Raw genomic sequence first — 288358 nt, 5'->3', positions numbered from 1 at the left:
GGAGGTGTGAGGGATGCTAGAAAAATAGGATTCTTCCGAAATAAACAAACAAAACAAATCCCCTTAGGAAACTGATAACAGCAAAATTGGGGAAAATGGTTAAAAAATTGTGTGGTAGAAACATTCCACGTTTGCTAGAAGTGCCAGTGGAAAAGAATTTGCAGATCATATGGATTTTAAAAGGATGACTTGGAGGTTAGCTGCTTTAAACTTTGACTCTCAGAGGAAAAATATAGCAGTCTCCCAAACATACACAGCACTTTTTACAGAACATCTGGTATAATATACTGCTTAGAGCTGATGAAGCACCCTCCAGCTGGATCCAAAACTTGTCCCTGGCACAGGAGAAGAGGTTCTGGGTGGCACAAACCAGGAGACTTCAAGAGAAACTTAAAAGAAAGCATCATTTCTTCCTCACTTACGTGCAGACTTGTGGATAAGCAGTGTAAAAATAAGTACTTATTTCCACCCCATTCCCTTCATTCCCTTGTAACATTCTGAAGGAGTCACATTCTAAGGACCCTTTGTGTGCCCCTTCGAGGGAACCAGTTCAAAACACAAGCAAAGCCAATTGATTGCCACCTTTAAAGCCTTCCTTTGCTATTTTTCTACTTCAACAGCAACAACTAAGAAATTTAACAGCAATTATGTTGCAGGTCTGCTGGGAATTGCTGGCTGTCACACCATCTAACATTTTCTTACTGTTTCATTTTAGCATCTCATTTGACTGCATCTGCCTGTTGTCTTCTGTCTGCCTTTATGTTTTTGTTCTTTGGGAGAGGAATCACTATTTTTTTCTGTCTTTCTGCTTACCAAGAGTCCTGCAACTCTGACTGAGCTGCCACCATGCCATACAGCAAAATAACAACAGTAAAATACTTTCAGGGGCCAAAAATAGGCAAAAATGGAAGATGGGGAAAGCTTCCATCCACCCTTTGCCTTTGAGATGGGAGATTCAGCAGAAACATAAGTCCCCCCTGTGCTTTATTTGCTGATGGGGCAACAATATGAGTGTGTGGTTTGAGTTCCAACTTGCATTTCATTAAAAAGAATGTTCTCGTTCAAGATTTTCCCAAAAAATACATACATACCCCTCTTTTATCGCTCCCAATCACTTTCCATAAATCAGTGACATTTGTCAGACCTAACAAAACAAGGAACCCTCTATTCCTGGGAATGTTTTTATACTGAGTGGTAAAGAGAGGTGGCAAAGACCAGAAAAGCCAACAAAAACATGTTTAGTGCATTCTGTCTTGCAGGGTGCTGCTGCAAAGTCCACTTCTATAACAAAACACCCTCTCTTGTTGCAAGTTATGAGTAGTGTAAACACTGTTACAATGAGCAGTTCCCTGCCTCTTATTTTTCAAACATAGGAAATACTGTATGTTCTGTGGCATTTGTCAAAGATTATATTACTGTGACCAAAGCTTAAGACAGAAGTGCGGTCCTGCAGTACCCAGCCCCAGCTAGCTGCAATGAATTTCTTAAATTCAAATTTTCTTAACAATTAGAGATATTCTAGTAGATCATCACTCTAAGCATTTAAATTAAAAAAAAAGACAAAAACAAACAAATCATGCAAACAGTCAGTCCATACAGCTCTGACCTACCTTTACAATACCTTCTCACTGCTCTATATATAACCACAACATGAGGTTTAGTGAAAAACTTACCAATGCAAAATTTTTGGAATACAATCCTTTCTCTGAATACATATGTCAAGAGTAACATATTTCATTCATTCATACACTCATCAAGATGATTCCCATCCTTACAAACTTCACTTACACACACTTAAACTCTGGTGAAAGAGAAAGCTCAACTCATATTGCTTTCCAAGTGAAAAGCAAATCCTTAGTCTCGTTCATTTTTTGTCACAACAGCTCAAAATAGAGATCCTCCAGAGTCATATGTTATTTCCTAGAAGCATGGCAATTTGAGTAAATCTGATTTTTGCTCTTACGTGAATACATGGACCTATGGATGACATTTGATTTCTAAGTGGAGGGGCAGGACATAAACATTGCTGAACAATGGTGCAATGAGCAATGGTTTTGGTGCAGATATCTTTTTCTTAAGTGCAGGGTACAAATAAGGCTTTCACACATATTCACTTTTACATAAAAATGTTTTTTAATCCTTAGCTGGACAGTGAAGGTATTCAAAGGAACTTTTCTACCTGCAGTGAATGTCATGGTTTTCAAGAACCTGCTTCATTGACTACAGAGTTAAGACTGGACTATTAATTTGCACTTCTCCAGTCATTGCTGACACTTGCATAATATTATGATTGCAGTAGGTCTGCTTTAATCGCAGTGGCTTAAGAAAAAATGCTTGTTAACGACTGAAGCATTTGGATAGGTCTCCAGGGTACACACAGTGCAATTATGAACTCTCATAATCCCATTTCTGCAGAATACTGAGTGTCAGATCCTCTGGTAAAAAGAGTCTGCAGCTACACCAGATGCATCCATATGGAAATTGCTGTACAATATTCAGTCTATGTGTCCATTCAGTCCTCAGTCTCTCCAAGGACTGCCAAAGGCATGATTACTGGGCTGTTTTGTTATCTGGGTGCTTCTTCACCAGGACTGCAAATAACATCATTGCTGTGCTCAACAGAGCCCAAAAATTGGCAATAACTCACTATAAAGGCAGGATTTGGTGCAGTTATTTGAATAGCAATGTTCCATATTGCTTTACCAGTTCTTTCACTCAGCCACTGCTGTGAAATCCCAGGATGTTTCATCATTCACTGAAGAATATTGGCTTTATAAATAAGATCTGAAACACAAAGTTTTCTAAAACAAGGGTAGGGTAATGATCAGAGCTTTCTAGCCCCCCAAAATTATCTTGTGTCATTGAGAACACCTCTCTTGAGGGAATATAATTTGAAAAAGTATTCTTTTTTTGGTGTGTCAGCCACTGCTAAACACATAAATGGAGTGTTCTCTAGTCCTAAAACAGTCAACAGGGCTCGGTTTACAAGCAGTCAGCTTATGCATTTATATCTGTAGGTCTGAACCAGTGTACTGCTTCCTGATCCTTGACTCATGGCTCACAAGACCTTAGAAGAGGTTCAAAGTTCTTGTTCTTCCATCACAGACTCAGGGAAAATGGAGCTGAAATGGCAAATCACTGTATCTGTCCTCTGAGTTCAAGGCCAAATTAGCTGTGCTTGAGACATTCCTGACAGATTGGCATTTAAAAATACCCATGATGGACAACCTACACTAAGACAACTCCAGTTCTACTGAGTGTACTATTAGAAAGGTTTCTCTCAAGAGTCAACATTCTCCTCACATGCTCATCTGTTACATCCATAGTGTGCCCACAGAAAAGTCTCTCTATTCCAGCTATTGTCTAAGTGTTTGACAGCCATTTCCATGCATCTCAAATTCCATTTACTGGTCCAAGACATATTCTGATTGCAGTGCCATTATGGGGAAGAAAAAGAGCTTTCTCTACCCTCTCTCTCTTTAGCACATCAGTCATAAATTGATCCTGTCCTTATCTTGGTATATGCAATTAATTTAGTCCCTTTTGTTCATTAATTTCTTCCCTCACTCTCCTGAGCTTTGTGTTCACTAAGCTGAGTCACTGTATGGAAAATGGGATCTCCAGCCATGGAAATAATAATAATAATTTTACTGGACAAGACCCAAGCAACTTGTCCTAATGACAAAGCCTTCTTTGAGCAGGCAGTTTGACCAGATGACCTTCAGATGTCCCTTTCAGACTAAGCAATGATTAATATTTGTAGGTTAGAATATCTAGGATGAATGTCTAAATTAGCGTTTCCAAAAGTATTATCTACTCCATATTAATTGTCAAGCAACAGATTATGTTTAAGATCCTTCTCTTCTACCCATGATGGATGAATCATTATCTCATTGCGAGGGAAAGGTGTTAGTCTTTAAAAAACCTAATGCAGTGCCAGTTGTTTGCTGAGCAAGTATGTCCTGAGGTTTAATTGGGTGAGGGAATTACACCTTCTTTTTCCTCATTTGAACCTGGTCACAAAGCCTCTGCTTTTGATTGTCTGTTCTGATTGATTGCCACTGGGTTCTTCCATTTCACAGTAAATGTTCCCCTTCCTCCTCACAGGGGCTGCTCTGCTCACAAATATTCATATATTTAAGCATTCTCATCTACTGGCATCAGCATTAGCCAGCATGAGTTTTCTCCCCTCAGCTTTGTGCTTTCCAGAGGCTAAGAACACAGCAGGAATTATGGCTCTTGCTCTCCTGGGTGACTGAGTCACTGGTTCAACTAAATGAAACTCCATTAATTATAAAGGACTTAGCAATAAATAAGTAAACTCTCATCTGTGAAGATTTGCTTGATTCAGGTTTAACCATAACTAATTGCTTCTTTAGTAAGTGTTGGAATAAGTGAACAAATTTTTATGTTGCAGCAACTGTACTGGAGCGTCATTTAAAGTAACAGCTTTTTATTGCTGATTACATTTTAGTGGGTGAACATATAAATAAGAAACTTATTATTCATCTAGGAGCTCTTTTATCTTGCTCCTTAAACATAATTATTTTAGTTCAAAGTCTTCCCTTTACTTCCAGTAAACAATATAACTCAGGATTTTAATGGACAATCCACTCTTTTCCTACCCACTATGAGCCCTGCAATGCAACAGAGGTGAGTGCTCTGCCAAAAAATCTGCACTCCTTGCCCGTATTCTTCCAGTTGGGACCAATCAACTATCACTTGGAAAATTAGATCAGGAGTCCAGTCATGCCTCTAGAAAAGTCATGTTCCGGAAATGCAAGGCTCAGTCTCGCTGCAGATTGCTAGGAAAAAATACAGGTCCAAGGTGTTCATTGTAAGAATGGATTGGTCACAAAGTATTTAGTGCACCTGGGGTAAACAATGAAATGTAGTGATTGCAATATTTTGAAGTGCTCTACAAACCCTCCCCTGCACTCTGAAGGCACTTACCTCATCACGACAGCATTGTCCTGGTGAATAAAAAAATTGAGTCACAGAACAACCTTGGAGAATCTGTCTCTGCTCTGCTAGATGTATGCTTGGCAAAGCACCCTCTTTGATCACTAGCTTTCTGAGTTTTCTGTGTGCTGTTCACTAATTTTTTGTTCTGAGATGATTAATCATGGAGAACCACGTCTCTCACTGCCGAGTTAGCATTAAGAAACCATTAGATATCTCAAAGTACAATTAATATCCTCTCTGTCCTTCTTTCCATATATGTACCAACAGATAAAAATATTTGTAATTTTTTATTTGCAATTTCTCTTATGCAAGAAATACTTTAAAAGGTGTTAGTTGCCCATTGTAGTGAAGTTCCAGGAGTAAGAAGGTAATCCTAGATTGCTCAGTAGAGGATAGAGGTGTTTTGAAAATATCTACACTGGAAGTCTGTTTATTCCAACTTTTTCACTGTTTTCCCTTTTGGGGCATTTCATATAATCCAAATACCTACAAATTTTCCAAGAAAAAAATGTTCCTTACTTTTTTCTTTTTTTTATTATTTTACATAATACAACTTTGGAAATATTTTTACAATTATCCACCTCTCAGAGCAAAGAATGCCAAAGTTATCAACAGTTTATGATCCATATATCATCCACAGAGCTTTCTTTTTCCCCTCAGTGGGCAGACTCTGTCAAGAATAAGTAATTGGTCAGAGAGTAGGGAAGGAAAAGTGTTGAATGATGCTGCAGGCAGTGACATTTCATGCTAGTCAAAACCCTGGCATCACATCATTATTTTTGGAGAGGGAGATGAAGACAACATAATTTCTGGGTGCAGGAAGGATGGTCGTCTTCACACGTCTTGCACACTGGCCACTTGGCTGTGGGATGTGCATTTACTGCTAGAATCACACTTGGATTCCAGAGAGAACTTCCACAGAGATGGAGAATGGCAAATGTTCCTTGTCATGAAGGATGTCCTTGTGAGCAGGAGGTGGTCCTGGAGCAGAGCATGGGGCTCAAGGTGCTCTCTCAGATTCAGTGGCAGCAGCTCATCACCAGCCCTGGTATTCACGTGAAGATGAAGTCCTCTCAAGCTTCAAATAGAAAAGCTCACATTTGTTAATCAAATGGGTCTTCTCAGAGCTGCTAGGTACCTCCTACAGCAGGACCCTTGGAGAAGGTCATCTATTACTGATGTATTTTTAATAGAGCAACTGTCTCTGAGGAAATCATTGATCATTGCAGCTGATGACCAGAATATCATGCACTGTAATTGATAATTGTATCAGCACTAGCTAGTCATTTGAAAAAGAGAATTTCTGACCTGCACAGGGTTTCTAATCCTGTAATAATATCTACGATAGAGGCTGGGCAAGGAAAAGACAAGTTTTAGGGCTCGGAAGACATTTAATTAGAATCCACTTGGATACTAAGTAAAAAATGGTCACAGAACCATTATACGTAATCTGTCATTATTTCTGAGTGCAGCCACAGTTAGTGAAACTGAAAGATCCTCCCCCCTGCGTAAAATGAATGTGTATTTGCAAAGAAGCAGAATTACAACTATGGCCTTTATTTGCAATATGTTCTTGTTCTGTTGCCTGTCTTATTTTGATCCTTTAAATAATCTTTAAATATGCCCCCTGAGCAGACAAAAAAAAAGTGCATTGCAGGCTGACATTGAGTCAAGCAAGAAAACAAAACCAGGAGAACAGGAGGATGCCAAACAACACGCAAAAACCTGAGACCTCTTGGTCTCAGCTTGAAAAGACCTGAGTGGAACAAACATGGCTCCAAGACAATGTCACGCATTTATTGATCAGGTAGTTAGCTGGTTGGAAGGGCTAATTGGCTGGTACTTCCTTTGAGCTTTAAAGTGAAGATTTGGAGAATGTAAAATTGAAAATTTCAGATATACTGAGAGAAAGGAGCAGGTCAAGGACAGTGTGACAGAGCAGCAGAAACTGGAGATATAAGCTCTGAGGAATACAGAAGTTTAAAGCCCAGTAAACAAAAACACAACACAACAATACAATAGAGAGCAATTAAATGTTACTTTGTACAAGCAACAGAAATAGTGCAAATCTGAGATAACTGCCAGCATGTTAAATAATTAAGAAAGAACAAACAAACCCCGCATAACATGGACAACTTACAATGGTAAATATCTCTGCATATGGAACAACTTTAGAACACAATGGATTTATTTATAGGTGTCTATTCTAAATTATGATAGCCTTTATGTGGCTGTTTTCTAGTGAAGCTCACAGAAACAGATGAAGAAGACTTTTTGCCTTTGAATAACTTATCCTTAAAAATCCCATCCCTAGACTCATGGCCCATAGACACTTGAGAGTGATGTGAAAATGGGAGGAGTGGGCTCTAATAACAGCAGCTCTGGGCAGCTAACATTAGAGCAATGGAAAACTATAACAAAAATAGTTTTTCTTGTGAGAAACTCCATAAATTAACAGGAAGAAACTTCTGTTTCTCTATAAAGACTGGTGAAAAGACTGTAGCAAGAATTGGGACTGTTTTAACCATCAAAGTTCCAAAGTTTTTGTCTCTTTTGTCATGTGAACAAGGGAATAGTGGGTAGACAGGGGATGAAAAGGTTTTTCTGGAAGTTTATTCTGGTGTTCTTATTGTAGTTTGTCAATAAACTTTCTTTTTTTTCCTTTTAAGTTTTATGCCTGTTTTGCTCTTGTTCTAATCCATATCTCACAGCAAGAAATAAGTAATTTTCTTAGTTATTGGTTTAAAACCACGACACCTTGCAAGGCAAACAATTTATCCAGCTGCCATAACCTGCTGCCCCCATCTGTCTCTGAGGCTGCTCCCACCAGAACTAAAACGTGGCTGGATTCTACTGTGAAAGGAGACCCAAAGCTAGGACAGGGCCAGGTGGAAAACATGGGAAAACCAGCTACTGGTTCCAGTTATTTATGGCATAATGACAACTGTCCCTTACAGCTCCCATGGAGACACCAAACCTGGCAGGAGGGTCATCCTTGGCACGTTTTCCCTCAGGATGCAGGCACATCCCTTGCAGGCTGCCATGCAAAGCAGCTGCCTAGGGAAAGAGCCAACCTTCCTACAAAGTAGACTTTAGGGCACTTGATTGTAGCTTCCTTCCACATCACTGCACTTCACGTACTTAAAAGTAGCAACAAAAAGAAGTGGTGAGATGGTGTACGTTCTGTGAGAATTTTCTACTTTCCTGAAAGTTGTCACTGTCCTGCTTCATCACTCCAAAATGACCATTTGAACATATGAAGACCAAAGGATGCTTGTTCCTGCGAGCCTAAGTCCTGAAAGGTTTAGAAGGAAAAGTGAGAAAGAGATATGGATCAACAAGAAAAATCTCAAAGAAACCACAATTGTTTATGGATAAAATGGTAAGTCACAAATAGAAAAGCAGTAATCAAACTAAAGACTCCAACAAACACAGCCTCCTCCAACAGTGCAGAAAATCTGGCCAGGGAAAGATTTCAACTATGAAGTGCTTTATAAAGAGAGAGAAAGAAAAAGGAAATTGAATTAATCCCCTGTCCTGACAGGTCTTGGCTTTTAATCACAGATTTGAAATGTATTTTCTGCTCCCCTGCTGTCTAGTTTTCTAGACTTTAAATCTCCCTTTGTGTTGACCACTGTCCCATCCAAGTGTCAGCCATCACTGTTTGCCACTTTGCCTGATCTTTGAGTCCCCAGCTGCAACATCATACCTGTCCTTGGGGCTTGGTTTGTTCAGCACAAAAGCAAAATGTGAAGGGCTCAGCTGCAGTAAGCTTAAGTCTCTTGGAGGAGCGGGATTTTGATCTTTTTCCCTATCTGTTCTTAGAGACTTGCATCAAGGTGAGATTTCTACTGCCCACTGTAGAAACAGCTGCAGTCCAGGTTTTGGCACTGAACACAATTCTGTAGCTGTACAACTTGGACACTTCTGAGGAGGGGCCAAAAATAAAGCAAAATTGAAGCCACAGAGAGACAGTCCAACCACTGTTCTCTGAAAATATCATCTCTTTTTCTGGAAGGAGCAAGGAGCTGTTCAGAGAAGCCCCAGAGCAGGGAACCTTGGGGAAACATTTACAAGATGACTGTCTCTGACAACCCAGGGAAATTCTGACTGGAGCAGATGGTGCTGTGCTTGCCTTTGGTGCCTTTAAGCCAATCCTCTGAGAGCAATCACCCTTTCAAATGATTTGCACAATATGATCTGGACAAAAACTTTTTCCCATTTTCCAGATAAGATATCTTGATAGACCAGTGAAGAAGGGAAACTAACTTCTTACACGCTTAGTCTGATACTGAGGGAAAGATAAGCCAGGCCTGTGAAAACAAGGAATTTAAGTGAGCACAACAGTGACATCCAGAGGGCAGAGACCAGCAAGCAAGATTTTACCAAATACAAATGAGAAAATAAACACCAACACCACCACTGGAGGTGAGTTTCAAGCCCACTTGATGGTTGGCTTCTCACCTCCCACAGATGTTGCTTTATCTGTGTACCCAAGGAAAGCAAGGGATAGGGAATGCTTCTTAGACATAAACCTCTAACATATCCCTCCTTTTGTAGGGCAAATGAAGATGGATCTTCCTACAAGTGGAACAGGAGTGCACATGAAGTGCAGCAGTACACAAACTGGGTCCATTCTGGAGTAATCCCAGCCTTCTGAGGTGACTCAAGCAGTGTCACTCATCCAGGCAGGCTTGTCACCACTGCTCCAGGTGAACATCCCCTGCTCTTTTCTCTGCCCCATTGGGCATGCTGTGAGCTGTCTTTGCAGCTCTAGCTGACCAAAGTGGATTTTTAGATTCTCCCCATTGCATGAGTGCTCTCTCTGTCTCTCAGTCTCTTATGCCAGCCCACGTCACGCCTACTCCACTTTCTGTCTCTCTTCCAAATCTGTGATTCAACACACTTTAAAAAAAATACACCAGTATATTCCGAAGCAGGTTGTTGCTTTCTGCAGTTTTCACCAGGAAGATTTAGTGTCTATTAAATGAGACAGTAGGGGAGCAGAAGATATGCTTCAAACTAAAATTGTTTGCTCTAAGGGAAGCCCAAGACCACAGGATCCCTATGATCATTTACGTGACACATGGTGTTCTGGCTGCTTCAGGAGCAGGGATTTCAGACTCCTCATACATTAAGACAAAGAGTGCTGTAGGTGAGGTGGTTGTGCAGCCTATGCTTGACCCATCCAGATCAAACTGGGATGGTGTTAAATCAGGATAGATTTATTGTACATGGCAGCAGGTGAAAAGGTGTATGCTCTTCCCTCCTGCAAGGCAGGCTTGAGCAGGCTGGGTTTCACTTGTCTGCAGGCTTAGCAAGGCTTCTGTTTCCTCAGGCAGGAATCGAAATCCCAGAGGGGGAGACCATTATCCTATTTACTGAGTCACAATGATTCACTTAGCATTCAGCTTCCATCAGATACAGCAGCTCCTGGAGTTTAAACTAAATCTGTTTCCATCCCGCTGTTATTTCAGTTTCTCACTGGCTTATCCGGCTCCCCAGAAACTTCCACTTCCTGAGAGAAGAAAGCAGAAAGCAAGTCTGGGTGTTTATTTATTTATTTATTGAAGATACATTTGGAGAAGCTTATATTAAGTGTAAAGTACAAGGAGACAAGGCAGAAGACAAAGCACACATTATTGTTAAAATCTTCAAAAACTCCTTGTCTTGTTTGGAAAACAGCTTTTATGTCCTTGAATGAAATGTTCTAACCTACTGTGAAAATAACTCCAGTGAAAGACATCTTGAAAAATGCTCTTGCTTGAAAATTCAGCCAAACTGTGGCATAGCCAGTTACAAACAGGGTCTTTCTGCCAGGGGACCAAGCAGACAGCTGTATCTGAGAGTTAGCAAAGGGAAATGGCTCAGCTTCAATGTGAGTGCCAGGGCGGCAGAGATCCACAGCAGCTGCAGCCCCAACCAGCTCTGAGGCAGTAACTTAATGGTGGGAGAAGAAGGTGAGAAGATTGACACCAAAGTGACACAGACAAGTTCTCCTTAAGACTGACCTGGAACAAGAAATGGTGCAAAAGAGAGGCTTCTTTTCTCCTCAGAGCCCAGTGCTACAGAAAAACCCATGTTGTGTCCAGGATCAGAGGGAGCCTGCAGCAGAACCATGGCTCTTTCCCTGCACCCTGGAGGCGGCCTACATAAATTCTCAGTGGGCATCTGGATGCTTCTGTGCATCTCAGATGGACACAGGCGTACTCAGAGCACATTACTTGCAAATGTTTAGGAGGACCTTTGCTTTCAGCTACACACCAAACCTCACCCCTTTTGATGTCAACAAAAATTTCCACAGATTTCAATGGGACTTTGATTTCAGTCCCTAAATCCATCTCTCCCCCACTCAAATTAGAAAACATGGTTTGACCTTGAAGGCACATGATAAATTATAATTTCTACTGAGCAAGAAAGATATACCAGTTTAAAAGAAATAACATTATCTACAGCTGAGCTGTGTTCCAGTCATACTTAGTGAAACAGCGCTACTGTCCCAATTTGATATACTCTTTCAGGTTCTCCTTGCATCTCCAAGGAAAGAGGTTTCCCAGGAGCCATTTAAAAAGTATCAAACATTACAAGCCACAGGAACATGCCTCTGAAAAATCCTCCACAGTGAGTAGCATTAATTCCAGAAGGAGCAAGTTACCACTGATAACATATTTCCAAAATGCATTTTTGACATCTCCAGCAGCTTGACCTATTTTTCATGGCAAAACAACAGCTTTAAAAAGTGACTTTAACCTTTGCTCGTACAGCTTGTACTTCATTGTTCCCCAAAGACTACAGGTCCTTCAGGCTCCCAGGCTTCAGGACTAGGATTTAAGGTACTTGAATCCTCACAAGGGAATGTCTGACTTGTGAACAATTCAGGAGCAAAAAGCTAAGCTTAAGGCAGAGGCGGGACCAAGAAAGCCACAAGATCAGCAACACCTTCAGCTCCCAGGCCTGTGGCAATATTTTCAGGCACTGTGTCCAGCCCCAACCCAGTGAAGCACAGGCTGCTGTGAAATCTGTTGGGAGGACTTTCCAGAATTCCTGTGTGATTGATGAGAAACAGAAGAAACACACCTTACATCTAAATGAACCCAGTAGTTTCTTGGGATGCTCTATTTGTCCATTCCAAAGGGCCATTTTCCACAAATGTTCAAGGAAGAAGCACCTGGCGCTAATTAATTTTTTTATTTTTTTTAAACTTGGGATGTATCAGAACAGGTCTTTTTCTTCAGCCAGCTTTAGTCCTGAATGTTCATTTTTTTTCCAGTTATATTTTGTTTATACTAATTCAGAAAAGAAAATTTAGGGAGTGTACAATCACTGCTTTTTGCTAGAGTAGGAAAGATTTTGCCATCTCTTTGTATGATGAATTTTTCTGTAAAGGGCTACTGCCATGGCTAGTGAGTGGAAGAAGGAAGAAGTGGAATTATGTCCAGGAAAGGCTGAATTTATTATATGCTCTTTGCTTCATTCTTTACAAGGAAAGGGAATACTAGCTAGACACCTACACACTGTTTAACATCTGTTTTATCCATCTGGCCTGTATTCCCTCCTCTAATTACCTGAGGTGCTGGATGGCATTCATCCAGGAGTGAAGACAGCTAACACACTGAACAGTCTTGGAGAACTTTGGAGGATGGGAAAGGTCCTACAGCAATGGCTTTGATGCTTGCTCTTCCCACCAAGATATAATAAATAAATGGAAAAATAGAAGCTCCTGTAAAATTACACGTTAGACACCTTAATTGTAATGGGAGAAAAACCAAGTTTGGCTCTATTGAAACTACTGTATGCTACTGACTCAAGTGATGGACTGGGAAATCACCTTCCAAAGAGTCCAACCCAACTCGGATGGCAGGGGAGGGCTCCTCAGGTCTGCAGTGTTAGATTTGCTTTAGGTACATGAGCAGAAGAAGTAATTTACAAAATGAGGGAGGTAATTATTCCTCTGCTCAGCACTGGAGGTTCACAGTCAATAACATGTCTACTCTTGGAGAAATTGCATTTTAAAAAAATGTGGGAAAAAGTCACTGCCCAAATTGGAGCAACATTAATGATCAAGGGTTCAGAAATATGATTTGTAAGGAAAAGATGAAAGAGCTGAACTTGTTTAATGTCCAGAGGAAGAGAGGAACAGAACAACAGTGTCCAAACATAAAAAGGGATTTCATCAAAAGAAGCAGCAAACAACAGATTATGCTCTATGTCCACATGGTAAAGAAAGGAATTTAGCTGAATTTCTCCTTAAAAAACACCACTATTTCTGTTAGAAAAAGGAAGAACATCGGTCAGGGATTATACAGGTAAAGTTAATGGCATGTCAAAGCAGGGCAGCAGGCCCCTTGACATCTCCTTTGGAGACTGATTTCTTTTGATTATATTATTTTATCTGTCCTCAGTCATTTCTTTTAAGTGCCCACATTATAACTGCTAATAACAAAAGCAGAGCTCCCTTCCCTTTGAAACCACTTTTCTCCACTGTACTATTGTGCATAATGACCATATCATTAAGTGTCAGCGGGTCTAAAGGTTTTCTGTATTTTAGTTTCCAAGCTTTGAAGCAACAGACTTAGAGAGGGCAAATGCAGCATAACTGTTGCTTCTGCTAATGAGGGAGAAGAAAAAGGTCAGCATCAATACAGAAGGAAAATGCTCCACATGAAGTGTGAGGATAAAAGCAAATGTTAAAGGCAGAAATGTAGAGAACCAAAGTTCCTTAGCAACCTAGAGTGACAGCCACCACAGAGAAATACAGTACCTCACCAAGAGATACTTGTTTCTCTGAAATTCATGATACTGTCTATCCATGCTTAACAGTTAATTATTTTAGGTTCTTTACATTAAATACACATCCACATTTTCTTGATTTCTCCATGAATTGAGGTATTTATGGACCTATGTCAAAACTATTTAACCTAATGAATTTAAAGTGAATTTAACACAGAACAATCCTTCACCAATTCCTGCAGGTCAGAGAACCTTGCAGAATTTTTGCACTTCCTCCACCCTTGCTCAGCAGTGGATACCCTCTAAATGAAATTGTTTACTCCCCTCCAAAAGTTTTTGAGTTTTTGCCCTTGAATAGAGGAAAACTCATGTGCTTGGGAACAAAGTAGGGAAACACCAAACCCAGAGCTGTGTTCTGAGCTGTGAAAAAACAGAGTTACTGATGCTCTGCTGTTGAAGGAAAAGGATGTTGTTGAGAGTGGTTTCGACAAGGTTTGGAAAGGTTTCGAAAGGATTCTGTTAAGGAGTTCTAAGGAGAGGAAGACAGGCTGGAAGGAGGAAGGGAACTACTGGGAAGATGGTGAGCCAGATGAGAGCAAGGTAGGTCTCACTCTGCCATGTATTGTGGTACCAAGCAGCGAGGGATTACTGATGGGTAGCAGACTGTCTCCGTTTACCCCCCTATGAACATCCTATTTTTCTTGATAGACAGAGTGAGGAGGTCAGGGTGGGAAAGAGAGCTGTCTTTGCCCCTCACCCACCTCACCAGGCACCTCACAATAAGAATAAATTACAGTGGATTTACTATGAAGCCTGCATAGACAGGACTCCAATTTTGTGCTGTCAGTGATGCTGTGAGAGAAATCGGCATCGGCCTCCAGTCCCATCATACTGCCATCCCACATCTGACCCAGATGATATAAACCAAGAGACACAATAATTTTTGACCTGAAGGTCAGGATACGGGGGCATCTGTCAGTGGTCAGAAATCAAGTGTCTTGTGATGCTTCTCTTGGAAGTGCTCCCAGTACAGCTCTGCATTGGCTGCTGACACTGATCCACTATCAGGAGCACTTCAGAGCCCTTGACTTTGGAGCCAGGTGTGGCTTCTCCGAGCACTGGCAAGAGCAGTATAATTTCTCAGCTGAGGGCTCTCCTAAACTATTACAATGCAGAGCAGTGGCTTGAATTGTAGAGTGTGAATGTGGCAGGTTACCAAATACCAGGACTGTGGAACTAGAAGTTGTTTTTTTTCCAGCTTGATGCTGAAATAGACATTGTGACAGGGCCAAAATGCTGCATTTCATGTTTGTGTCATGTGCCTCTTCTGCTAGGCAGGGTATATGGGTATATGGAATCTGGGAAACCTAAAAAGAGCTGCACTGAAACCTTAGATGTCAAATGTCCCATCTTACACTTGCCTAAGTCAGCTATGGACTGTTCCAAGTGTTTGCTCCTACATTTACAACTTTTTTTTGTCTTGATCTCTTGCAATATTTTGTCACAGGAGAGTCAGAAACATCTTGTATGGGATGTGTATGTGTGTGTACTGTATAAAAAGGGTGACTGTAAAAGAGGATGATTTTTCATTTTCTGACATTAAAGAAGAAAAGTCCTACCATAAAATTTTATTAAAACAGGTGTTTGAGTACATCTGGTATTCCATCACCCTGACTCAAAACACTACTTGATAGAGCAGAATTAATTTTCACCAAAGCCAGCCAGAAGGTAGAAGATCACAACAAAATACTTCCCCACCACACCATGCTTTCTCATGCAGGAAAACAGGAGCTGGAGTTCCTGACTCCTGCCCCTTGCAAGTGATGTGAGATGGAATAATATTCGGGTCTGGCCACACCCTCTTCCCAGCTACTGTAAAAGATTAACCCTGTCTTGGCTGAAACTAGGACGCAAGCAAACAAGCTGACCTTCAGGAGAAGCTGGTGCAGTTGCCTTTGTTAAAGAATTGCAGAGCATCATATTATCCAGTAACCTGTCTTCAATCCCAGAGCAGATAAAGATGATGCAAAGACACGATTTTTGAGTGTTCCAGGCACTTAGGATAGCAAAAATAAACAAGAAAACAAAAAACCCCTTTGTCTTGTCATGAAAGTTAAATTATTTTGTTTGACAATCATTTAACTTATTACTGTTTGGTATTTCAGCCTATGTGCTAGGTGAGTCATCACCATGTCCTGCCTGTAATAAGCAAAAAGAGGTGGTTTCCAAGAGCATCAAAGTGTCTCCTTGTATGAGCCAGGAGCAGGGAGTTTTCCTTTTAAAAAGCAGTAACATAATTCCTAAAGTTTTTGAACTTCAGGAAATGAAAAGTAATAATATATACCTCGGTATACCTCATCTGTGTTCCTAAAACCTTGTAGTGCCAGGGCAAAAGGGGTTTTCAAAATCACCATGAAGGTGATGTATCAGTATGGCTCAGGTGGAATGGACTGACTACAGACCCAGAAAGGAAAAAGCACAAGTCTGGCCCTTCTGTCACATTATTTAATAACTTCAGGGTCATTAGCACAAGCCGAGGATCTCCTCCTGATGTAGATCTTCCTGCTTAGCCTGCCTGCTTGCTGTGAAGATAACTAGTTTGGGTTTCACACATCACTGGTAGAATCAAGGAAATAATTTCCAAAGGAGCTAGCAAACATAAAATTAATAAAGATCCTACACTAATACATGGACCTGCAAGTGTCAGTGACAGACCTTGCACTACCTGGTGTGTCTGGGGGGTTCTGCTGCTCATCTTTCCTCCCCTGCACCAGCTATAACAAATACCATGGGAAAAAAAGTTAGATACACAAGAGATTGCTGTTCTCTATCAGAGAAGGGAATTAACCAATCTGATTTAAACACCTTTTGGAGACTTTAAGTCTTTCTGTTGTATTTCTAAGTCAAATAGTCACAAATCTATACTGCCTGGTAAACAAAATTATTGCAGCCATCTAAAATCAAAACTGATTTTTTTTTCCAGTGCCATGGCACAAGCAGAAATTTAACTCCTCTTTTTTTTAAGTTTATAATCAAAGCTCAGTTTTTTCACAAATGCAGGATCCTCTCTCACAGAATGCCAGAAGAAAATCTAATTTATTGACATCCCAGCAGCACGTAACAGCATTTACATGGTAGTTTCATAGGTATGCAGAAAGACTTTTGTTTATAAAGATATGAAGAGAAATTTTTTTTTTTTTTTGCCTTTAATACAAAAAGGTGATGTGTCCACATTTCTGGCATTCACCTATGCATGCAGTCCATATGATCCAGTGGTGACAAGGTGGTTTAAAAGTGCAAGCCCAGCAACTTGCCTCTGCTGTGGAAGTGCATTTGGCCGTAGCCATTCAAATACAGTAACTGGCAAAATTTGCAATTACAAGCACTGCAGACATAAAAGTAATCTCTATCATCTGCTTCGCCTTAAGTCAATTATAAAAACTGGTGGCTTCAGTTACTGAGTCATAACCTTTAAAACCCAACAGCAACTCTAACCCCAGAACCAAAGTAAAGTTCTGGTCAGATAGGCCATATCAACTTCAGCTTTGAGAAAAATCAGCAGCCCTGGGATCTGAAAGCACAAGGGCCTTTTCTGATGAAGGCTCACGTGACATTTGCTATAAGAACCCAATGCCTGCGGGTCTTTGGAGGTCTGTAATCAAAACCAGCCCTCAGTGGATGCCCCATGAGGTGCAGCAGAATTGCCTGTGTGGTGTAAGGTGTTCAGAAGTACTCTTGTCTGGCTTCAAGGGGTGGGAATCTGACTCACTACAGTGAGATCACTTTTTTTTTTTACACATCTTCCACCCGTCACTTAATATTGCTTGACTAAATCTCCTGCCCCACCCTGTCTCTAGCAGCTCCTAGGAAATATAATTGGATGGGCAGACAGGAATTCATTCCTCACTGACAGAATTATCCCCAAATCTTTGAATTCAGTTACGTCAAAGGCTGCGAGTTTTCAGCTACCACTTTCCAAGACCAAAATGACATTACAGAACTGTATGGTATAGCTTAAGGAAGTGGTGTCTGTCTGACTTTGATAGCACTGGATCCTTATCAAAGCTATCTTTTCAAGCCAGCTTGATGTAGTGGTGTTGACCATGTTTAATTGTATGAGCTGTCTGCTCTGCACTGCAGCACAAACCTTCAGTGAGATGGGGTATTTTGGATGCCACGGCTCCTTCTTCATTTCACAGTGTGAGCAAGGATCAGCACAGGATCAGCGCAGGTGCTGGAGGGTAGGTCAGGAGCCCAAAGACTGTCCTCTGCAAGCATCTCCTGCTCACAAACACAGGAGGAAAGAAAACACAGGCTGTCCTCAGGGAAGATCTCTATAACCCCTAGAAAATCTAGGAAGAAAAATGTCATGTGAAATATCACCATCCCTGTCTGACATTTCAGGTGAGTCTCACAGGCAAACAGGAAATAATACTGCTACCCAAAACATAATTTTTAAATTGAAGGTGCCAGTTACTGCAGCACTATCTAGGACCCACCTGTAACTCTCAAAAGAGTGTTTGCATCAGCTCCTTGACATTATCAATTTGTGTTATTTGCTGCCTCCCAAAATGTCAGCTGCCTAACCTTTCCAGGCTGCTCTTACACAGTCTGATTTTCCAAAGCTCATTAAATATACCAAAGACCGACAGTCCTGTGTAAACCTTGCAATCAGGCCAAGCTGCTTGGGTTGCAAAGTGTTCAAACCTCTTGGTGTTCCATCTCAAACTTTGGGTACGTCCTGTTTCTGGATGCAGAGGTCTGCCCTGCTTGCCAAACTGTGAGCAGAGGGGTTTCTTTCTTTTTAGCAATACAGACAGTGCTACTTACAGCTAGCTGATTTTCTTTACAAACACACTCCAATCATAAATATTCCCTGGCTACACAGGGAAGCAATTGTCAGCAAAAGTCAGTTCAAGGCCCATGATTTGGTTTTCTGAATTTTCTCTGATCTGTGCCTATTGTTTAGATTAATCCCCAGTACAGAATATCTGGCACAATGGGAATTTTATGATTGTCTAGGAAATCGTGAGACTATTGCTACGTGGTCAGACAGGTTGGTATTAACAGCAGATGGTATTATATTATATTCCAGATACTATGCATTATTAACTTTCTGAAGGAAAAAGACCACCATTAAAATTAATTCTTCCAGTCCAATATCCTGTTTGGTTTGGTTTTTTCCAAAGGAAAAGTAGGTAAACCAGGGCTTGGTGTTGTATCTCTTGAACTGACTAAAAATAAACAAAATCCCAGCCGAAACCTCCCTTCCAATCAGTGAGTTTAATTACAAAAGAGTTCTGTGTATTGTAATTGAGGATTATTCCAGTGCTAGGTTGTCACACATAGGATGATGGAAGGTTGGGAGGAAAATGTGCTCTTCCTTCCAGCACTGGGAAATGTTTCTTTAAAGAGGCAAGATATAAATTACTAGGTTTCCTGTAACATAACTAATGAAATGCAGATCAAAAACTACCTCACTTGTCAGCTGTGCATCAAATAATAGTCAAATTGCCAGAGAGGCTTCAAAAATTCTGTCTCTCTTTTGTTCCTCTCCACAACCTTTTATTTCTTATCAAAACATTTAAGAAAAGATGATGAGGGTTCAAAGAACTCCTCTCACGGCCTTCATCAATGGAACCGGATCACTAATAAATATTGTTTTTCAATGGATGTGAGCTGCACACTATGCTTTCAAGCAAATAAGGCAGCAACATTATTTTGATCTTTTCCTTCATTAGGGAAGTCAGTGTACAGCAAAGAGCCTAAACCTAGCTTTGATTCCTCTAATGAGCAGAGAAAGGTGTTTGAGTGCTGGTCAGAAGTTGTTTTGTGCTGTCAGAGAAAAGGCAGTTCACTGGTAGACATGGGATTAGCGAACCCATTTGCATGGGGGGGGATGGAGAACCTCATCCTAGTCATCATGGTGATTTGGATATAACCCTTCATGTAAACCTCCCAAGAGAAGCTAGGGGTTTGGCTGACCACCTTTTGTTTTCATTTCCTCCGGAGACATCGGTGAGATAATCCAGTGGGTGGAGTGGGATGGTTTTGAAACTGATCTGAGGTCTTCAGAGATTGTACTCTGGCTAAGACTGCTGATAACCACAGCATTGGTGGCTTTATGGGAGCTCAGCAGCAGCAGATTTGGGTGGAGGCCAGGAACTGATGGATAGCAAATGCCAAATGAGACAGTTGTGCATCCAAGGCATCCAAGCACCTCAGGGGAGCTGAGATTGATCCAGGTGATTTTGCCAGACAGAATTTCACATTATCAGCCAGTGCAGGAAAGCAAAGCAGTCAGTAACCTCTAGCAGCAGAGGATAGGCAGAGACATGCAGCGTGGTCAGCATCTGGAGCAAGGCACACACACAGGTAGCTCCAGAGGATGCCTCTCCAGAGCCCCAGAGCTGCTCACTCTTCAGCCATCTGAAACTGAAGTAGCTGGAGAAGGACCATTGTCTCCAGCAGAGCTGGGTGTGGTGAATGGGACTGCTGCCATCAGCTGAGAAGACAAGTTCATTTTACAGACATGTTTGGCCAAACCTAAACTGCTCTTCTAGCCCACAGCTCTGTGGAAGAGATGAGAGTCAGTGCCCACACTGGGCTGAGAGTCCCCACAATCAGCAGAGGAGAACTGTGGTTTTCTCCCCCATTCCCTGCCCTCTCAGAGGAAACAGGCTCTCTCTTAATGAGAGCTCAGCTGTGAATAAGGTCTATTAGAAAGTTATTTTTCCATTATGGCTGTCCTCATGTAACTTATCTCAGCTTTACCAAGTTGATCCTGAAGGAGTTTGTTCTGTAATGAAGGGTTATTCCCCATGAAAAGCAGACTTAAATCTGTTCCCCCTAACTCATATTTGCCTAATCACTTTGATTCTTAGAAACATCATTAAAATAACTCAGCATTAGAATTTCATAGATGCCATGGGGACAGTTCAGCACCTCCCAGTAAATCTGGATAATTGAAAACACACACACATCATTTCAAGCACTAAAAAAGAATTTCAAACCCACAAACACCAACACCACCCCAACCAATGGCAACACCCTACTTCCTTTCTCTGCCCCCTTCAGGATTCAATTCTATTGAAGTAAATTGTAGGGGATTAGAAAAAAAGAAAAAGAAAAAGAAAAACACCAAAACCTCGAGCTTGGCTCTTGACACCAAGAGTAAGGCTTGCTTTAGGAACTGTGCAGCTCTGTCTAGCTTTTTCAGCTTCACAGCTTATACCTGCCATTTCTTTAGCATTTACCCTGCAGTAAAACCATGAGGTCAGAAAGATCCAGGTCACCTCACAGTGCTTAGATCCACAGAGGTTTTTAACCTAAACAATTTCTGCCAAGATGAAGCAATAAAAGAAGATATTAAATGACTTTTAACTGTTCATACTCTGTGATTTCATCCAGATTCATCCTAGGTCTCAGCCAAAATTTTATGCCCTCTGCAGAACATAGCCTTCCTGCAGGTAATTCAATGCCTTCCAGTTGCTGGTATGGTTGCCCAGGGGAGAAATTTAGCATTCTTACAAGCTAGAACTGTTCAAAGATTTTAAGGAATGGATATTCTTAACTTAAGAGCTAATCAGGTGCAAAAGTGCTTGCAGGAGGATGAGGCTGAAGATGCCACGGGTGCATTCAGAGAGCCTGGACCAAGCTGTTAGATTTTTAAATACAGCAGCAAGCTCAAAGCCCTGCAGCAAAACAAGTGTGGTGGCATCTGCAGAGCTGGAGTGGGGAGGGTGTGTTGAGGCACAGAGTGGTCTCTGGCCTGTCCCTGCTCTTGCACAAGAGATGAGAGCCAGATTTGCCACCTCCTCCCTTGCCAACAGCCTTACTCCTGTGCATGGGATCCCTCTCTTTCCAGGACTAAGACCCTTGCTAAAGGCAAGGAAATGCTGCAAGGATTCCAGCCTGATCACAGAGCCATAACCAATAAGTAACTTATTTTGTCCTTTAGTTTCTTTTGATCTGTAGAATTGCTGATTTATTTTTATTTTATTTTATGGTAAATGGTAATGTGGCCAAGGGCTCTGACAAGATGGAAAAAGCAAACCTGTTTTATATTTCTTGGGCCTGACCAGCACAGAGAAGATGGTGGGGTAAGAATTATTATACCAACTAAAAGGGACTGGGCAGTGAAAACACACTCACTTTGTTCTGTGGAGAAGGAGAAACCAGCAAATTTAGTTTATGAGAAACATCTGCAGGTATGTGATAATAAAATTTTTTAATTAGGTCAATACAAGTGGGGTTTTGTTGGGTTTCTCCTCATTCCTCCAAGTCTTGGAGTTGTTGCCATTTTATTACCAGATGTCTAAATAAAAAAATAACCCTACACACACCCTAACAATTTGGATTGACAGCAAGAGGAATCCATTCAGACTAAAATTCAGCAAAAACAGCTGAGGTAACAGCTACATCATGAACCACAAGAAAAACAAAAAGACTCTTACCTGCTAATAAAATCTTCCATGGTATCATTAGAGGTAACCAAGATACAGAATATGACAGAAAATATTAGCATTTTAATATATTTACTATAGTGCTTTTGAAATAGAACTTCCAGGAATGCAGATACACCTTAACCATTACTCTTTCTGAAGAAAAATATCTTTGGAGAAAAGAAAGCCCCTCTTAGAACAAAGTGTGAAGCTCCTATTCCACACAGACACAGTTCCACAACAAAAGCCACATGGCAAATCTCAAGGCTTAAAAGCATTACTTCTTTAGGATACTCTGGAAGTATTACAGTCTAAATATTCTTCCCTATCCCCTTACGGTTTTTACAAGCGAGAACAAAAAGTTTTTTATTATTAGATCATGAATGGTCTTAAATAAGGCTCATCAGGGAAATATTGTTCTGCCAGAAGAGCAATATGGACTACTCTGTGCAACAACAGCTTGAAATTAGAGGATGTGTGTTCCTGACTTGAACACAAGTTTGTTGCATGACCTGAAGTAACATGTCCCTTGCCTGATTTTTACAGAATCACAGAAAAAAATATGTGTTAGTCCTTTGGCTACCTTGCAGTTCAACCTCCTGTTCAGAGGAAGACTAATTTCAATTGCTCAAGGTGCAGAAAAGAACAACAAGCAATTGTCACAAATTGCAGAAGGGGAAAACTCAGGGTAACCACTTCTGTTGTGATGAATGCCTTGAGCACAGGAACAAGTGCTCAGAGGACTCTCAGGAATTCCTGCTGAGAAGCCTCAAAACTCAAATACACCAATGCCTGCACAATGAGGTATAACTTTGAAACTAGCCTAAACTAGCCTTGCTTTATTCAAGGGGCCCTTTGCCAACAGACAGCAAGCACTGTGTTCGGAAAGTTTCCCCTTAGTTTCATTAAAAATAAGCCCAGCTAAAGAACAGACTTGTTTAAGGATAATGAAGTAGCAGTGCTTCATACAGGGCTGAAACAGGTTTCCATCACTTGTGTAATTTGCCATACCCTGGAGTTTGTGCAAAACATAGATATTTAAGCACAGTTTCTATGACTACCCTCATTCTGCTCATTATCTCTGAAGGATTAGCCTGGGGATTCTCTTGAAAAGGTGTTAAGAAGGGGAAATCATAAGGCATACTCTTATTTGGGATATGATGGGTGTTAGGAGTGCAGCAAATCATTTTTTTTCAGAACATTACTTTCAAGACCTTCTCCGTCTATCTGTTTGTGCTTTTGGCTCATGACTAGTCATTTACAAACCTGTAAAGAGCTTTCCAGACAGAAACAAGGGAGTAGAGTTTGGAACAGCAGCCTAAAGATGGTTCAACATGTCTTCTCCTCTAGCACAGAATGAAAAGGTCAGCAAACTAAAGACTCTACTTATAAAGAGCTTTAATTTCAGTAAACTTGGGGAAGTGGATGGAAGGGACAGAGATTTCATTTAGGAGTTAGAGGAGCCCAAAGCAATGAATTTATCTCTACAAATTTTGTCTTTATGTCTGCATCTGTGACAAGAAAGAGCTGTATCCAAGGCTCCAAGAGGATCATTCTCCGTAGGAAAGGAGCTTCCTTCTCCCTGAGGAAACCCATGGACTTCAAAGTGTGTTTTCATTCCAAAAAGAGACTAAAAAGAAAATATCTTGGAAATTTACACAAGAAGAAGTAATTTTGCTCCATTGTCATTAAAAAGGCTTTTTGAGCACTTACATAATTCAGGTACTGATGCAAAATTCTAGAAGTCAGAATGTTGTCCAAACATCTGGGGAAATTTGATGAATTTACATAAGAAGCTACTTAGTGGTTTTTTTTTCCTTGATTCCTCATTTTGCAACCATAGCAAAACCTGACAGACCTTGAGAGAACAGGTGAGCTCTGAGCTGAACCTCTATTCTGGGTCAAATCCTGGGCAAGTCTTTATTCTCTTCATAGGTGAATTTGAAAGGCTCAGGAGAAGCTCTGCTGTCTTGCATCAAGGAAAAAATCATGGCAAATGGATGATAAGCAGCAAGAGCAAAATAATTCAGGACACATTTTCAGGCTTGCCAACAGAAATAGAGAGAATAACACTCTTCTAGATCGCTGCTGTCTTTGTGCTCAAGTTTTGGGTGACTTCTGCTACCAGCTTTGTACAACCGATGCTAGAATGCCTGCAGGCTTTAAATGGCTCCCTGAAGTGTGAAAGGGAAACTAATGGCATTTCAAAGTACTAATGAGAAACTTGGGATTCCTTCTCTCCTCTTACAGGAGTAGAAATTCACTGGAGGCTAACTCCCATTTAACTAGCTGCAGCCATTCTATAGCTCATTTTAAAAAGCCACAACAAAACCCACCAGCCAAAAAAACAACACACTGCAAATTCCAGAACACTAGTTCTCGAAAACTTTAAGAGCAGTTGTATGGTTTTGGGAGTCTGGAAGTGCTGTAGGAACTTCATAGGGGTTAGAAATGGTCTGTTATACCTTACATGATTTGGTATTAAATACATGTCTGTAGCAGCTGCATTAGTATAATCATAGTGGTACAGTACCACAATAGCCTTCAAGGCTTTTCGGAACACAGCCTCGTTGTGCTCAAGACTAAACACACTTAGTTCCTGGGGAAAAAATGTTCCCACTTGCTCTGTGTATATCAAGGCAGAAATGAATTTTTAGGAAATGTCTCTTTCTTCTAGGTTGTTACCATACAAAGAACAACAGAGTTTTCTTAAGGGAGCTCCCGCCCTTCCAACATTGATAGAAGGATGCTGGCTGTAATGCAAGGTGCCCAGTCTCCCAGTCTAACAAAGCAATATGCAAAACAAAGACCTCATCTCAAAGTTCTAATAACTTAGAGGAGTAGGTTTAATTAAAGTTCAGCCATCTCTCAAATTGTCCTGTGCCCAGACATAAAATTGATGCTTACAGGAATTGGTTCTGGAGGCCCAGAGATGACCCTCTCCACTGCAAGCCCCAGCAGCCTTTTCAGCAGCCACGGGCAGGAGAACAGTCATGCAGCAGCTGTAGCTGAGAGAACCTATGATCCATGGGAGATTACTGACATCACACACTCCTAGATGAATATTCAGTCCTATACCTTTCTGCTTTTATGCAGAAATAGCTGTCTTCCTGCTTTCCTCCTGACAGCATTTAGTGCCGTGGTCTGGTTGACATGGTGGTGTTAGGTCATAGGATGGACTCGATTTCAGAGCTTTTTTCCAGCCTGGTTCTGTGATTCCTGGTCTTATTCCCCCCCCCCTTTTTTATAAAATGTACCTTTAAGAGGCTAAATCACTAGAGTTCCCCAGAGCACGGGTAATGAAACATTATGAATCTGTCAAGCAATTTAAGACAAATGATGGATAGCAGAATAACCCAATATTTGTGTCACTGTTAAACAGATTTGGAGTGGCACAGTGTACCTCTGGTGGCAGGCTGCATCTCTAAGAGGATAAACTTCAGCTTGCTAATTGTCACAAAGTACAAATTGGCAGCTGGTGTGCGCCTGGAGGTCCTGGGTGATAGACTGAATGAAGGAAATTTTTGTGTAATTACAGACAGAGATTTAGACTGAAATCTTTAACCACCATTCTAATGACAAAACAAGAATTCTGCTTTCTGTCATTATTGGGTCACCAGTTCTGTGCTGGCTTTTGCCTACAAGGATTGGAGACAGCTCTTGGTTTGAGTTCTGTGGTGCCATACCTAGGCTATGCTTAAAACAGACCTAAACAGACCCTAAACAGACCCTGCCCTAGGAAAGGTGAAGGAGTCATAAACACAACAAAAACACAGAGAAAAGAAGGAAACTCTGTGTTACTTTTGTGATGTTCCAGAAAATCCTGCTGTCCAGTGGAAGTGGGAGAGAAATGTCAGGCAGGAAAAACCCTTCAGTCCCCTGCTTCTGGGGAGCAAGAGACAGACACAGGCTCTGTCAAACTCAGAAGCAAAAGTGTCCTTTTGGTGACTGAGTGGATGGATGATTGCAGCTAAGCCAACATTGTACTTGCAGTTAAATCCCCGCAGTACTTTGCCATAACTCACAATGTCTGTACACACAACAGAAGGGTGGGCACTCCAGCTGTCTGTTATAGGGTTTGCTCTGGATGTTGTGGAAAGGAACATTTTGGGAACAGAAACTTCTTGGCAAAGAGGAAAGTCTCCATTTGCCTTTCCAAATTCTTTCCTTTGTATAAAGCTGTGCCTTGAAGGAACAGTAAGCTGTATATAATCTGATCAAGGTCACAAAGCTTTATGTCTTATGTTCAGTTCACACTGGATAACCAAAACTTGTGGATTTATATGCATACCAGAAAATAGCCATCTAATTCCCTACCTTCCTTTCTTCCCACTCACCAACATATTTTTTGTGAAAAGATTTAGAGCCCAGGGGGTTTGTATTCTGCTGCAATGAAGTGTGGGTGTCTTAAGGAGTTTATAATCCACGATGCTAATAGCACTCATGATATTCTCTTGGATCTCTGAGGCCTTAACCACAGCACTAGCTGAAAATGCACATCTCTCCTCACACTCCTGCTTTATTCCTTTACTCTGACAGCAGGCTATGCAACACCCATGTATTTGTTTTCCAGTACCAGGTACTGTGAAATATTTCTTTTTAAGAAACATTTTGCTTTACAACAGGCTGGTCTTGGATAAAAAGGTAGCTTGTTCCCCAACACGTAAACCCAGTAATAACTCTTACAAACTCAACCTCCTCACATGGACCATCCAAAATGACCATTTTTCCCTCATAAACAGAGAGCCCTTCCCAAGGCATTACTAGTGGCATATGAATCTTTATTTTGTATCACAATACTCCAGGAAATGATAGTATGATGACAAAAAAGACCCTTTTAACCACCATTCTGGACCATATTTTCTACATATGTTACGAAAAAAAAGTCTTGTACATTTTTCTGTCTTTCAGGAAGACAGATTGTGGCAAATTGAAGTCCCTTTGTATAATACATTACTGAAAGTTGATTGATTAGTTCAAATACTGATTAGATGAATATTAATAACTGCAATTATTATGTTTATATTGTGTATGGAGATCTCTTGAAATCTCTGGGACAAGAAAAAAAATAGACTTCATTCTCTCTAGTATAAGCTTATTAGGTAAGACCGAGTATAATTCAGATTTAAACAACATTCACCAGTAGCAGGAAACTAATCAGACAGAAGGAGACAAAGATTCAGGTTTTTATATCCATTTCTTCTTAATATGAAGGACAAATCAGAGTTGAGCAGACTTCCCTTTTCAGACATCTACTGATTTCCCTTTTATCTGGGTTTCCCTGCTGCTCCTTACAGGCCCAGCAGGGAAAGGTGGCACTGAGCAGAGAGCCCCAGGTGTTGTCAGGGATTTGTCCCTCTCCGAGCACCAGCAGTACAGAGGGAGAAAATACCAGAGGGACTAAACTCAAGGCTGCAAGTGCACTTATTGAGGCTGACAAGGTGAAGTGTTTGGGTGGCTAGCTGGAGATCCTGAGAGGAGAAGTAACCTCAAGCACTCAGTGAGGTGACAGAAGAAAGATTAAATGTCCTCCTATAGTTAGCGTTAGTCTAATTCTGTTTCAATAGCTTTACTTCCAGACACATGCACACTTCGGTACACCATTCCCCCACAAATATTATCAGTATTTCCAGAGAAGAGAAAAATTATAAAGGAAACAGAGGTTTAAAAAATTATTTTTTTAAGAGTTCTCCTATCCCAGAGAAAGAGATTGACGGTCATCACTTGTTTTTTCTGCTTTTTAAAAATTTGCATTTCAAAGAATAAGCCAAAGAGAAAGAAGAGATTCCACAGTAACATCAGCTTAATTAAAACAATTGTTGAATATTCATTTTCCCTCTCATCTCCACAGAAAGACTGGTACTGCTGCAACAATTGCATGACGTGCATACTGCAGACAGGAGTTCTACTGAGCTCTAATTTCAAATGAAAGGATATCTATGCATTTTTATGCTTGTTAGTGTAATTATAATTCAGTATTTTCATCACAATAATGCTTAAGCAATCCCACCAGGATTCATTCTCCTATGCAAGGTACAAACATGTTGACATGACCCCCAAAAGGGCTGGATGGTTGCCAGTGCCACCTTGCAGGCATGTACATGATTTAAAGGCTAAGTCTACAACATTTTTGACAAGACTTGTACATTTACTGCAAGCCCCTGAGCTAGGAAAGGTGAAATGAACAGGAACAAGCATTTCATCAAGTTTTTTTCTATTGTGCTCACACACAATGCACAATGCACACAGCAGCTGAAGTGAATATGGTCCAATATGGAGCACACATTGATCCAGGCACATTCCCAAAGCCCACTCAAGAGGATACAAGCACCATCATTTTGGCTAAACACTCCATCTTCCCCCGAGCTTGTAAGTGAGTTAGGTAGCTCAGAGGGAAAACAGGATTTTTCATTCATTGCAGTGCTGTGCCAGAAGTACTTTCAGAATTTCAAGTGATCAAAAATCTGTGGACACCCTGTGTATTTACACAGCTTGGTGTTCATGCATAAATACATGCCTGTGTGAGCACACAGACATCCCCTTGATACCCTTCTATACCCAGAGAATCCAATTTAAGCTTTGACAGCTTAAAACAAAGAGCAGAAAACAGTCACAAAAATCCTCAGACAGGGAACAATGGGGGAGTTTCTCAAATACCCTCATACCCTGTTCTGGGATGCATGGGATGGTCCTGGATGGACCAAAACTGCTACATCTCAGTAAATCCCACCAGCTTCAGTAAGGCACAGGAAATCCAGAGACCTCTCAATATTCAGTCCCAAGGACTTACAGGGTAGCAGAGACAAGCACAAGCCATTAAGCCCCATCTTGTTTTTGTTGGACTAATTAACTTGTACTTTGCAGCACTTTCCTCTTAGCTGAACCATACTGTTGGCAAATGAATTCACACTTACTAGAAAGAAATTTTGTGCTTTGAAGAAACCTGATAGAAAGCATTTTTATTTACACAGAATAGCAATAGTAAAACAAAGGAAAAAGCACCTTTCTGGCAGCTGAAGAGCTGCACAGTATTATATACAGTGCTCTTGTACCATTTGGCTCAGTTGGAATCACAGGAGAAAAAACACCAGCCTGTTTCAGGGACCACAGTCCTCCTCTGCATTTAATGCTTTTATTCATTCCTGCCATATTCAGCAAGACCTTTTAAGATTCAGCTAGTGATGAAATCTGAGCCTTAGAAAACTCACTTTATTAGCTGAGATTGTCTGTGAGCAGTGACAACAGCAGTCCTACAAGCCATGGGCTGTCTCTGGTGTAAAGAGGGTGAAATCGCTCTCCATCAGCACAGACCTGAGCCTGCCCTGGCTCTGCTGCAGGCTTGGTGATGGAGGAGTTTGGGTGGGTTTGCAGAGAGTGAAATGGGAGCAGGCATCCAGACATCTGAGCCCCGAAATCTATTCTCCCTTCTCTGCAAACTGCCATAGGCAAGTCAGGGGTAGCTGGGAGCAGCTCAGCTCCCTACTTGGTACCTGGAATGACAACCCCGTTGTCAGCCCCATTTCCAATTTCCCCATCCGTATCTATCAATGGCAAGCTCAGCACAGTGGTCAGTCTTGGCAGTGAGACCAGCAGAGGCTACCACAGGCTTGATGTGGCATAAACCCATGAGTCCAGAAGTTTGTTTTATCCAGACAATTAAAGAAAGAATTAAGTCAGTCTCTCCTCCTCCAGCTTGACTGCAGCACACCTAACACCTCTCACCCCTGCCTGAGTCTTGAAAATCACTTCCTTAAAATAAAGGGGTGCCTTTAACACTCTCCTGATTCTTCATGTTGAAATAATACTAGCAAGTGGTTTAGAAAAGAAAACAGTTTAGAAAATAAAATGCACCCAGATTTAGTTAGGTTTTTTTCAATAGAAAAACACCCACAACTTTCATCATGCACCACGGAAGTCAATGAAATGTCTGCTGCTTCTTAGAATCCTTTTTAAGGTTAGAGTTTTACTTTGAGCAGGGAAAATCCTAATTTTGCTTCTTGGCCTCATTTAAATTAGCTTTGGGTGGCAGAAAGCACACTTTATATCATTAGACACGAGATATCCATTTTAACAAAATAAAACCATCAATACATTAGTCACCATATTTGCATTAGCTGGTCAGCCTAATCCATTTAGTAATCTTCAGGTTCTCCCTGTGGAGCTCCAGCTGGCCTCTGGCAGAGGAGGCTTGGCAAGAACTGTTCTTGGTTCGTTTAGTGCCAGGTCTTGTATCAAGGGAACAGAAGAGACATCTGTTGGGAATCTTCACCTTTAAACCTGTTAGTAAGAAATGGTGATTCTTTAAAGCTGTTGGGTAGTCAGTAAAAGATCACCATGTCTGAAACCATTCTATAAAAAAAGGACATCTTAGAAGGTAGCAATAAACATACTGTAGACTCGCTGCAAAAAATAATCCACATCTCATGTTCATTTAAATAACATGTTCCCCATCATGTTGACAGCCACAGAGATGAAGGGAGGCAGAAGAAGGTGCTACAGAACTCTTTAATGTTCCTGTCAGCCATGGAGTTTTATTTGATCTGTTTATTTATTTGAACCTGAAGAAAATTCAATTCCATAATTTTCTCTCTCACTCTGAGAAGAATAAACTGTATTTTTCCCAGAGATGATAACCAAATGTTGATCACAGTGACAGGTGCCAGCCCTAGTAGTCCGTAAACAAATTAATTCCATTAAGATCTAATGATTTGCCACTGTGAAAATGCACCAGTAATAAATATTTAGATTCCATGCACCTCCAGACACGGGCTTTTGAAGCAGTCATGAATATTATTGTAAAGCAGCCAGTAGGAATACCAGTTTCATCTGAACAAAGGTTCTTGTCGAAAACAATCTTAATGAAACCCCTACAGTATTTATTTTGTTCATTTGACAAGCAAGCAGCATTTCTCAGGTAATGAGTGTTCCTCCCTCGTGTCAGTTTTTTCTTCCTGTCATACCTGTGGTGACAGCCCATCTTTCACATCTCCCTTGTTAGCTGCCTGCTGCCCTCCAAAGGTCCACATTAGGAAGACTCCAGCCCTGCAGTGCCTATTGAATGGCCATAGCTGGAGTTTCACGATACTTCCAAGTCTCTGTCCCTCTGCACCAGATGTAGATGCAGGACAAGACAGCTGTGCAGCTGCTGCATGGCACCTACAGCCCAGGGCTGGGAGGCAGAGATGGCTACTTCATCTTTCTGGCTGGTTTTATGGCCACGTAGCTTAACAAATACAAAAAAAGCTGTGCTGTTGCTCTTATCCAGCTGCATTTGACTCTGCGCCATCTTTTAGCCTCTGCAGCATTGCAGCTCTTTATTTTGAAAATGCATGGTGGAGGTGGACAGTAGAGTGGCCTCAACTTCCTGATGGTCATGGAAAGCAAGGAAGGAGTGCTTTGTTGTAATCAAAGTACCAAATTATGGAAAACCTATTAATGGTATGAAGTACTGAGGCCTGAACAACAGGCCCTGTGGAAAAATTGACTTCTAGCTGAACCTTCCAGACACATATGTATATATATATATATATATATATATGTGTGTGTGTGTGTGTGTGTGTGTGTGTGTGTGTGTGTATACACATGTATGTATATTCACTCATTAACAAAGTATTGTTATATGTGTTCATTTATTGGCAAAACATGTATTTACCACTCCATATCTAGAAAACCAGATCAGGCCAGTTATTAGGAGAGTATAGAATCAAAGACAGCTCTCTTGGCTCCTCCTTGAGCCCTGGCCAGGGTTTGCAAGGATGCCAACAGAAGAATGAAATTAGAAATTATGTCAGCTTGTTTGTTTTACAGTGTAAAAGCTGGGCTACCATCACAGCAAATTTTGGGGAGCCTTGTGTCCTGCCAGGTGGACCCACCATAGGATTTCCCTGTTACTGGGTGTGGTTCTCCAGTCCTTCCCTGTGACATCTTCTCCCCCACAGCTGATCTGTGGATCTGGATGATGCTAAAGTATTGGGGCAACTGGTGATGTGTCTTAATCATTACAGGCATTCTTTTGTAGCAATGATTACCTAAGCATCGTTTTATCCTTTTATGCTTCCTTGCAATTTTGCATTATAGTAAATGATGCTATTCCTTAGGCTGGCGTCTGGATCTCTGTCTCTGACCCTACCCACTGACAAAACATGGTGTCAGACTTCAAGCCTTAAATTGTTAGACAGAGATACATGTTTATATAACTTAAGATTCCCAGAATATTGTGGAGACCAAAAGAACAGCTGGGCTCAGAAAAGAGACTGGGAAGTTTCTGATAAAAAAAAATAAAAATCCACTAACCTTTTCCCTCAGTTTGCTCTCCTTGAGAAATGTTTTGTCTTTTATCAGGGACAGGGAGAATCAGACTACTCTGCAAATCCTCAGCAAGTGCTCCATCAAACCTTCACCTTTGCTGCAGCTAATTATCTCACTCCAGCAGAGAGTTCTTATCAGAGACTGTACATTTCTGTGCAAACAGGGAAAATAACATGCTGCTGCTCCTCTGTGCGTCTCCAACAGCTCCAGCTCAGTGTATCTCACTGTATTCACAGAGAATATCAGTAGTGACGGAAGTAGAAAGAAGAATGTGTTCAGAGAAAAAAAAAAAAATCCGAAGAGTTTCACCAGCATAACCATGTAAGATTTACACAACAAATGTTTTTCACTTTTTGATTGTGTGTTTTAATTTTTCAGATTAAGACTGTGCTGTGATGCCATGTAAAGCTATTACACCATACTCAGGAAAACCACATTACAGGGCTTCAACATTTCAGCAGAGCAGCCCCTGAGGAATGCCTGAAATTAATCACTTCCTTAAAATTATTTTCTTCTTCCAGTACATCTTCAATAATCTTAGCACTCAAACATTTCCAAGCCCTTCCAAAAAAATATTGTTACATATTAATTTTTAATCAGCTTTCTAAAGGATTTCCCCATCACAACACATAAAGTGCTGTAACTTACAAAGAAGCCTCGTAGACAAGGCGTATTTCTTTTTATGGGCTTCAACTTGTGCAGTTAATTAAATGCTGCTGAACTCATTTTCCTCATTGTACAGCTCTGTAATGTATTAAAACATTTTCCTCTGGTGCTCACACACTGCACTCACATAACTATTCTGCACACCACTGACTTTTAACTAAACAATCCCAAGAATTATTTTTACACTCATCAGTGAGCCACTTAAAAAATCCAGTGATTCTCAGGACTGGGGGGGTGAACAGCAAGGTGAACATGGAGAGACTCAGCCCTGCAGCAGGCACATCTCTGCTGGCTCAGCGAGTCACTGCCAGGGCTCCTGCAGGACCAAGGCTGGGAAATGCTCACTTCCAAAACAAAAGGAATCACTGCAAGTCCCGTAACGGAAAAGCTCTTTTAGTGTTTCGTTGCTACGTGTTTGTGTCTAGGATAAGCCAGATGTGACAGATCCCTTAGCTGGGTGTGAGATCCATGGTGAGACCAGATGGCTAAAAGGATAGGCTTTCTCAAGGGAAAGGTTGTCAGGCTGCTGGCTCCATCAGCAGAGAATGAAAACACTCAATGGGAAGCACCTGTGATAAAGGAAGCTGAAAAACAGAGTTACCACACAGCAAAGAACTTCAGAAGATACCTCACAAAGCCAGTTGCTTGGAACTGGGGAATAAAAATTCATGCAAGACATGGGAGAGAGACTATCTCCAGCATTTGGAAAATAATGGAAGGAAATGAATAACTTTTCACATTTTGGAACCACATGCAGTGAGGACCATGCAGCAAATGCTGTAATTCTGTACAGCAGGAGGCAGCAAAGGTGGCAGGGCAGACTTCTATGACTGTCTGCAAGAGCTGAAAAATCCGAAATAACTCTTTCACAAGAAGCAAATGACATCCAAATATGTGACTGTTCTAAGATAAAAAAAATAATTTAGAGGCAAAATCAGAAAAAATGAGAGTAGATATGAAGGATCCCATTTGCTTTTATGAGAATGATTTGATTTTGAATTGAGAAAACAAAACACAACTAAAAGAAGAGTCTGTAAAATCTGGGAAAAAAGAGCTAAGATCATAGCTATTTATTTTTTAAGGGTGCTTGGTTCTGGATTTCGTTTAGAGAATGCATACAATAAAGGAATAAAAAACTCCATACATAAAATTAATTCTCAGATATCTTTAATGGGACAGGCAGAATTTTAGTGTTCCACTGCCCAACGACCAGAAACACCCTTTGTTAATTACTGTACATATGTTTTTATAAAGTTTACTGACTGAGTTAGAAAACAAACTGAGTTTACCAGCTCTAGCAGGGAGTTGATGTAAATGTTTAGGACATTAAATATTTGGTAAATACAATTGCATCTCATTAGCAGAACATTCTTATCATAATTGTTGAAGCTGAATATTTTAAAATAATTTTTATTGGTTCTGGCCCATTTCCCTAGGTAAGGAGAGTTCAGGATGCATTTCCAATATGCCCCATGGGAGCAAACAGAGTACTCTGTTGAGTCAAAATCTCTTCCTGGTACATTTTTTTCCCCCTGGAATGTGGTACCACAGCTTCATAAAACAGCTTCCTGAAGGAAAAGTATCTATTGGCAGCATCCTGGGAGGACAAGAGCAGATCAGAATGAAAGGCTACAGAAAGGATTTCACAAAAGGGCTCAACAGAGCTGAAATTAAAGGGAGGACATGAAGGTCAGCTAAATGAAATCGCTAGGAGAAAGACTGAAAACAGTATAACTAACACAGAGGCATCCAGGCACAGTGAACTCTGGAGGAACATCCACATCAACCTTGTCATCCTCTGCTCATCTCCATGTCCTTGTACAAGGAGAAGGAGCTGGAATGTCCTCCTAAGAAGGACTTTTCCTACTTTAAAAGCCTTAAAATGAGGCTATCATCCTTGCATGATGCTTTTACACCAAAAGACAGAGCAAGTTTTCTGCTAACACCTCAGAAGGCAACATAAGGCACAGTATGTGAGCAGGAAAATGATGAACTTTGGGTGTGAGTGACATATGCCCCCAGAATTCTTGCTGAAATAGAGCGTTACTGCACACAGGCACATTCAGTGGAGACCAGTTCTGGCAAAAACTGGCAGTGATGATTCTGTTGCATAGAGAAGGATTACTCCTGGAGAAAACTGGCTTTTTTCAGCTGCAGCTGTGTGGTTTGTCTGCTCTGTACAAACTGCAACATGAGTTGCTGATGGCAGACATGCTCCTAAGAGCACCTGATCAATCAGTTCTAAAGAACCATGGGAAAAATAACATAAGGCATACAATGTCCATGTATGAGAATTAACTTGTGAGAAATGACACAGAATGTATTTACAGAAGCAATAATAAAAGATGAGATAGTTGCAAAAAGAAATTAAAACTTATTTTCTTGCGTGGCTGTGGAATTTTGTCTGTATTACCAATTCAAATCACCATGGCTTTCTGTAATTGCTGGCTTGCTATTTATGGGTGAGAGAAAAGTGCTGCCAGAGGCACAGGCCGACCTGCTTCTAAAAACACATGAAGGTCACAGTGGTAGGCAAAATACAAAGGAAAAATCATGTGGTCTATTGCACTGGGCAGTACTCTGTTTTCTCTGTCAACCCAAGGGAAACTTCAGCATTGGGAAAAAAAACAAAGCTAGGATCATGGTCTACCTGAAGTACCTCTGCTGTCTTTCTTCAAGAAATGAGGATATAGAAGAAGAATCTTTTTTTTTTTTTAAATCTCTACAAAATGAAGCAAATATGAAAGTCTTAGAAAAGGACTGAAAATCAACAACGATCAAAAGAGAGGAAAAACCACCCTTTTGAGACTACAGGGTACCTGCAAAGTGTAACAAGTACTGATAAGTAGCCCACATAGCTGAATGGGTTTTGCAACACAGTAGTAACATTAGATAATTTTCTGTTGGTAGAGTGGAAAAGAAGTAAAGAGCAGCAACTATTTCTTCAAGAGAAGCTAAATATTAGAAGACAAACCAGTGATCCAAACCAGTTAGGCCAGGAGACAGAGGCATTGAAAGAAAGGATAAAGGTGGTCTGAGCACTTTCCTCCAACAGCCCTCTGTTCAATTTCTTCTCTCCTGTATACTCTGCTTAAGTCTCCTCCTTGAACCTTGCTCACAAAGTCACATAGAAGTTGAAATAAACCCATATGTCTTATGTTCCAGGTAGGGGCTTCAGATGACATCTTTCTCCTTGACTAAAAAGAAAAACTTCCACCAGAAGAAATTAAGGAAAACAATGAAATTTTTGAAAGAAGATAATTCTGTCATTTTCATCTCTCTTTTTTTGTACTTCAAACAAAAATACTTTAGATTTAATGTTCCTGTCCATATTTAAAGTCCCTTTACTACCCTTAAGCCTAAGACTGCTTCTCTTTTAATCAAAGGGAAGCTAATTGAAAAACTGAGATAATTACATCTCGTGGCATCTCCTCAAGTGATTGTTAATACCTGGACCTAAGGCTAAAGGAACTTGTTTAGGAGATCCCCCCGGTACCACAGTCCTCTCTGTTGAGTTTTGACTCTTGCTCCCTGCCATTGCTGTATTACCATCATTACCCACGCACACAGCAGCAGTAAAAACCGGCAGCAGTGAAGTGCATGAATGCTTTTTGAAGCTGTGCAGTTCAGGACTGTGAAAAACAAAGTTCACGCTTCAGAATTTTTAAGAAGTTTAATAAGGGATGAAAGAAGGGACAAAAATATCCAGCACTGGGGTGTCTCTGGCCGGTTAAACAGGAGAGCACACTGTAGATTTGTAACAGTTTATACTGTATCATCTCTGAGGCTCATGCATATTCATGTGGTTTTGGTGGTTTGTTTTTTTTCAAACTTCCTTGGCAGCTCTTGATATTCCAGATTCTCTTTTTGTTTGGTTTCTAACCTCTGACCTGACTGCAGGATATTCTATAGATTAGGTCTTCCCGTGTTCCCATCCTGTTGTTTCACACTTTGGATGCTTATTGCTCTGGTTTCCAGCATTCTTGTCACTTGGAGACATCAGTCCACAGATGTAAGGAAAATTATTGGTTTTGCACCATCCTTTAAGTTGGTTACATAGAGGTATTTTTAGTCCCTACTTTTAACAGTTTGCTAATGCCTACAACACAATGTATTTATTACATCACCATTTATAAAAACCATACAGTGTATACATAAACTGACAGATTATAACATACAAAACCAGTTAAAAGTGAGTCTAAATTGTACTGTATCAAGATACTTGGGATACAAACAGCTAATCTATAAATGCAAAAGCCACTATTATATTGTCATCTATGACAAGGATGATCAGAGCAGGAAACCACGTTTTTAATCGGTGAATGTCCTAGGGAAGAATTAGGGAAGACTAATTGACAAAGCACGTGGCAGAGTCTGCCCAGACAGCAACGCTCAAAACAAGAATGTGTTGCTTTCACCCCCTGCAATGTCACAGTTTTTATCTGCTACCTGCCCACCTGTGGATGAACACCAAGCCCCCCTAAGCCAGCACATTTTGCCGTGTTTTGCAGTCACACCAAGTGCCTCGGTGCTGCGCTGGCCTCTGAGACACTCCCAGGCTCCTGAGAGCAGCATCCGACTTCCGAGCTGAGCAAACAACCTGCCATCATTGTCTTGTGTGGACCTGATTTTTCTGAGCCTGAGGGAATTACAGCCTGTCAGTGGCTGATCTGTTCCTAAGGGAAAGTCTCTTGAGAGCAGCTCTCGCTCAAGGACTATCTCTGTACACAATTTCATTTTCTTGAAACAGTTCTGTACAGCTGTGGCGAGTGCGTTTTTCTCTTATCCCACCAATGGGACAAGAGGTGGTGTTCCCTTTACCAATCATGTTAAACCTGTAGCATAATACCCTATAAAAGGCTGAAAAGTTCAGGGAATAAAGGCCTTTTCCTAGCAAGTCGTTCTGGTGTGCTGCAAAGAATCCACACTTCTACTTCATGTCCAACAGCGAAACTCTTGAGCTTAACTTCTACATTGGCACGAGACCAAACATCACAAATGTGAACCCAAACCTAACGCCTTGCAGCGTTAAGCTCCTCCAGACAGCAAGCGACACTCCAGCAATAGACCTCAATTCCTTGCTTTCTCTCCTTTTCCACACCAGGACTTGCTGCTGACAATCTTTCAAAAGTACAAGCAATCTACTATATCACAAGTATTCTTAAAATAGAGAAAAATAGTCTCTCAATGTTGTGAAAAGCATTTTTTTTCTATGAAATTATGCTACTTGCATGTACTTAGACCTTTTTCCTATAGCAACAGATTTAAGTGAGCCAAGCTTCTTTTGATGAGAAATAATAAGTGTAAGCTATTAAACTCCTCATTTGAATGGGTTCCAGGGGATGTTTTTTGGTTTGGTTTGGCTTTTATTTTTTACTTTTAAATTTTTATTTTGGCAATTATTTTGACTGAACATCTGAGGAAGGAATCTACACAGTTTACTTGCTCTGCTAATCCTTTGTCTTCCAGTCTCTCCCCACTTGCTTTCTTTCAGAGAAGAGAGGATTTCCCAACCAAACTGGCAGACTGAAACAAAACAGCCAGATGCTGCAAGGGAAAAATGTCTCATTTAACTTTGGCAAGAGACATGGAAGGTTGGTAGAGTAAATGGTTTATATCACTTCTCAGGATTCAACTCCCAACTTTTTTTACATCTACACGGCTCTACCAAAATTGCCAAGCTTTTAATCTTAATTATTTGTCTCATATTCCCAGAGCTCAAGCACAGGACTGGAGCTTCAAGGAAACTACAGATTTTTATGCAGCTACAAAAGCCACTTAAAGGCACTTAAAAAAGTTTTTTAGAGCTGCAAGGCTACATTTGTAGCAATTCTGTGCTTCTTTTATTAATTTTTTTATTTTAGGAAAAAATCTTTAATTCCTTGAGATGGCGTTTGAAAGTATACTGAATAAGAGAACTTCCACACCAATGTGAATTTGAAGCATTTATGCAACATGCAATCAGGGTCTGGTACCTTACACTTTGGTGAACTTCTCAACAGAATTATTTGTAGAGAGGCACTTTGACAAAGCTTAAAATGGAATTCAAGGAGCACATCAGGAAAATTTGGCCTCTTCTCCTTCCTGGAGCCTTAGACATACTTCTCAAAAACAAAGTTAGTAGTGATATGCATCCACCATGCTGGCATAACACAGTTCCCTTTAGTCATGATCTAGGAAAATAAGCTGGACCCTTCACCCAGGATCATGTGTTATCCCTTTTTTCCCTCTGCTCCAGACACAGACTCCCAGGTCCCTTGAGGCAGCACTACCCCATGAGCCATCCCTTTCTGTACAGTCAGCATGTGACCTTCCAGCTTCTGGTCTGGATTGTTAGGGCTTCACCCCCTCCATTGGATCTCCATCCAGCCAACCTTTGTTTTTTGCCCAGCCAATTTGTTTGCAGTACCTCCCCACCCTGTATAACTCCAGGGAAGAGACCTTGAATTAAAGCTGCAGAATTTCTCTTCAGTCATCCTTCTGTTAGAGTCAGAAGCACAGATAATATTCCCTAATCTGTGCTGACGGGCTCAGACACTCGAGAGAGCACTGAGTTTAAACTAAAACCACAGAGAAAGCTCCTAAAACTAAGTAAAGAAACTGAGAATGTGAGTGTGTAAGTAATATAGAATTATATTAAGTCACTAGGTGAGAAAGTTAAAGTTTAGTGTTTAAGCTAGTGATTAGTGATTAAGAAACAACATGGAGGATTTAGGGCATTGTCCTTTCCTCCTTCATCTTCTTCTAGGGTTTTTGGGTAATATTAGGTGACTGGATAAAAGAATCTGCATTGTGGGACACAGGTGTCTAGTTATTGGGTTATAAGTGAAAAAAAGTTACTTGGCATTTCATTATTGGGTAAGTTTACACTTAAAAGGCGTTGGAGAGATAATTCTCCATTTTGTAGCTTGTTAGCCTACTGTACATAGCTCCTCACTGTCTGTAAATATGTAATGTAGATAAGGAAGAATAAACAAATGAAGCCAAACACAAAAACAATCTCTCTCTCATTAATCTTGGTCCTGAGGAAAATAATTGAACTATCAGTGTTGCACCCCGACATTCTTCAACCTCCCCTCAAACCACAAGCTCACTAGTTTAGTCAGCTGTGATTGCAATGAAGCAAGCTCAAATATAGAGCCCCCCAGGTAATCCTATGATACTGAAGAAGCATGAAGACACCTCTGTGTGCTTTAAATGACAAATGAAAGAAACAATTTTTCAGTCAATGAGTTCTCCTATGTTTGTAATGGAATTCTAGCCTCCTTAATTATGCCACTTACTAATGTGAATTAATTAATTATTCTGCTGGATTGCTGCATACACATCATGCTTACTAATCATGCTGGGTGAAGGGACACTGATTTTCTTTATCTGCTTTTGGTTTTCCTACATCATTGCATGCAATTCTTAATAGATTACTTTCTTGTCAGGATTTCTACCTGAGAGTTCAATGTGCCAGTAATTAACTGGAGCATAAGGTTCAGTGTTCCACAATCCTTACTTTTCTAAATGCAAATACAACTTTTCTCCACAGCTGATGCTGCCGTTCCCAACTTCATCACTGTGAGCAGCAGAGGAATTTGGCATTGTGTACATTCCATGATTACTGGAGAAATAACTAGCTTTGAAAATTGAATGGGTTAAAATTCAATTTTTCCCTCTAATCAGCAGGGGCAAAGAGGTCTTGAATATTTATATTTTAATAGAAAGCAAATTCTGTTGCTATACTCACTATTAATATGGGGCAGGGGGGGAGGAGGCAGAAATTGCTTCTGTTTGTTGCCTAGGGTACAAAAAGATGACTGTTGTTTTTCTACCCCACAGCAAAACCCCAGCATTTCAATATCCCAGCAACTGCAGTTATCATAATTTGGACAGTCTCCAAGGTTCACCAAGTAGAGTAGATTCATCTTGATTTCCTCTTTCATCTCTCAGCAAATTAATCTATTGCATGAAGTACCAGTAGGCAAACTTCATCTCTGTTAGTAGCTGGTTTTAAGTTCATGGCTCTGTAAGATACCACTGTTCACTTACTACTTCTCAACCACTCATCACAAGATTCAAATTACCTCTGGAAGTTGATTACAGTAGGTCTTAAGAAAATCAGCATCCTGGTCCATCAAAATGAGCATACCTAGCACACCAAGGAGTAAGTAACTGAAACATCATTAAATCTTAGAAACAGAAAATCTTAGGCTTACATGACTCCTTCCAAAGGCATTTATAACATTGTTTAAAATCCTACAACAAATACAAGGCTGAGGGCACAGAGGAACAACAGTTACTGCTGAAATGCAATTGATTGCACTCTGCAATACAATGGTTCAGCTATCAGCTCTCTAAAGTAATTCCGAGAAAAAAGAAGTATCTTTTTCTGTAACCACTACAGAACTAAAAGTATGTTGAAGTTTGACCATAATTTGAGTGCTTGTTGAGCCTTAAGAAAAGGGTGAGGTTAAGAAACTGTTTTTCAGCATTCTACCCTAAGTATGTTCTCTTGAAGTAGATTCCTCTTTGGAATTACACTGTGCCGGGTGAAAAGACTCTGAGCTTTTGCCATCTATCCATTTCAAGCTTTTGTATGATGAACTCAACTTCAAAATACTCCAAAAATAGGAAAATCACTTCTAATGTAAAAAATCCAAGAAGATACACAAAACTCAGGTAAATACAAGGTCCCCTTCCTTTATAAAAGAAGCTTATAATTTTTCGGTGATGGGAAATTGTTGGGATATCAGAGATGAACCAAGGATATCGAACACATACTTGGACAAAAATTTTGCCTTTGACAGTTTTGCTTTTCTTTTGTCAAAAAAGTATCTTTGAAAAGTCCCAACCCATTCTGCTTCTAAATACAAACAATGTCTCATTGACACAAAAGGGACTGGCTATGACTGCCCCACCATTTGTGTACAGACACAGCAGCAGGTTACAGCCACAGTAACACAGAAGGCTGCATGATCAAAAAGTAAAGGTAAACAAAAGGGTGACTATTAATCAGTAGAGACTTTGTAGAAAACAATTCCTCAGCTCCTGTAGGCACTTAGTTTTTAGGGCAGAGAACTGCATTTCGGTTTTTTTAAAGCACTGAAACTTGGCATGGCACGGTGCTACCACACCGCTCCTCTATCAACCACTTACTTCTGGAATTTGAAGCTGGAGGCTTTAAACCATACATTCTTTCAAGCTTATTGACTTCTCTCATATTCATACCCTTAAAGCACAGAGATACTGTGGTAGTGGTGAATGCTGGCAGTAGCAGACTGTCTCTCCCTCTGCAGTGTACTACTTCAGGATCTTTACTTTAGGGAGATGAGATTTACGGTACAGCTTCAGGCGTTCGACTTCCGCAGCTCAGTTACGAGCTGAGGCTTTCTGTACCATTGACTGAGCCCCCAGAGACTCATTCAGAGCTTGCTCTTCCAGTTCACAGCAAGTACTAATTTCTGTAAAGTCTAAATCGAGATGATGGAGTAACACTTCTCCTCCCTCATCCTTATGCTTCACATTAATTTATTAAATCCTTTCTCCTAGGTAAAGATGGAGCTGTTCCAAGAGATAATGCTTCAGTGAAAAAGACGAACTTATCCTGACATTTGAGGCAATAAGCTGTAACATCATTCTTCTTTAGGGTGTAATTCCACATTTTCTGCCTGCTCATAAATGGGGAGCAACCAATTAATACAGCTTTGTAAGAGTAGTATTAATCAGCAGTGATTAGAATAGGATCCTTTCAGACAAAGGAAAATACCTAGTAGCCTAATGAATTTAGAGTGGGAGAGAACAAGGAGAAAAAATTTGTTGTATGAACCAGGAAATCAATCCTAAGCTGTAATAGCTTCGACCAATCATGAGAATCTTGAACAAAAAACCCAACCAACCCAACCAAAAACAAACACTCAATTTTGTGCAATTATTTCCCTGATGTGGCAGTTACTGGCTAAATCATTGCAACCAGTTGTGACTGGAATTGTCCCTTACCAAAGTTAAACTTTAACTTGCGAGAAGCCTGTGCTGTGAAAGAAAAGTATGTACAGCTGTGGTGTATTCAGTTCCCAGGCTGAGTTAGAGCTCCCCTTTGTGTGTGAAGTCAAGGCATTTACTGCTGCAGCTGTTGTTTACCGCTGAAACGTGGTGCTTTTGATCACAGCTCTGAAAGTGCTTTACAAGAAAGGATGAAATCCTTGTGCTCATCTTACAGACCAGCACTACAGTGTAAGCAAAAAGAAATTCAATGACTTGTCCAAGATCAAAAGCCAAACTTGCCCTGGAACCAGAGTGTGATCTCCAGTTTGTATTGCCTGCAGCTAAAACTTTCCTCCTGAACTCCTTGCACTGAAAACTGCAGAAAAGTAAAGCCATTTTAGAAGATGCTGTTCAATGTTGCATTTTCAAGACAAAATACTAAAACATATCACAAAGTAAAAAGGCAGTATTTATTTCACCCAAAGGTAAGCAAAAGTTTTCAGAAGCTTACATCTAACTGGCCTTTTAAACAATTTACAGAACTTCTAAAGTACTTGACATTTACAACCTCAAACGTGAACTAAACTGGCTGTGTCGACTCAATGCAATTACATGGGCACCCTTTTTAAAATCTTCCTTGAAACAGCACTGTTAATTATTGTTGAAAGTGGCATGGGAGAGGTCAGTGAACTGATAACACTTAGATACAGTGTTTTTAACTCTTTGATATTGGACACCACTGAGGAAAAGCCTACCTAGACAAGTTATTAGACAATGATTCAATGGAGCAAATCGATTTCTTACCCTAGTGAGGATGATTTTATATAAGGAGTGAATGGGGCATTTGAGAAAGGCACACAGGAAAATAATAAGGCAACCTGGACATTGGCCTAAAATGAGGGCAGATGTATTTACTTATAAATATGATAACAAGAAAGCAATGAGAGAGAAGAGTAAATTAGACTAGTCTTACTTGGTTGTATAAAACCACAGTAAAGATGAGGAAGAACCAAAAGTCTTAATACATGGAACAAGATTATAAGTAAATTAATATAATTTATGAGAAGTATCATGACCAGAATACAAATCATAAAAGCCAAGGCTTATTAAATATGGGGAACTGATGGAACTGTTGCTTTACTTATCAGAGATTCACGTGTTTGCTCAGTAGTCCAAAACACAAGAAGTACAGGTTTTGAAGAAAATCTGATCTGAAAAGGGGACACTCCTCACTTCCCAAATTGACAAAACTAGATTTCAGTACCTGAAGGACTTGAATATAGGCTGAGAAATAAACGGGAAAAATAAGTTAGAGACTTTGGATCAAAGGTACGGCTTCAAACTAATTCCCTGTGAGAGAAATGTGATTCAAGGGCAGGACCCAGCTCATGGTGGAACTTCATACCATTGGCCTTGGCCCATTTGTCCAGCCTGTCCTGATCCCTCCACAGAGTTTTCCTACCCTCCAGTGGTCAACAGTCACACCCAACTTGGTGTCATCCAAGCTGTTGTCATCTCTTATACCATACTGAACCAACACTCTTCAGTTTTTATCCTTTCTTTCCAGAGAGAAAAAGCTAACTGGCTTGCATTACAAGAATTAGATGCTTGGAGTACCTGTATCTCACTGCTTCATGTGGTAAGGTCTGAACTGCAATTTTTAAGTACTTTATTTCACATGAAGTCTTTTGTGGACTACAGGATCTCTGGGATTTTTCAATATTAACAGCAAGATGAACTTAAATTGTACTATATAGAGAAGGACGAAATAAAAGTCAAAGTTCTTTATTTAGGCTTCTTTTCAGCTGTAACCCAGTCTCATTCTTTTCTGACTTCCACAGGTATTCAAAAAAATTCATCAGGTACCACAAAAATTAATAATTTTCAAAACAAGTACTACAATCATTGTTCGCAAAAGCTGGGGTAGTTTTCTCTTTTCAAAAAGTACTCACTGTATGTATATTCATACTATAGTTTTATCCTAGAATTACCTCCAGCAATATCTGTTGGAGCCAAACTCCCTCTACTTACCTGACACACAGCTAGAAGGAGGGAGCACTGCCATTCTTCTTGCAAAGCCTCAAAGTGCTGAAAGGTTTTAGAACGAAGGGAGAAAAACTGTTCTAGGAATATATTCACAGCTCTAAGAGTATCTCTTTGCTTTTAGTATCTACAAGCACATAATATGCAAACATTATGAGTACCCGTGACTTTCTTTAAGGGATTCAGAACCCTGTTTAAAAAATAGAAATTGGTGATAGGCACACTTTTATTTTAAATATACTGTACAGCTGTGGAAATAGTATCTCTGGAGGCCTAAAAATATACATATTCATTCTGTAGAGTTTCCCTAACTTGATAAAATGATCAAGCTTGATGACTCCACACTATGACAACTCTTAATATGCTTTAGATAGTATCTGTTCTTTGCATCTTCTAGGTATAGATGATGACAGTACAGGTTTTCCTCTTAATAGCCTGTTTGTATAAACCAATAGAATTTACTTAGCTGGAGAACCATCACAGTAAAAACCACCCAAACCTGAAAAGGCACCCAAAATATGCTTTTGGTGGGTTAAAGTTGAGGTATAATGAATAAATAAGACAAGGCTATTCCCCTGCCCATAAGTTTCTGTGCAACAAGTTATTTATTGTGAGTAAACTAGGATGTTGGTATCTTAGCCCCAAAGTCAGCCATCAGGCAGCTGCATCACAAATAAGAAGGAATCAGGGAGTTGGTGATAAGAATTTTGATTATCAAGAGTGAAGCCACCAACATCAATAACTTCCAGGGTTCTACAGTGAGAAAAATAAATATTTTGATGAAAGTGGGACAAAAGAGTGATAGAATTGCTGTTACTTCTGCCTTAACCATTTCAGCTGGCACATGCACTGAAGGAGACACACACACCCCTAATCAGAGTCAAAAAGGCACACAACCATATGAAGGCCACTTCTGGAACAGGAGTGGATTTTCTTTGGGTGAATACTCTGCCCCTGGAAAATAGCCTGCAGGAGACTCTCCAGCACTCCCAGGAGCCACGTGCTCAATACAACTTAAGTAACTGGACAATATATGTCTTGTATGTATCTCTCCCTCACCTAGACTGCTGGCAGATACACCCGATGCTTGTTTCATTTGCTTCTTAGCACAATGACCTCTATCAGGCTTGGAAATAAAATTTTGCACTCTCCCAACCACTGACAGCATTCACCAGGCAGAGTAAGTGGTATCTAGCACAAGGCACAAGTGTCGCTTTGGTCTAGAAGGCAGCAGAAAGGCTTAGTAAAATATTATTGCCTAATTCCCTCTGCCATAAAAGGGAGTTTAGAATTATGTGAGTGATTTGCAAAACAGTGAGAAGAATGAACAGTCCTATTGTTTATTTTCTCCTTTACCCCAAATTTGTAGACTTCCACCTGCTTTCATAAGGACTGGCAAGCCCTCAGATGACTAGACTATTCATGGTGACTACTGCTACACCAAAGATCTTACCTAGGTGTATCTGGAGTTGGCAGGAAGACAACACCACATGTGCAAATTCTCTGGCATGGGAAGAACTCAGCATCTACAGTAGGAATGGCTGCCCTGGGCACCTTTCTTTGGAGAAGCACTGTCAGTGTTCTGCTGAGGAGTTCACAGCTGTGGCCTCTCCCCCTCCCCTTCAGAGATCAGAGTACTCATAAATGCCTTCAGCTGTAAGAGATTCGAGTTGCCAGACCCTGTAACAACATGCTTTATGTGGTGGAAGACTAATGTTCTCTGATGTAACATGAATGTTTTTCAAAAGTCCATTTAGCAGTGTTGCAGGGTATGAGACTTCATATTAATGACTGCTCAAAGAAGTAACACCAAATGTGACACCTGACTGAAGTTTGACTAGTTTGGTCACCCGAGGTGAATTGATGACTTTGCTTCTAAAGCAAATTGCAAATATTTTGAATAGACTTAAGCTGTTACATCAAGATGCACTGAACTCAGGCCATCCTGATGCCAAATCTCAACTACTGAAGCAATTCACTAAGGCCTAGATCTGAGAATGGTCATTATATCTTTATCTTTGAAATGGAAAAAAAAAAAAAACCCAAAAAACAATTGATGAATTGCAACGGCCAAAATCACTTAGGAGAAATACTTTAGATTGTATGAATAAAATATGAGATGGTTTTAACTATAACTTGCTAAAATGTCACTGGTGGAGTACCCCAGGGGTAGAGCTGATACGGTTTAACACCTCCATTACCAACCTGGATGTTGGGACAGGGTATACTCAGCAAGTTTACAGACAATCTAAAATAGCAGGAGTGCCTGATGCACCAGATGGTAGTGCTGCCATTCAGAGAGACCTGGACAGGCTGGAAAACTGGGCTTAAGAGGAATCTCATGAAGTAGAAGTGCATTTGGGGAGGAACAAGCCCACGTACACACAGGGGACCAGCCACCTGGAAGGAGCAGGAAATGAACTGGGAATCCTGATGGACAACAAGCTGAACAGAAACTAGCCATGTGCCCTTACAGCAAAGACAGTCAACAGTTCTCTGCACTAGTTATGGTGCCAGTAGATTGATGGAGGTCATCCTACTCAACATTGGTGAGGCCACACCTGTAGTGGTGGCTCCAGTTCTGGGCTCCCCAGAACAAGAAAGATATAGACTTTTCAGTACAGCACCACAAAGACTGGGAAAGGTCTTTCATCCATGAAAAGACAGAGAGAGCTGGGTCTGGAGAAGAGTCCAGGAGGATCTTATTATCACTGTTCATAAATAGCTGATAACAGGGGGTAAAGAGAGAGGTAACCTCTTCTCAACCGTGTCCAGTGACAGGATGAGAGGCAATGGGCACAAACAAAAAAACAAAACAAAAAGCAAACAAGCAAAACCAAAACCAATCAATCAACAAGAAAATAACCACTAAACAACCCCAAAACCCCCAATTAACAGGAAATTTGATCAGAATAGGAGTAAATGTTTCTACTGTGAGGATGGTCAAACACTGGAACAGATTGCCCAGAGAAGCTGTGGAGTCTCCACCTGTGCCCTTCAATGGACATGGTCTTGGGCAGCCTGCTCTGTCTGAGGGGCTTACACTGTTTCATCTCCAGAGGTCTTTTCCAACGTAAATGACCCCGTGATTCTGTGAAATAAAAAGTAAAAACCTCCTATCTTCATAGCTCTGTATTCCATTCTTCAACTTATTAGATGAAAAAGCACTTATTTTGGTTAAAGAAACTATTTTATCAGACTATCTATATCAAGCATATTGGATTTCTGTTAGCATTGGGATAACTGCCTCATATTTGTTAATGAAAAATTCCACTACATCCTTGCAAGGACTCTGGACATAATTTAGAATACCTAATACTGCAGTCTTAAGCACCACCAACTGCATCAAAAATGTATTAGGTAAGAGTCTCAGCTCCTCATAGTGCATACACAATAGTGATCTGAATAGTTACATTAAAAGGAAGGTGTTGGGTGACACTGTGATCTTTTCTATTACCTCACACTTGTACACAGATCTTTGTATTACCATTATAACCCTGTGTATAAAATAAGCTGCCTCTGCAGCTTGGCTTACAATCTGGGCTCCATACTGACACTAACAGGTGACTTAAGTATTTGTTGTGCAGCCAGTCTTACTACAAGCTGAGTGCAGGCATGAGACTGGGCTTGCAATCTTATAAATTCAATATTTTTCTATTTTAATTTCACTGTATCTTGCCTGATGTCACTGTGGAAATGGATACTTCCTCTTCCTGACTGAAAAATGGGCTAATGCACCCATGATATGATCAAGGAAGAGGGAAGATCACAAAAGCTGTTAAAAATAGTATAAGGAAAATCCTGGCTTCATTTGCCTAAAAATACCCCCACAAACCTAACAAAAAACCTCAAAGTACCAAACCCCCCAAAGAACAAATGGACTCTCCCAACAAAAACCCCACAACAGAAGGATGTTATTACTTAGCTGTATTCTTGATCCTGAATCACATGCTGAGTTTATTTTATTTACATCCACTACTCTATCTCCTTTAAGACACCCAGTGAACATTGTAAAAAGCATCAAAAGAATATTATGGTCACATCAAAGAAAAAAACCAAGCTTATGCCAAATGTTTCTGCCCATATCAAGTGCAAGATATTACAGTAATGTTCATGTTACTGTACTGTATTCTTAATCTTAGAGTAACAATTATATTATAATCTTCCAAGAACAGGCTGGCCATAGTATACAGCTCCTGGTTATTCACCAGAGAACTCCTTTGTACATGTTAAAAAAACATTAAAATATATTTTTCAAGAAAATTCAGGTCACTTTGCAATACAGTAACTACAAAACATTTATTTTTTAAATAAAAAGATTTAAATCATCAGGTTTTGTAAAACAGTATATCAAGTGTTTATCTTAATCTTTGTAGTGTAAGCACCTTCAGTTTTATGCTAAAACAATCAACATAAATTATTATTTGGTCAGGCTATCAACCTACATTGAAATAAATATCCTTTTAACCAAGACACGTCACATAATGCATACCAGATTTCCATATCTTTACAGAAAACTTCTCTGGTGATATGTGAATTACAGACTGAAACCATGATTGAAAGAATTGTTTTTTCTTTTTAATTATAGTGAAGACTGGCCTATAATTTTAAACTATAAAAACAATTATAAAGCACTATAGACTATAGTTTAAAAATCTGCATCATATCAGAGAAATATTTGAGATGGTTTACCTAAGCTATCTCAGAATAAGAGATGGACTACAAACTCCTAAATTTCTTAGAATTCACTGGGCTGGCCATATCGTATGTCCCAACCTTACGGGAAATTATGCATTGAACAGGAATAGAAATCTGTGTTTAATTACAAGAGCTATACGCCACTAGTAAGTGAAAACAATGTAGCTCAAAGAGCTTTTTAGGCTGATACTATCGATTACAAAACACAGGGTGCAAAATTCAACACTTGGAATTATACAAACCTTAAAAATACAGAACTTAACAGTAGTTTACAAGTCAAAATACTTCAGCACCTGAGATTTTCCTGCAGAAAGCCAAACAGAGAAACTTTCTTCAGATACATATAATACAATCAACTCCTTTTCTCTCAGTATTACACAGAAATAATTGATCAATAAAGAGTTGAAATATTATGCTCAAAGATTCTAATTAAGCCTTGAAGGTAAATGTGCTATTAATCTATACTTAAAATTTGATTCATGACTTTATTTTAGGAAAACATTTTGTATTAAAACTGGAATAGACAATCTATTAAAGTGTTCTGATGAAATTAAAGTTGAAACAGAAGACAAACAGTATGTGACTTGAATCATGTTGACAGAAACTAAGGATACAGCGACAGAAACAGGTTTGAAGAAAATATAGTAACAATCTGCTATGCGAGCATTTAGATTTACAGGCAACTAGTGGTTTTGTCTTTTGGTAAACTAATACTTTAAGGAAAATTCTTTTCTATTTTCACACTGAGAGCTGGGAAGTTACCTTTCCTGTGTGAAAATCTCTGTGTGATTAAGACCTCATGATTTCATTTGTGTAATTGTATATCATCTTCCAGGTGGATACTGTAGTGCATACAGTCTTAGAACAGAAACTTTCTTTTTTAATCCCTTGGTTTTGAAGCTTTAAGCAACTGTGTATTCTATTTGCACACCCAGACCCCAGAGTAAAGGAGAAGAAAAGATTTAAACACAGGTCTTAAAAAAACAGTATTCTGATGAGAACACAGTAGTTTTAGTCTAACATTATCTAATTTCATTTATGAAAACTATTTAAATGTCAAATGATCTGCAAAATTAGGACTTCAAATACTCGAAAATGAGGGATGTTCCTTTAATTCTAAAAATGGTTTAATCATGGAAAGTATACTGTACATTTGGTTTTATTTAATCATTCACTTAGGGCAACTTAGTGATACTGTAAAAACTTAAACTACCAGTGTTATCAAAGCTAAATGTTCCTCCCCCCACAATTAACTACTTGGAATTTTCTGGAAACTTTCTATCACTGAAAACCAGTCAAGCACATCTGTTTCTGTCCTTTGATTCCTAAATAAGAGTAAGCAGGCACTCAGTGTACCTTAGGAATAAAAGTAGGAATAAGGTATCTTAGTACCTTAGGAATAAAAGCTACAGAGATTATACTGAAAGATTTCATATTAAATTATAGCAGTTTTAAAATTAAGTGCAATAATATGCACCACTGGCTCACTTAAAACCAATTATCCTTAAAACCCACCAACTTTCTTCAATACAAGGTGCAGCAGAGTTTAAAAAACAAGAAGGGGGACAAACCCCTTCCCCACAAACAAAAAATTCAAACCCAAGAATATTGCTTTCAGTGCAAACACTGTAGTCTTCAAAAGGTTAAGAGTACAAATATTTACGTTCCAGTGTATCCTTACCTACAAGGAATGTTGTTTCACATTACAAAGTATGTCAAATACCTTTACTCCAATCACAATACTGAAGTTTACCCTCTCAAATCGATATGGTGGCTGAAACTGAAATGTTTATACAAGCAGTGTAACTTTCTGGAGAAACTAAGAAAGTTCTCACAATAACCAAGGATAAAAACTGAAAATAAAGCTGCTGGTTCTTAACCAATTTCAGTATCAAATGCCAGCAAGTAACCACTTCCTTAATGAGGAGTGAACAGAGCCTCCTGTACCTGCACCTTAAACCCCTTGTCCCTCTCCCTGAACCTATAAGCCACAGAGGCAAGCTTCAGACCACCACTACTTAGGTGAAACTCTTGACAGAGTGCAACCTTGCTCTGTATGTAATTTGTTTTTTTTTAATGTGTGAAAGTTAAATTTCTAACAAAACCCCTCAAACCTAAAGGAAATTTTGTGACGTGGCAGAGGAAGGTGGGCATTTTATTTTAATCATTCAAAATATATTTACGAAGTTCACCTGGAATACAATTTTGCAGCATTGTGCTTTCAGAGCTACTAGCTGGGATTCCAAGGAGCATTTGAAAAAGGCACCTACCACACTTAATTAGCTGCCCATTTTAATAGTTTTGGTACTATTTGTCACAGTACATCAGAAAACAGCAGCACAAAGTGTTAGACAGACAAGAATTTTATATTTGTTCCCCTTTATGAGGCAAATATTTTTAAAATGAAAGGCACTCACGACAGAAACTCTCTCTCCAGTTCATATATAGATGGCCGACAAGTTTTGCTCTTCATTCTGCATAAAGGCACAGTACAGTCTCTGTTTTGACCTTCCACATCAATATCAAGTAACGAGGGCATGTGGCACTTAGTTCTTTCCTCAGTATCTGACAAGAAGTTAACATTTGGATCTACACTGCCCTCTAAACATTCAGAGTCTTTAGAGTTTGGTTTAATAATACGTGGAATAATCTGCCATGCATCAATTTTACTTCTTAGAGAAGAAGGTCGAGGCCTTGAGATAGTGTTGACAGCGCTTTGCTTTTCATTTGAAACACCACTGTGATTGCTTCCTTGTTGAAAAGCTGGGGAGAGCAGAGTTCCAGGAACTGACAGGACTGGGAGTCTGGAGACGTCACTGGTTGAAGAAACTCCATTAACTAGGGAAAAGAAAGCCCAGACAAAAAAATGCAAATTTAAACTATGTGACTTCTTGAATTCTTTGCCATTTGTAAAACTGGGTTGCCATAAACACTAGTGGCTTTTATTCTACCAGGAAAATGAAGAGGTTTATACATTGTGGGGAATCTCCCAAGGCAAGACCAGTGGTGCTCCAGTAACATGTTTGCATCTAGACTCACTGCGACTGGCAATCACAATTTACTTTTTATTGCTACAAAAGAGATGCAGAGACAAAGCACTAACCCCTCAATAACTGGATGAATATTAATACTGGAATAATGAACTTCTCCAGTTATTATGAAAAATTGCACATGCATAGAGTATCATGAAGTGTATTACATTTAAGCCACCCCAGAATATCAGTATTGAAATTTAGAACTTATTTTCAAAAAATCATTGATGATGAGCTTATCCATTTAAAAGCAAACTAGATTTAAAGACATTATTTTGTGCTTAAATTTTTATCAGCAGCTTAACTTAAAGATTCATGGAAGTTCTTCATTACCTACCTGTGGTCTGAAAATGGTTCCCATCCGATAAGGTTCGCCTGTGACCCAACATACTTAACTTTGTGGAGGAATCTTTTGGCAAATTGTGAGATTCTTGTTTCAGACTAAGACTAAAAGGCTGATTTTTCAATTGTGTCGGAACTGTGTTCGGAGCCAGCTGTATACTTCGTTCTCTCTTACTTTCAGAAGTTTGAGATGAAAAGTTGTCTGTGGAACTACACCGACCACAATCACCAAGCACAGTGCTTACAAAAGCATCTTCGCTATCAGGTTGAAGTAGGCATTTTGTGGAAATGGAGGGCATAGAGAGAAGATTCACAGTATCTGTGGCTGGATTAAGGGATGGAATACTTGTTTCCTCTTTCTTGGACTGCAGTCGCGTAGGACTGGCACTTCTGCGGAATTTTGAAGCACGCTGAAATATTCCATCACGCTTCTTCTTCTCATCTTTAGGCAAGAGTTCATCTGGACCCTGTGATTTGTTCAACTCTCTGATATCTAAGCCCAGGGCAACGGATGCAAGGAGGACAGCACACCCATACAGCACTGAGTCAGTCTTCTTTTTGTGCAGCGTCCTGCTCAGACTGTTTGTAGGTGTCATTTGAGGAGTACTGTTTGTAGAACTAGCAGAGGTTCCTTCTTCAAAGCTCTCATGTTCTACTGTGTTCTCTCCCTGATCATCTTTCCAAAGAGGTAGATTAATATAGGCCTGATTGGGCAACTTAATTGGCTTTGGTCTTTTACTGTCCAAACCTTCAGGGATAAGCTTCTTATCAGTACAGGCACCTGTAAAACATCACAGTATTCTTTAAGATTGCAATTAAACTGTTTAGCATATGTCTGCATATGTACATCACTATTTCCTTTAAAATGAAGGATTCTGTAAAACCCATTTATAGATGCTGTCAGAAGCTCAGACTCACATTTTGGCTTTCAGACACACATCCTACACCTAAACCTCTTGGGGTTTGCAACACTTTGATAATGCTTTTTAAGTAACACAGAAAGTATTTTGCTGTATGGATTACGGAGAAGGAATTTACTATACACAAACTGGCAGATAAGATCTGGAATATATTCTTTACAATACTTTCAATTCAGCTGAGTTCCAAAATCCCGTCAGTTACTAGAAATTTTTCCAATTAATTCATTTGGTCATAGTGGTCTGGAGTAAAAAGTAAATTTGATATCTGACATCTAATGACAAATAAAAAGGATGTATTATTTGACTTGGACTTGCATTGTTATTCTACTCTAAACTACTAAATGCAACAGAATAAACACAGAAGTACTTGAAATTCAAGTATGTTAACTTTGTGGGCAGGGTTATAGTAGTAAGCTAATAAATCTATAAAATTACTATTTGTGAAGCCTTGATTTTTATGCCTACCACTATACACAAAGATTAAAATGGCTTTTTTCCAGCAGTGTCCAAGCAGTTTACTATTTCCTCTTCCAGATGGAATAAATCTAGCTGCTGGTACAGACATCAGGTTATATCATAGGCTTTTTTCTTGACAGTGGTAACTTAATTTTCTCAGACAAGAGAATCCACAGTATAGAAAAAGGGTGTGCAAACTTTAGAATTATTATAAATATTTTATCATCATGGCCCCATTTATAGTAATGCTCATAAAAAGCAACATGCACCTAATATGTTCCTGATCCTAAAGAGACCAAGCATGATTTTCCTTGTGGTTTTACCTGTAAATAGCAACATGTTGTCTACAACACTTGAAGATCTGAAATCTGCATTTCTATCTTGAAAACTTAGACAACAGGTCTCATTCAAAAAAAAAAGGGAACTAATATCTATCAGGAATATATCAGGGCTTACAGGTTGCAAAAAAACCATGCATTTTTGAAAGAACTATGCAGATGTCATAACAATGTCATCAGTGGTTATTTAAATGCCAAGTCAATTACTGTTTTATGTACTTTTAAAAAGAAACAAAAAAGTGATATCTGCAGACCTCAGATACAGAGTAGCCTGCAACTCAAAAACATGGAAAAAATCTCTATATGGTTCTGTTCACATAATATGTGTATTTCTTAGTTGGTAATGATGTAAATACACGGGGTTTTTGCAGGGGAAAATGGCTGGCAGCATGATTTTTCCTACAATAATCTGTGTAATCCTTTAAGGAATTAATGTGATACAATTTATAACACTGAAGGTAATTGTAATACTATTATATGTCTACTTTCACTTTTTCAAAAATAGCTCTTACCTTGGTCCACAAATAGTGAAGCTAAGGGAACACCCTTCTGATTTTTCATTAAAACAGTTGACCAAGGGTTGCTGCCATCTGAAAGGGGTCTTACTCTGCAATAACAATAGTTATTCTGAGATAGATAGATACCATGCTCACATAAACTTTATGAGAAAATGACTTTCTCTTCAAACTATAAACCTGAAGTACGTAACTTGAAAACCTTTCCAAAGGTAAAAAGAAGATGGAGTAGCATTGAATCATACAATCATAAATGTAAACATGCCTTAATGTCAGGTATTCTTTTTATGATAAAAAAATTTCATGCCTAAAAAGAAAGCAAATTAAAAATGGGCCTTTGCTACCTATTGAGCAACACAGGTTTGTGAAAACCTGGACAACAGTTTCATTGTCTCAAAGAAATGTTGTGAATATTGGAAGTTTATGAAAAACAGTGACTTCCAAACAAACAAAAATAATATAAAGCCAGTTCCAAATGATCATCTGGAACCAACTCCTGATACAGGTGGTTGGGATAACCGAGTGGTTATCCCTACCAAGAAAAATAAGGAAAGGCCCAATAAATACTTTTATATATTAGAGAAATAAAGAAAAGAATTCTTACTATCTCTAGTTTTGAAAACATAATCTGTAAGTAAAGCTGTCCAGCTGATTTTCATAACCCTTTCACCCTCTGTTTGTCAGTATAAAGGATGTTCCTGGTGTGAACTGTGCCTCGCTTATGCCAAATCAGTCAGTCTTACTTAATCATACTGAAAGTACCCAGTGGGGGCCATGCTTACAATTCCTCAAAATAATGTGAGAAGGGCAAGAAAGACGGGCCATGAATGTCTGGTATGCACTGGTAGCTCAGCATCCCAGTATGTTCTACATCTCAAAAAAACAGAGATAAAGGGCAATAGATAAGAATCAATAAAACTTTAACATAAGTAGGTGTTTTATCTTCAAGACTAAGTGGGGCAGCTACATCAGTAATGTAATTTCTAAATTAATTAAAAGGTAGAATTTCTTGCTGTAGAGACAGCAGAACTTTTTTCCCTCACTACCTATGCCACTGCCAAGAATGCTTTAGTATTATTGAAAAACCAAAATGTAGTAGACATACCTGTCCTTACAATCTGCACGGTCCTTTGTTTGAACTGAACTTGGTCCCCATGTACAACCTCTCCTTTTAAAACTTCTCTTCACATCTTCAAACTCTTCTTGGTGATATGTTGTGCTCCTTCCCCAAGTTCTGTTGCTTTCATCTGAAGTTACTGGAGATTGGATTTAGAAACACAAAACCCACACACATAAATACTATTTTAAACTCAAAATATTTTGACAGAACAGAGTATCTTCTGCACTGCAAAACCATTTTGACACAGTAACACACAGGAGTAGAAAAAAAATTGAGGGTTTTTTTTTCTTTTACAACAACCACCACACACTAACTTCATTGATCCAAAAAGATGAGCAAGAAAGAAAAGCAATTTATAAGCTGACAAGAGACCCAGATTAAAGATAAAGCAGCAAAGCAATCACATTTTCCATGCTTCCTTTAACTGAGAACCTTGTATTTAGGTAATTCAGACAAGTGAATTAGACTGAGCACTTAAATTCAATGAATAAAATATATTCTGTGGACAGTTGGTATCAAAAGAAACAGAATATTCCAGTTGTGACCATGATTAACATTTTCTTTCTCACTGCACCAAAATAAATTATACTTTAAAGTGTCTAGCCTCCATTAAATGCTTAGTCTGTCACTGTCTCAGCTGATAAATTAAATAGAACCAGCACCTAGGAAACATAATGAAATCTTGCCTTTTTTCATAACCCCACAGGGAAGATCATATTCACTTGTGATATCTACATCTTGCTGGTACACATATACACTGTTTCTTCGGCCATTAGCTGAGTGTGTATCTGTTTTTGGAATCACTGAGGAAAAATTAAGAGAATGTAGTAGAAATCTTAGTCAAATTGATTTCAGAAACAGAACTGTTTCCCTCACATTTTTATCTATGGGTCGTAAAGCCTGCATCTATAAAGGCATTACGCATCTTCTAATGATAGGTTTTCATGGTAGGGTTTAAAGGCCCCTCTTTCTAGGACCTGATCCGGGAGAGTAGATTTTCACATGCCACCAAGTAACTGAAGCATTAGCTTGGTATCATGATGGCATGCTTATAGATATGATGGAGATACCTAGGAGAAAAACAACGTAGCCAGTTATAACAGCATGATAAATGAGGGGGTATTTACATGTCCATGGTTCTGCTGTTCCTTCAGTGTACAGGTTCTCCTCCTTCCTCACCATATGCCTCACCAGCAAAGCTCACCCTGTAGTATGGCACTACACTTGCTGACCTTACACTCTCATTTTCAACTACATTCCTATGGAGTACGTACCTTAGTGGTTTTCCTTCTCCCTCCCTTCCAAAATCAGCAGAATTTGTTTTAATAAGAAATTAATGAGATTTTTTATTTAACTTAATGCTTAGATTTGAAAGCTAGACTTGCTCAAGATAATGTGAAGCAGTCAAGTAACCAACTGTTATATATGCCTGTTCAAATCACCTGTATTTGAGCAAGTCATCTTGAAACAAAGACACTTTGAAGTTAAATCAAGATAAAACTTTATTGTGGGAAAGGGAATTTATTTTGCACAGGTGCAGATGGGTGTGGAAGCTAAATTGTTTCAGCTAGATACTCCTGAGATATCTGATAAGCTTTTAGGTAAAAATTTAAGGATCCAAACTCAGAAGCAGACAGGCACCTCTTTCAAATGAGAGCCTTTATGTTGTCATTCATGTTCAAGCTCTATGAATAGAAATGGCTGCTCAAATAAAAAAAGAAAAAAAAATCCTCAGTGGCACTTAGCACACATGCAAGGACTGGCACTACAATAGCTTACACAAGGCTATGCAATTAAAAAAACAAACACAGAAAACTCAAGTTTTCAGAACCATGCCAATACCTGACATTTGCTTCATTTCCAAGCAATTCCTCACAGAGCAAGAAAAATCAAAGAAAAAATGAGACAGTTTATATGTAATTATGACATTTTACTAAGAAAAGCTTTTCTTTACCTTTCTGCAAAAAGCAAAGCAAAGCAACCAACCAACCAGAAAAATCTACCATGTTTTGAGCACAGGAAACTATTGAGAACAGATACTCTGTCAGCTAACATCTGAAAAAGACTCCAGTTGATTTTCCTTCCATTCCAAATTTGTCCGCCTCTCTCCTTTATACACAACGTTGCCAATTGTATCCATTGCAGCTCAAACAAACACTGAAGTGCCAAAGAAGACATCACTGCACCTCTTTACACATTAACAATGAAAAGGACTTCGTAAGGCAGAGGTGTTACAAAGGAGATGAGAGATGTGATTTCTATCCAAACTTTAAACAAAGTGTCAGGCTGGTCTAAAAATTAATCAATCTTTACAGACTAGCTAAAGAACAGTATTGAAAAAGATCCTCATGCATTCTGATTTCCCCTTCTCCTCATTTATAGCTGACAAAGCCAGATTCTGGAGTCATCTCCCACACAGGTGACTGTGCTTGCAAGAGAAGACAGCCAACATCCATAAGCAATCAGCTGGAACAGGTTCCACTGATTTCATAAAGAGAGAGAACCTTAAGGCATTCCTCTCTAAATATGGATAATTAGACAATCTACTTTGCACAATAGATCAGACAGTACAAATGCAAGCACTGAATCCTGTAGGAACTGTTTTATCTATGTCACTCCCAAATATAAATGCATGCTTCTCTGTAATAACATGATTGTATTCCTGGTACTTCCACTATGTGAGCATGAACATACCTTCCTTTCTGTTGCCAGTATACGTAATAATGTAGACCTATAAATGTACCCACAATTTTTATTTTTTTTTTGGTCTCTTTTTCCTATCTTTAAAAAACCTAAAGCAAGACTTCTGGGTTTATACCTGCTTAAAGTTTGATTCTTTTTTGACGTAAGAAAGTTGGGTTATTGGCTCATTCTTTGATCTTTCCATGTTACTAGACTCCCTTACTCTCTGAACCTTTATTTTCCTTCATCAACTCCAATACCTAATAAAAACTTGTTTTCCATAATACTTGGGTTCTAAATGCGATGCTTTACCTTTTGTCATAAATTTTGATTCATCATTGTTTTATCCCAATCAGTTTAAAAATTGGTTCCCAAAGTAATTAAGATACAACTTAAAGCATTCACAATCATTTTGAATTACTGAAAATTAGCAGTATTATCCCTCCCTTCAAAGAAGTTGCAACTGTTAGAACAAATCAAGTGATGTGGAAATCAGACAGAAATCTACCTGGAATGTGATACTACTACTGACATTCAGTATGTATATGGAACACTCCCTATTGATCAAACGAGTGGAGACTTACATTGTATAGCCCGAAGACGAGGAATTATTGTAGGGCTACTTGATGGACTAGAGCTGTTACTGTTTAAACTCCTCCTCTTATCCAGATTGGGGGATGCCTGCACTGTTATTTTGTGCTGGAAATCTGTAAAAGAGCAAAACAAATCAGTTTTAATGTTTGGAATAAAAACTTCTCAGAAGAACATGCTGCTATACTTCTTAAAATGAAGTCAAATAATGAATTAGACTTCATTATTTGTAATCTATTTATACAGATAAGAGATATACATATTGTAAACACTGAAAAATTCTCTAATTGTAACAACTTAGATTTTGAGTCACACAGGCAGGACTTCACACCTTCTTGGGTGAACAGGAACAACAGTGAGTAGGTCCAAGTAGACCTGATGTGAGACACATCCACACCACAAATTCAATCCTTTTGGTTGTCACAGGAGGAGCAAAAATTACCTCTCAGTATTTAATCTCAAATGAATAAATACTCATGGCAATGAGATTTGCCTTATTTTTTTTTAACATGTATTTCATATACATAATAACACACACAAAAAAAAAAGCATTAACAATGAAAACAGTAAAATGAAAACATTCATGTCAGAAAATCATGACAGTAAACCACAGAACTACACAGAAATATTTATAGCAAAGTAGTGAAAAAAAGAACAAATATTTAGGAAGAAAAATTTATTAAATGAACCTTAATATGCCTCTCTAACACCCATCACCAATGCAATTATATTGTACACTATTCTTAGAATAGAATTGTCTCAAGGACAAGTTCATCTGGATGCTCTTGGAAACTAGAAGCTAACTGCTATTCTGAATGAAAATATTTATTTTATCGCTGTTTCAAGTGAAATATAAGCAGAACTGGAAACAAATGGACCAAATATTTAACTGAAGCTTGCAATCCAGCATAAATCTAACTAAAAACCATAAATCTACCATGTTTGTCTGGGGGGGCTCTAAAGTGGCATTTATCTTATTTGCTCTTATTTTTAAAGTAAGGAGAAATATTTCACTAGTGCTGAAATAGTTCTCTAAATATTACTGCCCTCTTCGTGTCTTTCCAGCTAGCAGACAGCTACGATTTGGTCAGACTTGTGCTAACACAGCATCAAACTGACAGACTTGACCTGGAAGCCGTTGAAAGGAAGCCCACCAACGCCAGGATGCTGGTAATGAATTTGAAATAATAATGAAGGCTTTCCAACCATTGATGAAACTATGAATTTGTGCAGTGCTATCTGGTGGCAACATTAAAAAGGCCAGCCCCAGAGAACTGAAAGATCCTCACTGTCTACAAACACACTTTGTTTTCAAAGGGGGCATTTTAATGCATTCACAGGTGGAATGAAATGCTCTAACATTCAAATTATACCATATTTGTATTCTGAAATCATCTGGTGCTGCTATTTGTATGTTTTCTTGCAAGAAATAAGGCACTGAAGATTGTAAGTGCTGTGTTGTACTTGCAACTGCAGTAAGTGTGCAGCTTGAATCTACTGGCACCTGTACACCCCCAACCCTCTCAAAGCAGCGTTTTTCTGCTCAGTATTTGCAATTTTAGGGCAAACAGCACTAATATTTGATCATGTTAGAAAGTTCTGGCATGTACTAAAAAGTAGTTTCTGTCTGTATAGTAACAATGACAACAAAAATCTGAACTTTGAACCAGTACTAAATCATGTGCTAGTGAACTTTCCCTCCAAATGGGATGGACTACTAGCTGAATCATTCTTTCACATGAAATGAGGACTACTTCATGAGAATATGCTATGTGGAAGCTTTTCCTTGTGGGGAGGGAGCTAGACAGTTCTTACCAAACCTTTCTGTGCATTACAGTAGATGAATCTGGCAACAAAATATAATAGGAGCCAACACTGAAAACATTAACTGAAAAAGCTGGTATATTTAATCATTACATATACGGTGAACTTTTAAAAAATTGCAAACCTGAAGGCAAACTAATTCTGTGTCCATCTTTGAGTTTTAACCGGCTTCTTTTAAACTTCCCCTTCCTCTTCTTTACATTGGGTTTCTCTTGGTTTAACTGGAATATCATGATATTCAGCTCACGCTCCAGGACATCGATCTCGCGTTCCGCTAACTGCTGCTCACGGCGCTTCAGTAATTCTTCTTGAGATTTTTGCTGAAGAGCTGCTCTTGTCAACTCCTCTTCTCGTGATCGAAGCTCCTGAAGACAAGATTCACAAAAGTAAAACTAAGTAATAGTGTGAAGGCAGTATTAAAGGCTGCGTGGACAGTAGGCTATATTTCTGGCTTTATTTTTAAGACGCACTATATGCATGCAATATGCCTAATCTTCTGCCAGTCCTCCATTCTCAAGAAACTAAAGTTCTGTATTCAGAATCAAGCATTACACGGATTTCCTTTAGCCATATAACTTGAGTCACTCCACTTAAAGCAGGTAAGCAGTGGAAATAGGGACAACACATGCAATCAAAGATTCTCAGCTAACAGCCCAGCGGAAAATGCGTTTTAAGTATTTCACACGATGAGAAACTCTTGCACAGCATGAGGCTGCTACTGAATATGCTTTCCTATGCTTTCACATAAAGCCAATGACCTGACGAATACACAAATTATTGCCTTTATCTTAAATTCTCTAACCTTTCCTGTTTTTCAGTCACGTATTAAGTAGCACTTTTCTATCTAGAAAATCAGTATTACACTGAATGTGGATTAGTGCAAGAGGATAAATTAAGTCATAAGACAGCTGTTTCTTAATTAAATTTAGCAGGTATCTGTATCATCAAACAGCTACTAACCATTGAATTACAGCACATAGACTCCCCAGTCACCACTCTCAAGAAGAGCTGCTCCTCTTTTAACTCTTTTTTAATTTTGGAAAAGCTTTAGTAAAGAAGCTAGTTAATTTTTCATGGTAAATGAATACCCAAAGCTAAACAGCTGTAAAACCTAGCATCTTATCTTGATCTTCAGTTTCCAAAATCTGTTAAAATACATCTGAAATTTAAGACGCCCTAGTTTCAGACCTTCCTTCATAGTATGGGGCATATTACACAGGAAACAGACTTAGAACACTTACACTTTATATTGCTAATAACACTGTACTGAAAGTATAAGAAAAGGAGAACTAGATGTGACTCATACTATGTATGTTACTCACAACATATTTTTTTCATATGATTTTGTAAATTCCACTTAATTCAACTCAGAAGACCATCGCTTGAAAGAAAACTATGCTAAAAGTTCAGGATATCTAAGAATTTTATTTCTATTTAAAATTAATTTGTACACTATACAATTTTATAATTGTGATGTTGCTTAGTTTTGTTTGTTTGTCTTTCATTTTTATTTCAGAACTGACTGCCCAATTCAGCTCATTGGTATCCAGCAATTTTTTATGCCAGAAGAATTCCTTATTTTATACTGTTAAAGCAAAAAATTACTTCTTGTACTGTATTACTTCAGTGTTTTCAAATCAGGGGGTGTTCAAATGAGCCCAAAAGACTATGGATCTCAAAAGACAGGCTGGCACTGAAGCAAACTGGTTCAGTGAGAAGTGTCTGTTCTTCAGAAAGATACTTTCTAGGTTTTTTTACAGCTTATAGCACACATACACTTCTTATCATGGGTGTAAAATGTAAGTGATATGACTGACAAATTTCATATGGTATACTAATTTTGAGTGAACTTGTTTCAACACAGTATTGGAAACCAAATTTTTTTTTAATTGACCTACTTAACATACAGTGTCTTGCTAAAGGCAATTCTGCCTCTTGGAAATTCAAAGGAACCTGTTCATGCCAGCAAGTAATGCTTTAGGTAGTGTTCTTCTGTTTGCTCTGTTTTTGGTTTTCTTTAAAGATACTTAATAACTTAATTTAGAGACTCCTGAAAAATCCTCATTTTCCCCCTCCCCTGTGTACTCAAAATAGGACAACCTAAAACAAGGATTGAAAGCAGAAACTACATGCATTCAGACTTAGAAAAAAGATACTTTAAGGTTTAAATAGAGAAGATCTTTATTACTGCATTAGTAGAGTAGTAAAGGTACATTAGGAGACACTGTTATTTTCCACCTTTCACAGCTCTCAAATCCAGGTTCCACAAAGCTCAGCAATCAGGCAAAAACTGAGGGCCATTTACTAAAAGGTAGACAGTCTAGAAGATGTATAAGTGTTTTCTCAATGAGAGATTAAGTATTTACTCTTTTCCAAATAAACTAATTAAAACCAGACTTATTGCAATTAGTTAGGCAATGTTTCCACACCAGTCTACAATTAAAACACCTATTGTAAGGAAGCTTGGAAAGAATTTTGTATTTCAGTTGCTCAAGAACATTTGTCAAAATAAGATTGTGATCTTCTCTTCGAGTAGGCGTCACCATCATTTGCAGTAAGCCCTTGAGGAAATTCCTCCAGCTACAGAAGTTCCTCTTTTACAGAAGGAATGAGACTCCACGCAGAGGACTTTTATTGTTTTATTATTATATAAGTATTTTATAGACATTACTTTCTCTCTAGTAGCTCATAGCAAAATTGATAATGTGCCAAATTAAAAAACCTTGCATATATGAAAACTTTGTCTGAGTCAAAGTTACGTGTTTTCAGTCTTAAAGAAGTATACCTCATTAGGGTAGATGCCTCTGGAGATGCACTTACTTTAGCATACCAAAAGTAAATTTCATTTTATCTTTTCCCCCTCCCTAACTGAGCTTAACTCACTTTTGTAACAAAAAATATGACTCTTCTCATAAACCTTTTCACCTGCTTATTTAATCCTAGACTTGATTTAGTCAGATTTTTCTGGGATAGGAAATCTCCTACTAGTGTAATGCCTCCAGAAAAACAAAAAATAAACATAGAATCTGAACAGGAAGGCCTGTTACAATTGCTCCCAGAGTAAAAAAAGGAAAATGGTTGGTTGAGCAGTTGCTGGAGGGGTCAAAAACAGAGTTATGTTCTATGACAGGTTGAGACAAGTGAACACAGTAGCTGGTGACACCAAGGCAAGTAAAAAAAGGAAGCCTCTACTACCTGTAGAGGAACTATAATTCAATTGCAAAGGAAGAGACCTGACAGCTTCTGAGGCACACAGTTCAGCTCTAGCACTCTGTATGCCTACTGCAGGCAGAGCACACCACACCACATACTTACCCACTTCTGTGAATCAAAATGAAGAGGGAAATGCAGAGGGTAGAAGAAACAGCACAGAGGAAGTATTTAATGATACTGCAATCTTAGGGGTGATGAGTAAATTCTAATACCACTGTGCTAATATTACAGTACATATGTAATGTCACACCCAACACTAGTCAGAAGTCCACACACATGGCAATTTGTGACATTTGATGAGAAGTGAAGGATAAAGGCTACAAACTGACTTGAAAGACAAGAGTTTAGATCTTGCTTTTGTCAAACTTGGCGACTACATCTGTAAAGTTTCTTCACAATCCACTGCATTTCAATTTATTGTCCTCCTTGTCTACAATCATTTCATGAAAAATAAGAGCAAATATATACTGGGCAATAATTATATTGCAGGAAACACCTGCAAAGAAGGAATCTGTCTTTTCCAGAAGCATTTCTAACAGGGACTCGAGCACATCTGGCCTATTCTAACTTATCTTTTATCAAGTTGTCTAAAGGAAAATATAAAACTCAGGGTGGTTAAAACCAAGTTGAAGTGAGTATAAGAGAAAACAAAGAGAATTGACAGTGAGTACTCACTTAGTACAAATATACTGCGATGATAGAGTATGGAAAGAAGATCAGTGACAGAAATCTGAATAATAAAAGAAACTAGATTTGCTGATTCATGTATATATGAGTTTGACCTTATTAGTATCTGGCAAAAATAGGTCTCAAAATGCAACACTGAAAGGCATCCATATGATCAGTCTGTTCAGCAAGAAGAGAGATAAAAGCATAATTACATTTTTGGAAAAGAAGCCATGGGATACAGTCACATTACAGGATGAAAGACTTTTCATTCTCACAGCTGAGGAGAATGTTCAACAGCAGCTGAAAATTTACAGTCAGATTAGCTGAAGGGATAAATTAAATTTAAGTGATACAAGCAAACATACAAGAAAAAAAATAACACATTTTAAAAAAGAGCCTAGAATGCCACATTTACAGATCTACAACCCATTTTCTTTGGGGAGACAGGTGTGGATATCTTTCTTTTTCAACTGCCTGTATATCTGCATGAGTACATTGGTAAGCAACAATTCAAAAGTTCAAAACTGCTGTACCACATAAACATACATACACACATACCCTCCCTTCGCTGCCATGCAATTGGAAAAATCAACTTACTTTTTCCTTGGTCCTCAATTCATTAAATATCTGCTGAATTTCCAATTTCCAGTCATCTTGCATGGAGTGGAAAGACTCTTGAGGCATTTCAGTCATAACTGCCCCTTCAATGGCAGTAAGCTGTTCAAGAATTAAGGCAAACGATGGTCGGATATGAGGGTCCTGCTCCCAGCATTCTAGAATTTATCAAAATCCCGTCAGTTTGTAATAGCACATAGAACTTTTTAAAGAACTACGTGAATTTCAAGTTACTTGCTACTGCATTTCAAGCTCTGATGTGTTCCCTTTACCTGCAAGACATCCCCAGTTCTGTCTCAATTTATAGAGGTGGCATCTACCTGTGGGGGTGACACTGGTGGTTCAGTTCTTTCCCCCAGGACTGAGATTGATGAGAGACCTGTTTTCATGTTCGGGCTGACAATGTTTATTCTTCCTTATCTACATTACATATTTACAGACTACAAGGACCTATATACACTAGGGTAACAAGGAGCAAAATGATTGAAGAAGTATCTCTTCAAGGTCTTTTAAGTGTCAACCCATCCAAAAAGGAAATGCCAAGTAACTTATTTTCATTATTAACCCAGTAACTAGACACCTGTGTCCCACAATGCGTATTCTTTCATCCAATCCCTTAGTATTACCCAAAAACCTTAGAAGAAGAAGGAGGAAAGGACAATGCCCTAAATCCTCCATGTTATCTCTTATTCACTAATATAGCTAAAACCCTGAACTCTAACTTTCACCCAGTGACTTAATATAATTCTGTCTTACACACATTCTCAGTTTCTCTACTTAATTCTAGAAACCTTTTCCATGGTTTTAAGTTAAACTCAATGTTTTCTTGAGAGTCACAGCCTGCCAGCACAGATAAGGGAATATTATCTGTGCCTCTGACTCCAACATCTACCTGCTTGTATTCAGAGGATTGTTTTTGTATTAATAGTAAAATTTTTTTGCCTATTTTTAGCATCTGAAATAGCAAAACTAGCAATATTGTACAGAAGGAATAAATTAAGAGGTAGAAAAATTCATTAAACACAAGAAAATAGTCATTAGCAAGCAATGGCTTTCTCTCTAAAATATTTCCAAAACATTTTTGACACTCAGGATGAAACAATGAAAAGAAAAAGGCATTCGCAATTCTTCCCCCTGGGATTTTAGTCTCATCTTGTATTAATCCACAGTATAATCCTGTCATTTATGGAAATTAATGCAATTTCAGAGTAGAACAAAATCTGTGAAATCAGAGTACAAACTGTACTGTTGCTACTGAAAAACTTATATGCAACACTGTACGGCTCCCTCAGAAACACACCCAGCTCCCTGTAACACCAGATTTCTGTGTAAAGAAAAATAAAATACTTGTTAAGCAGCACACTATCAAATGAGGTACTTATTTGGCAACCCCATGATTATTTCATACCCTCAAAACATAATTCTTTCAATACATAGGAAGAAACAACATGGATACCTTTCATTAGTTTTGCAAATGGTTCAGGGCAGGTGGATGGAATGGGCAAAGTAAGCTTATTGACAGCTACTCCATAAGCCACAGCGAGGCCATCAATGCCACGGTAAGGAACCTCTCCTGTAAGCAGTTCCCACAGCAACACTCCGTAACTACAAAAGGTAATGTTTTAAACAGTTATTTTCTGGGAAAGAAACAAAAAGAATACAAGAAAACACAAGTATCTGTCCAATCATGTACTCAAATTCATAGGGATCTCCCAGTCAAAAGTGGATGCCTTTAAGTCAGCTCTGCTTTTGTCATCGTGCACCTTTCCACTTAGAGTGATTAAGCAAATTGAGTGCGACTTTAAGACTGGCTCAAACTCTTATTCAAAATGTAAGCCTGAAGCCACTTCTATAGAAATGCTAATTTCGCATAAACCTGACTTAAAACAGAAAGTCTGAATGACAGGAAAACAAGCAACCTTGTCCCCACCAAAAAGCAAACAAACAATAAAAAGAAATCCTCAGCAGAGCATTGAGGCCATTCCCGTGTCCAAATATTTTACAGCAATTTGCCTAGAGGGATATATTTTATTTTTTTTTTTTTTTTAAATAACAGCAATAAAAAGTACAGAAAACTCCCATCTTTATCTGGAAGTTTACATTTCTAACCTTGTCTGTATATATAAAGGCCAGTTAACTTGTCACTTCCCACTGAAGATGCAACAAGATTGAGAAATTATTTCATGCACACACAATTAATTTCTCTATTCTAGAAAAGTCCCCCCACAAAATCCAAACACAGTAACACTATGTTAACACTGTTTCCAGCGAAAGGTGGTGACATGAAGAGATCTTTTCTCAGCGTCAGGTACAGACATCAAGAACCACAGGAATTCCTATTACAGTAACAATAACCATAAGAATTTCTGCAATGCTCTCCACTCAAAGAGCTGGGTGTTGCTTTTACCTTCTTTGGGTCTGTATGCCCAATGCTTGGCTTGTTCAAATGACCCAAGCCCCTGCAAAGGGCAGGGACAATATGCTGGCTGCTGTGGCTCTAGAGCTCCTATTCTACCACCCCTGAAATGGACAGCTTTCACAGTCATTTTTGTGAAGTGGGAATTACTCCTTTCAGAATGTTAGCCTAAAGTGGACTTTATGACTGGATTTCCTTTTGTTTTTTGTTCCTCCCTTCATCCCCCACACCCTCTCCACTTCTTCCTGCCAGGGAATCACTACCTGTAGAACAAGGATCCAAAAGACAACCTATTGCTGCTTTTGACCAGTAAAGTGAGCAGGCAAAGGAAAAAACAGAATACAAACAATTGCTCTTGACCCTTTTCTCCAAGTGTGCAAAGAAACCACCTACAAGTTTTGCAGGACTAGACTGAACTCTCCAAGACAAGAAGAAAAGCATTCTGCACTGGGGAAGTGAGGGTTACGCACCCCTTAAGATTAGAAATGACACCACAAGTGGACCAGATGTGACAGGGAGAAGAACACACACCAGTTAAGGTTTTCTATCACTCTCTGCTTAATGAGAAAAAGTCAGTCAGCATTACACAACACCTTATGACATCACCTCAATAAATAATAAAACAGCAAACTACACAATATCACCACAAGTATCAGCAGTACTTTGTTATCTATGGTCTGAGAATTATTACATTTCATAAAATCTTAAAAGTTAGTGAATTTACAGTGCTAACACTTCATCAAAAGCTGAAGGAAAGAGTCTGCATTTGCAGCCAAAAGAAAAAGGAATTTTAGAAGTCTTGCGCTTCTTAATAATTTCCTCCCGATTTTTCTGGTCTAATTTCTGCATTTGCTTGTATGCTAAAAGAAGGTTAAAATAATGAATTCCAATTTGTTTTAAAACAATGGTATTCTGACCATAATGAATTCAACACTTCCTGTGGTACATACACATTTTATGTCTGATGGAGGAATTCTCCTGAACTACAGTTCATCTGTATCCTTGGAGAAAGCATAAAAAAAAAGACCTCTCAGCATGTACAGACTGTTCAAAATACAAGTAATTCCTGCATTCAAACTATTCCATATGTATTTGAGCATAAACTCTGAAGATAAGTAAAACATTAAATTTAACTAAAAAGAAGTCACCTTTTATAAAAAAGCTGTATCATGCTATTAGCCTTGGTTATATTTACAATTCAAGCCTTGAATCTTAAGGAGTTCTCAACAGTGCCAAGAAGGTGGTTGTAAAGTTTTAAACAGACCAACACAGTAACAACCCTTTAATGAAAGCAGTCTTAATGTCAAGTACCAAGAGCCAGGACTATGGGGGAAAAACTGCAAGGGGGAAGCCTAAAGGCATTATGGTCTTGATACGCTGGAGTTTTTGGGAGGTACTAATGTGTCACTATCTAGGAAAACAACTACTTGTCAACCCTCTGAATTACACAAGTAGCTATTCTGTGTATTAAATTTCACCAGCTCACATACAATTGTCTTATGCATATAGTCTGAAATAGCTTTTCTTTAAAGAGCAAAAGCTATGTCCCTTTCCATTGTCAGCAAAAGGTCAAAGCCACAAGCTTGTCATTGAAATACATAATTTTAAACCACAAAAATGAATACACTTCCAAAAATATGTTAAGTATTTTCATTATTAAAATTATTTTCCTTCAATCAAATGTGATTTAAGCCTTACTGCATCTCACTCCAGTGAAAACCTGATTTTACATATTTTAAGAGCTGCAAAACTGAAGGTAAGGTTCTCAAAGTTTATTTTACTCTACAATCCATCTTCTAGAGCAGTAGTTACTAAGCACTGCTACATGAATCACTTCAAATTTATACAAATGTTCCAGACAGAAGCAACTACTAATTCTGCTGTACAGTAGATGCTTCCTGGCTTTGCCAAGGGCTTGTATGAACATTACTCTAAAGACCACTGCTGAAGCACACCATCAGCACCTGGAAATCTGTGGGCATATTTGCACTTTCAGGCTCCACACAAAATTAAGACTGACACACCACTCAGAAACGTGTGATGATTGATGGAAGGGTAGGGTTGGAAGAGCAGAATTCTTGTTAGGGAACTTGGAAGCAGGTAAAATAAATACAGAATAAAATAAATACAGTAGTTAAAGCTCTGGTTTGGAAAGTGAAAGGACACACATGCAGGGCCTGGAAAGCACTAGTTCTGCTATCTAGGATGACACCTGAGAACATACAGCCTGGAAGGCTCTGCATGGAAATACTCCCACAGCATTTCTGAGCACTGGCAGATTCTGGAAGACTAGCTGGAAGTGTGAGCTGCCTCAACTTGAGCAGAATCAATTGCTCTTTTTTTTTCCTAATAAGAGGTCTGCAGATTTCATTCAGAGCCTCAGCACTCAGTATGTGTAACTGAGGTTTAGAAACTTGCTGAAACACACTGTGTTGTTGTCTTAAGAGAGACCCATATACTTAAATTGGTAACCTGAAGGCTTTTTAAAACAAAAACCACTCCTGTAACCAGGATACTCTTTATTTGCTTTTCTTTTAAAGAAAGAGTAAAGATAAGCAACAGAATAGATCAAGGTGCAGTGAGCAGAAAATGTTTAGAAGCTAAGAAGGTCTAAACTATACTGCAAAACACAGCCTTTCTACTTAAAAACCTCTCCTGTTAGACTTCCATCATTGAACTAAATACTTACATTTTTACAAGAGAGGCGTGCAGAAGAGAAGGCGAAGAAGAGAAATACTGTAGGTTCCAAAAATGTAAACTAATGTTGCAGCAGAATATAAAATAATTGCACCAAAGCATACCCCCTCAGATACCTAAAATCACAGCAACAAGACTGGACAGGACCTGTAATTAAGCATGGAATACAGCTGATTAGGGAAACGCCTACACCCAACCTCCATCCCGCAAAAGAAAAAAAAATAGAAAAAAGTAAGAAAGAATGGAAAAAAAATAGAATGAGGCCAAAGATGCTTCCCAACAGGGCATCAACTGAGACTAATGCAAATAAAATTGCTTCCAGAGACAAGACAAATGAGCGTCACAAAACAGCAGTGCAGGTACAGAATCATCACGAGAATACCAGAAATATTACTTCATGCTGCAGAATATCATGCATTTAAGCAAAATAGGACCCTATTTTACAATTATACAATACAGAACATGCATAAAGCGGCAGGAGAAAACACATTAAAGTCCTCCCCTCCTTCCCCAAATAGCTATCTTGGACCCTTCAGAGAAAGCACGTCAAAAAGAAAGGAAATGCAGACTTTTCAAGGTGGGGCACAGCAGCTTTTAGAGCCTATTGTGCAATCACTGCTTTTCTGCACTCACAAAACAGAACTAAATTAAAACTAAAGTTTGAATTACCTTTCTACAGAACATGTATCCCACACTACACCACTCAAAAAAAGCATCAGTAGTGAGAGCCGTATTATTTATATTATCCACAACAACATCTTAAATGAGAAATTCACAAATTTAACACAGGCCATTTCCCACCTTTTAAATTAGAGATCAAGTTAAAACAATTTTGTGCTGAATATACTCTCCTTACTCCAGCTACTGGAAGCAAAATCTCTGTAAATGCAGAATGCTTCAATCTAGTATAAACTTTTACACACAATCACATTCCAGATTCCTAAAAACAGCACAAATTCAAGGTTACACTCAGCAAAGTTCTGGTTTGCACCTCACTGTTATTTATCAGGCATGTAAGGCAATTCTTGGTTGCTCCCATTTTTAAGCAGATTGAGCGCTTTCAGGCATCTAATATAAAATAAACCTACCAAAATGAGATCAATCATACATCAAGAGCATACAGTTATTTAGAATAAGACTCCATAGAAACACTTGGTTATGTTGACCAACAAATATTTTAAAGGCTTCTCCTAATGAGAGCTTGCTTTAAAAAAATATTCTTTATTTTCCCTCTTCCTCCCACTGTTTGCAAGTAATGGATAACAAAAGGTATAGCAACTGAAGTAAATACTAAAAAATGTGTTTATTTCTTAGAAGAGCTAAACTGGCCATATGCTGAGACAATAACCTAGCAAACAACCAAAAAAAATTCTGTCGAAACCCTCAACACAGTTCCACTGAACATGGTCTTCAGCAGTCAAACTTCTTACCTCCAAATATCACTTCCTTTAGAAAACATGGAGGACTTGATAACTTCTGGAGCCATCCATGCATAAGTTCCTGCTGCACTCATTTTGGTTGTTCTGTGCCACTCTCTAGCCAGACCAAAGTCTGTAATCTTCAGAGTTTTATTACAAATGTCATCATGTTCCATCTTCTCTAGCAACAAAACTGCAAAAGATTGAGTTTGTAAATTAATGCAATGGCAATTAAAAACTAAAAAATTCCTGTTATTAATTTCACAATTTGTACTGCACAGATAATTGTGTACTTTTAGTGTCATGAAAATATTATTAAAATTTTTATATCCATGAAATGTTTTTTGATAATTTTAAGCTATTCCAAGCTATAAAACCAAGAAATACCTATAGTGTCATGAGCTCTTTATGCAACTGTATGAGTATATATCAAATTTGCACAACAAATACACTGGAGATGGAAAGTAAATCAAATCATTTGAGAAAGCCCAGAATCCTAATATTCCAGATGATGACAGGCTGCTAGAAGATTGCCCACTTTGCAACAAGATTCTGGAATAATAAAAACAGCAGCAGTAGTAAACCAAAAACAAACGTTAAGAATTCATATAAAAGACTGATAAAACGAAGTAGGATACATTATGTCACTGTATAAAATCCATTCTTAGTAGTGCCAATCCTAGCCCCTACTCATCTCTGAAAACGTGTAACAACTGAAAGAGGCACGGAGAAGGTCACAAGCAGGGTACTCAAAACAACATAACCACATCTACAAGGAATGGTTAGTAGACAAGAAGTCTTCCCTGAGGAAAAGAAACTTTTGCAAACAAAAATCTATATAACAATGCCTTGTTAGTGAAGAAAACTAGAGGTAATAATTGTTCAAAGTTTCTCACTACAAGAAATGGACACCAGTGGGTAAAATTAGCAATGAGAATCAAACACGTCAGTCTTTCACACAACACATAGGTGAACTTTGCAGCAAGATTCTGAACTTTGGAATTCCTGGCATGGTATGTGAATATTAGTACTTAACATAGATTTAAAAAGCACCCCCAAAAATTCACAGAAGTCAACTTGATATAGGGAATTTAGAAAAAAAAATATTTGTTTATATTATATATTTATATTTTATTTATTTATATAAATTTAAAATTTATATAAAAAAAGTTAGTTTCTTTTCATGAAATCCCTGGGCTACATATCAGAGCAAAGTTGGGAAGATATATGCCAGGGGAATGAGTTTGCCTTGAGAGTCCCCAACTGGCAATAGGCCGCTGGACTTGGATCCAGTCCCTTTTATGTTATATACACTGCACCTTCATGAATGTTGAAGAGTAAGTTATCCTTTTTTTGCTGCTGGATCTTACAGTGTCTGACTTGTTCATGAAACAACATTATTGGCAGAGTTGTAGCACCTGTTCAGGAAACGGTGTTACAAGAAGAGAACTGGGTAATTGTGTTAGAGCTCACAAGGAGGGAGACAACAGATGGAATAATTTTAACACACCATAATTTTAATTCCATATTCAGTTCTTCTGTCCCTGTCTGTGAGTTAGTTTTAACTTTCTGTTAAAATGATCTCCTGGGACAAAGACAAAAAATTAAATTACATGTAAGAAGCATAAATGTGTGTTTTCTACCTATATGTAGAGCAAAACACAGTACACGACACCCATTACCAAAAAAGCAGATGAAGACTTACCCTCCCTTACAGAAGAAAAACTGATGACCTTGCACTTGCAATTGAAAGAAATAATTCTTACTGGTAGATATTACCTCTTACAAATATTTCAAAAATGACATCAAATCCAGATAAAAGGAAAAGAACCCACATTCCATTTTCAGTAAGCTTCTTAACAGAGCAAAAGAAAGGCCAAAACAGTACAGACAAACCAAGACCTCACCAATGATCACCACCAGAACAGGTTAAATTCATGCAAGTTTTTATACTTTTATACTTGAATCAAAGACCTATTGTTTGCTGCTCCATTTCAAACATGTTCAGCAGAATTCCTGACATTCCTTGTCAGTCAATGTGACCGAAACCAAAAACAGTCAGTCTTGCAAAAGGTAGTAACTGGCATGTGACCAAGTTTCATCCTACAAAGGGACAACATTTTTTAGCGGTTCAAACTTCCACTTCCGGCTGGTAGCCAGGCAAACAAGACTACACACACATTACTTAGCAGCTGGGCAGTAAAAATGCTCAGCATAGCTGAGCAGCACTTTGTAAGAGCTTACCTTGGAGTAGCCTAGCAACCTTTACTATAGCATCCTTCCGCCTCTTCCATAGCTTCCTGGCCCTTGCTGGCTGCTAACCTGGGAGAAGTCATTTTACCATCACCAGTTTACCCTGTTTACTCAGCATCCCTCTCCTTTCATTTACCAGCCCTTTAAGTTGTCTTTTCTGGCTCCAATATACATGCAAGTACAATATACATGTTAAGCTGGGCAAGAGACAGTTTAGCACTTTTGGGTTTACTTCAATATTTTTCAGACTTTTTATTTTCCACAAAGAATGAAGTTCATACTTGCATTAGAGCTTTGCACCTGGCAAGCACAGCCCAAAATATTTAGATGTACAAAGATTATTTAAAAACAAAACCCACCAAAACCCACAGATTAGCTTAGGTATGCAGAAATGCAGGAAAATCCTATGTGCATACTTGTTTACATATAAGTAGGACATAAGGACATTTATCTAACACCCTATTTATTTTTACATAAGCAAAACCAGATACTATGTTTCTGAATGATTCAAAATGGAAGGAAATTAAGTTTGGTCCAAATGTAAAACTCTTCCTTGGAGTGTTACCCAAACCTTCCAGCCAGAAATAAAAAAATGACCAAGTAGTCTAAGGTTACATATGATTTCTAACAGCAACACCATTTTCAACTAAATTCTGAGTTATTACATCCCTCTTTGTGACTCTACCTTTCTGCAATGAGATCAAGGGGAAAGCAAATTTATTAACATCACAGAGCAAAGCCTTGGGTGCCATATAACAGGTACTCCTTGAATATATGAGACAGCACATGCCCAGAAACATTTTGTTGCAGGGCAACAAAGAGATGTTATTTTCAATAATTCCTGAAATATAAATCAACAAGTTGAAGATAAAAGCCAGGTAAGTCAGAGAGAAAAATTAAATGCTATGCAGTAAACAGATATTAAAAATAGTAGATATCATAGAATCATAAAGGTTGGAAAAAAATCTCCAAGATCATTAAGTCCAACCTTTGACCAAACAGTACCATGTCAACTAAACCACAGCACTAAGTACCACATCCATTAGTTTTTGGAACATTTGTAGAGATGGTGACTCCACCACGTCCCTGGGCACACAGTCAGAAGGTAGTGCCCACTCTAAGAAAAAAGAGACCACCATACTAAAAAAGATGGAAATTTGCATAAGCTCAATCATAAAATCTATAGCTACAAAGAAGAGATGAAGGAAGAAGAAATGCCTGGCTGTTCTGGCTTACAGAAGGAAAACTAGCAAGCTACATGTAGCTTCAGTTCTAAAAGACACTAAAAAAGGCTTAGTCCAGTAGAAACAGGGAAGAATCAAAATAATTTTACAGAGCACAACACCACATATGAAATACTGAATGACAAAACCTGCACATACGTGTCCAACAACAGGAACTGAAACAGATGTAGAAAATAGAATAGTTAGGATCTAGTAATGTCTTTTATATAGATAAAATCAGAAGAGCTTGTCCTTTTTGCTAGGCTAAACAAAGGTTCAGAGAAGTTATGAGAAGTTACCCATACCTAGAAACAGAATGCAGACCTACAGCACTAATGCAAAATATTTTCCTGGGTGCTCTGGCTGGTCCATCTTACAGGTACACTTCTGATTAAACTCAATTCTAAATCTGGAGCTACCAGGGTGGGGAATTTTATTGCCTCTTTTCTCCCATCCCCGTTTCAGACCTCCTCTGCAGTGTAAAGCAGAGTTTACTTTTCAAATAAGCTGCAAGATCTAACACACATTCCTGTTAAACCTAATGGTTCCAGAAACAGAGGTGCCATTAATCTATCTTGCTTTCTGCACTACCATTGTTACAGCTTGAGTATTTTCCTACTGATCTAAGGGCACAACGTGAATATATGTGTAACAGTATGCAGGCAGGTAAGATGTTCTGCACACTTTCAGAAACCAAAATCTAACACTGCCATGGAGCCAGTCAGCATTTCCCAAGTTTACGTTCCTCTAACTAGAACAGACACAGCAACAATTCTTTGCCACTCCACTACTGTTTCCATACAAGGTGTTCTTAGTCAAGAAAGGCACAGGATTTAGGCTTGAAAAGGAGGCACAAGTCCCAGGAAAATGCTCTCAAATGCTCCCAGTTGTCACTCCTTTTCCTGTGCCATTCCCATCCCATCACTCCCATCTCCAAACTCTCCACTCAGGCAGTAAAGCTCTCTGCCTTGAGGTGAGCAAAAGGTTAGATATACAAAAAGTAGCAGACCAAGTCTGTCTAGAGTTGAACAAGAACTGCATTCTCTGTTCTTTTGAGCTTGGGTTGAAACTTTACTGGGGAAAAGGAAAAATTAAGCAAGAGTCTACATAAGGGCCAATAAGCCAGAAACAATAGAACAGAGCACATTTAGACAAACCGGATTCCTGGGGGCACACGTCTGCCCAACTCAGGTACAGAATGACACCCCCAGTGTTGCTTTCAAGACTAAGCTGAAAGCCTAGAGAAGAACCAGAAGTATTAATTTAAACTGCAAGCACTTTGTTTAAAGCTTAACTCTAAATAAAAGGCTCACATTCCTGCCTCAGCTTCTCTCCTTTTTTGTTAAAATTCATGTAACTTAAAAAACAGTATTTACAGCATGCCTGAGGGAGGCCTGGACAGATATTTTAGGCAGGACATCTAGGAAACCTCTATCTAGAACTAAGCTCTTCAATACTACTCTTTTAATGCAGGTTATTTCCTATGGTCTTAGGTTTCTTTTTGTTGCTAAGTCCATACAGATTGTATTTCCCTAACCTCATCTAGCCAAAGTCCCCATTTAAGACAGCCCTTCATTTAAATTTTTTTTTGAAATCCAAAGACTTCATACAGTTAAAATCAGTTTTACTGCATGAACAACACATCCCAGTGTTTTCAGGTGACTTCTTCCAGTTACCATACATATAAAATAATTAAGTAAAAAAGGTATTCTGAGAGAAGCCAAGGCAAAGGATTGAACACTTTCAGTAGTTCAAATGTACTGAATTCAAACTATCTTCTAATGCTTAAACTTGAAAAAAATCATCCTGAAATACTGAAGTCCTTTCTATCCCTCCTGTCATCTTTATACTCTCTATTATACCCTTTTCATATTACTTATTTTGTTAGTACTAAAAAGAAAACATTAATCAACCCCATTTTCCCATGTTAGTCAATTGCTACCAACCATTTCTTGCTACTTATCTGTAGTTTGCTAAACAGGTAATTATCATGGTTTTTGCAAATATAAGCTATTTAATACCACAGCTACTTAAGTTACTATGATTATTGTAAGAATGCCTACATATCCACTACATTTACCACTGACAAAGTCATTCTTAGAGAATACTATAAAGGAAAGAAAGTTGTTATGATTGCAACTCTACTTGCAGATAGAGACTATCCAGACAATGCTTCTCTGTTCCCCCCCACACCCAGTCACTTCCCTCTCCCACTGTTTGCAAGCAAATCTGGTTCCTGTTAATTCGCTAAACCAACATGCAAAAAAACCAGCAGGGTGACCCTGCATCTTTATCTGGGGACTAACAGGCAGGAAAAAAAATCTTATTAAATGTAGTATATTCAATTAATGAAACACAATACCTTGTCCATACTAAGAGACCCACCTCCATCATTTGGAACTGTTATTTGGCTCCAACTGTAATTGGAAATTAAAATTTCAACATTGCTTATGGAAGTCATGTCCATTAAACTGTAGATTAAGTATCATAGTGAAAAAATTAGGTGTGTGAACCACAAATTAAATATCACAGTGAAAACATTAACTGATCAGAACTCTTCTGTATATGGAAAAGATGATATTTTTGCCTATGCAGAACTGCTTCTTAAATACCTTCCTTTTCTCTCCTGGGCTCTCAGGATGGGTTCTGTTATCTCTGTAGCTAGTATCTGTCACATTGTGATTACCTCATTGGATTAAGTTCAGAGGTCACCACCAGCAAGGGAATTTTATCCTTTAAACACTGATTACATATGCAGGAGACTTTTTTATTCTATGGATACTGTGCTCCTCCATTATCTATGTCCCTTTACAGCAGGCATATAACCAATTCTTAATTTTCAAACTTAACTGAAAGGAACAGTTTGTTCTTAAATGCATTTTTCTAAAAATATCCAGCTTAAAAGAAACAACAAACAACCCAAAAAATGCACCTCACAGGAGCCAACATATACTAAAAAAAAAAAATAAAAAAAAATCCTGAACAAAGTGTTCCCAGTTGGAAAGCCAAAACAAGACAAGACTTGACACAAAAAGTCCTTGACATCATGAATTGACAAATACACACCAACCTCATAAGAAAAGCACATCTCATTGTAGGATACGTGGCAAAAACACCAAAGCATGAGAATGACTAGGAGTCACCTGCCTTCTGGAGAAAATGGAGGCAGGAGAAAGAGAGAAAAAGGGACAAGGGATTTCAACAGCTCCAACACACCTTGCGTCACCATTTCTTGCTTCTCCTTCACTTCTTTAATAACTATTATTAAAGCAACTTCGGGCAAATGGAAACTTGAGAGAAAGAAGCAGTTTTAACAAGTTATTGGCACTAACTACAGATGCTGCAAGTTACTTTACTGCATGCCATTTTTGCTTCACTTGCTCTTTAGATAGGTCTGTAATGCAAAACAGAAATTTCTACTGTGCTGCAAGAGGAAGTACTAGAGGTAATAAGCACTTATAATTAGACATTCAAATAATCATAACTTAAACAGTAGATCAGCAGTAAATTCTGAAAAATGTAGTATTTGGATATTACATCAGCGAAAAATAAAAGTAGACTGGACACTAAACATTCTCAAGTTCCCTTTAATAAAACATTAAACTTAACCCTCCTACTTAAAAATAAAATTTAAGAAAAACAACCTCATTAAAGCAATTCCTCCATAATTTCACATTACATGGAAATAAGTCAATACAGAAACTTAGCCTTAAAACTCAGAACAGCCAGTTGTATGCCATCTACCAAGAACTTCCTCACTTATTTGAAACAGCAATTATTTTCTTCACTTGCTATTTTTAAAAGGAAGCTCTGAAGAAAAACAAAAAAACAAAACAAAATAGAAAAAAAACCCAGCAACCAAAATGGAGGCAGATGAGAAGGATAACAGGTGGTAATTTCCTAAGATAATGTTCTAGTTTCAAACGTGGCAGAATAAAGTGGCTGTGAATCCATTCCTTAAAGAACACCATCCTTGTTATGAAAGTGATTTATTGTTTTAATGGACTTCATCCTATTCTTAAAAACCCAAAATATAAGGCAAAGTAAAGTTATTACATTCAAACTGCATATAAAGTCTTAGTCAATATGTAACACATCAGGTACATATTGGAGGAGTTTCTTTCCTCCGAGAAAAACTTTGAGAAAACAATAATTTCCTGCCTAACACAAATTTAAGACCTGGCTATTCCCTGAATCAATATATGCCATACAGTATACAGAATTTAACAGGCAATGCAGATGAGGTTTATAATCACAGAAATGGCATCCTGGGGAAAAATCTGACAGAGGTTACCTTCCTTCAGAACTAACAATTTAAGTCATATAGTATTAGTAAAATCACCTTTTCAATACTTAGTTTTAAAGCCATAAATATTTCATTCAATTTGGCTTGGATTTACAGTTACTTTTTTGAAGTCAATAGAGCATGACTCAATGCAGTTTAGTATTTCAAGCTAATCAGAAGAATGCACAGGTTCTGAGTACATGAAAGTCTTTACATAGCTGGCATACTTTTCCTGATCATAATGTGTTAAATTCCACAATTACAAACTTCCTTGTTGCTGTATTTTTTGTGACCTAGCTCAAGGTGCATTTGATGTGTTGAAATTAGAACATTTAATACAAAAAAACAGGTCACATCAAAATAAAATAGTTTAATATAAAGACATAGATACATACCTAAAAAATTAAAAAGGCATTCTACTTTTAAAGGTAACTTACTAGCAAAGCTGAAGAAAAGAGGTGTAGTCACAAACAAGACAGTAAGAGCCTGCTGCCACTGAAATACTTACCTTAACCTCCTCTTCATTTACAGCCCCTCACTCTCTACAGCTTTTTCCCCCCAGACTAAGTCTAGCAACTGGGTAGTCTTGGTAGACTCAACCAGCCAAATAGCTCAGCAGAAATGCATCCTGCAAATAAACCAGCTTAGAGTAGTTTCCTGCAGGACCTCTCCTTAGATTTACCCTGAACTACTGACCACACAGGCAGAGACTGAGATGTGTAGATTCTGCTGACAGGTGGGAGAGGGGAGAAGCTGCTTGGAGGTTGGTGGGGAAACCTCCTCACGCAGCTATAGCTGCCCAAGGAAGCCATGTGTCACCTGTTGCAACAAGTGGGAAGTCAAACAACATTTCAGAAAAAGGTCAACCCTTATTACATCTTGTGACATTTCAGTCAGAGATTTAAAGATAGGATCCAGTTTTGTTATGTTTTTTTTTCCGTTATAAAATCATCTTTGACAAAATCTACAATTGAAAAGAAGCCATTAAATAAACCAAAAGCAAAAAAAAACTTCCTGGGTCCCTCTGAAGATGCCAACTGCTATGAATCCAAATTCTGGTTGTAGATACTTCATCAGGCTTAGTCATTGAATTCTCTCAGAATCTTATCAGTTAACATGAACCCCCTTTAACATAATTTCTATGACGAATTTTAGTAGGTTATACTTTATGAAGAATTTTTAGGCTATCAGTTTATCTTATAAAGAATATTTGAAAGACTGTTGCTGTTTTAACAAAAAAAAAAAATTGCCTAAAACCTGTTACCAAACAAAGCAGAAAAAACCAGACTACTTTTGAGTCCACTTTTCCTTTTTTTTTAAATAAAAAACTTGGGAAGAAAAAAAATCCCATCAAAATATATTCTGTGGGGTAGGATTCCTGCATTCCATCCTTGCAGTTTCTTCAGTACCCTCTCAGGACTGAGCATTTTCAAGAACTCTAATCTTCAACAGCAAAGTGAAAGCACTTAATTTGGAATGAGAACTCTGCAAACTTGACAGTGCTGTCCTTCTCTTGAGAAGAGAAAATGAAAGGGAAAAATGATTGTCTCAATAATTAGTGTAACATTAAGCAATGAGTTAAAAAGTAAATTTTATTTTTTTTTCCTTTCTACATAATACAGGAGGAAATAAAAGCAATTAGCTTCAGGGAGAACAGTGGCATCTAATCCTAATAGAAAAGAAAATCACAAAACTGCCTAAACACTTAGAAGTGAAATATAACCTGTTCCAAGGGTTAACTTGTCCCATAATGAACCACAGCAATGAAGCATTTACTCCTACATTTTTGAGAGGGAGGGCCGACTTATCAGCTCTGAGTTAATAGTACACCTGCCAAAACACAGATTTTAGTCACTATGAAGAGAACAAAGAATGATTATGTAGCCAACACTGGCATGTCTAGGACTGATTTAGCTGGAACTATGACCCCACACACATACAAAAAAGGTTAAAGTTGGCAGAAGCTCCAAGAAGGAAGAATACTTCTGCGGTGACATTATACAAATGTGTATTTTTCTAACTTATCATATTTAATCCATGAATTTAACATGCAGTAAGTGGGTCAAAGTTTAAACATCCACTTATTTTTAGTGACTGGATTGTGTTAGGCTCTTAGTAACATGGTCAAGCAAGGTGAAAATGATGAAATGTAGCTTAAAGCTGTCAATCCAGGAATGTACATTACATTAATTGTTATTTTTGTACTGCAAATATAGACAGCCAAGTCATTTGGTATTTATCTGTTTGTATCTATATATAATCTTTATTTGTGTTTAACTTCAATGCCCTAATTTTGCTTCTAATAAACAAAACAATCCCAAAGCTTAAAAAAAAAAAAAAAAGAAGGAAAAATATTGCATTTTTAGAAGCATTATTACTGAAAGTCATTGAAGCAAATTTCAATGCCTTAAATTTTAACAAATAATCAGAAATAAAAGTCAAGGTCAGAGATTAACCTATACTGCAACCACTCCTTGCAAATATTTATCATACAAGGTCAGCCTGTTTCAGAACTTGAAACACTGAAGCAAGTTTAGAAGAAAGTTCATACTCAGTGATAAGAAAACTTACAGATTGAAAACAAAACACCATTCTCTTCTAAGGTCATAGAATCCACAAAACAGCATTCAACATCCAAATACAGTTCAGTGATGTGTAACTTCTCTATTCCTCTGAGGTTGCAGAATATTTTCCTGGAACTTTTAATATTTGCTAAGAGGGTCCAAAGATATTCCCTGTCCCTGCAGTCCCAATGGGATGGGGGAATAATCTGTAACTGAAAACTCAGTTATATCTCAATTTCTTCTAATGCTTGGATAACACTACCAATCTCTAAATCCCAACCACACTTTTTAGTCTGTTCATTTAAGTACAATACCTCATTTAACAAGTGTCAAATGGTCAGTAGTTAAACTTATTTTTCTCTGTTTAGGGGAATGAACAAAATTGTATAAGTATTTTAACAGCGAACAGTAGGTGTTTAGCTGCCTGTTTTTCCACTGACCTTTGTGGAAATGGATTGCTTGCTCAGTATTAATTTTCAGAGGCGGAAAGGTATATGAACATATCCTTAGGGTACCAGCTTTAAAAATAAAAAAAAAATTGAGCCATATAATGCTTGCAGTCTTCTTTAATACACCAATATTTAAAACGCTCTTATCCAAACTCCCACACTTCAATTTATAATGCTACGCCAAACCAGAACTCTTTATCATCAAAAACAGTGAGCAAACACAACCTACAGACTAGAATGGGACTCCCCACATTCTCCATGAATTCTCCATGAAGAGGTCACCAGAAACCCTGGTGCAAATGAAAGCCCTGTAGAAACCTGCCAGGAATGAATGTAACACAAAGCAGAAAAAAAAAACCCAACAAACAACCCACAACAACAACAAACCAACCAACCAACCAAACAACAATCTTCCAAAAGTTGTAAACCAGATCACTTGCTGTTTTACAATGACAGAACAGAGAGAAGAAAGACATGAAAAACCAAGTTAGATCCAGTCAAAGATCAAAGTAATATTATTATTGACTTAATAATCCTACCTGTTAAAGATGCAGTCTCAACACCAAATAAGAAACAACTCTCTAGAGTTGTCAGCTGGACACAGTTGGGAAAACATTAACATTAAAATGAAGGCCTATATTAAAAATGAGTTCTAAATAGGGGTATTAAAAGTTCATGGGGTTTTAATTAACCAAATTACATACAGCTAGTGTTTCAGCCTGGAGTCTTGTTTTCAGCATTAAGCACTACATGTAAATATACTTCAGCCTTGTTAAGTTTGAGGGACTTTGTTCTAAATTAATGAGCAATTTTTAACACCTGTTAATGTCCAGACTTGAGACACAGAAAAACATCAAACACAAGCAAATTTAGAAGATGGTAACTGAGGTGAAATAAATGGCTACTGCAGTTAAGTCTTCATCTACAAATAAAATAACTGCTGGATATTATTCCTCCTCTGAAAGCTTAGACTGTACAAATATTGTGCTACAGAGCAGTAGCTCACAAAATTTCATTTGATGGATATTGTATTAAAATCATAATGTTCCTGAATATTATTGTTAAACGCTGGATATTATTTTTAAATGAAGAATGAAACACATCCTTCAACTGGAAATTAGGCCTCTACAACATTTGAACACTAAAGTTATTAACACTTGAGTTAATTCTACGGTGGATTGAGACAGTCACAGCAACCAGTTTATCAAAACTGTTTTCTTTTGAATTCCAGCATCTTTCTGAACACAAATATACAACAATTAAATCTATCAAGTGAATATTAAAACAGGCATAACACATAGCATTGCCTTTGATGAACTGGAAAAATATAATACTCTAGCTCAAGGCTGCTAACCATTTGACGCTCCCACAGAATCCAGCTAACCTTCCAGGCCTCTCAAAAAATAGAATCCCTATCTACATGATCCAAGCACAAATGAAATAATGAAAAAAATTACTGGGAGCAATGTTTTAAGAAACACAGAACTCTTTCAACAATATTCAAAAGAAAAACTTACTGGAATTCAATGGCATGCTAACTTTAAGTAGATCATAACATTCAAAACAGGTGCTGTTTCCCAAATTAATGAAATTTTGCAATCCTACCAATGTTTGCATGAAAGTGGTTTGATTTTGGTTTTCTCTGATTTTTTTAAAGAACACTTAGCTAACAAGGTTATAAAAACCTTCCTGCTTTTACACTTCTAATTGCTTCAGGATGTATGACCAGTTCTTAATGTTGTAATGCAGCAGCATTATTTTTACAGCAAAGCACAAGGCAGGACTACTACCTCTCAGAGATGGGATAGGAACCTGGTACTTGGTATGATTTTATAGCTATATGTGATTTTAAGTAATTAAGAACTGTAAAGCATTTAAGTACCATGACTTCCTATACGAAGACAGCATGGAAAACTACACCATACAGATTTTAAAACGCTAAGTAACTTCTGGCCTACTATTCTACCTGACTGACATTCATCAAAGTGATACCACATTCTCAAAGACATGGTTCCCCCTATGGGTTTTATGAAAGTCAGTTGCCTTACGGCAGAGGGACATCAGTCAGCTCTGCCAGGAAGAGCATCCACTCCCCTCCAGACCTCAGAGACACCAGCCACCAGGAGTTTAGCAGCCAGCCAGGCACTACAAGCAGTGTCAAACCAATTACAGCATATGCAGCATGCTACAGGAGGTGCCCAAGTCACCCAGCACTGGAGACAGGCACCTTGGCAGAGCCAGGTGTAGCCCACCAGGGACACTGGAGACGTGGAAGCCAACATGAGACTGTAAATTCCAGAAATGGGAGTGCCAAGAGGAGGAGACTGAGATGCAAAATACATACACATAAGTTTGCACCAGGGTTTCTGGTGATCTCTCCATGAAGAATGTGGGGAGCCCCATTCTAGTTTGTATGTTGTGTTTGCTCACTGTTTTTGATGATAAAGAGTTCTGGTTTGGGGTAGCATTATAAATTGAAATGTAGTTGGGTAGGAGTGTTTTTAATATTTGTGTATTAAAAACAATCAGTTATTTTAGTTTTGTTACACCACAATAGGTGAGCAGTAAATGTCACAGTACTACTGACAGAAAAAACTCCCAAGTTTCACTGCTATTAGAGTGGGCACTTGGAATTTTATTTTCAAAGGAAGCTGAAATCTACTTAAAAGCTGAAGGTCAAATCTACTTAAAAGCCATCTCTCTTATGTCTCTAAACTACCAAAGACAGTTGTAACAGAATGCAATTTTGAATTCTCTTGGTAACTGTACAAGATTCTGAATTTCAAACATTTAATACCTAAATTTAATAACAAACTGTACTTGTGTTGTGAACAAGTCTTAACCTCTTCAGAACAGTTAAGAGACAAATTACGCACCCTAGTGATTTCACATTACGTAAAATCAGTTTAGAAAATGGCAGATAGGCTTAATTCTAGTTTCTTACTCCTCCTCTCCCTGAACAGCTAGTCTAAAGTTGCTGTATAGAGAAGTTTGAGAAAAAGCAGTTTTTATGAATTCTGGAAAACATCTCCATCTTATTTTAAAGACGTTTAATAGCATAACTTGAACAATTCTGCTGCAAATAACCTGTAAAAGCAAAGAACCAGAGAGAACTTTTTCTTGCTTTTCTCAAACTTCAGGACACCTTGCCTCATCAAAAACAACTGATTCAACAGTTCAGTCAAAACACATCACACTTCCTTTTAAGGTTTTAAAAACAAATTATTTCTATGCTCTAATTGCTTCTCATTGTACCAGTTTGAACATGACATTACATTGGGTTGTCCTCTCGCATGTTTGATTCCTTCATATTCCAAGTAGTTCTCATTAGCACTGTCACTTCCATGGTCTTATTCAACAACCCTTGAAACTCAAGCTGACCTCAACAATTTCAATAAGCAATATAAACTGCATGCCCTTCACAGAGCTGAGGCCTCCAAAAGATCCTGGATTGTTGGAGGAGCTGGTGAAAGCCACAGCAAACCAAACCCTTCTGGCATATCCATCTCTGACAAGTGAGCACAGAGCACTTTATCAGTGCTGTGTTAGTACACCTAATCTACACATAGTCAACTACGTAATCATGGATAGGCCTATGCCATAAGCAAGACATTCTGAACTTGTTGCAATGCTTCCTAGAAGTACACAAAACTGCTGCACTACAGATAAAGGCAGAAGCAGTGCACAGTCTGAAATCAACTCCAGAATCACCAATCTGTTTTCTCTTCACTTGACTTCAGAAAGTGAAAACGTGGCATACTTTAGCTGAACACATTACTAGCTTTCTTCAGGATACAAAAAGCAGGGAGGCTGTGCTGAGCCCTTACATAACCATAGGTCTTGTAACTAATGGGGTGCCCTTGCTCAGAGGCAAGAAATTTGACTCCCTCAGAGCAAAAAAAGTTGCCCTTCCAAAGAATCAGAAAAACAGTTGAGATGTGGTAAAAAGGCACACATAACTATTAGTGTCTAGTCTTGTAGATGAATTCCTGTCTTTTATTTCCAGTAAAACCTAAATGTTTTTCATAATCAGCTGGTATGCTTAATCAATAATAAATTCCCATCCAGAAGACAGTTAGGAATATTCAAGTATTCTCACAATTTTTAAGACATCTCCTTTTCAGTTAAAGCATCAGTTAACTCAGAATTCCTTGACAAACAATGATGGCTTGAAAAAAAATCAAATTTTCTTCCATGATTTTTATTCAGATTTTAGATGAGGTAAAAGTTCACCTCTTAATCTTTAATTTTAGATTATGTCCTTAATCTATAAAGTATATTGAGGAATATAAGAACTGCTTATGAGAAGGTATCCTCAAAACAGGTCATGATCTTTGTCAGTGAAACTTCTCACCACTTCAGACACACAAGGTTTTACAAAGCACCCACAATCCCTAAGTCAACATTACAGTCCACGGTTACTATGTTAAATTTAATTGCACATATCTAAAGCTAAAACTGTTCTTTACACCTTTGTTTTGCCTGCTTCTGAAAAACCTGTAAATTTAAATTTATTTTACATGGAGTCCAGAACTGAAGAAACAATCTCTGCTGTTAATAAAACTCATGAGTTACACTTTACTTCCTTGTTCAGCTCTCAATACCAAGTTTGCTAGTTTTCCTTTCCAATATGGAAAACGTTTGTTTACCTATTAATTTCCCTTACTCTGGCAGAAACACAAACCTTTCCCTACCTCTCAAAAGGACCCAAATTCGAGCATTCGAATCTAGATAGTCACTGCTGTTAATAAAAGCTGGCTGCTCTCATGGCTCTTCTGTTTGTGGCACTTTCTCTCCAGTCCTGTCAATTTGGCATCAGAGAAACCACACTAGATATGCTATAGAGATCCCAACTCCATAAAACTGCAGGGAGAGAAGTAACATGCTTGCCTTTGAGATGCTTGCTATTGCCTGCCAACCACAAGCCCAGACACATACCTTTTCTGGATCAAATACACTGGTAGAAGGGGCTCCTTTTCCCTGACTGGAAAAATTAGTTCCTGCCTACTTGCTAGGGAAATAGTTTGAGAAGCATTCCTTACCACACCGTATCAAGGGCAGTCATTTTTCTAATTTATTGATGGAGGAGGAAAAAAACATCCTTCTTAACAAAAATAAGCTAGCACAAACCCAATACATTTGTATACTACCTGGAGCTGCTTAAGGGAGAGCACTGAACCACCACCACTAGCAAGCGGTGCCTGGAAAGCAGCAACGAGCAGGTGAGGAATGGGTGCTGCCAGTCAGACCCCTGCCTGGAGCTGCAGCCACTGCACAACTGTTACTATCCACGCCAAGCAAGTCGCTCAGTCAACCCTGGCAGCATTCCACTCCCACTGTGCAAGACTGCAAAAGACTCCAGAAGAAGAATGAAGGGAAACCTTCGATGAATGGACAAGCTGCCAGAACAGGGGATACTGCCATGACTTACAGTCATTTTAAATTAATATTTTTGAACAGTATATGGTACCACCACTGCACCATTGTCTTCTAACACTATCATTTAAATGGATGATCAAGAGACGTAATTCTATTTAGCATATTCCATACTTCTTCAAACTAAGAAGTTTGTTTGAAGTATCTTGCTAATATTAAGAAATACAGGTGAGAGATCTAACTAGCTCAAGTTAAGTGCCTCTGCAACAGGAGTTAGTAATGGAAGCAGAGAACAGGCACATAGGCTGAGGTTATAATAATTTCTGAAATCCTCTGCCATTACCCCTATATAAGAAGATGATAATGGTAATCAGCTCTCAGCAGAATCCAACTCAGCTCCCAGTGTTATGCTAAACCACAGGGCTATGAATTTATTTCAGACATGAACTTAGTCACTGTCACTTAACGTGCTGCTAGGATGCAGCAGCCCGCTCTAAGGACAGACACTAAATACTCAATTACAGCAGCTCATTCCAAACACAGCAGCAAACTAAACGGGCACAAGCTGCCTACAGATCACTTGCTAGAAATTAAGGTGTTGGCCGTGATGCTAAAGGTCCAAGAGTTCACTGCCTGTGCTACAAACAGAACCACAAACACAGCTGAGCTAGGTTCTTTCTTTATCAAACAAATAGTGAAAGTATTCTCAGAACAGTCAGTCCCATGACTGAGCCTTGTCTTAACAGCCCATGCATGGTGACCTTCAAGACACACAGCCTTTTAAACAAAGTGCTTCAAACTTGAATGAAGCTTTTTTATTTCTACTGGACTACTTAAGGACTCCTAACTGGAAAAAAAAAAAAAATACTAACACTTTGCTGCACTTTTGGAACGTTCAGGAAAAAAAAAAAAAAAAAAGGAAAAGGTTGAGATAGCTTCAGATATTTATGGAAACACACAGATTTCCACTTTCAGGTCATCATCTCTACACACAAAATACAATGGCATGCCATAAACACTTTGTTCTAGTAAGCCAGCCTTCCAAATGTACAGCGGCGAAAATCTTAGGTGCTTCTGTATTGTCAGATGGGCCAAGGAGCCATTAAGCACTAATTGAGCAACTCCCTCGTTCTTGCAGGTGCATTTGTCCATGCCAAGGGATGAAAGCAAATCTGGCATCTGAACAACAGTTTCTACTGCTTTTAAGGTACTTGCCTTTTCCACCTCAGTGTTGGCTAAGTGGGTAAATTTTAGAAATGTTAAACGCATGCAGTGAAAACCAGAAACATGTGATTGTTTGGCAGTGAAACAGAAGTGATACCCTTATTAAATATTTTCTTTACAAGGCGCTTGGTTCCTTGGGTAAGTTTTAAAAACCAGGACCACACAACGCATCAGAGATAATAAAGCCTTGGAGATTTGCAACTGTGGTTGCGCACAGGATTTTACCCCGGTTTAAGTGAGCTCCCCTCCGAGGGGGCAGGACTTTGTGAGCGCTGAAGGTACCCCCGGCTCCTCCCGACCTTTCCATGAGTTCCTAGCCAGCTCACAGCCCGGCAAACCAACCTGCCGCTTTCCCAAGCTTCTGGCACTGGGTGCCCGAGTTGCGACACCCATCCCCCGGTGGAACAGGGCTCCCGGACAGAGACCGTCCAGGCCCGGCCGCCCGCCCCCGCGCCGCGGCCAGCGCCGGGACCCCCTCCGGGCCCAGCGGCCTAAGGCGGGGACATCCCCCCGCCGTCACGGTCCGAAGGTCCCTCGTCACCTCCCCCACTCCCCTCCCCGCCCGGGACTCACTGTTGCTCGACTTGAGGTCCCGGTGCAGGATGGGGACGATGGCCTCGTCGTGCAGGTAGAGCATGCCGCGGGCGATCTGCACCGCCCAGTTCACCAGGATGTGCGGGGGGATGCGGCGGCCCCCGCGGGCGGCCGTGGCCCCGGGGGCGGCGGCCAGGGCCCTGTTGAGGGATCCGCCGCGGGCGAACTCCATGACGAGGCAGAGGTTGGGCTCCCGCAGGCAGACACCGTGCAGGGCGATGATGTTGGGATGCCGCAGCATGGAGAAGAGCTTGGCCTCCTGCCGCACGCTCTCCGCCGTGGCCGTGATGTCCTCGTCGGGGTCCTGCCGCGCCGCCTTCACGGCCACCTCGCGGCCCCGCCAGGTGGCCCGGTACACCTTCCCGAAGCCCCCCACGCCGATGATCTCCTGCAGCTCCAGGTGCTGGAAGTCGATCTCCGTTAGGCTCCCCGCGGGGTCCCCCCGCCCGCCGCCCCCCGCCGCCGCTCCGCCGCGGGGCTGGCGGGTCACGTAGTTGGCCGGGAAGATGCCGAGGCGGTGGCGGATCTTCCCCGCCCACCAACCGTCGTCGCCGGACACGGCCGCGTCCTGCGACAGCACCTCCACCACGTCCCCTCGCCGCAGGCTCAGCTCGTCCTCGCCGCTCGCCTCGTAGTCGTACAGCGCCGTCCACAGCGGGCACGGACCCCCGCTGCCACCGGCGGGCCCCGCCCCCCCCCCGCCCCGCCGAGCCATAGCACCGCCCCCGCCCCCGGCGCCCCCCGGCAGCGGCGCCGCCGCCGCGGGAGCGCCCGCACAGCCGCAGCCCCATCCTCACCTGCCGCCGCCGCCGGGCGGGAGCCGCGGGAGGGGAGGGCGGGGCGCGGGCAGGGGCAGGGGCGGGGCCGCCCGGGCCGGCCCGGTCGCCGCCGCCGCGGCCGCGGGGCTCCGGCAGGGAGAGCGCAGGCGCGCGCGGGAAAGGCGGGGAGGGCAGCGCCGGTGCCCCGCGCCCGCCCGCCCGGGCGCGCCGATTGGCCGCCCGCCGTCACGTGTCACGGGGCGCGGCGGGCGGAGGGGCCGGGGCGGGCCCGCGGGGCCGGGGGACGAGGCGGAGGCGGCTGTGACCCCCCCCCCCCCTTTTGTCCCTCGGGGGCTGCAGACCGGGCTGAGGATTTGTACCTCCGCCGCAGCTTCCCCTCTCCTTCCTTGCGCGGCTTTGGGGCGCCTTTGGAAAAAGCCCCAAGCGGGCTCTGAAGAAACCGAGCTTCCTCGGTTCGTGTTTGCTCTGCCACCTGCCTCCGCCGCTCGTGGGCTCTCACAGAATAGGTCAGGCTGGAAGGGACCGCAGGGGGTCATCTGGTCCAGCCTCCCTACTCAGGCAGGGTCAGCCTAGAGCACCTGGCACAGGACTGAGGGCGGTGGTTCTTGAACATCTCCAGTGAGGGAAATTCCACAACCTCTCTGGACAATCTGTTCCAGTGCTCAGTAAAGTAGTTCTTCCTCGTATTCGGGTGGAACTTCTATGCATCAGTTTCTGCCTGTTGCCTCTTGTCCTATTGCTCAGCCGCACTGAGAAGAGCCTGGCTCCATCCTCTCGGCACCCTCCCTTTAGATACTGATAGACATTGATGATGTTCCCTCACTGTCATCTCTTCTTGAGGCTCAAGAGGCCCAGCTCCCTCAGCGTTTCCTCGTGAGAGACACTCCAGGCCCTTAATTATTTTTGTTGCCCTCATCTGGACCCACTCCAACTCTCCCGTGCTCACCACCCTGTCCATGCATGGGCTGAGGGAGTCACGGCCCTGTGTGGTGTGATCACACAATCCTTTCAATTAAGAGGTTGCCTGAAAATAGAAAATGCTGCGTATATGCTATTTCTGGGTAAAGATTCTCCTGGTTTTAAGTGGAAAAATCGGATCACTTTCTAAACTACGGTTGTTGTTTCCTTGGAAGTTGGAGGGAAGTGTGTGGGCTGGGGACGCCCTCCCATCTTGTCTCGCCAGCGTGGTGGGAAACAGTGGTTCAAAGTGGAAGGAAATGAGTTTTCATGCCAGAAGCCAATCACTGTGCTGTGGCACCTGTGGTTATGGATGGGGCTGCTGCCAGCAGAGGCCCCGAGGAGGACAGTAAAGGCTCGGGAAAGTTGTAAAACTGCACTGCTGGGTTGAATAATCTGGTGTGATGAACGCTCAATATTTCGCACAAAAACCTACATCCAGAGCTCATCTCTACATAAACACAAAATTTGCAGCTGGATACCACAGAACTAAGGTTTAAACATAAAGAAAGTAATTGAAAAAAAATTAAATTACAGTATTCAGAAATAAAAAATTCTTGTTTATCCCTCTGCATTTATAGTTGTGCACAACGCAAAAATACAATTATGCTAAAGTGACTTACTGAACCACATTAACCAAAAAGAAAGAATGCAGAACCAGCATGTCTATCAAGTCTTCTCCCATTTCCTTTAATATAACATTGCCTTGCAGCTATTCAGAGAGGTAATTACAAGCCTTTCCCTTATCTGCATATTTGCCTTATTATAAAAGCCATAAAGTATGTTGTAATACAAGCGTTCTGCCACACAAATTCCACCTTGTACTTTGTTATCTAAAAGAATCTGCAGGAACTAATTAAGTGTGGAATGTTTTGGGTCAGACAAGGTATTGGTTGCAGTACAGTGAAATGTTTAAATATTTATCTAGGGCTATTATTCCAAAATTTGCTTTCTGAAGGGCCACTATCCACTGGCAATCACTGCACTCAGGTTAGACTTTGTGCAGTGTTTCTTCAGCACCCAGCCCTTCAGGATCTTGGTGTATAGCTTCTATTCCTAAGAGTTCCAGTAATGGAAATACTATAACCCAAAACAGTGTAAAGTGCCCTTAACTTTCCTGACGGCACCACCTAGTGGAGTTACCGGTTAAAAGAGCGGCGAACAGACGGTAGTTTTCGGCTCAGACCCTCATTGGCATCTCTCTGTTGAGAAAAGAGGTCCCCTTTTTCATCTTTGGCACTCCTGCAGCTGTGTAGCTACAATACTGTGCATCTACGTTGTGTCCAAAACACATATCCTGACCTGGAAATTAAAGGAACCCTTCATAACTGCAAGTATCACTATACAAAAAAAACCCCAAAAATACTTGGTGTCAGTATTATCCAAAGATGTGAAAACATTGAAAGATTTGAGTAATGTGTGGACAAGTGTCATGGTTTAACCCCAGTCAGCAGCCAAACCCCACGCAGGCACTCATTCCCCTACCAGCAGGATTAAGGAGAGAATCAGAAGAGTAAAAATGAAAAAACTTGTGTGTTTCATAGGGAAAGCCATGCTCACAAGCAAAGCAAAACAATTAATTCAGCACTTTGCATGGGCAGGTAGGTGTTCAGCCATCTCCAGGAAAGCAGGGCCCCATCCCATGTAATGGTTACTTGGGAAGACAAACACCATCACTCCAAATGTCTCCCTCTTCCTCCTTCTTCCCCCCACCTTATATACTGAGCATGATGTCATATGGTCTGGACCATCCCTTTGGCCAGTTTCAGTCACCTGCCCTGGCTATGCTCCCTACCAGTTTTTCTTTTTTCTACCACCTCACTGGCAGGACATGAGACACAAGAAGTTTCTTGATTTAAGACAAACATGACATAGCAACAACCAAAATATCAGTGTGTTATTAAGCAGTATTCTCATATGGAATCCAAAACACAGCACTGTACCAGCTACTGAGAGGAAAATTTACTCTATCCCAGCCAAAACCAGGACAATAAGTCAACCTAATTAATATCAATTGCAGTCTGCATTATCCAGGCCTTCCACATTATAACCTACATGAGTTAAAGGTCTCAAAAAACAGAAGAGAGAAAATTTTGAAGAAGCTTTCTATTTACACCCTTGTCTACCCACCTTTCTATTTTGGAGCTGTGCACATAAAGGAAATTATTTGCTAGTCTGCCCGTGGAAAATGACTTCAGTAGTTTCTGAAACTTAACATTTTTAGTATTATCATACATCAATAACATTATTCATAGCTGCATATTGCACTTGATTCAATCATTACAATTGCTTTAACAAACGTTGTCGTCTTTGAAAAGAACTTGTAAAGGATAAAAAAAAAAAAAAATCACTGAACAAGGCATAAGTTTGGGCAAGATGTGTTTACAGGAGTAGCACATGAGGCGTGGCCAGGACTGTGCCTTCTTCATACAGCTCAAGAACAGCTCATACCAAGACTTTGCTGCTCACTGAGGTCACACTGAGCCAAGTACTCAAGCCCCAAGACTGTAGATCCTCAGGCATCTTCTGGTGGCAGTGCTGCAGAGGGAGACGATGCCATTCCTCCCCTGCTCCCAACTGCTTGTTCACAGTGCTGAATCATCCCTCCCATCAGGCCAAAACAAGCATCCAGCACGGCCACATCGCCTGCAAAATAAGGAAGAAAACTGAGGTACGTGGTTCACGAGCTCACAAATGCTGTAATAGCATATTTCATCTCTTACCTTTGTAAAAAAAAAATCCACACAAAGCACAGCAGAATGGCATGTTTGGTCTGTGAAGCTGTAGCCACGGCCAGGAACAATTGAAGTAGGGTAAATTTGGTGATGTGCAAGATGATAGATGTATCCATTACGTACATGAATCCTTCACAATAAAGGCTGTAGTAAAGGTCTATACGTGTGAAACAGTCCCTAGAAGGGTCCAGTGAGGGACTTAAAATTGAATTTCACCGCTATTTTCTGATGATGGGGGATGGGAGGTGTTGAGCACCGTGTGTGGTCAGCGTTGGTGTTCACAACCCACCCTTACACCCCTTCCTTCGGGGGTGTCCCGTAAGAATATACCTGGTATCCATATGCCTCATTCTTCACTGACTTTAGTATCCCCTGCTCAAAGCTTCCACTCAGCTCCATCACCTTTCCAGTTCCAGCCTTCCCCACTTCGCCTAGGCTTCCTCCAGCCCGCCCTTACCTCCTCACTCCCTTACTTTGACGTCAGCTGCGTGAAACTCTTCAACGAAGGCACCTTGGGTTTTTCCCTAAATCTATTCTTGAAAGAATACGCATGTTTTTTTGAGGAATTTCCCCACATTCCGCCCAAACCACACCTCGAGTCAACGCAAAACGGGTGACACTGAAGTTGGGCAGAGCTCGCAGATCGGAAACTCGTGATGTATCGGGCAGGATCACAGAGAACCCGGCGCTGGGGGAGTGGCCGGCGAGGCGCGCAGCCCAGCTGGCGGCCGCCGGGGCTGCCCCTGTGTCGCGCTTTTTTTGCACCTGTGAACGCACCTCGCGGTGCCCGGGGCGGGCCGCGGCCGTGACGGACACCCCCGCGCCAGAACCGGCCCCCCCTCCGCCGCGGCTCGGCTCGGCCCCGCCCCGCTCCCCCCCGCGGCCTCCGAGCGCTGCCGCCTCTCCCGGCAGCCGGGCGCGGGCCCCGGTGGGGCGGGGGGCCCGGGCCCCGGCGGGGCCGGGCGGGCGCGGGGCCCCGCGGGGGGCGGCCCGGGACGGCGGCCCCCCCGCGGGGGCGGCGGCGGCCGGGGTGGGGCGGGCGGGATGCTCGGCGCCGCGGGGCACCATGGGAGAATCCGCGGGCGCCCGGCATGGCGGCAGCGGCGGCGGGCGGCTGAGGGGCGGCAGTGGCGGCGGCGGGGGGCGGCCATGGTGTCGCCGGCGGCGCGGCTGGTGGGGCAGGGCGTGTGGGCGGCGCTGACCGGGGGCTGGTACCACGACCCCGTGCAGGGCGCCTTCACCAACAGCTGCCACCTCTATCTGTGGCTGTTCCTGCTGACGCTGCCCATGGCCCTGCACCTGGTGAGAGAGGCTCCGGGGGCTGGGGAGCGGGGACCGGGCTGGGAGCCGGGCTGGGCCCTGGCCCGCAGGCGGCAGCGGCCAGGGCGCTCAGCGGGCTGTGAACTGCCCTCAGCGGGGCTGAAATAATGGGCATTCTGGGCTGTGCCTGAGGATTTTGTGTCTAAAGGTTAACGGGGTGAGTCCGCCGGCTGCGCTAGGCTGCGGCCGGACCCTTAGCCCTGCCGGAGGAGTTGGGTAGAGGTGCAGCGGTGGGCTCTGCAAGTGCTGAATGACCGTGGGGACGTTTGCTCAAAAATCTCTTTCGGAGACAGGTGTTTCGGTTTTGTTTTTTTTTTTGTTGTTGTTGTTGTTTTTTTTTTAAAGTTTGATCCAGGTCTTACCTCATGAGAAGGGTAAATAAATGGAAACATCCAGATACCGTGTAATTAATACGCCTTGCTGAATGTCACTGGTGAATCACATGGCTTTTTGTGACATGCAGCTCCCTTTGTGCTGAAATTTAAACTTTGCAAGTGAATAATAACTAGAGCTTCTTTGCCGGACTTTAAAATTTATTTTCCTGAAAAGCTTGAAACTTTTTCTCGTTTTTGTGTGTTTTCATACTGTGTGAGAAAAGCTTAAAGTATGCTGGGTCATTGAATCTATTTTGGTGTGTCCTTCAGTGATTATAGGTTAATATTGCTTCCGTTATAAGCAGCTTCCATCCATTTGGTTCCTGGAGTGACTCAACTAAATTCTCAACTTCAAAATAGTTTTTTACGCTACATGGTCAGCTATGGGCCTGATTATCAAAAGCAAAGAGCATTTATGACTCCCCCTGCAATCCCAGTGGAAAGCAAATCTTGTATTTTTAAGTGTGATTTGGTATTGGATTTTGTGGCATGGATTGCAGTGAATTCCTCCTGTAAGAATGGCTCATGGAGTTAATGAACCAGAATAACAATATGCTTTCTTCTGACTGATCGCATATTTCCTATGCAAACCAGCAAGAGTCTTGCATTGGAGGATTTGCTGTTCAAGTCATATGTGTGATTAAAAAGTAAAAAAAAAATTGAAGGCTAACTTTTTTGTCCCAGTTGGTATAAGTATATATCTGAAAGGATTCCTTGTGGGAAACTTCTGGACTGACGAAGGTGTGGGCGTTGCATGAAACAACACTGGACTGTAGGTCAGAGCTAAAGTAGAAGTAATTTTTTAAAGGGGAGAAAATGTAACTTATCTACTGAACTCGCTTGGGCATCTTCTTTGCCTAACTAGATGGACTTGCTTTTTCTGCAGACTGACTGACTTTCTGATGAATCATCTGGTTAAATGCAGGTCTTGTGTTCTTGAGCTAACATATTGCTATGGGAATTCTTTGTCCTTGATAAGAATAATGTGTTTATTATGATGGCTGCCTGACAGTAATTATGTCCTTACACATTTTCTTGTTTTCAAGTGGCTTGTTTCTAAGGCTTTGTAAACTTTATGCAAGACATCTATTCTTGCTACTTAGAAACTTCAGCCTGCTCTTTAACCAAAGGTTTTTTTCTGCTTTATAAGAAATTTTGTTTATAATATTCAATAGTGTCTGGGTTGATATTTATGTTACGTACTTGACACCAATATTTTGGATTCAGCTAAAGCAGTCAATGATGTTTCTTAAAATGGCAAAATCAAAACAGACCGGAGTACTACTTTAAATTTTTCATTTGCTTGGGATAATATTTTGTTGAAGTTAGGAAGTCTCTCTGAAACAGTGTGATTTGAATCAAATAGCAAAACTCATCCATCTGTTTTTAGTTTTTTCACAGTGGCTCAGCAGAGGCGTGCTGATGGTAGCATTGAGAAGCTTAAAGTATCAAGTTGTTTCTGTTGTGTGGATGGAGAATTTCTTTCTCTAGCTTATTCAGCATAGCTTACTTTGGTACTAAGGATTTCTTTATTAGCTTCCCCGCCCCTGAAAATGCAGATCTCTGTTTCCATTACTTTATTTACTTAATCATTTAAACATTAAAAATGTACATTGGATGTTTTGAGCATCATTGCTGTTCAAATCAACTTTCAAAATTATAATGAGATCTCTTCTAACTGTGCCATATCAACTTTCATAATATATTAAGAATTAAAGTTACCTTATTCCACCAAACAGTTGAGGATCCCTACGTGTTTTGCACATGAAAATAGTGATAACTCTTTAGTATTCAGCTCCCAGACTGAATTCAGCCCCAGAAAAACATCAGTGACCTAGAGATGCAACTTTGGGAAATACTTCTACTATAGCTTATTTTATAAGCTGCAAGAGAATGTGCATCATGTTTGGGCAATGGCCCAAAACAATGTACTGAATGTTTCTCCTGCCTTTTGCTGGACAGGGAGCCCTTGAACTTACTACTTACACACTAGGTCTTCAAATCATGCTGTGATAGGAGAATTACAACATGGCAGTATAAGGGTGTGGGCACATAAATTACTCAGAGGTAAGCTGTGATAAAACTAGCAGTGTGTCAGCTGCTTCCAGTCCCACTTGGCCACCCTTTACGCCAGTCTGTAACAAAGTTAAGGATACATATATCTCCGCAGCAGAGAGGTAGGCTACCCAGTTACACACTATATTTATTGTCTGATAGGACACACACTTAGAACTCAATGCACCCCCCTGGAATTTTATTTGCTACCTGCTTTCCCATGGACATCTCTTAGTATGGATTCACCTTAATTAACATATAAGCATGGATCTTTGGCCACAGTGTCATATCTCCCACGCATATCTCTGATGGTAGTGGCTAACTGCACATTTGAATGGTAGGTCCCTGACCCAGGTGTAGCACTGCCTTGCTTTAGATGCCTCAGGGGCTCAAACAGTGGGTGGGATACATCTGGGTCTAAGCACCCTTTATCATTAAGCCCAATTTACAAGGCGTGGTATTTTGTTCAAAGGTTACATACCTTTATGTACGTATCTCAGTCACCTCCACCTTTGTGCTACTCAAATAATGTCAGTAGACATGTGAAAGAGAATGTGGCTGTTCTTCTGAGCAGGCAGAAGCCCCAAGCAGAGGTGCTCCTTATGTGGTGATGTCAACTCTCTTGCATTTGCAGCGATAAGTTGGGTTGCATTTGGGGCACACCAGCCTGCATTTCTGGCTGTGACCCCACGCTATTCTGGTGCAGGGTACAACAACAGAAGCTACTGGAGAACAAAATGTACATTATGGTAGAGTTTTCAATGGGACAAGAATGAAGAAAACTAGGGCTACAGCTTCCACAGAAACCTGTGGGAAGTCATGAATCCCACTTTCTAATGAATTTGTATTTATGGATTTTTTTTTTTCCTAGCTTCTAATAAGATGTCAGCTCAGTTGAAGCCGATCCTGCCACTGGGGTGGCATCAAAAGGTCGGAGAGCTGTGTGAGTTCCTCTCATTAATGGAGGAGGTGTGCTGCTGTGACCTTGACCAATGGGGCGCATTCTCTTAAAGTTTGCTGAATAACTTTTTAATTCTTTGGCTACCTTTCAACTGAGGGGATGGAGGGAGATGATGAATAGGCAGACACATGATGTGATTATAAAACCTCATTTTCATAGAAAACCAGGCTAATTATAACTATAGTGCATCAAAAGTGACCCTATCATCTAATTCCTCAGTGGTCTATAACTTAATTCCTCCTTAGTGTGGATTTGATAGCTTTCACCTGTCTGTACCTGGGAGCACCAACTGCAGTCGTATGACACTGGTACCTTATGCAAGAGGCCTGATTCACAGAATGGAGGGCTTTCCATTATCAGCTTCACCTTTCTCCTCATTCCTCATGTGGACAGGGAGCAACCTGCTGGCTTGTAGCACTCAGCCTGCCCCAAGATTCAGAGTGTTAAAGATGCACTGGCCATTGGCAGTCTTGGTGTGTAAGGGCGCTAAAACACAGCATACCTTGGACAGATGGGCACGGAGACCATGGGCTGGCTCAGGGCACACCTCTGGTAGGTCTGGTCACGAGGCAGGGATGAGGACATGCAGCACTCAGCATTTGCTAAAACTGGCCCTGTTTTCCACTCAAAAATCTGGGAGCTTCCTTTGAATCTCTCTTGTAGCATGCTGTCTACACGCATAGGCTGCGCTACTGGAAATCTATTTTTGTTGTGTCCTCTTGACATTATTCATATAATATTCATTAAGCTTTATGAATGTCACCTATAAAGCACTTCTTTTCTAGTGGGCTGTTCTGTGTTGTTATTTAATAATGAGTGGTTGATCTGTGCATTTTAGTGTCTAGTTGAATAGATTCCTTAGAAGGTGAACAAATCTCCCTTAAACAAGTTATTACAGATAATTGGCTGTCGCTCTTTGTGAAACCGAGCAATTTCTTACTCATTTTGTAAAAACATTAGTCATAAACCACAAATTCTTTAACCTCCAGTTCTTCAACCTCATCCACTAAGCCTTATACCCTGAGAACATGACCTTGCAAATGGATCCTCTGGCCCGAGTTCTCTAAATAACTGAAGGGTATGCTGAGAGTAGTATTTACACAGTACTGTGAAGTACTCTTAACAGACTTAAGCCTCAACTTGTAGAAAGTCATGTCTGTCTTATTAGGGATCAGTGGTAGTATGCACATCCTAAATAGTTTCCCCACTATTGTGCAATAGATTCTTTGTATCTGAATCAGAACAGTCATAAAAAAGGATTCGCTTGAAAATATTCACGTATACATCTTGATGGTATGAAGTCCCAGTGAGCCAAAAGCAGCATCAGAATTGCATCCCTCTTGCTTGTCACAACACAGAAATGATTCAACGTATTAATTTCAACATCAAGATAAATGTGGTGACTTGTCCTAAAGATGAAATAGGCATGCCTTGTTTCCTTCCCTTTACCTGTGTGGTCAGTGTGATTTATTTCTGAATTTGAAAAAATGATTGATTTAGTCCTAAAGTAAAAATAATTCTAAAAAATTACTTTCAGTAGGCTTTTAGCAAGTCCTGAGTATCGAAAACCTTCTTTGTTTTTTGTGTTGATTGGGGTTTTTTGTTGTTCTTCTGTGAGAATATGGTAAAGCTCTGTTTAAATAAAACGCCTAAAACTTGAAAAGAGATTAAACTCACTGTGAGACTGTAGCTATGCAATGACAACACGTAAGCATGTTCCATGACTACAATAGTCAATACATGACTTTTGTACTTCAATTATAACTGCAAGTTTCAATTGGTATGATTTGACCTTTACTGTAAGGAAGTGTTTGTATATAAAAAAGTTGTTAGTATGTCATGTCTGTGGAAGAACTTTACAGATTATAGTTGAACTGTAATTAATTTTAATGACTAAGAGCTGTAGTGCTCATCACAGATCAGCAAACAGATCACAGACAGCTGCGAATTAACAATTATGTACTTTAGAAAAATAATTCAAAGAGGTTGTGTCATAGTTTAACCCCAGCTGGCAACACACAGCCAATCACTCACTCCTCCAGCCTCAGCCAGGACAGGATGCCTTTCTAACTGTGTTTTTATTAATTTGTTTTGACTAGTCCTGACTAATTATTTAAAATTCCTCAGTGGTTAAGGTATTTGGGAACATGTGAGGCATTAGAAAGTGGACATCAAACTACAGTGTTTTACTGTATGCAGTATTTAACTGACATACAGGGTTAAGATGACAGAATTTTTCTAAAGGTTTTCTGTTTGTAGATAACTAATGTTTCATTTTGTGTCTGTATTTTTTGAATTCATAGTTTAGGAAAGGCTGCAGCTGCATTAATATGGGAGTGCAGTATTTTAAATGTGTTTGACAATGGTGAGATTTTGCTGATTTTGATAATAAATAATATCCACAGCTAATAAAAAGAGGAATAGATCTTGTAAAATGGTTTGAAACTTGAAGAAACCCTTAAACTTTTTCTGTGAGCAGAACTCAATACAGATATTGTATGTAAAAATTTTAGCAGCATCTTCTCAAAGCGAACTGTTATCATTGTGTCTTCATTATTTCTTTCTGTAGGCTTTTCCAGCAAATGCAGTGACTGTTTTTGTGTACTGCAGCTCGGTGACAGTTTTCTTCACGGTAATAAAGGTGATCAGCTACCGTTTGCACCTTATGTTTGATAAAGGCGAAGTAATTCAACAAAAGCTCTCAAGAAAAAATGGAAGGCAGTGTAAAGATACAGAGGTTCAAAAAGGAGAAGTGGTTCAGTCCTCAAACTGTAGGTAAGGTTTTCATTGTATTGCTGGCACATTATGTAAAATGGGTGAGTTTGCACGATGGTCCTTCATAGCAGAAATGTCTGTTGAATGCAAGAATACTCCTTACAGCTGTGTGAAGAATGACGCTTTCAAAAACTTGCTTAGTGCTTTTCAGCTGGTTAGCTGAAATGTTCTTGTGGTGTAGCAGGCAGAGCTGCACCTGATTCAGAGGTCGGGCAGCAGTTTCCTTGGTGAGGAAAGAAGTGCAGTATTTTTAAAGCCCTTATGCTTTCATCATTGGAGGGGAAAGAAGTGCCGTTACTTCATTTTGCTGTGCTACTTCTTACCATTTTGTTCTTATTCATCAACTACTTCCCAAAACTCGCTGTGATGCCCTGTGGTAAGAAGCATTGCTTTATCTTTCATATGCTTCCCCTTCAGCAATAACTCGGGGGATCATGTCATCGGTGAGACCAGCCAAAATGACTCTACGCAGACAATTCCCGACAGCTCCAGAGTGCAGGCTCCGCACTCGCAGGACTCACCTGGAGCCACGGTTAGTATGTGCACTCCTCCAGCAGTGTCCTCGCCTCGTGCAGTCCACAGCTCATCACACACAGTGGTTTTGTGTTGCCAGGTGCTCATAGCTTCCAAGCAGGAAGGGTCATTCCATGCATCTACTGGGTATGACTGCCAGTCAGCCTTGTCCTGAAGGTTTGGCTTTGCAGATATGAAATTGCCATACGTAATGCTACACTTCTTAGGAGGGCTCTCTCTGCTCTATACTATAAGGCAAGTGGCCTTCGTAAATCTTGCCAAGAGCAATAGCTTTTGGGGCTCCTTTGAGAGGAGGGAGAGGCTAATGCAATCAGAATTATTTTGTTGCCTCTGAAGGGATCTGCTCCTGGAGCATTAATAATTCGGTTTTGTGTAACTAGACTTACGCTTATAAAATAAACCAAAAACATCTCTTCAGTATTTAAACAAAGCATAAAAGCCATTTAAATCTAGATGTCTAGGGGAGGTTAAAATTGTGTATATGTGCACTCAATGCCGTTGGCTATGCTTAATAAATCAAAGGTATATGAAGTGAAGGTAATGTATGTAAGTGTTGTTAAAGAAAGAAAAATAGGAAACACTCAAGATGAAGAAATTTTCAAAAAACTAAGAAACAGAATAACACTGTCTGTGTAGTCTTAAGCTACTCCCCTTGCATACTCTGATAATATCTTTAATTATGTGATGCCATGCTATTTTTTTCTACAGGACTCCTGCCTCAGTCAGTGCAGAGGATGGTTAGTGATTTCTGAATAAGTGGCTATTTGATACTTCATTCTGTCTTCATAGTCCTCCAAACCCACCCTTTATCCCTATTTAATACAAATAATTCAAATCCTGGTCTGAATCAGAGCTATTTCTTCATTTCCTGGAGTGTTTTTACCTTTTTGTAGCATCTGTGTGATTCACAGACATTAATAGTTCTTTTGGTTTGTTTTTTTTGTGAGGTAAGATATTTTTCACCTTGTTTCTGTCCTACTCTCCAGTATTCTGGTATTTGTCCATTCTCCAAACCTATGTCTTCCAGGGATCTCATCCTAGTCTCCCACTTCAAAACATGTAGGTTGGGTCTTGTCAAACCAAGTCTCCTGTTCTAGTTACCAAGATACCACCATGAAATTTTAGAAAATAAAAATAATTTCCTCTTGGTTTTGGTGCCTGTCAGTCAGAAGAGAGCCACAGTCATCTCTTTCAATGTCTTGTTCTTAATTATGCACTTAGGCTGTTGAATTTAAACTCCTGAAGTATTCCTCTGGGGTATTTAGTTTTGAGCTCCCCAGTTAGTTCCCATGCACACTGACCTGCTGATGAGAATCCAGCAGAAACCACCAAGGTGACTGAGGAACATGATGTGTGAAGACAGGCAGATGGGATGTTTTAGCCTTTGTAAGGCTAAATTCTTTTGTAAGTCTAGAAGAAGAGCTTACTGCTGCCTTCAGCTTTCTAATAGTAAGATACCCAGCAGATTGAGTACACTCTTCTCAGAGGTGCCCAGTGACAGGATAAGAAAGAGTTGCAGCCTTGGAAAGCTAGTTAGATCAATTACATTTAATGTCTTTTGTGTGGGGTTGTTTTGTTTCTTGGTGGTTGGTATGTTGTTTGGTTTTTGCCCATACCAAGTGAGTGGTCAAATACTGGAAGAGGTTTTCCGGAGAAGTTGTGAAATCTCCTTCTTCGGAGGTTTTCAAAGCTCTGTTGGAGATGGCCCTGAGCAACCTGCTCAAACTGTATCTGCTTTGAGTGTGTGTGTGTATGGCAGAGGGGATTTGGACTAAATGACCTTCAAGGCTTTCTTGGAATCTAAATGATTCTATATTAATTTAATGTCTCTGTCCTCTAGTTTTCCATTGAGAAATACTTACCAATGCTAGAGGCCAAACTTTTCATTTTAGTGCTTCGGAAACACATAGCTGGAAAAGAGGAACAGATGAACACATTCTATTCCTTGATGATTAAAAAAAGAAAGTATCTGGATTAGGCACTGCAATTTTTTTTTTTTTTAAGAACATCTTTTTCTTTCCCTTCCCCAAACATCACATCCAATTGCAGTGATGCAATTTGGAGCATGATTGCTCTATAACCATCTCCCTCACCCACCCCTTGCATTTTGTGCAAGGTACATGTTCAAATTTCAGTGATTTTAAGCAGCTTACCAGTGCTGCAATTGACCTTAGATAACTGTTGATAGCTACATTGATAGATTTTTTTCCCAACAGAATTTAATAAATGACCATGTTAATATTGTGTGTTTCTTTTCTTTTTTTTAAGGATCTGCCAACAAGGGAAACTATTGAAGATCTTAGAGGTATTTTAAAGGCTTTATGAATCCCCTTAAACTGTTGTTTAATCATTGCTTGGCATAAAGAGTAATGCCACAGAGGACCCCATGGCCGATTCTGTTGTGCCTCCTATTAGGGTGTGAATTGAAGAGCCAGAACAAAATTTCAAGGATGTTCTAACAGACTAAGCTTTCTCAGCTGTCAGCCAAGCTGTTTGGAATGCAACCTTTTGAGGGGTGTGCAAATAGTTCTTCCCATTTTGATACAGGGAGATGAAAGATCCTTGCCTCACATTCTTGGGAATGCTTCTGTAAAGCATCAAAGTAGGAAACTACCACTTGAATTGAATCTTAGAGCCCTTGAACATCTGGCTGTAAACTTCTATTGTGATTGTCAACCTTTAGGTCTGTGTTGTATATTCCAGTACACCTTAATTTGCCTTACACTTCCAGTGCTTGAGATGTCTTAATATTTTAAATACTGCTTTGTTTTTATTATGGCTGATCAGTATATCCTGTGTGACCATTTAGGAAATGTAGAAAGTGATGTAGCAACCTGCAGCATTGGTTTATTCTTTCTTTCACCTCTCCCTAAGTGGGGATAGTTCTGTAAAACATTTTGATTTTGAAACTAGCTGTTTCTTCAGCTATTTTGATTATTTAAATAGACATGCTGCTAAACTTGTCCTGACTTGGAAGGGTTCTATCTTGCTTTTGTAGTACTTCATATGTAGCTACCAAAAAAACTCCTCCTTGTTTTGGAACTGTTTTAATCAGCTATGTCATCTGTGCTTCCTTTGCTCTGCTCTGGATCAGGTTTTCTTGGTTAAAGATCATAGTTTAAAAATGCTTAGTGTTCATGTGAGACCTAATGCCAAAATGTTTTTTCTTAGGTGTTATGGTACTAGAAGACCAGGCTACACCACCAGTTTCATCTACCTCACCCTGTATCAAAGCAGATATATTACCTGTTTCTACAACCTCTGGTTCAGGTGCCACCACATCAGCAATAGCAACAAAACCAGCTGTTATGGAAACATTTCCTGGTGATGGAGTAAATGAAAAAGGAGTGAATGGACAGCCTTGTGGCCACCGTGGATCCCAAGATATTCTTGTGGACAGAGACATAGCTAAAAACTTCTCCAATATTTCTTCATCACAAGGTGATATTTTAAGGACTGGAGTTTCTTCAGAGCCATGGGACAGTGAAAATTCAGTTATTTCAGACTATTTAAGTAATCCTAAAAGCTACAAAAGAGAGAAATTGCCAGATGGATTGCCAGAGACAGGCTTTACCAGTCACTACCCACAGTGCAATGCCATTGCAACCAAAGAGCGTGAGCAGATGGAAAGTTCTTGCAATGCTGATAATAGCCATGAGGACCTTGATTGCTCAGACAGTGAGACTGCTGTCGTAGTTGTGGATAATTCTCTTCCTGGAGACCAGCTGTGTGAGCCCATCAAAATTGTCATCACAATGAGTACTACACCAAACACCACCCTGAGTGACCTACCAGGCTCTGTGCCCTTACAGGCCCTGGAAAGTGAGAGAACAAGCTCAGCCCTTGACTCTGGTGTAGTTAGAGCAGGCTGGTCAAGTCAGCAAACTAATGAACAGCTCAAAATCCCTGTTATCACGTTTGACCTGTCTGAGGACAGTAAAGCTAAGCCTTGCTCAGAAGTTAGTGAAAGTGACAGAACTCCGGAAATGTTGAGGGCAGAGTTGTCATCCAACCAGTGCTCCGGCTATGAATCGGGTGATGCAGTAAAGGAGCTCAGCAACCCAGCAAATACACCTCTAGAAACTAACACTTGTTCAGATCCAAATCAGGAGAATGCTTTGGAAAATGTCCAGACTGTGGATTTAAGTTCTAAGGAAGACCTGCATAACCTAGACCCACAGTCCTGTAGAACTGCTCATGAAAAGAGGCATATGCGGGTGTTGAGTGTAGACAGTGGGACAGATGTGCTTTTAAGTAAGAATTTTGTGGAGGTATCTGACAAAGAAAAGACTTTACCAACCTCTAAATCAGATCTAGAAGCTAAAGAAGGTCAGATGCCCAACGAATCTAACTTTCTAGAATTTGTCTCCCTCTTGGAATCCATTAATACCTCAAAGATGAAGACATCTAATCAATCCACTGTCAAAACAGAGACGACAAAGGAAAATGGGCTTGTTGGAGGTATTATGCATGGGTTACAATTCTTTTGGAATAAAGATATTGTGAAGAATTTGATTACTTAGCTGGATATCTGCAGTAATGCTAATTTCCAGAGGATGACTGGTTTTGCTAATAGGGCCAGGGTAGGGCTGGACTCAGTGGGACAAAGTGGTTTGGTGAGTGTGTGTGATAGTGTCAGCTGCAGTTTTAAAATATTTTTATCTTCTTGAAGAAAATGATTTTCCTTCCTCTAAGAAACCTAGTGATAAGCTTTGTAGGTATCCATTATGTGTGTAGTATTCTGTACTAAAATAGTGTGCCTGGATTTTTGGAATACCAGAAGTATCTTGCAAAAATATGTATAGCTATAGCATTACACCTGCCCTTGCACATCTTACCAGGTGCTCGTTGAGGAGTTGTCTGTGTGCCTCTGACTATGAAAGCTGAAATTGTTACTGGATATGGCTCAGCTTTTAGCTAACACGTGTGCGCACACATGCATATATTTCTAAATTTCCTGGATAGTTGTGGGTTGGCTTATAATTTAAAAAAAAGGAGAAGTCATGTACCTGTTCTCAATAGATAAGAGTTTTTATTTTCAGTCACTTAAAATATTTGCATTTTAAGGATGAAAGTTTGGTGGCTGTTTTCAGTGAAAGCCCCCAGTATTTTAATGAAAAATAATATATTCCCTTGCACTTTTCCATTACCTATATGCAGTACAACTTAGAGCTTTTGTATAGAAATTTCTGGTTTAAATCAGCATTGTTGTTGCTGTCAGTGAACTCTAGGGCCTTTTTCTGTTGGGAAGGACTTGTTTATAGTGTCTCTAGTGGCCTTCCAGCAAAATTAGTAGGGCCATTTAATGAGGATGTGAGATACAGTGCAGTGAAGGCAGATGCAATCTCGTGGTACTTCCCCAAGTGGTCAGCACAGCTGGTTTAAAAGATCTGACTCAAAGTGAAATAAGACAACCTGTATCTTCCCCTTCTCCAAAACATTTGTTTTACCTTAGATCCTATAATAAGCTGTTTTAATAAAGCCTAAGAGGATGCACTCTCAGTACTTAATTTGCATGGAAGATAAGAAACTTGATGGTACTCTAGAAGAACAGCTTGGTAGTCCTATTTTGTCTGCTCCCTGTTCCACCGGCTTGTTGCTGCATGAGCCTTCCATTACATGAAAAACGCCCAACTGACTTAAAAGGTTTTTAAAAACTATTGTGAAATGTGTGCTTTTATCTTGTCAAAAAAATAAGTAGAATTATCTTCTCAATGTGTCATTTTCTTTTAGATTCCATTTACCTTTCACTCTGTCTGATAATCCCTATCTCATTCCATCTTTCACCTGGGTTCATTTTTTCTTCTTTCTAGAACTTTTTCTAGTTCTGTGCCTTTCCTTCCTCCATTTAGGCACTCCCCTTCTGTGCCACCTACTTATTTGTCTTCCTCTTCTTATTTGTACACTCTCTTTCCTTCTGTTCTTCCTAGCAATCCACACTGTTGCTGGTTTAGGCTTTTCTACTCTGTTGAGCCCACCTAAAGCTGTTGCCTCCCCACAGCTTGCATTCACTTCTCCTGTACTTACCTTCCTCTCAGTTCCTTCTGATGAGGGAATTGAGAGGAGGGTGGCACAGAAGTGAATTTTGCTCTTCCTAGACGTGCCACCTCTCTTTTGGTGTATCTTACCCATCTCTCCTGCCTTCTCTGGCTGTTTATTCTTCACTGCAGTTTCTGTCCTTCTCTATCGAGTTTATCAGCCTGCCCTTCTGGCTCCAGTCTGTGGTCTGATTGCCCAAGACAAATGCTGAGCAAGCCCTGCTTCTCACTTGAGCCTGCTGAGCCCTGCTGGATTCCTGGGGTGCAGAGTCACCTACCTGCACAGCAGCACACAGCAACGTGAACGGTGCAGCAAACAGATTGTGATGTTTTTCTGTTTCCTCAGCCATAAAAAGGAGTGTTTACACAATAATTGTACTTGTGAGTGATGTGACTTAGGTGGAAAAGAGAATTTCAGAGGTAAATTTAAATGAAAATTAAAAAAGAGAGAGTGCAGCTAATCTAGAATGGCCTTTCAGACAAGTATCCTCAGATAATATGAACAGGGAAGGTTGCTGCATGAAAGAAAGCAATGGATGATCAAAATAAGTCAGACTCAGATTCCACAGTGAAAACAAAACCCAAACCCCAACGCCAAAACTTATTATTGTGTGTGTAGTTACTGTGCTTTAGATCTGGTGAACAGGACACCTATACAAGATCATGAGGAAACAGAAGAATTCTGCTCTTCCCTCAAACCAAGCTCTCATTTAGTGACTTGAACTGAATTTCATAGAAGCATAGAATGGTTTTGTTTGGAAGAGACCTTAAAGATCATCTAGTTCCATGCTCTTGCCATGGACAGGGACACCTTCCACTAGGTCAGGATACTCAAAGCCCCATTCAACCTGGCCTTGAACACCTCTAGGGATAGAACATCCATAGCTTTTCTGGGCAACCTGTTTTGGTGCCCCACCACTCTCACAGTAAATAATTTCTTCATAATATCTATTCTAAATCTTCCTATTTCTATTAAATCTCTACTTTTGTGAGATAGTGAAGTTGAGCTGCATATATGTGTAATTAAGTGTCTCTGTATGCAGTGTGGGCTCAGCAAGTGTCATCCTGAAGCAGAAGAGGGACTGGAAAGGGGGTGCCCTGCAGGGGCAGGGATGGCAGCTGTGGATTCTGCACCTTGAACTGGTGCTGTGGGAAAAAGGAGATTCAATCTGAAGTCCTTGAGTTTGGGAGAGGTAGTTCAAAGGCAGTTATTTTTAAGAGCAAGTAGGCTTTGTTTTCCAGCCTAGTCAGAACGTGCTGTTTGTTAAAATAAATTACTGTCATTACTGGCAGCTTCCCCTTAGCAAGACTGAATTTTAGGAATGAGAAAGCCTTTAATTTGTTTACAGCTTTGCAATTGCAACTATGCTTTAATAATACAGTATCTTGGAACAGATCTGAATAAACATTATTCCCACATTAGAGTGGTTGTTAAGAAAAGTGTGTGTGTGGGAATACAGAGTCAAGCTATGCACCAGTTGTTTTGAGGGAGGAGGTTAATTCTGTTTGGTTTTTGTTCTTTTAACCTTTCAAACCTTCTAATTGGCAAAAGTTTGCAATAGATGTCTGGTCCAAATGAGCATGAAATGCACCCCAGAAAGATTTTTATTAGGCAATGTGAAAAATTTGGAAAATTCCTGGAAAGCTGACAATTCAGAGCTGTGTGAAAGAAAACTGATATTTTGCATACTTTGTGGAAGGTGGGGAAATGTGCTCATCAGAACAGTCTGGCGAGTGAGTGAATGTCATGGATGAGCCTTCGTTATGGGTGGTCCCTCACAGAACTTGTGTGTTCTGTGGAAGTAGAAGAGTTATCATCCTGACCACATAAGCCTTTGCCAGTAGACAGCTTGGTAAAATGAGGTACGAGAAAATGAAAGCCTTTCTTTACACTTCTGAGGATGCCAGATTTAACCTGTTAAAATACAGGATATAAAAGCTCTAAGTGCCACTCCACCTCTTCTAGATTGTGAGAAAATACCACTGACACTGATGCTAAAACTGACTTTCAGAGCAGTGTCCTTTCAGTTTTGAATCACACTTGTACCACCCACGTCTTGAAGAGTGTGTTGTAGGGCAACTGCAAATTTTTTTCAGTCATTTGAAAGGTGTAAGAAAACCTGGGTTTATTGGCTGCTTTGGATCCCTCTGATGTGTCTTGAACCAAGTAAAGAAGTTATGGATCAGACTCATGCAGGGCAAAACCTCCTATATGTCCCCTTTGGCACAGCTGGGTTGTAATCTAGGACAGGCAGTATTATCACCCGGGGAACAAGGCCTGCCGTGGGAGTGGTGAGGACTGGCGCGGGAGAAACTAAACCAGGGCTGCATGGCCTGAATTCAGATGTTTTGCAGGCTCTTTTTAGAAGAGGTACTCATCATTCTGGGCAGTGCACAAACCACAACCTCGAGTGACTTGTTCTGGATCCCAAGTAATTACCCTTCTCCTATAAAAAACTAAAACATACTCCTGTGGGTATTTTTAGACTTTTTTTTTTCTTTCTCCTTGCATGTGAGAAAGAGGACTATCACATGCCATCTAGTCATGGGGAAGTGGGATCTTGTGCACTGAGTCACTGGTGCAGTTGACAGTCGTGGTGGGAAGTGACAGCAGGTGATTTTGCTGGCAGGTGGGTAGCACCTAGGAAATACAGCCCTGCCTGGTGCTAGCTCATCTCTTGGAGCAGCTGTGTATCATCCCAGACTCTTGTGCCAGAGAAGGGCCACATGGCATGTGGTGCAACTCTTTGGATGTGGAGGAACTGGTGTGCAGAACTCAGTTCTCTGAATCTGATGCTTAATGTGGAAGGCTTGACAGGTTAACATGTTAAAATTTCAGTCTTTAAGTTGAAGAAGTAGTAGTACGTATGATGACAAGTCTGACATCTGCAAAGAAAATATGAGGTTATATCAGAGGTCTGTATTCTGATGTAATTCCTAAGTATAATGATTAGGCTACTTACTCCTAGCTCCGCTGCTGACACAGGAGATTATTTCGAGCAAGTCACTTCCTGTAGCAGGTACAATGTCTATTGCTGGTTTTTCCTGTTGCTTCAGGATTAATGTGGCAATCCTCATTAATGGACAATGACATGTGCTTCTTCGGTCTCCATGCTGAGCCCTTGTATCAATTCTTGGACAGTGTGGTATTCCCTGGGCACGCCTGTTGTTTGGTGGAAGACTAGCTTAAATGTCAGTATTTTCTTTTAATGTATTTGTGGTATAATAAGCAAAATTGGGTTGGGAGTAAAGTGCATAAGCTAGATGTTTCTGCTAAAGCAGTTGGTGAAGAAAGGATGAGGAATGTTCTTAGGATTTATAATCCACATATATGAATGGCGCAGTTCACAGCTTGTAGAATTTTGGTTTCATGCTGGTACTCACAAAATCATAGAGTGATTTGAAATCATTTCTTTGTGGCTGAACAGGCAGCAAATATATTGTAAAGGGAAAGTTTCTATTTGAGCATAATGTTGTTGAAGTGGATTCTGTAGCAAAGCAATTAATGAACAGAAGAGAGACAGACTTAATTAGCTTAATTCTGCTTGCCCAGGTTTCAAACCAGATGGTGTTTGAAGCTATGACAGCAGTGGCATTTTGTTTTACAGGAGCGAGCTGTGAAGCTTAGGATAGGGATATGTAAATAAAAGATGAGGAGGAAAGTTTGGAAGACTCTGGTAAGGGGCCACAAATAGTAAAAATGTTTTGGAGCAAAGTTACAGAGTAATAAAAGTTCATTCTAATTATCTAATAGTGAGGCAGCTTTAAGGTTGAGATACACTGGTAGGTGGCTATTGTGATTATTGTATCACAGAATGAAAGAATGGTTCAGGTTGGAAGGGACCTTAATAAAAGGTTAAAAAACCTGCCCCGACTTCTCCCTTGCCTTGGGCAGGGAGTCTTCCACTTGACCAGGTTGCTCAGAGCCCTATCCAGCCTGGCCCTGAACACTTCCAGGAATGAAGCATCCATAGCTTCTCAGGGCAAGCTGTAGCAGTTCCTCACCACCCTCACAGTGAAGAATTTCTTTCAAATATCCAATCTAAACCTGTCCTCTTTCAGTTTGAAGGCATTTCTCCTTGTTCTATCATGACATACTCAAAAGTACACCTCTTCAGATTTCTTGTGGTCCCTCTTCAGGTACTGAAAGGCTGCAATTGGATCTCCCTGGAGCTTTCTCTAAGTTGAAATCTTAGCCAACTCTCCCACCCTTTTTTCACAGGAGAGAGGTTTCCATCCCTCTGATCATCTTGGTGGCCCTCCTCCAGATTCACTGGATTGATACATGTGCAAAGGCTGTTTCATTTCAGCTGTAAAATTGTTCGCAGCCTTGTCCTAAAGAAGAGCAAGGGTTTGTCTATAAAGATGATCTGGGATGTTTAAAATCTGTTCTAGAAGTGAAAAAGTTACATGGCAAAAGAAATTATGGTACTGTAACTGCTTTTAAAGTAGGAGTTAATTTTTCAGCACTGGGATGGTATACTTGTAATGTTGATATGCAGCTAAAAGACTTTAGTGCAGAAAAAATGTTTACTGAAAGTATCTTATGTATGGGACATATAAGAATTGTTCCTTTTCATAATTATTTTACTACAATAACTTAAGCTTGTGTCTTGTGCTCTATCAAGATATAAAAATGGTGCACAGACCAAAACTTGACTGTTTATGCAGGACTCTTCTGAATCATCCTGCCCCAAGACTGATTTGGCCATGAGTCCTGATAGTTACACTTCACATGTCTGAGTCATGTGGCATATAATTTCCAGATAAATTATGTGGCTATTGCAGAGCCTAGGTCTGATCTTGATACTACTGTGAGCCCAGCCGTGCACGATCTGGAGACGTGTGGAGCAGTGGTAAATGGCACAGGGACACTGCCATGGTGCCCTCTTGCACCTGGGAAAGGTTTTTCCTGGTGTTTGAGCTTTGCCAGCACAACTTCCATGCAAGGAGTGTTTGGTGACGTAGAACAGATTGGATTGCGTACTCTGTCAGGGCACTCCTAGTCTAGACATCTCTATCTTCATTTAAATACTGAAGGTGTAAGTCACCTGGAACAAGATGAGTAATAATCTTGAAAGTCAGTCACAAAGCCATCATGGCCCACTTTTCCAGTGCTGGAAGTACTCATCACTATGGTGTAGTCTGATTGGCATATCAAGACTGTAAGAAGCTGTATGTTTAGGTTTTTGTTATTATGACTCTTTACCACAGCAGGAAAAAGAAGTCTGCAAGGCTTGTGGCTTGGAATGGAAAAGAGAGAAGCATATTCTGAAACCACTAGATAATCAGATTTTAAAAAATCTTTTTAATTGTTCCAGCCCTAAAGCTAGTTTGGGGCACTGTGGGACCAATTAGGTTATTTAAACCACAGTTTCTGATCTCTATCAATTGTTTTTACAGCTTGAACAGCCCAAGCCTTTAGGAAGGTCATTTTGATTAGGTATCTGTGGCTCCATCACCGCCCACAGGTATGGTTACATCATTAAGGGGGTACTTCAGTAATGACACAGTTTCTGCTTAAACTGAAGTTTAAATCTTTAACTAGGAAAGGAAAAAATGGTTCTCGCTTCCCCTAACTGCCTTTCTCCACCCCCACGATAGAATAAAATAGACCTGGAAGACCTATTGAATTTTGCCTCCATGCACAACAAAGTATTTTCCTACACCAAACTTGTGCTCGTTTCATTGTATTTATGGCATGGGCTTTAGGGTGTGAGGGGGCTTTGTCCTGTGAATTGAAATTAGTGTAGAGATGTTTTAGCTCATGAAGGTTGCTTAGTTTATAGAAATAATGTGTTTGTAGATCGGCTGATAACAGTTTGAGGAAAATGAGACAGGTGATCTGAAAGGTCTGCAAATGCAAAAGCTTGTTTACTTTTTTCAGTTTTATCAGCTGACCTTATAAAAGGAACATCTCTTTACAAGCCTTCATTCTGTTTTATCCTTAGACCAACTTAGATTTGGCACCATTGTTTCTTGACTGGTGATTCTTGCAGGTTATGATTGTAATTATATTGGTGAGAAATATGGCTTAAGATATGGAATTTTCAGTGGGGTGAAATTTCTGTGTTTTTTTCCTTGATCTGAGGTGTTTAAACAGCAGGTATTTTAAGAAGTCTGGGTAAGTATGTTTCAATACACTTTGCTTGGTGCAAAAAGCTACAGGACTTACTGAGGCATCTCCAACAAGCACCTCCTTTCATTTAAAGCATTTAATTCTGTGACTGCACAGGGTGCTGATGAAATCACTGTCTTAGTTGCACTTTAAAACCCTAACAGGTAATTTTTTTGGTTTGGTTTTGGTTTATAAACAAAGCACTGTAGAAAAATGTTTCACTCTTCACCATAAATATGTTGTAGACATATATATATGAATAAATGACATGCATGTGTAGAGAGGTAATATAAATATAAGTGGTACTCAAAGTAGTAGAAATTGGACAAATACTTCATGTGTATTTTTAAATCTATAGTTCTGTATTTTCCAAACATTGGATAATATGTTGTGAAATTGTTCTGCCAGTTTGCCCTTTGTCCTGCACCAGGTGTGTGGCCCATGGGGAAGAGGGATTAGGCAGCTATCTGCTTTCCTGTCCAAGAGCTCTATTTTCTTTAAAGGTGCTGCTTTCCCTTTTGTAAAAGGGGAATGGGCCAATGCTTCTGCTTTTCCACTGCCAGCATACACAGTTTGAGAACAAATTACAGCCCTCTGGAAAGCAACCTCTTACCATTCTAGATTAGGAACAGGTTGCTTCCCTCTGAAACAATAGGGGTAGCAAAGCAGAAATCCTCTCTTGTTTGTCCTCCACTTCACACAATGTTTTCTTGAAACAGTCCATTCATGAGGGTTAGAGTACCTTCTCAAACAGATTTGTGGTTGTATTGTTTTAAGTAATGGTAATGCTTTCCATAAAGCTGGCAAATACTGCAGCATTTTAGATTTTCATTTTTAGGTGCTCTTGTTCAGTAGCTAATGAATGAAACTCTTGCAAGTCATCTGTGGAGAGTGGCTCCACTTCACTGCCCTGTTTTCCAGATAGCCAGATGACGGAGAGAAAAGAAGAAATGGTGGGAACAGAAAAGCACTGTGAGCAACTTCCTAAACAGGAAAGATCAGATGTACAAAGCCAAGATCGTGCTAGTACTAGTCCGGTGCTACCAGAGTCTGCCAAATTTGCAGCACTGTAAGGCCAGTTTACTTTACAATTTTGTACTTCAAAGATATGATGTAAGCTGTTTTGTTTCACTGAGTAGAAATGACATAAACTTTTAATTAACCTCTCTTTCTTTTTGTTTTATTGAGAACAAGAAAAATGTTCCTCATAGTAGTTTTGAAACATTTTTGTGTCAAGTTACCAGGGCAGCAGGCAAAGGCAGATAATCTACCGGGTAACTTCTCAGCAAGACAGTTCTGTCTTGCAAGTAATAAGTGGACCTGAGGCGTCTGTGCAAGATGAGCTCTCCGTGGATGCAATGCATGTGTTCATAGATGAAAATGGTGAGTTTATCTAGTTGGGATAATTGCAATGCATGAGGAAATTTCTAAATACTTCAGATGTCCTGGAAGGATATTCCTCTTGTCTGTTACTGGTTGCATGTTTTTCTGTGTGTGTGGAAAAAAAAGGGCTTAGTAATTTAAAGTCAGATGAGCAACAGAGGTCTCCATATCCACCAATGACCATCACAGACTTGAGCCTTACACAGTGCCTGAAGTTTATCTTCCAAACATCATCCTCAAAAGATGCTGGCTAGGCCAGAAGACAACTTCTGTCCCTTCAGAAGAACCCCTGGCATTTTCTGCCTGACTAGAAGTCTTGCACTGACCCGACTAGGCAAAATATGACTCCTTTTTACAGTTTTGTTCTTCAGCTGGTTATTACTGGCCTCTTGATATAGTGGTGCTTGCTGTCATTTGGAGTTGTGATTGCTACTGCTTTAAAAAAAATTAATTAGTGACCTAAGTCTTGTCCCATGCATATACTTGGGATGCTACTGCTCTGAAGCTATTCTCAGAGTCTGCAGCTGTAGGATGGGTTTGAGCCCTGTGTAGTGCCCTGTGAGGTGCTGGCTCATACCTCTGAAAGACAGGTATGAAAGACAGCTGTCCCAAAAGCCCTATTTTCCTTTAAAGTTGCCTTCAAAACCAGCGTGGAGTGAATGCTCATGGTACTGGGTCTGTGACCCTGGAGGTACTTTGGTTTTCTGCCTGTTCCTCCTGGCTCTCCTGGCAGCCTGCAGCGCTGCTGTGCTGGGGACAGAAGGGCAGCAGCTGCCAGTGGGGCAGGTGACGCAGCCTCTGGGTCAGCCAGCATCCACCCTTGGCTTTGTGCTGCCTCTGCAAACAGGGAGGAGCTGTGGCTGTACTTCTAGCAGAACTTTTTGCGGGTTTGTACCTCCTGACCTCACCTTTGTGAATGGAAAGAGGAAAATCTGATTTCACATTTTAAGGTGAATTTAGATTAATTGATGTATTTTGTGCTTAATTTACATGCCTTTTAAATTTTTGCTGTGACTTCTGTGTTTTGATTTGTCTCAGGTTTTCAGTTATTCAAATGTTAATTTGCTTTCTAAAATCTGAAATGAGCACCAACTGAAAATATATATTTATAAATATGCCTGACCTAAAGTGCGTATTTTATAAATTTCTTGTGTACACAAATGGTCGCATCACTGAACTGACATTTTTTCTCTCTGTATTTTTTAAAGGGGAAATTAGATCCTGCTATTTAAAAGCTGGCTGTCAGAAGGAAGGAAATTTTAGACATCAGCTATCAAATTGTGATTGTATGTCAAATGCTCAGTAAGTAAGCCCTTATTTTTAGAAACGTTGGAAGTTTTCATTTGCTGGAAACTATGAAACTGTAGCTGTGAAAGATGCATGTGAAGGGGAGTAGTGGTGAATAAATGTGCTAACCTTTTCTAGAGAAGTCAAAGCATGAAAAATTTTTTGTTTCCTGCTAAAACAGTGACAGCTTTATAAGAACATAGGAAAGAAAAAGTGAAAATGAAAATCAGAACCATCCACTTGGCTTTAATTACTTTCTGTAATTAGCCACAGTCAAGTGTAGCTATTATAAATAAAATTGTAAACAAAGTAAGTGGCACTGTTCTATCAACTTTGTCTGGTTTGCTTCCCATACCTGTTGCATTCTTTGAAAATTTTTAGTGCTGTGTCAGTATCAGTCACTGACTGATGTTAGCAGCAGAGCCTTTCATTCTGCATTAACTCTAATGATAATTTGCTGCTCTGATGAGGTATCCAAACAATTTTCTTTTTTCAAAAAATTCTTCTTGGAGTGGTCCATAAAAATCCTGTCTATATTACTGTGGTTTCCACACTCTTCCATGTGATTTGTTGTTTGCATATCTGTAGAAAGAGTTTTAGCTATTCATAGGTATTTTAATGAAATAATTTTAGCTTTCATACTGTTTTACAGCATTTGGAGGAGTTGAGTGAGGGAGTGAGAATGGTCCTTTTTTAATAGCAAATATTGTTCTTCAAGGGTTTGGCTTTCAGTGGAGACTTTTGAAAAACTTGGGACCACGTTTAAAACAGCGTTAGCATTTTAGATAGAATGCTAGTATGAGTGATATGAGAATAATGCTTTTATTTGTCAGTATCAAAGAGTCAAAAAATAAGAAAAAAAAAAGAGTAGTAGAAATGTTCTGTCTGTCTTCAGCTACACAAACCTCCTCTGTCTTGGTAGAGTTCAGTTTTGACCTAAAAAAATCAAACATTTTGCTTTGGTTCTATTTATTTCTTGCAACTCTCTTTGTTTCACCTTGCACAGAACACTCTTCTGCACCCCCTTCCTATAACTATGAGCTTGTATCTGTCCTAAATTCCAAAATAGTTTTCTGTCCCCTGACTTTTAGCAGTTAATTTGTTTTTAATCAAAGGAAGGACTATCTTCCTTCTCTTGTAAGAAGTCATGCTGAATCTGCCTTTGCTAGATGCATATGTGACACCTCTGTTTTCCTAAAGTGCTATTTTTCAGTTGTGGTTTGCAGACCTTAAGTGATGAGGTTTATTTTTAAGGGGTCTGCTCAACCCTGTTAACAAAAGCAAGTTCAGATATTCTTTACAGGCATTTACATGCATGTAATTTCTTAAGATGAGCACCTTTGCTGGAAGTCTCAGTGATAGACCAGGGAGTGGAACAGATCAGCAAAGAGGATTGAGGTTCCCAGGACTGTTTCTTTGTGGGAGTCCATGGGAAGCCAGAACATGAGCTTTTCCAAGAAGAGAGCAGCATGAAGGAAAGTGCAAAGCAGAACTTAATATGAAAAATAAGGAAAGGGGACAAGGAAGCTTGAAGTATGCTTGAGCTGGTTTTTGCACGGGCTGTTTGAAATGTCTAGGCCAGAGAGATTAGTGAGAGGTGTTTGTTCAGTGGACAGTTTCTACCATCTGTGAGTAGATTGAAGGGTAGCACAGAAAGGAAGGGGTTTTTGTTTTTTCTTCAGGTGTTTACCGTCAAGTAGTTTTGTATTTAGACGATATGGAGCACCTACAGCATACAGAAAATGGAGGAGCAAACCTGCTTTAAGGACAGTACAGGAATGATGCATCTTTCCCTCTCCTCAGTCGCCACCTGCAGCCTTGCTCATCAGTTGTGTCAGGTTACTTTATTGCTATAGATAAACCAAATGATCAGTGATCAGTGAAGGAAAGGTTATTAGTGAAGGAAAAGGCAAATAGGATAAATACAGCACAGGATGTAATCAGTGGGTGCTTCACTTAATCTCTTCTGTGTGTCTGTCTGTAGAGAGTCCTTGACAAAAATTATTCCCTTGAGGGTGAGCCCTGTCTGGTGGAGATGTTCATCATAAGAGTAGTCCATAGCAACAGGAAATGCTGCTGTTATGGAAGGATATTAGAAAAGAGACACGGAAAGCACCTCTGAGATGAACATGACTTAACTACCAGCCAATGAAAAGTTAACTAAGGAGAAGACAATGATTTTGACAGTATGCCTTCATGAGCAATTGAAATGGTGCAGAAACAACCAATAGCTTTAGGCCTGCTGTCTGAATTCATTAATGAGCCATCCAAATTAGATTTCATAAGTCAAGAGATGCAGGAGAAAATTAATGCCTAGCCAAAAGAGGTGTCATCCTCCTTTCATAGGAGGGGGTAGATTTTTGGTCTCGTGGAGCCCAGATTTCAGAATTCAGAATAAGCATAGAGAACAATACAAAGATTTGCAGTAGATGTGTATGAGCTCTTAAAACACTTATCACCAGTTGTGCTTGCTTTATACTTTAAGATTAAGCTGCTCCTAAGGGGAAAATGTCAAACTGAGTTGAGCAAGTGGAATAACTGTGTGGATTTGAATGGGCTGTGCCCTGATGTGCTTCTTTATGAGGATAATTGACCCAGGACAGAGGATGACAAGAGGCCTCTTGCTTTGTGGGTGTTGTTGGGAGAGGCAGCAGACCTGTTGCTGGTGTCTAGGAGCTGTGATGCTTCTGGGTAATGCTGCAGTTGTGAAAGAAGAAGGAATTTTGACTGGGGAGGGTATGAACTGTGGCTAGCTTGTCACGAGTAAGGTAATTGCCTTATGAATTTTCCATAGGTAACTATCTTTTAACACTGTTATGCAGAAATGAAGAAGATGTTTAAGTATTACTCAAAAAAGTTCCTAAAGAAAGCCTTGAGGCAGACTAACTAATGTTTTATGATCATCAATTCAAGTTATAACTTTATATTTCTGTCTGTTGAGTCCTGTATTGTCTTCTCTGTTTGTAGGCTTAGGCATTTCACATCAGATTATTAGGAACTGAAATTAAAGTAGGATTCCTATGGCCCATAAACATTTTATCTTCTCGGTGTAACATTTGAAATTAATTTCTCACAAATAATTCAAAGTCTTAACAATGTCTCTGTCACAGAAGTGAGGATATGTTATGTTTTTGTTTTGCTTCTTTGTTTTTGTGTGCTTCCTGCCTTTCATTGGCTTAGGAAGGGCTGGATGGACAACAATGGATTGTAATGTGCCAGAGAAAGCAGATGTCCATATCTGAAGGAGTCTTTGATTTCTTCCTTCAGAGACTCCTTGACATTGCAGGCAATACTGTTAAAGGGAGTTAGATTTTGTCTTGTCAAATATCAGTGGTCAATCACCTCTTTTTGGCTCTGCAGTGATGTGAGATGATCTTTGGAGTATTCTCCAGTTTATCAATATATATTCCATCAGTTTCTACTTTTTGTCTTTGTTTTTGTTTTTTTAGTTTTATTGTTGGCTTTTTCAACTATAGTACCTGCAGTCCTTGTCCTGGGAAATTTTTAGAGCCTCTTAAATGTAGTATAAACACTGTCTTATTAATAATTTCCAAAATTATCCCTTGATTCTATTAAAGGTTACTGAGAATTAGAATTTTTTTCAGATTGTCTCTGTACTTGGTTCTTGCCAAATTGTCTCTCACTTGTCTAGCAGTCCAGCTTTTAAAATATTTGAAGACCTAGCCAACTTAAATCCTGAGGAGGTTTTTATGTTGTAATTATCACCAAAAGTAGATAATTCCTTTTCCATCATAATCCCCACTTTGGTGGGTGATTCTTGTCACTGAGTTTGGTAAATTATTTAAACATTGGCAGAACTGATCAAGTCCCCAGTTATTGTCAGTGTAATTACCCTGACCCCACTTTTGTCTGTTGGCTTGCCAGCAACACCTCTTGCCAGCAGTCCCAGTGGAATGGGTTCCCTGCTGAGCTAATTGCATCTAAATTTGATGCTCTCATTACTCTGCCAAGTTCACCTCTAGCCATAAATTGCTCTGTGACAGGCTTTGACAAAAGTATAAACTCTATTCCCAGCTCATGGATTATGTTAGAAATTAGTACAAAAAGACCATTTGAATCTGTTCTGAAGTGGGTCACTGAGACATGTGATTGGAGCCTGGCTTTCCTGGAGGTGGCTGAACAGAACACCTGCTTGCCCTGAATCTTGGTGACTTGGGGAGACAAACTCCATCACTCCTTTCCTCTTTATTCACTTAGATTTATATGCTGAGTGCCATATTGTAGGGACTGTCCCTCTGCTCAGTTGGGATCAGCTGTCCTGGTTTTGCCTCCTCTCAGCTGCTTCTGCACCCCTAGCCTCCTCACTGATGGGGTGCTCTGAGGAGCAGAAAAAGCCCTTGGGTCTCTGTGTAAAGGCTGCTCAGAAACAGCTAAAACATACCTGTGTTATCAATACCATTTCCAACACAAATCCAAAACATAACTCCATGCCAGCTACTATTAAGAAAATTAACTCTACCCCAATCAAAACCAGTACAAACAGAAAGGATTACCCAGATCTTAGCAAAAGTACCTTTATCTTAGGTGCAGATCTTGCAATGTGAAGCTTGAACTTTCATTTGAGATCAATTATATGTAAAATCCAACTTGCTCTATACCTTTAAAAAAAGAATTATTCCAGTTTGAGCCTTATCATGCTTTCTTGGTTGTGTATCTTTTAAAGTACTGGTAAAGTTTTTAATATCACTTTTTGTAGGATAAAATTATATTAATGTATGTTTAATTACTACATGTGGTTCAACCATACCAGTACAATCATACATTCATATTGCACTTTGCATGTTCTGTCTGAGCACTTGATACTCTGAACTCCTCACTTTTTTCAGATGAGGCTCTGACTCTGAAACCAGGCTTCTAAAAAGCTGTATTACAGCTAAAATGTTTTGCAGTACAGATAGAGACCTCCATTTAAAACAGTTGCTTAGATTTTTTTGTTGTTGTTGTTTGTTTTGAGAATAATTTTATTTTTGGTATCATCTGGGCCAAAGGTTTTAAAAAGTATTTGCAGCAAACTAGTGGCGAACAAGTACTAAAAAAATAATTTAAGGTACCTGTCAGTACAGCTATAGAGTGCTGATGTTTCTGGCCCTGGGCAAAAGAGAGAATGTCAGATCAATGAACTAACTTATTTGATTTACATTCTCATACCAGAATAAGCTGCTTGAGTGCGTTATACTATATGAAGGTCTATCTAAATGCCTCGTGGTACTATATGTCTCCTTCATGAATCCACTAATATTTAGTATGTTCACTGCTGGAAAATTCCCTGAACCTTTGAGGTTATTTCTCATAGGAGAGAGTAAATTTTTTTTGGTTTTTGGTGTTTCAAAATGTTGTTTTAGAATGTGACAAAAAAGTGTGTCACTAAAATATCTTTGTATTTCTCAGCAAGGTGACCCAAATAACACAATCCCCCACTGCTCTTGTAATGAGCTGCTGAATCTTAAAGATTTCTTAATGCTGCTTGTCAGTTTGTGCAGTTCTGCAGCTGAGCATGTTTTGAAATGGATGTGACAAATATTACAGAGTCCTCTTTGGGATTCAGTGATTTCAGATGAGCTGCTCCCCTGGGCATAGAGCTGCTTGAACACAGAAATGGGAATGTGCACTGAAAATGGTAATGTTTGTGTTGTAAGGAAGCCATGGATCTTTCTGAAAAGTACTCTTTACAAATTCAGTAGGAATTTCCTGATGGATTGCAAGGGGCAGGAGGAAGCCCTTGTGTTAAGCTTGGCCAGTTAAAATCCTTTCCTTTATTTGTGTAGGGGGTTTTAGCCCTTCTTTCACTGAACTCTGGGCAGGGACACAAGTGTTTCCAACAGAATGAGATTCAGAGGTGAGAGGGGACCATGCTGCCACATGATGGCAGCAAAATCCTGCGCAGGACTAGGAGCTTATGGCGTGCTTCATGTGTTGGGACTGGCTTCTCTTCCATCCCCTGCCCTTCCATAAGGAGAGATAAAAGGAATGTATTAAGTATTTTGGAGATAGCACAACTGTGGAAGTTATTAATGCACTAATTCCTATGAAGCTGCATCTTCTCAAAATGCATCCTCTAGTTTATTAGCTAACACATACTGTTTCTTTTTAAAGTTTTTAGTACATTTATCTTTGCTTTGAAATATAATAAGCTTGCAAATTATCAGTTTACATGCTTATTAGCAAAATAAAAGTATCTGAATACTTGTAAGTACGAGTGTACTGAATGGACCCCATTCTTTACATTTGAGTAGGAAGGCATTCATCACTTTCTGCCTTCATATTGACCACAGTGCCTTTGGGGACATATTTTACAAGGCCTTTCTGTCCGTCTGCAGTAGCTAACTTAATATGTGCCACTGCTTGTTTTGCAGTCTATTACAACAGTCATCTGGTATCTTTCCTATTTATCCTATTATGTCAGAATATCACTATATCCAGCTTTCCCATTCTGTAAACTCAGATATTCTGCCTTATTGTTATTAGGGGTGTTATTTTTGCTAGTTAAAACAAATGCCAAAAATTGTTCCCAAATCCTGTAGTAAAATGTGTATAAATACACATTTGTTCAACTAGAAAAATATGAATGAGATTTAAGAGAGATTTCATCTTTTTTACATCTGATAGCATCAGATAGCACTGAAGAAAGTTAAGGTGCACATTCTGACTTAATTTTACACTTTATGACACTGCTAACATCTTACCAAAAAAGTGAAGAGTGCTTTCTCTTTAAGTTTTCTTCATTTCTTGTATTGGATTTGTCACATAATTATCCACTGCTAAGGCAGCTATCACTGGCATATTTCAGTCTTCTTACATGCTCTGAGTTGCTTTTCAGTGTAAGTCTCATTATTTGGGAACTATAAGCTATCATTTTCTTAAAAGAATCAACTTTAGTAGCTTTAATGTCAGTCTTGAACTGTGCAGTACTCTGGCTAGATTAGTGCTGGCAGCTTTCTAGTGGAGACCTAATGAGCAACATCAGTTCAGGCAGCTACATTTGAGCCACAAACGTACTGTTTTGAAAGAGCACAACACTTACTAGTAAAAGATTTTTGATTTCTGGGTATCTTGAGTTCCTGCTGTGTTGTCTGCACTGGCTGGGTCTTGTACAAGCACGTTGCAGAGGTCTCAGTTCAGTGCTTTTGGATGCACCTCAGACCAGTACCCCAGAAGCGACTGCTTGTTGGATGTGCAGGAGGAGACATCTCTAACTCTGAGCTGCCTTCTGGCCCTTCACAGCCATAGTTGCTTACCATCACCTAAGGGCAGTATTTTAGGGAGCATTAGACATAGCTTTCAGCTATATTATTTATTATTTCTATGGATATTTATTACACACAGTAAACTCTGTTGTGACCCAGACAGCTATCTTAGACAATCCAGTGGGATCTTTCTGGTTTTAAGCATGTGAGGACCTGTCCTTTCTCCAGTATGCAGGTTAAAGTGAAATTTAATCAAGACCTGCAAAACAGCTTTATTAACAGGGAATTTTTTGTGGTGTGTCCGTATAATGAACTTACCTTGAGAGGGGTCCATGGCTAGCTAATCCTAACAAAGGGGACAGTTTAGGCTGGGTTATGTTTGAATGGCTCAGGCCAAGTTGTTGGGATATAAGGTAATAGGCTAAACAGAGAGGGAGAAGGAAGATTTTTCCAGCACTGTGTGGTTATACTGGAACATTCTGTATGTTATATGATAGCTCTACTACCTTATGTTTACTGAGTGTTCTTATAAAATGGGATTATGAGCCAGAAAAAAATTCCTGGTTTTATACCAGGAATCAGTAGAGGGTGCTATGTTGCTTTTGAATTTGGTCTGCGTAGGTTATATGTTTATCAAAGATATTTTTAGTTAATAATTCATTATTCAAAATTTAGTTCAATTATACCTTTGCTTACATTAGCAGTGCAGTTTACTGTGATAGATCTTGATAATATTAATTTGATTCTGCAAATGAACAGATTTTGCGTTTAGCAAGATTCTGTGTTATACTGCGATCAGCTCCATTATAATGATTTTATGATTAGAGAGTGTTTGCTCCTATTTATATATGGTAATAAATTTATAGAATCTAGTTTATAGGCTTACAAAAACACAAACACCATCATTGCATTTCTTACTGGTGTTTGCTGTCAGTGTGATAGCAATGCCATCAGATGAGATGTACAGTTTCTAAGTAGCTGTACAAGCAACTCATCTTTGGGGGTGAATGTCAGAAGCAGGTTGTTTGGAAAACAGGGATAAGGAAGACAAAAGCAGCAAACAGGAGCTGAAGGAAATGGAAGATGAGGAGAGAATAGGAAGATGAGGAGAGAATAAGAAGACAGAGAAATGAGGCTGATGACTGCCAGATGACATTCTGATTTTGGAATTGTTGCTTTGCTAGCTCTGCCTTTCCAATTTATCTGCTTTAATTGCTTTTGCAGGCTTATAGAGTTTCTGACTCTTCCCCACAGTTAGTGTCCTGGCTGCTTGTGGTCTCCTCTGCCACTTGCTGATAGGTGGAGCTTTTGTGTTAATGTAAACACAAAACAGACCATGGGCGCTCTTGGCTTTTTGGTTTACTTCAAGTCTGGTGGGAGATGATTTGATCTCCTAAGTTTATTCTTGGAAGAGGTCTTATTAGTATAAGATTTTTGATTTCTGAGAACTGATAGATTCCCCTTGTATTCTGTTCCATCCATCTGTCCTTCTGCCATTTCCATTTTTGGTGAATGTGGGATTAAAGATGTGGTTCGGTCTCAAAATACTTTTGGTTTTTGTAGACAGACAGATAAAGATGCAGAAATTCAGTGAAGATTGACTCTTTGTTTAGGAATGCATGAGCAACCACTGTTTTATTCCCCTGCTCTTTTGTTGAGTCACCTTTTGGGCAGGAATTCTCAGGCTAGTGTTCCTGCAAAGCCTGGGCTTAATTTGCCTTTTTCCTGCTGTGAACAGGGAGACTGAGGGTTGCACCCACACTGACAAGGGACAGGACAGCTCATCCTGAGGAAACAAACAAAAAATCCCTTGCCTTCCTTCTGACTGGACAAGGTTGCTCTGTAGTCCGTATCTGTGGGAATCTCACTCCTGGGAGACATTCCTCAAGGCTTCCTCTGCTTTCTTCCTGCTTAAATCTTCTGTTTGTGATCCAGGATCTTGGAGGAGTGCCCATCCCTTCTGTACTGTTTTGTTAATAACTGCTGACAAAGGAGATGGTTATTACAGAGGGCTGCCTTGTGGCTGGGACATCAAGTGGGTTGTGTTGGACCATGTTCTCATTTGCTAGTACTATCCAAAGGGAGCATGACAGTTTTCCTGACTCTGGAGTGGATCATGCTGCTGTCTGTAGTAGGAGGAATGTGGAGTGCAGAGGAAGCCATTAGGGTCAGGAGCATGGGGTGCTCTCATTTCTGCTCAGCAAAGAGTTCTGCTGGAGTGGCAGATGGTGAATATCAGTTCTGGAATTCAAGCCTGATAACAATCAAGGCTTTGAAAACATAAACTACCTGTCTCAGAAACCAAAGGTCGGATGGCTCCTCTGATGACATCCCAAGCCTGATTGTGTTCCTCTTGGTCCAGGCAGAACTAGTAAATCCTGGAGGGGAGGAGAGAGTGTGTGCATTTCAAACTGTTGGTGTGGGACTTCAGCCCTTCTTTTAAGTAATCCAGACACTGAACTATGTTCCAGAGCAATGCTAACCACTGCAGGTGAGTTAGCAGCCAGTTATTTGCAGGACAGCCATAATTTTAAAGCTTTAACAATAACAAGAGTCACACAGCAGCCTTTGGGAATTGGTCACCAATAGCAAGGAGAGTTAACTAAAATTAATCAGGTGACTTTGGGGCAAATGTTGGGTATGCAAGAGGAGGGTTTTAATCTTTGCACTGCCATCAGCTTCCTGTCTGTCTGCAGGCAGATTGCTCTAGTTTCTTCCTGCTTGTCTTTATGCGAAATAAGAACAACAAATATTGACTACCTTGCATGAACACTTAGGTGCTTTCACCTCATGTAGATATAAGTATTAAGAGCCCAAGGCAGGTATTCAGAGGCAGTGGGGCAATGAGCTTGGAGCAGAGCACCTGATGTATAAATCCCATTTGGAAAAGAATTAGAAAGAAGTATTCAAAACAGATCTCTTCCCCAAGTAACAATTGTTTCATTTCAATAAAGTTGTCTCTAAAACCCAGTCGGTCATGCCATTGTAACACCATTTCTGCAATCCAACAAGCACTGCTGCTTTAAATGCAGATTTTTGCAAGTGTTCAAGTGCTGTACCTACAACAAAAAACAGTAAATGTGAGGAAAAACAATAAATATTATTTTTATCAGGGCCCTCCCAGGATGAGTTTACACTCAGTACGGGGGATATCTGAACTAGCCTTATGTGAATTAGCTCACGTATTATTATCTTGCTAGGGCAGAAGGAAGTTCTTGTAGCCTGAATTCTCAGCAGGGTAAATCAGTACTCACCAAATTCAGTGCAGGTGAAATCAGACTAGCTTGGTACCTAAGTGAGCTCATTGGAAGCTATTCTGGGATCTCTGCAGTATCTATTTTGCAGTTTTGTTCTGTAGATGTGCATCTCTAAACTTAAATTGTCAATGGACAGGAAAAGACACTTCTGAAGTGTGATTCCTTGAGGGTGTTCATCTCAGAATGAGAAAAGCTGTGATACAGAAGTATCTGTTTCTCTGTGGTAGATGTAGTAAATCAAGTATATCTGAATTTGGGTGTTTTGTGGATCTGCGCTAGATTTCAGATATGAGGGTGGAAGGTTCCCAAGTCTTATGAGCCAACCAGTAGTGTAATTACAGGCTTTCTTCTGTAATGTTTCAGAATTGTTAGGAAAATATTAGTGCTTAAAACAATCTCTGTCTTTCCTGTCCTCTGTGCACAGTGAAATACAGTTCAGCTCCTCCAGTACTACCACTTCAGAGAGCCAAGAACCATCTTCTGGGGATCAAGCAGCCAGCGCACTTCAGCAGCAGCTCCTACTGATGGTGGCCAGAAGGACCCTTTCAGAAAACCCACGGGTACAACATGAGTTTCTAGCATCTTGGTGAACTGCTCGATAAACAAATGCTGCAGGCTTGTCCCTGAGACAATTTTGTTGATTTTGCTATACTGCTTTTCCTGGTATTGCTCGTGTGGGAGAAGATAAGTTTTATGTTGATGGATGCAACTCAGCTGTGACACTGAGTAGTGTCCTAGGGAAGTACTTAAAGACACCATCACCAAAAAAAGCTCATCTTCTATCTTCAATCATATTTCATTTGGAGGAGGACACAGCTGTTAGGATTTTAGACACACCACCAGATCTTAATAGTATGAAGTGTTTATTCCAGATTCATTGCTGTCATAAAACCTCATGTCTGGTTTCACTTTTCTGAATTGGGCAACCAGACCTCTGAATGTTTGCTGTGGAATGTTGAAGCCACCTCCTCAATGCAGTTAGTAAAAGAAAAAGGCTCTCAGACTTCAATTTGCATGGTCTTATGTGGACATGAACTTTACAGTGTTTGGGGTATGTGACTTAGGGCTATGATCTTTTTTACAATTCCTTTTATAATAACTTTGACTTTCCCTCTACCATGGCAAATTCTAGTTTGGTATTTATGAATAACAGTAAAATGACAGTTAATTGCCTTCATCTTAGATTTCACACAGGAACGTTAAGCTAGAAGCAGCTTCTATAAAGGAACTATTTTAAACTAAAAATCAGTAAATTGTCCCAGATAGTGTCTCTCATATTTGGATAGTGTCTTCCATCTAAAGGGTCAGATGTTTTCCAGATATTTATAGTCTTGTAAACTGCCTGTGAATTAGAGAACAACAGTAATTTATTCTTTCTCTTTTAGGAAGACTGTTCCTCAAGATCACATAGCAAATTTGTAGCCAGGCCAGGCAGTAATTTCAGAATGTCCTGGTTTCGGAATTTCTTTTTTTTTCTTAAACATGAAATACTTGAGCCTACATAAATCAGGAAAAGCATTGTCATTGATTTCAATGAAGCTAGGGCTTCAGGCTGTCACTGACACCATATAAATTTATAAAGTGAATTTTTATAAGCCCCTTTTGGGTAGGATAAACAGTTAGACTTGAGTGACTTGCTCAGGGCTAGTCAGAGAGTTTCCCAAATCCAGCTCAAAATTCTGATTCCCGCCCAAGCACTATACTCACAAGACTCACACAGAGGATTTCATCCAAAGGTTACAGCTCCTCAGCAGCCAGAATGTTCACTTATGCACTCAGCTAAAGGCGTGTTAGGCTCTTCTGGGGAGTCAGTGATCAGATCCTCGGGTGTTTTTAGTGAACTCTCTGCTACTGTTTTGATTTTTTTATCTAGTTATGGCAAGCAATCTGCATTAGATGTGTGAAGTTAATGACTGCAGCGGACTGAGTTTCACTTTACTTTCTGTTGGGTAATAGGACCCAAGAGAAACAAAACTGTGCCAGTATTAGCAACTGTAATATCTTAATACATGGTTTTTTTCTTTAAAAATGCCCCAACTCCATGTTTAAGTTGCTTTTTAAAGTAGTAATAAAAATATTAAAATTTGGACTGCATAAACTACTTTCAGATTTTAAAGTCAGCACAGTGAAAAGATTGCAGTTGATCTCATGGCTTTTAAATCGCTCAAAATCATTAATAAAGGAAAGAATGCCAAATATCCCAGCATCCCCTTGCACGTCTCAATGCTCAGAAATATGAGGGATTTTCCTGCACTACTAGCAGTTGAGCTCCCTGGCCCTGCATGGCTGTACACTTTTAGTCAATTGGAGGCACAAGATAAAATGCCTAAACTTGAATTTCTTTCTCCAGAGCTTATGCTAGCCTGCTTCACCTCATATTTCCCAGCAGACTGAGGATATCAACAAGTTGTTTTCCAGCTGATGAGCAGTAATACATTGTCATGTGTAACCTCTGTGTAAAATTCTTTTTCCTGGAAAGCAAAGATTAGAATTTATTCCAATATTCTGAGATAAAAAACCAAAACAATTCCTTTGTGGAGGTGGACAGGTTGTTTAAAAAACTGTGCTTTGCTAACAGTTATAATTTGATGATCAATTACTTCATGCAGAAATCTCCTTCCCTGACTAGGAAAATTAATCTAAAATAAATAAGTCTAATGTAGACATTGCCTAGAGTTCCATAATAGGTATATTTGTTGATTAATTATCTTTAAGGAGGGGTGGGGAAAAGGCAGCCTAGGAGAGGGTTGAAAACCACTGGACTTTACAGTGATTTGAAATCTCAAATTCTTCTTCTTGAAAGAAAAATAAGTGATTTCCCCCCATCCATCACATCAGTAATGGTATACCTTGGAAATAAAGCACTGCTTTGCAGAGATTTTTTTCATCTGTTGTCTAGCTTTGCAGGCTTGGCTGATGGTCTGCAGATAGTTGGAGGAGAATTGTAGAGAAGAGTTGAAAAAAGCCTTAGAATCTGGCAAAAGCAATACTTAAAAAGGTGGATTTATGAATATGATGTTAAGATTAGAGACTCTTAAATTAGTGCTGTTTATACTACTTGTGCTTGTTTGCAATTTTTTTTCCTCCTCTTGCTGCTCTTGAGGAGGCACACCTGATGTGGTATTAAAAGCATCTTAGGAAAGATAAACAAAGCTGTGTTCTGGAAGAAAACTTGATAAGTCACACTTCTAGGCCTTAAGGCCTATTTATTTATTTATTTTTTATTTAAAAAGAAGGATTTGTCCTGTCATGTTTTTGTGTTGTGCTCTAATTAACTTGATACATGGGAAAATCTTCAAAGAGAAACTTTAGACAGGTATTGGATCTGGACTAAAAAATTACTTTTTAAATGAATGTTTAGTATTACTTTTTAAAGTGCATTGTCACTATTGAGCTCCATGATTAATATAGCTTCTGCTCATCTGTAACAATTAAGCTGGTGTGATATTTTTGTTTCTAATTTAAAATTAAGAAAATAAATATGCTAATATGCTCCCACTAGCCCTTTTAGTAAAAAAAAAAAACAAAAAAACCAAAACAATATCTGACACTTCATGTAAATTTGGCCTTTTCGACACCTGTTTTGCTGTCAGCTGTGTAAGAGTGTGAGAGAGTTTTGTGCATTTCTGGTTTGTTTTTGTAGCAGCCCAGCCAGGACCCTGAGGATTCTTCATGTTCTTCAGCACAACGGAAGCTGAACAGGCAGTTTTACAGATTTGTTATATTCCCTGGCAAGTGGATTAAAGTCTGGTATGATCGTCTTACCTTGTTGGCATTGTTGGACAGGTAAGCTTTTCTTTTTTAAAGCTGCTCTATGTAGTGTTTTGGTGGGTGGCTTCACATGTCCATAAAGCTATGCTGACCACTAGAGAAAGGGAATTCAGGTTGAATAGATAGATGTGGGTTTGCTTTAAGCTGAAGTTCAGGGTTGGTTTCAGTTGTTCTTGCTACTCTTTGTCTTCAGGTAGAGACTTTGATTCATGTGAGTACCAGGCTTGTAGACTAGTCTGTAATTTGACTCATAGATGTTATAGATCCAATGATTTCTGATGAGAAAATCAGAAGAAGAAGGGTCCCAGGGTATTGTAAACCAAGTACACCAACCTTTAAAAAAAGAAAATGATTTACAGAATTGTATTCAGGTGAAGATTTTTGAGCTGCTGCCTCTGTTCCAGTTCAAGTTTGTCTCTGCTTCTTGGTTGGGGGTGTTGTGCCGTATTGGTTAACATGGGCTCCACAGCAGAAGTTTCAGATGGCAGTTTTACCTGATGCAGAAATCAAGCTACATGCCAGGGAGCTTTAAGTCCAGACCAGATATTTACTTATCTGTCTTATCTCTGTGTTTCAATTGCATGGAAATCTTTTCTGCTAATAAGCTCTTTTGTTACATCCTGAATATTAACGCTGCTTTTTATCTCAGCTTCCACGTTCTAACAGAACAGATAAAACAAATAAAACATCAGATGACAAATTTGGTCTTTCATCCAGTTCTTTGCTGTCAGATGTATATTTTTGATTAATGGAATGCCTTATTTCCTCATTTAAAAGTGTTTGGATGTTTGATTTTATTTGTAGCTGTTCATGTGGGGTTTTTTTTTTATGTTTTTTTGGTGTTTATGCTTTTATAAGTATACACTTTTCTGCATTCAAATCATCTCCATTGTGGAATTCTAATTGGGAATTAGAGGTGGGAAGGGATGTTAGACTGCAGTGCATATGGCTTTTTTTCCTGTACATTTTAGCTATCTTTTTGGATAAGGTTTATGGCATGGGGATGAAATACTGTTGAACATGGAAATGTAGCCATGGGGTCCAATGAATTCTGATAACTGCAGCACTGACGGTTCATACCAGCTACAAATGGATCTTCCTTGCTCTAATGAATCTATAAATATTTGTACTTCTCCAACACTTTTATTCACATAGGACAGAAGATATAAAGGAAAATGTGTTTGCTGTCCTTCTAGTAGTTCTTGTTTCACTTCTTGGATTCCTGACTCTGAACCAAGGCTTCTGTAAAGACATTTGGGTTCTGTTGTTCTGTCTCGTAATGGCCAGCTGCCAGTATTCTCTCCTCAAGGTAGGACTCAAGTTTGTGGCCAATTGCTGAATTCTCTTCTAACTTCTACAAAGGAAAACTCCTGTAAGCAAACCTCTTTTTTTCTGTTTTGTTTTTAGAGTGTTCAGCCTGATCCTGCTTCACCAATACATGTAAGTCTCAGTCAGTAAAACAAGTCTATCTCCTCTATTATCACTTGTGTGCTGTGAAACAGCTGGTTGTTCAAGGAGAGACAGGCTTTAGTCATTTGCTCTTCTATCTGATTTATGAAAAAGACGTGATTTCAAGACTTTGTATTAGATTTAATATTTTAAAGCTATTTGAATTTATCACTGCTATTAGAAAAGTGCTTTTTCTTTAAGTTAATATGTGCAGTAAAAAATTCATCTGGACTATCTTGCTGATGTTTGATCCTGTGACATCATACAAACCTTTCCTTTGCTCTCCTTTAGAAATAGAAAAGAGCAGAAGTTCCAGACTAGCAGCTCAATCATTGTTCAGTTGGGATTTTTTCTTTTTTTTTTTTTTCTTTGAGATTGGGATTGATGTTTTATTTTTTAAAATCTGCTACTGAAGATTTATGTATTAAAAGTATTATTAGCTCATCAAACAGCACAGGTGTTTTCCCCTTGTTACAATATGGTCACAGTTTCTGTGCTTGTATCCTGAAGAAATGGCCAAATCTTTGAGTGAATGCAGGATGTAAGGATCCTTGCTGATTGCTATTTTTTTTTCAGTTGTATATATCTAAGAAATTGAACTCTGATGGTGCCAGCCACCTTTCAGAGAACCAGTTCTTTACACAAGTTTGTCCTTGTTATAGGACTCTTCTAGGGGCATCACCATACAACTTCAACCTTACCACTCCACCTATCATGGTGTCTCAGCATTTGTGACTTGTGAGTCTTGGAAGACATTTCAGTGGCCATAATGCCTTTTCCTTTCTTTTACACTGGGTGCTAGTTGCTTACGTTTCTTATTTAGCTCTTTGAATATTTTTGAGGATACCCGCTCTTCCTTCAGGTTTCAAAAATGACACGTTGATAACTTTAGGTCTGCTGGATCAGTTCTCTTTGGCAGGGAACAATTATTTTTGTCAGTTTAGAGGCTAGAAATACAGGCTGAACTTGAAATTGATGTTATTTATGTATGTATGCTACACACTTCACTAGATAGATTTCAGAAGATTCTCAGTTTCTTTTCCTTGCCAATTATTAAGGGGCAAAGTTATGGTGGTTTTGGTTGTAATGCATTCATAAGAGATACCTGTCTGCATAAAAGGTACAGAAAGGTTATAAACAGCAGCTTACCCATTGTAGGGTACTATTTTCAATACATTAAAGTAATAGTCCAACCTTAGTGAAAAGCTGGGGGTTCTTGTAAGTAAAATAATATAATTTGTAAGCTCAACTGGCATCTGTCTAGATATAATAATGTGAACTCTAATCAAATAGTTTGCACTTAATCAGACATTAGTAATGTGTACATTTCTTTAAAGTGGGTGGCAAACAGTTTAATCAAAACTTCATTATGAACCTATCTGGCCCATATTTTTTTTATAGTATTAAACACAAGTTAGTGTTTAAACAGAACATTTTTTTGTGCAGAGTCCAGGTCTGAATTTCAGGTTCTCACAGTACTGTTACAAGTGTTATTTGCTGTATTGTATTGTGTAAGTCATGCAGCAGTGGAACAAAGTAACAATAGGTGTATTCCCATATTCTGTTTCTTTCCTATAACTTTATTAGGGATACTCTCTTGCAACTATATGCACTATACAGACTCCAATAGAAATAAAATTTAGGAAGTTTTTCCACTAAGGGTTTTAAAGGTGGAGGTGTTGTCATGCTAAAATAGAAGATTAGCAATTTCTACATTATAGCTTTTTAACACAATAGGTATTTGTAAAGGCTTGCTTGAGCTACTAAGCACCTCAGAAATAGGACAATGAGAAGCTAAGAAGAGATCCTCCATGTACTGTTTCATAATTCATGTGCCTGTATTAAAATTAAAGTGAATAACATCTCTTGATGTTAATATAAGAATGCAGAACAGCAGAGTTATTAAAGAATGATCTCTACCACACCCATGAATGAAAATGCAGATAAGATTTTTTTGAGTGTGAAACAAACCATCATGAGCCTCAGATCTGCACAGTGAATTAAGTTCTATTCATGGATCCATGAGTAGCTGCTAATGCCTTGTGTTATCCACGGCTGCCAAAGAGGTTCCAAACTTCTTCCCTATCTCACCTGCAGAATTTATTACTGTTTGGTGAGACTTAGTGACTTTGTCATCTCTAGCCTGCAGCATTTTGAAAGAGTGCTTTCAAATAGCATCCAGTGATCTCAGAAAGCACAGTACCTAGAGATGCTGTAAGCTTTTGTTCCAAACTCCTCCTGAGTGCCAATGTATATATTTGCTGCTGTTGAGGAAGAGCTGGCATTTATTGTTGCTGCAGGTTTAGTACTGGTGCCTGCTGTAAGATGAGAGTCTAATTTTCCTGTCAGCTGGAGTTTTAGCCTTTCCAGTTCTAGTCCATTGGGAGTTGGTGACCTTTAGCTGCTGTTTACACAGGGGTACATGGTTCTGGGATGGTGAAATTTGGTAACAGCCTCCTCACTGGAGTGGTGGAGAGAAGAAAATCAAGTTGATTCCGAAGTGTGTTATATTTTGCTGTTAGTGAACTGATGCAATCAACCTACTGGTGACTGCAGGGTATTAAAATTCACTGGAGTGGTGGAGAGAAGAAAATCAAGTGGATTCCAAAGTGTGTTATATTTTGCTGTTAGTGAACTGATGCAATCAACCTACTGGTGACTGCAGGGTATTAAAATTCAGAGATCCAAGAGATCCTTGTCATGTGCATTCAAAGGTTTTAGAAAAAGCTTAAGTAAGGTTTTACATTTAGCAAATGGCTCTATAGAAGGATCTCATGTCTCTAAGTACCTTATAAGACACCTGTATAGCTCAGGATCTACCTTGGGCTTACAAAGGCATTTGAGCTTGAAAGAGTACAGTTGTGCTCTTAACAAGATTTAGAGGATCTCTTGCATAAATTTATTGTCTCAGTCCTCTTACGTGCCAAAGCACATAGCTAACTCAGTTTTGTAGCTACTGTAGGCAGTTTTCTAAATCCCATAAGGCACTTATGAAGTATTTTTAATTTGTCTCTGTAAGCTTTTCTGTAGAACTGAGCAGAGGTGCATTTCTTTACAAAAAAAGCCTTCTGTCTTTCTCCTCTTACATGTATGCACCCACAAACAAAAAAAAAATTCCCATCAAAATGCTTTGCCGTCAAAACTACTGTTTTAGTAAATGGAAGTGTTTGTGAAATTATTCTTTGTTGAAAGTTTTAATATTTTTATAGAAATGTGAGATGCATCACTGCTGTGTTGGTAAGATGTGAATATCTGAAACGCATTAATGAGAAACATGGACATGAAAAAAAGTGACTTTTTTTAGCAGACTTAGGGAAAGGAAAAGCTTTCACTGAAATTTTTATCAGTGAAGGAAAAAAAGGATTATTTAACAAATGAGATACAAAATGTAAAAGGAATTCTGCTTCACTGTTTAAATTCTTCTAAACAACAATGCAGAGCAGAGTCATTTCAACAAGATTAAATCAGTTTTGCATGTCAAAATTTGGTGAGCTTGCCTAGTAAAACAAAATGAGCTCTTAATATCTAAAATACCTCATTAAACAGGTTGTGCTGCCACATGCCCATTTGGGTGAAGGGCTGCCTAGCTTTGTCTGTCGGAGGCAGGTACAGGAGGGCTTTGCTCCTATTGTTCTATTTGTTTGTTTCTAAAACCTTAAAAAGTTAAATGTAATGTCTATCCCCTGGCTGTGACTTTTGGGAAGTGATCCTGTCTTTCCTGGAAGTTGTCCACTGTTGCCCTCAAACCAGTCCTACCCCATATAATGCCCCTCACGTGAAGCATGTAAATGACAGTGAAATATCACACTAATATTTGTAGCAGTTCCTCTTTCTTGTGTTGTTTTGCATGTTCCCAGATGTGGGGACTGGAGTATTTGCTGTGCTCTTGGAATCTCATTCAGCTTGAACACATCCTTAGTAGTGCAAGAGCTGGGCAAACACCACTCTTCTGAATGCATTTCTGGTGCATTGCTTTGCTTCTGTTGGTAAGATTCTAGAAAGATTTCAAGATTCTGTCTCATTACCCACCACCACTTGAAAAACAGGGAAGGAAGTATTTATTCACATTTTGCAGCTTTCAGAAAACCTCTGGAATCTGCTTCCTCAATCATAAGTGGCATTACTGTAGTTAGCATGGTGAAGTGATTGAATTAGTCTATTTTAACTAAGATTGAAGTGGCCTACAATGATTTTCCAGTGCCACTGCCTGACCACTTCAGGGCTGACCAAAAGTCAAAACAAGTTGTTAAGAGCATTGTCCAAATGCCTCTTCTCAGCACTGACAGGCTTGGGGCATCAACCACCTCTCTAAGAAACCTGTTCCTGTGTTTGACCACCTTGCCTGGTGCAACTTAGAGCCATTCCCACACATCCTGTCACTGGATGGGACAGGAGATCAGCACCACCTTCTCCACTTCCCCTCCTCAGGAACCTGTAGGGAGCAATGAGGCTGCCTCTCAGCCTTGTCCCCTCCAAGCTACACAAGCCTGAAGTCCTTGACTGCTCCTTATGGGACATTCCTTCCAACCATTTCACCGGCTTTGTTGCTCTCCTTTGGATGCCTTCAGGGACCTTCGCATAGTTTTTAAATTGTGACACCCAAAACACACAGCACTCAAGGTGGGGCTGCACCAGTGCTGAGTACAGCAGGATTATCACCTTTTGACCAGCTCCTGTTGCTGTGTTTGATGTGCCCCAGGTGCAGTTTTCCCCTCTTGGCACTCACAGCAGACTCACATTGAATGTGCTGGTAAGCAGCACCCCCAGGTCCCTTTCTGTAGGGCTGCTTATCAGCCACACCTCTCACAATTTACACTTGCTCCCAGCATTACTCCATCCTAGGAACAGGACCTAGTGCATCTTGTTAATCACTGCCCAATGTTCCAGTCTATCTAGCTCTCTCTGCAAAGCCTCCTGACCCTCAACAGAGTCAACAGCACCGCCAGGTTTGATGTCTTCAGCAAACTTGCTAAATGGTCCATTCAGTTCTTACATGCAGATCATTGATAATCTGTTGAGCAGAGCTGGCTCTAGAACTGAGCCCTGAGGAACTTCACTGCTGATGAGTCTCCAGCCAGATGTGGCCCCTTTCACTGCAGCCCTTTGCACTCTGCCCACCCTTCGGCCAGTTCTTCACCCAGTGCACCGTAAACTACTTTAGAAGTAAGAGTTAAATATGCACTGTAATCCTGATTATATCAGTGTTCTGCATGGAACTGCAAGGTGTGTGGAGTTAAACCTCTGGGCTCGTAGTCATCAACTCTGTTTTACCCAGCTGCCTTCAAATAATCACCATGCAAAGATAAAACTGGCTTCCATAGTTCAAGAGGTGAGACAATGTAACATCACATTAAAATAGACTTTGGTCTGGAGTGAATGTTAGGATATAAAACATTAAGCAATTGTTTAGTGCATATTTATTGGTTTCTTTTCCTAAGTCACAGCTCATATTTTATGTAAATGAACTGAAGTTTAAAAAAGGCCAGAAAGTAATAGTTTAAATTATTTTTCTTTTTAAAAGTTTTATCTTTATAATTCTCCACGGATTATTTTGTGAACATGTGTCCTATTAAAAAAAAAAAAAAAAGCAGTAGTAAAATTGAAATTGATTAAACAGCAAGGATTTGTGTCCCTGACTTAATTCATATTCCATAGATGTGAAGCACGATGTAAGCCCACCAGTCCCCTGTAATCTGCCACCTTGTTAACTGATTGATCCCAAAAGAGGGTACAGATCAGTTAATAGCAATCTAACATACGAGCTTGGCTGGCAGCCAAACAAACACAGTCACAATTTCAAGTCAGTAAGTAGACTCAAAGAAAGACATGATCTTTTATTATACTCACTTAAATTACGTTTCTCAAATTAGAGCAGTTGCACAGCAGCTTTATGGAAGGCAGGCTTGGATTCTTGTCACTTTGCTCCTGGTTTTTCACATTCAAGGAGTCTTTCGACTCATCCATGTTTAAAATGGCCTAGTTACCCTTCAGCTTGCTACCAGGAGAACTATTAAGGCTCTTCTTAAGTGTCTGTTAGTTTCCCTGGCCTGCAGCCACACAACAGTGTTCCCACAGGATTAGTGGGAATCAATTGTGTGAGAGATGTGTATGAAAGACATCAGATGAGATTCCTTCCACATCCTAATTCCTTTGGATCACCATTTAAAAGTGCTTCATGAGAAATAGATCAGAAACTGCTGATGAGTGTCACCCCCTTCAGAAGTTATGCTGATTTGTTGTCAAGTGGTTCAAAGAAACAAAAAAAATTAAATTGGTGAAGAAAAATCCGTCCCCATGCCTCACACTGTACTGGGGATGTGCTGTATTATATTTTTTCTTCCCAGGATTCAATTAAAAATTAAATTAATTTTATATTTCATAAAGTAAAAAAAAAGTCAAGCCACCTGAAGCAGATGTTCATTAAAATAAAAGAAATAGAGAAAAATTATTTTTCTACTGAAAAGAACAATTCATACAGATTGAGGTTTATTTCTCCACAGAAGGTGATGACTCCTAGAATTAGTAAGTTTTGAAAGGTCCAGAAGGGTAGGTTTTCAAAAGCATAAATGATTGCTGGAGTCAGTCTTAACTGCTCATTGTGCCTTTTGAAAATCTCCTCTGGAGAAGATAAAGTACCTTGTAACATTTTTATTAGTAATTATTATGTATAAGTCATTAAAATATTTTGTCTGACCCCTGACCCTCTCTCCAGATTAATGCAGTGCATGCAGTAGAAGAATGAAAATTCTTACTTTAAAATTCTAACTTTTTGTTTTTTATTTCCAGGGACACAATAAAATCATAATCTACAGCAGACCTGTATATTTTTGTATATTGTGTGGCCTTATTTTGCTGCTAGATGCTGGATCTAAAGACACAAATCCTCCTGTTTATACAATGTATGGCCTGAAGCTCTTCTCACCCAGATCTCTCCAGTCAGCCAGAGACCATGTAATAGGTGAGTCAATATTTTTCCAAGGACTGCAAAAAGGAATTAAGTGTGAGTCTGTGTTTTCCCATGCTGGTAATCAAACACGAGTTATGGAGGCACAACTCAAAGTCAAATTGATAGAAACATTTGGAATGACTTAAGATGGAGCAAGGGGAAGCTGGCAACCTTCCCTCATGCAAAAGGAATTCTTAATGAAATGAGGCTCATAGAAATGTCTCCATAGAAAACTAAAAGTCACTGATGTTATTAGCAAAAATCATCATCTGTGAAATGCAGTTAATCTTTGTAACGGCTTGTCTGTGTGGAGCAGTTACTGCAGAATAACTTGAGTTTTAAATTTAATGCCTGGAAGCTAATCCATGCCAGTTCCTCAGATGAACATCAATCTTCTGATCATGAAGAAAGTACTTTATCTTGGTTTAGTTTAATCATACTGTCCATGTGACCAGTTAGTGTGGAGCAGCCACTTTGCAGTAGGTCTTTCAACCTTTTTCCTTCTAGAATCATGTTCTGAGGTTGCTGAGGACATTCAGACATTGCCTCAAGACAGATCTGATGATCCCTTGGCACTAATTTGGAGTGGCCACAGTTGACATTACCCTGTGCTGTCAGGACACTTCTTCCTGTTGCACACCACACTTACAGTCTATAGCTGTGATGTTACACTAGCTGAGCCACAGATAGGAGTGCTGGACTGGACTCCCATGAATAATGCAACACTGTTAAGGTACAAAGTAGGAAATGTGAGGTTTACTATAAAAGTTGTGAAAATTTCCCAGAAAGCTGTGTTGTAGTGTACCAAAGATGGCCTGTTGGTTTGTGAATTTAGAAACAGGAGAACAGCAGAAAACTGTTTTTATGGTATAGTGTACAACCTTTGAGGTCTTTGTTCACCTGTGACTGTTGTACTTGCTTTTTGCTATACTCAGGTCAGACTTACTGCCTGAAAGGCATACTATTTTTAGGAAAGTCTTCTGGTCCTTAACGTGGGTACTATGGCTCCCAGTTCTTCTCACCAGAAACAGGGGAATATGAAGAGCTGCATCTCACTTATTTTAATTAGCTTTTTTTCATTGCTTTCCTCTGGTCTCATTTAAGTTTTTCCTTACATTTTATTTTCTCTTTCTGTCAAAGGTGAGCAGTAAAAATGCTGATAAATAATTCAGCAAGAATTGTAGATGACACTTGGGATAGAGATAAATGAAAAACTATAGCAACCAGCATAAGAAAACAAAGTGTGGGTATAAATGTGTTAATTTTGGCTGGTCTCAAAAGAGATGGCAGAGCATGTTCTTGAAGCAGGAGGGGGTGGGGGAGAGAGGAAATACAGGCTCATCTCGCCAGCTGGCACGTGTTAAACGGGAAAGAGAGGAGAAACCCTTTCTCTTTGCTTTTCCCCTGCTCTTGTTTTGCCAAGGTGTATTGGTTCAAGTGATGTTTGGTGCTGTGCTCTGGCTATTCCTTGCTTTGTCTCTATGGGAGTCCTAACTTCTGGCTGCTGTGAGTCCTTGCAGTTGTTCACAGTGCAGTGACCTCTGTAAGCCATGGCAGGCTGGCATCCTGTGGCATCTTGCTGCACTTTTAATGTAGATTCTCTTAGGCAGTGGAGGTGTAGAAGTATTTGGTTTGGGCTATAAATTAATGAGGGAAGTTGGTGCCTCTGAATACCAATTAAGTCTTACTACCGTTTTGCAATTTTGCCTGTTTGCTAGGTATTTTTAATTGGTCTGTCATATAGGGTGACTTTTTAGTTTACATTTTAATCATACTTTATTCAGACTTTATTTTGGTATTTGGAATTGATATGTTTGGAAATCAAGGGATTTTTGACTGTGCATTACAAATACCAAAAAAAGGAAAAGTCTTTTATTTCAGGTGTTTATTACAAAAGAAAGCAAAAGCCATGGAAATCATAGAACATACCAAAGAGCTAGTGTGATGCCGCATATCATACTCTGATAAAACTCTTGAAATAAGGTCATAAAAGAAAATAATTGCAGATTTGTTAGATGTGTAACCTAATTACTTACGAAACATGGTTTTTAACACCATTTATTCATTTATTTTCAATCTACTTGTCGTCTTATTCTGTTTTATTTTAAATTGGTGATGATTCTGCTATTGATTTTTATTTCTATTAGTTGGGGGTTCATGACTTTAGATCTGACTGTGATTTTCATCTTGAATTCCTTATTTCAGTTAATATTTTTGCTGGATTAACATATGAATTGCAAGTAAGGGCACAGACAACCAACCTCATTCACTGGGAACTACAGGTGTGGTTAGTGACAAAAAGAGTTATGCATTTTATATATGATAGTTCTTGTGATGAAACCATTTAAACATTCAACAGGTAAGTGAAATTATTTGGCAGACATCTCAGAAGACTTAAGAATTGGGAAGTGGCAAAATTTTGTGATACTGAGTCCTCTGTCTGCTCCTTTTAACAGTGTCTGAGCTTCTGTCAAGAGAAGAAAACCTATGAATGTTAAGTTCTCACATGTTCAGGAGTGGGAGAACAAAAATACTATTTCTCACTGAAATAATGCTTTTTATTTTCCTTGTGAAAAAAAACCACAAACGTTATACTACTCAGATATAAATTTTTTTAAGTAATCTTTTTCTAAATGTCTAAGATGTTTGCAACGTGTGATGTTGCCATTCTGCATTTCTCAAAAGACACACATTTTCCAAAGTTATAATTTGTGTTTCCCTCTCATATCATATGTTTCCCACATATCACGTTTATGTGATATGTGCTTGTTTAGAGGCAAACTGCAGTGTTAAATGCAGCAGTTCGCATAACAATCTCTTAGTGATCCAGCTTTTAAAGGTGTTGTGGGTCTGTATGAAAACGTGTGAAGCTTAAAGAAGAGTTCATAATGCACTTTCAAAAGATTAATCAGTTACCTTTATTGACTGCTTCCCACAAGGGGAACTGCTGCTTCTAAATTCAATCCTTTTGTAGGTGACAACTGTTTATTTTCCTCTCCGGTGTGCTCTTTGGTGCAGGATAAGATAAACTAAGATACCTTAGCTAAAGAAGTTGCTAGGGTTGTTCAAGGTATTAATAGGGAGTGGGTGAGGTGAGGACAGTTTTATAGTCAACTAACTTTTCCCTCCTTGTTTACATTTGTCTCTGTATGTCTTGGTGTACTGTCAACTCTTTAATCTCATCCTTCCTTCCACTGCTCTTATTCCACTTTTTCTGAGGTTGCTACAGCAAAAGCAATCATTTGGGCTGTAAGTCAGTAGTCTAAGATGAGTTCTGGCAGTTCTGCAAATCCTTTGCCGAAGGAACAATATCTCCTGAGAGTTTCAGCAGTGTATTTTTGGGATAGTTAATCCATGGTGGGTCCACATGGCCTGCTGAGCAGTTTTCTTTCGTGCCATTTTGCCTGTCTTCAAAAGTGGTCCTTGCTTGGCTTGGCATGACTTGGTGGAATATCTAGAAATGTGCAGAGTAATAGAGGAAGAGGAATTTAATGTTGGCATTTGTATGTAAAAAATTGAGAAGAGAACATTTCTGTGTTTTCTTATATAAGGATAATTTTTGCCAGTAGCAGGAAGCAGTGTTGAAGGTTCATTGTGAATCCAAGTATACTTAAGTGAGTGCTGTCTGTGTTTAACACTTGAGCATGTCATTTTCTTTCCTGTGTTGGACTTTCTCAGCAAGATTTACAGTATTAGGTAGTAGTAACGTATAATACGGTGGAGATAAAAGCTGTCAGATCAAACTTGGTGTATTGTTTCCTTTTAGTGCAAGATGCCTTAGTCAGATGAGCTGGCAGATGTGAAATTAGCATTCAGCAAAGAACACAAATCCTTTTGTTTCCTTCTCAAAAATCTGACTGGGGGAATGGGGAATAAGTTGTACTTTTAATTTGCTTTTTATGAGAATGAATAGGAGGAAACTGCAGTCTTCCTAGGATCTAAAGTAACAAAGACATCCTTGTTTACAAGGAACAGTGGCTACACACACCTCTCTCTGCCATGCAGAGCATTGTGGTACTAGTACAATGAAGCAGTAAGAATATGATTAAATATGTGTGTGTATTCTTGAACGTTTTCACAAGGGTCAAGCGTGTATTTAGATGCTTTGCTAGAAGCCTTGCTTAGCATTTTTTGTGGTGGAGCTGAGAGTGAATTAGTGGGGAGGAAGACTGCTGGAGGTGAACTGCTGGAGGACTTAAGACTAGTGGCATGATTACTTGAATTATGACTCCTGCTTTTCCTTGCCTATGAGGCAGCCATTAAAATGAGTATTTAAATTAGCATTTCTATTCAGAAAGAGGGTATGTAAAGCTGTAAGACTGGGTTTTACCCCTGAGTTTCTTTCCTGTTTCTAATGTTCTTTCACTACTGTGAAGTTAAAGTCCATTCTGCTAGTTGCTGGCGGAATATTCTGGGGAAGCTTCACCATAGCTTTTCTACCATGTTTGGAGACTGCTGTGTCTGCTTTTGATTGATGGGAGAGGCAGGATATTATGTTAGCCAAGGTATTTCAGATTTTAGTCATTAATTTTTTTTCTGTTTATTGAATTGTTATAGCTGTTCTTGAACCATCTCAGATTCAAGGAAGAAATTCCAAAGTCTGCAAATTAAATTTTTTTTTACTTTGAAAAGAACAAATATAATCTTGAAAGTATTTGAGAAGCTATGTAAGGAGCTCCTAGTAAGGAGGCTATGTAATGTTATTTTTCTGCCACTTTTTTTATCCAAAATCAATCTTAAGGTTTAACTCTGAGCTTTAGTTTCTTATGTGTAAAATAGCATTATTTGTTTTGAATACATGAGGAAGAAAGTGTAATCATTGCTGCTAAGGTTAAGGTATGTTTACTTGAATAATCTTCAGAATTTATTGCAACAATTTCTTATTCTGCTGTCATGCATATTTCTTTATTTTCTGTACATTGGATGTGTGACCGTGTTCTAAAATACTTTTTTTTTTTCTTCTTAGTGTTTTTATATTGCTTTCCTGCAATTTCTCTTCTTGGACTTTTCCCTCAAATCAATACCTTCTGCATATATCTTTTGGAACAAATAGATATGTTGCTTTTTGGTGGTTCTGGTAAGTAGCCATCTGCAGCTTGAGCTGTCCCCTTCTGGGTTTATAACCTCAAATCAGAATATATTGTTACATGTTACACAGCACAGTGCATGTTAAAGCTCAAACAGCTAATTCTATTCATCTAGCAGTGGGGTGAATTCTTATAAGGCCCACTTGATTAGATTTCTTTTTGCTTTTGAAAAGTTGTACGCAACTTTTCAAAACTAGTTTGCAGATTATGGTTGATATCAAAGAGCTCTTTTCCTGGCATGTGTGATGTGAATTTTTACTATATTTATTGAAAAAGAGAACCTTTAACTTTCTTTTTTTGTTAACATCAAGAAAAAAAAGTTTGCATTCTTCCACAGAAAGGCAGATTGACAAGATATTTGATGTATGATAATTTTCTTTGTGTTATTTCAGTCAGAGATTAAAGAAGGCCCTTGAGAGATGAAGCATCAAGATTTTTTGTTGGTAGTGGGTTGTTTTTTTGTTTTTCATTATAGCTTAAGTAGCAGGGAAGATTGAGATGCATCTACACTATAATCTTAGTTTGGGTCAGAAACAAAGTTCCTCTCTCTTCCCACTTACCACATGTCTCTGTTTCAGCTGCTGCTGGGTTCGTATCTGCACTGTACAGCATTTCCCGAAGCTTTGTTGTTCTGATTGTCCTATATGCCTTCTGCTTCAGTGCAGTGAAGGTAAGCCAGAAAAGCAACACTGGAACAATTCAAAATTTCAAACTGGAAATTGATGTAATCTAGGGAAACTAGCATTGTTAGGTCCTACATTGTTGTTGCTTATCGAGATAAGGTTTGCAAGCCATGCTTCAGTTTCTGCATGTTAGTTACACTGAAATAGACCAAAACTGTAGCAGAAATTCTGAAATAAATGTGTATCTAATACCTGTGATTATTTGCCTCTTATATGTATCAGTCTGAAATGATCCACCGAATTTTCTCTACAAACATAAACAGCAGCCTTGACTTGAAAAGCTGCAGTCTCTTGACCTGCATAGCCAGGCCAGATTTGCTCATAATTCCTAGTGGAGTTTTTGCTGTTCCTTTATAACAATATGTCTAAGAACTTAAATGTTGAGGAGACCAGTGGACCATCTAAGTAAGTAATGTGTCTGTAATTTCCACAGGGAAATGCAATTCAGGAATTTAATGCAAGCCAGATGACTGGGTTTGCCACTTTTTTCTCTAATATTCCACAATTGTTACACTAGGGATATTGGCGAGTGTGCTTTTATCATTTGGTGTCTGTGGACTTGTCTATGAATTTGTCAAGTCCCCTCCTGAATGTGCTGGTCCTCTCTGACTCCACAGCTTTGTGCCAACAAATTCTAGATGTTCACTGGGCTCTGTGCAAAGCAATGCTGTCCTTCATTAAGCTGATCTGCTAATTTCACCATGTTTTCCTGATGCCTAGTATTGCAGGATTTTCAAAAACTTGGTCTGCATTATTTTTGTCTGCTACCTTTACAGTTTTGCAGGCATCAACTATATCTCCCTCAGCCATCTCTTTAAACTGAGGGGTGCCTGCCTTTCTCATGTCTCCCTATAAAGCAGCTGCTTTCTCAGAGGTAATATAGTCACGCTACTCTGTGCCTTCTCTTGATCTGCTGTTAACGTCAGATGTGGAGAGTCAGTTGTGTATGGTGCTCAGGATGCAGATGTACCACAGCTCTCCATGCTGGCATAGGTCTGGTTCCCTTACCAGTGATGCCCAGTTTTGAGCAATATTCAATCTAAAGCTTTTTTTAATTTTTTTAAATTTTTTATTTTAGTGTGTAGTGCCTATGCACTGCCTGGGACATTTAAATAATGGCAATGAAATTTTGTCTGCTTTCAGATTGGCTGTAAAATTCCCAGTGAACACAGCAAGACCAGAATTTCATGTTAGACTTGTAAGAAAATTTATCCTATAAGGGACAGCCTTTTGGCAGTGTTTCATTGAGGGCTGGATGCTGTCGGTGTCCATGCAGGGGTACAGCAGGATGTGCTGTGGTTGACAGGCTGCCCTTGACATCTTGTGGGCACATGTCAGAGGAAGCTTTGTGGTGCTCAGTCCACATGGAGAACCCAATATGAGGTTCTGCAGCTGCCAAGGATGTATCACGTCAGTGTCCAGGCTGGCGATTTACACAGATGAGAGGGGCAGTCAGGTGTTCCTTTAAGGGAATTCTTTCAGGAACATCAGCATTTCTGTAGTGGTTTCCAACAATTTTTTGCTTGACATTTTGAACAGGAGCCTTAGATCAAAGAAGGACAATTATAATGCCTTAATGGTTCCTTGCAGACGATCAGAGCTGGCTGTGTGTTCTTAACCATTCCCAATAGTAAGGTGAAATATGTTAAACACATTTGGTGGCTTGAGTCCTTACAAAACAAATTACAGCATCTCAGCTGCTTTGTTAAGACACTTGAAATTAAATGCCTTTGAACGTGTGGTGTTCTCCCAGGGAATCTCCTTTCGCCTGGCTCACCCAGTTTATCAGTTGTGTTTGTTAGACCTGACCCAGCTGTGTGATTGATGCTACAAAGTTTAACTGCTGTTTGGGCAGTTTCTTGCAGAAGTAGCTAGTACTCCTACTACTGTTCTCTGGCTATATTAATCATTTGGAAACTGGCAGCTGGGGAAGGAGGCTCTCCTTAAGCATGAACAGAGGGAGAAAATGGGCAACTGGGATGAGAAACAGTGATAAAAATGAAAAGAGCGACATGGAAGGCAGGAGCTAAACTACTGTTAAACAGGCAAATACCTGGGGAAGAATTTTTTTTTTTTTTCTTTTCTTTTTTCTCATTAAGATTAGCGGAGGTGATGCAGTAGTTGAGGGTAGAGTAGGGAAATTGTGTTATGGATACTTCAAAAATTTTTTTTGCAAACAGTAGGAAAAAAAAGCCACTTAAAATAGTTTATACACTCTTTTCTCAGCATAATACTTTAAATTACAGCATTCAGGTGGCTTTGTAAATAAGCAATCTCCTTGTGGATTAGGCTTCAAACTGCTTAGAAATATGCTTTTAATGCTACCCTGAAGTTGAGTGCTGTGAAAGATTTACAAGATATCTGTTGTAAATTACTAATATTAAGTTTAGACTTTCTGTTCCCACAGAAGTTAGAGTTAATTTGAATTTTAATGGCACTGTTCTTGTAAAGGCACTTCTGAGAAAGTTAATTTAAAGCATGTAAAGATGATTCCTCTTGCTTCAGCTCATAATCAGTCTACCGGGGTGCTTGAAATTTCATACATTTTTTCTTCTAGAAGTTCTGAAATAAGCACTTGTGTTAAACCTCCTTGTTCTTCAGTCAGGTCCAGAGATTTTTATTTTGAAGTGTTTTCTGTAGCAAGTCAATGATTATTTGGTTGATGGAGGGAGAGTAGGAATAGGCTTAATCTGATCCTGAATAGATGATCTAATACGCCTGTAAGTAACTTGAACTGTTTTGATAAGTAGTGAGCAGCAATTTATGATCTCAATCAAGTGAAGATTTTAACTTTTGGTACTCTAGAAATTGTGGAAATGCTATAGTCTTTTTTTGTACAACAATGGTAACATGGTTTTCTTTAAGCTAGAAGGAACATATTTTCCATATTTGCACTTTATGTCTGTTATTTATTTTTTATCCTTATTTTATTCTGTTAACTTTTGGTGAGCTTGCCAAAAACAACAGCACAAAATTTTCAGTATTTATGGAGGTCAAAAAAAATAAAAAAATCAACATAATCAAATTTTTCAGGGTAGGGAAATACGGTGGATTCCATTTGGTAGAGGACTTCTGGGTTGCAAAGTGTATTTTTTTGGCTGAAATGTAGCATCCTCAAATGTCAATTCTGTTTATTGGCAGAACATCTTATAGCTCAGCAGGTGTAACTACCAGAGTTCTATTTCCTGAAATAAATTGCAGAGGAGAATGGATCTCTAAGTGATTTTGTGCTTTTTACTGGTGAACAATTGCTCACATCAAATGCCCAGCCAGAAGAACATTCCAGTGGTATCAGGCTTGATTCTCTCCTTCCTTAAGTGGTTCTTGTGTTCTAGTTATAGTCTTGAAGGGTAAAATAGTCTGACTCCTTTTTCTCTGTACATTAATTATTCTGAAAGGAAATATATTACTCCTGAAGAAGTTAATTGGAAGAATAATTAATTTACCATATTAACTTTCTTTTTTATAAAAATAAAAAAAATATAATAAATCTGTGTACTTAAGTGAGATTTTCTTGTTCTTTTTAGAGCATAAGCTATATATATACACAATAGTTTGATTTAGTTTTACTCAGATTTTGAAATTCATTTAGAATAGCAAATTCACAGTGATTAATTGTTTGCTCTAGGACTTCAGTTTTAGAAAATTAGGAAGTAGGAATTGTTTTAGGATGTGTCCACAGAACAGTGTAAATACTCAAGATAACTTTCAGGATGTGAATATGAGCTCTGAAAACTGAGACTGACAGGTCTGTGCTGAAGTCCTGTGCCTTGTCCAGATTGATTTTGCTGTTGAATTATGTTGTACAAGACCGTCTAAGAGCCTTTATGTAAAAGCAGCTGTGTTACAGATGTATCATTTAACTTACATCTAAGTAACTTAACTGTTTAACTTAATATATCCATGAGAACATGGATTTTCATTCAGGTAAGTTGCCTGAGGAAAATCATTGTACGGTATTCTAAGCTGAGCATTCATCCTGTGACCTGCAGACAACGTTTGGCATGTCCGACAAGTTCATCTGGCCCTGTCACTCTTTCTGAGTGACCTTGCAGTGCCTTTGCCATTGCATGACCAGGAATATTTCTCTCTCATGGCTAAAATGCATATTGCACCTGAAAACAGATGGACAGATCTGTAGTCCTGTGTGAACAGTGAGGGTGTGGGTTGGGTCAGGCATCAGGCTGCTGTCATGTCCCATCACAGGCCTTGATCAGAGCACATGACTTGTTCTGGGGAGTGGCTGCACACTGCTCACCTGGCAGTCCTGGGGTGTTTGTTATGTGGCCAAATGTGCACTTTCACACAACTAGTAAAAGGGACAGACTGTCACCAGGGCAGGCACAAACTCTCTGCAAGATTGTGATGCCTGTGTGTGCGCTGTGTGACTTGGATCCTTGGAGGAGAGAAAGGAATATGTTGTTCAGAGGTGACTGGGAAGCAAACAGGTCCCAGCTGCTGTCCCAGGAAATGGGGCTCCCATCCTCATAAGGCTCCTAAGCAGCTTTGCCCTTGCTTGATATTGGTGTGGAGGAGCTGTGGGTCTGCAGCTGGTTGGGACCTCCTCTCATGGTGCTACTGCTGGGATGATCAGTTTTCATCTTCTATAAAGCTGTCACATAAAAAAGAAACCTAAAATTGTTCACAGTAGGAAGTACAGAGTATTGCATCTGAAATTACAACAGATAATTTCTCCATAAAAGCTGTGAGCACAAAATAACTGGTCTCTGTGTGTTGGAGGCCTTGAGGACTGATGGGCAGGACACTATTTATTACTGCTGTCAGTGAAAGCAGCATATTGTGAGTAGAACAGGTTTACAAGTCTCTGTCTGCCCTGGCTGGTGCAGATGTTGTTCCCTGTGGTGATGATGTGAAGTCACATGGATAGATTTCTGTTGTGCTTTCCCAGTGATGCAAAGGTGATTTGGTTACAGCTTTGAGGTGCTGTAGAGCATCTTTTTATAAATCTTTCCCCATGATACATTAGTATCATGAGTGATAGACACCAGCTGCTTATCCATCCTTGCACATAACAATGCTGTAAACCTGGTTTCAGGCTAGTACATAGGTAAATGGCTTCGATTCTGAAGTGCAAAAACTGGAGCTTCTCCTGCTTGCTTTGATCTTTCTTTATCTCTCAGACCTCTGTTTAATGATATCAACACTCTTTATTCCAGTTCTTTCCAGGTCCTCTATGAACTTTCATTTACTTTTGCTTAATACAAAGCTCTGAATCCTAAGCATGGTTTTATCAGTTCTTTTGTTCATGCCTTGGATTCTTACATCCAATAGCAGCAATTTTTCAGCTCACTACTTTTTTTGAAGCTCTTGGGTAAATGAGCTTAGTTTAGCAATACCTGAGTTTACTTCAGCCTGGCTTTATTTTTGATCTCATCTTCAATCCTGTAATTTTGAACAGAAATTGGCAGCTCTAACAGCTACCTTAGCTTTGATATACGAAAGGGTTTTCTCTTTTTCCAGGAGGAAGTGTTTTTATTTTTCAGATATTACATCCATCAGATTGGAGACATGGGAATTTCTGTGCCATCTTTTTCACTTGACTAGAATTTCAGATTTTTGTCTCTTGCTCCATCTGTTTTGTGGTCTGTGCCCAAATATTTAAGAAATGTTTTAAAAAAAAGGCAGATATGCCCTCTTTCTACAAATATTTGATCTGGAATTTAGCTGTTTTGATATCAGTCTTTAGCATTCCATTGTCCCAGAGTTTTGCCATAGGGCAGAAGATCACATCCCTGACTGTTTCTGGAATCAGTCAGACCTTGTCTTCTGCCTTCTGTTCATATCAGTTGGTTTGGATTTGAAATGTATCCAGAACCAGTTAATTACTTGTCATCCAGTGAGTTTCGGTTTTTTTTATGGAACTTGCAGTTTATCTTAATCAGCCTGGAAAAGAAAAAAAAAAATCAGATTTTTGGATTTGGGTCAGAAAAATTAAACTGATGTGAATGTATTCATATGTGGCATACCAGCTTTTTCCAGCTCTGTGCAAATGTATATTTTTTAAAATGTAAGTTACATAGTTTCTGTTGTCTCATACCTGAAGAAAGTACTTTCTGGTGGCTTATTTAGTGCTTCAATGGACAGTTACTAAAAATTCTGTGTGGATTTTAAACTGTTCTCAGCTTGCATTGATGTAGTTTGGTTTGTTTAATGAGTTTGAAACTCATGAATCAGAATAACAGTGCTTCTTACTTCCTGTCTACAGTGATGCAGTTTTCATCTGTGTACTAATAATTTTGAAATATTTGTCTGGGAGTTTGATGGTAGAAAAGAGTTGCAAGCATACATCTCCCTCAATCTGCTAAGGCTGCCCAGATAAATTTCTAGACAGCAATGAAGGGGCTTATATGTATAGACAGAATTCCTGAATGATCAAAAATAGAAATATAGTATTATTGGACAGCTTTATTTCTGCTGCACAGAATACTCTCAGTCCTTTTGGAGGTTTTGGAGGCAATTCTTTTCCAATTTAGAGACCCCTGAGATTGAAGCAAGAGCTGTTAGGGGTGTTAATTTTGGAGAGTATTGCTAGATACCGTGTCTTTCAGCAAGTGAGGTCTACAGCCATAGTCAGGTCTTGCACTGTATACATAACTTCAGTAGTTATGGTCTTAGTTTTCTGTGAATAAGAAGTTATTTTCCAGATAGAAAAAAGAAATTATGCCTGTAGAATCCAACATGGCCCAGGGTTGCTCTCACTGTACAGAAATGTAGAAATCTGCACTTTTTCTTTAGGATAAACTCACCATTATGTGAAATTGAGTATCCATTCTTCCTGCCTGAAGCTGCTGCTCATCTTGCTTTTTAGCCAAGGGATTCCAGTCACAGGCTGCGATCCCCTTGTGTAATGTGGCGTGTGTGGACACGCATGGACACCTCTGTATCAGTCCAACCCTTACAGGTTTTAAATTTCAGCAGTGAAAATACAGTCCAAGATAATAGCAATTGCAGAGAAAGAGGGCCAATGTTACTTGGAGTGGGCAGTGATACCTGTATTCTGGTAACTTACCACTTGTCAAGTTTTTGAAGATCAACTGGGAAAGTAATGCTTTGTTTTCCATGGATGATGGGAGGATAAGACTGGTGGGCATCTCTTCCTAGAATCTGTCTTTAATCTGTGTAACTTGAGGCTCATTAATTCACATATTTTTTGAAAAGGAGTATCCATGGTAATATGGTGTTAAGCTTATAGTTAGCCTTGTAGAGAACAAGTTCTTACTATTTTGGGGGTGAAGAGGGGTCCCTTTTACAATCTCTTTCAGAAAGTCAGTGTTTAGATGTTCAGAAATAGAATGACACTATTTGTTTCCATCTTTACCATCACATATGTGGAATGGTTGACCGTCAGCCCTATCTGCTTGTTGCTTGATATGTGAGCAATGGCACAGATCCATGGTGAAGCAGGGGTGTGGAGGTAAGGAGAAAGACCCAAGAAAGTTTGATTGAATTGCATGAGGGAGTACGTGACTTTTAAAGGTCCAATCCAACCCAGCCCATTCTCTGACTCTGTAAATAGTGATGAAACCATGAGAGTGGAAGACCAGGTTTGTGAAGACCAGCTGGAGTTTGTCTCCATATTTAAAAAGCCAGCCACTGTGCCAACACCTTCACCTTCAATGGTGCTGTCATTGCAGGAATCTGCAAAGTCATCTCTGAGTTGAGTGGAATACCTTGAAATTTAAAAAAAAAAAAAAACAGAAAAAGTAACAAGATTTTCTGCTTAGTGTAATTGTCTCTCTGTTCAGAGCACTTTGTCTCTGGAGTAGAACATATGACTTATTTGAATATATCTTTGAAAGATAAGTGTGCTACATGCACACTTTTTTAGGAGAAGAAAGAAGTAAAAAGGATAAATAATGTAGGACAGAAAACTACTAACACTACTTTTTAAAAATTCATTTGCCTTCCCACCTCTAGCAGGGGGAAAATGCTCATAAGTTCAAAGTCACCTTTCTCTCCCACTTTAGTGGATTGTTTTGGGATTAGGCAATTCTGTGGTTGGAATGGAACACCCCCCACTCCCACCACTGGGTCTGTTGTAACTCATGCCTTTCATCCTTAACCCCGTCAGTCTGTTTCACTTATTTTAAAAATGACTACGTGAGTGTCTGCATTGAAACCAAAACCGTATATGAAAGCACTACATGCCGCCTCAACCCAGTGAGGTAAACTAGGAAGCGAAAGTCCCTGTCTAGTATGACAAATAATACCAGCTTCCAAGAGTAAAACCTGTCATTCCTGTTTTCCCACTGAGAAGAATCATTGTTCAATTATCAACTATATTGGGTTTTTTTCTTTCTTTAATTTTTTTTTTTTAATTTAGAGCTACCAGGCATCATTAGTGGGGGTGGAAAATGACAAAATGGAAGAGGGTACATCACACTGATATTGGAGAAATGATACCTTTGTTCATTTTCATCTTTTCTACAACATTATGTAGCATTTTTCTCGAAAATCCTGTTCTCTAGGCACATAGCAAATATTGATGCCTGTCTTACCTGCTTTCCTGGCTCCCTGATGCCTGAGTTTTGAGGGAGCAGTGACAGTTTGGATCTGTAACACAGGCCACACAGAGGCTATGTGTAATATGTAGAAAATATGGAAATAGAATTCCTGAGACATTAATTTGGGGATTCAGCTGTGTACAGCTTTATAGTAGAAAGAGGGTGGAATGTTTTTTCGATCTGGCTACTGATGAATTTCAGTATCAGGAATATTGCCCAACTCTTGATAGTATTTTGTTTTTAAAAGTAGTTGCAGGGCAAAGGGACAGTCATGCTTTAGAAGCTGCTGGGAGGATCTGTACACAGTTGTATTGCCCTGAAAATGCAAAGGATGTTTGGACAGGCTATGGTTCAGACATTTTCAAAACATTTGGCTTCAGTTGATTTTCTTCAGTGTTTTGAAGAATATGAATTGAGTATGACACGAGACTAAGCATGGGAAAAGCTAACCCAAAATATATTTGGCCCCAAAACTGGGAACAATGAAATGTAGAGTAGGATTGTATGGTAAAGTTTAAATTGTCAAATAAATGGTTCTGGATTCTTTCAGTAATAGCATGCGAATATCTCTTTTGTTTGTAATTACTGTTTTGGGTAGAATTGTTTGATAGAACTTGGCTCTTCTGTCTTTCATCTTTGTGATGTTCAGTAGTATGATGAGGGGAAGATAGTTCTTGGAGTTAAAATTTCATTTTTTTGGTACTACTCTTAGGATAACAAGAATTTCAGAGTTAATTTGCAAAATTCCATGCTGCAATGGGTTAGATGTTTGACACTTAAAAGAAAATTAGTTTGTCTTAGTATTCATTGCACCTGAAAAAAACTGAGTGTTTCCTAATATGCTAAGAAATCATGCATGTAACTGAGCAAAATAAGACTAATAAACCTAGTTTATCCTCTGAAAATATTGGTCCTGTACTAACTGTTGAGTTTTTAAAGCAAGAGATAACCTTGTAGAAAAAGTCTTGTTTGCACTAGCCTAAAGTTTCACAGATCCTACAAGCATTGCTTCTAAAACCTGTCCAGAAAGTGCTCTGATGCCAGGATCTGGTGAGTTCACACTTGGTAGATCAGGTAGAAGTTATGTGGAGGCAAGGAGTACAACCAGTGTGTGAAATGGCTATGGATTTGCTCCATGTTCCTGTGTCCTTCACAGATGAAATCTGTGTTCCTCACAGATAGGGCTACAAGTATGTCTTAGGATCCCTATTTTGTACCTGATGACTTCACAGATAAAGCTAATCTTGATAAGAGTTCCTTAAGCTTTAAATTCCTTCTCTTATTCTTTCTAGCCAGTTTTAGCTGTTTAAGTCACCTGGAGAGAGTTTCTCATCTCAGTTGTGTCCAGAGTGTGTTGGCGAGTGTGTCAGTCGTCTCTTGTTTCCCTGTTCAGGGATGTCACACACGGTGGCGAGTGCTCTCCCTCTCCGCTGTGTTAGCATCCAGGCAGGGCCTGGGTGTAATGCACAAGGCAGCAGAAATATGTCTGAAAGAAACCCCACTGCCTGAGCTATGTGATATTGTCATTTGTTATGTGCAGTCTGGCTACAGGTTAAGTAACTGCATATCAATTTAGCATGTAGATAAATACACTGCAGTTGATTTCACTCAGAACTCGTTTTAATGAGAATTTTCCTCTTATGTTTTATTTAAGAGGAAAGAAAACCTGCCTTTCATGTATTTTCCTAGCTAATTGCTGATTATAGGGGAGTTGCATAGTATGACCACAAAACATACCTTTAATTGCTGGGTTTCTTTCACAGTAATAAACTTTGATATGAAAAAGGATTTTCAGTCTGTGGTAGATGGTGTACAAATTTAGATGTTGTGCATGTAACATTGCATGTATGATGTATGTCTCAACCTACTTTGGCTTTTTAAGTTCTGCGTTCCTAACTTTGTTTTCTGTCATCCTCTCAGGAACCCTGGGATGCACAGCACATTCCAGCACTGTTCTCTGCTTTCTGTGGTCTGCTAGTTGCACTTTCTTATCACCTCAGCAGACAAAGCAGCGACCCATCTGTGCTGATGTAAGTTGCCTGTAAATGTTATTTGCTGATTGTACAGCACACAGCCAGAGTGTTGCCTGGGTTTCATAACCACAGGGGTTGCTTCCTGAAAGTACTGTGGGGAGGTGAAATTCCTCGCCATGTCTGCATGGTCGGTATCGGTCATGTATATGAATGAAGTGCTGCAGTCAGATCACCAGCAGGGCTGGTGCTTTTTAAGCAGCGCTATCCAAAATCTCTGAAGCAGATTTTCCCCTCTGGGAGGCTGTGTGCTTGGCAGGTTGGAGGACAGTGATGTAGCTGAGGGGGGTTCAGGCGACTAGAGTTGCAGAATGTGCATTGGGTAGCACTGGGGCCAGGAGAAGGGACATTTGACGTGCTGGGAAGATGGCTGAATTCCAGCTCTTGCTGAGGATTCCTACAGTAGGCTATGCCTCTCAGTCTGAGGTACCATCCTGTATTTTCTTCTCTGACACAGTTTGTTAGAGGTAACTGAGGAAAGGAAGTGTATGCTAGGAGCTGACATTGCAAACAAGGGAGATGAAGGGAAGAAGTCCCAACATTGTGATCTGCATGATGAGGTGATGTGTGAGAGAGAGACCCAAGAGATCCATTGCTCGGGGACAGAAAATGTGAATTTCCCAGTGAGGAAACTGTGATATATGGCTGTTATAGGAGCTGTGGAGGTCAGCAAGCAGCTGGGCAATTACACCTATGGCTGTGGGGCTGAGCAAGCAAGTGGGTTTTGTGCAGCCAGTATCACCATGCCATTTGGAATTCTGCTTCACAGACAGCTCAGTTTTATCTTCAGCAACTGAAATGGTTGTTAAAAAGTCTAAAAATTAAGAATACATGTACAACAACATCAAATGTTTATTGTGCAACTGTAAAAATGTGTAATCTTCAAAAAAAGATATTTAAGATTTTTTTTTAAACAACTCTGAACTTCTTTTAAATAAGGAGATTGGAAAAAGTGTTTAAGGAATGGCCTATGGCATAAAATTCAAGATGGATGAGGAGGTAGTACATAGATCTAGAAAAGAAAATGAACATACAGTTTGTACAGAATTAGCTTCCTTGCCCATTTTAACATGGGTCTAAAGAGTTCTCATTGGTTTCAGCTTAGCTGAAACAGAAATAAGAGTCATAAATGTAACAGTACCCTGTCTGCTCATTCATCAAAATGACTGAGTCACATTGATTGGGCTGTTGAGATTCCTCAGGATTCTGATGAGGAATTTCTGTCCTGATCGCAGGTAGAGCTGGTTTGTGTCAATCTCCAGCTGTACAGAGATAAGAATGTTTGCATGAAGAAGGAACTCTGAGGCTGTTCTTCCTCCTCTGTCCTTCAGGAATATTCAAGGAATATTCAAGAATATCTGTTGCACATGTTCAGAAGTATCCTAACTAGGAATTTCTTTATTAAACAGGTCCCTTATTCAGTGTAAATATGTCCCTCACTATCTACGCCAACGATTTGAAGATTCATCAGAAGATCCACTCCCAGAAAAAATGAGAGAATCAGTGGTAAGGCCTTTTCTTTCATTACTTTCTGTCCAAAGCGCTCTCTCTTATCTCATATCTATTTTGCCCACTGAGGAACCTTGTAAATATTGTCATTTTGCAATTTAAATTACTAAAGGCACAGATAGATGATCTTTATGGTGAGGCCAGCAGTGGGAAGGGGGATACATGTAATTTTCCTTTCTGAAGGGCTCCTTTGAAGGGCTCTGCCACCTTGATTCTTTAACATAGTCCATGGGAAATTCACTCTTAGAGCTTGGGGAGAGGGGCTTCTCTCATCCTAGTACAGAGAGAACTGATGCAGGTTCTATGCACAGAGTTACAGCCTGGCAATCTGGTGTGTCCAAGGTAGGCTGGATTGTTCAACAAGCATTCAAAGAGATGATCAGTCCTGCCAAATTCTCTGTCTGTGCTGGAGAGGAAGAGGATTCAGTCCACAGAATTACATGTGTTTAAAGCAGCCCTAATTCTTTATTTTTCTATGGCTAAGGCTACCTGTTTTTCAGAAATGCCTTTTCTGTGCCAGGAAATACTCTTGACTGTGTGCTCTCCACCCCAGCTGAGCCAAGTGGAGAACACTGTCAGACTTGGCACTTAGGGGTGGAAGAAGCACATGAAACTGGGGTGGTATGGGAGAGGGAGGTACATGCCTGGTGCCAAGCATTGCCATCTCATCATCTCTTCTTTGCTTGGCAGGCTGTTTATTTACTACTGTCTGGCAGAAGCTCTAAGTTTGTGTCAGCTTATTTCTCACTTCAGCATAAACACTGCAAAGTGACCCATCTTCCTTTTTGTGTCTTTTTATATTAAAAAAAAAAAATTACTGTTACCCAGGGGAGGTTGATCTTATAAGGCATTCATGTGGGAAGATCATCAAGTTTCCAGAAATGCTAAGGGGTGTTTGACATTTATTAGTCATGTGAACTGTCCTGCTTCCTGGCTGTCAGACAGCTCTTCCTCTTGACCACATCCCCAGCACCTGCATCCAAGCAACCTAGACAGCTATTCCTAAACTTCTGAGTTCTCTCTGAAATCCAAGAGCATTCAGAGAGTCTCTGGAAGACAGACTGCCTTTTTTGACTCTTAGACATGACCTGGGAGTCCATAGTTCCTACTGGCCTCCAGATGTTCTTTCAAAGGGATGTATCTCTCATGTACATCTTGAATAATTTCTTAGGCATTTTGTGAGACGTTACACAGCTTACATTCAGCATATGCATTTATCCCACACTACTAAGCTGCTGCTTAGATTTTCATTTTTACCATGTATAGTGTTATTTTAAACTTGGTCCTCTAACAGGGCCTACATAAGATTGAGTGATATGGCTGTTTCTTGTTGCTTGTACAGTTTCTTGCAAACTGTTTGCAACAGTTGATACTGGAATATGAACGTGCATCTAGAAACAGAGTAAAAAAGCAAAGTATTTTTGTTAGAATTTTGCTGTATTCTGTGGTATTTGTGGTGTGTAGGTCATTGCCATGGTTCATTGACATTCCATTCTTGTATACAGGGATTGTATGGCAGATGTAATGGAAAGCTTCTCATGCTCCTGTAGTTCTGTCTTTTGCTGATAGTGCCTTTCTTGGAGAAGTACAGAGTCTGATCTCATCTGTTCTGCAGATGGAGCCCAGCCTGGGGACTGAAGCAGTTACTGCAGCTGTCCACCTAACTGATTTCATTTTGCAGTGCAGAGGAAAACCTTGAGCAAGGCTTTAATATATTGAAAACAAAACCCAGAAATAGTGGAAAAAATCTACATCTAAGATCCTGGCTGTATTTTCAAAATGGAGTAATTCTGCAGATGAACAATTTTTATATCAGTGACAATGACAGGGATCTGCTGTCTTACACTAACACTGCTCAGCTGCACTTGGACCCTTGAGTCAATGGGGTGGAAGATGCAGAAGTATAGGCATAACTGCATTGGGATTTGCCAGACACAGGACTTCAGTTCTTCTCTTCACAGTGATTCATTCCTGACACATTTTGTCGCACTTTTAGGATAAATTAAGTGGGCTTCCTGGCACCATTGCTCTCCAGAAAATACCTGGATTAGGGAATTGGCACTTTTTTGCTCTGTACATTCGATACTCCATGCTGCTGCTGCTATTAGGTGGAGGCTGCTTTCCTTCAGTGTTGTTGGAGCTTGCTAGTTCTTTGCCTTCTTTTTTTGTTTTTCCCCACTGTCTGGGCTTCCTTCAATCTGTATAAAAACTGTAAGCAAAAGTATTTGCTTACGATGTCAATTAGCAGTGCTAATTTTGAAGAAATTAGCTGAAGAAAGAGAGGGCAATTTCTGATTAATGTGTGCTGTTTGTTGAACCCCTGTGTTACCTGGTACCTCTATCTCAGTTAAACACCAAGGAGACTCCCACTGCTATCTCAGCAATGCAGTGCTAATAGGGCAAGTAGGGAAGAACTGAGGCAGGAGAAAATGCACGTGCATAGAGTTCAAGGAGCACAATCAAGCCATATTCCCTTCTGACTTGCTTCAGGTATAGCAGACATGTTTAGGATGTAGGATTCGGCTGACTCTTCAAAGCCAATTTAAAATAATTTCCAGAAGTTTTGTAAGGGGATCTTCAAATGGTTCAGAAGCTGGTTGAAACAATATATCAGTATTCAGAAGAGGTTTCATGATGGTAGCTCATGTTTTCTTGAAGTGCTCCTCTGTGAAGAGAGTATTCCTAACCCCTGTCAGTGGCAAGAGATGGCAGGATGCAACACAAGCCAGCCTTGCCTTGGTAACACGTGGTCTACATAACACCATTTAAATAAGATCCATTTTCATCAGAAAGCCAGAGGCGTACAGAACCAAATTGCTTTCTCAAGGAGCTGAAAGCAAATAAGGTTAATATTGGAAATTAATGTATTGTTTTCTGGGTGGCTTTGCATTGATGTTAGGATGTTAATAAATACAGCATCCTAATGTTTAGTTGCACGACTTTTACCCTTTTCTTTTCCTTGAATAGCTGTGTAAGAATTGCCAGCTTCGGAAGCCTGAATTATGAAGCAGCTGTGATCGATAATTGACCATTCAGCTTTGAGAATGGAGCTTCCTACCATTATAATTAATTTCTGTAGGCATCCACATGGCTGATTACTAGATTAAGCAGTGGCCTGAGGGTGATGATGTGTTACATTCAAACTCAAGGTTCCTTCCTGGTTTTTAGTACAAACATTTAGACAGCTAATAAAAGGATTTATGCAAAGCTCAAAAAATCTAATCGAAAATAATGGTTGGATTTGGTGATTTAAACATCTTTCCCACATAAACAATTCTATGATTCTGTGATAATAATTAAAACAACAAAAAAAAAGTGCCAGTCTAATATATTCTGCTTGTGAAATCCTCAAGGCATCAAAGGTAGCCATATTGGTTTGGGAATTTTTTTTTCCTTTGAGTGTAAAATGGAGAGTGTAGAATGGCTTTCAGTCTGAGCTAGAAGTGACTATCTCTCACAGGAGGGATTTGAACTGTGAATACAGCAATGAAGGACTCAAGCATCATGCCATAGAGCAATTCAGTATTCAACTCCTAAGTTCCTGGCCTTGGGAATGACATCCAAAAATCTGTTTTAGCCAGTTAGGTCCAAGGTAGGCATGTGCTTTTCAGGAGCTAGCTGCCTTCCACAGGAAGGCAGAAGCTGCAGATCCACCCCCAGCAGGTAGATGCCCTAGTATTTCTCCTGGAGAGTAGCAGTGAGTCCCTCTCGTCCAGAGAGAACACTGCCATTTCCTGGGGGACCCTGTGCCCTGTGCAGTGACACAGAACAGAAGCAACCACTGCTCAGCTTTGTTTTAGAAGGAAAAAAGCCTGAATTTTGTGAGAAGCTTGAAAGCGTTGGCCACATGAAGAGGGAGCTCCTGTGGGGACCGTTGTGCAAGTCAGAAGCTGAGCAGTATATTTACATTTTGAAACAGTTCAGTTCAAGGGCAGAAGAAGAAGCCTGGGCCTATATGACCCTTTAAACACTTTCAACATTGCCAGAAATGGAAAGCAATTGTCAAATTTGGAGTTGAATATTTGAATAATAATAATTTCCTTAAAAACATAGGCCTTTTTCTGTATAGGATTGTCAAAAGGGATGACAGCACTGTAAAAAGGACATCATTCATTGCAAAATAAAGATGGGAGATACAAGTCCTGTGCAATATAATTTGTGTAATATGTTCCCTTCTGAATGTAATGTAATGTAATGTTTGAAAAGATTCTCTTTGGTGATCTGGCCCAGAATGGCAAGTTAGGATACCATCTCTCCCCAAAATATGCCTCGTTATCACCTCTGCTGATTTTACAGCTAAATTCCTAATATTTTACATGTTTTTTTAAAGTGTCAGCTTCTTCAGTCATCTGACTGTGAGAGGAATCAGTAATTCTAATATTAAGCTTTTTGGGCTGTACAGAAGAGCTTGTGAATGTGATTGGAGCATGTTTGCTGTTCTTAGAAGGTTTAGATTATTGAGTAGTTGAATTCAGCTGTGCAGAAAATGATACTTGATCAAGACTTTTCATGCTGTGTATTCACAAAAGGGCTGAAATAGTGCCATATAAATTTGACACTGCTTAATTTTCTCAGATACTGCTGTTTCACATAGATTTTGTATGCAATATCTTTAAAAATATCTGGAAAGGTTAAAAACATCATCTCCATTTCATGATAATAATTTCGTTACTCATTTTTATTAGACCATGTTTTTTCAGTACTGCTACTTGCTAATAAGAGAAAGTTGTGAGAGAAATGAATAGAGAGAACTTAACAAAGAAGACCTGTGGGGCCAGGCAGAGAGCAAAGGTTTAGTCAGGGAAGAGAAGGCTTTTCCTGTGGGCTCTCTCATGTTGTGGTTCTTCTGTTAAACACAACAGCCAAGGGGCGAGGTTAGCCGAGCTGTGCTTTGAAAAGATGGTCAGGAGAGTTACAAAGACCTAACTCTGCTCCCATACCTTCCCAGCACATATAGCCCATGCAGAGTACAGGGCTGTCCAGGGAAGGATAGATCTCAGAGTGGAGGGATCACCTCTTTTTTGGAGGTATGTACATGCTCCTGAGCAGCCTGGGAAGGGCAAAGACCGTGGTGGTCACTTGAGATTTCAGTTAAGCCATATTGGAGTTTCCTGGGACAAAACAAAAGTACTTTCAGAGCCTGAAGGCTTTTTAGTCCTGCTGCAGTAAGTGGAAGTGCTGATGCTGGTGACCTTTTACTGAGAAGCATCTTTCATAACAGGGAGTGATAGGCAGCCTAAATATAGAGGTTGCTACCAGCTTCCCCGGTAATTCGCAGCCCTTCTGTTCTTCACTTCTTCTGCTTGCTTTCTTTTTATCTCCTTTATTTGTAGATCTGCCTTACCATCATTATTTTAGTTTTCTTTCTTTTTCTCTGATGAGATACATTAAGCTTACCTAAATTGCACCACCAGGAAGTCAGATGAACCACTGGTTCTAACAAAAGTGTTGCTTTTCACGTGTTGTTTCAAGGTATCTTTGAATTAAAGCATAAGTCAGCTTCTAAATCAAGAGCTGCAAATAGTTTCTCGTTTGGTAACTTAGCAGCAGTATTGAGTGCTGAACCTAAATGCCCTTCTCATAAATCTAAGACAAGATTTTCATTTACTCACAAAAGCATTTGGGTGACCTCTGAAGTACAATTCAGAAGACCACGCAGATCACAAGCTATCTTGTTTATTTGTTTACCAAGAATGACATTTTAATAACAAGAAAAATGTGCTGTAAAGACAGTGATATTTCCAATCTTTAGAAACAAAGTTACTCCTACCATAGTTACAGATCTTTACATAAAGGCAGACATTTCATTAACATTCAATGACACTGGAAAAAAGCCTTGTCTAAAATCCAGAAAATTTTGCTGCAATTTTACTTCCAATAAAGACAATCAGAGACTGGGATATGTCATAATATTTAGAACATAATAAATGTATTAATGTTGTGTCTTAGAAGACATTATGGAGAAGCATGACTTTTTTCAATATTGCAAGAGAAAGGGAATAAAAAATATTAGTTCTTGAAAATAGGAAATGGAAGCAGAATTTTGATGCCCAAAAATAAGAAAGTCATAATGGAAAAGAGTTACACTCCTCAAGAAGAATCAGATTCAGTATTAAAATGTATTGCTTTCATTTCTCCAGTATTATAATTTTGTTATTTAAAAATATAATTCAAAATTAGGCACGAAGAATTTAAATGTGATTACTTCAGCAAACCTGGCATGTGGAGAAATAATTTCCCAAAGCAGAGTTGAGAAAATACTTTTGTATTAGGGAGTGCTGATTAGCTTTATCACAATGCAGAGGGTAAGTAATTGAGAACAGAGTAATTTACTTTGGTTAAAACAGTGTTGCCTTACTAATTTTGTGTAAAATAATTATTTTCACAGAAAGAAATCTTGAAATCGGATCTCATTGTCTGCACGGCAGCTGCTGTTCTGTCATTTGCTGTCAGTGCCAGTACTGTGTTCCTGTCATTAAGGGTGTGTATCTATCTTTTTTTATCCCCCCCTAAGGTATTATGTCTCTTATGCAAAACCACAGGGGTGCTTTAACTGGAAAGAATAGACACTGTGGGAAGAGAAGTTAGTGAAAATGTATTTATTGGTCATGATAACATTATCATATCTGCAAAGCAGTTAGTTTCTGGGTATTTGTATTAATTTCAGTGTTACTTATTTGACACCTCTTTGCTTAAACCTCCACAGCTCTTACAATATGGAACCTAGAGGACAGAATGAATAAGCCTGACATTTTGCCTTTTTTCCTTCAATCACAGAGGAAAAAAAATTGATTGATTGTGTGTGCAAAACACACATTTCAAAATCCATATTCACCTAGAGTCAAGAATTTGAACATAGGAATAAAAATGAATGGCACAAAAATACAATTATAGAAAGTGTCAAAAAATGCTTTAAAAAAAGAAAAAATATATAGATGTTGTATGCAAATTCTAACTATGTTTCCTTTTTTCCTGCTTTGGCCCAGCCATTTCTCAGCATTGTCCTGTTTGCTTTGGCGTGGACAGTGGGATTTGTAACACATTACATCCTCCCTCAGCTCCGCAAGCATCACCCCTGGCTGTGGATCTCCCACCCCATACTCAAAAGCAAAGAGCACCAGCAGCGGGAAGTGAGAGGTTTGTAATACAGTCTTTTCTAAATGGTAGATACAGTGACTTCCAGCTTGCCCTGGTTTGAAGAACAAAAAAAAACAAAACAAAAAAAAAAATTAAAAAAAATCTAGAAGTAACAGGGCTGTGGGAATAAATTATCCTTTTACTTTTGAGTAGCGCACATATGTGATCATTTTAATTTTTACTCCTCATCACCAGCAGATCTGTGAACCTGTAGGAATTGTCTTCTCAGGCCACTGCCCAGATGGGCTGAGGCCAGGCAGACACATCTGGAGATGTCTGGTCTGATGCTGAGCAGGGTCAGCTAGAGCAGATTGTTCAGGGCTGTGTCCAGTTTTTAATATTTTCAAGCATGGAGACTCTAAAACCTTTCTGGACATTCTATAATAGCAGTCAGTCTTCCTTACAGTAAGAAAGATTTCTTCAAATTGTGATGTTTGGGTGTTTTTTTAGGGTTTTTTGGTTTTTTTCCCTACTTTTTTATTTTTGTGGGTTTTGGTGGCTATTTTTTTGTTTAAATGGATTTTCAATTTGCACCCATTTCCTTTTGTCCTGTCACTGGCCACTGCTGAGAACAGAGTGGCTCCATTGTGGGAAACAGTAAAGGTAAGAAGACTTTCAGAAGGTGTGAAAATAGGCCTCAGAAAAGAGAAAACAGAGAACTTAGAGCTAGCTTCAGCTGCAAAGCCTGAAAGTAAAGAAGATAAAATAATACAATATGCAAGGACATGAAACAATAGTTGAGTTTTTAGGCTTGGCTAAGATAGACCTTAAGGCTTCAGAGAAATATGCTTACCAAGATAGAAAGTTTTAAGCTAAATAACAGAGTATTGTGTATTGTTAATAGAAAGCAAAGGAGCAAGTGTTGTTTGAAGCAGGTGTGTGTGTGCTTTTAGTGATTGGCTAGAACAATTGTCTGTAAGCTTTAGCAATATGCTATTGGCTGAAAAGCCTTTAAAATATTCAGTAACAAAGCTGCTTGTGGCAGACGTGAGCTTGTGCCACCTCCTGTATCTGCAGCTGAGATTGGTGCCCAAATAAAAGCTTGTGATGTGTCACCTGGCAGTCCTGTCCTGTTTGTGAAAAATTAACACCAACATCCATCAACATTACCTTCCCCCATCAGGTATTTATACCCCAAAAATGCTGCCAATCAGGCATTAATAAGATGCCCCCAAGGCTTTTTCTTCTTCAAGTTAAGCAATCCCAGCACTCTGTTTCTCCTATGTTGAATGTTCCTGTCCCTTAATCATTTCACAGCCTCTATGTGATCTTTCATGAGCCACTGTCTGATCTGCCTTTTGTGTTGCATTACAGTACTGTTACTTGTTGCTTGACATGGTATAGTTCATGTCTAATACATTGGCATTCTATATAATTTGAAAACTTAAAAGATTGATGAAATTGAGGCAGATTTTTTTTCTAATTTCTGACATATCAGCAAATGTAGTGCACTTTAAGGGTTTGAATTTCAATTGTAACGCTTTTGTAGAAAACATGAGAACTGAAAAGAACTGAAATTATCTTTGAGATTTATTCTTGCTGATGTCTGCTGGCTTCAGTGTGTAGTGCCTTGATGCATGTGAATATCAGTCAATATTTTAGTATGTCGAGATCTGACTTCCTGTTCTGACAGAGTTATTTCTGAAGCAGGCAGTGTGCTTTGAGAAACAAAGCTTCCCCCTTCCACCCCAGCTCTCTTCTTGCCTTTGCTACCAGCTAAAAGCTTGCTTGTCCTTTCTTGATGGATCCCACGCCTTAATAATTCTCAATATGTTTCTGAAGTGTTTGAAGGCAGCATTTGCAGAACAATCTGTTGAGGGACTTTAGTCTGTTCTTCAACTAGACCACAAAAGAGTTAAGATCACTCCCAGGAAAACCAAACATTAAGGATTTAAATAGTTTTTATTTTAAAAAAATTATGAGTTTCACAACGATTACTTTCCATACAAGGGTTGGGTATGAAAAAAAGTACCCAAGAGACTTGACTGAAGGTTGCTTTATAACTTTCACTGCAATATGGCAAGGTAGGTATAATAGACATACAAGTATTATTAAGCACCATGCCCAGCTGAAAACAGTGTCCAGGACTTCCTGTCCCTGATAACTAGTAATTCTGATAAATACCCAATTGCACTGTTTGTTTCAGCACTTAATCATAAAAGACCACTGTAGGATTTATTTGTCTTGTCCTGATTAAGTCTGTCTTCATTTGTCAGAAACATTGTTTTCCTAAATGTAGTGACTCAGCATTTGAAAAGGTTGAAGGTAGAGACCTGCTGGACTGATTTCCACAGATGGGTTTCCTTCTGTTTTGAGATCCAGCTGCATTTCTCATGCTGCTCACTGTGGGGAACAGGCTTCTTTTTCTTCTTTTACAGTACTCATTTATATGTGGTCCATTCCAGTACTTTGGTTTCTAAGTATTATTGCAATGTAGCTGGTGTTGTGTGTTAGAAAACAAGAGTAAAAAGAAAAAAACATGTATATATATATATATATATTTCAGGCCCTTAGGCAGCTGCAGAGGTTTTTTATCATGTCTGAGATGAGACAGACTGCGGAAAAGGTAATCCCTTTGATAGATATGTCTGACAGGCTGTGTTCTTTCTTTTGTCCTGTAATAAAAATGTAGGAACTAAACATTAAAATGTTCCCTGTTTGTATAGAAAGAGAAACTTGGAAAAAGGACAGTAGTACCCCGTAATTGTCAGGTATGGACAGTGAAAGGACAAATACACAAAATAAGATGTCTGTAAGGAGTTTTAACTGCATAGATTTTAATTTTAATCCTTTTTTTTTACAAGGGTAGTGCTATTGAAAGACAAATGACTGCTTCCAATCAGACTAACAGCTATTTGACAGTGACAGCTCCACAGGCTTGTTCCTGACTTTGCTGCATAGACTCTGGATGATTATCAGACCAGTTCTTGTGATGCCCCTGTGAGATAACTCAGTTATTGCCATTGGCTTGGCTGGCTGCAGGATGAAAGGCTTAGGTCAAGATGTATGAGCTTATGGTACAATAGATGTGTAGAAACTAGTGCAGGACTAAATGAGAAAGAAACCCTGATATAGTGGGTTATTTTGTCTTCTCCTTCCTCCCCACTACTGCTTTTATACCGCACAGGTTTGTGTAAGCCATTTTCAAATCATCCACGTCTTTCCCTGGGGCCCCTCTGAATGTGAGCTCTTTTTTCTGTCTCCATTGTCTGAACAGACCTCACTCTGCTCCTGCACCTACCTTCTGTTTGGTTTGTGTGATATTCTTATCTCTTTACTGAAGCTTAAGCTCTTACACTGAGCTCAGCTTTGGACATGGCTGAAGCTCTTGAGCTCAGCGGGAGGAGGAAGAGAGAGGGATGGAGAAGAACAGCTAGGTTCCAAAATGGACATTTTGCTGTGTGTATGAACTTTCAGGAGGTGGCCTTTAGGTAATGAAGAGGAAATATTTTTATGTTATAGCAAGAAACTGAATTTAATTATATTTTCTGAAGGGGGATTTTTCAAGAGCATTGCCTTAGCTTAAGGTACTGGCAAAGTATGACTTCAACCTAATTTAGGATTGCTTTTAGATTTTTCTCTTAGCCTATGCAATATACAGCTAGCCTGTAGAACACAGAAATCCATTGATTCAGCATGTCTTCTTTACTGTCATTGAAAAGGTGTATATGGAAGAGGGGCTGTCTACATATAATTGTTTTCATTTTGCATGGATGATTATTGGCTATTCAGTAGCTGGCATTTTTATTTCTGAGTTAGTACCAAGGTCTGCCTTTTTGTGTTCACTGTTTTTCCAATAACCTTGTCTAGCTGAGCTTTAAGGAAAAAGGCGTTGTTTTTGTCTGTACACAAGTGCTTCTGCACTCAGTTCACCTAAGTTCTCATAGCAGTTGAATTGCACAGAGCATTCTGTTCTTGTTTAATACTCCTATTAAGCACTGTGGTATTGTTAGTAAAGTCTACTGCAAAAAAAGGCTATTCCTTAGAGAGGAATGATGTGAGATGTGATGCTTCTCACAGTGTCTAAGTGTTTTAGAAACATCTATTACAGTTTCTAGCTCCTGATAATTCTTCAATCTTTAGATCTCAAGGCGTGTTTCATTTATCAGTGAGGTACAGTCTAATGAATAGTTTGTTTTGCTACTGTAAGATGGGTAAGTAGAGGCACAGAGCTCAGAAGAGGTTTCCTAGGTGATTCAGCAGGTCAGTGCCAGAGCTGGAGATGGCATCTCTGGGGTCATTACATCCACTGAGAGTGCTATTTAATATACTGACTGAAGAACTGGATGATATAAAAACTACCATCTAGCATGTACTATCTTTTATTGTCTCAGTAGTGCAGTTATAAGCAGCAAAACAGATATGCTCTAAACTCAGAGAACAAAATCATTTCTCTATTGCCAAAGAATTATGAATTCCATTGTTTCATAAATTAGTTGGTCGACTATATGTATTAATGTGAGATAATTAGTGTCTTCTGCGGTACTCCAGTGCAAAAAATGCTGATGATTTGATGACACAAACTGTTATCTGAATTTCCATTTCAGATGCTGCTCATTTGATGTGGTTTGAAAGGCTTTATGTGTGGCTACAGTGCTTTGAGAAATACATTTTATATCCAGCTATAATACTGAATGCACTCACCATTGATGCTTTCTCAATTAGTAAATACAAGAAGCTTGGTACACAGTAAGTAGATTATAACTCAGAGCATGTGATTAGTAGAATATTTGGTTTTAGACTGAAAACTGAGAAATGGAATTTGTTTTAAAATAAGTCTGTAATCTCGTCGCAGTTTGCTTTCATGCATATTAGTTCAAAATACAATAATAATTGGTTTTGCTGCAAGAAAAATGCGAAACTACCTTAGTACACTAAAATATGTCTCCAGTGAGAGAGTGAAATTAAAAGATTAAAGAGCTATATATAGATATATATGGAAGGTCTAAATGTCAATTAAAGGCAAGACACACTATACCGGGCTGCAGGTGTTTGATGGGCATAAACTCAGTGGGGTAACTAGAATTAATCAGATGAAAATGAGAAATCTAGGCTGGATATCAGGAAACATTTCCTAACTGAGGATTTTTAACGCTATGCCGTAGACTCCCAAAGGAGTTATCAGAAGCTTCACCACACAAGTCTTTAAAGGCTGAATAAAATATTAAACACTGTAGAAAGGTGGGTAGTCCTGCATTAAGAGTGGTTTGAGAAAGGTGGGGTACAAGTTTTGATGAAGTCTTATGTCTTAGATATTAAGCAGAATTGGTGGTGCTGATCCATGGTCTCACAGTATGATCCTTGCAGACAGCCTTTTATGGTAAGTTTTTTAGTCAGTGACTTGCCTACTGCAGATATTCAGCAGGCTTAGTGACTGCAGTATCCCCAGTGAGCAGAGTTTCTGCAGTCTTTTTATCAGAATGACAGTGATGCAGATGATAAAACAAAGAAACAGCCTTGGAATGTTCCAGTGACAAGAAAAAATGCTGGGAGGTGGGGAGGACTTCCTCGGTATCCATAATAATTCAGATTTTTAATTTCAAATATTAGATAAAAGAACTTTGATGTAAAAATTGTGTGTTAATTATTTCTCTCTCTTGAGGAGCAACACAGCTTTAGGAACTACACAACTATAAGGAGAGGGCAGCCTCTGCTTTTAGGGGTTGAAACTTGGACTAGGGCATTAGTCAAATTTTCTGCGTATTTCCCACAGACAACTACTTTTCCAGAAAGACTCTTGTCAGTCACTCATTGATAACCTCTGTATCTCCACTGACCTTTTTTACCCCCAGGTACTTGGAAGATGCTACAGCCAAAGTGCTTCAAGAGTTCAGGTGTATTGTCCAGGGTGACACTGAAGCCACACTCCTCTCTCTATTTAGTTCTGCAAGGCTGAGAGAATTAAAAGTAGTCAGAATGCCATTTTTTACTAGCTAGCAGACGTGACTGAATACATGCACGGAGCAAATATGTAGGGTTAGGAAGGTGCTATTTTTACATAGTCATTCCTCCAAGCTAGATTACACTTTAAAGTATCACCTCCCTCAAGTGTTCAGAAGAAATGAGTCAGACCCCCAGAAGTCTTGAGATTAAAGAAAGTAATTACATTTGTCTGTCTCTGATTGTTTGGCCTGTGGGGGAATACCACAGCAGTCCTTTCCTTCCCCATCCCCCTTGTGTCTGTGTGAGCACCTGTGTAAAACCTGCTTTCTCCTTTTCCTTGTAACTCTGGTCTATCCATGAAACTCCCTTTTCCTCTGGCACTTTTCTTTAATACATTCTCCCTACAGCTGCCATCCAAATGCCACACACAAAGCACTCATCTTCAGATCCTACCTCTTAACTAACTCTGTTAACCCTCACCGGTTTACAGAGTTAGCTCGGGGGCTAACTCTGTAAACCCATGAGGGATCCTGGATTCTCCTTGCTACTTCCATATACAGTGCTACTGAGGGTTGTACTTGCTGTGCTTTAATGCATAAATCTCTGTTTTCTGTTGCTGGAACATTCCTTAGTTAGTGACCACCCAAGGATCAGAGCCCATCATGCTGTAGGGAAGGGAAGACACTCTCCCACTCTGTGTCTGAAAGCATCTGAGGTGGTACATTTTATGTGATTTGGTGTCAGAGTTTCCCTAAAATTGAATTTATCTTTTAAAGAAGCTTCACCTTGCTTAGTGATTTAAAGGACTGCAGCAGTGTGCTTCTTGAGTAGGCAGAACAGCTCCTTTATAGTCAGGAGTTTGCTTAAGCTTTCCAGACCCTGATGTGCTGGTTATTAACAGGACTCATGCTGACAGTGCCTGGCCCTGTTACCTGACAAGGAGGCACTGGAAATCAGCCCCCCCTTCTCATGCTCCCTTATATCTTTTCCCAGGAATTAAGGCCCCAGGAAAAGCCACTTGTGGCAGTATTTTTAAGGAGGAAGGAATAATGAGCGAATTATTTTCCATTATCTCTGAATGCATTATTTTGTAATGTATCATTTTTTTTTGGTGAAAGTTTCATCATGGTAGCAGGCACAGTGACAAAAAAAGTCTTCCTTTTGCTCGATGATCTGTAAGTTTCCATGTGAAAATTCTCCAGGTTGCAAGAATTTTCTTCTTTCTGAAGAAAGAGATGTACAACTGGTTCATATAGTATACGCTGGGATGGCTTCTGGGGGCTGCAGAATCTAATTAGCTTAGTCGTTAGATTTTTCCATTCAGAAACATGGGGCAAATTGAAAAGAACAGCTTTGACAAGGTGGAAAATAAGGTCAGCTTGGTGTTTCATTCCAACAGTAATGCCCTGCTGATCCTTTAGAATGACCAGCACCCAAAATAAAGTGCATTTGCATTACAGGAGATACACAATAATGAATAAATGCCACATAAAATAAAATCAGCCTGGAAAATAAGAATCTTGCTAGGATGGTGAAAACCTGTTGTGAGCTTTCTAGCCTGCCAAGTGTCAGTCATGGCAGCAGGTATTCTGCTTAGCAGCTGGATGAAGGAGAACCTTCTATGCATTTTGCAAATACCTGGCTTACTTTCTCACTCATTAACCACTGAAGTCTCCATGTCTTGGAAGACATAGGTGCCACACAATTTCTTTTCATCTGATGAATTATCATATAGAATAGTTAACTTTCTGATCAAGAACAGTGGTAAGAATTTCAAACGCTTCACATCTATATGGTTTCTATCCAGAATTTTGGCAGTGCATAATGAAATTATAAGTAAAATTATAAATTCTGTCATTAAGTGAAATTTCTTGTAATAAGAAAAAAATAGTTTAAGGGTTTTTGTTTTTTTTTTCAAATTACAGTAATATATTAATGAAAGTGCCAAGGTGTTTTCCTGGACAGAAATTTTATTTTAAGAGGGATATAAAAATGTTTGGTGTGGATTCTTGGGTTTTAGTAGTCATTACTACTCTTTTTAGTACAGAGTCCGGGTTTTTTTACAACTTAAAAATGTGTCATAATGATAAGGGAAAAATACAAAATTTCACATAAGTAAAATAAACGTGATGATTTCTGTTATTACTTCTGTATCCTTTTAATAAATAAGATATGTAGATTTAGATATGCATAGGAATCTCAAATACATCCGGTACAGATACTTGTGTTTAAGAGCTTCTTAATTTAATGGCTTATGACTTGATTGGGTTTTTCTCTGTTTTTCTTACAGCTGTGACATTATCCTGATAACAGTTGCTGGGATGAAGCTCCTCCGCTCCTCATTCTGTAATCCTATTAATCAATTTGTTACTTTGAGCTTTACTGTGATCTTCTTCCGATTTGACTACAGAGACATTTCAGAAAATTTCTTGCTGGATTTCTTCATGATGTCCATTGTGTTTCATAAGGCAAGTTTCACAGCTCCTATAATTTCTTCGGAAAATGTATCTTCTCAGTGTCACCTGGCTAATCAATGTGTGTTAGGAGTTCTTAGAAGTAATGAATGTATACATAGACTCAGATTATTGGTACTAAAGAGGAAAAATACATGTTAAATTGAAAAAAAGGCTTTGATTAAGTGTTTTTTCTGGCTTTGTGAAATGTTTTTCATCTACTTTTTGTTCACATGTTGCTATATAAATTTCAGAATTGTTGCTTTCAAGAGGAGAATCCTCAATGAGTTTGAAAGAACCTCTTGGGTCATTAGTGCAGGACTGCTCTCCAGATCAATCGCCTGGTGTTTTTATCTCGGTTTCCTTTGAATGCCTCTAGTGGTTGACTCAACAACTTCCTTTGGGAAATTATTCCATTATCTAATCACCCTCATGATAATAAATGTTTTCCTAATGTCAGCCTTAACATTTTTCTTTCCCTATTTTCAGCCTGTTATCCTTGTGGTGCTGCCCTTAACCTTAACCTCAGTGCTCCTTCCTCTCTATTACATTGTTAACTCTTGAAGTGTGCTCCAGTTGAGTTTATTTTAAAACTACCAAAGCCTTTCTGCATCAGTCAGGTCAGATCCTGCCTTTGTTTGGAATCTAAGCCAAAAGAATTAGGCTTAACTAATACATTGAGAAAACATGGGAAAGTACTGAAGATTTAAAAGTATTTGTCCGGGGTAACTCTGGTGAGGTGTTTGGTTTTGTTGTTCTTTGTTTTGTTTGACTTTTTTTGCTCAGGCTTCTTTGCTTAGTTTCTTTTTTCTAAAATATTCCTACTATATGTGTGGGTATGAACCAGGTAGCATCCCTTAGTTTCTGAAACAAGAAAGACCTGGTTTCATATTTTTTGCTGCTTTGTGCTGTAGAAATATTTAGCCCTTCTACACAAAGGGGTATCAGCCCATACTGCTGTCCATGCCCACCTGGACATTTCAAGCTTCTTATGGAAAGGCCCAGTTAATTTGTGTTACACTGGGAGTTCCCAGTCATTTAGGGAAAGAGGGAAGGAGAAATTAAACGCTTTTCCTGGTTTATTTCTGTGCTGCTGTAAGGGAGGATGAGAAAGGAGGAATCACAACTTGGTAAGGTAACTTGAACTCACACTTTTTTCTGAACTCTTGGAACACACTCCAGCAGAAGCTTCACCTGCTTCAAGCCTTCACCCTCAGAACTGTTGTTCTGCTTTCTCTCTGCTGGGGTGAGAAGGCAAGGGCTGGGGAGGAAGGGCAGAAGAAGAGGAGTAAAAGAGATGAGACAAAGCTCTGTTTTAACAAGATCCCCCTCCACCATACTCTGATCCTAAAACAGGACTAGAGTAACTTCTTAAGCCTTTAGTTTAGAGTGAAAGATAACCAGCAAAAGTGATGCAAAATTTACTAGCATTATGCCAGTTTTCAGTATTTGTTTCCACTACCATGTTCCCTAGAGAAAGAGATAAATTTCTGTCTCCAGAGAAGTTTATCACTGATGTACATTGGTGGCAGTCCCATGTCTGAATGATGGTTTACTTAGTCCTAAAAGTCATTCTCTAAAAACCTCTTTACAGAATCAAAAAATTAGCATGCCAGAATTGAAAGTTCCACTATTTGTTAATTCTTTTTAAAATGTTGACATCATGAGCATACCACAAAACACTGCTGTGAATTACTGCATGCTTTTGTAAGAAAGAGATATAAAGTCTTTTCAGTAAGATTTTTTACAGTTACTTGGGTAGATTGAAGCTACTGTTCACAGTAGAAAGACTGGTGTTAGCAATGAGAATGAGATAACGAAGGACACTTACTAAATTAAGCAGAGATGTTTTCTAAAATAACTACTGCTCTACTAGACTAAAAGCTGTACTGCAGACATATTTTGAAAATGTAATTTTAGAATTGCTTCCATCTTCATATCTAACAATATCTGAAATTTTGCAGGTCATTAGTTCAGCAAGTGGAATTGTTCTTGTTCCATTTAAAAATTCTGAGTCAAACGGTTGAATTATTTATATTACAAAAGCACATGCACAGTTTCACAATGATCATTAGATCCAGTATGAAAAATAGCATTGCAGATGATAGCAATTAAATTCCTTTTAATTTCATATCATAAAGGGCATAAGTTTTCTTTACCCTAATTAAGGTTTGAGCTTTAATTAGCTCAGCATTGTGGAACATCAGTGAAGGATATGATCACTTGAGGATAAAGATGATGTGTGTTTATTTCATATTATAAGGCCCTAAGCAAGCTGCATCCACCTTTGTTCCTAAAAGCTTTATGGGTCTTCACAGATTCTGTCTGTATCTCAGTCATTTTAATGTTTGCACTTATTTTTTAAAATACAAACAAAATCTGAAATACTGTCTATTAATGCCACCTTTATCTGTGCAGAGTTTATTACACAGTCATGACTGATTTCTGTTTGCACATTGAAAATGTCAGTTTGCCACTCTCTTAATTAGGGAACACTAGAAGTGCTGTGTCTTAGTCATAGTGATGACAATTTTTAAGCAAGCTTAGCCCACAAAAAGCTTTGCATGCTTTCAAAACACGGTGGTAATATTTTTTCTTCTACGAGGCACTGGGGAAGAAAGAATCTCTAAATTCAACAAGCATTCACAAATGCACTAGTCACTCGTGATGCAGATTATATGGAATAAAACTTTGCTAATAATGTTTTGTAGAGTATTTCTAAATAGTTCACTGATTATGCTTCCCTTGTTTTCCCCATTGTGTTGTTGATTTAATGTAATTTAGTCAAATCAGAAACTCCAAATGAGCACACTGCTCCCTGAGCAAACTGGGACAAGGAAGTCCGAGCTGCTGCTCAGATTTTCATCTCTCTTAGCCAAAACACCTACACTGAGGTAACGCAGAGAGCAAGAGAGTCTATTCAGTTCTATCCCTGAGAATTTTTAAAATTTTTTTAATATCATATGACTTACTAATGTGACACAGTTAATTCAATTATTTTTAAAAAATGATTAGTTGTTTACATTTTGACAATTCACAGAATGTGAAAACACTAAATGTTGATTTAGGCATATGCAGAGTGTACTATTTTGCATTTCAAATTGCCTTGGGAAGGCAGCAAGATAAACATTTAGGAAGATTTTTCTGACTTGTTTTTGAGAATGATTGCAGCTTTCAATTCAAGTAAATCAGGACTTCTCCATCTTTCTTAAACTAAGACTTTCCATGTAGTGAGACCAAATTGTGTCCTTGACTACAAGGGATTCTTCTGTCCAAAACTCCTGTTGTCATAAAAAAGCTGGATGGCCTTTTAAAGGTATCTGGTTGCTCATTCAAAATGTGTGGGTGTAGTGCTCTGATGTATATTCTGCAGGAAGTCAAACTAGATAATCGAGACAGTCTTAGTCTACATGACTTCATGTAAACTTTTCAAATGAGCCAGTTGTTCTTCCTGGATGTTTTAGGAGATAATGTCAGTGCAAAGGTTAATATGATTGTTCATATTAAGTGAAAATGGAAACCCAGAAAAAACTGAAAATATATTCTTCACAGGCAGAGCAAAGATGGAGTATCTAATAGGGCTTAGGAGATTTTTTTTTCCCTAGACTTTTAACATCAGGAAAAAATCTGAGACTCTTTCTTGTAATAGAGTAAAAAAAAAAAAAGTGGAAATGTTAAATGGTTTGAATAGTTTATTTGGAACTGATGAAAAGATGAGCCTTTCTTGCATCCTTTTGCTGTCTACTGACACAATATCTAACTGAGGAAAAGCTCTAACACGTGCAAAAGCAATGAGAGGAAGAGCATATGGATGGTTAAGTGATGTTATAGCTCATCCAGTCCGTTTTTCTTCAGTGTGATTAAAACAAACAAAAAGTAGGGGAGTAATGTACCCAGCACTGCCTGCCGTGGCAGATGTGTGAGGTGCTTTTGAAGAATGTTTGTAGTAGCTGCTCAAGAATGAGCCTGTATTTAAGTGTGAAGTAGAAGCAAATGCAAATCATTCAAACAGCAGGGATATCAGTTTGGAACTGGCTGAGTGCTGAGCATCCTGAGGCAAGGATGCTCAGGGCAAGACTTGTCCCCAGCTCTTTTGCTATGCTCTGTTAAAAATGCGGTTTTCCGTTTCATCCAGTACCGCAGGCATCCTCTAAATTTTGCTGGTGGAAAGGAGTCATAATATCTCCCTGAACTGCTTTTGGAACCTCAAGCAGAACTGATGTTGAGCTGGAGGAGTAAAGACAGTAAAAAAACATGGTAGTGTGGCTGTGGATGCTCCTGACTGTAGTATGCTCTTGGCTACTACAAAAGCCTAGTGGGAGGTTCTTGCCAGTCTCTTCACTACTGGGAGCATGCTGCTAAACTGGCTCTTACCAGCAGTTCTTTCATCTCTACAGCACAACTGAGGAATTATACTTCGGAATATGAATTTTTGACAAATCTGTGCAGCTTCCTTTAAGCCCTGAAGAGTGAGTCACCCTTAGCTTGCACACTCATCTGCCACACGGATCTGAATGAGTATGATAAACCCAAGTGCCATTAACCTTCTAATGTATAGGCCTACAACTTCTTACCTCTTTCACTGTCTTCTATGTTATTGTCAGGTAGTTTAATGGCCTCCTAATTTGTGTGTGTGGATGAACTAATTAGCAATACAAAAATACGAAATCACCTTATATTTTCTTATCATCAAGTCTTCTGAGGGTTCTGAATTTGTCTTCGTGCATAAGGCAAAATAATCAAAGATGCAGAGCTTGTTAAATTTGCCTTCATTAACACTGAATCTATTTGCCTAAGTACTCTTATTCCTGCTGAGATCACTTAAATATACAATTTCTCTGTTTGATACTTTTTCTTCTTTCCCAGAATACATTTTCCAGCTAATAAGGAATCCACATTTTTATAAGAATATTTCTCTTTCTGTATACTTCTTTCTGGCATAGTATCCAAGTCCACACGTTTATGAAGGATGATCTTTGTCAAAGTAGATCCAGCTAACACAGCCAGTTTGTAACAACCTGGCAAACCTGTGCTGATCAGGCTTAACTTTCAACATCCGCAACACAATCCCTTGGACAGGAAAGAAATTATGTGTGTCATCTTGTTTTCCTTCATTTTATGAGAAAGTGCTGCCAAGTGCATTGACCTTCTTGGTGCTTTGTTGAAGTCTAGTAATTAACCTATTGGATCTTTTTATTGCCTTTGTGGCAATAAAACTCTTGGTTAGTTGGCATGTCTCATTGATTTAGGTGCTACTTATAAGTCAAAAGCCTCACTCTTTTTCCTTTCCTCTTCTGATTTTTCATCCTTCTTTAAATCTGATGTTTCACTTCAAAGCTTCTGGCTCTAAGTCATTAATTCATATTTTAATCCATTCCTTGCCATTTGTGCATACTGAAATCCAATGTCTTAATCATCCGTACCCTCTTGGTTCACAGCTGTTTCCTCAACTTTTGATATCTGGCATATAAACCCTTTTAAGACACTTTCTGCTGAGTAAAATACCCAGGGCTACATCTGATATTTGACAGGATAATCCCAGTGGTATTTTCCATAGACTCCTTAACTCTCTTGGGCACTACACAGTTAATGTTTCCTCTTAGCATTGGAGGAATGGTTTAATTGATTTTTCATTCAGCCTTCTGTCACTGACCCCTTTGTCAGACTTCATTCATTACACTATTCCCAAATTACATTTTCTCTCTCCTTTTTTTTTTGGTGTTTTTTATTTTCTTTAGGATGGGGCAAGTCCATTGCAAGGGGGTTCAGGGAGATGTACACCCACTCCCTGGGTCAGTATGGCTCAGTATGCACTGAAGGCTATGTTCATGTGCATTTGTGCTGATAGAGTCCTGTTCTGTCTGTGTTGATGCAGGCACTGAGAGAGAAGCCTTCAGTGCAAACTTGGTGGTTTTTCCTATGTCCACTTTCACCACAGAATGATAGAATGGCTTAGGTTGGAAGGGACTTAAAATGTCATTGATTTCCAGCTCCTCTACTATGGGCAGGGACACCTACCAGACCTTGTTGCCTAAAGCCCCATCCAGCCCAACCTTGAACACTTCCATGGATGGGACATCCACAGCTTCTCCAGGCAACCTGATTCAGTGCCTCATCACCCTCCTAGTGAAGAATTTCTTCCTAATGCTTTAACTAAATCTCTTAGTTAAAAACCTTTCCCTTTCTCCTATCACTTCAGGCCCCTATAAGAAGCCCCTTTTTTCAGCTCTCTTGTAGGTCTCCTTTAGGTACTGGAAGGCTGCTATGAAGTCTTCCTGGAGCCTTTTCTTCGCCAGGCTAAAGAACCCAAATTTTCTCAGTCTTTTCTTCATAGGAGAGACACTCCATTCCTCTGACCTTCTTCTTTACCATCCTCTGGACCCACTCTAGTGGGTTCATGTCAGCTCTGGGGGCCCCAGAGCTGGATGCAGTGCTCCAGGTGGTGTCTCAGCAGAGCAGAGCAGGACAGAATCCCCTCCCTGGCCCTGCTGCCCACACTGCTTTGGATGCAGCCCAGGACACGTTTGGCTCTCTGGGCTGGGAGTGCCCATGGCTGGGTCAGGTCCAGCCTCATCCACCTGCACCCCCAGGTCCTTCTCCTCAGGGCTGCTCTCTAAGCATTCTCTGAGCAACCTGTTTTTATGCCTGGGATTGCCCCAGCCCAGGTGCAGGACCTTTCACTTGGCTTTGTTCAGCTACAGGAGTTTTTCATGGGCCCAATCCTTTAAAAAAGGAAATTTCTTGGAAGATATAGTGTTGGCAGAATCCATACCTATGAAGGCTTTCCTGAGAATGCTTGAAGCAGTGCAGCTGATGAGTGCACTCCGAGCTGCACTGATTTATTTTGCTTGTCTGACCCTCTTCATATTAAGCTGATGAGCTCTGATCTTGTCCTTTTTGCCCACCTTGGGATATATGTGAATCTGTTTTTTACAGTGCCACAGGTTCCTTCCCTGGGCTCTTGCTATCAGCTGACAGTGTAGGAAGAAGCAGCATCTGCCATGAGCAGACCCAGGGCTCTGTTAGGTTTTATCGTCATCTCATTGTCACAATCCATATCCATATCCTTAATTACATCTGGTTGACATTTAACTTCAATCATAAGGCTTTCAAGGGTTGCTACTCAAACTGCTTAAAACATGCGTGTTTTGTACAGTGTCAGTGTTAAGTGCTGAATCATGTGTTTGAGGAATATATTCTTTCCTCCAAGGTTTGATATCAGAGACTTGGACTGATTATATTTTGATCCTCTTGTGTGTATTGCATTAGGCAATGATTTTGAAGCCCACAGTATAAAGGCTTCAAATGTCTGTAAGCATATGCAGATAAAGACATCCTGGTAAGTATTTTTGTAGGTTCAAACACACCTGTCCAAATACACCAATAGAATGTCACAATGACTTAAGACATAAGCATTACAAACCTTTAGTATTTCCAGTAAATCTTGTTTTGCAGGATTTCATAGGTGAAGTTTTTTTTAAATTGTATTAAATAAAAATCCAAATGTCAGTGATTTGCAAAGCAAATCCATGAACAAGAGTAAAATTATTCCACCAAGTTTAATTTGATATCCTTAAACACATACATACTTACAACTTTTTCCTCTTGATGTATATTAATTTTTATTGATGTATCAAAAAGAAAATAAAAATATACCAGTAAGTATTAGAATTTAATTCTGAAAGCTGGAGTTTCCACTTGATCAGAATTAGCTTAACATGAAAAAGTAAATACTCCTCTCAGAGTCTCAGTTCAAATCATCTCAAGTTCTCAGGATCTAAAGAGGAATATAAAGAAATACCTGTTCAAACTGGGAAATAATTTTTTCCTGCACTTGAATTTTTTTATCTCTGTTTGTGTTGTATACAGAACATGCAGCTATATATATATGTATGACCGTTATTTTTGTTTAAAACTTATGTGTATATATACATACGCAGTTTTTTTAACACATAGAAAAATTCCAACTTAGCAAGAAAATGTGAATGTTTGTGCATTATTTAGTCCCAGAGTTGCCAAGAAGTCTGCCCACACAGAATCCCAACAGATGCCAAAGACATAGAAGGGCTGCCAAAAGCTGAGAGCATTGCAGTCTCCATCTCACACTGAGTCCTATAAATTCAGGTGTTAACCTCTGCCTAGTTTATTAAAGTCTACCAAACTGAGAAAAGGAGATACCATTTTAGTGATGTTTCAGACTCCATAAATCTTTTCTTTTTCATGTGTGTTAACTAATTTCCATTACCTTCATTTGTAATGGTAGTTAAATTTAGTTAAGTAAGAATAACCAGATTTAAAGAAAATCCTGGGAAGATAAATCTTTGCCTTTGCTTTGTTTATTACTCACTGGTGTGCCAGAAGTCAGTAGAGCTTTCAGAACTCATAGAAGACTTAAGGATGATTAAGATAAAATGTGTGTCCACATAAAATAAACACGAAAGATGGATGCATGTTCTGCACTTTTACTTGATGGTAGTGGGAATGTACTGGTTTAAATTTACTGAACATGCTGATAATTTAAAGTGTTTATCAAAGACTTTAAAAACGGTTTACTGTGTAAAACTGTCACATGCATAAAGGTATCTCAGAATATTAGATCTTTTATGCCCCCTAAATAATATAGTGTTATATATTATAAATAGATTCTGCTTATTGAACTGTAGAAAACATTGAAGATCTAATAAGGCTTAATACAAATATTTTTTTATAAATCATTCTAAACTGCAGGAGTCTTAAATAAAAATTAATCTTTTGTGTATATATATATATACATATATATATATAAGGAACGGTTATATATATATATATATATATATATATATATATATATATATATATAAGGAAACGGTTATAAAAAAAGAGTTAAAATTAATCAGAGACTATTTTTTTTCGCCTTGACTTTAGACGGGAAGGTTCCCTCTTTGTTTCTAGCATTGTTACACCTCACCCTCCCTCATTCAAACAAAACTCTACTGGGGATAATTTGTGTTTCACGGAGCCACAGAAGGGCTGAGGTGTCCCATGAGGTCCCGTGGAAGTGGGTTTTTCTCTGGTCTGGTTTCATGTGCCCTTAACTGATCCTTTGCTGTGTCGGGTGTCTCAATTTCGCCACGCTTCCTCACCGATCTCAGGGGCCTCTGACTTGAAGCATCACCACTAAAGACCAAGGCAAGGAAGGCATTTGGCCTTACAAAGGAGTACTTTGCCTTCCCTGTGCCCTTTGTCACCAGGTCCCTGCCCCATCCATCAGCAGGTCCATGGGGTTTTTTTTCCAGTCTTTGTGTTGCTGTCAGTACACCTGCAGAAGTCCTTTCTGTTGCCTTTTACTTTCCTCAACAGATTCAGCTCCAGATGGGCTTTGCCTTTTCTCTCTCTTTCTAATTTGTTCTGTATTGTTTCTGACAATTTAAAAAAGATGAAAGTTTTCCTCTTTAGCTTATGTCTTCGGATTACTGAAGGTTGAAATGCAGCTAGCTGTAGTTGAAATGAGAGAATAGCTCAGCTTCCCCTATTTATAAAGGCAGTTTTTAGAAGCTTCAGTTTCTTTCTGTGAGAAAAGCTCTGTGAGTTCCCCTATCACATATAGGAGGAACCATATTGCAAATTGAATAAAACTGATAAGGAGAAACAGTTTCTCAGATTGTTCTAGAGAAATGGAAAAGAGAAAATGTAAAGCCAAGTCCTCCTTTCCTAATCTCAGTGTTGTAGTTGGTAGATGACATCACCTTTAGCAATTATAGTTAGAGATGTAAAATGCTAATGGCATATTACCCTGAAGGCATTTTGCAGAACATGCCCTGGAAGCAGGGATTTAAGAGGTAATAGAGGCACTTGACAGCTCTTAATGAAAGCAGTAGCTTGAAAATCACACATTTCCAGGCTTTTAAGTGTGGTGTTGTAAGGCTTTCAATAACCAAAAGAGGTTCACTAAAGTGTTCTTGCTTCATGCTCTTGTGAATGGAAATGAGCTCCTTTGCCTGTCTTGTGGAAGTGTTAGCTGAGAGGCAAGTGTTGAAAGAAACAACAGCAAGTTCAAGCAGTGGTGAATGCAGGAACAGTAGGACTTGTTAGATTCAACAGGGAGCTTGGGCTCCATTGGCCAAGTTTTGCAAGGTGTAAATATTAAAGAACAACTAAAAGTTATGTATTGGAACTAGGAGCCAGAAGGGTGTCCTCCTGGATTTGCTTTCCTAGAAAGTGCAAAACCTGAATTTTATTTGAGGTTTGAAAACCTTTTGATGAATTCTGTGCTTTGAGTGCAGCTGGGGTGATTTATGGCTCTGTGATTTCAATCTGTAACTGGCAGAACTTTGCAGGGTTGAGCTGCAGTTTTGAGTTTTTGAGGTTTCAGATCCAAATCGTTAGCTTTTTCCTGCCCTTCACTTAAATCTTTTTGCAGATAAAATTTTTCTTCCAGCTGTTCATTGTGATGTTTCAGATAAATAAAAATTAAGCAAAACAAAGCAACCCCACAACCTGCTAAATAAGATTCAAATAAATAAATGTTCATTTGAGTTTCAGTTCAGTTTTACTTGACTACTTTAATGCTGCAGTCTGCAAATCACATGTAGAAAACAAAGCTAGTATGATACAAGTTTCTCAAACTAAGTAGGGGTAACTCTGCTCTCTGCATTGAAGGGATTGCTTGGTTCTGTTTGTTCTCTGCATTGTCAGGGCTTTGGTGGTTTTAAATAGTATATCTGTGCAATGTAAGTTTAATCCATAGTTTGTGTGTTGCTCCTAGTTTGAGTCACGCCAAAGCAAAGAAAGTATGTGAATCACTGCTTGCATCTCAACTGGAAGATTTATTAGTTCTAACTGGATCTAGCATGGCACTGGTTATACCAAGTTAGCAGCTGCTGTCTGATAGTTTTGTAGCACAGAGACCAAAACAGGTCAATGCTACAAGTGATTCTTACTTCCCTCACATTTAATATGCAATTATTTACTACAGTCCGTGGAGAAGATCAGTGAAACATCCTGTAAGTGCATTGCCACTGTGGATACAGATGGCCAAGTGGGACTTTGAGGGTGGTGGCTTAAGGAGGGGTGAGAGGAGCTGGCCAGAGGTGTGTCCTCTCTGAGTGTCAGCATACTCATACATGCAGTGTGCCCAGAGCCATGCTCTGTCCCCAAGGCTGGCTGTCATGGAGAAGCTTGTGGCTGTGCTAAGGAACTCTCCCAGTCTGTATGCAAGGTGGAGGTATGGAGTTGCCACCTGGAAGTGAACCGTGGAGGGTTTTCATTCAGAAGGATTCCTGGAGATCGTTTGGAAGAGTGTTAGCTGGGCTAGACCAGAACCTTTCCAGACGCCTTTCTAACAGTTTAAAAATATGCATAATATCAGTGCTTGAGAACATTCCCTGGAAGCATTTTAATGTACAAGTGTTGATTCAGTCTCAATGTCTTTCAGGATGTTGGCAAAGTCTTGCTTTTCACTACCTCAGATAAAAAAAATATTACTCCAAGAAATTCAACATATATTTGCTATATGAGCATGAAATGCTGTATATACTCCTGTTTCACTGTCAACTTCTGTGTGTGTTGAGCACTAATGTCTATTGATGGCCAAATCTCTCCTGACAGTTTGTCAGGAACCCACTCTGCAGTAGATGAGACATAAGATCTGTTTTGGCCTAATGCCAAGAGAAATGATGAGGGGAGAAAAATGTATTCCAGGAATAAGTACATGTCATTCTTGAATCAGAAACTGCTAGTTGCAGCACCAAGCATAATTTACAGGAAGCAAAAGTAAATTATTGTGTTTTTCAGTTTGTACTGCACAACAATAAAAGCTCATATTTATGCAACATTTTTATGATACAGTGGTATTGAAAATGCAGCTACAATTAATGATTAATGCCATGCATATGATTACATTGTGATAGCTTCTCCCATTGAGTCAACAAATGAGAATGTTGTGTTCTTGAGAAGTAAGTCTGATTTCTGTGTGTGTAGCCACACATCACACATTGAACTTTCTCTGTTCACTGTATCCAATTTCTTCTGGAGTCTCCTCTCCTCTGTCTGACTTGTGGTCATATATAGTCAGTGAATATCAGAATCTGTTTTCCCACTTTCTAATTAGAGCAGACATACTTCTGAAAGGTAATCTGGGAACTACCTCAGTACGGTGGTCAAAAATGTACCTCATTGCAAGTTTGAGTTTTGAATGAAGAATATACTTTGGGGCCTTACTGAAGTAAGACCTTAATATCTATGAAAGCTAATAATACAATATAACTTATCTCATGTTTATTCCAGGGAACATTTTTTAAGTGTTTCTTTGGAATACTAGTTTTGAAATTATCTCAGTGCCTAAAAAGTGACCATGTTTTTCTTTTTTTCCTTTTTATTTCAGCTGTGGGACCTACTGCAGAAGTTGCAGTTCATCATGACATACATTGCTCCCTGGCAGATTGCCTGGGGGTCATCGTTCCACGTTTTCGCTCAGCTCTTTGCAATACCTCATATCCTTGATAAATTTGTTTGTCTTTATTCTTAAGTTCCTCTTCATGTATGCAATTTATTTACAGTGTTTGAAAGAGATTTGAAATTCTTAGGTAACGTACTTTAAAATTTGAAAATTTTGGAACATCTGAGAAACATAGGGTTTTTTTTTGTTTTCTTTTCTTTTTTTTCTTTTTTTTTCTTTTTTTTTCTTTTTTTTCTTATTTTGGCTGCATAGGATCTGAAACTGGGAAACTGAACTCTGACTCAGGCTGGTGTGCTTATTCCCACCCAGCCACATTCTGCAGATCATTTACTTCCCCAGTCCTCAGCTCTGAGTTTTGGTGCATCCAGAAAGAAATGTTGTGACAGACATATTGCTGGGCTTATGGCTGACTGAGCTCTCAAATATTAGTTTCTTTCTCAGTTGTTTCTAGTTGGTATGTCAGATATAAATTCATTTCAGTGAGCCAATTTTTGCTGCAACTGTCCTGATTTTTTTGTTTTCCATTTCAGAAGCAGTTAGGTTTTTACATTGTAATGTGAATTTTTCATTGGGGTGCTGAGAAATATTCTTTCCACTCTGTTTTATGAGTAAAAAATATTGGATCATCAGGACCAAGCAGTCCTTCAGAAGCAGTCTGTTTTGGTGCCTGTTCCAGGGCTCTCTCCTGGTTTGTGGATATTGGGAGTAAATGACCTCCAAATGACCTGTCTGTAGGGTTAAAAAATATATATTGAATTTATAGAACAAAATTATTCAATTTAAATTCAAATTGAATTAGAAACTTGATTGAATACAGAAAAAAAAAAAAAACAAAAAAGCACATTTTAAGTGAACAGATTTAACTTTATTGACATCTAAGGTGTTACCAGTTACTAACTTTTAATTTCTTCCTCCCCTGCTAACCAAAGTTGTGGAAGAAGAGTTGACACAGTGGTTTTAGTTCAGACCTACTGATGAGTTTACTTTGCACTCTTTATTAGATGTACACTCTTAAGTCTTTGTCCTTTCATCCCACAGGGTTGGGTTTTTTTCCCTCGAGCGATTTCTTCCGTCTGTTCTCTGCTGTGCAACGCAAACAGTGTTGAGTAACAATGGTTATGTTTCTAGATGGGAAGAATAAATGGAAGCCTCAGAGAGAGGCAAGTGCACACAGAATAACTCCCAGAGGGGAAGTTTTAGATTGTTTCCTTATAGAAGGAAAGCATTATAAAAGCAGCGATCTGTCCTAAGAGTTTTAGGTTATTTGTAGCAAATCCTTCCAGAATTTCACAACAAAAAATATTTTCATTTCTGTTGGAGAAGTGTATATGAATTTATTTAGCAAAACATTTAAGAACTAAGATTATATTTCAACAAGTTTCTCTTTGGTCACAAATATTTTGTTCAGTGATAACTTTGCTCTGGATAAAATTACCAATTAAATTTTGCAAAATGGAAAGTAATTAAACCAGAGTTTTGTTTGTTTACAGAATTATTGCTAAAGTGATCTACCCAACTTTTTATTATTTATATTTATAGTATGCTTTGTAAATGCAAATCTGTCTTCTAAGACAGTGCTGCAATTAAGATACTGGTTAAATGCTGAAGTTAATATTCCCACAACAGCAATAACTCTGCCTCTTTGCACAGTAATTTTATTTGTTGTTATCATAACCCTGCAAACAGTAATGATGAATGCATGTTGCAGTTTACAGAGGTACTAAACCTGCCATTTCTTTACAGAGTTAATTATTTGTGGCTCTTAATTGCTTCAATCAGTTCTGCAAACAGGTTGTAAATTTTCAAATTTTCAAGTGCCTGGGTGAACTTTGCAGCAGAGCTCAGTGATATGAGTAGCTCAGCATGCTTTAATGCCTTTGAGTGCAGCATGAAGGGCAACACATGTGGAGCTTTGCCTGGTGGTGCTTGTACAGTCTCCAGCACTAGAAATCTTCAGGATTTTAGTTGAATGTCTTTCAGGAGTCATATAGGTTTAGCTGATCCTGCTTGTGGCTGCTAGATGGACTAGTTGACCCTTCAAGGTCCCTCTTAATCCTAAGAGACCAGGAACAGGAATGTGCTTCAGACTTGAGGAAAGATCTGCAACTTCACTTCCTAACATTTAAGTTAGGAAGTTAAGTTACTCATTTACAAGTATCAGCCCATTGAGAAAGTCAGTGTAGTTTGTAGTTCAAAGGCCGATTTTACCTAAAAAGGACACATGAAATTGGAGGTAAAAAAAGTTTGTAGTTGAGATTATCCTGTTCAGGAGAGTTTCTGCTTTGGTTGTTTCAGGGTTCTTTCTATCAGAAAACAGAGCCCTGTGACAGTCAGTTTTCCCAACCTCTAAGTGACTGTGTGCCTGGAAGGGACCTTTAGTAAATGCAAGTAAAAATGTGGGTTTTGAGTAACAGAGGATTTGAGCTGGCCTTACTGCAAAGTTTTGTGTTAGAAGAAGGGGATGAAAGATTTTCAAAATGTCAGTCTCACTTACTTATTTTGAAGTTGGTTTGAATTTAAACAGATTGTTAAATTGCAAGGATTAATCCTCAGAGACAATGTTTTATTTAATGTTGAAGAGTTTTTAGCTTTGGGATTTTTGTTCTCAAAATTTGATTTTGGCCATGTTAGAAAGAAAATCCATTATTCACAAAGAAACAAGTTCTGCTTCTAGACAATGTAGCCTAATAAAGATGGTACACAGGAAACCTGGCTTGAGTCATAGTGTAGGAAGGTATGCCTGTAAGTTTTTGACACTTCTTTTTTTCTTAGACATAATTAAAACATTGGTATTTAAAGTAAATAAATAATGAGCTAATACAAACAAATTGGATATCCTCAAATAAAAATACCTCTGTGACAGATAATTGCCCTCTGCATGCATTAGATAATATATGAGAGTCAGATGCTGTTACTTGCTCTCATGACAAGCTTGCAGATATGAAGCAGTTAAAATCACTTTTCACAAATCAAATTGGTAATGTCTCCTGTCCATTTAGCAGAGCATTATGTCTTTTGTGAAAGAAGCCCCCCGTTGCCACTGATTATGTCTAAGACACAAACAGTTCACAGTGGTGTGTGAAATGTCTTGGCTCATGATGGTGGCAATTTTTAAATCAATCATTATATTAGTACCAACTTTAGAAACTTGGTTTGCTGCCCTTATCTGTCCTCTTCGTTCTCTTTTCCTCTCTTCAGCTCCCATGCCTCCTTCCCTTATCTGACACTTGTAAATACTTGTTCATCTCTCACAGCCAGTGCTTGGTTATGACTGCACTGTAATGTGACAGTTTAACTTTTTTGATGCACTTGCTTTCTGCTCTGTGCTCTCTGTCACTTTTTTAAACTCCAGACTGTAAGGGCAACTCATTTTTTCAATCTCTCTAATGCACTAAGACACCGTTCCAGGCCACTGTCTTTCAGTAAGGTTTAGAGATTTGAAAGGTATCTTTTGGCAAATATTTGTTTCTAGATTTTGCAAATGGCTTTGAAAGCATGGCTAGCTGGCAGTTTTATGGAAATACTGTACGAAGAATGATGCTACTTTTGTTAAAAAGGGCTTTTTGTGAAGTCTCAGGGATTGTGAGACACACATACAGTAAGTATATTGCTATAATAGGGTAAGCTAAAACACTGGTTATTGGGTGATTTTACCTGAAATTTAGTTTGAGATGTGCTTGATCATTGTCCACTGATAGTGGTTCCTTTAGTTCATGGCTTCTTTACTTTGCACCTACCTCCCAAGAGAGGTGTAAAGGAATGACAAGTGGTCTCTTATGCCAGTTTGAAAGTATTTTTCTTTAAATTTCATGGATGTGGTGTGATTTAATGAAGAATTTAGGCCTAACATTTTATTTGCTGACATTTATTTAATTATGTTCTTTATAACTTGCATGTTTTTAAGTATCTTTATCCATCTTCTAACTTGCTTTCCAGCAGCCTGAAACATGACTTTACATTTAAAGTAAACTATGGATTCAGGCATTCATTATGATGTTTATGTGTGATACTTACTATTCCCCTGTCCTCACCTTCTCATTTCTTATGTATTTCAGAAAGTGGGAAATGCTGAGCATTTTTTAGCTTTCAGTCAGCATGGAATAGTAAATTCTCAGTAAGAATCAATGTGAAAGCATGACTTTGAACCAGCAGATTGGAGTATAGAGGCACAATTTCTCCACATACCAGGTCATTCCAAAACAAGCAGAAATGCACAGAATGGAACACTGGAGACAGTGAAAGCAAGACTCCAGTATGGAGAACAAATAATTTCCGAGATTGGTTTTTCTCCTTGTGTGTGTTTTAAACTCTGTGTCAGACACTGGAAAGGCACTTTTGTGTTACAGAAGGTACCTTAGGTAGCTGGAAAAGGTCACTTACTGCACTGCCTATGCTTAGGATCTATCATTGGGCAGAGATTAGACGGGGTCACCCCAATATTAAAACTGTAGCATTGAAGAGCCACGTGCTCTTACATGCTGGTAATGGGTGATATTTAGCACTGCCTGCCTTCCTCCCTTTCCGTGTTACCTTAACTTGCAATTTTCAGACTCTGCTATGCTTTTTTTTCAAACTCTGGCCACTTCAGTCTTTTCTACACCACTGAGTCCATTTCTGGGTAGTGTCATCTTCATCGCATCATATGCACGACCAATCAAGTTCTGGGAGAAAAACTACAAGTAAGACTATTTAAAAATTTCTACCCTTGTGATTTGTAAAAGTTTTGCTCTCACTAGTTTCATTTCTGGTGGTATTTTTGTTTCCAAAGGTAATCCTTAAATTAGGGCATGAAAGGTTAATCTTTCAGTCTTGTTTCTGGTGTTCTACTCTTTTGTAGTTATTTGGCTGTTTCTGAAAATGTATTTAAGCAATTATCAGTGTGTTACAGATGAGGCGTCATGTTGCATTTGCTGTACAGACACACAGTAACAAAGCTGTGAAAAAGAAAATAGCAGTAAAACTCCCATGGTCAGCCTTTTTTGTCTTGCTAGCTAGAGCTAGCAACTAAATGTGTGAAGCCTTTGGCACTAGCAGTCAGACTTCATAAATACATTTTATACTAACTAGGCTGATTAAATGCTACCCTGTGGGATGCAGCAGGTAACTCTGCAGCTGCAGAACTGTGATACGAGGCACAAAGGGAAAATTGCATTGGCCAAGTCAGGGCTGGGTCTCACCAGTGAGGAGGGCTGTACCCTTACCACATCTCAATGTGTTAGTGATGCTGGTGTGTCTTAGTTTGAAGAGTTTTATTTTATTGCATTTTGACTTGTGTCAGTGGGTGAATATGTACTCATCTATAAAGAAATCAGTCAGACGAAGCTGAGTTGTATAAAGAGGCTTTGTATTCATTTCAGAATGTGATGAGATTTGTGGAAACCTTTGAGGGGAGCTCAGTTTTGTACACTGGGACTAGGTCTTAACAAAATTCTCACATCTTTTTTACTGGGTCAACAGTTTTGTTCTTTCAAGGGAGGGAAGTGGAGGGCAGTTATGGAGAGGCAGAAAACTACCACTAATCCCACAGACAGCTATACATTTTTGGACAGAAACTTTGAAGTAGGAAGTGCGGATTTTAACATCTGCTACATTTTATTTCAACCAGAGCATTTTGAAGGCATGCGGTTCCTTTTCTAGGTACCAGTTAGAGAACCAACCTCTGTTGAAGGCACATCACTGCCATATAGTTCAGTTAGTGTCAAGTCTTCAGGTTATTGTCAGTGGAAATAGAGGGAGTAATTTATATTTTCCTTTGGTTTGTCGAATCTTTTGATACAAAATGAACAGGTGATATTCACAGGAAGTATCAAAAATGGTTGATACTTAATACTTTAACAAGGATGTATGAGTGACTTGTTTTCATCAGTAGTGACCATCTGTGATTCCTGCTAAGGGAAGTGAAGAACTTGATGCTAATAGTTTTGCAAAGCAAGGTAATTATTTTATCCATAAATTGTAAAACCTCAAGTGGAAAAAGCCAAACCCTTTTAATGCTTTAATTCACCACTGCTTGTCATTTCAAAATAAGCAGCAACTGCAACTTTGTCTTCAACCAGAAGGCTTATGTTATTCTTTGTAAAAAATGTGCTTTGTTGCTTGTTAGAAATTCTAGTATATCATCTATGACCTCACTTAAAACAAAAACCACAACCTTGCCTCTCAAAAACCTTTCAGAAGTAGAAAACAGCCTTGTAGAAGGTTCAGGTTCTCATCAAAGTGAAATAAGTCTTTGCCTGAACCTGTGGCATCTCAGAATATGTACATGGAATGAGTCCTCCTAAATTTGTATTCATTTTGTCTCTAGTACTTCTGATTCTCCTTTGCCTGACTTCCATGTCACATGAGGAACTAACCAGAATGAGTGAGAGCTGGACAGAAAAACTCCTGGTTTATTAAAAGCATACTGTAAAAAGACAGAAAAAGGCAACGAAGGGGAGTAATTTGTATTAAGAATAAGGAAGTTTTCTAAAAAATACTTCAAATAATTGAATGAACTGAATGGGCCTTGCCTTACTGCTTTGAATTTTGACCTTCCAACATGTAAAAATTCAAAGGGATAGCATAATTGCTTTCTTTTTGAGCTGTGGAGTAAGATAGGATCAGGAACTTTAGCTGGAATGGAAAGTTGTTCTGGCTCTGCACATCTGCCTCTCTTTGGGCTACAGTTCCTTACAGCCAGAAGTTTAAAGGTTATATAAGACAAAACAGAACAGACAGATGGGGAAGTTTCTGTACAGATTTCTGTTCTGGAGTGCATTGACAGTTTCCCCAAGTTCAGCTCAGGGTATTCGTGGAAAGTCACAGGTTCACTGCAGTGTTGTCTGAGATGAGTTCATACAAAGCAGAAGCTTGTGGAGTTTTTTTTTTTGCTATTTCCATACTCACAGCTTATTGATAGGAAATTTGTCCAGGGGAAAGCTATCTTCAATATACTTTATATGGCTTTTTTTTCTGCCTGTTTCACATACTCGTTTTCAAACACTTCCTTGCTGTATTGATGACTATGTTAAATTATCACACATTAGCTACAAGTTATTTGTTTACATTTACATGAAGTTAGATATTGTCAGTTACAGGGTTATTTTTTTAAAAATAATTTAATCTCTTAATTGAATAACTGAAAAAAATTTTGACAAGCAGTTTTATGTATCAAAATTATTTTTCTTTCAAGTCATAAATTAGATTGCTTTCTTAGATTGTCATTTCTATACTGATTATAATCAGTATTTGCACACTTCTCTGGTTGTCAAGCAAACTTCATTGTTGTCTCACTTAAGGAAGATTTATTTTTTGCATCTCGTTTGGGCCAACAGCCTGAAATTAGAGGAGGAAAAAAAAAAATCCAGTTCATTTTTGGTAGAGTGAATCCAAAGTTGAAACTCTGAACTTTATTAAGTACAGAGTACCATGTTCATTAATAGAAGAGGGCTACTAAGCCAGTAGTCTGAGTGCTGAGCAACTGATCCCTCTGTTCCTTAAAGTGGTGGTTTGGTTGTCCCTACCTGGTGTTTTCCATGTGCACACACATGAATCTTGTGTTTCTTTTAGTCCACTTTTTCTGCTGGCTAAAGAGGAGTTTGAATCCTCTGGTTTCTCTGGCTGAGCTTCTTCCATTCTAGATGATGCAAGCTGCGGCTGAAGGTCTCGGAGAATTAAAATGGTGCCTTGTTTGTTTTTCAAGGAGCTGAAGGACTCAAGTGGGTAAAAAAAGCAAATGGGATTCGTTTTGATAGTAAGCAAACTGTGAAATTCCTAACAGGCTCTTCAAAATTCAGGACTCATGCTGTGCCTGTTTGGGCTCTTGTGGTGTGTGCAGAGCATGGGTGTTCTTCCCTGCAATCTGCAGATGCTGTTTGTTTTTAGTATGCTCTTTGGTACTCACTGCAGGCAGAGTCTACCACACCAATACATCACTGAGGTCAGGGATCCTTCAGAGAGGAAAAGGAAGGGTGACTAAGAAGAAAAAATAAGGCATTAAGGAAGGTGAAGGAGAAAGAAGAACTCTTGCAATCACAGTTTTGCAGCTTTTGGTGCCTTTTTTGTTGAAAAGAGAGGGGTGTAAAATGAGAAGCTGGGCTGCTGCTCATGAGCTGGTTACCTTGTGGGAGTTCAACTATGAGAATTTTTCTTCCTCTCTCTCTCTGTTATTTTTGGGTTTGTGTTTTTACAAAGGAAAGTTTGCTGTGACACTGGTTTTGTCCAGCCATTGGCCTGGGTCCTGCTTCCCAGTTTGAAGACAGTTCTTTTCGTCCCTATTTTCACAGCTGTTGGAATGATTAGGCTGTAGATGTCAGAGAGAGAAAAGGAAATAGCAATAAATCTTGTTTAATGTATAGGCGCTTAGCATGAAGTGTTTGTCCAAATGCTATTGTTCAATTCCTTAGCTTTTAGGATTTTTTTTTGACTACTTTGTTACGCTGCAGCCTGACTCTGTCTTTCTCCTCCCTTCCTCTTATCTTCCTTTGTATCTTGGATATGACAATGACAGAACAGAATAGAAAGTTTACTTTTATTCCCCAGTGGGTCTAAGAGGTAGATCACGTGGAACAGCATGTTTGTTCTCTGCTGCAGCTGTGACTTGTCCCCACAAACAGCAAACTGCCACCAGGAATCTGGAGATTTCACTGTTTACAAGCTGCTTGTCTTTCCTGCACCTTCCTGTTTCTATTCTTCTGGTTCAGTGCCTATTTTTGGGTAAAGCACAGCTTGCATTTGCTTTGAAACGCCTTGAATGAATTACAGTGTGGTGTAACTGAATTAATTAGGTGTCTCTAAAGAGGCTGTGATTAAATTGCCAGTTATCTCAGTCTGGCATTACAGGATGCCTCTCTATGTTTGGGACTATGTGAGCAAGCCTTTCTTTGCTCTGTCTTTTTAAAAAGTATATCACTGGGTTATTGTTCCAGTCATTGTGGTCTGGAAAATAACCACCTGTAGGGTTAATACAGCTGGGAATGGAGGGCAAGGAAAACCTGCCCTGCCTCAGATGTAATGCAGATGGCTTTTTCTTCTTTTTTCCTGCCAGCTCACTTAACCTACCCATCGCAGACAGCCTGCAGGTGGAATGGGAAGAGTTTTCCCAGTATACACGTAATTCTGGTTGACCCCACGTTATGCACATGTGTGGGAAAAGGAGCTGTGAAAAGTACCTGTCTGCTCCCTCCCTCTTTCCCCATAAAATAACAGGCCTTCCACTTCCAAATGCTTATTTTTAACACACTCTGGTGACTCTGGTTTCACTGTGAGCCTGCTCATCTGTTACAGCTGTTAAAACCCCTGCTCCAAACACAAAATGTCATTCACCCGTAACTGTCCACGGGCCTTGTTTGGGATCTGCATACTCAGACCTTTCAAGCTGTTCCTTTTAGGACTGGATTTCTTTTTTTCTTAGTCTTTTTCTTGTCGTGTTGTTTGATTTTTTCACATGTTTTTAGACCTCCTTAGTAGTGATGTTTCCAGAAAAACAACTGCAGCAGATGTTTATAGTTAGTAATGGCTTGGACTTTGATTTATAGTGAATAGCATAACTTCAGCATTATTTCCCTTTTTTCCCCTAATTGACAGGAGATAGTGTTTGCCTTATTTCATCAAATATTATCTCATATGTTATGTTCTAACTACTGTCACTGGCCTACTTAGGGTTCGAACCTACTTAGGCTTCAAACTTTCCAGCTACCTGGTCTGAAAGCCGCATTGTAGCCTGTAGTTTTACTGTTCATTGCTATTATTTTAGTTTCTTCCAAACTGATGTCTCTGCAAATTTTTCTCTCTGGCTGCCTTTATTTCTATACTGTTTTTATGAACTGACCAGAAAGAAGCACTGTATTTCTGTTTGCTCTAAAATGAACTGAGGTTCTAGTGCCTTTGTTCACATCAATTGCTTATTGATGAATGTTGATCCCTTTGGTGACTGTGGTTCTTCTAAGAGAGGTCTTCACTGAGTTGGCCTCAGGGCTCCTCCAGGCTTTTACTGAGAGTTGAGTTGATTTAGAACTCTTCAAAATAGTATAAATAGTATAGATAAGTATCAGTGTGCAGATGAACCTGAAATGGGTGCTTATTAGCACATGGGACTTACAAGTCAAAATAAATAGGACCAATGAATGAACGGGTTTTTGCCTTAATTTTTGGGGGTTTGCCTCCAAATCAAAAGGGCTTGCCAATCTTACTTACAAAGCATGTAGAATTTGGTGAGAGTCTTTCTGGAAATTTCAAAGGTGCTTAGATCTGTGAGAATCCAGCCTGTACTGGTAGACTACAGCCTGTACTGAGGGATGCTTAGGCCTGACTTGGTATCCTTGAGTATGGCATTGATGCCGTTGTAGGTGGCAGTTCCCTGGCTGGCAGCCATGAAAACGCTGAAATATTAGCAAGCTGCTGCCATTTTTCCTTAATTTCTCTTAAGATTGGCAGATTTCCCAATAGAGGTGATTTTGCATGAAAAACATGCTCCTCTCTTTAAACAATGATTATAAACTGGTCTTTGCCCTGTTCTCCAGGGCTATTTGTGGCCATGGATCTGGCACTGAGGGAGAGAATAGAGAAAACCAAAATGTTTGAAGAACAAAGAACATCTCTGTGTGTACTTCAGCCTTCGTTCTTCATGAGCTCTCTGAAATTACATGTTACTCATTAGACTTGTTTATCTGACTGTCTTCTCAAGACCCTTCCCTGTCTGCTCCCTGCTGTAGTGTGTAACCACTCTCCATCTTGCACATCACCAGTACTTCCCAGGGGCTCGTACCTGCAACTCTTGTCTGGTTTGGGAGTCTTTGATTCCTTGCCATGTAGAGCTTTGCAGAGTGACCAAGCCACAACATTCAGGTGTGGCGGTGTTGCTTCAGGTACAGCCCAGGCTAAAAGAAACCTTGCTAGAAACTACCTTCCCTTTAGAGTCTTGAGCTGTGATCTCCTCTAGAGCAAGTGACCATGTGTGCCCCTTTGTCTACCTGCTGTAGCACAGACCTGTGCACACCTCCTCTCCAACCCCATCCTCACCTCATCGTGTGACTCCATGTGTGCAGTCACACTGAACTGGGAAAACGTGAGACAAGATGGGCAAGGAAAACCAGGCACCTTTAATCAGGTAGGTTTGCTATTAAAAAATAGTGTTTTCTGAGTTGCCTGGAGTTTTACGCTCGAGGGAGGCTATATAAAATTCAAAGATGTAGTTTAACTGTTTGGCAGTATCTCTTTAACTGGTAGCATCTCTTCTCAAATTTTTACCCCTGGCAGTCAATAAAACAAATTGAGGCTAATTGAATAGGAGCCATATGTGTGATAATTAATTGGGAATGTATTCTGATTCAGTGCTCTGTAGTTCCCTGCCGAGTTAAAGATGCATTCACAACTCCAATTCACTGAATCATTCTAAGAGGACAGAGTAAAGACAGAAGGGAGACATCAGAAAGGGAATGCATGCTGAGATCAGGAGGAGCACAAGTAGAGATCAAAACAGTAAGTGGCATAAATGGAAAGGGAAAGGGGTGGGTGGGCAGAAAGGAAAAGGCATGCAATGAAATATCTGAGTGGGTAACCCAACAGACATGGGCAAGCAGGAACTCAGAACTACAAAGGAGAAGAAATCATGACCATGATAGATGAAAGGGCTTTTAAATATATATTTGGAAAGGAAGGCAGCAACATAGAAAATAAGGGACTCCCATCAGAAATAGGGCACATGTAAAGTTTTAAAGGCACATGTGGATAAACAGTTGCACTGAAGATTTATAATGCTGTTCATCTAATCATCAGCTTCCAAATTATGTAAATCTAATGAGATCAAGTTAACTCATAAAATTTCTGTCATGTTGAATATCGGAAACCCCATGAAATGAGTTGTCTGAATTTCCATAAGAATAAGTGTTCTCAGCAAGTGTTCATCCGTTCACTTGGAAAATGCAGATCATATCCTGTGTTGGATTTAACTGAATCAAACATTTAGGGGCAACCTGAGGCTTGGAGTACTAAACCTGAACCTTGCATTCAAGGAAATGCTTATTCAAGCCACTTTTGTCAAAATGTGGAAACTGGTAAACCTGAGATCCAGGAGGAGATGTTCAGCAAGTGTAACCATTCTAACAGAGGTGATAAGACATGTTGTGCACAGGTAGCAGCAGGGAACAGTTCATGCTATAGCATGCTTGGGTCTTGGTTGTCTCCTGATATACAAAGGTATGTGCTGGACCCAGCTTGCCTTGGTGCTTATAAGAGCAAAATGTAAACCATCATTTCTTTCTGAGATAGTGCAAAACGCAGAATTGTGTCACCATTGTCACTGAGAATTGCCTCAGTGAACTGAAGTTTGTGCTGGTTGGGACTAGGTAAATCCTGGATGAAAGCTAGTAGTTTTTTTTTTTTTTCCAAAGTCCTTTGACTAGCAGTGTTTGCTCTCAAAATATCAGAGATGTTTTCAGTCTGAAGAGTACTGTAGAGGATACCAAGACGAATGCTGTAAATTAATAACATTCCCAACAGTCCTTGCAGTTAAAAAAAACCAACCAGAGGTATTCAAAGTTATCCCTCTTTTAGATTAGATTTTGTACAACTGCACATTACCAGTAAGATTTTTCTTGTTCTTCAGTGTAGTGTCGCTAATGCTGCATTTGCACATTTGCAGCACTGGAATGGCTTGGTTAGCTTCTCTTTTGCCTCCTTTCATCTTTTAGTGAGAAATATAGAAAACCCTGTGGTAAACTAAACAAGTATTTCTGATACAGGCTTTCTTTGGAAGACAGGTCTTTGTCTTAGTCTTGTGTTTCCTCATACTTTCTTGCCATCTCTACCTTCTAATTTTATTATTAAGCAGCCACATTGAGTCCAAAATTGAGGAAATATCTTAAATATATACTATTTTAATATTGCACACTGAAAAAGCATGAAAACACTTTGTTATCACCAGTAAAGAATATCAAGAATGAATTCTGAAATGCCTTGTTATCCTTTCTTCCTTTTATGATGTATAAACAATGTTTCTCTCTTTGTGTGGAGTAGAGGAGAAAAACATCTTGGCCTCATTTGCTGAAGCAGTTCCCAACATTTGTTTTGGTTTTTGTTTTTTTTCCCCTGTCTGTTCTCACTCTCTCTGGTGAAAACATCAGGATATTTCTACTCTCCTTGCAGTTCCTCAGGCTTTTGCTGCTTCACTCATAGGTCCATCAGTGCAGAGCCCAGGTGAATCAGTCCTGAGGAGCTCTTTGCCCAGGGCTGGGCGCTGGGTAGTACCTTTCCTGTAATGTTTGTGTTGGCTCATGATGGGAACAACAGAAGAATAACACTCATATGTACTGTTCCAGATACCTGGTTTTGTGTAATGTCATTAACACAGTTGCTTTTAAATTAAAAGCATTTCTTTCAACTGCAGCAATGAGGTCCAGCAGTGAAGCAGAGTCCTGTGTGAAGCCTCATTCTTAGAGGAACATCGGGATCCTGACCTTTTTTACATCCTCAAGAGTGCACACAAAAAAATCTCTGTGCAGTTGCATAATCTTTCCACTTATAAAGCTTCTTCTATTGCGTAGTAAAAAAATAATCTGAAGGCAATAATTAAATGTCTTTTAAAAGAAAAAGCGTACTTTGACAAGGGGGAAAAAATAAGACAAAATCAGGAACAGTGATGACATTTTAGTAAAGCATTAGCGAATATTTTAAAGTACACAGATGTTTAAATCACCTGGCTTACAAGTAAGAGGTGAATTCCCCAGCTAAATCTTTGAATGTCAGGGCACTTAGGTGGGCTGTCTAGCCTATGTCTGGGCACTCAGCTTTTGTTCTTGTGTTCACACCTCACATTTTCATCCCCCTTGCTGCAGAAGTACAGAAACTTCCAGGCAGGTGTTGGAATATGCCAAACAAACATGCTGAGTCATCTCAGCAGATGACTGTGGTTTTAACACCCGCTTAAACAAAATCTGCAACAAAAAACCCAACCCCAAACCTCCAAAACATTAAAAAAACAAACCACAAAGAAACCCAAACAAACCTAAGAAGCCTCAAAATCAGGTATAAAAACCTTTTTAAGGAAGTAAAGAGACTCTAAGAACAGGAAGCATTATTGATAATAAGACCTTTCTATGTTTTAAAAGGATGCTTCAACAGTGCTGTCTTTTAATAACTGGGACTTTTTATAGCTTAGCCCTCCCCCAGTTTTCTAGTATGCAATCAAAGCCACTTTTTATTGTTGTTAGATGAAACAATGGCCCAGTCAGGGAAGGAGAGGAGGAAGAAAGCATAAAAAATAAAAGTAGGAGTGAGTGATCAGGAAGGAGAAATTGCTTTCATTTTTAAGAGATCCCTCTTTTTTCATGTGAGTTAAACCCAACTTGATTCTTTCATGCAGCCACCCAGAAAACCTGGGCAGGGTCACACATGAAGGGGCTTGTCAGCCTTGGCTGTTAAAACCACACTGAAATAATTCTGTCTTTTAGATGAAATTGATTCAAAACTACTTCAGTATCCTTCCCCTTCCAATTAATACCATCGTTTTTACCTCTGGTGTCCTTCAAATACCGATGTGTGCCTGCTTATTCTGCCATGTCATTTTCCTCCTCCCTCACATTGTAACTGCTAACCTGTGTTTTTAATGCTAAGCCTTTGTTTATAGAGCCAGCAGCATTAGGCATTCACATGAAAATACTGAAGATTTTTTTTCCAGATTTCCATGAATAATCATAGGGCTGCAGCACAGTAAAGTTTCTCCCTTTTAAATTTGCCTGTTAGATGTCATCGAAGACTGGATTAAAATTCATTGGACACAGACAAAGAAAAACTTTGGATTGACCCTAGAAAGGCATCTCTGCATCTCCCAGAGGGAAACTGCTTTTCTTTGGTTTGTTTTCTTTCAAAGTAGAGATCCTCTTCTACACAGCAGGGATCGTGGAAATCTTGAATTTGTGTTTTGGGGTAAAACTCAGCAGCAGCAAGGCAGGTAGAACAGCTGGAATTTTATTTTGATCTTCTGGAAATAATGATTAATTTAGCCTCAAAACAGCAATGATTTATTTATTTTCCTCAATTTACCTGATTCTCAGTATACTCTCTGTATTCTCCAGACTATCCTAATCCCCCTCAGCCTTTTTTCTCTCTTTCTAAGGAAACTGGAAAACTAAAGTGGGAGAAGAAAATCTTTCCAGGCAGTATGTTTGGGAAGGAGATGATAGGAAATTACTTATTTTTTTTTTGAAAAGGGAAGCAATAGTTTTAGTGGCATGAACAGTGCTACACAAACCAGTGAGTTATCTCAATGTCCATGTAAATGGGGGATTAAAAGAGCATGAAATAGATATTTCAGGAACTAAGCAGGATGTTGGCTTTAAATTGCTGAGGACTTAGCTGAAGACAGTCCAACACAGTCACTTTTTCTCTAGGGCAGTTGCTGGAGGAACTGTACTTGGTTTGCATAGAATAATGCAATTCAGGAAGAAATTCAATTACTGAGTTAATTATCACATTGGATGAATGGTAACAATCAAATATAAAGTAAGAGGCCACTGGAGGAAAGCCCAAATCACCTATTAATCCCAAAAGTTCACAGTGAGAGGTCCTGGTTGAGAAGTAAAGGTGTTGCTGGTTTGATTGTTAGGTGTAGTGGATTATAGATTAATCCAATGCAAATTCCCATTGCCTTCAAGAAGATACAAACACAGCTTTGGTTACTAATAATTGTAGAAGTCTTTTAAAATCCAGAATTAATTACCTGATTTATTTGACTGAGCTGAATTTCAGCACCGAAGTTTACTTTATAAACTGTCTATATTACCCTTGGTCTTAAAAAAAATGAAATAAAATTATACCTCATAACAGCTGTATAAAGATTTGAGTTTTTCTAGTATTGTCTGAAAAGGTAAAATCTTGTCTCATGTCCCAAGGTCCATGTTTTAGCTGCTTAAACAAAGCCTTAATGGAGCCTGGTTTTGCTTCGTTGGGGTTTTTTTTATTAGTGAGAGCTGTTCTATTTCCTTCCCTTTTTCCCAGTCAGGCTGCATCATCCGTCTTGCAGTGTCCCAAAGCACTTGTGATTTTCCCTGATTGTTTCATGCATCTTTCTGTCAAAGCAAAAAATAAGAGGGGGATGGGGAAGAAATAGACCCAGAGCTGCATGCTGAGAAAAAGGATTCCTATTTATAATAGATTAGAATTTTCTGAAGTATTGGTTGATTTTATGGGTCTCAATGTGCCTCCAGAACAGAAATGGTAAAAAACAGGGGTAAAGAATAGTATTAACTTTTACCTTACAGTACCACACTGATTTCAGAGGGACTGAAAGTTAATAAAGCGTCTCATAATGTTAAAACATAGGCATTTGGAAATCAGCAGTGCTTCTCTGCTGAGAATAGGAAATTGATTGAATTCCACAACCTAATGTTTATGCTTACTCTTGCATATGCAGGTGGATATATATCAGGGTGGAAGAATTCTGACAACCTTTTTAAAGAGAAATGATTCTTTATATTCTGAACTGCTTTGAAGGCCCTTCCCCCCATTGCTATTTTCTGTTGAATAGGAAATTATAATTGCAGTTACAATGAACTGAGCCAACCAGAAGCAGGAAGATAAATAATAGCTCAAATAAAATGTTAATCTATGTAGATATATTATTTATTAATATTAATTACAAATAATTTTAATTAAGACTCTTATTTTCTCAGTCATACTTTTTGCAAAGTAGAGAATGTGCCTTTTTAAGGAAAAAAATCAGTTGCTTTTGGTAGGAAGTAGAACTAAAGCAAATCTATTCCTCTTCTGTCTACTACATAGAAACCTGTGTGCAATGTTTCTGTTGGTCAGCTTTCCACAACTTTTTTGGAGAGGCTGTAGGGAGTAGATGAAAAGACTTTGTAACACATCAGTGGCATCCTTCTCCCAGTTGGATTCAGCATCAACTTACACACAGAATCCTGGAAACCAGTACTGAGTCTCTGCTGTGTTTCAAAGACAGCATTATCTTTATACCATCCTTTTTCAGTGTTATTTAAGCTGTTTGAAAGCCTCCCTTATAACTGATCCCTCTTTGGTGCCATCTTCCTTGGGGCACGTCTGCAGGTCTTTCACAGTGAGTAGTTAAATTCAGGCTGTGGAGGCTGACTGGTCAATCTCCAGCCTGTTCAAAATCTCCTCTGGGCCCTGTGCTCCACACACCATGAGCCAGACCCCAGCCAGTCCCACCCAGCCGTGCCAGTCTCACTGCAGTTCCACCAAGGACTCGGTGAGGGCCACACCTGGGTGTCTCCCTTGGATCCCATGCCAGGAAAGGTGGTGGTGTGGCTCTTCTCCCCTGTGCTTGCAGGCCTTTGTACAGATGAGGTCCTTGCCACTGTCACACGTAACCTTATGCTGGCTGTTGTTTGGGCTTTCTCCTGGTTTTGCTTTAGTCTTATTTTCCAAGGAATGAGAGATCATATTTGCATATTAGATAGATTGTGAAAGTCTCTGGGGCACCAAATGTAAAAGTGTCTCATAAGAGGCACCAACTGTAAAAGTGTTCAATTCTTATCCCCTGGATCAGGATTGACGAGCAGAGAGATGATTTTCACATTTGGACTGAGGATGTTTATTTTACCTTATCTATATTACATTTTTACAGATTGTAAGTTCTTCTACACACTAACCTAACAAGCTACAAATGGCAACTTCAGGCCCTGTCCACAAGGTCTTTTAAGCATAAACGATCCAATTATCAAATACCAACTAATTTATTTTTACTTTTAACCCAATAACCAAACCCCCATGTTCTGCACTGTGGACTTTTTCACTTAATCACACAATATTACTAAAATCCATGAAGAAGAGGGAAGAAAGGCAAAGACAAACCAATGCCCAAGAACCTCCATGTTGTCTCTTATTCACTACTATGTCTCAAACTCTAAACTCTGTATTTTTCACCCAGTGACTTAATATAATTCTATCTAACTCACACATTCACATTCCCAGATTCTCCACTCAGTTTTAGAAGCCTTCTCCATGGTCTTAAGTTAAACCCAGTGTTCTCTTGACTGCCTGAGCCTGTCAGCACAGATAAAGGGACATTTTCTGTGCTTGGGACTCCAACAATAGCTAGGTCTTCTGTTAAGGCTAATGATTGAGGGGAAACTTTTGAGGCAGTATTCTCAATGAAGTGTCCTGAAATCCTTATATACCCATGCCAGAGCAGTATTTCAGGGAAATTGATGTTTACTAAAACATTTTTATTAGCCAGAGTTCCACTTTTGCCCCAAGTACCCCTGGGTGCTTGGGAGGTGCTTTGGACTTGGTGTTGAATATCCCAGCTCACCACAGCAATCATTGTCTTCTGTTTAACACATGCTGGCCCGCAGCGATTTACTCATTCCTTCTTTTACAACTTTAATAGTATCTTTTGTTACAGGTAGTAATAAAAGCTCAATCCAATCTACCCTTTTAGTTGCTTTCTCTTTTGTAATCATTTTTCCTGTGTTGTTTATATTCCACTGTTACAGTGAAAATAGTGAATAAGGAACATGCCATTCATAAGGGTGACAGGGTTAGTGCCTGCATGAACTAAGGCCCTCTAATTTACTCTTTTTCAAGCAATAAGAATGACCAAGGACTCTCCTGTTGCTGCCTAGCTAAGTATGAAACTAAGTAAAGTATTTTTGTATTGTTGTTTTTCCATAGATGGTACACACCCACAGAAATGTTTTTACCCAAAGAAAACTTCTTGAGTCCAGCTGTTTCCCTTAAGGCTTAGAAGGAAAGAAAGACTGATTAAATATTCTTTCTATTCGTTGTTTTGGTAGCACCTGGCTGATCTGTTTCTGGAGCCAGTTCAATTAGTTAAGTACATAGCATTGTGTCAGATTCCAAATTGTGAATGGACTGTGTCCCACAAGAAGGGAAATGGGCGGAAAGAGTGTGCTGATAAGCTACAATATCAATAGCAATAATGACTTGAAATAACTATATATGCCTGATGAATGGATTAGTGTGAACTGCCTAATTATATAAATGCAAAATGAAGAGACATGTTAAACAAAAAAAAAGTGTTTATTGTGAGAATTGTTTATTTAAAAAGAAGAATTGGCTGTAAACATGTCTTTATTTCCAGCACCAAAAGATCGGACCATTCCAACACCAGACTGGCAATCCAGATCGAAAAAGATGCAGGTATGGCCTGGGAGTTTGGGTGTCTTGCTTCATTTGCAGAATGTGATATATTTACAATGGCAAGGCTTTGCTGGGGAAGCTGAAGAGATGCAAAGGGTTTAAATGTTGTGTGTACAAACCAGAGCATTTTAAATGTAGCAGAGCACCAGTTTAAGTCGTGTGACCCGATGAATAAATTCACTCCTCAGTTATGTGTAGCTGATCAGACAGAGAGCTGCTGGGCTGCCGATTGCTTGGTTAATCATAACCCTGGAGTTTGTGTGGAATATGCAGCAGGCACCCTAGCTAGACTCAGAGGTCAGCTGAGGGCAGGGAAAGGTTTTGGAGAAAAAGCAGCAAGTTAGTGGTACCCCTGCCACTGTTTGGGCTGACAGGTGTCTCCCCTGGAGAGTAACCTTTTTGAGAGGGGATAGAAGGGAAGTTGGGAAACTTGAAAGAGGAAGAGGTAGGAAAGATGGTGGGCTGTTCTGCTGGGTGTCAGTGTATTAAATGAGCACCATGGCCGTGCAGAGCAGCTTCCCAGGCCACACTGAGTGGTTCCTGTGAGACTGGAAAGTGGGAGCAGTTTTTGGCACATCAGTGGACACAGAGAACATGTGCTACATCAGCTGGCACTCTTCAGTGCCTGGTGGGACAGGGCCCTTTTTGCAGGGGAGCTGATACCAGTGTCACATGCCAAAATCCAGTCCCAGTGAGAGAGGCCAAGGTTTAATATATGTAATATATGGGTTTTTTCACTTTAGTGTTATGAGGGCAATTTTATCTTGCCACATAGATGGCTGGGGTTGTATTGTAGAGTTAGAAATTTACATTTTAATTATTGCTGGTTTACCCCTCACACCCTTTTTATCCTTATCCATTACATCAGTAACATGAACAAATAAACATGAACAAATACACATTGTCAAGCAGAAATTGATTAAATCCAGGCTGTCCAAGAAGGCAAGAGAGGTATTAGTAGTTTGAAGCATGAATGGTGCTTTTTAATTATTTATCATTTAAGGCAGGGAGCTAAGATTTTTCCCAAGGACATTTTGTCACCTGATAGCAATGACTTTTACCATTGTTATATATGCTAATAAGTGAATTATGTTTTAAACCCTGTAGCTCAAGAAAAGCATTCCTTTAGTACATGTGTTTAAAAGACTTATTTTTTGACTTGCTTAAATTTTGACCCAATACAATCCAGAAGGTGCACAGGTCAGTGTGTCTGCATGGACACAGGCACACACGGACAAACCTACCAGGGCTGGGTGCGTAATGGCTGTGGGCACAAAAAGCAGTGCAGTTACAGGCCCTCTCCTCCTCTGGTATCAAGGAGGAATTTGTAGGAAAGGCATAGCCTCTGCAAGCCTCATCTTCTGGGTTTTTTCACCTCCATGTTAGCTCTCCTCCTAAATATGCACAAACATAAAAATGCATGACTGCCCATATCCACATACACTCCCATGCATACAAATACACCTACAAGATGTTGGTTTGTACGTGTATTTGTGCACCAGCATTTTGAGAGTATTGAAGGTGGGACACTGATGCACTGCAGAAAAGGAAAGCAGTTCTCATGTCAAGCATATATTCTTCATGGACAAAGCCTTGTAAAAATTCCTGGAGGACTAAAAGAAAAATAATCCTAACAAAATTATTGGTTGCTGTGCGACCAAAGTATTTAAAAATCTTGGAAAAAAGGTTCAAATTTAAGCATATGATCTGAAGTAGTAACGATTTTTTGTTTCTTTAGATTAAGATAGTATGTAGACATTAACTTAGCATTGGCTCCACATTTAGTGGAGCCAAGAAATTCTTACTGTTGTGAATCATGGAGGTTATTTGATTGAGTCTGAAATATGTGCTAGCACTAATGTGATCTTTTATTTACAATATTGTTCATACTTACCTGATTCATTGAAGGGCTACCTAGGAAATGTAGATTGTATAAAGTATCAGGAAGATATCATCTAGCTAGAGGAAGAAGATTTAAGCAGGAATGAAAAAGAACATAAAATTTTATGGAGAATGGCTTTGTATAGTTTTTTATTTTACAAATGTATGCTGCTCTGTTTGTAGGAAATGACGACAATAATCTGAACTCCATTTTTTATGAGCATTTGACAAGATCTTTGCAGGAGTCTCTTTGTGGAGATTTGATCCTGGGCCGCTGGGGAAACTACAACACAGGAGACTGTTTTATTCTGGCATCAGATTATTTAAATGCCTTTGTGCACTTGATCGAAATTGGAAATGGCCTGGTCACCTTTCAGCTCAGAGGGCTCGAATTTCGAGGTAAGGATCCGTGATGATTTAAATAACAACAAAACCAGCATAAATCCTGTCCTTTTAATCCTATCACAACTCTATAGTAGGATGTAGAGTTTGAGGACCTTTCTCTTTCTACAGATACTTGTCTCTCTGAAAGCTTGGTACTTCTTTGTATCATTATATTAATGTTGTTTTGAAATCTAGATGTTAAGAAATTTGGAACCATGTTCTGCAGTATCAAAAGACTTTCAGAAAGAAGGTTTGTTGAGTGGTTTGCTTGGGTCAGAGATCTTTTGAGTAATACTCAGTTATTTTTTCAGATTATTTATTTTCCTCCATAACTATGAAAATTAGAATTGTTCTTAAAATTGTTCAACCCAAAAAACCTTGTATTTGGGAAACAAAAAAAAACCCCAAAAAAACCAAAAAAAAACAAAATAAAACTCCTTCCATTGAAAATATCCTGTGTCAAGCCATGCAAGAAGCTGATGCTGAGATGGTCTCTGTCACACTAGAACAGCAGAGTGTAATCAAGGTGACTTTTCAACAAGGTTGAGTGTGAGAAAATAAGCGACAGACTGGCTCTTTGAATGCACTTAAGTGTGGGAGGATTAGACTAGGAAATAACATGTGTGGGCTCAAGTCTTGACTTTATGACAGACTCCATGTAGGATGTTGAACAGGTTGTGGTGAATGCTTCATGTTCACTTTCCTTCTTGTGTAGTGGGGATGAAGATAACACTCTTGTGTCCTCAGCAAAGTTATGTGGAAAGGAAACAGTAAATGTCTGAAACAGCTTGGTATTGTAGTACCTCATCAGATCCCTATTCAGAGCAAATGCAAATTGGGAGGAAAAACAACTGGAATGGAAGAAAGATAATTTGTTTATCAGCCTTATAATTTCATGTTGTTTATGAAGATTGTTGAGGAATACATAGTCATGCATGTGTGCTACTGAGGCTTGCTTCAACTTCCAAGAGATGTACGCAAGTATTCTTGCATTCATCTGCTTCTTGGGTGTCCCCAAGGTGAGCAGTGGTGCTGCTGTGTCAGGGATAGGTGTCTGCAGTCTAACTTCCCAAATTTATCTTTGCTGATCATCCTTTTTTGTTAAAATAGTTCAATGTGGGATTTGAAACAAACAGAAGAAAGAAATCTCCTTCTCACTGAAATGACAGGAGTTTTGTGAGGTGTTTTTTCTTTTTTTTTTTTTTTTTTTTTTTTTTGTGCAGTTTCCCCTTACTGCTGGGTCCCTCTCTATCATCACCATCTCCAGGCAGGAGAAGTAAAGTAAATATTTGAAACAGATGAAAGCATATGAGGATGCTCAAGCCACATGCTAGCTGGATAAAAAGATCAAGGGCCTAGCAGACAGGCATAATGAACTGGAAGTTGAATGGGGAACAACTGGATAGTTTTGTTGCAAAGTGGTTTGGGAAGACTTTCTTTGACTTTGAGCCAGGATCATTCACAGCCAGCAAGTGCCATTTGGCACTTGGATCTGAGAGCAGAGCTCAAATATTGCAGTGTGCCACCTGTTGAGACATCTCTGTATTCCCTAAAATCACAGTTTAAGTAATTAAATGTCTCTGAAAATTGACCTTTCCATACAGATTGCCTAATGCTGTTCAGTGTTAATTAACTGTAGTTAATACTGTTTTACTTTGTGAATAGATCCAGCATGTCTGCCAGCTGCAGCAGGTCTTTAAATTCAGCTGAGGCTGAGCCCCACAGCCTCTCATGTCTTTCATAGACTGCTGTTGGGAGCCAGCTGAGTTCTCAAGAGGAATATCCTCTTTCCCAGTCTTCCTTGCACTCCTCAGGGGGAGGCTGGCATCCTGCAAAGCTGCACCTCTTTCTTACCTGAGGCTTTGATGGATCTGGACCAAGAGAGCTGCAGCAAATTGAACTGGAAAGTAATACTAGTTACTGGAGGTGGAGTGGAGTGGGGAAATGGTTTCACCTAGATGATCTCATCCTCAGTACAAATCTAGTTCCCTCTGCCTCCTCACCCTCAGAGTATCATTGGGGGGAGAGACTGCTCAATACTAGAGGTAGAAGTAGTTGGAAATAGGAGAAAAATGGACTCCCTCTCTTCTCTGAACCCACTGGATAATCCTATTCCAAGAATAAGACAAAATTTGTGGTTATTCTGTGCCCTCACAGATATGGTATGTAAGGGAGTTTTCTCTGGTTTTCAGAGTATTTGGTAGAGGAGTTGTTATGGGAACAGAAACTAGGAGTGTGTGTCTTACTATTCCATTGTTTGGCCTGGAACAGAGAAGCCATGTAGGGTTGAATAAAGGAATTCACCTGAGACAAAACCAGCTCAAAGATGTGGCATTTGCTATGCCATGTGAGAGCTGAACCCCACTGGACTGTGCAGAATGAGTGCCAGAGAAATCACATGGATTACAAGCCGGCTTAAGGATGGAGTCAGAGAACCAAAGGCACCCAGAGGGGAACCAAGCACAAGCCAGATAAGGATGCCTGGATCTGCCTGATGCAGACTATAACAAAAGCCTCATGGACACCAAAATGTGAGCAGATAATCTGCTGTGTGCCCAGTGGAGACTTCCTGGGGTGATGTGCTGACACCAGAGGGTTGTTTGTACCTCCAGGTAACCCATGAAGGCTGCTGTGCTTTAGATACTGTGCTGCAGAACTGTGCCTTTCCTGTATGTGGTTTGGTCCTTCTGCCAACAAGGAGCTGGGCTGCTCTGGTGGGGCTGCAGGCCACGGGGTGCCCAGGCACTAGTCTGAGTAAAGGGAGCCAGAGGGGCTGACCTGAATACAGAAGTTCATAAGGGAATGAATCAAGGCTATTCAAAGGAAGTTGTGTGAAAGCTGAGACTGAAATTTTGCCTTGGAAGGCATTCTTTGCTCCTTCCCTTGAACGGTATTGCTGCCTGCAGGGGCAGGAAGGTGGAGCAGGCTTCCACCAAACAGCACTGAGAGATATCTCCTGTGTGGATTGGGCACATTCTTCCCCATTTCAAATCTTGCAAAGGGCTGGTGAATGCAGCCTGAATACTGAATACAGTAGGGATTCTACATACAGAGGGTGTATGGTACTGCCCTGGAAGAAGCTGATGGTTTACAGAGTCAAGTGACAGTTATTAAGCACCAGATTTTGCTTTGGGCATCCTGCATTCCTATTTTTAGTTGTCCAGCCATGCACTGTTTTTTTACAGGGGACCCTAATTCCTTTCATTATACAGAATGGTTTCCCACAAGGGGGAGAAAAGGACTAGAGGAGGAACTTGCAATCTGTAATTTCTGAGCTTTGGCTGCTTCACTTCAATTTCAAGGAAGTAATTTTAATTGAGGGCCCCAAAAATCTGCTGTTACTTAAATAGGAAATCTGTGTTTGCTTTGGAAATGAGTGAATCACAAGAGTGTTCTCTGTGACTGTTTTCTGTTTATGACTAAACCAAAAGCAATATTTGCATTGTAGAGCTCTGGATTTTCCTACGCGTTCCTTGTTGTGGTAGCTGAAGGTCTGTGCTGGCAATACTGGTAGTGCCCTAAGAAGAGGTCACAGAGCCTTCTGAATTTAAGTGTACTGTAGCAGGAGGTACTTGCTGCCTCCCCAGTTTGCAGTCCATCCTAACTGAGATTTGGCAGTGTAAGTGACTGATCCAGATACCTTTCTAACTGTTTGTAATAGAAGCATTTGTCTCAGCTTTTAAATGAAAAAACAAACCCAACCAAACGCCTGCAGGCAGCATAAGAAGGTTATGTCACAGACTGAGCAGACTGAAAGAAGTGAGTCAGCAAATCTGGGATTCCTTTCATCTGTCTTTAGTCCTGTTCATAAACACCTTGGACAAATTAGTTTTTCACTCTCACATTCTATGGACAGAGAAGGGATGTGCCTCCACTGTGTCATTCATCCCGAGTGCAAAGCAGAGGGGAGGCTCAAGACCTCCAGGCATTGACAGGAAATGCCCAGCTCCTCCTTTATGGACAGCAAAGAGAAGGTAGAAATGAGCTGAAACCAGAAGAAGATTTCCAAGGAGCTGCACAGTGGTGTGAGGGAATTGAGCCCTTCAGTTGCTTAACTCTGCTGTGTGTGTTAGACCACAGCGGAATGCTAAAAGCAGCCTGCCAGAAGAAATACATAACATGTCATTTAATTTGAAAGGAAGAGATGGGAAAACCCACAGTCAGGGAACAAGCAGAAGCAATGTCAAAATATCTCCCTCTCACGAGTTCCCTGTAGAACAAGGGAGATTTAAAATGTTTTCCTGTTTAGTCTGTGTGTCTACAAAGTGTCTTTTGGAGAATATTCATTTAAGCATTAGATGTGTCGAAACTACTTACTGATGGTGTTGCTGAAGTCTTCAGGAGCAGTTCTCTAACTCCTGCACAGTATTCTTCAGTCATTTAATGAACTTCTAAATCTCTGCTGTGATTTTTTGTTACTGCATGTTGCACGTGCAATATTCATGCTTCACTTGGAACTTCATTAGCTGGATCAAGGCAAGAATCGCAGGGCAGACACAGATGTAGCTGTACACAGTGGCAGGCAGCTGTGGCAGCAGGATGGGATTGCCTGTGGGGCTCTCTCTGTGCTAGCTAGCTTATTTCCCACGCAGAATGGTGTATGAAAGCAGCCAGTCCAGGCTGTGTGCTCCAGGCATGGTAGTGATGTCTAATAAGGACAGTTACTCATTTCTGCAGCATGTGTATGGTGCATAGTTTTATTACAGCAGCAAGTACATTACCAGTGTAAGGAATATTTATTTGTGTTTGATTTTTGTGTCTGAAGGCTCTGTAGCACTGGGAAGAATCATTCTTTATTCAAAGAGTGGTTGCAACTTTTATTTTTTTTTACAAATCACCTCTTGCTGTTGGGAAATAAAATTGCCCATGTTCATGTTTTCCCAGAGACCACACTTGAGGTATGTTCAACATGTACCAGAACATTAAAAGGTATTGATAAATTACAAAGAGTTCAGAGAAAAACAGCATTTTTTGGACACATCTCTTGGGAGAGAAGGTTAAAAACCAAAAGTGCAGTGTTTGTGGGAAAGAACAAAGACTGAGAGACACAATTCTTGGAAGTACTAGAAGCATGGATAGAAAGGATGCAAAGGAGTTTTTTCAGTCTTGGTGATTTAATTGGGAAGAATAGCATGAAACAGGGAAGGGGATACTTTATGTTCAACGCAAGAGATCTGTGATGTATAACCCTTTCTAGGTGTATAATGATGCTCCAACAGTGGAAGCCATCTATAAATTTCAAATAGGCTTAGAACAGCTTCTGTAGCACATAATAGAATAAATATTCGGTGTCTTTTTTCCTTTTTTGTCCTTTCACAATTTTATGTGTATTTATGGGTGCACTGGAGAAGACTTCTGGAAAGAAGGAAAATGTTAAGTGCAGTACAGCCTTTTTACTGAGAAAATATCTCTGCCAAAACCAAAATATTGCATCTTGCATTTCACTGCAAAAGATGTGACATGAGAAGTTTTTGTGGTATTTCATAGCTGCAAGTTTAACAACAAACATCTTTGGAGAATGCTACCTCCACGTGACCTTTCTTATTGTGTCCCCATGGGCCAAGAAAAGGAAAGGTTTCTGAGGAGAGGGGGATGCCTGGTACTACAGCAACTGATCTGGTTTGAAAACCAGATTGTTTTTCAGACATACAAGCACCTGAAGCAGCTGAAAGCCAAATTTTATACCTAATAGCTTTGATGTTTGAGGAATTGATACTGTTTTTTAAGTCCTGAATTTTTTCTTTGAAAAAAGCTGAGACTATCAGAACTTATAAATTACTGTTCTTTATTTTGTGGAACAGGTTCCACAAGCAAAAGAGCAGGAAGGAGTGGAAAAAAGTTATAGATTGAATGAAAATTATTGGTAGAATGAATCTAATTCTCCAGTTCATGACTTTCCATTTGTGAGCTCAGTTCACTCCTCTGAAGTATTTGGTTTTTTCTGTTTCTAGAACCATATCTGATGTGTGTTTCAGTAGAGGATGGCCTCCCAATGGTTGCAGTTATGCTCACTGTGCTTTTTTTGTGTGATAACTTACAGTTTTTTAAACTGCTATCCTGAGCAGAAAAGAAAAATGCTGGTTGAGAAGGAGCCTTTTCCATCAGAATTTGGGAATGCTTGGATTTGCAGCATAAACCTGTTGAAGCAGAGCCAGATAATTCTACTGTAATGCATTTATTTGTGCTTGCATTCCTGTGCTTGATTTTGGCAAACAAATGGTGGGCAACCAGGCATTTTTGTGGAGTCATCTGTGAAGAGACCTCTGCATGGCTTAGGAAAGGAGTTACCCTGGGCATGAGCCCTTTTGATGTACCCTGGCTGCTTATTTGTCAGCAATCCTCAGTGCTCAAGCTGTTGCTACCTTCAGCCACAATAATTAGTCTCTGTTCTGGATGTGTTGTTAAACTGAAGTGTTTTATGGAAATTAAAACTGCTCCTAGAATACTTCTGGTATGTGGTTGTGTCATGGGCTTTTCTTTCTGGCCCCTCAGATCTTTTCACTACCTGAGTTTTCAAAATTGAATTCAAAAGCACACTATGGTTTCAGCCTTTAATTCTAGAAGGCTGGGTGATCATTCAGTTCAGAGTATTTTATCCTCTTGAAGCAAGATTAGTCTTCAATTTCATTTTTCTCATTTCCATTTAGGTCAAATCATTCTGGCAAAGCACAAGTCTGTCCTCAAATCCTGATGTGTCAGGAAAATACAAAGAGCTCCAAGTTCTCACCCTGGCTTTCTCCTGAGCTCACACAGGCTGACCTTGCTTTGTTCAGCTGGCAATATTTTTTACATTGCTGGTTTTTTGGCAACCCTCCAGTGTTAGATATTTTACAAATGAATTGGTCACATCTATATTAGCAAGGGTCAGAGTGAATGACTAAACTTGAGTGAAGTGCACAAGATTATTTTCCTCCTACTGCAGGAAGAAATGAAAAAAAAAAAAAAAGTTTTTCCCTCAGATTTTGAAATAACTAATTACCAGTGAAAACATTTTCCTGTATTTTAATATTTAATGGTACTACACTTAATTATACTGCAGAATTGAAGTGCACGTTCTGTTCCCTACTCTTTGGTTTTATGAATAATTCTCTCAGAGTTGCTTGAACTTGCTAATTTTTTGAGAAGAAATATAAAAATTGTCATTTAAATCATCAGTTTATAGTACATACAAAAAAGTCCAGCCTTCTGTAGAAGACAAACACAAATGCTTGACTTCATTTACTGTGTCCTGTCCCTTCTGGCTCAATGCATAAAGCTGAGCACATGCTCTTAGTCTCTGTGGTACCACTGTCTGGAGTAATGAACCAAAGAGGATTGATGTATGCTCTGGTAAATGAAATTTTACAGTAAAATGCCAATCTGGCATTGAAGTCCAGCCAGTGCTTTAAGGACTAAATGCACTAAAGGCTCCATTAAAGATGAGAGGAAATTACTGGCAGTTGTTCTAGAACTGACTGCAGGAATTGGGAGGGAACCAACACATACTTGACCATCAAGCCTGAATGTTGTCTTTGTGGACTTGAGTCCTTTCTCTAGATGTTTGGAAATACTAATCAGCCAGGAATGAGGATTTGGTGTTTTGTCAGAGCACTGGCCACGGCTCAGGTTACACCTTTAAAGAGGGATACCCCAGAGGCTCAGCAAGCAGTGAAGACACCAAATCCCCAAGCTGGTGGTGCCCAAGTCCATCAAACAGCTTTTGTTAATCAAGTGCATGTTTGCCGGATGTTGAAGAGCACAGCCCTGGTTTCATTCTTTGGAATAAATCCATAAAACGACCACATGCACTCCTTTGGTTGTTCCCCATAGCTTTTGTAATAACACAGTTCCTCTTAGAATGACTCTTGCTCCTCAAGTTCAACATTGATTGCACCCCCTGTAGTATAATTTTAGCTGATTAAAATTGCCTAGCAAAGACACCTTGGAGGCATTTGAACCTGTAGAATTAGCTAAGAATGTAAATAATGTTCTGGCATCATCTTCTGTTTGTTATGCATGTGATGACAATTTTCTTTAAACATTGAGGGTCTCTGGAATTCACCTTTTCTTTGCCTTACTGGCCTCCTTGGGCCTGTATGTTACAAAATATGTCCCCTAAGCAAACTAGTAATTACAGAAACTGCAGTAATAATATTTGGCATTTATGGAAAGAGGTGGTACAGAGAATAAAGCCTTCTATAGAAATAAAATTTGATATTTCCATTAAAAATACATTTTTATATTTATTTATTTTATTTTCTTATTATTTTATATTTATTATTTATGTTTATGTTTTATTTTTATATATTTTATACGAATAGTTACACAGACTGAGGAAAGGCTCTTTAAAAATCTTTAAATCCTGTTGTAGCACGATCAGGAACAGATGTTCATTGTGTTTTTCATTTTTCATCACTTGCAAACATTTGGAAATACTTAATTTTGCACCTGGGATGAAGATGCATCTTCTCTTAAATTCAGTGTAATACTGAAAGACCTTTAAACTTTCAAAAATAGACGTAACAGCAATAGTAACAGCACCAGCATGGAGCATTTGTTTTACTCTTTTCAAGCAATGTGCAAAGGAATGTTTTCCCTAATTCAGTTTGAGTACGATGTCTTCTGACTGGATTTCACAGAAGCATCTGCTGACCCAGAGCATTTCTTGGGCTTTTTTGCTGTTGAGCAGTAAGTGTTAATTCATGTAGAAATCTGTGAAATATGAAGCAGAAGCAGTCCAGTTCATGTCCAGTCCAGCTGGAAATGCCAGCCTAATAGGTCATGGTTTTTACTTGGCAGTATTGAAAGGCAAGATGTTTATATTTGGATGACCTGAAGACTTTAATAATTTTTCATATTGTATTTCATATCCCTGAGGTCTAAGGAAGAATGCATATCAGTGTGTTAGCAACACTGTGTTCACAGTGTAAATTTCCATTCATGGCAAACTGAACAGAAAACACTGGAATATACTGAATATTTGCCATCTCTGAGGGCTACGATCCTATTTTTTCTCACACATTTCTTTCAGATTTTTCTATTCTTTTTTACTTGTGTGTTTTGCTTGCTGCACACATTTTAGCAGATGCACAGGCAAAAAAAAAAAAAAAAAAGTGATAACCCCTATTTTGTTGTATTTTGAAAGGTTTTTCTTAGTGAGGAGAAAGGGATATTCTAGATGCTACTTCTGTTGATACAAACTGAAGGTCACAGGTTGTTGACCAGAGAGCTGTGATGGGACTGGAACAGACAGATGAGGGCACAGCAGTTGTCATCATGCTCCACAGAAAGGCCTTTGGGATGCTGCCCTGCTCCAGTCTCTCTTTTGGGGTGCTGGCAGACTGCAGGGAATTGAAGCTGGCAGCGTGTTCTCTCCTGGCTCAACAGTCAGGTGATGAACACAGCCAAATTCTTCTCCCATTTACAGTGACACAACAGGTCTGTTGGTCCTGGTGGGGAGGGAGCTGTTGATCTGCAGTGCAGTGTCTCACATCCTTCTCTCCTGTCAAGTCTGTTTAGAAGTTGATGGAGTCAGCAGTCTGTGGGGTGATAGTGAACCTCTGGCAGAAGGCCTGTGCAAGATGTATAACTTGCATCATAGGAGATGCCCTTGAAAGATGGTTCATGTACAAACTCAGTGGAGAGTAAGTTCTGCAACAGCCTATGGAGAGTAAATTTTAAAAAGAAGCATACATCAAGAGCATAAAACTTATGTATTTTGAGAATAGTGGGAGGAGCAAATGGGTGTCTGTCTCAGTTTTTATTAATAGTGCCTTACATGGTATAGGAACTACATTCATAGATTTCAGATCTACAAGAGCTTGGCTTGACCATCTAGTGTGCACAGCACAGGCTGAAAATGCAGAGTCTGCATTACTGCTTCTGTATCTGCCTCATGACTTCCTTTTGAGGTAACATATCCTTTTTAGAAAAATTTGCTCTACTTTGATCTAAAGCCTGTGTAATAGACTAATTAGAAAGCTGTTCTGTTCTTGTGATGTACTGCCACTAGTGCTGTTCATTAGAGATGTTTGATCCAGAATAGCTTTTACTCCAGTGGGAGAGAGAACAACCCAGTAGATGTTATTTTTGGAACCTGCTTTCCAAGATAGTTTGCTAAAACCCAGATTTTACAAGTGCTCTGACACACTAAAATCTTTCTTTGGGTCCAGTATGTTAGTTGAATAAGCAGCCTGAGACTTGGATCAATTTGCCTAATGTGCCTTATGGAGCAAGACTCTTTAGTGTTGCTTCCTCGTGAGTTTTTATGAAGGCAGAAGCTGTAGTCTGTAGTTTAGCTCAGCTCAGAACCCATTAGAACTAGAACATTAGTTCAGACCCTTTTGGCTTTTATAGGTGACAGTAGTAAATGAGTAATGTACAGCCCTTTCTTTGCTGCTGCACATGGCTCACTTAGCATGTCGAGTTTGTTGCCGTAGCTCGTTCTTTCACATTTTTGCCAAGTGCATACAACCTTCAAACAAACTTTGAATGTGAGCTTGCAAGACGTCCTTTGTTTCCTCCTCCCCCAATAACTGGCAGCACACTCTCTTTTTCTCTCTGCCAAGGGACATACTGCCAGCAGAGAGAAGTGGAAGCTATAACAGAAGGAGATGAGGACAACGAAGGCTGCTGCTGCTGCAAGCCTGGGCACTTGCCTCACCTGCTGTCCTGTAATGCAGCCTTTAACCTGCGCTGGCTGACGTGGGAGATCACACGAACCCAGTACATCCTGGAAGGATACAGCATCATCGACAACAACGCTGCCACAATGCTGCAAGTGTTCGATCTGCGCAGAATCCTTATCAGATACTATATCAAGGTAACCTCTTTGGGTGTAGTGCACTTTGTTCCTAGGCAGGTTTGTCAGATAGAATGCTGTTTGTCTATAGAAGAAAGAGCATTTGAAGTCTTTTGCTTTATGTTTATCCATCTGCACCACAGTCTGGCAGTCAGACTGACTTGATTTTAGATCATAGAACTGTAGAATCATTTGGTTTGATCTTAAAATCATCCAGTTCCAACCCTCCTCCTATGGCAGAGACACCTTCCACTGGGATAGGGAAAATTAATTAATGTTTCCCTTTGCTAAATTTAATTGTGATCACTTATACTTACAGTTAGTACACAAAATGGCAGGCAAGCTTCAGTGGAGATCAAGAAGGTGAGTTACCATCCTGTGGTGATAAAGTCAGACAAAGCCTTCTTACTTATGTTCTTACGTTCTTACAACACATCACTAACAGTTTGGTATTTCTTCTTGCCTTGGCCTTTCCACTGTTTCTCTCTTTTTTTTCTGGAAAAGAAAAGGAAGATATTAACAAGCATAAGGTTCTTGGGAAACTTCTGAAGAGCTGTTTCTCGAATGTACCTTTTAGTAGTGCAAACCCCCTTCTTACCTTCTCTTTTACATATATAACGCAACAGATTTGAAGTTGGTTTATTCCATTGATTACACAGTAGTTCATTTACACCATTTCTATATTTGCATTGCTATTAAAATCACAATAACCACACAGATACGAATTTGTCAAAATAATTGAACCGTATAGTCTAGCAAGACACCTTCATCCTCTGCCAGAACAATTCACAGTCCAGCAAATGAAGAATTTGTTGAGCTTTATAGTCTTCTAGTGAAACAGCAAGAGCCAAGTGCTGCTTTCTATGCCACTGGTACTGCCATGAAGCCAGTTGCTAGAGATCCAAACCATCCCTGACATCTTTCTACTTACATCTCTGCAATTGTAAAATCTGTCAACTTCAGAGAGAGACCTGTTGTAAATAAGTTAATCACCATTTTTTGCAAATGAACCAATGTAGTAAAAACAAGCTCATTGCCTTACAAAGCTGCTTTGATCATGTAGTTGATTACTTCTGGGATTTCATAAATAATTTTGCAGGCAGTAGTGCCTGGTAACCAACCTGCTTTGTTTAATCAACTAATTAGAAATAAAGCTGCATGTGAGCATGATTTTTTCATTTTAGAAGTGGGGTTTGTGGCTATAAATTGTTTTAAAGCAATGTAACTAAGCTAAAAAAAACCACAAACCAAAACAAAAAAATAGCTCTTCTTTAATGAGTGTGTTGCTACAATTGTTTTGCTTTACTTTAAAAGGTAACCTGAATAACTGGAACATAAACTAATGTAGGCTGGCAAATGACTCAGCTTTTGAGGGGGAATGAGACTGAAAAAATCCCAGTCTAAGCTGAAATCAAATCAGCATCTTATTAGTTTAAAGCAGTGAAGAATTTTGCTTTATGAACTGGAACTGTTTTTGTGCCTTAAAATGAATTAATATTTGGAGGACTTGCTGGAAGTGTGAGGTTCACCACATGGGATGTGAAACTGAGCTGAAAGGCAGTTTAGAGCTTCTGATTCTGGACACACCTGAGAAGCAGCTGACGTAGATGGCTTAGACAAACTTTCATCCCATGTGATACAGGTGTGGTTGCTTAGTTGATCCTGATTTGAGTAGGAGGGAGTGGGTTAAATGCTGTGGCCCCATCTCCACTCTGTGCAGAGTTCATGTGTGCTACTGATGGCTCTGAAAACATGAAAATCAAATCTCTTCTTCTTGGATTTAGTTGAGCAGGAATTATTGTAGTGCACTCACAGAGTTTCATTCTCAGGAAGGTTGCTCTTCATTCTCAGCCTGTTGATCTGTGTAATCTACTTCTCTTTTTAGGGAAGGGTGAACAGAAGTTAATAATAACCTGTTGGCATCTTCAATATTAGCCTGGGCTCCCTTTAGTGAAGGAAGGGTGCACTCAGGAAATCCCTTTTCTAGAATGTCACTTCTCAAAGTTATCTGGATATTTTCTCCTTGTATTTTTAAAGTAATTAGTTTTTTTCCATAAACAGGGGCTTTAAAAAGATTTGGTAAAATCTTTAGTACAGCCTTGGAAGGAGAAGATTATAATATGTATTAGGTCAGCTTTTTTCCTGTTTATTTAATGCTTTCCTCTAAGTAAACAGTATCAGAGACAGAGGTGAGAATTCATTCCTTCCCCAGCTCTTTCTTCTGGGGGAATCTCGATCAAGACCCTGTACAGTTTCACCGTGAACATTTTAAAAGTCCTTGACACTTTCTTTTTAACGGTGTGAAAGTAATTGTAAGAACTATAGATAAGGCAGTATTCAGGTCACATAAAACACCAACTCAAAAAACACTTAGGCTGGAGTTTCTGCAGGAACTGCACTTCCATTGCATTGAGCATTTGGAGTGTTTTTGGTTTTTTCTCCAATGTTGTAAATATTTACCATATTGTTTCAGAAATGCCATATAGCTGAGGATGTACTTTTGCACAAAACATATCTTGTAAGAGTTACCAAGAGCAGAATTTAATTAGGTGACAGAAGATTTTGTTCTTTCTCTGTCTGATTGCCAGTCTGATTTTTTTCCCAGCTGAATCAGTTTCTTTGTAAACACAGATGAGGATAATAGAAAAAGCAAACTCTATCTCAAAAATCAACAAAGAAAATGTTTGCTTTGTTTTAGGTCTTCTATCCTTCAATAATAATTATTGTATTGCTCTTTTAAACAAAGAGTGGCACTGAGCATCTTATTCTGAAATCATATTTATTTCATTTGCAGTTTCATTGACAGCCTAGAAAGGCATAAATTTCTTATTATGAAAGGATTTTTATTCCCCACAAATAAAGTGGGTCAGCTCCTGTAGCCCTTCTGCATATACTTTGAAATCATTTTCTGCCCAACTACTGTGATTTTTTTCCCTTGTGCCTTTTCCAGCTCTTCTCAATATATTCTTAATTAAACATCTTCTAGCATTCAAAAATTCTGTGTATTCGCTGAGTGCTGTGTTTTCAGCTCCTATTGTTTCTGCATGAATCCTTTTTAAGGAGTGTATTGTTCTCCTCATGCCATTAAATGAAGGTCCATCCTGTCTCTAGCTGTCTGACTAGTCTTTTTCCTCTGAAGCTCAATTCTCCTCTTACTTTTTGTAATTATTTTGTACGATTTGGAAGAAGAACTGTGGAGGGATCTGGGGTTTTTAAATTGCTGGTAGCACTTCCATCCTTTGTAATCCATCATATTTTAATTTTATACATTTATTTACGTAGTACTATATCCATTGACTAGGTCACGTGGAACTACATCATCTTCAGTCATGAATCATACTTGCTTCTCATTTGCTTTGGAATCCTACTCTAAATTAATATTATAAAGCATTATAATGGGGCTTTCCTGCTGATGGAACACACTGGAACTTCTTGAGTTTCATATTCTTTTGAAAATATGCTCTAAGTTGTGTTTGGATAGAATTTTTTTAATTACTTTTTTATTTATTATTATTTTAATGTGTCCAGACAAAACGGTTAGAAAAGCTTAGAAACTCAGGCAGAGATATGAGATACGTGTGTTGCTGCTTTCTAGCTTTTATGTACTTGGTAAAAGAGCCACAGTTGAATGCTGCTCCCTCCTCAGTGCTTTAAAAGTTACTCAGTTATATCAGTTATCAGCTTTTTAACCTGACACGTAAGAAAAAATCTGTTATTCTTTACCTGCTGCATTGACAAATAATGGATTTGTGTCATACACATCCGTCAGGTCTCATCTTTGTGGCTAATAAAAATTAGGAAAGCATCATCCCAAGAAAACAGTAAGTCCACTGAGGGAAAAAGAGCCCTGTTTTGAGGATGTGACCATCTACTACTGTTTTTTCAAAATATGCCTAAGCTGTTATTGGTATTACCTTTTTGGTGATAGACTCTATAGAACCCTCTAGTACTGACATGTTTGAGTGCTGGAACTCTCTATTCCTATCATTGTGTTGATTTTCCTGGAAGGCAGAAGGATATTAAAAATACTACTTCTTTTTCTGTTGTTAGCTACCATTATCAATTATTATCATCTTTCTAATTTGAACACTTCTGTGAAATAATAATGATGCTAAGGAGTAAAATGTAAGAAACAGATACACTACTACAGTTCTTAATGGGGTCCTATTTGGCTTGTTCTCTTCTGTGTAAAAATATGTCTGCTTTGATCAGAGTTCAGAGTGACTAACGTTTGCACTTTTTGTCAACAGAGTATAATATACTTTACAGCAAGTTCTCCCAAAATCCTTGACTGGATAAAAGATGAATCCATCCAAAAGATACTGCAGCCTTATGCAAAGTGGCATTATATTGAACGTGACCTTGCGATGTTTAACGTTAACATAGATGAAGATTATGTTCCGTGTCTCCAAGGAATAACAAGAGCTAGCTTCTGCAGTGTTTATCTGGACTGGATTCAGTTCTGTGCCAGGAAAAGGGTGGAGGTATGAGTCTTCTTTTTTTTTTTTAATAGTGGTATTAGTTTTAATTCCTGGGATATGAGTGAAATGGTGCATGGCTACTCTTTTACTTGCTCAGGATTAGTAGAACAAAATTTATTTCATAAAAGCTTTCAGCTTTAACATAAAAGGAAAACATGTTCTGTGGAATGGAAAAAACATATTTTGGAAGCTACCCATGTGCAAAAACTGGGATCTTAAGGAGCATTAGTCTTTGAATACAGAACCAATTCTTTACCGTGCAAATTTCCAACAACATTAACTTTGTCAGCTCTAGAAAGCACGGATATATCAAGTGCTCACAGAAGTACTGCTAGAGAAAGTTCCAATCAGAGAAAGTCATCACAGCATTACAGTTCCTTCAGTGTTGCTAGTTATTGGTACCTTTGCCAGATGTCTGTGATGTCTGTGTATCCTTTTCAGACATTTGCTTGTATTTGTGTAGAGCTGCAGGATGGTAGGGGAGTGCATGGTGCACTTCCTGCTGGCACAGGTCACCTCTGAGAGCTCGTGACTAAACGTGAACCACACCACAGAACCATGTGAAACCAGTTGCAGCTCTAGAAGGTCAAGGGCAGATGTGCAGCTGTGCACTTGAATGCTCTGAGCCTCTAAGATTACTGATGGTCAGGAGTTGTTTGTCAGAAATGCACTTCTTCCATTACATTTCCAGGGAATACTCAAAATAGCCCAGAGGGAGAGTACAGTTTGAAACAAGCATATTGCCTCGATCTAATTTTCTGATTATTGCTGATAGTGGCAAAAGTGGAGAAGTGTCTCTTTCCTGGCCATGATGTGCTGTATTTGTGCATTTTCCCACTCAGGATCACAGACTGCACATCCCATTACTGACCTTAGTTGGTGTAACATCACTGAATCTTTCTTGAAACATCACCGAATGTTTCTGCTCCGCTTTTGTTCCTTCTCATGTCTCTAATGCTGAGTACCATTCCATCAGTTCCCCTGTGTATCATTATATTGATATTGTTTTCATTTAATTGTCTTCTGAGCCCTTTCCCACCATCCCACCATCTCCTCCTACTGGGAATACTTCACTTCTTTTCTTTCTCATCTCCATGTCTCAGCTCCCAAGTTCTGACACACAAAGAATTGCGGGGTGTGGAGAAAGCCACTGTTAATTGATGCCTTTCCACTTGTTCTCTAGATTTTCAAATTCAATAATAGATTTAGGGATGCCAATAGACTTGAAACATGTAAGTTAGATTTCAAAAGGCAAATTAATGCCTGCACTGGTGCCACACACACATTTATCTTTTTGTTACGTATTTTACCTTTGTTTTTTAGTTCACTGACTATAGAAAAGCAAAGTTCATGTAGGAGGTGGGATAAAAAAACCAAAGTTCACTGTACACGTAGCCCAGAAAATCATTATATTTTACAGAAGGAGCTGCATTCTCCATTATAATTGGCTTCAGTTTTAGACTCAAAGAAAGCTCTAAGAAATCACTCATTGCGTGGACTGAAATAATAATCTGTATCCTTCTGAAGAATAACTTGCATGAGGAGTTGTTCCAGTTTTTTCCTCCTGCTTGGTAGCAAAGTTTTCTTTGTGAAAATTTCATTAAAAAACCTCTCCTGAGCTAGTAAACATAAATGAGATGTTCTGACTGCTTATTAAAATGGGCTGTCAGTGTCATCAACCATTTAGCCAGATATTGTTATTCACTGAAAATGTGTGCCTCCAAACTTTTCCAAAGAGATTGTACTTCTAGAATCTGTGGTAAGGTTTCATGGGAACTGTGTTCCATGGAAAAGGGTTTTGGCTGTCTCCAATTGCAGTGTCTCCCAACAATAAGGAACCGCCTCCAGTTTAGAATGTGAGATCTGGGAGGAGTGGAAGCAAACTTAAACCCCACATATAAAAGACCACCACCACCAAAGCTCCCTTCCCTTGGGATCTCACTACCAGAGAATGAAATGTTCTGTTTCTAGCCAGTGGGCAAAGCAAGCTTGCGTTTTGCAAAAATCCTCTGATGGTGATGGTCTTCCTTCTTGGTCTGTTTAATGGCAAAGAATGTTTTGGTGTGTAGGTCCAGCTACACGCAAATGTTATGAATGTCACCATTTCTAGCATTGTGGTGCTTTTAAATGTGATGTTTTCACGTATTGTAACATCTTCATCTTAAAACTTTGTAGCACCTGGACAGTGATGAGGATTCTCCTCTAGTGACGCTTTCCTTTGCCTTGTGTATACTGGGTCGGAGAGCTTTGGGAACTGCATCTCACAATATGGCCATCAGGTAATCTTTAGGAATCCTTTCTCCTCATGTTAAAATAAAGACCTGTTTGTCTTTTTCCACATGACGTAGGTTCTCAAGAGCAGATTAGATCAAGGTGAAGTCTCATTCCTCCATAAAATGTTGGGGTTTTTTTTGTCATTCCTGGTCATCTTTTTCTTTTTGGATGGCTAAATAACTAATTAACAGTCCTTATTTTATAGGGCAAAGTAGAATTTTTGAATCAAAGAATGGGTACCAATGGTTATTGTTTGTGTTCACTCATGCCTGGCTGTTGGAATGCTGTCCTTCCTCTGGCATTCCAGTAGGAGGAAGAAATCTCCAGAAGAGGAAGAAACTGCTGTCATCTGAGATGTAGTTAACTAAATAATAATAAATGTATAAAGGGTTCTCCTCTGTACTCCTCAGGGGTGTATTCCTGTTCATTGTGCCACTTCATTCTGACAACTAAGGAAGGGAGAACCTCTGATCTCCTGAGGCTGCAGCTTTGTCTATTCTCAGAGCATCTACCTTGCTCATTTGTTCATTAATTCAAAACACTTCTTCCTAGGAAGTCTGGTTAATTTAAATATGCTTCATTGAGATTGTTTCTAAATGTGCTCTTCATCTTATATTTTCATTAGGGATTCTTCCATTTTCACTGGGAGTTCTGAATTGTTTGGGTATTACACAGTTTAATTTACACTGTGCTATAGATGAAGCATTTTATTAATAAAATAATGATTATTTTAATGGAGTTTAACTTCCCATATAATTTTAGGTTTTTATTAGATTTATTTAAACTCTCTGTGTGCACGGGAGTTTAATAACAATGGAGAAGCTGAATAAATACAGTGTCTGAGTGACCTTGCCATGTTGGCACAGAATGGTGAACAAAACTACCTAGACCTCTGTCAACATGCTCCTTAGAGAGGATTCGTCTTACTAACAAGCAAACAAGGACAGCATGTGTGATTTTGAATGCATTTTGTTATAGAACAGTCCTTTTAAATATTCATCCTAGCTTTGTTATCTGTTGAGCCATTTATAACATTTTGTTTTATGTCTTCCATGCAAAATGTTTGTGGTTCACATGGCTTATTTCTTGTTGTGCTGCTGATTTCTGCTTTCTAAAGGGACTTCTGTCATCTCTTTTTTACTGGTCTTTGCACATTCCCTTCCTGTAGTAGTTTTCTTTGCTGCATTTCTTCTCCATTTCTGTTCACTCAAATTAGAGTGATGTTAGGTAAGTCATTGGTATTTTTAAATTGTCCTATTTTTTTTGTGATCCAAATTTTAGAGTTCGGGGGCATGATGTGAAAGTTTATATGTATTTATGATATTTGTTTGAGAAAAGATTAAAGTGAATTTTGATCTGGGCCTGCAACAGATGGGTCACAGCGATATTAGGAATTCATCTAAAAATAACACAAAAGCTTCCTAAAACTGTCACCACATTGCATGCACTTTCCACTGGATCTTAAAATCTTCATTACAATGCTTTGGCTCTGATACAGATACAATAACAATGTCCCCTATTTGTATTGGCTTACATGGTTAGTAGCTAGTGCAAAGGGACAATATTATCTGAGACTTTCCAAAACTTAACATGGAAAGTATGAATGTTGAGGATAATTATTTGTATAGTGTGCTATAAAGACCTTAATAATAATTTCAGGAGTCAGCTAAACCACGTCTTTTCAAAATCTGACAAATACCAATGAACTGAATTACTTCCTCTCTTTTGATAAGTGGACACTCCATATTTAAAAATACTTTTCTTGGGGAGGGAAGGTCTGCAGAAAGGCAAAATCTGGGGTAGTCATCTGAGGTGCACAGCTCTGACACTTTTTTTTTTAATCTGCTCTATATAATCTTCAATTATAAGTCCTGGTTTTCTTTTTATTAAGCAAGTGTTCTAGGGCAGTATCAAATCTTTGTATTTTAAAAATGTATTTTGTGACATAAAAGGCACTAAGTGGAAGCTTCTCTCGGTATCTTTTCCAATGCTACTTCACAAAAGCTTTCCCTGGAAAAGTTTCACTGTGGAAAAACTGTGTCACTTCCCCACCTGGTTAAATTACTTTTAATGCATTTCCACTGTCAGAAGGATCTGGAGAAATAGAAAAAGAGTAGCACAGTTGAAGTTATAACCTGCTGCAGCTACAAAACATGACTTTATCTTGGTAAATTACATTTCTTCTTGTCTTTCAGAATGTGTATATCTTAACTGACAAAACCAATTTAATAGAAATTATTAACTGAGGAGCAAGGTGGATACCCTACCCTCCTGACATCAAGACATTTATCAACAGAAATCCCCCAAATACTTTCACTTGAGCATTAAGGGCAGGTCTCACCCTACTTACAGTGTTTATTGCTTCCAACAGATCTGCACAACTTGTTTAAACACAAGTGAGCAGTCAGTCAGTGAGACTCCAATGGGAATACAATTGTACAGCATGCCAGGGGAAGGAGACTTTGTCCAATGTGTGCAATGCTGATGAGGCCAGAAGGGGATGCTCACAAGAATTGTCTCCAGGCACTCCTCTATCTGTCTTTGGCAGAGCACAGCAGATCTCACCGAGGGCGATCTTGAGTGTTTCTGCTGGTCCTTGCCCCCAGCTCTCAGTCTGCTGCAGGTCTGCATTCAGTCAGATGGAGGAGAGGTACTTAAGATGCTCAGAAGTCAGAGGAACATTTCCTTGAATGATGCTTCACACCTTTTCTTTGAAAAGGTGCCATGATATTCTGGGGACCTTTTGGAGCCTACTAATGCTGAAGAGGGTTTTAGTTTCCTCAGGAATGGTCAGAGCAGGCAGTCTCACAGCCAGATGTGTGCATGAGAGGGGGATGTACCACATGTATGGGGTTGGAACTAGATGATCTTTAAGGCCCCTTCCAACCCAGGCTATTCCATGACTCTGGCTGTTGGGGTGTGGATCATTTTGTTAGAGGTCAGGGCTCCTAACATGTTTTTTCATGCTCAAATGCTGGATTACAAAAGTACAGATTTAGATTACTCTGGTAAGCACTGAGAATTTACCTTGAACATCATCTCAGGACTTTCTATTAATTCTTTCTGGGGAGCATCTTGTCTACAACATTGCTAGAGATTTTGGGATGAGTATGAGATGTAAGGGCCAGGTAGGTATTGAAGTCTTCTGTGTATGAAGAATTTCACATGTTCAGTGGAAGCAAACCAGCCAAGAATCTGCTGTGCTCTGCAGTTCATGTTTCGTTTTCAGAGATGACTGTGCAGATAGTGGGAAACTTTCTCTGGATTGAGTCTAGTCCTTGCTGTGTCTTGGAGGAGTGACAGTCATCCAGCTGCTGCACAGTGGAGCAAAGGTAATGCTACCGTGGGCTGTGCACTGCAGAGTTGAGAGTCAAGTTTACATTGTGTATGCAAACTATCAATTTGCACTCATTTACACATGATTTTGTCTAATCTATTAATCAGCGAATGTCACTGTGTAAACCAAGATTTTAAATGCTCTTATAATAATGTATGTAAATAATTATTCATTGTACCTTGTTCATGTAAATGTCAGTAGAAACCTAACATTAATACTAGATTACACAATAAATGAATTCATTAAGGAGGCAGAACATTGCAATGCAAATCATTTGCTCTTTTAAACTGTCATTAGGAGGCATCCTGCACAAAATGTAATTTGAAGAATGACATGACATTACCATTCATTTATTCAAATGTGAGTGATATGTTTAGTTGTGTATTTGTTGGAAAAAAATACAGAATAATTCTATTCAGCCACTAAAGCTACTAGTAAAGAAATATTTAGTAAAAAAATTCAAAATTGGAAAAATACAAAAATCTCTTGATAAAGCATCTCTCATCAGATACTTCCAACACTACCAAGCTTGGCTGCTCAGGTTCCCCAAGCTCAGTTTGAACAAAGGGTTGTTTCAAGGAATGTCTCTGCATGGAGGAGCTGCTGCTCACCCTGAAACCCAGGGAAGAAGCTGGCCCCACTTGTCCCTTCCCACCTGGTGACCCCACTGCACTGCCCAGCGTCTGAGGGAAGGGGAAGTCATAGAGGGCACGGGCCGTGGCACCACAGGGCTCCTGCTGGTGGGAGTTCAGGCGAACAGTGCAGCTTGATGTCTGCCAGAGCTGAGCAGGGCAGAAAAGTTAGACTCAGCTCACAACCACTGTCATCTAAAATATCCAATTAGAAGGGCTACCACTGAACATACTTCAGGTGAACTATGACATTCAGGTCATTACTAGCTCACAGACATGCCTGTTCCTTTATTCCTTAAATAAACCTACAGTTAACATTGGAGAAGGTCTGCAAATGCAAAATACACAAAGAGAGGTTCACCAGCTCATTATTCTGCATCCATACTGTTTTCAGGCTGGCACTAAATGCTTTTAGTTTCAGCTCTTGGAGCAGCATAAGGAGTGCAGTAGGAGGGAGTATTTGCTTTGGCACTGTTGCCCTCCCTCTGGTGTTTGTGGCACTACTTAATCCCCTCTTTTCTGCACCTTCAAGGGGCTGATGGTTCCCATGGACCTACCAGTCTTGTTCTAAAGTAGCTTGCAGTTGTGAGAGCAGCTCTTCAGGTTGCTAGCTCAGAGGATTTGAAATGTTGCCAGATACAGTAGTTATGTCTCTTACAGATTAATGTTGTTCCTTTGACATGTAATTTTACCTTAACTTGTTTTTTTAAATATTTTGAACCAGCCTGTAACTACAGCAGATTACTAATTGAGGTATGTTAAAAGTGGGCCAAGAAAGCAGCAACAACCTTGAGTGAGGCCTGAGATCAAAGTGGCTGAGTCAGGCCTGAGATCAAAGTGGTTGACTTTTACAGCTTCGTAATAATCTCATTAGTGTCTTCAGGAGAGAGCATAACAATGGGAAGAATAACGAGAGCTGTACCTTATATGGATTAAGGAGGCTGCGTGTTGCAGAAGTAATGGCTTGAGATAGTGTTGCATTATAGGCAGAATGTACCCAAAAGCCTCATTACAATTGTCAGGAGAATAAAAGATGCCCATGGTTTTGTGACTACAATCTCCTCCAGACCGCTCTGGTGGAGAATGCTATACATAAAATAATTGACTCTCAGCCTCTCACGACTACTGCCACCACTGATTTGCTCCTTGTAGCAGTCATGTTTGTTCTTAAAAATCCCAAGTTAGAGAACTTATTATGCAGAGGGATGACAAATGGATGAGCCTCCCCTAACTCCAGGGAGAACTGTAGGTGCTTCTCCCCCACTCCCTCTGCTGATGCTCAGCTGCGGTTTGCATGGCTGTGCCTTCTGCACATCCTGCTGTTCACAGCAGCCTGTTTAGCTGGTGCTGATGCCCATAAAACACTTTGATGTGAATGCAAACTCTCTGTCTGCTCTGGTGTTCAGATTTGGCTCTGAGAGCCTCCTAAGATGTAAAATCCAGTTCTCTTTCCTGCCTACTCCTCCCTTAGTCCCAGCCAACTTTTCAGAGCAAATACAGGGGGTGTTATGTGGGGAGAAACTATACTACAGATCATCATTAGATGCAGAGTTCAAGGTAGCTTTTACAATTTCATCCTGGGAAGAATATTTAGGTACAGAAGGGTTTTTTTTTCCCAGGGAAGGATTCAGCTGTGTGTACTAACGATGTCTGGTGGGTGGGCAAGTTAAAGGAGCCTTCCTTCACTTGCCTTTGTGATGTGTAGCCTTTTCAAAGCAGGTGATAGTCACATATTTTACCATGCTGGGTGCACTCACTGTTCTCCCCCCACCCTCCCAGCTGGCTTATTTTAGGGCTTTCCTAGCTATTAAGCAGGGTTTGAATATATTATCATTTTCTGAACTGTGGAGATGATGGATTGAAAGTCAGTGGGGACCAGGACCCACTCCTTAAGGACACATAATAACTCCCACTGAAATCAGTGCTTGAATGTTTTGAAGATCTGAGTGTGCCTGTCATAGGCATGTTTTAATATGTACCGTAGAACTAATAAATGCAAATCAGTTAAGAGCTCATAAAAGTTTCTCTGTACTCCTTATGTTCCCAGCAGTGAGAGCAGCCCTGCCTTTCTGGCTAGTTTTGGTCCCACTGATTAGTTGATTTGTATTACGTGATACTTTCATGGAGAAAATCAGTATCCAGCTGTTTCTCTGGTAACAACATATGTATTTCCACTTAAATTTCTAAGACACATTACTCACCAAGAGCAAAATTAGAATGCCTTTGAGCTGAAGTTGGCCAGGGATTTCCCAGTCTCTCCTTCCTCTCTCAGAGAAGAGAATATATTGAAAAGATATTTTTCTTTTTTATAAAATAATTAAGGAAGCTCAATTATGTGAAAAGATTGCGTATTCTCTAGAGAAAGGCTGGGCAGTAATAAAAACTGCTAACATCTTAATACAGCTTCTCCCCAGAGTCTTTACAGTCTAAAAGATCAACTGTTGTAAGATTGAGTAAAATCTTAACAGGTAGATGAAACCATGTCCTGTGGGTTTGCAAGATATGCCTGTTTTTAATAGATGAGTCTGTTTTCCTCAATTTTGAGATCACTTCTTCAGAGCAACATTGGCACAGCAGTCACCTACAAGCATTATACAAGTGACAGTGGCATGGGAATCTTGTAATTCAGGGTGCAGATCGGAGCTGAAGGCTGATTGTTTCCATTCACAAAGTCCTCACACAACCATCTTTTAACAACTACCTTTTTGTAGTTGTTTTGATTTTGTAGCTTTTACCTTGTGCTTATATTGTAGGTTCGGGTAAACCATCATGCAAGGCCAGGCAGAACAGCCTACATCTAGTTTCTTATGTTAGAAAAAAGAAACCCCATGTGTATTTGCTTTGGGGCTCATTGTTTCAGTAGGAAGCACCTGTTGGTTGCTTCCTGCTCTCACCTGGTTTGCTGAACAGTTCTGAAATTCAGTATTCTCAGTGCATCTGCTTTAACGCTCACATTTAGGTTTGAATGTCGTGAGAAAGGTCTTAGATTTCCTGAAAGTTGGTGGGTTTTTTTTAAATTATTTTTCACTTAAAAGGAGAAGTGTTAACAGGACTGATAAATAAACTTTCAGATAAGGAAGCAACTTCTGCTGGCTGCACGGGGAGTGGGGAGTGCAGCTGGCACTCTGACCTGGTCTCTTTGGCACAGCTGCAGAGAAGCAAAGCCCTGAGGCGCCCTATGACCCAGACACCCATCCCGAGGACATCCTTTATTCCGGGTGCATCTCGTGACCAGTCATGTACAGAGCATGCAGAAGGAAAACTGCCTCTCCCAAGGAATGTTTTTTTGTTAGAGAAACAAGATGTGACCTCTGCTTTACACCCACCGCAGGCACTCGCCCTGGGCCAGAGGGTCACCAGCCACTGCACAGCTCAGCACGAGGTGGTGACTGACATATCTGGCTTGGAGAGACAGGAATGACTTCTGGGGGTGACTGCTGCCTTTGTCTTACAGCTTGGACTCTTTTCTTTATGGGCTCCATGCGCTATTTAAAGGAGACTTCCGGATAGCAGCCAAAGATGAGTGGGTCTTTGCAGACATGGATCTGTTGCATAAGGTTGTTGCCCCAGCAATCCGAATGTCTCTGAAGCTACACCAGGTAGGGTATTTATTTATGTATTTATTTTTAGCATTTACTATTGTGTCTGGTTTCTTAGGAAAGCACAGGATACCTTAGCAACTTTCCAAAGGAGGGAAAAAAGAAAAAAAGAGGGAAATGGAGTACTTGCCACCTTATTCTAAGAAACATCTTTCACCAAAATGGAAGAATTTGGCATTTATTTATTTTGCATTCACTTGATTTTCTTTTCTGAAGCCCCGGCTGCCCATTTGAAACCACAGAGCCTGACCCTGCATTTTTCATTAAAAAAAAGCAGAAAATCTTGTCATATTTTACTTGTGTGGATACTATAAAGGTGCTTTCTAGATTGAAAGGGAATACATTGATTATGCTGATTTGACTGCTAATTTCAGGTCAGGCCCTGTATATCTTGGAATTTATTTTGTTCTTGCTCTGGCACATTATGATTTAGTATCATATACTTTTATCATGAATGATATTTATAATTGTTCTGGATGTTACTGAACTGCTGTGAATTCATACCTGATTCTTTGGCACAACAATTTTACGATGTTTTCGCTGGCCATGGTGCTGTTGGCTGAAGTTTCAGTATTGTGATTTGATAGTGGTAGTATTTGCTGATGGATTCCCAGTATGTGCTGTTGTTGGTGGGGTTTTGTGAATAAGAATTTCCACAAGAACTGTGGACTGCCCTAGGTGGTATCTCTCTCCAATTTACCCAAAAGCTCAGCCTTCCATAGTTTCACACTTCATTTAAAAAGAAAAAGAAAAGGATAAGCTGGTATTCTCCAAGTGTGTTTGTCCAGTGTAGTCATGAGATCAGAACAGGTTACAATAAAACTGAAATTGTACCTTTCTATATTACTGTTAAATGAACCTCCCAAAAGACACTCTTTATCAAGTGTCAAGTCACTTGGAGGGGGTCAGCTGGAAACTGTTTGGAAGTCAGTATTTTGTTTCCTGTCAGTATTTTTTTGTGTTTTCACAAATGTACCTGACCTCTTCAATACCAGGACCAGTTCACATGCCCAGATGAGTATGAGGACCCAGCAGTTTTGTACGAAGCGATCCAATCCTTTGAAGAAAAGGTTGTGATTTGCCATGAAGGGGACCCAGCCTGGCGCAGCGCAGTCCTGTCCAACCGGGAGGAGCTGCTGACTCTGAGACATGTGGTAGATGAAGGAGCAGATGAATATAAAGTTATCATGCTCCACAAAAGCTATCTGAGCTTCAAGGTGATCAAGGTAAACATGCCATCTTTCTAATATTGCAGTAATTTAGGGCTGTGGTAACTAGTACTGTTTCGGAGCAATGTGACTGAAAGGAGAAGTAGTTTTTAAGTAGGGACTGGAGGCCAAAAGAGCTCTCTTCAATTGACTTCTATTTTGCTACCCACGTTTGTGTCTCTGAAATATCATTCCAGGCTTTAGCAGGGAGTAGCTGCAAAAGTTCACAAAAAGCTGTTGGTGCTAAGACATGATGTGTCTGCACACTCAGCCACTGCCGTTCTACTTAGATCCTATAGTTCTGCATCCTGAGTAGCAAATGTTTTTGCACTATCTGCATGTTTCTAACCCACCTGCAGGTCAACAAGGAGTGTGTCAGAGGGCTTTGGGCTGGCCAGCAGCAGGAACTGATTTTCTTGCGCAATCGTAACCCAGAGAGAGGAAGCATCCAGAACAATAAACAGGTGTTGCGGAACTTAATTAATTCTTCATGTGATCAGCCACTGGGATATCCAATGTATGTTTCCCCCTTAACCACCTCGTACCTTGGGACACACAGCCAACTGAGGAACATTTGGGGGGGACCTGTCAGTTTGGACAACATTAAAAAGTGGTTCAAATCCAAGTGGTTAAGGTAGGTGTTGAATTTTGGCTATGCTGATAAGAGACCCTGCTGTCTCAGTTTCACTGTATTTTCTGTTAAAAGAGAGTAATTATGTATTGTTATCTATGGGTATAAAAACTAATTGCAAGTAACTCAGAATATAACAAAATAGTGCAGCAAATAGAACAGAAAGGAAATCCATTGCCTCATTCATGACAAAGCTTTCTACACGTTCAAGAAGAATCATTCAAATCACGCAGCACTACAGACACTTCTCTTATTCCATGGAATTTTACTGTTCATGCATCTAAATAAGGGTATTTTTTCTGTCACTCTGTAACTCTGAACATGAGTAAATGTGCTGGCGGATTTTGGTGACTTACGCTCTGAAGCTTTGGCAGTTAGATATTCATCCCCAAGTTACCGTTCTTGATCAAAACACACTTAAAAATGTACTTGCTATTCACCAAAACTGCCTAACTTCCCCTAGCTATGCATGATCGATACCTGACACTGCAGCTCCCATTCCTCCTTGCACTTTTCACACAGCAGTAACTCCCTTGCCTCATTCCCTGCCCTGTTGCCACTGTAGCTGAGGAGAGGCAGAGCACCATGGAGACACGATGGGAGCCAGCTCGCATACCAAGACTTGTGTTAAAATGCCAGTATTATATCTAATGGATTAACAGGCTGGTTTCCCACCATGCAGCCCATCCCTCTGAACTCTCTCCAGCCCATTTCTCTTCACTGCTACTTGGTTACCTCACACAGAAGTTTATCCTGGGAGACCACTGTAACATGAGATAAAGAGCCCTAAGGTATTTCAGGGTTCCAAAGCCACTAAACACAGACAAGGGTCATATACAATCGGCTTGTGTCATAAACAGTTTTGCTCCAAGTAACCTTATCACACCATCATCTTTGCCATCTCATAAAATGTCAGAAGACCTGCAGTGGTGTGAGAGAGAACACTCTTTGAGGGCACCTAACACTGGTGACACAAATTTTCATGTGCGACAAGTGGCTGACCCTGTGTGTTCCTGCAAACAGAATGCGAAAGGACTGCCACGCAGCAGCTCACCATGAGAGAGGCAATGTTGAAGAGGTGGACAGTGGAGGGGGGTCTTCATCCAGCAACAATTCCACAGGGAATTCAAGCCAGAGCAGTAGCTCACAGCCTACCAGGGATGGAACCCCTCAGCTGCAAACTTCATCTCAAGAGGTCCACCAGCGGGCAGGTATTTGCATGATTTACTTGCCTTTCTCTGGAGTCTTCTCCTGGGAGATCACATGGGCAGATGCTTTTGGGGAGTCCCCAAACTAATTTTAGAAAGAGTGCAGTTTGTCTCTCCTGATGACCAAGAACATGCAGGGGAAGGCTTTCTGATACTGTTTCAGGTGTTTACTGGGAGGCTGTAACACAAAAAGGATTCACCAAAGGTTCCACTGTCAAAGTCCATGATGGGTAATTTTTGGCCTAGCAGGTGCCACTAAGAATGCCAGAATGAGAAATGCAGATGGGAGGGAGTGTACACATGTGATGCAGGGAGCCTGGACCACAGTGAACCCCTGCTTATTGTTGAATGGGAACAGCAGAATGAAAGCATGCGAAAATCTTAATTATCTTGGAAGGACCATGACAATTTATTTGAGGAATTGGTTTGGCTGCTCATCAGCGCATGTGGAGAACAAACAAATGGAAAATAGCTTCTTACATTTATATAGCAGTTAGCAAGAGAAAATGAAACATTGCCAATCATTCTGTCAACTAACAGCTGAGCCCTTCTCAAATTATGGATTCTAAAGTGCTTCAGACATATTCACAAGGTAGAACTAGTAGCCTTTACGTTGGAAATGTATGATAAGTAATAAGGATAAGGATAAGCAACTGTTTAGACAGTCACATCCAGAGGGTAGCAGTCAGTGGCTCAGAGTCCTGATGGTGTCCCTTGAGGATCCATACTGGGATGGCTGTTATTAAATACCTTCATTAATGACAGACAAAGGGATTGAGTGCACCCTTCGCACAGATTACACTGGGCTGAGTGGTGCAGTTGACACACCTGAAGGATGGAATGCCATCCAGAAGGAGCTGCACAAGCTCATAAAGTGGGCCTATGGGAATTTCATGCAGTTTAACAAGTGCAAGGTGCTGCACCTGGGTCAGGGAATCCCCAGTATCAACACAGGCTGGGGATGAACAGATGGAGAGCAGCCCTGAGGAGAAGGACCTGGGGGATGAGGCTGGACATGACCCAGCCACGGGCACTCCCAGCCCAGAAACCAAACATGTCCTGGGCTGCATCCAAAGCAGTGTGGGCAGCAGGGCCAGGGAGGGGATTCTGCCCTTCTGATCTGCTCTGGTGAGACCTGAGCTGGAACCCTGCATCCAGATCAGGGGTACCAGCACAGGAAGGACATCAACTCATTGGAGCAGGTCCAGAGAAGGGATACTCTATTACATATATAGATTTATATATACATATATAGATTACATATGAGGAAAGGCAAAGAGAATTGGGTTTGTTCAACCTGGAGAAGAGAAGGCTTTGGTTTGCTGATTGCAACTTTTCAGTACGTGAAGGGAGTTCACAGGATGGAAAGTGACTTTTTACAAGAACATGGAGTGAACAAGGGGGAATGGCTTCAAACCGAAAGAGGGTCTAGGGGTTTAATTGGATATTAGGAAAGAATCTGTACTGTGAGGGCAGTGAGGCACTGGGACACATTGCCCAGAGAAGCTGTAGATGTCCCATTCCTGCAAGTATTCAAGGCTGGGTTGGATGGGGCTTTGAGCAACCTAATCTAGTAATAGGTGTCCGTGTCCAAACCAGGGACACTGAAACTAGACATGCCCTAGGGTCCCTTCCAACTCAAACCAACATTCTAAGTTTGCCAGTGGGTCACTGTGAGATCTATCACTGTGGAATCAGGACTTGTAAAGCAAACTAACTCTACATTTCAACAAGTTTGTGGTATTATTGTATAAATTAAAGCAGAGAACTTGAGGGGTTTGACACTTGTTTGTTTCCTCTTAGATCATTTTGACCTATCATTAAAGATAATGGGCAGGACTGGGATAAATCTTGCCCTGAATATAAATCACATTGTAAGAATAAAATAACTGAAGCTTTTAATTGTGTCTAGTGTTAGAGGAATCCTCATGTGCATACTCATAACTTGACACAACAGTAATCAGAGTAGCGAACTTAATTGTGATATAATGATCCTGAGCATACCATGCAATAAAGTAAGTTAATTGTGAGTTGTCTAAAAGAATATATTGATTTGGTGCCCAGAAAACCATAATCAAGAGAGAAAGTCACACTTAGATAAGAAAAACAACCTGGCTCTTGGCAAAATGAAGAGATGCACAAATGCAAGGAAACGGTAGCAAATGGAATCTGTATTCACTCCTGAGATACTGTAAAGAATGAAGGAGAATTTTTTGGCCATTAGGGGCAAAAAGATAAAAGTGGGCTTGTGGCTGTTTATTTTTAAAGAGTGTTTAGAATCAAAATAAATCCTAGCAGTGGTCTTGATCTATCACTATAGAAAGGCAGAGTTGCCAATATTCAATATGTAGAAATGAGAAAAGAAATGTCTGGTTTATACTGGGAAAAAACACAGATAATCTATTTCTGTGATCTGATCATGAAACATCCTGACAGCTACTGGAAAACATGAAAGAGCAGCTATCAAAGCTATATGTTTAATTGAGCAAAGCCAAATGACTCATTCAAGAAGGGTTTTAAGAGAGCTGGTTAAAAAAACAAGTTCTGCTCAATCTTCAAGAAGTATCAGGACATTAAGGCAATACCACAGCACTGGAAAAGAACTTAAGCTATGCCTGTTAAAAATTGTAATATTGTTGTCCTGCCACATACAGTCCTAGTGCCCTAATTGAAGGACATTTTTAGTTTGCAAGCACTTCAAAGAAGAGCCAAAAAAGGATCAGAACTCTGGGAAATACATCCTGTATTGAAATAGAAAGCACTTTCAAGCAATTGGTATTGTAAGAGATGCCTTGATCATAGTCTGTAAGTATTTACCAGAGCAATGATAGGTGACCAAAAGCCATTGGTGTGAGCAGACTTGGATGTAACAAAATCAAACAATTTCAGATTTGAAATCAAGAGCACATTTTTAATATTGAGAAAGTAAATAAATAGTGAAACAAGAGACTAAGAGTTAAGATCGATTCTCCATAACTGGAGATGCTGAATGCATTTTTAAAAATCACAGTAGCAATTAATAAAACCACACAGGAATTAATTCTGGTAAGTTCTATGGCCCATGCTGTATAGGACACCAGACTATAATCATAATAATCATAGCAATGCCTTCTGGATTCATAATCTATGCATCAAGTGCATTTAACTTCTTCATATTTCATATTGCGTTTTTCAGCCTGGTACCACTGAGTCTGCAAAATGCAATGAAAGCCCTGTATAAAAGTGCAATCAAGATCAGGAGCACTGGAAACATGTGGGGCTCTCCCCCAGAGTGCCCTTATTTCATGATGCAGTTTACAGAACAGCTTTTGTTTTTCTAAGTGTTTTCAGGGACGGAGTTTTTTTAGGCGTAGATGCGGGTGGTCTCCTGCCCAATGCTCCAACCACTGCATTTGGGATGAATATAGAATACTTTTGGACAGGGGTCAGCTTCCTAATTTAAATCACAGATGTTTGGCCACATTAGCCACAATGCAAACTAACACACCACAGCCCCTCTGTTCTTAATCCCAGTCCTTTATTTTTATTTAAGAAAGGTAACCTGTTGAAATAGCCATCAGATGTAGAAACCAAAGCACTTAAGCAGAACCCCAGGGTTTGAAGGACCTGAATCCCTGCGGAGGCCAGACGTACGCACAGCCATGGATAAGGCAGCCAGGCCTGGCGCTCATCACAGCACGTGAAGGACAGAGGACACTGGCAGAGGAGTACACAGGGGCCATGGAGTCACAGAATATCCTGAGCTGGAGGGGACCTACAGGGACCATCAAAGTCCAACTCCTGGCTCTGCAAGGACCACCCCAAGAATCACATCCTGTGCCTGAGAGCGTTGTCTGGGAGCTTCCAAGAGCCATGTGTGTCTGTCCCATCATTCTCCAGCAGAGATCTTGGGGCTCCTATTACTTAGGAAAATTATTTTTTTATTGTTTGGAGTACAAAAGTAGAGCTAAAGATACATTGTAAATGAGGTGTGAAAGTGTCCAGTGCTTGCCAAACCAACTAGGTTTCAGTGAATTCCAGTTAGGTTGTAGCCCAGCTCTGCTCATCTGACTCTGTGCCAAGTTACCTAAATTCTCTTTGCTTCAGCATTTGAAAAATGGGGATAATGATACCAGCCTCTGAAAAGCAGGTCTGGGGATGTAAAACAGCATGTTTCAGCTATATAATGTAAATGGCTTGGACATGAAATTGTGCACTGCTGGAACCTGAATGAATTCAAGAGTCATGTTTTTAGAAGATAGTGTGAGATTTATATTCCTTTATGCCAGCAAAATTTCAGTATTTAGAGGAGCTCGGGTATTGGGGAAAACCAAAGCAAAAAAAGAAAAAAAAATACCAACAGCCTGGAAATGCCTGCCAGAAAAACTTGTTTCTGTGTTGATGGGTCTCAACAGATTTCCTGGCATCAACTCCCCACCCTACAGCTATAGCTAGGAAACCAAAATGCCAGCTTAATGTTAATGTTTGGATTTTCCTGAAGAGCAAAAAAACCAAGCAGGCACTCTTATGACTGGGTATTTGCTGTGTAAGCCTGGGTTAGAGCCTGTCTACAGAAACAGTGAGCTCTGCTGGGGCCTGTAGCACACACCAACCCACGGAAGAATGCCTGGGTACAAGCAGGCCTCTGATGGGTTCACTGGCCAGTATTTTTTGATTTATTTTTCATACTATGGCTATTTAAATGCACATGCATAAGAAATACAGAAAATTTTTGCTTGACTGACAGAAGGTGTTGATATAAATATGAAATATGGGGATCTGTTTGTGCAGGAAGGATTTGTCTAGGCATGTCAGAATAGCTTATCTAATCTAGTTTCTGTATCCAGTAGTGCCTGCATTGAGATGCTTCTCAGAAAGGGACAAGAGCCTTGTGTGAGTCTCATTCAGACCTCCAACAGCATATCCTACCTAAAAGCATTCACATCTTTTCAAGTCTGTGATGTACTGTGAATGTCTCTCTTGGAACTCAGTTTACTGTCAGTCTTAAAAACTGTTTTGTGGCTGTATTCGTCCACTTCAGAACACTGTATTCTTCCACTTGGCTGAATTTTCAAATTCTCTCTCCTAATACGCAGGAATAATTCTTTTAAACGTGCCATTGTTTTAACTTATATGTTTTTGGTTTTATTGTTGCATTTAACTATACCAAGCCATTTAAGGTGGATTCCATTAGTGTGGATGTCAAAGAGAAGCAGAGTTACAGCAACACTATGCTCAGTCGTTCACTGGGCTGATTAAACTGTATGTAGCAGAACAGCTTTGAGCCTGTGATTAGACTGCTTTGCTTGGGGTCTCATTTCCCTGTCTTTTGACTCAGTGCACAACCTCTAGAGCTATTTTGACCAAAACTCAGAACACCTGTAGTAGAAAACACAGAAAGAAACCTAGGCTTAGTAGTTCATTACTTTTGCTATTCTTGGAGTTCTTATGCTAATAAAACCAGTGGTAATATGCCAACAGTAATATGTACACATGGGACATTGTCCATAGCATGGAGTTCATCAGAATGCCACTTACCTAAATATATTAATCTTTCTTTTGAAGGCAGGAGAAAACCCAGGAGTCAGTCTGTCCAGGCACACACTGCTTTAAACCAAAGGCCCCCTGCTTCAAGTCACTCTGGACCAATTGTAGAAAGCCGCCAGCCTTTCATCCAAACATCTACATCTGCCCACGAAATTGCCCAAAGGCTTTCTAGTAGTCAGCTATCATTCCACAACTCGGCAACATCTGTGTTTTCTCAGTCCCCTGCTGTTCCTGTTGCTGGCCAGCTGACTGTGCAGGACCGAGCTGCAGCAATGCTCAGGTCCAGCCTGGCCTCCTCCACCAGCTCAACTCTCAGCCTGTTGTTCGGCAAGAGAAGTTTTTCAAGTGCTTTGGTGATTTCTGGGCTCTCGGCTGCCGACGGAGGCAACACGAGTGACACGCAGTCATCCAGTAGCATGAACATCGCCATGGGGCCATCTGCCAGAGCAGCAAGCCAGGCAGCTCGGGTAAGGCTGGAGCTAAAACAGCAGTACTCAGAGTGTCAGGCCCATTCTGCTTGCCTGTCTACTTCTTAACTGTCCTCACCACCACTGGGTGATTTCCTTCTCAGTGGTCAGAAATTTTTTTCCAAAACAGTATTGGGATTTTGCTATTTTTTTTTTTGTTTTGCTGCATCACAATGAGGTTGTTTAGTATTAGTGTGTTTGTGAGAGTGTTTGTGAGTAACTGATGGGGGAGCTGTTATGCACACACCTGAAATTGCAAACTGGGGCAAAGTCGCTTTTCCTTTTCTTTCAAAACAGGGACTTAAGTCTCCATTTTCTGCAGCCCAAGTGATGAGTATCTTCATAGCAAACTAAATAGCTCTTTCTTTGCTTGCTTTAAGTTCTATGCAGGACTTAGAATTATTCTATCTGTAGGAAAAGGAACAGTTTCCCCTGAATAGTGCACTTATTCTGTCCCTCTCTCTGACCAGAATGAAATTCAATCTAGGAAATCTTGTTGCTGAAAGTTAGTCAAAGGAATCCTGTACTAAAGGAAACCAGCATGCCCTGTGATTAAACATTTTCTAACAGCAAAACACTACAATCAAAAAACTTTCAGCCTTCTTCCCAATATAGTCACAGTTTTATTCCTAGCTTCCCTGAAAAATTCAATTCACATTGTAGAGTTACTATTTTATTGTTTACTTAAGTATATTTATTTAACTTTGGTTGCCATCCATTGCTGTCCTGAATTTTGAAAATTTACCTCAGCACCAGAAAGGTGAAACATGTAAAGATGGACTAGAAATAAAAGGTGATTGTAGTTAAACAACATAATTAGACAAATTTTGCATTTGGCCTATCAAAATGGAAACGAATGTGGTGACAGTGAAAGACCGTGGATAGAAGTCCCAAGTACTTTTCTGTTACTGTCCTTCTGAACTGTGTATAACTTCCCTAGTTTCCAAAGAGTTCTCCAAACCTTATGTTAGAAGAGCTCCTTGGCCTGTGCATATTTTGCTCTCAACTCAAAAATACCATGTGTGGTACAGTTCCCTAGTTTCACCATGAACTTCAACAGGAGTCAACCGAATGTTACTCATCTAGGTCCAATGCTGCTTTGTTACTGTAAGAAGTATTAATATTACTACACATACAGCTGAATGTATCCAATGAGAAGGCACAATTCCAACTCCCAGGAGTTCATGGCCTAATTCGCAAGAACTCAGCCAGTCTGTGATACGGAGTACTAATGGTAGAATTCACCTTGTCCAACTTTTAGGTAGCTACCTAAATTTGGGCATGAGATCTCAGTAGGTTGTTGTTGAGGCTTCTGTTTTCAGTGAAGAGGCCTTCAACCACTTCATCATTGGAGCTATCAGGAGGAAATTCTCCCCTGAGAGACTTGTATCTCTCTGCCAACCATTGGTAGCCTAAATGACACAGCAAGACCACATGGTGACGTTTAGATGAGGCGAATCCTGGCCAAAGTGACTGCTCGGAGTCCAGGTGCCCGTTTGATTGAAAGTGGTAAAGAGCAAGCGTTTCATTTCAACGCTCACACAGCAAAGTTCTGGAATGCTTTTATCCTAATGGACTCCTTACAGTGGGGCGGCACTGCGCTTAACGTTTTCAGACTGATAATTGCATTCCAGTTTTGATGAAAAGGTCTCTTTGTAAGTTGGATTTAAAATGTGGTGTATAAAGCAAGCTCCAGAGCAACCTGATTTAACAACTTAGAAGTCAGCCCTGCTTGAAGCAGCAGTTTGGACTGGATGACCTCCAGAAGTCCTTTTCAATCCAAATTCTTTTACAGTTCTCTATACATGTACATCTGTGGTACTAAACCTCCAGTTCCTGGTCTGCTTTTCCTTCCAAATTTATGCGTTACACAAAGTGTGACAAGTACCTCTTCAGAACTCCCTTGTGAATAATGCATGTTTAAGAATCCCATGGAGTTTCACAGAATGACATCCCTACGTCAATTTTTAAACTTTTTTCACCTGTCACTTCAAAAAATAGCTGAAGTGTTACTTAGAAGTTTCCTAAACTAGTTGACTTTTTCTTTCTTACTTTCCAGCAAGCCGCTGAGACCTGTGAAGCAACAGATGCTACGGAACCAAGACCCCAGCGGGAGGCGGGTCCAGCCCATGCACTATTCATGAGTCGGAACCTGGAGTGCAGAAGGGCCAGCCAAGAAGATATGGCCCTGGAAGACACCGCTTCTCAGCAGAGCCTGTCTGAGGAGCAGTGAGGAGCATTCCTAGCACAAGGGCCACGCGCTTCTTAGCATTAAATACAGACAGAGTTAGGTCAGGAAGCCGCACATGGGTTTAGGTTCTCTCAAATGTAATAAGCAACCTTCAAATGTTTATTTTTCTAATTTCTACACAAGAATATTACAGGGCGGATGTTCTTCAGCTAATGGCCTTGGCATGGTTTGGGTTGGAAGATATCCTAAAAAACACACAGTGCCACTTCATCTCAGGTTCTTGTAAATCCTAGAACAATGAATACAACCTGTTTAACGTTCCGTCCCCTGGAATGGTTAGAATCACAAACAAATACAGTAGGAAATGTTAATACAACTCAGTGAAAAGCACACGAAAGACATCTCTTTCCTGCCATAACTAAAGAGCTGATTGCATGCAAACTAATTGAAATTTGGTATATAACATATAGCAAAAGGCAACTAAGAACAGAAGCAATGAATACATAAAAGGACAGTACAGTGTCCTGTAACATTAGAGCTAAATCTGATTATTTTTTCCAACAGCAAATCTCTTTTTTTTTTTGACGTGTTATGCAGGTGCTAATGCTGAATAGCAACACAGCATCTCAGACTGATATACTGCATGCAGCCATACTGAAATACTGTGTGAACGAGCCACGCTACACCAATTAACAAAAGCCAAGTGTAAGAAAAGAAAGTATCCAGTGCATGGGAAGTCTTCAAAGCATATGGTGCACCTTATTTGCAAAGCAGCTTTGCATAAATTAGGTATTATCTCGTGCTCCTGTTTGGTTTACAGCAGTGCTTCTCAAATTCTAAGCAAGAGTACCCTTAGGAGTCGCAAAAGGGCCATGGGGAATCCTCCTCAAGGACAGAGAAGTGCAAAGCAGGCTGTAATTACTGTCTGGAAGTGTTTGTGTTAGGAAGGGAACAGCTAAATACCTTTAATTGCTGGACACAGCTCACTGTCCATAAACACTTTTAGCCAGTAATTACAAAGCATTCTGATTTCCCTCCCCCAGAGAAAACTGAGCTGCTGCCAATAAAGACAGATGATACAAAAAGGGAGGCCATGCCTTCACAAGGTTTGAGAAACGCCGATTTACAGGAATGCATGACTACTTTGAAACCCAAAAGGCTACAGCAAATCCTTCCTCTACTATAGAGTCTAAACAAACACGCGTGTGTTTTTTTTTCAATTAAAAAAATTGCAGCTATCAGTGTCTTGCTGTTCCTCTTTACTGTAACTACCATAGATTGTTTCTAAATCTCAATACAATGATGTGCAGCCAGGCTGTCTTGTCCCAATTAACAAGATTTAACAAAAGATGCTGTAGCTAAGTCTCATTACCGTTAGGCAATACTCAGTTGCATTCTGAGCTTCCTACTGTGCCACACTTCAGATCTGAATAGTAGAACTAAGTACAACTGAGTGAAAATAAAATGATCCAAGTATGTTTTGTGGGTCTTCTATTTGCAATTGTTTTCACTTGCTTTCTGTCTTATAAAATTAAGAAACCTATTCGTTTTTAGTCCACTTCAGATCTTGATGATTTGATTATCAATAAAGCTTAGCATAACTGACTGCTCATGTTCACAAAGACAAAAGCAGAGTATTCATGTACAGCCCTCTAGACAGATGATCATCAGTGCAGTTCAGGCCCTCCTAATGTCTCCTCTAGCATCCAGGTGAGATGTGGAAGAGGAAATTGAATTCAGCTGCTCCCTTCTGACCAGTTCTGGCAGATGATGACTCTTGTCCCACCACACTGTTCATGGTTCACATGTTCACTGTTCAAGTGCTTCATTATGAAGCACTTCAAAGCATCCTTCAAATGAAGGATGGAGGTTATACAGTTAAGACTCCAACTAACAGCCACCAGCCCCTTTTCTGCTTTGGGGGCTTTTGCATGACAGTCCACAGGGTAAACCATAACTGCTTTGTCTTCCTGCATGGAGGCAGGGCATACAGGTGGCTCGGGAAAGCACCAAGAATTTTCCTGTATTCACCTAGCATCAATTAGGCCTCCAATTTTCACATCTTTAAGTTTGAATCAATTTCCATCGAAAATAAGTAATTCTAGTAGTCCAAATCAACCTAAATTATTCTGTGTATCCAATTCAAGCATACTAAACCAGACTGGGGAATGACTGCACAAATTCCTTCAGCAGCAAGCTGTATTTGCTTAGCACAGATTGAGGCCCTAGTGACAGCACCTTCCCCCAGCACCACATCTTCTGCAAGACTTCACCATCTCCATGGCCTCTGGTTCTGCATCCTAAAGTAATGCAGTCACCTTACAGTTCCTGACTTAGTCCAAGGCACTTTCCCCTGGAGCATAACTCCTCGGGGACAGCAGTTGTGCCATGAAGTCCAGACTCCTGCTGCACAGGGTGGCTGCTGGAAAGGGCAGGTTCTAACGCCTTTGTGGAGTCACAGCAAGCAAGCACAGCAAAACAGGAATCAAGGTAAGATTCAAAAATCGGTTCTTTTTTTGTAGCCATGTCTTACCCAGTTTTTATTTTACCTTGAAGTTGCTATTGTAGCATAGTGGGCTGAAAAAACCCAAGAGTGACCACAAACAAGCGTAACACAGGAAAAAAAAATAATAAAAATGACCACAAACTCTCCCATGTTACATTCCTCCGTAATTTTGGAGATAGTCTGATGTTATAGCAATAAGACTACTGCTATATGCAGCAGTTTTAAATATGAGCCAATCCTACAGAATAATCTGACATAATGGTTAGAAATGAAACCTGCAACTAGGCATGAGGTTGTATCAATTAAACACATCTTAGCCTTCCCCCATTTCTGCGTAAGGTAGAGATAGACCCAGTTAACTCTGCTTCTGAAGGTGCATTTCGGTCTCCGATGCACACCAAGCTAATAAATAGGAAACTAATCTTTACACAAGGCCTAATTTGAACAGTAAGTTGCTGCAAAAAGCTCTGCATAACACCAAAAGGCACATGAGCCCTCCACACCAGTGCCTGCATGCACATGAAGGCTTTGAGTCATACCTTTAATTCCTGAAAAACAGCTTGATATTTAACCTCACACAGGTGCCTCAGTTGCAAGATGGAAGTATGCCGCTTTTGGGGCAGGTTTTGGCCTTTAAATTAAAGGCAAATGTGATTTTCATTGCTTTTATGTCATCTGTGACCCTGTTGATGGGTTTCACAATGCTGAACACTGTCAAAACTTGACCCTAAAGTTGCTCAGGCTTAACGGTTTGCCTGCATGTCTGATCTCTTGCTACAGTTGTGATGCAGGAAGGATGGCACCACCACCATGTAAGGACCTTTTATCAAGAGTTCCATCAGGGTTTTTTGCATCAGGTGCTATGCTTGATTTCTCAGCTTATGCTAAGCTGCGAAGGCCACTTACTTATTCAGCCAGTCCAGAACGTTTTTGTCTTTACAACATGAAAATAGTGACGTTCCCATCTTGTTAGCAAGCTGAATGCATCCTTTGAGGAAATCAAGTTCTCAATCTACAAGATCATTTGTACATGCAGTTCTTTCATAGAAAAGTCAGAAGGGATGAAGAGATAGAGGCCCTCTCTGCCTCCCCCTAGCTTAACCTCAGATAACATCACTGCTGAAAAGAAACACTAGGAGTGATTTTATACACACTGTCGCAGCAACCAGAGAGGAATACGAACACAACAGGTTACAGGAGAGAGGATAATATAGTAAACACAAACACAGTACTTCAGCCTTTGCACTGAGCATGGAATACTTACCCCCCTCACATTTTGTTTTCCTAAAGTTTCCTTTCCCAAATAGGCTCTTGTTTACATCATACAGTAAAAGCCAGTTGCTACACTTGTAATGATGAACCACGGCCTGGAGATCTGGCAAAAAGAGTTTCAGTAACTTTTTACTAAAGCCAAGCACAGGCTGCTGAACTGCTCACATCCACCAGGAACACTGGCAAGCCCCAGCCTGGCCTTCAGCCCAGCTGTTTCCCACCACAGCAAACAAGTAGGAACCAGTGATGGACATAGTCTGCAAAGTTCATTCCTGTTCATCCAAAAATAAAAACCAGAGGTGCTGGCTGTTCCCTCCATTTTGTAGTGTCATGCAACTTCTCTGTGAAAAACTGAAGTTCTTGTTGCAAAGTCTCACCTCATTCCCACAAGCAGAAAACCTTGGCACTCACTTCACTGAAGACAAATCTCAATGAAAAGAACTTACCCATGTTAATCTTTTTCCCTTGACATGATGACCAGATAGTCTCAATATCTATGAATGATGTTCTGATACTATTAAGTTCTTAGGACTCTATGATGTTATTCACAGCTTTTTATAAAAACTATTTATTAGAATAAGGCAAGAAAAGTCATCTGCATTTGTCTCCAGCCCACCAACTGATGTCTTTTCTCTTACTAGGAAATTTAAGTTAAAGATTAACTGAATTTTGTGCAGCTCATTATAGAAGATTAGAATTACCAGTGAGATTCTCCAGCATGTAATAATCATCTTCTCTTCAACGCATTTTTTTAAAACACCCAATTATTGCCATATTCAGATTAGTCCCTGGATTAGGAGCTGGTACATCCTTAAATCTGCAACACAGACATATTACTTGTAATTAACTTTGCAGCAGGTCCAGTATGAAAGATTCACCTCTCTCACTCAGTTTTAAGAGTCAAAAATTGCTTAATGCATAATAAATAATGCAGGCCCTGTTTATTCCATGCTGTGTGCAATTTTACGCTGGAATTACAAGACTTGTTGCCAAAAATGTCCTTGATTCTCAGGATTTGAGACAGTAATTGGTACCTCACATTCTCCCTTTTTGTACCAATTAAAACCTGCAGGTGCACTAATGTTGTCATCTGGAATCTAGCTGGTACATCGGAGGTGCTTTCCACCAAATGCATTCTATTAATAAAACTGGCCCACCAGGGGAATTGTGAACGCTCCATTTGCTGTTAGAGTGCTCTCAAGGCCTTGCAAGTATTTCACTAGTGCAAGACCAGACAATAAATTTTTACCTTTAAAGTAAACACAGGTTGTCATAAAAACTTACATGCAGTTGGAAATACAACTTTCTCACTCACTCAATGTGTATATTGGATGCAGGCAAATTGTATCTTCAGGACCATCTGAGATTTAAAGGCCAGACATGACTGTTAAGGTCATCTACATTCTCCTGCTGAACACAGATCACATAATCTCTCTTTATTTCTCTTGAAAAGCACTCTAGCTCAGAGAGAAAAAAGGCTTAAAAAAAGGACCACTAATTAATGACACTCACCACTCTTGAGACAGGTAGCAGGAAACAAGAAACACTGATGGCAGTAGCAAAAATATGCATTAGTTTAAAAGGGCTGATATTTCACTCACAGCTCCAGAGAAGGAAAAATCCACCTGCATTTCCCAGTGGCTATTTAACCATGGTACAAAAGGTCTTCCTTGAACCATGAGACAATGGATTAAAAATATTATAAGCACTGATCTAAAGTTCCCCAAACTTCTTGTAATTGTTCTGGGATTTTTTTCCCCCACATTCTACTAAATGATGGGACTACAGTAGGCATCATGGCACTACATGCAGGGTAATATGTCTAATTTTATGAGGAATAAACACCACTTCAAGTGATCTCTTAGCAATACTGGCTGAACCAGAATTCAGAAGACTGACTCCTAACAGAACTACCATCCTTGGCCTCTACTAGGGAAGTGTCAAATCTCTCCAATTTTTATTTAGCTATAAAGGTCAGTTCTCATTTAAGACTCGACAGCAGTCCCACTAAAACTGTGCTAGATTTTGGGTAGCTCTTTAATCATTGAAGGCTATTCTTTTGCAGCATATTTTACAGCTTAAGAGACTTAACATTGGAACAGGAGGGCACCCAACACTTAGGTGCAGAGAGGTTTCTGTTCAAAAGCCTATGGCATACAGCCCTAACAAAGTTTACTTTGGTCCCAAGTACTCCACATCTAAAAAGGTATTTTGTCTGAGTAGAATGCCTAAAGTAGTTAAGGGATTAGTGTGTCTTTAGGACACAAACTTATTTTGCAAAAAGCAGACAGGAGCTGTACATTGTCAAGTGGAAACTCTAAGAGGAGTTTTCTTTTTCCCAAATATGATGAAGACAGTACTACCATCCAAATGGATTTGGGCAGACAGGTAGTCCTAACAAGGCAGTGAGGGAATGAGTCCATGGCATCCTTTAACAGGGCACGCACCTCCTACCACCTCTGGAGGTGCAGTGCTTGTACCAGACACCTGTTCGGCATACAGGAGAGAAAAAGGACATTTTCTTCATGCTCCCAGCAGGTGTTTGCAGGTGTGTGTAAAAATACCTGTCCCCAGCCAGCCCTATACAACTCTGGGTGTCAGTTTTACAATCATTTTTCAGTTTAAGAAATAAATCAATAAAATGATACTTGAAGATGCCTTTATATAGTTTGCTCATTTTAACAGTCATTGAACTGAACAGAAAGAAAAGTTAAGAAACAACTGAATTTTTAGCAACTTTCTTCAGCCAGAGATGACCGTAGATTTTACAGTGAACAGTGTGCACCTGGGAGGGAATTCTGTTTTCACAACATGCAAAACTGATTAACTGGCAGCACTTTTGCTGAAGAGATTTGCACTCCTCACCGGGAAGCAATTGTCTAAAACTCTCAAACACTTCTTACTTCACCATTAATCATGTACAGAATTGAACAAGGAAAAAGACCCGAACAAACATTAAGTATCAATAAACCTAACAGATTGTAAAATTAAAATAGACAAATGCAGTATTAAGTCAATCACAAAAAACCACAAGATTTGATGAACTTCATGGTCTGGAAGATTTTTATATCTATTATTTGTAAGGGGGTGTGGGACAGGATTGCCACCAGAAAATTGAAAATTAATTCAAAATGCACTCCTCTTATCAATTAGTGTCTGGGCCATGTAAGAGAGGGTAGATTTGGCTATTTTTCCTCCCAAAATTGAAATCTGTAAATATCACTCATGATCACAGGAAGTTTCCATGAAACGCTGGATAACCCATCTCACGCTGCAACTGCAGACAGGGGTGCTTAGGGGTAGGAGGAGAGCACATCTGTTTATTCCCTCTACCTGCTGATTTGTCTGCACCCATGCTGAAACACACTTGAACACACCTAAGCTGGGTCACCAACAGCTAAATATTTCTACATAAACCAGGCAGGACTCATACATTTTGGACAGGGTTCTGCTCTGTTGTATAAGGGCTATGTTGCAGATATTGAATTGACCTGTAGGCAGTACAGTCCAAACACACTCAAAGACTAAGATCTCAAACAGATTTTACAGTTAATTGTTTTCACATGAAGTAACTCAGATCCGAGTTGACCACCTAACTTCCAAATATCCAGATTAGAAGTGGATGTTAGCTACACATCTGTTCAATTTTTTTTAATTCAGTGAACTGAATTAATTACAATCCTCCTATCCCATTTTATTACCAGCTTTACCCTGCTTACCCTGAAGGCTCCAGTAAAGCCTCCGGGGGGCTAAAGCAGGAAGGGCAGACTCTAAACCATCCACAAAATGTTCTAATGTTTTGTTGAAATGAAAGGTTTAGTGTTTACAGGACAGAAAAGGTCTTCATTTTCTGCAGGATTCCACAGCTGCCAAGATGTCTTGCAAAATGCTGTTTCTGTTTTCCTTACTAACCTAGAGAAAGAGAAATTAAAACTGATGTAATTTCATTAATAGCTTCTATACCAGTGTTTACTTCAAAAACAATCAAAGCAGAAATTCCAATGAATTTCTTTTTCAGTACAGGAATGTGTAGTGTCAAACACCTGCCTTCTTCTGCTACTGAGAACACAGTATGCTAAACCCACAAAAGCCGCAATTGAATATTTAGTGATCTTTTGATTTAATTACCCATGGTATTTTGCAGTATTATTCAGGGCTTGAGTAACTAACAAGAATCACTCAAAGAACCAGCATGTACTTTTGTCATTACTAGAAATCCTTTTCAACTACCAAATTTAACTTTCCTACTATAAAGTGGAGTTCTTATGCCTTCATTACTTGAAAGGGTTGTATTTATTAAGATGACAGACCTAGTCAAAAACATCTGCAAAGAAAAAAATGTAACAGTCTTAGCAGTATAACTCTGTACTCTGAGAAACCTTATTGCTACAAGAGAGAAACACTGTGGAAAAGAAATAAAACTATTTGAGAAAGCTGGGGTGTTCTGTAGCACACTGAGATATGCCTTTGGCTGACCAGTCCATGGGAATGCGGGGCTTTAAAGTCCAGTATATGTGAATACAGATGACTGTAAACTGCCAAGCAAGTGCTGGTGCTTACTAGTCAGCTCAGCTCCCAGAGGCACAGAGCTGGGGGCTCTGTGTATGTGTAAATTATCCCTTCCTGACAGACTGGGTCCTCATCCAGAGCCCCGTGACCCACAGTACCATGCATTACTCACTCAAACAAAACCTGGGGAGGTGACTGGGTTTGTAAATTAGTAACAAGCAACTGTGAAGCATCAGCAAAAGCTTCATTTTAAAAGTCTAAGAAATTTTCCCCACTGTTCAGATCCCTGCAGAGAGGGCAGGAAGAAATCAGACAAAGATACATGAGCTGAAAAAATAACTAAGGGCATTCATACAAAGTAGTAGAAAAGCTGTTTGATGAGGAAAGAGACTCAACACCATGCACAGCATAAAACTCTCTACCAAGGTTCCATTGCACTCCCTATATCTGCATTTAGGATGTGAACACAAGAGTTTGTATCCCTTCCAGTGCTACAGTCAATAATGAACAGGAGAAAGGTATTACTACTATTATTGTTGTTATTGTTGTTGAATAGCTGATAGTTCTGAGGAATTTGACCCTAGGAGCTTACCACTATTTACAGTCACACACATCCTATCCAAGAGCTGAAAACCAACACTGTAAAACCTAGCGACAGTGGTCTCACCTACCACTGAATTCAAGACAGCAGATCAACACGGGACTAATGAAAAAGTGATGCTGAAAAAGAAAGCGGGGAGAGAGCAATGAAAAGGAAGATCTATCTGAAAATGTCACTGTTTTTATTGAGAATCAGTCCAAGCTTTACAAGATAAACAGAAAACCCCGCAAAAACAAAGAGAGCAAGACAACAAAGAATGCTCTTCAGTAAGGCTATTGGGACCCCAAGGTAAACAATACGCAGCACAGATGAGCCAAACTCTAAATCTCACAGCAAGTGTACTGATATCCTGACTTTCAGAGGACCTTCTGCACATTTAATAGCTTTTCCCACTGTCTCACAGCCAACAAAAACAATTCTACATTTTATCTATCCTTTTTCCACACATATATGCCAGCAGTCCAGTGAGAGCAGCAGAGAGAAAGCACCAAGTGCTAGGAAATTTTCACAACTGTTTTACAAAGGCTGTTTGATAGATATAAGTCTCCTCTTAAGATCTGGAGACATTCTGTGCAGGCAGCTTTCCCAGAGAGAACAAATCTCCCAGTATCTGTACTGAATGTACAAACAGATGGGTGTGTTTTGAGAAAGGAGTAGAAAATAACTGTAGATGCTGCTTATATTAAGCATTTATGTAATGGAGGAAATTGCCACCTAGACTCCAAGCAGGCAACTATAGAGGACAAAAGCTTTCTCCCTCTAACTGTTAAAAATACCATCAGGGAAACCACTCATGAACCAATCTGTTCAAAAGGAACCTTTCCTTCTCCCTATCCATTTTCTTTCTTAAGAAAACTATTTTCTTTCTTAACAGGCATACGCAACCATATTTCACTAATGGGTTTCATGCAAGCAAAATTAATAGATGGGAAAATGGGAGAAAATTAGTATCTGCCACCTGCTAAGGAAAACATGATCCTATTCATGTCACCATGTCTGCAAAACCTATGCAGACACAGGCAGTGCCAAAAGAGCCTCTGTAGTTTCACTGGAAAGTTTAGTTCTCAGCAAATGGAACTGGGCAACAACAGAAACAAATGTGTTAAATATCAGAGCTCCTATCGTTAAGTGCCCTAAACATAATAAATTAAACACTGGGGACCAAATGGTGAATTGCTTTTATGGCATCTGGGCCCACTTACGCCAACAAAATATGCTTTCAAGATGGGAGGGACTGTGAAACACCAAACAGCTGTTCTCTCATCAGAACTATCCTTGTGACACTCTGAGCAGGATGAAAAAACTGAGACGAGCTATCTGAATGCAGCCTAACTCCACATTAAGTGACAAAGCAGGCAGAATGCTTTTGGAAGGTAGCCACCTATTTCAGTACACTTCCTGGCACCATCCAAGTTAGTAAGAAATTACTGGCTGTGAGCTATTTGGGTACTCCAGGTTTCCCCATGCCACAGCCCTTGAACACAGCTGGTGACCCAGTATCCACTTCAGCTACTAACACCTCTGATTCCCCACGGGCAGGTTCTATCCCTGCTTATGCATACATTTTAACCAGCTGGGAAAAACCATGTAGTGTGTCACTGGAGCAAGAAAGACAGATGCTGTCCTGCACAAGACTTCAGCTTAGCAGGTCTGTGACACCCAGAAATGACTGCAGGCTTTCACACGTTTCACATCCACACTACTGGTTAATGGATTCACCAGAGATCTCTATTTAATTAAAGAAACCTGCATGTCCTAATCTCAGCAGTGTGAACAGGATGGGTCATTGTTCTAGTAAAGATCTTTTAGCTAGAGAAAACACTGCTCCATTGAAATTTACAGAAAGACTTTTGCTGGCTGGAGTCAGTACTTGAGAGAAAGATTTATCAGCAGACTGATACAGCTGAAAACCCAAGGCTGAGTAGCCCATGCCCTCTAAATATGACCTGATAAAAAGAGACAGTAGAAGCCTCAAAAACTGCTTTGAAAAGCCAAATGCTGCTTTCTAGTCCCGTTTCCTCTCACGAGAGGACCAAATGCACACACCACTGTCCTACCATGACTGCAGCCTTAAGCACTGAATGACTGGTTCTTCCAGCAAGGCTTCTCTTCCCCAGCCCTGCCCCTGTAAAGCAACTCCTAAAAAATTCACCTCTACATGTATTTCTGTTCAATAGCCTGACTACAAACACACATCAGCTTGGTACTGGAAAAAGTGGTTTATCTCTGAAAGGAATGGAGTTGAATGCTTATGCAAGGAAAGGAATCATCTCTCATCTTTTCTCCTACTGTTGTTTTAGCATTTAATTAAATCAGCATTTAATTTAAAATCAGAAATTGAAGATGATGATGGGACCTTCAGTTAAAGGAAAGCTGAGGAACTTTCAGCACTGCAGGTTTTTAAGCCAGCTTTGAATAGGAACCAACATAAATCAAAGGAGTGAGAGGTGCCTTTGTTTTTGTGAAGCATCAAGGACAGTTACTGATGGTTACAGAAACCTCACACGTGCACTCCTAGGAATAGGCTGTGTTTTGCTGTGGTTAAACTTTTGAGAACTGCCCTGTAACTGATCAGGAATGTACTTTCAGGCCCTAATAATATGAAAATTATGTCTGTAAAAGTAACATAACGAATTCCAAAATTGGTTCACTGACTCCAGAGAAAGTACACTCCATTTATAACTGTCCTTCTTCTATAAATCATTCCTGCAAACTCTACTGCTGCCTTTTTTCCTTTTATTTGTTCCTTGAATATGACTACTGGTAATATTTCTGCAAGCCAGTCTGGAAAAAAATCAAAAAAGCTTAAAAATCTGACTGTACCTTAAAAGATTTAACTCTTAGGAATAATGAATACCTATACAGCAATAATACTACAGCAAAGAAACCTTTTAAAACAACTATAGCATTACTTCTGCAGCCCCTCAGAAGCAAAGCCAGCTGTGTGAGACTGCTACAGTAAGTGCCAAATGGGATTTTTTTTTAATAAGGTGAACACCTGCCCATTAAGAATAAAATGGAAACTAAAAAACTTATTTAATGCAAGCTACCCACAGATATCAATTGGCAGTAACAGATTTTAAACAGAGCCAAATATAAACCAGTAACCTAGAACAGAAGGCTCTTTAAGAATATTAAATATTACTCACATTGAACACTCTAACATCTTTCCTACTTCTTATTTCTTCAACAAGATCCAGTGGCTTTCCCTTAGGTATTGGAATAGTTCCAAGCACCACAGTCCCCGAGCCAGCCAGCGTTTGACGAACAGCTTGAATGAAAGCCTGGCTGAAGAGTTCCATTTTACCAATCTCATCTATGACACAAATTCTTTTCTCTGTGTCACCATCCTGATTTACCTGTGGAAAAGTGCATCAAGAGACTGTAAACAGCAAAACTTAGAACCAAGCAACAGAAGTAATCTCTATGCTGACAAAAGAAACACCTCCAAAACAAACAAATTCAACTGTAATACTGGGGAAAGTGGGAAGTCAAAGCTACTGCTGGTAAATGATAGACTTAAAAATCTGTAATTACTTTTTTAGGACAGATTTTCAGAAGGATGGAAAAAACCATAACACCATAACCAGAATAACACCAACTACAATAGGAAATATCCATATCAGACTTCCTTTGAAGCAAAATTCTCACAATGGTCCCACATATGAGCTACTGGACAACTAAGAACTGCATTTTGCCTACAAGCAGCTCTCAATCATTCTGAGGGTCAGCAATTTTTAAAAACTCTACTCTTCCCATTAAATTATGCATTTAGTGATTACATTTAATTATGTGATCAGTAGTCACACAAAACAGGTATCTAAAAAAGGAAGACCTCCATTAAATCTAGATTTGGAAGTTTCTCCTCTTGTAGTTGGGCTGATGGAGCATTTCACTCAGAGCTACTGGCTGTCTTCAAAGCTGTCTGGATAACAACTAGGTTTTCTGCAAGCCTCTCTCACATTAGAACAGATACATATTGAGATATACCTTATTCTATAGCCCTAGCCACTGGATAGTAGGAGAGACACAGTTAGCCACATTTGTTTGTTTTTTTCATGAAGTGAATGCTGTGCCAAACAGTGCTGTGCTGCAGGTGGTTGGAGCAGCAGGAAGTCCAGGAGAAAACAAGGGTGATTGCCACTGAGGAAACGGCAGCTCGCAAAGCAGAGGAGCTCTTCAACTGCACTGCCTACCCTATTTTGGCAAAAGTGACTAGGCTGTACTCCATTATTTATAGAAATGAGGAGAAAATCAACTCAATTCAAAACCAATATAAGTCCATGAATATGTACCAATACAAGCCATATTACACAGAAACTGAAGAAAAGAGAAAAAATAGCAAAACATCTCCCCTTGTGAAGGCAAAGTATTTGCTTCTGGGAAAGTGAAAGAACTGTATAACATGCATCCTAAAATCCTTTCAAGTTAAGTCCCTACTGAGTAGCTGTTTTATCTAAAAATCCTTTCATAGATCAGTGAGCCAAAAAGCCAATACTAGTCACTAGGTCACATATTGAGGAAGAGAGCATTTTGTTTTGAAAAAAAACTGAGAAAACTATCAGTCCTGCCTGATAAAGTTTGCAGAACCAGAGAGTTCTTCCACTGCAGGATCTTTTCCATTCTCACTGGAGTGAACAAAGCCTTAAGACCTGAATTTGTCCTCAAGTCTAAATGGGCATGTGCCCATTCTGCGCTGCTCTCTCATCAAACCAGAGCATACCTATGACTCTCCTGCCCTCAATCTTCATTTGTCTCTCCTTGTTTCAGTTGTCTGATCTTCCTCACTCTCCTCTTCCCTTTTGGGCCATCTTCATGTGTGACCACATTCCCACAAAACAGATAAACAGCATTTCCTATGAGCACAGGCACATCCACTGTGTGACTCTGCTGGGCCCAGCTCTTCTCTTCACCTTCTAGTACTTGCAGAAAGCTATGTAAGTAATGGAAAAAATTCAACACTGCTAACACTTTTCTAGGAAGATCTCTCCTGGATTTCAGTGGTAAAAGGATTTCAAGTACACCACTGGGCTAATTAAGTATTTTTTTAATGAACTATCTATTTGGTAACATCATAAATACGGTTACAGTGAAATTTAACATATAAAAAATTGTCCCTGTATTATTTTCCTTCTCCCTTGCCCCAACATCCTCGCTTTCCTACTCTCAGACTTCAATGTTCTTTGACAAAAACAAGATCACATTTTTGCTCCTTGTACCTCTTTGGGATTTTTTGTTTTAAGTTCACCAAAAAATCCCTTCTTCTTGTCCCCTTGAGCTTTGGCAGTGTAGAAAAATCACAACAGGATTTTTTTAGTAGTACAGCTCAGCAGCTGCTGCACACTGTTTTTGGTATGTTATTGCCAAAATCAAATCTGTTCTTGTTTAATTTTGGAGAGGGGAAAGGTTGGAGTGAGAGAGAGGAAGGAGAAGAGAGAAAGCAGTGACAGAATATTAGCAAAAGGATTGTGTGGGAAGTCTTGTCACAGCCAGAGCACTCCCTGTGCAGCAGGCTAAATCCCAAATAATCAGGCTGGTATTATCAGTCTGCAGGTATTTATACAATGGTAATCAAAAAATACTCACTGGATTCAAGAAGCAAATGCTTCAACTGTAAGAAGACAGGAATCAGAGGAAGAGGGGAAAGAAAGTCTGAAGAGGAGCAGCAGCAAAATCCTTTTTCTTAGACCCACTGATTCCATCCAGTTCTCTGTGGTAAGCCACTTTGTGTATTTCCAGTATGAGACAGTGACATAGGAAGAAATTTCCTACCTGCTGCCTCTTCGGGTCAAGGAGGTCCTGTTCACAGGACTACAAGCTCTCCAGCACCATAATAATGATAAGAGAACAAGCCAGATTTGCCCCTCCAGTTTCCTGACCCCGAAGTCAATCAGAACTAGCAATACCCAAGAAACAGGCCATTAATTACTATCAAAAACTAAGCTCTGTAGAAGGGCCTTCAAATAACACTGAAGCATACAATTATCAGCAGCTTTCATGGAATACTCACATTTCTCAGCATAGGTAGAACCAACTGCTCAAATGAGACAAGGTCTACAACATATGGTCCAACCCGGTATTCACATCTTGAAGCAGAAGAACCAGAACTGGGACTGAAAAAGAGATAATTAATTACTTCAAAGTAATGAGTTCAGTGAGAATTCATTGCAGTCATTTCAAGTGAGTTTATAAGAAGTTATCCAAATAAATCAAATCCCCTTAACTCCTTCTTAAAAAGGGAAAGAAATTCTAAACCACGCAGTAAGTCATACTGCAGATAGCTTGTTGTCAGATAATAAATATGCATCCTTCACAACTATGCAAGCTCAAATTTCAACAGTGTATTGAAGGACAATGGCATTTAAAAGTCAGCAGGTATATTTACACTGAAATCGAAACTCTTGTCTGCAGTTCAGATCTTTGAATTTTGTAATGTGACACTACAGACAGCATCATAGCAGTATCATCTCAGTATGGGCTACAAAACCCTTAATCTTAGAAAAATACTCACTTTGCATGTGCTGTACCACAGTGTGCTAGCTGCTCTTCCATTAGAAGAGTGAAAATTATTTTAACATCAGCTCTGTGTGAATGAAGTGCTAAGGTCACACTGGACATAAACTAAGTTTTGCATTAAGTATGAAAATCTAAGTCTAATGAATCGGGCAAGACTGTGAGGCACTCTGCACTTCAGAGGCCCCCCTCTGGGGCTCTGAAACCCTTTTTTTCTTAAAATTCACAGGTGAGTTTTGCACACCAGACAAATGTTCTTTAAAACAATCCTATATGCAATTTCCCTTTTCATTTTCCACTTCTGTTTCCATAAATCGGCTAGTGGAAACACAAATCTTCCTCCCTGCCCACAATAAGCTACTTAGCTGCATCCCAAAGGGACTTGGCCTCACAGTAAAAGGCTCAGCAGTGCCTTCTCTATCTGGTATAAAATAGCCAGCAAAACAAAACACCCCTGCCCAGCACATTTTCAATACTTCACTGTGCAACAGAGACACTGCCTACATATACTATACAGATATCACCCAGGACACAAAAACCAAGCAAAGAACTTGACCACGAAAGCCATGTGTGCTGGAAATCACCTTCTGGAGGAGCATTTAGTATGCCAAAAGATTGGAACAGACACATAAAACAATAAGCTGCTTACAGTTATTAAAACTTTAGTACCTGACTCTAGATAAAGGTCCTCGGTTTCCAGACAGAGTGACAACATCAAATCCTGTTCTCCTGCCACCTTCTCTAACTTCCTGTGTGTAAAATCCATCAATGGGAACACCTGAGGATTTTAGAGCTTGAGTGACTTTCTGGATCAAAGTAGTCTTTCCAACCCCTAAAAATAAAGAAGGGGAAAAAAAGCACACAGCATTAATCTTCTTCTGCACTAAAAGCCCATTTTTATAAAAGCTGCAGTAATGATTCAGTTCAGCGGGAACATTGATTACTTTTGAAGGCTGCAAATTACTTTTTCTACATAGTAGGAAAGAACAGAAGCATCTTTTAAAGTTCATCCTGTACTGACACTATAAAGTTTCTCAACAGAATGGTACAAATATCCCAGGCTACCAATGAATTTGCTAGCTTAGATGATGCACGAGCAGGCCACAAAACTTACCACAAGGCAAGGTGATACAAAACTGATATCAAAGCTTGCCGGAAGACTGACTGATGAATCTTCCTTTCTACCACTGATATTCAGTACTTTTAAGGTCAGAGCTAAATTCACCCTTTTAGGTCAAAGTTCACTGCTATTACCAGATGCCTAACTGGCACAAATGACACACTTCTTCCACTGATGTCCTAGAAATCAGAATGACACTCAATGTCCCTCAGATACCAAACCCTTACAAAGTTCCAACAACTGAAAAATGTTTCTTCTGATAACTGAATCAAGAGACATTTTGTCTAGATACAGAGAAAAGCTTGTTTATTGTGAGGCCAGTGAAGCCATGTATCAGGTCGTCCAGAGAGGCTGTGCAATCTTCACATACTTTAATGTCTTCAAGACATGACTGGATAAAGCCTTAAGCAACCTGCTCTAGCCTCATAGCTGATACTCCTTTAAACCTCAAGCCCATTTGTACATGAATTATCTTCTGACTCTATAATTAATTTTCTTACTCTAAGACAGGTCCTTAAAACCCTCATCACCTGATATCTCCTCACGGTCTGATGCACCTTTTACAATGTGAACGCTGGCGATGTTCCAGACATCCTTTCAGTTTCCCCCCTGTGCCACTGTACAAGTATATCTCTCAGCGATCACCTTTATTGCTTGTCACAAAATTTTGTGCTATCACTTCATTTTTAATCACTGCTCTAAAAAATTCAGATGATAGAAAATAATCCTGCAGAATAAACCTTCAAATTCCTGGAGATGAGGGACACAGACCAAATGTGAGATGCCTAAAGATGCCCATGGAAATAATTTCAACAGGCACACACCAAACTTCTAATTTAGACTTTAAGCAGATTTAGGAACTGCTTTCCTAATAGTCAATACTAATGACAAAATATTCTGTAGCTTCAAAAGCATTTAGTCAAATGCTTAAACAAACTTTCCAAATTTGAAGAAGGGGGCTTCCTGGAAGTTGAATAACAAAAAAGTGACAAATGTGGCACCTTCAGTATCTAACATCTTTTCAAGGCCTTGTAGCCTGTAAGTGAATTTATACTAATTTTGCTAAGTGGATTTGCTATCTCTGTTTACATTCATGCAGTAAACTGCCAAACAAGCTAGAGTAATTCAAACTAAGTTTAAGAAAGCTTGCAGTTAGACATTTAGCTCATCAAAACAGTACATCAAATTTCAGATAAATGAAGAAAGACAAGACCTAAGCACTCCTAACCTCTCCATCTCCTGAAAGGTTGCCTTTATTCAAGTGGTTGGAAAACCACTGTGAAGCGGGTGGAATGTATTCCTATCTCAGCCTAACAGCAGCATTTAAAATTAATTCCAGTCAAGACAGGCATCTGCAAGAGGTTCACAAAAAGGAGAATTAGGCCCACTGCTTTACTCTCACACCACAAAGGAAAGCTATGCAATCATAATAACTGGGTAATGTCTTTATCAACCGCAGAGTCTGACCCTCATACTATGTCCCACTCAGCCTCCACAATAATCAGATTCCCTTACCATGATAAATTACTCCACTGCTTCAATCAAGGCCTGCCCATCCAGTTATTACCTACACCTGCACTTCACTGAGGCTGGAAGTGCTAAATCACTACAATTAAGTTACAGGAAAGATGAGCCCTAAGAAATTATTTATCTTTATCGCTGCAGCTTATATTGTAGCAGGATTAGTTGTCCAGGAAGTGCTGGGGTTTTTTTTTTTCCCCCAACACTGAAGTCCAGGGCAGAAGCACCTGGAAAATATCATGCTTTGGAGGACTGGATGGAGAGGTAAAGTGGCATTTCACCTGGAACAAACAAAGTAGTGCAACAGCTCTGACCTCGAAACGAGGGGGAGAAGCTCTGGGATCTCAGCCGGGCCCAGCTGCAGCTGGAGGCGCTCCCGGGGCTTCCTTGGAGCCCGGGGCCCGGCAACAGCTGCCTTCCTCCGGCTCTAAGCGCCTCACGGGCCGGGCCGGGCCGGGCCAAGCCAGGCTAGGCCAGGCTGTATGTCACGGCATCCCCTCGGCCGCGCCACCGCCCCTGCCCGCCTCCCCGGCCTCCTCCCGCCCCCATTACCTGGGGGCCCCCATTACCTGGGGGTCCCGTGAGAAACACGTGCTTGGACATGACGGGGCCGCGCTCCGCCCCCGGCCCCGCTCCCGGCCCCGCTCCGCCCCCGGCCCGGCCCCGCTCCCGCTCCGCCCCCGGCCCGGCCCCGCTCCCGCTCCTTCCCGAGCGGGCCCTGCCCCCCGAGACCTCGGGCGCGGCGGGCCCTGCCCGGCCTGAGGCCGCCTCGGAGGCGGGGCCAGGCGGAGACTGCTGCCGTGGTGTTTACCAGAGGATGGACCCGTCTTAAGGTTTGGGAAGAGGGATGAAAAGCGATTGGTTTCCTAGCTGAGGGCCAGCGTCTTTTTTATCCAGTTAGCTTAACCTGTCATATGTCTGAGTATGTTAATACAATTAGTAGAATGTTAAAGTGTGGGAATAGAGCTTAAAGATCAGCCTGCGACAGGGAAACCTCCCACTAGACCAGGTTGCTCAAGGGCTCACCCAGCCTGGCCCTGAACACTGCCAGAGCTGGGACATCCACAGCCATCCTGGGCAACCTGTTCCAGTGACTCACCACCCTCACAGTGAAACAATTCTTTCTAATATCAAACCTAAACTTTCCCTTGTTCAGTTGACCTTGTTCAGTTGATACCTATTACTCCTTGTCCTTATCACTACGTTCCTGACGAAAGTCCCTCTCTGGCATCACTGTATCCCCCTTCAGATCCTGGAAGGTTGCTGAAGGTCTCCACACAAACTTCTCCAAGCTGAGCAGACACAACTTTTTCAGCCTGCCTCGACAGGGAAGGTGCTCCAGTCACTTTACTAACTTTGTGGCCTCTTCTGGACTTTCTCCAACACTTCTATGTTCTTCTTATGGTGGGGACACCAGAACTGTACACAGTTCTCCAGATGGGGTCTACAAATGCAGAGATATAATAATAAACTCTCCCTAGAGCTTTTTACCTGTTTCAAGTAAGCAATGTATTCCAGGGTGTAGCAAACAAGCAAATTAAAAGATGAACGGTTTGTCTGATACCTCGATGCAGAAAGCAAATGCAACTAGGGGGGTTGATATACAACCAGGGAATTTTTAAAAACCTAAGCAAATTGAGAAAGGTCCGGCAGATTTAACAAATGTGCTGATAGACATCTGCATCTCAAAATGCCATATGCATGTGGCCTCCTTATTTGTTTAGACTTTCCTGATGGGGAGCAGTAAGGGAGCAGGGAAAAGGATTTTTCCTTTTGTGGTGCACAGGCTTCTGTCAGGGTAAAATGACGCCTGGACACGAAGAAATACTGATTCCTGCCTGGCCATAAGCACCTAAATGGTTACCCAAAAATACTGGGCTATGGAAGGGATACATTCCGATTTCTGTTTGCCTCACTAGAATGGATCACTTCAGCCCATCTTTGTCAGGCTTTCATTTTCAGTAATTTCTCAAGGAGTTAAAGGTTATTCATCATTTTCGTAAAGATAATGAGTGTCCTTGTCAGCCAGATGAAATGTGCACATCAGCAGGTAGAGTGCACTTCACAGTAGACGGGTATTTCCATAAATTGAATAAAATATTTTTGATGTTTACATCACACATGGTCACTCTTTGTTGTATTCTTTTATATCTTAGAAGGAATGACTACATGTGGAACATGTTTTATGTTTAAATACTTAATTAAAAAAAACTTGACAGCTCTGGCGTGACTCTTGGGAGGTCAGAGGGTCAAGAAGTAACAAAGACAGTTTCCCTTGTCATCTGAAATGAAAACTGCATTTTCATAGTTTACATTCCAGTACTTTGTTCTGGTGGCTTTTTAGGATCAGTGGAATTGTAATGTTTACTTAGAGCTTCTTGTGGGTGTTTGTCAGGCATCCTTAATATAGAGAACTGCAGAGAAGAACTGCATATTTGAATGGACTATTAACACAAGAACAACACTTGACAACTGGCCACTTCACCCTTGTCCTAAACTTCCTGTGCAGAGCTTACCATGATTGATTTTACAGGTAGGCTTTGTGTATAATTTTAAACTAAACCAGTCTGTTGGCTGGTCTCCCAGGCAGGCCACATAAAGAGACCCAGACAATGTTGTTTTGTTCAATGTGGAGTTTTACTAGGTTTTACAAATCAACCCTTTCTTTTTCAGAGGTGCGTGTGGAGAATTTTAAGGCTACCACTACTGTTTGACAGAACCCTTGTTTTCTGGTATTCTAAGAACTCTTTCATCCCATTTTCAGATTACAGGACTCTCGGAGTTATTTCACTGTGCAGTTAAGACCTTTCTCTTGCAAAGAGATGTGTAAGCAAAGTAGTTGCAGCACCAGGGCTTAAATTAGTTAGAATTTCACTTTGGTTTCCATTGTAAGTTCTACTATAAAATGTTTTCTCTTTCTGAATGTTCTGCCTAGGTTGAAGTCATTTAGAAGCATGAAAGCCATGAAGTAGTTATGCCAGTTGTGTTTTTGTAGTTTTGCTGTTAAGAGGACTTTATGTTTGCTACATTAACTGGAATTTTTATGCAGATTTTATCTAAGATTTACTATTTAAGTTTGTTCCCTTTGATATATTTATTCTATAATCAGTGGCTGCATAGAAGATGTAGGTTGTTCAAGAAGCACGAGTTGCAGGGCACAAGTTGCCTTCTCTGTAGCTGTGTGCTGGAACCAGCAGTGTTTGGAGTCAGCCTGTGTGCTTTCCTGATCCTGGGATTTTTGCATTCTTGCTTGGAGATGGTTAACTGAAATAAGTAGAAAGGGCACATACCCTAGCAGTGTAGATAACTCTAAAAAAAAATAGGTAAGTGGGTTTTATTTCTTCCAGGATGAGGAGAGAAGAACCCAGCTTTTCCTCTTCCAGTAACTTAATTAGTAGTAATTTATTCCTAAAAAGGTCCCAGTTCAAAATATTTTCCTAACCAAGTACCTATACTCGAGGGTGAGTAAAATTCAATTCATGCTGAATTAAATTGTGTGATTGGGCAAGGCCATGAAAGAAGTATTTACAAAAAGACCCCCTGTGCAGTTCCAGGGGCAGGCTGTGATTCTGGGTGATCTGTGGAGACCTTGGAAGGATCTGCCAATCATTGCTATGAACTGTTAGCTAAGCCTGGGGAAGCCTGCATTTATTGCTGAATGTTGACAAAAAAAAAAAATTGGATAGAGTCCTAGACCTTTATGTTGAATGGGGTAAAATTAATTAACTGCACATTTCCAGACCAGTGACTAGGAAAAGAGGCCATTTATGATATTTATGGTATTCCCTAGAGTAGAAGCTGGAAGGAATGAGAGTGTAATCTACCATCTCTGACCTGCTTCAGTAGGCAGGAGTTTACATTTCAGCACTCTGCCTCAAGGTAGGCACAGTACCTTGTTACAGTTTCAGCCCTTGGTTTATCTGGTGTTAGGTTTTGGACTTTTTCTCCTCACAGAAGAGAGAATGGTTAAGTTGGAACCCTTTTCTTTCTCTCTAATAGAACTTGTCTTCTTGATTCACAGTAGCTCAAGTTGGTACAGCATTTTGCTTGCATCAAGATAGGGAAGTATGCTTTAAAAAAAAATAACACTTTGTGTTAGAGAGTTCCTTATTCTCCCCTGCAGAGAATTCTCCTGCTCACAGATAGAGGGTCTGGCTGTATACCACTGGCCATCTAATCACATTAGTGATGGTATTTCAGAGTTGACTTTCCTTTGGCCTGTGGAGCAATCATGGCATCAGCAGGTGTCTGAGAGAAAGCATTGAGCATCTACAGCCTGACCATCTTTAATCTTCAACTTCCCAGAGAGATAAGCCATTAGTTACATGCAGAGCTTCCTCTAGATGAAAACTGTGGTCCTCTTTCTATCTGAGATTTACCTATAGAGCTTTTTATATGTGGGTCATACAGTAGAAATCCTTTATGTTCTTTCCATCAATGGTTGTGTCCCCCAGAACAGAAGAAATTCCTGAAAGGATTTCCTGAAAATAGAAATAAATAATAGAAATAAATATATCAAATGTTATAAATGAATGTATGGGAGTTGGGGAGTGTTTGTGAAGTTGAATTTACTATTGTAAGCAACAGAGAGCAACCAACATTCAAAGAATGTAGTCCTCTGTCTTTCCCAGTACAGCATGTTGAGCCTTCTGGGCAATTGCAGACAGAGGGGAAAATGTAAAAAAATCCAGTAAGTTGCTGTACATTTTTTAAAATGTACATGTCTGAGTGTAAGAAGAAGGCCCTTTTAACGAATTATGCAGCATAAAACAGGATCCTTATTAGGCAGGAGAGAAGCTGTGTAAAACTCAATCCATAGCACAAATCCGTAGGAAATCAGGTTTCATTGTTTCCATTCTCAATGAAACATCTTGCTGGTTTGCTCTTCTAGCCTCCCACCTCCTACTTCCTGAAAAAGATAAGTCTCCCTGAAACTGCACGACACTTTGTATGGTATTCTTACATTTTTACTAGAAATAGTGAGTTGCATTCACTTTGAAAAAAATGCAATTTGGTTTGTTACGGGATGATAAAACCAGGTTTACTGTGATAATGTTATTTTGACAGGGATACTGACCTGAAAATTTCAAATTTCAACTGAATTCTGTCAGATGTCAATGGAATACTCTGTAATTGAGGAAGAACATTGCAAAAGTAAATTTAATTGTATTGCTAAATTTTTCATTGCTGTTTTTTAAGGTGTAACAGTTTTGTTAAGCAAATGTCATTCTCATGGTTGTTGATTTCAATAGGCATGAACATAAGTGAATTTCTATACTACTTTGAGTGACAGTTGACAGAGTACAAACTGCTTTACTAAAGAGCGCATTAGGCAGTAGTTCCTACAAGACAGTTCAGAGACACCATAGGATGAAGTGAATTCAAAAAATCATGAGAAAGTGAAGCAAATAATCTCCCACTGGGGCTGAGAGAATACAAAGAAAAGCTAAGCCAATTTGACAAGCTGTAGATATATATGTATTTAGAAGAATATAATTTTTCAGATTTCTACTCCTCAGAGATGCTCCTTTTTTGGGTAACAGCTTTTATACCTAAAGATTGTGGTGGTGAGCCCTGCAGTACACTGATGGACAAGTGTAAGGATGTTTCAGGAAGGAAGGCCTTCATGTCTTTGGCACCTCCGTGGAAGAGGGCAAATTTGGAACGGTCATGTAGGTTGTTAGTGGTTGCTGAGTCTGGTAGCTTGTGAGAGGAAAGTTTGCTCTAGCTCCACATTTCCTCATTCACCCAGAAGTGAGACTGAGCACATATTCCCAGCAGACACACAGCCACACACAGGGTACCCAGTACATACACAAGTGATTGTCCATGCAGATCAACACAACAGAAAGCACAGCATAAACAATAGCTGTGGATTCACCCTGTTCCCCTCCCTGGCTGATCAGTGTGAAAGCCCTTTAACAGAAAATGTGCACACCTGTATGTATATTGTCCTGGCTTAGGAATGGCACTCCCCAATGCACTGCTCCCACTGAGACTCTCCAAACCACCCTGCTGCTCTCTCTCACTCCCTCATGTCCCCCTCACCTTCTTGCTGCAGCAGGATGGAGGTGAGGATTGGAGGCACAAAAGAGAAAGGTCATGCACTGAGATAAGAACACTTTACTGGAAACCGCAGTGAGATAAGAAAATTAACAGTAACAGCAGCAATAACAAGAGAATGCAGAAAGAGAGAATGCTTCACATGCAGAAATGCTCACCACAGGCCCCAGGACAATGAATAATATGGGAGAGCTTCCCCCACCACATTTTTTCAACAGGAAGGAACCCCTTCTCCCCAGAACAGGAGAGTTCCTTTCCTGTGGCCAGCAATGAGGTAAGGTGGTATAGAATAACATCAGGGTCCTGGTCATGACCCCTCAACCATATCCCTCTTGGCTGCTGCAAAAATTAACCCTGTCCTTCCTAAAACCAGCAATATTTATATATTTATACACACACACACATATATACACACAATATAGATTCATCCAGATCCATTTCATGCAACATGAACAGGACAGCCAGAGGATCAGGTCCAGCCAGCATGGGCTTATGAAAGGCAGGTCCTACTTGGCCAACCTGATCTACTCCTGTGAGCAGGTGACCCACTTATTGGATGGGGGAGAGGCTGTGGATGTTGTCTACCTAGGCTTCAGTAAAGCCTTTGATCCTGTCTTCCACAGCATTCTCATGGAGAAAGTGGCTTCCCATGGTGTGTGTGGATGGGTGTACTCTTTGGTGGGTGGAAGATTTGGCTGGATGGCCAGGTGGGGGTTGGTGTCTTCTCCCAGGCAACAAGTGATAGAACAGGAGGAAATTGCCTCAAGCTGCACTAAGGGAAGTTTACATTGGCTATTAGGAAAAATTTCTTCACAAAAAGAGTTGTCAAGCATTGGAACAGGCTGCCCAGGGAAGTGGTGGAGTCATCACATTCAAAAAACATGGTTATGGCATTGGAGGACATGTTTTAATGGTGAACATGGTGGTGGTGCTAGGTTGATGGTTGGACTTGACTTTAAATATCTGTTCCAATCTTAACAATTCTGTGAACCTGTAATTTGCTATTCAGCTTTTCTTCTATTCTGAATAATTTAGCATCAGTTGCAATCTTTGTGACTTTGCTGTCTACTCTTCTCTATGTAATTTGTGATGAAGTTGATTAAAATAGCCCTTAGTGTGGGTGCAGATGGACATATGGTGATGGTGGAACCTCATCATCATGAAAAATGTCCATTTGCCCCTACATTTTCTTTCTTGTATTTTATGCAATTATTTTTCCATCATAAGATTATTCCATGGCAGTTTGGCTCTTCAAAAGCCTTAGGTGAGTGGCCTTTTAAAGGCCTGGTGGAAACCCAAACAAACTTTTTCATTCAGATTATCTATTTCCATAAATTCTAATAAAATCTAGGAGATCTGTGAAATATGACTGGTTTCTTGCCAGGATCAAACACCAAATTCCTGGAGTAAGTCTCCAGACATGGATATGTCAATAGATTAATTCTTGCAGACAATGAGGAAAAGTAAGTTATATGCCTGGTCCATCATCTTCAAGAATTTAATTTCTCAGACACTTAGTATCCCATTTGTTTTTTAAATTAGTTATTACTGTCAAAAGTTATTAAGTCTGAAAAAATGGAGAGACAGCATAACTACAAAAATTAATTGCCCTAAAATAGGAAGTTTCCAATTTTTCTAGCCTTATTCACACTAGTGATACCTTGAAATTACTTCAAATTAGATTTTATTGTCCAGTAAAATACTAATCAGCATAAATGAAGCTGTCAGAAAGCTACATAAAAAACTGCCATAAATAGTTATTCAGTTTGGATTAAAGCTTTTGATCATTCAGGGTCAGCAGAGACCATTATGGATATGTACTCATACCTGTGTTATATCAGATGCCAGGAAATAGTACCCATTTATTCTGTGTGAAGTCTAATGCATTGTGGTCATTTGAGGGTCCAAGGGGGATGCTGAGGAATCTACCAACACATTTCAATAAAATAGCCCAGTAGTTTATTACCTTCATTTAAAATTTGCATTTCTCTTTCTGGTAAGATTTTTCTAGCTTTGGATTTCAGCCAGTAAATCTTTTTATGTCTTTCTCTGTTCTAGAAACTGGACACCATTCTACTAATCTGATACTCTGTGTACTTATATTTGTGTCACTATCAAAATAATGCTTGTACATTTCTCTTGTTCCATCCTCTTTCTCACCCGTGGAGTTAAAACGGACATCCTGTACCCCTGCACTTATTATAACATTTTCCCAAGAAAATTAAGCCTCCGACAGTTACTTTTCTATTTCTTCTCTTTCTACCAAGAAAAGAACATGGGAAAGAAATTTGCTTGCTGAATAAATTCCTCCTAGTGCCACCTATGTTTTTTGCTCTGCCACAAAGAGGAAAGTCACAGAGAGTAAACAAACAGTCTCTCCTGTGCTAAAATCTATACAAACTCTGGCATGGTTTTCAATCATGTATTGCGTGATGTGAAAAAACAAAACCCTATTTCAGCACTAGCAGTTAATGGTATTGACATTCTGAATAGCCAATTCAGCTCAATATTACTGGGAAAAATGTAATTTGAGCAATCAGATGGATGAAATTCATTTTTTTAAATGATAAAACCATCTTCTTGGTTATAATTTTCTTTAGTTACCATTTTTTTATCATGTGTTTTTTAGTGTAGCTGCATTTGTCATGTTACTGGTAATGTAGTTAACTTTAATTTCTCCTATAAACCCTTGTAGAGGGCTGTGTATAATTCTGTTTGTGCCATTACGAATTCTGATTCATCAGTTTAGATTGTTGTTCTGAAGTCTTGGTTGCTGGAAACAGTGATTTTCCTCCTTGCCAGGAACTGATGATTTGTTTTCTTCCCAGAAGAAAAGCTTGTTATTTACTGTACATAATATGTGATTTGTCTGCCTGACTGATATTTGGAGTTCATTTGTAGCTTAGATGTTTTTCAAGTAAAAATCTTTCATGAGTGAAGCAAGTGGATCAACACCAAGTGAGTAGATTTAGCAATGCAATGTATTTCACATTTAAAATGTAATAAAGGGTGGATCTCTGCCTCATGACCTTGTGTCAGAGGTTGGCCATCATTCTGCAAGCCCTCAGGTTTGTATTCAGCCTTGCCACTGTAATGTGTTCATGAACCAGCAATGTCCTGTTCCCAGGGGTGGTAGAAGGCTCCTTCCTTTTAATTTAATTTGATAATACCTTCTTTTGTGCTAGGAAACTTCTCTCCATTTATTATTTTTGTTATTCCATAAGGGAGGAAATCAGTGTTAACCTTAAATTAAGTCTAATTGTTGAAAATTAAATTTTGGAAAGAAACATCTAAAGATCATCTCAGCATTTTGGTGTCGAAAGGAGAGCTGACTGATCTGACTTGTTGAGTTAATGGGAGATTATGTGACAAAAGTACCTTTCTTAATTAGGGAGATCATGAGAGGAAGAAAACAGGGATGTGAGTGAAACAGTTAAGGCTCATTAAGATACTCTTTTTCCCCTCAGTCATAAGTCTCTTTACCAACAAATGAAAACATAGATCTAGAGTTGTGCTGAATGAATAGCAAGAACCATTCTTTCTGTGTTCTTTTCCTGAGTTCCCAATTTGGACTGAAGGGCAGCACCTTTATAGGTAGGTAGGTTGGTAGGTTGGTTGGTTGGTTGGTGTGGTGTTGCATAATTTTCATATTACCTTTCTTTTTTTCTTCTTTCTTTTCAGGACTCATTGGAAGTCCTGAGTTTGCTTCTGTTATCTCTATGGGCAGTCCTGTTCTTTTCCACCTTTATGGGAAAAAAACAGCTTATGTAAGTAAGGATGATGGGACCAAGACACAAATTGTAAAGAGGGTAGTTGAACCCAGTGAGAATTATCCAAGTGCATTTAAAATACAAATGTTATTCTATAAATGCTTTTTGTTCATGTTATTTAATTTAAAATCTTTCTTGTTTTACATTGGGTAGCATTAAAAAGCTAGCAGTTACCAACTTTTTTATGTAATTTATCTGGAAACAGCACTGTCAAGTTCAGCTTAATGGTTGCTAATGTTTTAGAGAACAGCCTGTATGAGTATACATTGAGAGAAACTGAGGGAGAGGCAAAAGGCCCAATGGGGATTTAAAAGCAAGGTGGATGACTGATACCATGATACATTTTGGAATTTACTCTGTTAGTTTCAGCATCCTGACTAGAACATGATTTTGATTATTTATGTTCTGTTTCTTCAAATTCCCCACTATGTTTTGTGCTTAACTGTTGTGGCACTTGGCATTGCCTGTTCTAATCCATTTTGTTTGGGATGTGGCAATTCTTATAGCACATTTTCCTCCAGAAGTGTAAACAACTTTTCCCACTGTAAGTTGGCAGAAGAGAGGACACTTTTTCCCATGGTATGCACAAAGCCCATAAATGAATCCTTCTGGATGATAGATTCTCCATAAGTGTGAGATGATCATCACAACTGCTATAAAAACCTGAATGCTGCTTGGATAGTCTCGAATATACTTCTGACACTCTTTCCTTGCTGGTAGTGCTAGTTCTTCAGTGCTTTTCCTGCTGTTTAATCCTAATGTTTTGGAATTTTATTTAAAGTGAATAAACTGAAAATCCGGGCTCCCACAAGTAACAATTCTTCAGCACAAACTGGTCCCAGCACCTTTTAGAGTAGGTGCTATTAGCTATTATCATACCTGTATCAATCAAAGCAGCATACAAAGAATATATCACTATTTAAACTAATTTACATCTTAAGTTTGGCATATAATTCCTCAAGGGATGGAATGACATTTAAGCATTGTGCCTAGTGAGCAGCAATACTAAATGTTCTCTGAGAATATCAGTCACTGAAGTCTCAAGTTATCATGATCAATAGTAAGCCAAGTTCTGGCAAATAGCTAAGTCTTATGGGAAGTGCTAGTAGTGCACAGACACTGACACACACACACACACATATATATCCTGCATGTTGTCCTTCTACTAAGTTGTGTTGTCTCTTGACTCCTATTGCCCTCTTCTGCATTTTTTTAACTTTTATTCTTGGGGATTTTTTTTTTGGTTCCTTCCTGCCTCATAATTAATGCTGCTGTGAAGTAATTCCTTCTTGGCAACTACAATCCAAACAAAAGATGGGCTTTACCTTACACTCAAGCTTCCTGCATCAGGGTCTGGAAACTCTGGGTGATTGCAGTTACCTGCCATCAGTGTGAGATAGCAGGCTTGCTGCTGCCCCTGAGCTTGCAGGTCTGAGCCCCTGTGTCCTCCAAACAGGCTGATAGGGTTTCTGGCCTCGGAAGGAAAGAGCTCTTTAGACTACAGGAGTGCTCTCTCCCCTTCTACCTGTACTTGCTCAGATCTTGTGGTCCACTGACCTCAGCAAATGAAATGGTGTTCAGGTCCATTCCTATTATGTCATCTATGATTTCTGTTTCCATTGTTTTCTTCCTAAGTTTTGTACAGAACTCTGGCTGGAGGCAAAATCTGATGGTCGGATAATTGTGGATATTATTTGGGGCTTATCAATGTATATTCTTTCTGCTTTTCTTTCAAGTGCTATTCATTATACAATCCCTAGTATTTTACAGTGCTTTCCTTTGAAGTTCTAGATGTGGTTTACGCAGATTAATCTAATTGAGGTGAGCCTGGTCTGGTGGAACAGGTAGAAAATCGACACTACAGTTTTACAGATAGTAACAGAATAGCATAGTTACACAGCCTGGGACATGAACCAGCTTTTAGTCATGTGCTTTTTTACTGTAGGGCTAATAGCAGAGTCTTTGTGATCTCTTAGGAAAGAGATGTCATGATTAACTTGGCTGCTGCCATTATCTTGCCTCAATTTCAAATAGAACAATTTAGTGTCTTCAATGGTCTTGTGATGATTTGTTTTAATTGTCACAGTTCTCAGGTTTCCTGGTTGTTACATAGTTCTTAAATAGGCTGCTTCTATTATGCATTTCATACCCCAAGAAGGGATTGCATGTCTGAAAGCTTATTCGAGTTTTTCAAAAAAGCTGTATCTCTTATCTAATAAAATAAGTTACATTGACCTACAAGCTTTGTCTTGTCCTTAGCTGTAGAATTCTTTTTCTATTTTGTGTTCCTTGAATGCTGAAGAAGGAGTCTCAAACTGGGCCACAAAGTTTCTATTAAATGCACACTGATGAAAGACATGTTTGTAGTCAGAATGTGGCAGCTGGTTTTAAGTTTCAGACTGAAGTTGTGTTGAGAGGACAAGGTAAGGCAGTTTTTCTGGTGATAAAGAGAATATCTTTTTATCCTGTCTAGTCTCCAGTTACACTGACTTTGGACTTTTCACAAGTAGCCAATTCAGGGGGAAAAAAAGAAAGATAAGAAAAACAAAATAAAAGGTAAGCAGTCTTCTTGTTCCTGCAGTCTATAAGCTGGTGATAGATGAACCTTTAGGGATTTAAAATTCACTCCAAATGAGCATCCAGCACTTCAGATTGTTATCAGATGAACCAGTCAAATCTAGAGAAGTCTTACATAGGTTTACCATTCTGCACTGTTAAAATGAAAGAACATGAGAATAAATTTCTTAATAACATCTCACCATTTGTTGTATCAGAACAGAAATTGGAAGCTGTCTGAATCTGGGCTGCATCTTACTTTAGAGTGACAGAGAAAAACCAGAGATTTCCTGGTTATTTTAATTAGTTTGTTCTTTCCCACTAAATATGTTGGCTTGGACAAAAATACAAAATTTAAATACCTAACTGTGTTTATATGTGCACAGATGTGTGTGCTTCTGTCAAATATACCTTATTTATCCACACATCTATGTTATAAGAGAAATCTCAGAGACAAAATAACAAGTATTTTCAGTATATTCTTATTTCCACTTGTGCATAAAGATCAGCCAGAGGTTAACATTGCAACCATTTTGCAGCTATTTGCAGAACATGAATTATTTCTTCTCACTTCAATGTGTCATTGTAATTAATTTACATTGGAGAATAACATTCCATTTTTAATTTAACTAGTTCAATTTAATTCTGAGTCCTTGTTAAAACATAGCTAAAACAATGACCGCATCTTATGAAAATATATAACGAGAAAATAACATCTGCTGCACTGTGCTGGCAAACACCAAGGCTAATGAATGGTTGTCAGCATCAAAACAGATGTCTGTTTACAGTTTAAAAAATATTCTTCACCAGTCTAAGCAAATCCCCAAATTAATTTAACTCTTGTTTGCAGTGTGTGGCTCAAGTTGCTTTTCTATGGTGAATCATGATGAAAATATTGGTAGATTGAAAGGTCTCTGCTCCCCTTAAGAAGTCTGACTTCAATGTGACATCCTATTTGGCTTGTGGAATCCATAAAAACAGTTTGATTTGATGAGGATTATCTTGGTTTTAGGAGAAGACTTTCCTAATATGCTGAATACAATTATCTTCATAGGGGTATTACTGCTCAAAATGCTGGAGGGTTTTCCTTGAAGTGGAAAAGGAACATTTAAGGGAAAGAACACAGATAGCTATATCATGTAATTGAGTGAAATAAAATGGAAACAACTTCAGTGCTGTCCACTCTATATGTCATATTCTTAGCAGTTCTCATCATGTAGACCTTGGATCTTCTTAGATCTACCCCACTTCCCAATGTGAACAATGTAAACACTGACACTCAAAACAACGAACAAACTGCACTCAACATCCATAGGCCACTCTTCCATTTCTCTCTCCTCACTCAAGTCATATTAAATTCAGTCCCTTCTTTTTCCTGGGATAATGAGTTATTTTAAATCTTTCTTGGTTATCCAGGTCAGTATAAGGAAAGCTCATTTTGTAATGAGGAGTCTTATTTTTTCATCTGAGACATTCAGTGTACAGAGTCAGAGGTTTGCAGGTCAGGATGGAGCCACCGGTGCAGATTCTAAATTATTTCCTTGAATGTATAGCGTTTTTTTCTAACCTTGTAACAGTGTCTCTACTTTGTCAAGTTTCATGGCTCTAAGTGCACTTTCACGCTAATGTGAGCATTAGACAATATATTTTGACCACTTTTTTCCATAATGGTGACACTAATACTTGAATAACTCCATCATGACGTTATTCTTTTTCCTTGTTACTTTTTCTCCAAAGCAAACAGCATTTAAGAAGATTAATTGTTTTTTGAGAATGAGTCAACAAATTACATGTTGTGTTTTATCTTTATCATACACAGAAAATTACTGCTACAGTGTGTCAGTAATTCACAATGACATATAAATTGGACTGAATCCAGCAGAGATCACAGCATGGCGAACACTGCTCATTATTCAATTTACTTTTATGGACATCAAGAGGAATTAAAAAGGAGTCTGTAGGTGTTACTGAGGCTTTTGCTGTTTTGCCAGAATAATCCCTAAGTATTGCACATACTTAAACAGTTGCAGAGGTTATGAGTAGTGCACAAGCACAATGCCACTTAATGTAAGCAGTCTTTCACCACTTGCACTGTTAAAACTTGCTGGATTGCTGTATTATTCTTACTGAAAGATGCAATCTTTAATTTTCTACCTGAAGTTTTAGATGTATCTTCCTGTTTGTTGTAGGTATTGACTTACTCATCATAAAGGTTCCTCAGTAAGGTACTGAACCCAAAAACATGCAATAAAACCCATGGGAACAACTTTCCAAATTATTTTCTTTCTTCACAAAGCAACTTTTTCTGAGCTACTTACTACTTCAAAACTATGGATTTGGGGTTTTTTTTAATCATCTCATCTTAGTTTCTAGCAAGCGTGAGGCACTGATTATCGTGTAGAAGCCACTGAACTCTGACTTCTTATTCCTTTGATGATTCTTATGTTGAATTGCTTCTCCCAGCCAAGAGTAGAAGCAAGGCAAGGAGAGGACAGGGTACAAGGAGAGAGAATTTCCTGTGCTTAGAAATTTAAAAAGCCATGAATTATGGCGTATCCCACAATTGCGGTTTATGGTGCACTGGATGTGTGTGGAATTCTGGAATAATTATGGTGTGTGAAAAGTTGGTTTCTTTGCTTTCTCTTTGTTCTTCTTTTCACACAGAATCAGTTTTAAAATTGCTTCCTTCTCTTATGCCTGGTAATAGACTATGCATTTTACAGCATCATTAAAACCAAAAATAAGAGACAGAATACAGCCTCTGGAGAGAAACTGAACAGAAAGTTTGTCTATGTTTTGACAGGATGGCAGGAAATCATCTTCTATACCTTGCCTTTTATTCATGTAGAATTGTAAGAACCTCTCTTCTGTATATTTTGTCCTGTGAGATGGAGGGGCAGATTTAGGCAGAGAACCTCCAAGATTGTATCCCAACTTCTGTCTCTCCTTGCCATTGCCAGTCTGACACACTTAGGGCACTTAGGGTCAAACAGTAGGGAACACCTCAGCTGTAGTGCTGCCTCTTACTCTGCATTGAAGCCGCATCAGTGTAGGAGTGTGTTGAACATGAACATACACTGGAGTGCCTAGGAAAACTGGAAAGCAGTGAGTCACCAGGAACTACAGTATTTGTCCAGTTTTGGAGGATCATGATAACTGGCTGAGTTGTTAACAAAATGTCTAGAACTGTCTAGAAAAGAGAGTGTTGTTCTTGACTCTGGAGAAGAATTATTTAAGAGGCGTGTAAGGAAAATAATTATCTGGAGAAAAGCAGCCTTTATAAAAATAATCTGCTTGAAACATTCAAATTGAGGGGAATGCAAATCAGTGAAACTTTTTGTTCAGGGTAATCAGTTTCTTTCTTTCTACTCCTCCAGTCTTCTTCATGTGCTGCAGAACATAGTTTGAAAGAGAGGACTGGTGGCAAGATACACTTAAAATAGTGGCAGACAGCCAATAAATTCTATACATTTCTTTGTATTTCCCTATCATAAAAATATAGATGTGGTAGAAAACCAATTCTGACTTTCCTAAGGAACTTTGTGTCAAAAGGATTTGCTAAATGGTGTTAAAAGAAACAAGCAAAACACAACCACAACAAAAGCCTATTAGAAAGAGTAACATTCCTCTTTTTTTAAAAGCTCATGAGATTTTGAAAAGTCTGTATTTATAAAAAAGCTGTTTTGGGGCATAGTTCTTAATAAAGGTGATAGTAATTTTTCTCCTCTTACTTCTTTCCTAGATATCCTATGGTCTTACATGAAAGCATATGATATGCATATCAATACGAATGCATACATAGCTCCAAAATTAAGCTCTTTATAATTAAAATTAGCTATGAATTTTGTATGCTTATTGTACATTGTAGCCACCAAATATCACTTTTGGCAGTGTCCTCAGTTAAAGAAGAACTGTAAGGCTTGAGTTGTTTCTTTAAAACAAAATAAATTGAAATGAGCTATGAAGAGTGAATAGAGGAATAGCCCTTTGCCTGTGTTTGATATCTTGGTGGAACTGTGGCATGTCCATCAACAGCAACCCTGATTTCTTTTATGCTGCTGGCCATCTTTTGTACTGAAAATGTACCAGTCTTTCTTGCAGTTTTTTGAGGTTAAGGAAGATTAAATAATTCTCTCATCTACAGAATTAGTTTCACTCTGTAGAATGAAGAAAATACAAAGCATTGCATGGAAGTTTGGAGATGATAAAATTGGTGGAATAAAATAAATGGAGAAGGTACTGCATTATAAACTAGGAGCATTTGCACATGAAAAATGAAAGCCTGTGTGTTTCAGAAGCACAAAGACATCGATCCCACTTACATAGTGTGGGCTGCATCTTGAGAAATGAAGCTTCAGAAATAGCAGGGAAGGGCCAGGGGCTGAGGGGTAGTTGGTTGAACATGCACTCCTAGTTTTATGCTGAAGCTGAGTAGCGATCACAGTCCTTGTGGGCAGTGTAGCAGAAGGAATCCAGAGCAGGGATAGAAAAGCACATTCCACCATTATACAGCTTGTTCCTGGTTCCTTATCCCATGCTGGTGTTAATACACTTAGGGAGGAAGAGACAAGAGACAAGTGGAGTAGAAAACTCATTAAGTGTCCCAGAATAAAAGGTAAGCTCTCAAATTTACACATTGAGGTGACTTGAGGTGACTTATCAATCTTAATACACACAGGAAGATTTGTAGTATGGCAGTTTTAATGAGCTGTAATAGGGGAATTGGACCAATTCATATTAGAAATAGAGTGCCAGATTTTCTAATGGGATGGTAATTAGCTCCTGGGTTGTAGCAGTCATGATGGATTTTCCATCACTTCCAAGACCTTAAATCTGATTGTGCACTTCTCCATACAATTAGTTTTGACTGCAGCTTATTAAAGTGACTTGGGAATTGTTGTGTGAGAGTGTCTGCTCTGGCTAGATGAGTTTTTTCTGTTTTAAACTTACTTGTAGTTGATGTACATTTCTACTCTACAGAAAATGCCAAGGTTCAATTTTACTGAAAGTACAAATCACCTTAAAAACTGCAGATTCCTGGAATACTTCCACTGTGTTGGAAGGAACAGAAACACCCTCCCTCATTGTGGTTCATCTCTCATCATTACTTTATTTGGAGTGGTCTCTGCTCATCCTGATCACCTATGTCCTCACTGGATCTCCAGTGAGACCTGGCACATGACCAAGTTCTTGCTACTGGTTTTCATCAACACTTGAGAGTGATTCTCTGGAGTGTTTCTTAGACCTTGTGGAGAGTCCTGCAAATTCCACTGAATACTGCCATGCTACTTGTAATGTAACAGATTGGAGATCAAATCAAATTTCTTAAACTGTGTGTACAGCTGTGAAAGCATTTGATGCTGCTAATTTGGGAAAGGTTGTTCAGCATTTCTGTAGTATTCAGGGGTTGTTATGATTCTTCTCATTCTCCAAATCTTCTGTAGCTGTAGTTTTCAAGCCAGTTCTGTTCAGTGTAAAAGTATATTACTTTCAAATCTGGCTATAACAAAGTGAAAGCAAGTGCCGCAGTTGCTTCAGCAACATAATTTGCAGTGGTAAGGGGAAGTAACCCCTCTCCTCCCCAAAGAGATGGATGTCTGATGGGACACATTCTGCTCTATGATTGTTACTTACATGGGATTCTACTGGTATGAGGGGACAATATATTCTCTGGTGTTCTTCCCACAGGTAGGCTTGTATTTGATAAGAGTGATCTGTCTTACAGCCAGCATGGCTTCATGGGAGAGGAAAGTCCTGCTTATCAAGCCTGATTTCCTTTTATGACAGGGCAACCCACCAAATTGATCAAGGGAAGCCAGTAGATGTAATCTTTCTTGATTTCAGTAAAGATTTTGATACTGTCTCTAAAGGATTCTTCTGGACTAAATGTTCAGCACACAGCTGGATAAACACATCGTGAAATGGGTGAGCAGCTGGTGCAAAAGGTCAGGCACAAAGGGTTACAGTGAGTGGGGTGATATCAGACTGGGGACCTGTCACTAGTGGGATTCCACAGGGCTCCATCCTCAGCCCTGTGCTCCTCAATATCTTCATAAATGACTTAGAAGCAGGACTTAAAGGGATACTAAGAAAGTTTGCAAACAATACCAAGCTGGGAGGAGCAGTTGACTCCCTTGAAGGCCAGCAGGCCCTGCAGAGAGACCTTGACAAATCAGGGGGCCGGACAATCACCAACCGTATGAGGTTCAACCAGAGAAAGTGCCAGATTCTGCACCTGGGATGGGGCAACCCTGGATGTATGGACAGACTGGGGAATGAGAGGCTGGAGAGCAGCTCCATGGAAAGGGACCTGGGGATCCTGTTTGGGGTAAATTAAACATGAGCCAGCAGTGCCCTGGCAGCCAGGAGGACCAACCCTGTCCTGGGGGGCATCAGGCACAGCACAGCCAGCTGGGCAAGGGAGGGATTGTCCCGCTCTGCTCTGCACTGGGGCAGCCTCACCTCGAGTGCTGGTGGCAGTTTTGGGTACCACAATATAAGAAAGACATTGAACTGTTCAAGAGTGTCCAAAGGAGGGCAATGAAGATGGTGAAGGAGGAGCTCTGTGTGAGGAGCTGCTGAGGTCACTTGGTCTGTCCAGCCTGGAGGAGACCGAGGGGAGACCTCAGTGCAGTTACAGCTTCCTCCTGAGGGGAAGTGGAGGGGCAGGCACTGATCTCTGCTCTGTGGTGACCAGGTGCAGAACCTGAGGGAACGGCCTGAAGTTGTGTTGGATATTAGAAAAAGGTTCTTTACCAAGAGGGTGGTTGGGCACTGGAAGAGGCTCCCCAAGTAAGTAGTCAAGTGCTTTGTCACAACACCAAGCCTGACAATGTTCAAGAAGAGTTTGGATAATACTATTGGTCGCATGGTGTTACTCTTGGGGCTGTCCTGTGCAAGACCAGGAGTTGAACTCGTTGATTCTTGTGGGTCTCTTCTAACTCAAAATATTCTGTGATACTATGTTCTCAACAATGCAAAAGGGAGCTCCAGGAAAATAAAAATCAAGTTTAATTTTGCAAGATGGAATGTGTCTCATAGAGACTACTGTTTTCTTCCCTACTCCTCCTTTCTTTGCCCCTCTCCCTCCCCTCCCCACTGTCTTGTTTTGCCTTGTACTCTCTGCATCATTTCTGCCTGCTGTGCTGAAGATGCCATCCACAAGAAAGCCTCCCACCAATTCCCAATTCACTGGGCACAGAAAAATTCTGGTAGGATCTAGAAGCAGCTTGAACCGGACCTGGCCGAAATTGTCATCTATAGATAGCAAATCATCCATTATTGTAGCAGCTTTAGTTGCATCTGTTCCATCTCACAGAAAAAATGCCTCTGAAGGGAGTGATTTTATTATCTGTAATTTTAGCTAAACACTTTAGTCCCTGTCAGAGTAATGTCTCCTACTTTTATGAGTCACTATCGTAGCATAAATCTTTTAATATTGTGGTTTCTGGACTAACTTGCTGGTGGCTCATCACAGCAAGGTTTTTGTTTGTTTGGGTTATAAAACCAGTGTTTTTTCAGTCAGTTTGGTTTGGAGGAAATTGCTTCTGGTAAAGCCCCCAACACAGAAAAATGTATTAATTCTCAAAGCTGTGTGATAGCTTCCCCAGGCTGCCCAGAATCACAGAGAGGGGTGCAGTAAAAGAAGTCACTTTTTCCCTTTTAACATTTTGAATGAATTGGCTCAGAGAAAGAGCCTCAAAGAGACTCCTGTCCTTCTTTTTAATACAGTCCTGTTCAGTGTTGTTTAGTTCACGTTAGTCATGTTTCAAGACTGAGGTGATTGTGCAGACCCTGAGATCAGCTCAGTTGATTAGAGCATGGTGCTAATAATGCCAGGGTTGCAGGTTCAACCATTCACTTAAGAGCTGGGCTTGATGTTCCTTGTGGGTCCCTTTCGACTCAAGAGGATTCTGTGATGCAGGGGAGAAAATCATCCATTCAGCTTCATGGAATGTAGTGACTTAGGTTCTAAGTTACTTGTGACTCTGGCTTCCCATGGTCCTAGCTGAAGTTTAAGGGTGGTGTCTTCTGTGCTTGACAGTCTTGCTCTTCTCTCTCCACTATTCAGTCCTGGGCTGATCCTGTCTGTGAACTGAGCAGTTTTCAGGGAATGCACCTCGACAATTGCAATAGAGATGGCAAAGCTATAAACGACCTGACTTGGTATTATCTGCTCTAGATTTTTCCATGTGCAAATTATAGTTCCAGAAGGGAGAAACAGCACAGTCTTTGTATTGCAACAAGGCTCCAAGTTGCAGGAAGGTATCTTGCAGTACTGACCTTGCTGCATTGGATACAGAGCATGTGAGGCCTGCCCTTGGCTCCTAGTGTGGGTTGTGGACATGTGGCCTGACTACCTTGAGAGGTCTGATTTTGTTATAGAAACCACAAGTTAAAGCAACAGTATTGCTTGTGACCTGTCAGGGCTCCTAAACCAAAACATTAGCTCTTCAGAACTCTCCCTCCCCTTCTTTTTAGCATCCATAGCTCAATGGTTTGTCCCCAGCCTTTCATCAGTGTTCCCTAAGGGCCAGACACCACAGAGCACTACACGCAGCCAGCTCTGCTTGGCCGTGAGTTGACTCCCATTAATAGAGACTGATTGTCCCCAAACCAGTTTGTGTTATCCACAGAGGCCTACAAATCTAGTTAAAATATTCCAAAAACTTATCTTCCCTATTCTGGTACAGAGGATTTACATTAACTTTTTCTCACTGTCTTAAGTCTCTTAAGAAAGTGGATTTTTATCTTGCTCTTTTGTGTCTGTAGACAACAAATCCTTGCATATGCAAGCAGCTGTCAGAAAGTTCCAATAATACTTTCTGAGTTTTCCACAATTGTGGGGTCTGTGTCACACTGTCACATGGTACATACTGATTTACTGTATTGTGCTTTGGAGATCTGCAAATTCATTTAACACCGACCACTTAGGGTTCATTTTTTAATGCACTAGCAAGCTTTTGAAGAACAGGGTTTTATTAAGAAATATTTCCTGCCCCTTCATTCAGGGAAGATACTATTTAAGTAATAGCAAAGACTGGGACAGACTTAGGCCATTTTAGACAGCAAGAGTACACTTAGGAAAAAATCAGTATTACACCACACTCTTGGTGGTCTTCTTCACTTACCCAGTGGCATGTTTTATTTGTTAGCATCTATATCAAATTTTGTTTAAATTGTCCAAGATTTTAAAAATATATGTAGATTACATACACAGAATACACATAGAAAGCCTGACTCAAAAGTAAACTAGATGCCTCTTGAAACTGGCAGTGGATAGTTTAAACTTCCCATATGTCAGTGGTTAAAGAAAAAAGAGAAAAATAGGGAAATAGTAATAAAATATTTCTTTAGAAGACTGTGGTTTAGAGGGAGGCTGAATACTCTCAGCACACAGCAGTTGAGACCAGTATAATTTGGTGCCATGTTTTTCTTCTTGCTGTTTGATGTGTTATCTCTAGGCCAGCACCATACTATTTCAGCTTGCAGGTTCAACATGATAGAGCTCCTGCCAGAGGTGCTGCTCTCTAGAGCAGGTTGTGTGGTGTTGTGCAATGTTTGTCTTCCTTGTTTTTAACCAACTTCATTATTGCTCTTCTCTGGACTTTTTCCTGCAGCCATTTCAAACTGCTACAAGGATTATTCATGGGTATTTGAATAATGTGTATTCGGTGTGGCTTCTTGTAGGAAGTGATGTCTGCTTTCAGTATCTGAAGGGGGTTATTATAAACAGTTCAGACTACTGGAAGGACAACAGGTGTGGTTTGGATTCCAATTTATTATCCAAATAGTGCCATTCAGTTCTAGATGGGAAACAGTTTGGAAGTGTTAGTTTAAATGTCAGACCTACCAGAAGTTCCTCCACAGCCTGGCACCCTAGTAGGCAATTTCTTCATTCAGTCTCTCTGCTTAGGAGCAGAAGCACTTATTGCCCTTAGAGGTGTGCAGGCTGCTCATATTGTACCTTAGAGTAGAAACAGTCTGTCCTTAAACTACCCCAAAAGTCACTTATTTTTTAATGGAAAAAAAATAATTCAGTGGACTTTTTAGATTGATTACTCATCAAAACCAATGACATGTTTGGTATCTATAGAGAATTTCTGGTGACAATGCAGCAAATCAGAATTTTTTAAGAAGAACATTATTACTAACGTATTTATTACCTGATTAATATAACTGAGGGAAAAAAAAATGTGAATACTTCTTCTCTATGAGCTGGCACGAGAAATAGTATTTTCTGATGGTGCGTATAAGGAAAACAACTTTACATATGACCTAAACAATTCTTTTTGCAGGTTATAGTTTTCTGGAAATACATTTCCTTTATTATCTGTAACTCTTGTCTGCTAGCCCAACATACTATAAACTGCTTCTCTGATGGCTGTCAGCACTATTGCAAATATAATACTGGATTTGTGTGAGTTCTTACTGAAGTTTATTTTACATTTAATACTAAAGGGTTAACTTGAAGCACTTTGTATTAAAAATCACGTTTGTTTCTTAATGCCATACCAAAATAAAAGCCCGTATTTATTTTCTTCCAACTTAACTTTGATACAGGAATACTTTTTCCAAATGCCTCCCATCCATGTACTTTTTTTCTGTTAGCTGTCTTTGTGTTTTCTGGACATGAGTCCTGTGCTTTGGGCTGGGGGTGCTAAAAGGTTCCTTAAGGCTAGTAAGTTCCATTACTTCACATACACATGCCTAATCCCTTTGAAAAGACAATAAATATCAGCTCATAAATTAGTTATTTGTATCTGCCTACTAATATTATACTCACGGTATAAGAAGTCACCTGTGGGATATCTTTATTCTTTTATTGTATGTGACAAATATGGACAGATAATCCTAGGTGCTTCAAAGAACTGGTCAGGGAATTGCTTATTTTCCTTATGAAGATTCTTGATTTTGATGAAAAGCAAACAACCATAAAAAGTTACAAGTCCCAGAACTATGTAGGAATTTTCTTTGAGGTGAAAAACGGTTATTTTAATGAAAATTTCTGTATTTTTACCTTTTATAGTGAAGGGGGATTTTGTTTGGCTTTTCTGTTTATTTTGGGGTTTTGTGTGTGTGTGTGGTTGGGGTTTTTTTGTTTGTTTGGGGTTTGGGGTGGATTTTTGGTGGGTTTTTTTTGGTTTTATTTTGTTTTTATAGGAAGTTTCAGCAATTTCACTTTCTGTTTTCCTTTGTTTGAAAAAAATGTATCCACATATATTGAAATTTGTTTATTGAGGTATTTTTTATAAGACTGTAGTACTGAAGCCTTTTTAACATTAATTGAAGCATTTTTTTAACTTTTAAAGAAATATGAAGGCAATTTGACCAAGGCATGCAAGCATGTCCCTTGTTAGAAACTAAATGTGGATGTTTTTAGATCAGAAGGAGAATATTTTGGAAATGTATGTTGTACTATTGTACTTCAGTATTTCTAAGGCAGCTAAAACAGGAACTATCTGGTTTCTTGAGTTTCCCAAACAATACAAAAAATTGGAAGCTTTGGTTATGTGGCAAACTCTGAGAGTATTTTATTCCTACATGGAAGGATCGCAAGGTTTAAAAAAAACAAACAAACAAACACAAGAATATGATGTGTTTTATGGACACTACCCAAAAAAGTTATATACCAAAAATATACAAATATATCTAAAAGGCCTAGGGGCATATGGTGGAAAATACGAGACATTAAGATGTTTCTCTACCTTTGACTGTAAAAGTTGAATTTTTTGGCCAAAAAGAAGGGTTAGAGATTAAGTTCAACAAACTGTAAAATGGGATTGATAAATCCAGTATGTTAACAAAATATTGAGGCTACTTAGAAGGATGGCTGCCAAGCACATGGGAATAAGTGAAAACTATTGAATTGAATACATAAAAGGCTTCTGCTTTCCGTCTGCTGGAGGGAGATACCCTTCGAATAAAGGTGAAGGAGGTTCAGCAAGGTGGGGAATGCATTTGCCCAGGTACACACTAAATTTGTATTTCTCAAACCGGGAGGTTTATAAGAAGGCAGTCTTGAAGAGCTGAATCTATGTTTTAAAAACAATATTTCACTACTAGGAAATATTTCTGGAAAGCATGCATTTATTTGCTTTTACTGCCAGCAGCTGCTCATGCTCTAGAGCAGGTGAGTCAGTATCTAGAATTGTAGCCAATATTTGCAGATGTTTTTCACTCTCACAGTCTGGTGGGGCTTAACAGCTGCTCCCAGTGGGGAAGTGCTGGTCAATATGGCAGTGGCATCAAAGGGGAGGATTTACTGCTGATAGCTGTGTGGGCATGGTTTGTGTGGTTTCAGACAAAGTTTGTTGGAAAGAAGGGAAGGATAATTACATGTAGATGGGTAGGCCAAAATAGAGCGGCATATCTGCAAAAAAATAGAGATAAAAAAATTCAAGGAATGCTGGTTTCTAGAATCCTGCCATGAGACAGGGTTTACTCCATCTTTGTCTTACCCTCCAGGGCTACTCTGAAGCTCAAACTTTAAAAATAAACAGCGTGTAATACATACATTCAGTAAATGTAAACAGTTTGTTTAGCCCTTTTAGAGTGGGGCTCAGTAGTGGGTGTGATACACAGGAATGAACGAAACAGTGGTTTTTTAGTGTCTTTTATCCTGGCCTAAGTGAGATGGACACATCAGGACAGCTTGACCTCTGAAGTCTTTTATTCTTTCCAGTCTGTTGATACTAATGAGGCTCTCAGGCAGAATGATCTCCCCTCTTCTGTTGTATCTTCACTTCATCCATTCCTAGCACCCTGTCTCTTTGTTCTCCACACGAAAAGCTCATTTACTTGTTGTCTTGCTGGCTGTAGCTGCTGGGGTTCATTTCCTTTCTGTGCATTTTCTTCAAAAGGCTTGAAATGTCACATAGCTGCATCTCCTGCTGAGATGCTCTTGTCTTATTAGTGTACCAATGGGTGTTTTTTAATGAGAAAACATGAAAGTACCATGAGCCTCCTCTGCACCTCCCCAGACTGATCATGAGAAATTGATGAATTGTGTGAAGTTTGCAAAGACTTGGGAATTAATTTTAAATCTGTTTGGGCAAATATACACAAATAAGAGTTTGTTCTTTAGGAAATAGTTTGAAATTGTTTTTTCCAAATAGCATATTTTGATGAGGGCTTAGAGCTCTGAGGCTGAACACAACCCAACACAGTATCCTCAAAATAATATGACTAATTAATTCCCCTAATGTAATAAAGGCAACTTACATCATGGAGGCTTGTATTAACTGTTTTCACTGACTTCCATCTCTTGAGTTATTAATTTGGGGCTCATATATATTCTCTAGTAAGAGCCATCAGATGCTCATGGGGTGGGTGCTTGCTCTCCACTGCTGATCTGAGGAAGTGATGCAGCATAGACCCACTGATGGGGATCAGGTTGTCCCTCATCTCAGGACTGGGCTACTTGTAACTCTGATAGTGGTAGTTGTTCCTTCATTATCGGCTAAGGCAAAAGTCATCATCCCAATAGCACTCTTGAAGAGAGCTCTGGTAGGTGTTTTCTTGTGAGTTTGGGAGCTTCACTTTCAACTCTCCAATGTCTGACTCTTGGTCTAAGTGATGTTTGCTTTGGGTGCGCTTTTTGTTCCACAGTGTTCATTGTATAAGAGAGAAGGCAGGAGAGCAAAAAGAAAAGGGTAGGCAGCAGGGTTCACAGCTATTTAATCTCTGTACTGTGTTTTAAACAGGTCTGGAGAGACCTGTCTGTCTGTCTGCAGTTACACTGTGTGAAGCAGGCCCATTGCAGCTCACTGAAGGAATGATTTGGTGGTTTCCTTCTCTTGGTTCTTTCTACCACCATGTATGGTCTGTGCATGACTTTGAATTAAGGGATGTGGCTGGCTGATGTCAGTAGGAATCACAAT

The 288358-nt window shown here is 39.6% G+C and overlaps 3 protein-coding genes across 5 annotated transcripts; 1 reads left to right on the top strand and 2 right to left on the bottom strand.

The window, feature by feature from the left end:
* Window positions 1–49405: 49405 nt before the first annotated feature.
* On the bottom strand, window positions 49406–91357 carry MAP3K21 (mitogen-activated protein kinase kinase kinase 21). Of its 2 annotated transcripts, XM_014263724.2 has the most exons (11): window positions 90619–91357; window positions 72684–72864; window positions 67597–67745; window positions 66123–66298; window positions 61768–62008; window positions 59813–59935; window positions 57233–57349; window positions 56532–56682; window positions 55424–55518; window positions 53193–53978; window positions 49406–52661 (listed from the first exon to the last, which is right to left on the bottom strand). In XM_014263724.2, the coding sequence occupies exons 1-11, from the start codon at window positions 91352–91354 to the stop codon at window positions 52237–52239; spliced, it is 3180 nt and encodes a 1059-aa protein (XP_014119199.2). In that variant the 5' UTR covers window positions 91355–91357; the 3' UTR covers window positions 49406–52236. The 2 variants fall into 2 exon arrangements, with proteins under 2 accessions (XP_014119199.2, XP_005518716.2); XM_005518659.3 differs by lacking the exon at window positions 57233–57349.
* Window positions 91358–96154: 4797 nt separating this feature from the next.
* PCNX2 (pecanex 2) lies at window positions 96155–245520 on the top strand. Its single transcript, XM_005518660.3, has 34 exons — window positions 96155–96412; window positions 102390–102595; window positions 103013–103127; window positions 105398–105434; window positions 106301–107590; window positions 116207–116354; window positions 116523–116668; window positions 117877–117970; window positions 128842–128977; window positions 132061–132203; window positions 133344–133497; window positions 133596–133628; window positions 140424–140595; window positions 145550–145660; window positions 146249–146340; window positions 156799–156908; window positions 158318–158414; window positions 164806–164898; window positions 165404–165554; window positions 170102–170243; window positions 173728–173905; window positions 186252–186362; window positions 190878–191005; window positions 205387–205445; window positions 207510–207725; window positions 218258–218511; window positions 222741–222974; window positions 225147–225250; window positions 232669–232813; window positions 233809–234039; window positions 234381–234655; window positions 235676–235863; window positions 241405–241853; window positions 243913–245520. The coding sequence occupies exons 1-34, from the start codon at window positions 96155–96157 to the stop codon at window positions 244084–244086; spliced, it is 6474 nt and encodes a 2157-aa protein (XP_005518717.2). The 3' UTR covers window positions 244087–245520.
* Window positions 245521–250470: 4950 nt separating this feature from the next.
* On the bottom strand, window positions 250471–262740 carry NTPCR (nucleoside-triphosphatase, cancer-related). 2 transcript variants are annotated; one of them, XM_005518537.2, is made up of 5 exons: window positions 262656–262740; window positions 260115–260277; window positions 258943–259045; window positions 256082–256291; window positions 250471–251734 (listed from the first exon to the last, which is right to left on the bottom strand). In XM_005518537.2, the coding sequence occupies exons 1-5, from the start codon at window positions 262687–262689 to the stop codon at window positions 251666–251668; spliced, it is 579 nt and encodes a 192-aa protein (XP_005518594.2). In that variant the 5' UTR covers window positions 262690–262740; the 3' UTR covers window positions 250471–251665. The 2 variants fall into 2 exon arrangements, with proteins under 2 accessions (XP_005518594.2, XP_087909202.1); XM_088053076.1 differs by lacking the exon at window positions 256082–256291.
* Window positions 262741–288358: the final 25618 nt, after the last annotated feature.

The sequence above is a fragment of the Pseudopodoces humilis genome, chromosome 3 (assembly GCF_049639895.1).
Source record: "Pseudopodoces humilis isolate 2021_Gansu_Grassland_sample_001 chromosome 3, ASM4963989v1, whole genome shotgun sequence".
Taxonomy (NCBI): domain Eukaryota; kingdom Metazoa; phylum Chordata; class Aves; order Passeriformes; family Paridae; genus Pseudopodoces; species Pseudopodoces humilis.
The sequence above is the reverse complement of the archived record's forward strand: the minus strand, read 5'-3'. Positions and strand labels throughout refer to the sequence as shown.

What these genes read in the sequence shown, in the direction of transcription:
- MAP3K21 (XM_014263724.2), bottom strand. Translation starts at nt 91,354, where the DNA reads ATGGCTCGGCGGGGCGGGGGGGGGGCGGGGCCCGCCGGTGGCAGCGGG. An exon ending in CAGAATTAGTTTGCCTTCAG is followed by an intron (nt 59,936 to 61,767) that starts GTTTGCAATTTT and finishes GCTCTTTTACAG; the next exon opens with ATTTCCAGCACAAAATAACA. An exon ending in CGTGCAGATTGTAAGGACAG is followed by an intron (nt 55,519 to 56,531) that starts GTATGTCTACTA and finishes TTGTTATTGCAG; the next exon opens with AGTAAGACCCCTTTCAGATG.
- PCNX2 (XM_005518660.3), top strand. Translation starts at nt 96,155, where the DNA reads ATGCTCGGCGCCGCGGGGCACCATGGGAGAATCCGCGGGCGCCCGGCA. An exon ending in TGTCCATTGTGTTTCATAAG is followed by an intron (nt 173,906 to 186,251) that starts GCAAGTTTCACA and finishes TTTTTATTTCAG; the next exon opens with CTGTGGGACCTACTGCAGAA. An exon ending in TTCTGGGAGAAAAACTACAA is followed by an intron (nt 191,006 to 205,386) that starts GTAAGACTATTT and finishes CTTTATTTCCAG; the next exon opens with CACCAAAAGATCGGACCATT.
- NTPCR (XM_005518537.2), bottom strand. Translation starts at nt 262,689, where the DNA reads ATGTCCAAGCACGTGTTTCTCACGGGACCCCCAG. An exon ending in GTTTCTCACGGGACCCCCAG is followed by an intron (nt 260,278 to 262,655) that starts GTAATGGGGGCC and finishes CTTTATTTTTAG; the next exon opens with GGGTTGGAAAGACTACTTTG. An exon ending in TTCTACCTATGCTGAGAAAT is followed by an intron (nt 256,292 to 258,942) that starts GTGAGTATTCCA and finishes ACTTTTCCACAG; the next exon opens with GTAAATCAGGATGGTGACAC.